The following is a 288358-nucleotide window of genomic DNA, read 5'->3' on the forward strand; positions in this document are numbered from 1 at the left end:
AAAAGCATTAGTAAATACATTTCATTGAAAAATACCATATTATTGTGTGATGGGACTCCAAATTGAAAAGTAGAATTGCTCTCACTTTCCTTGAAGAAGAAGTACAAAGACATGCCCTCAAACATCTAGACTTAACTCACTTATAATGCATTACACAGGAGTGAAGAACTAAGTAATTAGGGAGAAAACAGCTGTGCAGGATGAGCCAGATAAAACAAAAGTCCTAAAAAGGAAGTTATTGTTGAGTCTTGGCAACATGTGACTTTTCCTTTGCTCTTTGCAGTCCAGCCATACTCAATGGTTTGTGGGTTGGCTAAAATCCATCAAGTCCCAGTCCTCCCTTTGGAACACAGAGAAATTCCTTTTCTCCTATCACTGCTAAATCTCAGCTGGGCAGCTCTTCCCTCCTGCATGCACAAATACCCTGTTAGCCCAAGGCTCTCTTGATTCTGCCCTTCATCTGCAAGCTCCCAGTTTGCTGGCTTGCACCTTCACTTGCCTTTTGTCTTCCAGTTCTGGCAACACATGCAGGACATTCCTGGAGGGCACAAGGTGTTTTTTATGCTGATCTTGGTTGATCTTGGAAGATAAGCAAATTCCTTCTCCTTTCAGGGGGCTCCCTTGACACAGAGGGCAGCACTTGAGACCAAAGGGAACTGCTCTCCCTACTCTGTACCAACAACTCTTTTAACAGAACATTTATACAATAAAATGAGAACAGACATTTTAACTAGATTTGTTTGTCATGCTGTTAAAAGTCAGATTTGCAAGGAAAAGGTCTTAATGCAGCTGCTCATTATTTTCCCCTTAAAATTCTAAGCGTGTGGTTGGTTGGTTACAAAGTTGATTTTATTTTATTTTGTTTCCCAAGACTCCTGTTGAATTCCAAATCTACAGAGATTTCAAATGTGGCCCAATCTATACAATACAGATTATAGATCTCAAAACACTGTAAAGATAGAGTGAATACCACTCCATTCATGGGAATATGGAAAATAATAGTTATATAGTTATAATATATATATAATATAGTTAGCATCTCATGTCAATCATCAATATAAACTACTAGATCAGTATTAACTCAGAAAATAACAGCATTACAAACCACGATTCAGACCCACAGAATTTAATCACCTACTACTATAGTTATCGAAAATAATCACGATTGAGCATATGAAGTCGATAAAGACAGTATGTAAAATGCTGTTTTCTCACTTTGAAACAACTGGGAGCAAACACCACAATGGGCAGTAGTGAAGTGGAGACAAGCTTTCCTCTATCATCAAACCAATTTTGTTAACAGTTAAGGGAGTTGCAAAGAATAAATCCTATCTCTGTCACTCAAAACCTCTCTGCAATCGCTTGTCTTACATCAGAAATTGATCATCTAGGTCAGCAGTCTTGTCAAATAATTTGTCATTATACTTCTGCAATACAAACAAGAGAAAACCTACTATTTTTAACATTTCAACCAGTAGCAAAAGCATGCAATCAGATTTCCCTCAGCTGGCAAAATTAAAGTTCTTGGTGCATCCAGAGTGGTAGAAAAGTCCCAACCTGGGAAAGTCACCTTCTTGATTAGGGTGTTTCTCCAGACAGGTGTGTAAAGGCAATACTTCTGATATATCTAAACTGTGCTCAACTTTAGTGTCCATCATAGTCAGTCTACATACAAACTTCTGTTAACTCTGTGAGACCTAAACTTGAAGCCAACAAAAGTTTCAGGGACAGCATTCCCATTACTTGTGGCAGGTGTTTTTTTGTTTGTTTGTTTGTTTGTTTGTTTGTTTTCTTTTCCTGGTAGACTGATATCTGCCTTTGGGTAGGTCAGACTATAAATATAATTCATAAAATCTTTTAAAACGGGAAAAAAAAATGAAGACTGATAGAGTGAAAGATATTTCCACAAGTGATGTGATAACAACTTTCTTTTGACAAGGTTTTTTGCCAGACAGAACATCACGTACTGAAACCACAGAATCATAAAACTACCTTGTTTGTCATGAATTTTTGAGTTATGTTTACAGTAGTTGTCCTTTTTCCATTTCCCTCTCACACTCTTTAAATGAATTAAGCAATGCTTTCTGTTCAAAGTTGTAGAGAGGTCATGAAAGCTGAAGAGGTTACATGTGGTGGAAAGCATCACTTCATGAATTTAAAAGATGTGCGTGATGAAGAAAAATAAAAAGTTAATTATTTTCATTAATGGTACGCTGTCTCAGTTTCTCTCTGCTGTAAACTCTGGCCAGTATGAATCATGAACACTAATGAGAATAGAGCAAAATGGGGACTAGGAGATTTGGTGGTTTTTTTTTGGCTCCATTACTGACCATAAGAAAGTCCCAAGGTGTTACAAAAAGATAAATTTTAAATTGCTAAAATAAGTTGGGACTCCCACAGCATGCAAGAAGAAGCTGTGTTCGTGTATAATTATAGGATTACAACCTATTTTCCTACTCAGGATCTGATCAGCAAGTTTGCAAAGAAGCCTCAGCTTGCATTTAGGTCCTAAGGGAGTTTATTCTCATCCTAGATAATTCCTTTAAATTAGCATAAAAGGACTAAAAAGCACTGCACTAAAATCAGATATTATTCCTTTTTCATTATTTAATATTGTTTCAAGGAATCTACTATTCATCCTAAAATACCATTTCAATGGCTAATGCTTGATTACATAAAAATAATCCAAAAATCCATCATATCTATTTTGCAATGATTTTATTACCTTTTTGACATTTGCAACAACCCTTTATTTCAGCTGTCTATGATCATTTTCTTTCTCAGTGGCCCCAGTCTGCTATCTTTTACAGTCTACAATACGCATAATTTCTGGATAAATTACATTACCCCCACCAATCTCACAGTCTCTAAAATATGTAACTTCTGTAAGAAATTTCTCTCTCTCCTCTTTAAGACCAATGTTTTCATAACCTTCATGTACATAATAGTTTCTTCTACAAGCACCTGATAACCATCTGTGTTATTATTTGGGCTATAAAATGGTCCATTTGGACAAATATATATATATATATATATATATATTATCATTATCATTATCATTATCACTTTGTTTTGCTGAGGGGATCTCTATGTTTGCTGGGATTATTATTATTATTATTTTTTTTAACCTAAAATTTCTCTTGCAGTTAAGTAGCACAACATCTATGTCTTCTGGCTAGTCAATCGAATAGTTATGAATCCAAAAACAAGATCCAATAATAACAAAAATCATACCATGGTTAGAAAATTGTAAAAGAATATATCTAAAAGAAATATTTTTACATATGAACTTGCAGCTGTTGGTGTTATAATACATAAAAATAGACCTCAGTAGTAACTGCAATGAATTTCAAAGAAATCAAAGAATCAGTTAAATATACTGGTATAAGTATACTGATATAATCAGAGGAGAAGTCACATAAAAGATGTGATATGAAGACAGAATGAACTGAATTGATACACGGAAAGAAAAAAGAAAAAAAAAAAAAAAAAGAGAGAGAGAGAGAAAAGAAAAAAGCTATTCCATTCCTTTACTTTTTCTTTTTTCTTAAATTTCCATTTGTCTCCCCAAATGACGATTTTGGGAATATTCACCCTTGTATTACTAGAAAATATTACCAGCTGCCTATCATCAAAATTATAATGTCCTTTATCTTCTGAACATATTCTTTTCAGCTAACATAGCAACAAGATGGATTATCTTACTTAGAATGCATGTAACAATATATGGCTTGAATGAATTCTAACTACTTTGGTAGGTAGAATTGGAAAAAAAAATCTACATTTGTTAGTTATTACCACTTGGTTTTCTCAAATACTTGCTATTAACAGAAATAAGCTACTGGTGATTGAACTGATCAAAAATAAGAGGAGATGGAATGTCTTCTAAAATAAACCCTATTTTCAGTATCATTTCTTGAATAAAAATGCACTGTTTTAGCATTAGATTTTACTAATTTAGAACAATATGAAGTACTGCACAGTAAAATCAATTGATACGCTGTTATAGCATTCAGAAGGCTTTTTATTTATTTATTTATTTTTGTCTTTTACCAGCTTTTCTGTTGTACATCTGGCCAATTTTAGATGAATAATAAAAAGGAACAAAAAATAAACTACAAAAATCACAAAAAGGAAATTATATAAGTCTCAAGAGGAAGGAAAAATAGTTCAAATGCAACTTTTCTCTTGTGAACCCTTACTTATTTTAGTTGTGGCTAAGGAAGACTTCACCTATATTAATAGTCCTATACCTGTTCACAAAGTTAGTATATACATGGACATTAGTGACTACTTTGAAGTGCTAATTTGTCATTCGTAACATGGGGAATCAGAAAGAAGCAAACACAAAGCAGAATCTTTCTGCTTCTCTTTCTCCTCATAAAATATATAAAATGTTTTGCTTATCTGCCCATAAAAGGCAGGACATGCTCCAAATGCGGGGTCCTCTGGCAGAACCTATTTTACTACAGAATGTAGGTCACTGTATATACTGGGGTAGGGAATTGCAGCAGGATTGAACTTTGTTGAAAGTTCCTACACATTCAGAATGTAGAACTGAAGCCAAAGCCCATAAACTGTTGGACATTTTGTGCGGATTAACCACCGTTTTGTTTATGCCAGCTGTAATTAGACCATATTGCAAGCCATCATCACACAAGCACACTTTATTATATCTAAACACTAGGATACACTTTTTAGGAGTTATGCAAACCTACGGTAATTGTGGGGTGGTTCTACTTCTACAGTACATTGAAAAAATACAGATAGTATGTGCGTGTTTTGTTTATTGTTAGTTTCTTGCTTAGTTATTTCCATATGAGTTTTCTGTTGCACAATAGACAAAATTGGTTCGTCCCTGACATAGCTCTATTATGGAACTTCAATTGTCAAATATTTTTCTATTGCTCAGGCCAATTTTAAAATATTTGTCATTAGAGCCAAGCTTTAGTTAGCACAAAACCAGCAAACTAAACTTTTCATTCTTTAAGTGCTTTCCTTTATCAGTGAAAGGCTAAAAAATGGCTTTTTAGCTGGCACCCGTGACTTTGGGAAGTGTTTTACAGTACATTTTTGCAAACCGCTTATTTCAGGTTTATTGGCCTCACAGCAGAGATTACAGAAGACCACACAATTGGAATGATCATTTTTCTTTGCATTAGCAGAATGCATTTAGAATGGCAGGACCTAACCTTAGGGGAACCTGGACTAATGAATGATACTTTATGGAAAATGTTTCAACATTTAAGGAGTACAGAGAGGAATCTTCAAAAGTGTCTTGGAACTGAAGTTCTAAAGTCACAGTGAAAGCCAATGAAACTATGCTCCTAATTCTCTGGGGTTTGTTTTTGTTCTAATTAGGCCCCTATATCCCAGTCTTCAATTGTTTATAAGCATATAGCATGGAGAAAATAATAAATAAATAAAAATAAATAAAAAGTGTTTTAATGACTCATGAGGTACAAAACTCTTCTTCGATTAACACAGTGAAACAGGCATGTTTCTGCCAGAAAGAATCTTCTTGCTGTGGCATGCTGGTTTGCTATAGTACATGTATAAATGTATGTTTGAGCAAAAATCACATCTAGAACAGACAAAGATTATGGAATCCTACAAATTTGTTCAGTGGTTATGAAAAGGCTCATTGCCTTCCCTTGAATTGACATGTATATATGAAGTGAATTGATTCTTCTTTCTTTATTCTATGAAACAGCTATATGAACAACAGCTATTCCTTGGATATGGAAGCTCATCTTTTTTTTTTTTTATTCATCTTTTGGCTGCTCACCTCATAATCACATCATAAAGAATCACTGAACCAGAGTTAAGAAAAACTATTATATCATCTCTTTAACCCTCTTTCAAAGTTAGCACATGATACAGTTCTCCCACAGAGTCTAGCACAGACAACTGTCTTCTGCAGAAATTATGTGAAAATACAGGAACATGGGTCAATCTCATCCATATTCATTGACTTTCTAGGCACATCTTGGAATGAATTTGGAGACATAAACAGTAGTTAAAAATAAATGTTTAAAAGCTAGCCCCATATACTGTTTTCATTACATGTCTGAATAATGCAAAAATGGGGAATGAAATTGCAAAACATATTGTCATGATCTGTAAGTAGCGCTGTTTATTAATACAGCAGTAGTTAAAACAGTTTTCAAATAAACAGTCAACCAGCCAAAGACATCTTCTGTGAAAGCATAAAAAACGCATGCCACATACTAAGCAAAATATATATATACATATATATATATAATATATATATTATAGGTGTGTTCTGCATGGTATCACACAAGAAGGCCCAGAGAAAATCAAAAGCTGAAGGAGTGAAATCACTTGTGTATATGAATTTATCATCATGGATGTCTTAGAACAAAAAATAAAGTAAAATATTAAATACAATTAGAAATTAATTAATTAATTAATTAATTAATTAAAAGGTATGAAACTTACACATTTATCAGCCCCATGTTCAACACCACAAAGACTAGCTAATTTCCAGAGTGCATAACTTTATTTTGTATGTTCTGAAGATTCGGAGAAGACTGAAAAACTTAGATGCTTGTTGAACTGAAGAGCTTTTTCAATGTTCACAAGAAACTAATATTTGTGTATATATAGCTCTTTAACCAATGCCTCACAAATACATCTTTATCAACGATCTGGATGAGGGGATTGATTGCACCCTCAGTAACTTTGCAGATGACACTAAATTAGGTGTGAGTGTTGATCTGATCGAGGGTAAGAAGGCTCTGCAAAAGGATCTGGATAGGCTGCACTGATGGGCTGAGGCCATCTGTATGAGGTTCAACAAGGCTAAGGGCTGGGTCCTGAACTTGGAGCACAACAATCCCATGCAGCGCTACAGGCTGGGGAAAGAGTGGCTGGGAAGCTACCTTGCAGAAAGGGACCTGGGGGTATTCTGTCCTTCACAGGATAGAAAGTCCTGTGAAGAGCAGCTGAGGAAACTAGGGTTGTTTAGTCTGGAGAAGGGGAGGTTCAAGCTAGACCTTATTGCCCTCTACAACCCCTAAAAGAGGTTGTTGTGAGGTGGGGGTCAGTCTCTTCTCCCAGGAAACAAGCAATTGAACAAGAGGATATGGCTTTAAGTTGCACCAGGGGAGGTTTAGGTTGGATATTAGGAAAACACTCTTCACTGAAAGGGTTATGAAACATTGGAACAGGCTGCCCAGGGACGTGGTTGAGTCACCATCCCTGGAGGTATTCAAAAGACATGCAGATATTTTGCTTAGGGACATGGTTTAATGGTGAACTTGGCAGTGTTAGTTTAATGGTTGGACTAGATGATCTTTTCCAAGGTCTTAGGTCTTTTCCAACCTAAATGTTTCTACAATTCTGTAATTCCTGCTGTAATAATCTAAAATTAAAATAGTATATAATCTGTGATTTATAACATTGATTTCATGGATCAGTTTGAAGATAGGGAATACAGACATGATATTATGCACTGAATAGGGTGTAAAGTAGTTCTTCTATCCAATCCACATTATAGCAATTCATTTTTTAAATAGAAAACATTTAATAAAATATCCAATCTGATTACACTGAACTCTCAAAATTCTTCTATTCAAATTAGGACAGATCATCTTTACAGAAGAAAAGATTTTTCAGTATATTTTGCTGTGCAAAATGTACAGACTTTTTTTAGAGTTTATGTGGATAATGTTTTTTGTTTTGGTTTGGTTTGTTTTTTAAATTGTTTGTTTAAAACTCATGGTTAGAATATTGGTTAGCCTAAAAAAGAAAGAATTTACAAGGATATCAAAACTCTGTTTTAGAAACTTTTGTGTATATTTCTTTGTTTTGTTACATCTTTAAAATATTAATATTTTAAAATACAGGTCATATATTGTTGTTTGCTTATAGACATATGTCAAAAGAAAAAAAAAAAAAGAGAAAAAAAACCACGGTCTTCAAGACACACTGAAAGTGAAAATTAAAAAATATTTCATTTGTGATGTTGGTCATGTCCTAAAATATGACATCACACTAAGACTTATATGACAGTAAGATTTAATCAGATGGATCATGCGATTGGCAGCAGTTGGAATAAAACAATTTGAAAACTTTGACTTGTACATTTGCGTCTGATCAGTGTATCAGACAAATGTGGCTGAATGTAATGCTAGTGTAATTCCCTTAACTTTAGGATTGATTAATGCTTAATGAACTTGAAATGTGGAGCAGAAAAAAAATATATTTATCTTTTGTTATAAATAAAAAAAGTGAACAATTACATGTGAAAATATTTTTGTTGATTTTATTTTGTTAAATGTTCTGTTTATAAACTGAACAAGCCATTAAAAGCCTTCCACATTTCTCAAACAAACAGTAAATCTCTACATCTCAAAAATTCTCTAGCATCGGAAGGCACAGTTAAGCAAAATTCTGGACTCCATTCCTTTAATCTAGGAATTAGAGGTTGATCTTTTTCCCCATGCAAAATATTAACCTTTGCCAAGTACATTAGACAATAATTAAAACCAGGTCTAAATCCTTTATGAATCAAGATTTAAAAGATGTTGCAGCAGACAGATGCAGTTTCAAACTAAGATGAAAGCTTTACAATATCATGATCACAATTTATGCAGTATATGGCCCTACAACCGCAGTTAAACTGAGGGAAGATTTTAAAATTGTGGCTTTCTTTGAAAAAGGAGAACTCGCTCCCTGCTTGCAATTAGTAGGTGAAAAGCCAGGAGAAGAATTTCACTAATACATACTTTGAAGAGATACCTTCCTTACTGATAGGCCAAAGCATCTCCAGAGAGAATGAACAGTGGTTGTACTTGAAAAATGATCATGATACCTCTAGGGAATGAATATCTTCTAAGCACTGTTTCAAAACAGACTGGCCAATGGGCAGCATAATCCAGAAATACAATCGCTTTTATTTTCTCTTTTATTTTCTTTCTTCTTTTTCTTCCTTTTTTTTTTTTTTTTTTTTTTTTTTTTGTTATTGTTGCTTGTTTTTTACCTTGGGCTATATAACCTTCTAATTTAAACAATTAATAACAGAATCACAGAATCACAGAATTTCTAGGTTGGAAGAGACCTCAAGATCATCGAGTCCAACCTCTGACCTGACGCTAACCGTCCCCAGTAAACCATATCCCTAAGCTCTACATCTAAACGTCTTTTGAAGACTTCCAGGGATGGTGACTCCACTACTTCCCTGGGCAGCCTGTTCCAATGCCTCACAACCCTTTCAGTAAAGAAGTTCTTCCTAACATCTAACCTAAAACTCCCCTGGCTCAACTTAAGCCCATTCCCCCTCGTCCTGTCACCAGGCACGTGGGAGAACAGACCAACCCCCACCTCGCTACAGCCTCCCTTGAGGTACCTGTAGAGAGCGATAAGGTCGCCCCTGAGCCTCCTCTTCTCCAGGCTGAACAAGCCCAGCTCCCTCAGCCGCTCCTCGTAGGACTTGTTCTCCAGACCCCTCACCAGCTTCGTCGCCCTTCTCTGGACCCGCTCAAGCACCTCGATGTCCTTCTTGTAGTGAGGGGCCCAAAACTGAACACAGTACTCGAGGTGCGGCCTCACCAGAGCTGAGTACAGGGGGACGATCACCTCCCTGGCCCTGCTGGCCACACTGTTTCTGATACAAGCCAGGATGCCGTTGGCCTTCTTGGCCACCTGAGCACACTGCTGGCTCATATTCAGCTGACTACCCACCATCACTCCCAGGTCCTTCTCTGCCAGGCAGCTCTCCAACCACTCATCTCACAGCCTGTAGCTCTGCTTGGGGTTATTGCGTCCCAGGTGCAGGACCTGGCACTTGGCCTTGTTGAACTTCATGCAGTTGACCTCAGCCCATCGGTCCAGCCTATCCAGATCCTCCTGCAGAGCTTTCCTACCCTCAAGCAGATCGACACACGCACCTAACTTGGTGTCATCTGCAAACTTACTGAGGGTGCACTCGATGCCCTCGTCCAGATCATCGATGAAGATATTAAAGAGGACCGGCCCCAGCACCGAGCCCTGGGGGACGCCACTACACCACTAGTGACTGGCCTCCAACTGGACTTGACTCCATTTACCACGACTCTTTGGGCCAGGCTATCCAGCCAGTTTCTAACCCAACGAGGCGTGCGCCAGTCCAAGCCAAGAGCAGCCAGTTTCTTGAGGAGAATGCTGTGGGAGACGGTGTCAAAAGCCTTGCTGAAGTCAAGGTAGACCACATCCACAGCCTTTCCCTCATCCACCCAGCGCGTCACTTTGTCATAGAAGGAGATCAGGTTCGTCAAGCAGGACCTGCCTTTCATAAACCCATGCTGACTGGGCCTGATGGCCTGCTTGCCCTGCAAGTGCTAAAGTGCTAAATAAGAAGATGAACAGTGCCCTTCAACTCCAGAAAGAAGTATAAACAAGCTATAGTGAAGGTAGCTCTGCAGGTTATTTTATTCCCTTTGAAGTGAATACACAGATCTTTTTTATTCTTAATAATGATGCATCTAATTACTAATACGATAGTAAAAATGAATCCAGCCATAACATAGAATCATAGAATCATAGAATATCCTGAGTTGGAAGGGACCCTTAAGGATCATCAAGTCCAACTCTTGACACCGCACAGGTCTACCCAAAAGTTCAGACCATGTGACTAAGTGCACAGTCCAATCTCTTCTTAAATTCAGACAGGCTCGGTGCAGTGACCACTTCCCTGGGGAGCCTGTTCCAGTGTGCAACCACCCTCTCTGTGAAGAACCCCCTCCTGATGTCAAGCCTAAATTTCCCCTGCCTCATGGTCATTTAGATATTGAATCCTCTAATTATTTGACTTAAACTGGGATTCTTATTGCTTTCCATTTTCTGTAATGGTTTGTTGCACATTTAACACGTAGTTTAAATAAAATATGCCTGTAAAAACAGATATTAAAATGGTATGGCAAATTTGTGAAACTCCCATAAAAATTTACAATCAGATTTCAAATGAAAAAACAGTGATAACACTTTTAATTGTTATTTACTTGCTTAATGAATGGTTTTGAATTATGAGAGCACTGACATTAATTTGTTTTTCTAGAAAATCCATAAGCAGTGATCAAAACTGTTGTTCTAAATGATCGTCTCCTGCTGATACAATAAACAAAATATCATGCTTGTCATCTCACCTTTCTGTTAACTACTGTGTTAATGAGCACTAACTATTTTTATCTGATTTTCTGTTGTTTTTTAACATAGACAAAAACATTAAAATGACTTAAATTTTTCTCAAAATTTTAATTCCATAATGAGTTTATATAAACATACTCACTATGCATGTTTCTTAGTATTGAACCCTAGCCACTAGTGTTTTGTAAGAAGTAGGAACATTTTAGCATTTACATTCCTAAAGGAATTTTCTTCTTTACCTAAATGTGATAACAATTTGCATGAATATCAAAGCTGCTATATACAATTTGACATTATTCAGCACACAGATAAGGTAACCCATTTGTCACATTGCTGAGCTCTTCGGTCAGTCTACAGCTGAAAAAATTTCTTTGGCTTCCTTTTCCCGGGAGAATTGTCCTGGATATATTGCTTTCACAGGAGACGTTAACAAAAAGCGTTGCTTTCTTTCAGCCTTGGCCCAAAAGTCTCTCTTGGCAAATAAGAAATATTAAACACATTGTTTAGATTTCACAAAAGCTAAATCACCACAAGGAGGAAAGAATAGGCAACTTGAACATTCTCTAGAAAGTTAAATTAGGAAAAGACAAACCACCCAATAGGGAAGCTTTTGTAAGATATTTTATAATAATAACTAAGAAATTACTCTCTCATCAAAGAATCCTTTCCATTGCCAATATAACGATGTATAAAAATAATACAGTTGGCATTTTAAAACTCATAAAATTTGGGGGTTTCTAAATTAAGGCTTTCTAATCATCTCTATAGCTGTTGTCTACCTGTCTATTGAAAGGAGATCCAGAGGGACCACCCATCCAGAGACCATATCACCAAACAGGGAAGTGCCAAGTTTAATCTTTCAGAGGGCTTTTTACCCCCACTGCATGTCCAACACTTCCATCAAGCTACAGGGTTGAGTGACAAGGGATTTAATGTTTTGTAATGAGAGGCTAATTTCTCAGGAATTATACTGGGGACAGGGGGGTCTCTGTAGCAGAGCTGTGTCAATGGAAATGCCACAATGGTGATATCACATCCAGGTTGCTAAGATTACCACCTACTGATGTCCCAAAGGTGGAAACTAAAGAAAAAAACTTCATAGATTTAGCTAGGAGTTCATGTTACAGAATGCAACCATATGTTGGCGCTTAGGTTGTGGAAGCAAAACTCTCAGCAATGGAAAGAACTGGTAAGACAAAGGGTGGGAGAGAGAGAGAGAGAGAGTCACGTACACGTATAAAAAAATACATTAAAATACATTTTTAACATCAAAAATAAATTAAAAAATAGGGTAAGATTTGTTGGATTTTTCAGACCAAAATAACTTTTAATTTAAATTTGCTGAAACACCCACATACCAGCTATCATAAAGTAACAGATTTTTACTTGTATTTATCATTTGGTCTTGTACTTTAATACAGGGAAGCAGAGGACAGAAAATAAACTGTAATTGTCTTTATTGCTTTAGGTATTATATTTGTTTGTTTAGATTAAACCTGTCAAAAAATCATTTATTGTTAAAAATGTGTTGATTATAAGTTAAGTGCATGAATACTCTGATTGCCTTAGGGTGGGAAGAAAGACCCTCTTCTCACATACAAAAGTACTTGACCCAGGAATGCATTCAAAAATTGGGGTCAAATGTGCACCAGCTGAGTTAATTTAAGAAGTCTTCATTTGTCAGAAGAAAAAAAAATCAAGAAAATAATGGGGAAAAAAATCTGATGATATCTTAGACTTTTACAATAAGTTCAGGTGTAAACAACAGCTGCTAAAGTGAGACATTGTACTAAGTAACATGACTAAAACAATAAAATTAAATAAATCGATAATAACTTAAAATTAATAACAATAAAAGACAATAAAAGTATACTTTTATTAGAATTTCACCCTGGAATATTCAAGTTAACCTTAGGAAATTTAAATTCATTACCGTTGACTTTTCCCTAACTTTTCTGTGGGAAGTTCTCTTATTCTGTGCATCAGTTTAGAAAAGAAATCTTAAACAGTTTGATAAAGGCAATTAACAAAATGATGTTGGCAACAGGGCAAATGCGTGTAACAAAAAAGAAAGAATGATCTTAGAGAGTATCTTTAAAAGGCTTTTATTTCTCAGAGAAAGAAAAATCAGAGTAACAAAATGTTTACTGAATCTTTAGAAAGAAGAGGGAATGGAGTTGTTCTTTTTCTGTCTTGTAAGGTTGGTGAGTCCTTATTCAAAACAATAATAAGTCATTACCAGCTTATATTTACTATATGGATAAAAGCGTTGGTTATGACTTGTGTTTGTCTGTTTACATGTGTGCTTGGAGATATGATAGGATGCTTTATGCAGGGGACTGAGACTCTATTTTAACAATTGAGCACATATTTTCTGCATATTTTTATTTCCCCATCTGAAAATGGCTAAAACAAAGGGAAAAGAGATAGCATTCATAAGATGCCAGTTCATATCCCTGCATAAAAAAGGGGAATATTATTTTTCCAAATCACCTGAACGCCGAGTGCAACATCTTCTTGGTGATCATCACATATGTTGGTAATGGAAGCTATGTTACATAATTAGCTAAATTCTGTGTGAGTCTACCTTTTCACATTTTTCAGTCAATATAATGGACCATATCCTCAATATTCTGCCTATATACCACACAAGAAAATTTTAGTTAAGAGACCAAATCTCTTTATTATTCCTAAATAATGTTATAGAATCTCACAATAATTAATTATTATTAACTCTTTTTCTCACTGACAGGAGTGTGAAACAAAATCTGTTTCTTGTTCTTCCATATTTTCTTGCCTAGTGTAATCCACTTGGGAAAGAGGAACTTTATAATGCAACTGAGGAGCATGAAATCAGTGTACTTAGCACATTTTAGACATCTTTAATCTAACAAATTGAAGTAAAAATCTCAATTATGGCAGAAGTATAGGGTTCAGAAGTCAAGTAAATTAATGGAGTAGATTCACGACCTGGTTCAGGACAAGTCATAAGCTGCAATTTTACAGTAATACTTTAACAGTTACCAACCAATTACAAATAGATTATAACTATGCTGAAAACAACTACATTTGTTTTGATCATCCATCTAGGTTTTAGTACGGATATAGGATATGAGTTGCGATATGGATATACTTTTCTAATTTCTTGACCCTAAGGATATTTCATTTTTTTTCCATATTGGTGGGTGAAAATAGCAATAAAACTGAAACATAACATTCATTTCAGATTAGAAGTGGATAGTGTTGCATTCACAACAAAATAATAGAGGAATATGCACTCGAGAGGACTTGGTTTTATGGAAACAATTGTGCTACAATTCACGTCTGCTCCAAATTTGACACATTTCTCCTCTTTTGCAAGATATTTATCACTTACTGTGCACAGTAAGTCCCTTTGGAGTTTTACTCTTCCGAATCCATCAAATTTGAAGGGCCAAATTTAATGCATGAGTTCCAGACCAAATATTTTCAGCATCTAGGTGATATAAAGGGATAAGATAGAAGGAAGTATCGTCACTATCACTGCACAAACTGACTCTGTAGCTGTTGTGGTTTAACCCAGCCGGTAGCTAAGCACCACACAGCCATTCGCTCACCCTCCCCCCTCCCTTTCTGGGATGGGGGAGAGAGACTGGGAAAGTGGGAGAGAAAATGGGAAAACCTGTGAGTTGAGATAAAAACAGTTTATTAAGACAGGAAAATAACAATAACAATAATAATAACAACGTTAACAATAATAATAATAGTATTACCAATATGTACAGAACAAGTGATGCACAATGCAATTGCTCACCACCCACTGACCTATGCCCAGACTAACCCCGAACAGTCCGTCCCTCTTCCCCCCGGCTAGCCACCCTTATATATTGTTTAGCGTGACATCAGATGATATGGAATACCCCTTTGGCCAGTTTGGGTCAGCTGTCCTGGGTCCGTCCCCTCCCAGCTCTTGCTGTACCCCCAGCTTGCCTGTTGGCAGGACGGAGTGAGAAGCTAAAATGTCCTTGGCTTGGTGTAAGCACTGCTCTGCAACAATTAAAACATCAGCATGTTATCAGAACTCTTCTCATCCGAAGCCAAAACATAGCATTCTACCAGCTACTAGGAAGAAAATTAACTCCATCCTAACTAAAACCAGGACAATAGCCTACACAAAAGGGTGGATTATACTGACCCTCAACAAGATATTGAAATCATATCAATGTTCTTCTGATCAGCAAAAATCAAACATCAACAGCAAATATGTGTAAATTTATGGACAATGAAGATCACACGTGATCTGCAACTGTAACCGAAAGCAAAAGACAATCACCTTCATGTGATTTCTGAATACCAGATAAGAATAATTATTATCTGCATCTGACTGTGGTACTATTTCATTAAAAATATATATGAGAAATCAATTGAAACAAAGGGAAATGCAAAAGTCTTTGACTTCACTACCTACTTTATCATGTGTTAAGCACATACGCTAATCTTTAACTTTACTCTGGAACTAATTTTTTCTACAAGTTGTTATAAAAGAAGTTAAAAATTACTTATAATTTTGAATGTATCCATGTTGTAGTTACTGACTCTAAAAGATTTTACTAAGGTACTCTGTTTGGAGAGACTTCGTGGTATTCATGTGAGTCTTGATTCCTTGATATCCTCCAAGGATATTCAAATCATGGAGTTAAAGTTAGCAGGTCAGAATATGTGCACTACCTCTTCTATCATTATCAAGTATAGACTCATAGAATCATTAAGTTTGGAAAAGACCTCCAAGATTATCTGGTCCAACAGTCTTTCAATCCGTCTTTTGAAGTATCTTTCAGTAACGAGCACAGTGTGAAACTGAAACACGTTACCCTCTTATTGAGTACTACTTATATTAACTATATATTTAAATGTAATATATGTTGATGTGAGAAACTTTATTTGTATCTGTTCTGAATTTAAGATATTGGCCATGACATTTTACTGCAAAACATAAGTGAGAAATAATAATAAAATGATGAACAACAAAATGGTTTTGTGAAACTTAGAATTAAGAAAGGTGACTTTGGAGTTAGAAATTAAATTATAATTGTTTTAAAATAGCACATTTAGAACACCAGCTTTTTTCTTCTTTGCCTTTTGGACAGAAAATTATGCTCAGCTCTACCTCTACAATTTATTTAGTTAGTTAGTCGTTTTTTGTATATTAGCTTAGTCTTATCTTCTGAAAGAAATGTAGAATTGAACTTTATTGGTTGCATGTAATACCCTAATTTAAAAATAAGAAAATAAAAATTATTCAGATGCTTGTTGTATCTGAATAACCCATTTAGTAACTTATAAAGTTATGAACTACTCTAGAAAGGAACTGCTATAGCAAAATATATGTGTGGTTTTTTTTGTTTGTTTGTTTGTTTGTTTTGTTTTGTTTTTTGTTTTTAACTTCAATTATCTTCACTATCAATGTTCCCCTGTGTACAGTCATATATAGTCAGAGTTCTTCTCACAGCTTCCCTTGCAACAAGAGTGAAGAGAAGCAGACTGTCACAAACAATTATAGGAACTTATAGCTGTAAGGTAGCTTTCTGAAGTTGGAAGACAAAAAGACCAGTCTTACTGAGGACTTCTGTAATTGTCTTCAAACAGGTAAGAATTTTGTAGCAGAACTTCTACAGATTTCTATATGTATCATAAATAAAGACAAAAGAGAATAAAAACACTGCATAAATTCTAAATAAAATTAATACTATATGATGCAATTGGAAAAAGTGATTTAATTCTTTTTAATATCTGGGCTTTAGGAGAGTTTCTACAAAAATATGGTTTTCATCTACAATACATATTTTAGATGAACAAATATATATATATTTGTTCTCACAACTCATAAATATATGTATTTTTTTTCCATAAAGCAGAAAGAAATATGTGAACTGCTATGAAATCTAAACATCTTATGCTGTGATAGAATCCAGTTTCAAACAGAACAGATCTGATTTCTAATCAGCAAGAAAATAATTTGAGAATCACAGATCTAAAGTAAACCCAGAATAAAACTATCATCTTTGACCAGATCTTTCTATAAGGTTTTAAATTCAAACACAGACACTGAAAAATAAAGACAGCATTCTGATATTTTGGAGGAAAAACAAAGAAGTTTGCAAATCTTGTAAGAGCCACTAGATTTCATACAGATCTATAACCAAGTAATTGATTCTAAACGGAACAGGAGTAGTATATATATTTAAGAAATATTTCATCAAAAATGAAGGAATTTGAGGCTTGGAAAACCTCTACATAATGAAAAAAAAAAAAAAAATGCACAAGCTTACAAACTTTTATGATATGTGGACCCATAAGCTTTTTTGAAGGAAATTATAAGCTCCTATCTATTAGGAGTTCTGCATAGGTAGACAACATTTAAGAATCACAGCATTTAAGAATACGTTTTTCCCAGTAACATTTGCAGACAGCTTTAATGTCTTAATGACTTATTTTATCTCATGCTAAAACTATATTGCCAAATTAAAGGGTGCTAAGGAACATTTCCAAGCACTGAGAACCTTCATCACTTATACTGTTAAAACTTTTGACATAGACAAATTAGCACTGTCCCAAACATCTTGTTGGCATAGTTCAGAAGACAGAAAAATAATGCATTCCTAGTTGATAGTTTACAGACTTACCTTGATTAAAATAGCTAGATATTTTAGCAATATGGCTGAATGAACAGTCTGGAGTCAGGACTGGAGAATATAGTGATCTTTTCACATTTAATATGCTGATATAGAGACAGCTTCAAAGTCTGGAGATCACTAGTTTCAATTGTATTAATGATATCAACAAAAATGACTGACGCAAAAATAAAACTAAAAGTATTTAACACAATGATGGAACAAGGTGCCCGCAAAAAATAGTTGAAAAAAAAAATACAAAAAATATTATGGAACAAGACTATGAAATTCCTTATACATGTAAAAACAAACCACAACATATGAATAACAATTTTCACAGAATCACAGAATCACAGAATTTTCTAGGTTGGAAGAGACCTCAAGATCATCGAGTCCAACCTCTGACCTAACGCTAACAGTCCCCACTAAACCATTTCCCTAAGGTCTACATCTAAACGTCTTTTGAAGACTTCCAGGGATGGTGACTCCACCACTTCCCTGGGCAGCCTGTTCCAGTGCCTCACAACCCTTTCAGTGAAGAAGTTCTTCCTAACATCTAACCTAAAACTCCCCTGTCTCAACTTAAGCCCATTCCCCCTCGTCCTGTCACCAGGCACGTGGGAGAAAAGGCCAACCCCCACCTCGCTGCATTTTGCTAGGTTTGAAAAGATTCTCAGGAACATCTTTTGTTGAAACAGATTTTTCACGAAAAGAGTTATAAGCAGGTTCAAGAATATATTTCCCCAGCATTTCAAGATTCAAACCTAACATTTAGTATCCAATAAAAACTTAAAAAGATTCTGGGTAGAAGATACAAAAAAAAAAAAAAAGACAATCAAATAGAAACATTGAAATTGTTAAGAACTATTAAGAGTTCTAATCAGAGATTAAAGGGTCATCCTGCTTCCATCAAAAAAAATAAAATAAAATAAAATAAAATAAAATAAAATAAAATAAAATAAAATAAAATAAAATAAAATAAAATAAAATAAAATAAAATAAAATGCAGAAAGCTTATAGGAAATGTGGAAACTTCTACTCTCCCAGTTTGTAGACATCAGATATTTTGAGCATCGTTCACAGAATTAAGTTCTGGTTGTAGTTATTTTAATTAACACTGCTTCTGACAAGACAGTGAACCACAGTTAGCTGGCAGATATATCACTCCTAGCTTTGTACAGGATGGTCACCTCATGAACAAGGACATAGACAAAGCAGAGTTGTTTAAAGCCATCTTTGCCTTAGTCTTCACTACAAGTTGGGCTCTGGATCCCAACTGCTCTGAGTTGGAGGACTGTGACTGTGGGAATAAATAAATAAATAAATTCACAGTCAACCCCGAACTTGTGTGGGATTTGTGGCTCCAGCCAGATGCATTTAAGTCTATGGGGCCTGATGGGATTCATCCCAGGGTATTCAGAGAGCTGTCTGATGTCATCTCAAGACCTCTGAAATATTTTTCAATGATCTTGTGCATCTGACAGGTCCCAGATGACTGGAAGCTCACTAATGTTGTCCCAGTTTTCAAGAAAGGCATGAAAGAAGATCGTGGTAATTACAGGCCTGTCAGTCTCACTTCAGTGACCAGTAAAATTATGGAGATTATTCTAGGATTATTGAAAAATACTTGAAGGACAATGCAGTCATTGGTCATAGCCAACACAGGTTCACAAGGGGAAGGTCCTGCATAACAAAATTAATCCCCTTTTATGACAAGGTCACCCATCTACTTGACCAAGGGAAACCAGTTGATGTAATCTTTCTGGATTTCAGTAAATCTTTTGATACTGTTTCCCTCAGTATCCTTCTGCACAAAGTGTCCAGAATGCAAATAAATAAAAACATATTGTGATGGGTGAACAATTGGCTGAGGGGTCAGGCTCAAAGTTCTATAGTAAATGGGGTTACATCAGGCTGGTGACCAGTCACCGGCTTTTCTAGGGCTCCATTTTAGGGCCAGTTCTCTTAAATATTTTCATAAATGACTTGGGTGGAAGACTAGAAGGTGTTCTGAGTAAGTTTGAAGATGATATTAAACTGGAAAGAGCTGTTGACCCTGTCGAGGGTAGAGAGTCCTTGCAGAGAGATCTGGACAAATTACAGGGCTGGGCAAACACCAAAAACCTGAAGTTTAACAAGAGCAAGTGCTGGATTCTGTACTCTGGAAGGAGCAACCCTGGCTATACATACAGATTGAGGGATGAGGAGCTTCTTCTACAGGGGAGAGCAGCCCTGCAGAAGGGGATCTGGAGGTTTTGGTCAACAGTAAATTGAACATGAGCCAACAGTGTGCCCTTGCAACCAGGAGAGACAACTGTACCCTGGGGTGTACCAGGCACTAGCATTGCTAATTAGGAAAATACTGTCCCACTTTGCTCTGCTCCGGTGCAGAGTGCTGGTGTGTAGTACCTTGAGTAGTGTGTGCAGTTTTGGGTGCCACAGTATAAGAAGGACATAAAAGTATTAGAGAAGAGGGCTATGAAGACAGTGCCCTTAAAGAAGTGCTATAAAGACAGTGAGGGCAAGATACATAAGGAGTGGCTGATGTCCCTTGATTTGTTTAGCCCAGAGCAGAGCAGGCTGAGGAGAGGCCTCATGGCGGCCTGCAGCTTCCTCAGGAGGGGCAGGCGCTAAGCTCTGCTCTCACTATTAATTTGAATAAAGCGTCCGCTAGCACAAGTGGCCTCCATGGGTCTCTTTACACTTTCAAATTTAAAATATCAGTTTGTCATGTTTGTAAATGACACATTTTTTTTTATTCCTGAATTTATATTATTTGCTTGTTTGTATAGAATAACAGTATGACAGCTTGCTATACAATTAGTCCAAAATCTAATTTTTGTTTTTAGAGTATGTTATTATTTCAGTTGTACTGATCTGGAAAAGAAAAAAAATAGTTTAATAAATAAAAAGTAGCAAGATAGGATGTACTTTTTTTTTTTTTTCTTTATCAGTGAGTATTCTGTATGATGCCATTGATCTATATTCGTGATCATAAATTACAATTCTTAATGTGTTCAAAAAATAATAATAAAATAAAAAATAATTTAAAAAAAAGATTAATGACTTGGTTCCAGATCCTTACAAAAGATTTAGTCAAGTTAAATCCCTTGGACTATAGATAACTAATAGTTTTTGTTTGTTTGTTTGTTTTAGAGTCTTGTCTAAATGAACATAAAATTTGGGTTATAGATAACAACCCAGATTTATTTTGCTTTTACTTCAGTAGCACTGCTTCCACCCACTCAGCTAGTGCTGCGCATATGTAACATTATCAATGGCTTGTACCTACATGTGGTGGTTTAACCCCCATGGGCAGCTAAGTACCATACAGCTGTTTGCTCATTCTCTCCAGGTGGGATGGTGAGGAGAATCAGAAAGGTAAAATTGTCATGGGTTGAGAGACAGATAAAGCAAAGCTGCAAGTGCAAGCAAAGCAAAACCAGGAATTCATTTCAAAGGTGTTCAGCCACTTCCAGGAAAGCAGGGCCCATCACACGTAAGAGTTTATTGCGAAGACAAACACCATAATTTCCAATGTCCAGCCCTTCCTCTTTCTTTACCCATCTTTTATAGCTGAACATGACGCCATGTGGTGTGGAATCTCTTTGGTCAGCCTGGGTGAGCTGCCCTGGCTATGTCCCCTCCCAGATCCTTGTGCACCTCCAGCCTCCTCACTGGCAGTGCAGCCCAGGAAGTAGAAAAGTCCTTGGCTCTAATACTGCTCTGCAACAACTAAAAATACCAGCATGCTATCACCACTACCTTCATTAAAAATCCAAAACATGGTATCACACAAGCCTCTACAAAGAAAATTAACTCTATCCCAGCCAAACCCATGACACTGCACTATTTTCATGAATTTTGGATTGTTCCATCCTTAGGTAGATGGCATACATAGTAGCCGTGAATGAAAAGTTGTGTCATCTCTGCATAAAAGAAAATTACAGCAGTGGAATTGACATACACTTTGTGTGAGGTATGGGTGATAAACAAGGGTTCAGATTCACATGGCCAGCAATTAAACATAGGCCTTTTATTCTTGTGAAATGATACTACAATACTTCCTCAACAAGAATGAAACAAATTGATTTCCAAATGCAGCAAAGCAGTCATACATGAATGCATGCTCTGTACTACAATATTGCACATTTGCCAGCTAATCAGTGCAGAGCTTTTGATCTTGACATTCTCTCTCTAATGTCGAAAATAATGAATCTGTCATATGAACTTGAGTAGACCGATTAAGTCACAAGATTGTTCCATATGTTTGTTGCATATACCACAGGGAGTTGTGATAAGTAGCTTTTCAGCATATTGCAGCCAGATTCCATTTCACGTAAGCTAGGTTTCTTTTGTGTTAGAATGAGAAAAATCCACATACATTTGCCCCTGTTCTCTAATTTTATCCAATTCTATTTTACTCTCATCATCCCTCTTCAATCAGTGCTCCCAAAGGCCAGTGAATATCAACACCATAAGAGCAGTGTCTTGCAAGGTCTACAATTATCCAATGACTTGATATGGCAGGCTAATCGCATTAAATTGCAGCTATATCCTTTCAGCTTGGTTCCCTAGTTCCAAATAATCAACATCACAGAGAGTAAGGTTCTCTGCTTTAATTCTCTCTGGGTAGTCAGAACGAGTCCTATAACACTCTCACAGCACTGCATTATTCAGTATTTGAAAACCATCTTATTTTTAATCCAATTATTTTGCTTCTTGGGCTCTTCACAAAAGCGATACACTTCTTTCAGCCTTAAGTTGTAAGTTAATTACCATGATGATTTGCCTAGACCATAAATGCCTATTAGAAAGAAGGCTACATTAGTCAGTGATAAGTTTGCCAGCAAATCCTTAAGGGATGCAAAGGAGAAACAGGAGTCATTCTCCACTTAAGAAGATGTTTCCAATTATTACATATTCATCTCCAATTGATATTTTAATCCCTAAAACAGTTTTTAATGTCCATTATTGTTAAACTTCTAAAATGTCCAATTACTATCTAAAAAGAGGTAGTAAAAGGAAATAAAAGGAAAATATCCCAAGTACTGCAAATTCATAACCTAGATGTCTTTAATACAAAATACAGTCATAGCAGATCTGAACATTTCCTACAGGAAAGTCAGATAACTTCAATATCCAATTTAAAATGCACGCATTTACAGAAAATATAAAATAAATACAAAATATATTCTTTACATTCTTTTGCAAGGCCATCTGCTTCTGAAAATTACATCTCCTATTAGAAAAAAAAATAGTATACAGCATTAAGAATAGAAACTGTTACGGATAAGTTATTAAGTAATATACTTAAATACTTATAAAAAATTAGAAAAATGATCATGCAACTATGAACATGAGCTTTCATTCCTTACAGAGGGTTTCACTTCATTTATGCAAAATCTTACTGCAAAATTTTGCAGTGTACTAGAAATTCTACAGCTGTAGCAGCATACTAATTTTTAAACTAAAATTTAAGACATAGAAAATATATAGTATAAATTTGGCAGTGGTGGTGATAATAAATAAAATTTCTATAGCACGGCCACTGTCGCATTAAGGGGTGTAGCTGATTAACCGTTACGGGCCCGGTTGGATTCAGGGTACTGAACCAGTCGGACATTCACCAAAAATGCGTTAACTGTCTGGGGGTCCAGTCAGACATTCACCATCAACGCATTAACAGTCTGGGGGTGCGTTCAGACATTCACCAAAAACGCATTAACCGTCTGGGGGTCTGGTTGGATTCAGAACACTGAACTATCACAGATAACCACCCTTACCCTAGTTGCACTTAATGAGAGCTATCACAATGCAATCAAGTATGGTTTATTACAGCAAAAGATAATCAGGTTCTTTTGGATTGCCAGTGATAGTGACTGCAAAAGCAAGCTAGTATGCATGAAATATTTATTTATATATATATTTTATAGGTGTTACAGGTGTTATAGGTGTTACAGGTGTTACAGGTGTTACAGGTGCGCAGCCTAGAAATAAACGCGTTAAAAGGATCAAAGACTTTATAGAGATTTATAAGCAAGTATTCAGATCTCACCCAAAGGCATCCCAATGGGGGGGAAGAGAGGCTCAGCCCATCGACTGATCCCAGGAGTCAGGAGGTCAGGGATGTTGTATTTCCTCGGGATGGTATCTCCCCTGATGGTGGTATCTTCCATAACATCCCCTCTCTCGGGCCAATTTATATTATTTTCTATCTTTTAGGTGGAGCTTGAGTGGCTCTAGTCAAGCATATCTTAGTTATGATAGGTGTAAAGTTTTCCCGTCTCCGTTTAAAGTAATAGGCTCCAAGAAATTCAGGGCGCATGCTCAGTGAGGGGTGGTCGCACCTTGGAGGCAGGTAGTTTTGGGGGTGGAGGTGTGTTTTGGTATTATAATGATATTATAATGAGCAAAAAGTACACTAGGGTACAGCATTTGTCAAAACATGACAGGTCTTTGGCTCAGGGTGGCAAAAAGTGCAGTTTTGTGCACAAGAACAATCGAGTCCCCACCTGGTTACAGAGCCTAGCCGTGGTGTCTCCACTCCACTCTACGCTCCATGCTGTTCCTTAGGGCTAGCACACCAAGTTTCCCCAGTGCGATAGCATCTAAGGTTGGGAGCCTAGGGAACAGTCAGGTAATGCAGTTATGCCCTACCCTGAAAGCCTCTTCAATGCTGTACCTTTTCCTTAAAAATGTGAATGTTAGTTTTATTTTCCTAGTTACTTCAGGCAATTACACCACAGCCACACATGCAAAGATATTTCAGAATTCTGTCAAAGAAGAATCCCAATGGCACTATAGAAGTTATGGGCACTGCATTGGGGATATTCTGACAGAGTCATTAGCTAAATACCAGCAATAAGAAATTTAATGTTGTCATTGAAGTGATCACCAACTACTTAGAAGAGTGGCCATTGCTTACCTATTCAAAGGCATAGGCTGTCTTCAGAAAATACTATATTTAAATCATTTAAGAAAAAGACCACTTCCCTTCCCCAGAACAAGTTACTAAAGAGCACTACAACAGAACTGAGCATTCAGTGTACCTGTTCAGATACTCAGCTTTACTGACATATTTCCCAAACAGTTCAAACCAATAACTGTGCACAGCGTAAATCCATTCTGCATCAGTGACACAGATCTCAAAGCAAAGTACAACAGCGACATCATTGTCCTTACTTAGCTGTGGAGAATTAGGTAATGTCTCCTTTTTTACCATGACCAGGTTAGATCAATTCCACAGGAAATGACATACCCCAGCTTCCCTTAGGCTGGATGTACCTCTGATGGATGGATTTACTTTCCTTTTACCATAATGGTGCAGTTTTATAGGTTTAGTTTTCTGGATGTACTAGCTGCATACAGCCGCTTGAAGATGAGTCACTACATTAACCTCTGCCCCTCCTCCCCATCCAGTCTCCCCACTCCCCCCTCACCTCCACCCAAAAAAAAAAAAAAAATGGCAGGGGGGAGTGGGGAGATGAAGAGGGAGGCAAGCCTAAAACAGGGCCTGGAAGAAAGCAAAAGAAACAGAATATGATCATTTAATGTCTATAATCTTATCAGCGTCTTATCATCTTGGTTTGGTGTTATTTATACAACTTTTATTTATTCATAATACTTAAGAAATCACTGAAACATAGATCAGAACAACAGGGTATACATGCAGAAAAAGTTCACAGTGGGATGAGGAATAAAGCAGTAGTACAGATCATTTGATAATATTCTGTACTAACACTTTAGATCACATTAGAGTTGAAAGGCATTGAACAAAATGCCAAAGTTTAAAACAGTGGTGATTCACCATGACAAAAGATCCTTTTGCACCACTGATGCAAACATACATCTTCAGGAACAATAATGGCTAGATGTCAGGTGACACTACTGAATGGTATAATGTCATTAAATAACAAGGCAATTAATTTAAAATATTTGTCATTCCCCTTTAGTAAATACTTTCCTACCTGGAAAACCTCACTAAAGTGCTCTTATTAATCTTACTGTGAAAAGAGAGATAAGGAAAATAAAAACCACACACAATTCTGGAATTGAGCAATCTGGGGAAAAAAAAATGGGGGGGTGGGTGGGAGGGCAGACAGCAGCTATAAAGCAGGAGAACTTCCTTTCAATTACATAATAAATTCAAGGGAAATGCCAAGAGGATGGCAGGCTACACAGCTGAGAAGAAAGAGATGAAGCAAGAAAATTGAGAAATAAAGACATTAGGTGAAAATCTAGGTAGAGGTATGTTAACACATGGGGAGGAGGAAAGAAGCATTAAGAATCATTCCACCCACTAGCATTTATTCTTCAAATTGCAGGTTTTGTGTTAAAGGAATTTAAAACATCCATTAGCCTTTCACGAGGAGACTAGGTCATGAGTTATAACTGCTGGGGTACAGTTGAGGGAAAATCAAGTCTGGCACATTTTTGAGCTAATTTAAATTTTTATCACATAGTAACTTCTTATGCAAAATGAAAATGATAATGTAGATTTTGGTCCTTCTTATTCAGGCTGAGTAATAACTCCTCACTGAAATCTATGCTGCCATTAAGAACTGTAATTTATGTTTTCAGAGTCAGGACCATGGAGGTGTTATAAACACTAAATAAAGTTGTTATGTTTACTCAAGACGTGGTCAGTGAAACTGTCTCTACTATGTCCTTTCTTTAAAAATGGCAGCATCAGGAAGGTATGCATAAAGGTCACTATTTAAGTGTGTTTTTTTTTTTTTTATTATTATATACTTTTTTTTCTTTAAAATATGTCTCTACTGGCTCACTGAAATGAATGAATAAATAAATAAATAAATAAATGTATGACCAAATTCTTATCTTTCACACTGAACCCACACAACTGGTTCCAGTGGGGGTTTTCTGCTGCAAGAGGAAAAGTCTAATGTATTGCATTAATGAATGATAAAAGTTTCTTTCACTTTTCCTTCTTGCTCTGCTTTCATATTACTAAGTTTTCTAGTTGTGCATTTTCCATTATTTTTTCAGTCTTTTAGAATGTTAACAGCTTGCTGAGAAAGCAAGTTCCACACCACTCCCACCTCACAATGCATAGAGAATATAGATTTGTAACAGCTCAACAAATACAGATTCAGTATTTGGCCCAAGCTACAGAGCACATTTTTTCTAATACTCAATGTGCTGAATTTGCTACCTCATCTGGTGGCCATTAAACCCATGGGGACTCAGCACCATAAATCAGGCACAGATAGGGAAGCGAGGGCTACTAGCTTATTATATGAACAGGGCTGTAGATGTCCTAAAGTCTTCAAAAGAGATTTCAAATTCAACCTCAGTTATGTGTTATCCCAGTACAGAAGAGTGAATTTCACCCTCAGGGAGCTTACACTAGCTCATATAGTGGTCTTATTGTAGAAAATTCTCCTCTGCCTCAATTTACAGTATTCCCTCTCTCTCTTCTTCTTTCCACTTCCTATCCTCAGGCCAACAAAAGGAAATCTGGTTTATATTTCTCAGCACAGCATTTGTTTTCACCTCAGACATACACTGAACAATCTATGCAAGCAAGCGCCATGTTACCGGCAGTGCCACACTTCTCACCTCGCAGTCTAATCACTCATGGCCTGCAGCGCCTTGTGCCCAGCTCACAACCAAATCAGCAACACCCCTCCTGATAAAGGCTTATCAAGGGATTTTATTCTGGGAAATGAGTAAATGTGCAAGATCATAATTTTGACTTAAATGGAAGCTTATCTTCCCCAAATTATAAGCATCACTTCCTTAAAATGGACGATTCCTGTTACACATCTGGGTATAGCCAAGTGTCAGAAATCAAAGACAGAACAACTTTCCTGTACATACTGTGTTTCAGAATCACCTTTGTTTCAGCAGCAAAACTTTTTGTAGAATAAAAACTGAGTTAAACTTAAGCAAATAGAAAATAACATTGAGCTAGGTTCCTATAACTAATCACTGACTTCAGATGAAAGAAAAGTAAAAAAGGTGATAAACCCTATGCAAACTCTATTTTCAAAGATGCCATAGCCTGTAAAGGCATGTTAATTAAAAAGTCTTGCATCTGCGTCCTTACAAGATTTACCTTAAGCTGGATATCGAGAGTGGTGCTCAACAGCCCCTTGTTATATGCTTGAGTAGCATGAAAAGCAAATTAATTAAAAAACCGTAACAGTATTCTGAACTACTATGAGCCTGTGACTTAATAAACATCCATATCACTAGCAATTCAGGATAGCCCTGATTTTTGATTCATTATTATTATTAATAATAATAATATAATTAATAATAATAATAATGGCTTTAACACAGTACATACTCTCATCTCTGGAGAGGCATTCCAAATTTTATTCATTTTACATTGCCTTTTCAGGCACTCGGAGGTTCATGTTAAATAAATGTTCATGCTCATTTTTAATATTCTTTAAATGAATTTGCAAATGACCTCACTGAGACCATTTCTATAGTTAAAACTATGAATGGCAGTACAGTTGAATTAAGTATCATTGTTCTAAACATTATATACAAACAACTCCTCAAGGATATGTGTGTAAGTTAAACAGACTAATCAAATTTTTGTATGGAAATTATTGTATTGTATGGAAATCAGAGGCACATCAACCTATATTTAACTTAGTACATTGCTACACTTCTATATATGAAATCTTCACTTTCTTTTTTAAGCACTTTTAAGTGTTAAGCAGTCTGACTACTGTCAGCAAACCTTGTTTTAAAGAAGAATCAAGAGACTTGCACACGTTGCTAGAGCAGCTGCCTGGCACAGCAGCAGATAGGACTGAAGTCTCTGGAGCTTCCTTCAAATTGCAATAAATTTGTGTTCTGGTGATAAGCACTGAAACCCTAACTGTGTGCTTGTAGGAGCACTCCTCACCCCCATTTTTTTTTCATCTCAGATCTTCCACTCTCTTACTGATACTAATCTTATCAGGTTCCTCCCAAGGAATCCTTCTGTTACATCAGAGTGTCATTTTCTTCTCTCAGATGCTGACTACCCACAAAAATGAGACTTCTCTGCTTCTGTATGTGGTGGGTTAGCCTGGGAAAACAGCCAAACTCCCACCCAACTGCTCACTCACTTTCCCCCTCAGCAGGACGGGTGGAGGGGTGGAAACAGTGACAAGAAGGATGAGAAATCTCATGTGTTGAGATGAAGACAGGGAGATCACTTACCAGTTACCATTACACACAGAACAATCTTGACTTGGGGAAAACTAACTTCATTGCCAATAAAAACAAACTTGGGTAATGAAAAGACAAGCATTAAAACAACACCTTTCCTCCCCCCTCCCCCAGTCTCCATTTCAGTCTTTCATTCCCAACTCCTGTAACCCCTACTCCTAGAGGTTCAGGATGATGAGGAACAGCAGGAGGGTTATGGTCAGTACATTCTTGTTTCTTTCTCTTTCTCTTTCTTCCTTTCTTCTTCTGCTTCTCCATGGGCTGCAGTCCTTCAGGCAATATCCATCTACTGTGGCATGCAGTCCTCCACAGGCCACAGCAGACACCTGCTACAGGCCTGGGGCATCTCCTTCCCCTCCTCCCTCCTCTGACTTTAGTTTTCTCTCTGCTGTTTCTAAGTCTTTATGTTCTTCCTCCTCTGCCTGTTTGGCATTTTTTCCCTTTCTTAAATCAGCCCTATCACTGATGGGCTCACCTGCAGGCATGGGAGCTGTCATAGCACCAGCTGGAACTGACTGGAGCCTGCTGTGTTCAGCATTGGGCAGCCCGTGCCACAGAGGTCCCCGCAGTCCTTCACTGCCAACACCTTGGCACGGATATCCAGTAACACTGTGCCAGATGTATGATTTGCCTATATTCAAAACTGAATTTAGGCACCTTAATTAAAAACAGTTCAGAAAAGTTAAACCAAGAAGCCTGTCTAGCTGCCAGTTCACCTCAGAAATATCTGAATTCACAAAAGATACCTTCCAATTGCTCTGGTGTCGGTCTGCTTTCTCAGGTGACAAGTGATGATAAGATGCAAGAAAGAAGTTGCAAGTTGCACTGGGGGAGGTTAGGAAGAACTTCCTCATGAAGAGAGTAGACAAGCACTGGACTGGGCTGCCAGGGAAGTGGCAGAGTTCGCTGGAGGTATTCAAGAGATGTGTGGACAAACCTACAATCACATGGACTTATATGCCCTTTAAAACAACCGTTAGAGCTTAGCCTAATTCAGAGCCATAATGCTGATGTTAAGTTAGGGATGTACCAATTTACGGCACATTAACAAAACAGTAGAAGTAAATGTTTCATCCAGCTAATTGACCAGTTTGTACAATGCATGGTCCACAAACTATGCCCAGAATGATCAGATAGGTTGATAAATCAACATTTGAAAACAGTTTTAATCTCTATGCTTAATTTGATAAAAGCATTCAGAAGTCACCTCAACCAAAAAAAAATTAGTAAATACATAAATAATTATAATAATAAAAGAATTAAAACATTTTATCAGTTTAAAATGAGCAGAAATGTTGAGGATACTCCTGTATCTAAAGAAACATCTCCAGTAATTGAAAACTGGGTATTGTTTTCAATAGCTTAATGTTGCTCTTGTACATTAGATGAAAACTGACTAGATATAATTTGTATTTTTTAACTGTAAGTTCTTTTAGGAAGCTAAGATGGGAATGATAAAGAGGATGTTTCAATGATTTAATACCATTTATTTTCCTTTTAAATGTATTTTAAAATTTTAACAATGAAGTCTTAAAATGAAAGAAACCTGATCTGATATGCTAAACTCTATGAGAAACTGAATTCAATAAACACGAATTACAGTAACAAATTGTTGACATGTTTGGTCATAAATTTGATACAAGATACATCATGATAAATCTTCAGATAAAAAACTTCATTTTAATTGTCAACATGACTTGAAATCATATTTATTTTCAGTAAGCAAACTTGTCTTGTTCTGATTGTATATTTCATGACAAAAATATATTGATTTTTCCAGAAAAAAAAAAAAAAAAATCAAATATTGCCAAAAGACTGAAACATCATGGGAAAATAAATAAATAAATAAATAAAATTAAAAAAAAAAAAAAAAGGAAATAAAAAAAATATAAGGATTGTTTATATGGAGAACAGTGTGTCTTGATTTGATGATTATGTGTATCTTTCAGGATATGTAATAGGAAAGGATCTAATGTACTTCCTTAAAAATTTTGTGGGTTTGTTGTTGTTTGTGTGTGTGTTTTTTAATAGTGGGATATGAATTACCTTAGATATATCAGTATAATGAAAATTTGCCTTTTACAAACAGATTTGGATAGATCACAGAAAAATCCCAAGTACTGAATCTGCTAGGCTAGGGTTTGTTTTATACATTTAAAGCTATTCAAAAATTAAAAATAAATATATAAATATTTTTTGAAAACAGCATTGAAATGAATCAACAGTTACAGTAAATACTATTTTAAATACTGCTCTGTTTGAATAATACTGTTCAATACCACAGAACCAGAATAATGCATGTAAGAAAAATACATGACCTGGTATGCTTTTTTTCCTAAAACATTAATTGGAATTGAACTTAATTCCATATTTTTTCATGAAAAAAACTCCAAAACATAATTTCTGTATTTCTCCATTGAAACCAGGAATGAGGCGCAGAAATACTATAGCCTCCCCAGATGACTTATAATTAATGCTTGTTGGTATTTTACATTACATAGTTGGAGATGGGATGGACAGCAGGTAGGAAAAGAGCAGACATAAATCTGTGAGCAGAGACAGGTGTCCAAGACTGCTTTTTCCCATGTGAGTGTTCCCTTTTCTGTTCAACCATCAGAAATCCCATAATCCTTCCTGCAGAAGGCTCCATCCAGCACAGCAGAACATCCCCATTCAGAACAGCCCTTAAACGTCAATGCACTTTCAGAAGGCTTGGTCAGGAGGGTATCAATTCATTGTCCCACTTGCTTGGTAATAATACTAAACACTAGGCTATTATGGAATGAAGTGGCAAGTTGATAATGTTCTAAAATAAACATCCTGGCCTGTTCTTTCAAAAGTTCATTGTAGTTCCCTCAAGAGAAATTTCCCTGCTCCTATTTCTTTTATCCTGTTAGCCTGAATGACATGAGGAGAGAAATCAAGGCACATGTACTGTGTTGCAGTGGTTAATTTTTCTGGGCACATCTGAGATGGCTACCGACTGATGTTTTTCTTTTACTGAATGTTTTCAAGAGGCATTTTTACAAGACTTTCACAGCAAGGTGGCACACCTCTGTGGGTCTGAAATTCAAATTCTACTAAGCAGGCACTGCTGCAAGTCACTCTGAAGGTACTTTGCTGCAATCCACAAGGGTAGTTGTATGACTCCTATTAAAAATCATCTATTTTAAATGTCAATAGGATGCTTGAATCCCTCTGTGGATCTGGGACTCCAGTCTCTTAATAGGTCTCAGTCTACTATCTAAGATTTGGAACATGACAGCTGAAATGGGGGTCAGGAGGAGGGGAGTCAGGGGATTTTAGACTAGAATCCTATCTTACTAATATGATGCATATATTAATCAATTTTGCTTTCCATTAAAGTGTAAATTCTGTGGTAAATTTCACATCTATTGGGAAACGACAGAAATGTCCTAAATACTGTCGTCACCCTAATAGTATTTTCATAAGGTTTTAAACTGCTTTTACATAGCTAAAAATTGTTTTCTCAGTATCCGATGATTATTTTTAAAAAAGCAGAGCACCTATATGTCCATACAGAGCTCCAACTTTTCATTTTCTCACTCTGTGTATTAAAGGAGATATCTTTCAGCATGTCTTACATAGTCAGTAAGAAAGTAAGACTAAGTCTTCAACAGAGGGAAAAGAACGGGCAAATAACCACAGCCATGTCAGCAGATTCAAGTACTGACTTTCGAGGCAGCTACAACAACTAAAACCAACGTACCCATTTCATCCATGCTCTATCCTGAAGGTTCAGAAGGTGAGAGACAACTCTTGCTATGTATAAACAGCCATCTACAGAATATTTGACAAAGAAATTTTATTGTCTTAAAATGGCTTTGCTTCTACCACCCACAGTGTAGAAATACAACAGTGGAGCTTGTAAACCAGCTTCCATCCTGTTCTAATGATAGTTTAACAACCAGAAGAACTATAATGTTTAAATATAGAATTATTTCTGTTTACACATTTAACTATCCCCAGCATTTCAGGGACTTTGGCAGTTTACATAATAACCTCTGAACAATAGATTTGTGCAGTCTACACTGGGTGAAATAATACAGCCATCCTTTAAGAGATTAAAAGTTGTAGCATTTTTGTTGATTTTTTTTTTTTTTTTTTAATTACAGTTAATCCTGTCTTTGATATGCAATGCCTGTGTTGGCAGCCTCCTGATGCTGACAGCATCTAGATTCAGTTCAGGAGCTCCAGCTTAAATTTACCACTCCAGCCAGACGTATAGGCACCAGACACTATGGTGATTTCTATGCTAGTAAATAGAACAGAGCAGGCTAGCCTGCTAAGCAACAGGATATTTAGATAAGAAACATAAAGTAAATCATGCATCTGAAATGTTCTCTTGGTCTCTTGTAGATTTAAGTACTAACGCACCTATAGATCCAGGTACATGGAGACTGCTTGAAATATTAGCTAATATCACCCACATTCAGATAATATTTAACAACTTTCCTTGCAAACTTTTTTTTTTTTTTTTTCTGTTCTTTTCTTTACATTTCACATAAAACTCAACCACTGTTAGACTGAAATTTGAATGCACTCAGTTCCTTCAAAATTTAAAGTGGAACTTGGGATCTTTTTTGACTATATTGAGCTGGCCCGTTAAACGTTTGATCCAATGCTAATTTTATCAAGTAAAATTGTTCTCAGTTTCTTCTTACCTTCATAGGATTGTCTTGTACTATATTTATTTATAGCACTGACATATTGAAATGTATACTGTATAATGACATGTATATTAACCAGACTGTCCTCAACATGCAGTTGTTATTGCTTTTGTTTTTTCTTCACATACTTCACATTAATGCAGATCTTTCACAGATGTATCCAAAAGTACAACCAGGCATTGCTAAACTCTGATAAAAAAAGAAAAAAAGAAAAAAAAAAAAAAAAAAGCTTTTATTGTTTTCTCACTTTTGAGAAAAAAAAACAATATTAGTTGAATCAATCTCTCATGATTTCCTTATAGAAGTATGAACTGCTGTGCTTGAAATTTGGTCCAAGGTCACGTGAAGCCCAGCCAAGTCTCACAGCCTGAAAGGTCAGAAGGAAGGTAGTGAATCTGTAGCCTGCTCAGCAGAGGCCTCAGGACTTCTGGTTATTATTTCTTCCTGAACTAAATCTTTGACATCTTTTTTGATTCAGATCCCAGTGACTACAACAGAAGTACAATGAAGTAATGCCCTCTGAGTGTTGGTTCTACTCTCTTTAGCTGACATTTCTAAACCATTATGACTTTTCCTTGGACTAACAGGGTCACACAGGATACAGGTTGAAAACTGCAATAGTAAGCTGTATCTTCTAGGGGTAAAAATAAATAAATAAATAAATCTGCTTTTGTTTTACAGTTATATATATGAAAAAAAAAAATCTAGATGATATTCCTTGACATCACGTTTCATAAGAACTGTTTCATAGTGATTAAAAAGAAAAGCAATATTCTTTTTCACCAACACTGTTTTCTTTGCTTTGCCAAAGAAAAGTTAACATAATTCCATTGCCATCAAATCTAAGGTGGTAAAATTGTCTTTAGAAACTAATCAGTCCTCCAGAGTTGGAGGTCTGTTTAGGAACTTTTCTGTTACTAAATAGCATGGATAAAATACATTTGGCCAATGTGTGCTCTTGGTTTATATCAGCACATATATTCTCCATCACTAAACACAGCTGTTAAATAGTGAGTGAAGGAAAAAGGCTGTGCATTACTGTGAGCATTTCTCCATTTCATAACCTGAAGCACATGTTTGTGTTGAGCTCTGCTAACAGACAACCACAACACCATTAGTCGCTTCTTTTTCCCCACTGTTGGTATTGTTTTTAAGGATAGTGTGGGAGATGTTGCTATGAAAGAAGGAAAGAAAGAAGACACCAGAAAGGCAGACCAGAAGGCAGGAAGGCGAAAAAGAGAAAGAGAAAGAGATGAAAGGGAAAGGGAAAGGGAAAGGGAAAGGGAAAGGGAAAGGGAAAGGGAAAGGGAAAGGGAAAGGGAAAGGGAAAGGGAAAGGGAAAGGGAAAGGGAAAGGGAAAGGGAAAGGGAAAGGGAAAGGGAAAGGGAAAGGGAAAGGGAAAGGGAAAGGGAAAGGGAAAGGGAAAGGGAAAAGGAAAGGGAAAGGGAAAGGGAAAGAGAAAGAAAAGGAAAAGGAAAAGGAAAAGGAAAAGGAAAAGGAAAAGGAAAAGGAAAAGGAAAAGGAAAAGGAAAAGGAAAAGGAAAAGGAAAAGGAAAAGGAAAAGGAAAAGGAAAAGGAAAAGGAAAAGGAAAAGGAAAAGGAAAAGGAAAAGGAAAAGGAAAAGAAAAGGAAAAGGAAAAAGGAAAAGGAAAAGGAAAAAGAAAAAAAGATGGATAAAGGAAGGAAGGAAGAGAGAGAGAGAGAAAGAGAGAAAGAAAGCAAGAGAGAGAAAGAAAGAGAGAAAGAAAGAGAAAAGAAAGAGAGAAAGAAGGAAAGAAGAAGGAAAGAAGGAAGGAAGGAAGGAAGGAAGGAAGGAAGGAAGGAAGGAAGGAAGGAAGGAAGGAAGGAAGGAAGGAAGGAAGGAAGGAAGGAAGGAAGGAAGGAAGGAAGGAAGGAAGGAAGGAACTTTTCAAAAACTGAAAAATACAGGGCTAAATTTCCATCACTGTTGTGCCCTAGTAAAGCTTATTACCACAGGTCAAAGGTGGAGACATTTTAAATTCTGATTTTGAAAAGTGGTGACAATTCAGTATCTTTATGTTTATCACTCATACATCTGGTTTATATCTAGGCATGGTTATAATTTGTTAGCATCTTGAAGTATTTTTCTTTTCTTTATTATACTTGAGTATACTGTGTCTAGATAGATGTCCTGGTAGTTAATTGACATAACGGAAAGGACTGCAAATATTAACATAAGACAAGGCAATATATAAACTAATCCTAGGAATGTAAGGAAGTTGTCAAAGATTGTTAAAATACAGGGTGAATGCAATGATAAATAAACCATAGCACATATAAAGTCTTTTCACAGCATTTTAATATAGGATAATAGCTTGATACAGAAATGATATAAATAATCAGTAACAACTAAAGAGCTCAACTGTACTGCAGGGATGGAGGTATAACTGCAGCTTTTTTTCACATATAGGATGTTTATACTTCGTAGACATACTGCATGACTTCTGTTAAGCTCAATAATGGCAAACAACCTATTACATTAAAGAAAGACTCATTTAGTACTACCATACAAACGTGTAAAGCTAAATCAAGTAAAGTCTATGAATATAATGTAAACTGGTATAACAATAGAAACTCAACAAATAAAACTCAGTGTTGTGGTTCCAAGTATATGCAATGTGATCCAGGACTTAGGACATTGAAACTAAGAAATCAACAAAACCACTCTGACATTGTGTTTGCAACTATTAAGTCTTAAATTTAAACCATCTGCTAAAAAAAAAAAAAAAAAAATGGGGTACAGAATATCTCTTAGATTGCTATTCCAGCTCTTGGCACCAGAGTTAAGACCAGTGGTACCTCTTAGCTCTTTTAAAGACCAGTCTAAAAGCTCAAGGAAATAATTTTTTTCTCAAGAAAAGAAAAAAAAATATTTTTCTTTATATGCATTCACCGTTTCTGCTGTTAAGACCACCCAGTAACAGTACAGTCTATGACGCCATCTCATACACCTGAAATCCAATGCACCTAAACTACTGAACTGGAAATAGAATTACTATGATTATAATTATTGTTATTATTATTGTTGTTATTGTTATTTTTGTTATTACTATTACTATTACTATTACTATTACTATTATTATATTTAAATTATAATTACATTTATATTAAGTTAATAAATAATTAATAATAATAATAATAATAAATAATCTGGCACAAGTTTCTGTGATGATTTCAAATTATTTTAAAGGTAGGGAATATATGTCATGAAAATCCTTTATCAAAGATATAAGTAATAAAACAGAAATTCATTCATCAGCACAGACTCTTGTATGACTAAATATTAGTTATTGCTAGTTATAATTATAGTTATATTATAGTTATACTTTTATAGCTAGTTCTTATAGCTATTGTTACAGCTAGTTCTTATTTATTCCATTAAAAAAAAAATATCGAGTATGATAAGGAAAATGATTTAATAAAATTTTGTCTTGATTTTGGGGAGAATATGGTGATTATAATGAACTACTTTTTGAGTTACTATATCTTCTTCCCATGATGACATACATATTAGAAAAAGATCATAAAACTGATCAAAACAAGACATACAATTGGTTGTTGTTGCTGTTTAAATTGTAAGTGCTGTATTTATACAAAGATGTAAATTACATTTGGAAATCCCTAGTTTTCTTGTAAGTGATAAAATATATCCAAGCCCACTGGCTCCTCATTAATCTACCCTAAATTCCACTTTCTTCCCCATTTAGAAACATCAGTGTGTTTTTGAAATAATGTCCTCTGAAGAATTTATTGCTGTTTTGTCTATTCTTATTTCTAGACTGGTATATGATATACACAATCTTAAAACACAGTAAATTATGAAAAGAATATAGAACCATTTCCCTTTATCGGAAAACTGTCTGCAACTTGCTTTTTTTTCCTCTCTCACTCACTGATACTGTATTGCCAGAAATGATGTCATGCTATTCATATCATATCTCACAATAACACTTTTCTAGAGTCAACCTTAATCTCCTAAATCCAGTGTACAGTGGCTGTCCAAACAGAATGGAAACAGAATCGATGTCTCTCTTTTTTTAATAAAAACCAGGTGATAAATTAAGTGCTTCTGATAAATGAGAACCCCACAGTTCTGTGGATCTAATCCTCCCATAGAGAGAAATATTTGACCAAGCATAATGTGTTTCTTATGAGGAAGGTATCTTTCACAAAGGAAACAAAGCATGGAATTTCTGTAACGTTCCTTGAATAAATATTCTTATAAATATATTGCATATGGAAATAATAATAAAAAGCGCACTACTTTCATCACTCTTTCTGGCCCAGGAAACAATAAATAGGTAGAAATCCTGGCCAATTTTTTCAAAGCTCAGTGTCTGAAGGTAGTCCTATAAATTGTACCTATGTGAAAGCAATTTTCAGAGGTACTGAGAACAGTTCTCACTGATTCCCACATGTATATATAAGTGCTTATTTCTAGACACTCAACTTCAAAAATTTTGGCATGTAATTCAGCTATATAAACTCGGGATTTGTCCCAATAAAAATAAAAGCAAGATTTATCATTGGTTCTCCTGATATTTACTGTCTCTATCTAGCTACTTCTATGGTCCCATCAACATAGCTTTTGAGCACCTCCCAAGATTTAAAAATTAAAAACAATAAATCTCTCTCTCTCTCTTATTTCCTGTCTTCCCAGTCGATAGAGCACAGTTTGATTCATTTATTTGGCTCTGCTCTTTCAGTCTGTGAGTTTGGGTAAAAGCTCAGGGAAAAATAAAAAACTAACAAAAATAAAAATAAAAATAAAATAAAAATAAATAAAAATAACAATAAAAATAAAAATAAAAATAACAATAACAATACAAAATAAAAAAAATAAATAAAAATAAAAAAGATTCTCTTTCTGAAGAATAATGTAGAGATACTCAAACTAGCTTTTCGACAAGCGATACTGGAATGCAGTTCAAGCTATTTTGCACCTCTGAGAAGCAAAGCTTATCTTTTCAATTGCATTTTTCTGTGGTCATGCTGTCTCATGTATGAATCGGCTCTTTTGCAGCTACTTTGGGCTAATCCTACTCTCCAGTGTGGCCTAAAGAATAGGCATACTATAAGTAAAATAGTGGAATTCCATTGCTTTGTCCCAGATGTGATGAGGCCTGCAGCCATGCTGTCTCAGGGGCGAGCTGCACACACCCTTCTCTCCCAGACTGCTCGTGTTTAGTTCAGGTCCTCTCACAGGGAGCCATGTCCACCAGCTCACGCTGGCTGGCTCCACTTCCCAACACTTGCCTTGCTTATAATGTTTTGCTGACATATCTTGAGCTGAGGGGTGGGTTGGGATCTGAAATTATCCCAGAGGCCTGAAGGATACAAGCCCTGGACCTGTGTCCTGGAGTTAGGCAGAATGGCAGCACCTCTTGCCAAAACCTGCTCACTCCATCCTCAGGGTGTTTTCTCGAGTCCCTCTGGACACTTCCCCAGTCTTCTGGGGAATTACATTCTCTACTTTGGAAAAGAACTAAAAATAGTCTCCGTTACCTTAAAACCAATTGGTTGTTATTTGGAAATTCCTTTTAAAACATATATATATATATATATATATATATAAAAAAATTATTGTTTTACATGAGTACATCAAAACTTCACAAGATAGGCCCTCAGTTCAACTCTGTGATCTGTGTGGTCCACACAGAGCAGAAAGTCATAATTTTGTGTTCATGGTAGCATGTTGCTAAGCAGAGTCTACTGTTGTGCTTCAAACAAATAGAGGCTTTCTTGGTTTATGAAACTTCATTCCTGGGAATGGAGAGTTGCATTAGTCAAGTCTGAGAGGGATTAATTTCTGCACCAGCAGAGGCAGGTGTGTGTTCTGGGAGAAGAAAGAGTATTCTGGCCCATGCAGATGGAAACTGCCTTTTTCAGGCATTCAGTAGCACTGCTGGGAAAGATTCCCATTTTCTTACTGACTTCATTGCAAGACAGCTCTCCAGATAGAGCTGGAAAATTCAGGGAAAACAATTTTCTTCCAAGTGGAAAACAATTTTCTTCCAAGTGCTCTTTTCTACTTAGACTGACCTACCTCCTTCCTTCCTTCCTTCCTTCCTTCCTTCCTTCCTTCCTTCCTTCCTTCCTTCCTTCCTTCCTTCCTTCCTTCCTTCCTTCCTTCCTTCCTTCTTCCCACCTCTTTTAAACGAAATATATATTATTTCAGTTTGGCCCTGAGGAAGGTGGAGATGATGCAATTTCTGTCTAAGGCAGATCTGAGCTAAGCATGAATTGCCAAGGACATTCACTGCTGATATATTAGTCCATAATGAAGCACAAGGTTTGGAGAGATGTTGAATAGTGCAAAGAACTTTAATGATTTCTCCAGGAGAGAAAAAATGGAGATGGAGAGATGTTGACCATAGAACACCTCAGATACTACCCAAGGGAAAACAATTAGAACAGTTAAAGTTTTCACCATTTACGTTTGTTCATCTCTGACTGCCAGAAAAAAAAATACTGGAGTACTTAAGTGAAACAGAAATGACTATGTTTCTCCCCCTGAAGGCATTGGAATCAGGTTATGATTAGAGTAACAAACTTACACTCTTTAGTGTAATACCAAACAATAATAACAAAGGTTGCATAACTTAGCATTTGCTAGTACATCCCTATTTTTAGGTAGAAATGTTTTACAGAGCTTTTCCAGTGGTTTAGAGGATGCTCTATTTTTTTATTATTTTTTTTCAGTAGATTTAATAATAAGAAAAATTGCTATATTCAATTTCTTGCTGAAATGATTTTACCCCAGTGTTTAGCAACATGGAAAAAAAAAAAAAATAGCAGCAATATTTAACAAGAAAAAGTACCAAAAAGCTTTTTGCAAAACAATGCAGACATTTACTCTGTGCCTTTCTACTAATTAAAAATAAATAAATAAGTAAATAAATAATATAAATAAAAAAAGGATAGGATGCTTAGTTTAAATGTTGAAAAAATGAAATTTAGAGTCTGAGCAGTGAAACAGGTTGCTGAGAGAAGCTGTAGAGTCTTTGTCCTTAGAGATCTTCAGAAGCCATCTGTGTGTGGTCCTGGGCAACCTATAAGGTGATTGGGCAAGATGACTTCCAGAGGTCATTAGAGCTTCTGTGACTTTTCTTTCTCAGTCATTAAGCATGTCTATGACACTTGCCACTCCATGAGACTAACAGGGTAGTAGAGTTTGCCTGGAGTTCAAATAAATAGCATGTGCTGACACGTGACTGCTGAGGTGTTCATGCAACCAACCACAGCATGCGCAGCTTAAGACTTCTAAGAGAAACACTGCAAAAGCAATAGCACTATTTTCCTAATTTTCCCAATATTGCACATGGAGTAAAGAATTTAATTCAAGTATCTTGATCCAACATGTATGTTACAATTTTATGTTCTCTCTATTTGTTAGGTTTATACTTTTTTTTGTTTGTTTTATTTTATTTTGTTTTTTCCCATAAATATTCCCATGAATACATCTAAACTGTACAGGAAAAATAACTTGTTTTCAGTGGAGTTCCTGCTATTCATCTAGTATGTAAGGCAAGTATCTTTCAGGTGCTGTATCATACTATGTTTTGTATTTCATATTCCTTTTTATTTTATTTATTTATTTATTTATTTTTAAGCTGCTTGCATATTGCCAAGTATAAAGACTAGGAATTATTCCATATAGCTTTCCACAAAGTATTTTTCTTTTTCAATATTTATTTTTTTAACAGGCACAGAAATTTAAAATATTTTGCTACACATGGGACTGAGGCCACGGCTGGGTGATAATTCATCACAATAACAGATCATGAAAAATAATGGTTTTGTCAACGTCTGCAAATGGCACATTTGAAAATGATGTCATTATTTATAGGATCAGAGTGATGCCCATATACAATGATCTCAGATCTAGAAGGTAAATTAAAATGATATGGTGTGATTTTGTCAGATGTGATGCCCTAGACTTCAGGGAGAAAAAAAGCAAGGCTCTTGCCTTCACATTGAAATAATTTAAAATAAAATTGTGGACAGTTGAGATGCCAACTTAAAAAACTTCTCCATTTTGCATGTAGTTAGACATTTCTTTGGGTCGTACATTATCCTGGGGCATGCTTTTGAAAATTGTAATGGTCTAACTGGCAGAGACTCCACAATACATTATTCCTGTATTCTTCAAACACCTATATTACTTCAACTAGCTAGAGGAGACAATTAGAATAAATATTTTACTAAAAATGTTCTAAGCTAAATATCTGTCTCTGCGTTATTATTTCTATTTATGGGTTCCTAATGAACATTAAGAATGTGTAGAAGATACTCTAACAGATGGATAACAAGGAAGTTCTGTACATAATTTACATTGGTATACTTACGTCATTCACAGCAAAGCAGGGATTAAAAAAATAAAAAATAAAAAAGTTCTGTAAAATTTCTTTAAACAATCTTGTCATATGGGGGAGGCAGTTCTTATACTTTTAATTCATTTCTCTTGATTATTAGTTGCTTAGTATGGCTGCTCTTAAATCTGAGGGAAATGTAAAATCCTCACTTTCACTTAGAAGGAAATGGAAGAGAATAACGAAGAGTCATTTAATGCATTTTTTTGCCTCTGTTTTCAACACAAGTGATGGGCTCTGGGACCCCAGCTGCCCTGAGTTGGAAGACCATGACTGTGAAAACTCCCAGACAACCCTGAACTTGTGCAGGATTTGCTGCTCCAGATGGATGTATGTAAGTCCATGGGGCCTGATGGGATTCATCCCAAGGCACTCAAAGAGCTAGCTGATGTAATTGTGGGACCTCTCTCAATTATATTTTGAGGGTCTTGGGAATCTGGAGCGGTCCCAGTTGACTGGAAGCTGGCAAATGTGGTCCCAGTTTTCAAGAAGGGCAATTACAGGCTTGTCAATCTTACCAGGTAAGTGTCTTTGTCAGGCACTTACTTCAGTGCCTTTCTTATATTACAGATGAGAAAGATAGAAAAGTATTAGAGAGTGTCCAGAGGAGGGCTACAAAGATGGTGCAGGATCTGGAGGGGAGAACATATGAGGAGCAGCTGAAGTCCCTTGTTTTGTTCAACCTGGAGAAGAGGAGACTGAGGGGAGGCTTCATGGTGGCCTGCGGTTTCCTCATGAGGGGAGCAGAAGGGCGGGTGCTGATCTCTCTTTGTATTGGGTTTACATGGCAAGGTTTTGGCTGCAGTGGGCTGCAGGGGTGGCCTCTGTGAGAAGAATCCAGAAGCCGCCCCATGCTAGATAATGGCCAGTTTCAGCCGACTCCAAAGGGACCCATTGCTGTCCAGAGCCAAGCCAATAAGTGACGTTATTTGCACCTATGTGAGAGCAGATTTAAGAGAAAAGAAAAGAAGAAAGGAAAGGAAAGGAAAGGAAAGGAAAGGAAAGGAAAGGAAAGGAAAGGAAAGGAAAGGAAAGGAAAGGAAAGGAAAGGAAAGGAAAGGAAAGGAAAGGAAAGGAAAGGAAAGGAAAGGAAAGGAAAGGAAAGGAAAGGGAAGGGAAGGGAAGGGAAGGGAAGGGAAGGGAAGGGAAGGGAAGGGAAGGGAAGGGAAGGGAAGGGAAGGGAAGGGAAGGGAAGGGAAGGGAAGGGAAGGGAAGGGAAGGGAAGGGAAGGGAAGGGAAGGGAAGGGAAGGGAAGGGAAGGGAAGGGAAGGGAAGGGAAGGGAAGGGAAGGGAAGGGAAGGGAAGGGAAGGGAAGGGAAGGGAAGGGAAGGGAAGGGAAGGGAAGGGAAGGGAAGGGAAGGGAAGGGAAGGGAAGGGAAGGGAAGGGAAGGGAAGGGAAGGGAAGGGAAGGGAAGGGAAGGGAAGGGAAGGGAAGGGAAGGGAAGGGAAGGGAAGGGAAGGGAAGGGAAGGGAAGAAAAAAGGAAAAAAAAAAAAACTTCTGTGCAACAGCAGCTGGGAGAGTGAGGAGTCCTGTAGGCACCAAGGTGAGTTCAGAAGGAGGGCAGGAAGTGCTCCAGGCATGCAGCAGAAATACCCCGGTAGCCTATGGAGAGGCCCCTGGTGGAGCAGGCTATCCCCCTGCAACCAATGGGTCCCACATGGAGCAGATCTCCATGTTGCAACCTGTGGAGGAGCCCCTGATGGAGCAGGTGGATGTGGCCTGGAGGAGGCTGCAGCCCATGGAGAGCCTCTGCAGGAACAGGCCCCGGGCAGGAGCTGCAGCCCATGGAGAGGAGCCCACACAGGAGCAGAGAGCCTAGGGGGAGCTGCCACCCATGGGGGACCCGTGCTGGAGCAGTTTGCTTCTGGGGGATGGACCCTGTTTTATGGAGCCATGTGGGTGCAGTTCTTGAAGAGCTGCTGCTTGGGTGCAGCCCCCGCAGGGTCAGTTCAGGAAGGACAGCATCCTGTGGGAGGGACCCCCATGTGGAGAAAGGCCAGAGAGGGACCATGAAGGAGTGGCAGAGATGAAGCTACAGGGACTGAGCACAGCCCCTGTTCCCCATTCCCTTGTGCTGCTTGGGGGGGAGGAGGTGGGGAGAAGGCGTTTTTAGTTTTTCTTTGTTTCTCACATCTCTACCTTGTTGTTGTTAATAGGTAATAAATTATATTAATCTTAGTATGCTGAGTCTGTTTTGCCTGTGACAGTAATTGGTGAGTGATTTCCCTGTCCTTATCTCAACCCTTGAGCCCTTTTCATCATATTTTCTCCCCCTTTCCCTTTGAGGAGGGGGAGTGAGAAAGCTGTTGTGGTGGAGCTCAGCTGCCCAGCTGTGTTAAACCACCACACTTCAGTCTGGTAAGCAGCGACAGGACCTGAGGGAACAGCATGGAGCTGCAACAGGGGCAGTTCAGACTGCATATCAGGAAAAGTTTTTTGCACTGAGAAGGTAGTCAGGCTCTTTGAACAGGCTCCTCAGGGAAGTGGTCACAGCACCGATCCTTATGGAGTTCAAGAAGCATGTGGATAATGCTCCCAGACGCATGGTCTGATTTTTTGGGTGGTCCTTTGGGGACCCAGGAGTTGGACTCGAGAGTCTTTGTGAGTCCCTTCCAACTCAGATTATTCTATGATTCTAAGAGACATTTTTCTCTCTCCTTATTAATCCAAAGCAATCATCAAAGTCTCAAAAAAAAATAAAAATCCTTGATTATTTTATTTCTGAAAAGATTTATAAATAGTGGAAACCTAAGATAATTTCATGATTATAGAAAGGATAGGAATGATTTGGGAGTACTAGAGGTTGGCAGTATTGGAAATAACAGCTTCAAGTCTTTGGGGAACCTAGGTATGTGCCAATCAGAAAAGGCCACACAAAGTCTACAGTAAGAGTAATTATTGTCTTGCCTGGCAATTTGGATTTTGTATTTTATTTTTTTAACTAGCCAACTACCATGCATTGCTAAGGAAATATCTAGCACATGGGTATTTTGCAAATCTGATTGAAAAAAGTACAATAGTGAAAGAGGAAAGATAACCAGAATTTAGGCTTAAGTCAAGAAATTTCTAATTGCATGTTGGACTCACTGTGATTAGCAGTCTTTCCCTTAGATGTATTAATTGCAGAAAGATGAAAAGGATGATTTCCTGTTTGGAGAATCTCAATGCAGCTTTTTTTTAAGAAAAGCTTTCGCTGGATACCTAATGCATTCTCTAAGCATAGACTGATCACTTCCTAAAGTAGATGTCTAAAATAAGTCAGACGAATTAGTCCCTAAAAGTGTCTATTTCTCTCTATCATCACCATGACCCCAGGAGGAGCATCTGAGGAGGATATGTAGATGCCTGCAGTAGATGAGACTGCTGCTGCCCCAGGCAGCTGAAATCTGCTTGCCAAAACAAGCCTGTACAGACTACTGTATCCTGTGTCTCAGTGATTATCCTGCTTCTGTTTTTTTGAGTTACTGCTGTTAAAACTGAGCTGGTCTGCAAAAACTGTTTGCATCATGGATTATCTTTATCATTTATGTGAGTAACAAAGTAGAGAAACAGCCCTAGACTGTCAGAAAATGGTATAAAGTTTCCAAGCAGGATATGGCATCTAAATTCCAAAGGAGACAGGGTTTGAGTGGTTTCTCATGCAACTCTACACTTTGGAAAATCAGGTTATTTTTAATGACATGCCAATATTTCGAATTAGCTGTTTCTCATCAAGCACCTGTCATTTCCATGTTGGCCTTAGTTCTTCCAAAGTTAATTGTAGAGTAGAGCTGGAAAACAAGTTTCTTGCCATTTTAGATGTCTGTTTACATAGAATAACTGAGGAATGTACTTTTGGCCTCTATTTTATAGTATAAATCTGTGATCCATTTTGACAATCTAAGTAATCTCTTTATGATCTTATTTTTTCCCTATATATGACTGATCATCTCTCACTTGTTTTGATCAAAAGCCTGAAAGATATGTTCTTTATTTAGTTTCAGCAGTTTAGTTTTCTTGTTAGTGGCCTGGGAAAAAAAAAAAAAAAAAAAAAAAAAAGCCTACAAGTGCAAGGGACTGACAGATGGTTACAGTTTCCTGACAAATTATTTATTTGAATTCTCAAACACTCAGCTCTTACTTATGACTTTTTCACTTAAGTTTTAGGAGTCAATTTATCAACAAGAATGATCATGTATTGACTGTACCCATACTCAAGAGCAAATGTATTCATTTGTTCACTATACAGAAATGAGTTAGTGACAAGTGAACTGATTCAGACGAAACACCCAAACCAAGGCTTCAGTCCAACATCTGAACTATTAAAAAAAGCTTGTGTATGTCCTTTCTTTCTGGCATGTCCTTTCTTGTAGGCCCCTACTTGGTACTGCATGCACTCATGGGTCTCTGACATTTTCTTTTCAGGAAACTGATAATTTTTATTTTTATTTTGAAAATATAGTTATTCTTCATTATATTTACACATATTTAAAATGATTAATTGTTATAAAACATTTATTGGAATTTTCCATTTAAAGCAAGAAAAGATTTTTCATTAAAAGAGATTTTTTTAATTAGATTTGAGGAAGGTTTTCACTGGTGCTGGAGTTCAACATAAACTCAGCTTCTCAGAATGAATGTTTCTTTTACAGGTAAAAATATAGGTTTGTAATTTCACCCCCTCAAAAGAGATCATTTCTATATGTAGTGTAATTCGACAGTTATATATGATTATATATACATACATATGTGTATATATATTTATCTGCATTGGTCTCTTAGTTTTAAGTGAAATGTAGTTTACCAGTAAACATCCACTTAAAAAAAAAAAAAATCATAACATTGAAACACAGATTTTTATATTTTTCTTGCCCAGTTTCTTTACTAGTACAGTGAAGTCGTTTATTTATTTATTTATTTATTTGGACATCTGGTTCACTGTTTAATGTGACTATCTGGGACCATTCAGACATTCAGCTTATGTTTTATCTCATTAAACAGGAACTGTACATACACTGGATTTTTGTACTACACAAATAGGGTATTTACTGTCTTCCAGTGGAAACATTTGGGAGTCCAAGCCAGAAGGAATCTGTTCTAAATGTAGTATTAGATGGGTGAATGTGTGTGTGAACAAGTGGGAGGGAAATAAAGTGCCTATTACTGCACAACCTGGGATGCAGACAATGTAACTGCAAACTGTTTGATTAATGTTTCTTTTATAAAATGATGACATCTTACTTGAAGCAGACTTGTTGACAATTAAAGTATAAGTTTCTGATTTCCCTGTCGTAGGCTCCTGTCTATCCTAGGGCGTGAGATGCAGTCCCTCTTTTTCCCTAGAGCATCTGTAAAATCTGCAACAAAATTAAACTGAACAGAAAGATTTTTTTAGAAAACAGGTGTTTCTCACCCAACTGTACATAGTATTTTCATTGTGAGCATGCAGAAATCTTAAAATATTGGTCCTTCACAAGAAAATTTATCTTACACAGTGATGGCCCTAACAGTGAAAATAAAAGTCCTGTCACAAACATTCTGTTAGCCTAGTAACGAGAATATCCTCTGTTGATTCGAGCAACCAGCATTTCTAGCTGCAGAATCAATACTTAGAACATGATGAATGGCTATGAAACTAAGAAAACATACCAATCAGCCCTGCATCTGAAGGCTTTCTCTAATGGAAAAAATAACTAAGTGATGTAAACAGAAAGGGCAAACCAAGTGACAACCTGCAAGACCACCCATCTGGGCTCGGCAGCTTGTTTAAGGGTTATCTGACTGCTTCCTTTGTGCAGGTTCACAAAGTGACTATTGCTCTAAGTTCTGTTGACAGTGACCACAGATTAATTAGATCAGTGCATTTTAAAATGTAAACATTCCCAAGTTAGAAGACAAGTCTTATGTATAGTTCTCAGCGTGTTTGCTAGAAAAACCTATATCCTCAATTATTACTTAACTGTTGCATTTCTGTAATACAATCTTCTTTTGGAGCTTCCCGTAGAAGAATATAAGTGATAGATTCTGGAGTTGTGCAAGCACAGCTATTTACACTATATTTCTTTAGTACATGTTTAGAAAATCACTTTTAAAAGTTTGATTTATTTTTTTCCTGGAAATTGCAAAAGATGTTCAATGTTGTTTCAAAAAAGAAAACTAAGCACAAGTTACATGCAGCCACTGTGGAAGAGGAACATTAATTTTTAAGCAGAAAAATAAACACACTAAAATACACTAAAAATTGAGCATAAAAAGAGCATAAAAAAAAAAAAAAAAAAAAAAAAAAACACTTTGCTAACACTTTGTGGTATATACGGCTTTGAAATAGAATGATCAGAGAGCTTGGATCATTGCTTTTTATTGTAAGACATCAAAAATTCAACCATATGAGTCAATTTCTTCCTCACAAGGAATAGTACTACACTTCACTATTACCCCTCAAGATTTCAATGCCCTACTTTTTGAAAGAAAAGAGTACACAATGTGCGTCAGAAGCCCTAAATAATGCAAAGAGATCTTGCATTTCCTGCTTTTAGATTTTCATTCTCTTCCCTAATTTCAAGCTCTGGTTGCTAGTTGCTAGCGAACACCTGAGATTTCGGTAGTAGATCCATCTGTTCCCAGCTTTGTTCCTCCCTTGAAACTATTGAATTATTACCTTTACTTCCCTCATCTGGACTCCAAGCAAAGTGATAGTGGAAAGTGACTGAAAGTTCCCACAACCTATTGAATTATGAAAAAGCGCAATAATAAGGAGCTTGCAGCAGATAACTGCACTTCTTTTTCCATTTTGGGAAACTTTTTCTGGTTTTGCAAGCTTCCAGACTGTAGCATTTCTGAGTATAGGGTGATGACCAATAAATAGTTTTACTGATCAGCGGTTGAAGACTAAGCTATACAACTATTCCTGCTTCTCCTGAGACAAGCACACAAGGGAAAGATCAGCAATACACTAGGAGCCAAAGTAACGCCCTTCTCTTTTTGAGAATGATATCCATCTCCGACAGCAAATATAAAAGCAGTTGAAACAAGATTTCATGGGCCTCAATTCCCACAGCTTTTTCTGGGCATCAAATTTGATGACCATTGTAAAACATTCTATGTGAGTAGCTTGGACACTAAAAATAAATAAATAAATAAATAATCACAAACCCTTTATTTCTGTGTAATTTATAAAGTAGAATGAATCAGTTTTGTGGAAGGCATTTTGATGTGTACCAGACAGCTTTTAAATCAGTTTTCTACTAAGTAAAGAAAGGACCCTATCCCTGCTTGTTGAGCTATTGTACTATTCTTTTATCCTGATCTACGTATAGTAACTCATTTTTTTTCTATTAGTGGAAATGTATACAGACTGCTCTTTGAACCTGGTTTAAAACATGAAAGCACTACAATATTACAGGAGGAATATAGCTATTCCACTGTAAATCAGTTTCTGGGATTAGACACTGAAACAATTAAAATACCATGTAAAATAGTTTTGTCCAAATCCAATGTTTCTGTTTGTTTTTTTGTTCCCTTAATGAAGATGATGCTGTCCCACAACAATTTTTATTTATTTATTTATTTATTTAATGGGAAAAAAAGATTAGAGATTCTTCATTAATCTTTGAATTGTTCTTTCTTCTCAGAATACATAGCACCAATATTTAAGTCGACAGTTTCCATGTGTTTTTATTGCTGGGCCAAATTCACAGATCATTTTTTATTATTACCAACATGTATGCATAATGGATGGCTACCAGATAGTCAAGACTCTTGTTTTCCTCATGTCACTGACAGATGTTTGCATAAAAATTCAACTAGGTCAACCTCACCCATTTAAAACATTAAAAAAAAGTTTCAGTTTACAAGACATCACAAACCATACACATTTCAGAATATGTATGTATTGGAACAAAACAATATGGAGAAGTATTTAAAGCTCACACATAAGTCTGAAAATGTCCAAAACACAAATCTTTTTTCTTGTGCTGAATTTCCTGTATTTAATGTTTCTGAAAATCAGAATGTCCTGCAACACAAGGCAAAAGGGAAAAAAAAAAAAAAAAAAAAATGCTTTCATATGATAGGAACAGGCAGTTATAGAAAGATGGAAAGATGTAACTTAATTTACTGCTGAACAAAGAACTTACAGGAGCTCCAGGCAAATGGGCTTGGCTAGAACAGCTCAACTGGGTTTGAGCCTTGCTGAGTCATAGGTGGGGATTTATAGTATAGTGACATGAATTATTATTCTGCAGTAATTATGTATTTTTTACATCAACAGAATCTTTCAGCTTGAACATGATTCAAATTTACTGAAACAGTAAAGAAAAGGTTAAAGAGAAAAGCTTTCCAGTGCTTAAATTAGTACTATTTCTGCTCCATATCTGTACAAGCATCAGAAATTTCTCTCTAAAGCTGCCAGTATTATTCTGTTCTGCTGACCCATAAGTAGCTGAAATTTGGGCCTACTCCAGAGTGTGATTTAAGGTTTACCCTCTCACTCACAGAGCTAGCATGTGGTCTTTCTTTTTTTTTTTTTTTTTTTTTTTTTTTTTTTTTTTTTCTGTAGAACTCCCTTAGCAACCCATACTTCTCTCTTTGCCAGGCTTTTTCTTGCAGATTGTGAGGGCTTGAAAACATGTGACGTCCAAAAGATTGGAGGTCAGAGATGGCAAACTGTAGCTCATTGCTGGGAATTATTTCTTCTGGAGCTCTTGAAGAGAGGCATTTGCCTTTTCAATTCTACAAGTTATGCACAGTTTTGTAGGGAGAAGTGTAATTTCTTTACTTGGAAAAATATATATAATTGTTTCTTCTTGCAAGCCATTTACTATGACCTCACAAGGTCTTTTGGGAAATGTTTTGAGGTAGAAGAAACATTTTGCCTCTCTGATCATTTTGTAAGGTACTATTATATGATTCCACTAGACATTTTAAACTCTGTCCTTAGCTAAAATAGGCAATCAGTATTTAAACAACCTTCAGACACCTTGTAAAACTTTGAGAGTCCTATATATATTCTTGCTAAGCTTCCCTCACCAGGGAATGACGAAGCGAGAAACAGGAAGAACCAGCAAATCAATACCTGGCTCTAAGCCTGGTGTCACCGAGATAAATTTGTTTTGTTTTGTTTTTTATCATGGGTCATTTCACAAGACACCAGACCTGCTGGCAGTGGACAGGGATCACCTGTCTCTAGAGGGGAAAAGGATCTTTGCTTAGGATTTAGCAGGGCTTATTGTAAGGGCTTTAAACTGGATTTGAAGGTGGAAAGGGATAAAACCAGGCTTGACAGAGACAAGCCTGGGGGTGGTATTCACCCCCAGGTTAGGAATCCCAAAAGTGTCTAGGAATGATCACGCAGGAATTACAGCTTTTTCACCCAAAAGGTGGCAGGATCCCTAGCCCAACTGAAGTGCATCTACACAAATGCACACAGTATGGGAAACAAACAGGAGGAGCTGTGTATTGGGTTTATGTGGCAAGGTTCTGGTAGCAGGGGCCTGCAAGGGTGGCCTCTGTAAGGAGTCCACCCATGGAGGACCCATGTTGGAGCAGTGTGTTCCCAATGGATGGACCCCATGGTACAGACGTATGTGGGAGCAGTTCTTGAAGAGCTGCTGCCTGTGGGCAGCCCCCATAGGATCAGTTTGGGAAGGATGGCATCCCTTGGGAGGGATCCCACGTGGAGCAGGGGCCCACAGACAGTGACTGTGAAGGGGTGGTGGAGACAAAATGTTATGGACTGGCTGCAGCCCCATTCCCCATTCCCCTGCACTACACAGGGGAAGGACATAGAAAAGGGTGGATGGGAGGAAAGTGTTTTTCATTTGCTTTTAGCTTCTCACATCTCTAGCTTGTTAGTAATAGGTAATAAATTATATTAATCTCAGTATGCTGAGTCTGTTTTGCCTGTGACGGTAATTGGTGAGTGACTTCCCTGTCCTTATATCAACCCTTGAGCCCTTTTCATCGTATTTTCTTCCCCTTTCCCTTTGAGGAGGGGGAGAGAAATACTGGTTGTGGTAGAGATCAGCTGCCCAGCTGGGTAAAACCACCACAAGCTGGAAGCCACTGTGCAGCAGGAGGGCTGTGACACAGTTGCTATCATCAAAACATGGTGTGACAGCTCACATGAATGGAGCACTGCAGTGGATGACTTCAAACTCTTCAGAAGGGTTAGGCTAGGAAAGAGAGGTGGGGGGATAGCCTTGCATGTGATGAAGCGCTTGGATTGAGTAGAGCTGAACAATGATGATGAGAGTGTTGAGTGTTTATGGACAAAAATCAGGGAGAAGGCCAGTGAGGTAGATGTCATGGTGGGAGATGTCATGGTATAGAGTGCCCAACCAGGTGGAAGAGGCAGACAAAATACCTCATAAGCAGCTGGGAGAAATCTTCGCAATCACTAGCCCTTGTTCTTGTGGGGGACTTCAGTTTACCAGATGTCTTCTGAAAATACAACACAGCAAAGAGGAAACAGCCTAGGAAGTTTCTAGAGTGTGTGGAAGATAACTTCCTGACACAGCTGATGGGTGAGCCAACTAGGGATGACACCCCACTGGATCTTTTGCTTGTTAACAGAGAAGGACTTGTGAGTGATGTGAAGGCTGGAGACTGTTTGGGGCATAGCAATCATGAATTAATTGAGTTCTCGATTCTTGGAAAAGTAAAGAGGCAAGTGAGCAGAACTGCCACCGTGGACTTCTGGAGGGCAGACTTTGACCTGTTTAGGAGACTGGTTGACAGAATCCCTTGGGAGGCAGCCCTGAAGGGCAAAGGAGTCTAGGAAGGCTGGACACTCTTCAAGAAGAAAATTTTAAAGGCACAAGAGGAGGCTGTCCCCACATGTCAAAAGATGGGCCATCATGGAAGAAGACTCCTAGCTGAACAGAGAGACATGGCTAGAGCTCAGGAAGAAAAAAAGGATTATGACCCTTGGAAGAAGGGGCAGGTCACTAAGGGTGACTATGAAGAGATATTGTAGGGCTGTGCAGGAACAACATTAGAAGGTTAGAACATTAGAACATTGAGCTCAATCTGACTACTGCTGTTAATAAATCATTCATTTATTTATTTTAATACACAAACAAGACAAGTAGGACAAAGAAATCTACAAAGAAATCTACATCCTTTATTGGATTTAGGGGGAAACATAGTCATAAGAGATGAGGAAATAGCTGAGGTACTTAATGCCTTCTTTGTCTCAGTCTTTAGCAGCAAGACCAGTTGTTCTGCAGGTACCCAGTCCCCTGAGCTGATAGATAGAGATAGGGAGCAGAATCAAGACCTCATAATCCATGAGGATTAGCAAACTAGCAACCTGTTAAACCACATAGATGTATGCAAGCCTATGGGTCTGGATGTGATCCACCCAAGGGTACTGAGTTAGTTGGTGGAAGTGATCACCAAGCTACCTTCCATCATTTATCAGCAGTCCTGGCTATCAGGTGAAGTCCCAGTCAACTGGCATCTAGCAAATGAGACACCCATATACAAGAAGGGTGTGAAGGAGGATCTGGGAAACTACAGGTTTGTCAGTCAACTTCAGTGCTGGGGAAGCTCATGGAGCAGATTATCTTGAATACCATCACGCAGCACTTACAGGGCAACCAGGTGTGGTGGTTTTACTCAGGTGGGCAGCCGAGCTCCACCACAACCGCTCTCTCACTCCCCCTCTCCTCAAAGAGGAAGGGGGAGAAAATACAACACAGAGAACTCGAGGTTTGAGATAAGAAAGGTTTAATTAAAGGGAAAGGGAATGGGAGGAAAAAACAGAGACAAAAGAAGCAATCAGTCCGCGCGGAAGCACAGAGAGAGGAAAAATTATTCTCTACTTCCCATCAGCGAGTGGTGTTCAGCCACGTCCTGGGAAGCAGGGCCTCAAACGCGTAGTGGTTGTTCAGGAGGAACAGCCCCCTCCCCCACGAGAGCCCCCCCTTTTATTGCTGAGTGTGACATCAGGTGTTATGGAATATCCCTTTGGTTGGTTTAGGTCAGCTGCCCCAGCAATGTCCCCTCCCCATCACTTGCCCACCCCCAGCCTGCTGGCTCTTGGGGGCTTGGAAGGAGTCCTGATGCTGTGCCAGCACTATGCAGCAATAGACACAACACTGGAGTGATATCAGTGCTGTTCCAGCTACGAGTGCAGAGTACAGCACTGTGTGGGCTGCTGCAGGGAAAAAGTGACTCCAGCTCAGACAGACCCAACACACCAGGTGATCAAGCCCAGTCAGTGTCGGTTTATGACAGGCAGGTCCTGCTTGATGAACCTCATTTCCTTCTACGGCAAGGTGATGCATTCAGTAGATAATGAAAAGCTGTGGCTGTTGTCTACCTAGACTTCAGTAAGGCTTTTGACACTGTTTTCCACAGCATCCTTCTAAAGGAGCTGGCTATTGAAGGCCTGGGCTGGTGTAATCTTCAATGAATTAAAAACTGGCTGAGTGGCCAGGCCCAAAGAGTTGTGGTGAATGGAGTTAAATCCAGTTGGAGGCTGGTCACTAGTGGTGTCCCTCAGGGCCCAGTACTGGGCCCAGTTTTCCTTAATATCTTTATCAATCATCTGGATGGGTGGATTCGAGTGCACCCTCAGTAAGTTTGCAGATGACACCAAGTTAGGTGCATGGGTCGATCTGCTTGAGGGTAAGAAGGCTCTGCAGGATGATCTGGATAGGCTGGACCAATGGGCCGAGGCTAAGTATGAAGTTCAACAAGGCTAAGTTCTGTGTCCTGCACTTGGGGCACAACAACCCCATGAAAGTTGTTGAAGGGTGTAGAAAACAAGTCTTACGAGGAGTGGCTGAGGGAACTGGAGATATCTAGCCTGTGGAACAAGAAGTTCAAAGGAGATGTTGTCACACTCTACAATTGCCTTAAAGGAGGCTTTTACAAGGTGGGGATTGGGCTCTTCTCCCAAGCAGCAAGTGACAATAGAAAGTGGCCTCAAGTTGCACCATGGGAGGTTTAAGCCGGATATTAGGAAAAATTTATTCACTGAGAAGGTTGTGAGGTATTGCAACAGGCTGCCCAGGAAAGTAATTAAGTCACCAACCATGGAGGTCTTCCAAAAAAGTGTAGATGTTGTGCTTAATGATGGTTTAATGGTGGACTTAATGGTGGAATAACCAGCAGTGTAGTTGACATAGAAAGAACTAGCTTGCTAGGCTATTGCTAATGCTTGGCAGAGCCTGTTTTTTCACTATTGAATTCATATCTAAACCTACATAAGAAGCTATTTTCATAAGCTCTATTTGATACCCATGTTTTTAAGTTCTTACAAAACTCTGAAGTAACAGGATGACTTAAAGGTTCCTTGAGATCCTGATCAGCAGTCATCAGGATAGCAGCAGCCATGGTGAACTGTTTGCAAAGGCTTGACTTCTATTAAACCAGAGAATACCTGACACAAAAGTCTGTGTCTAGACACCACTGGTCAACTTCCTTTTTAAAATGCCCTGAGGGTTTTATTCTCCTGCCTGGAAACAAGGTGGGGGAAAAAATATGTGTATAGTGAATGGTATGAAGCTGGGATGCAACAGAGCATACAAATGTAGAAATCGGGAACTACTCCAGCATCTGGTAATATTAGGCAGAACATAATCATGTCTGCTCTACATCTTTACTGCTTAGGGAAAAATAAGAATGGTTTTAAGGCTGTAACTGTCTTGAGATTATCAAGGCTGAAAATATTCTGTGAATTTATCACACTCCTGTTTAATGGCAAAGCAGTTTTCCTCTAGTTGTTGTTCTAATGGCTCAATAGCTGACATTCAGAGGAACAATATGCTATATACATCCATGCATCCCAAAATAGCTGAAGTCCCCATACGAGAAACTTAGCAACCAGCATCTGCAAAAGAAATCATACTCGGAATCATTATACAACATACATGGTTATGAGATTATTTAAGCCTTCTTTGCTATTTAGAGCTCTATTATTGTCTTTTGTAGCAGTTCATAATAAAAAAGCCTAGATTTCTGAAAGCCATCTAATACTGACTTTTTTACCTGTTCTATGAATACCAGGAAATAAAAAACAAAGCTTACTTCAAATGTAAGTTAAATCATACGCATTAAATCTTGGAAAAACTGAAGTCAGTAGCAAAATTCCTGCTGACTTCTGTGTTCACAACCTCCATTTTTGAGCATTTGTCAGTCTTTAAAGTGTTTAGCTTTTCACCCTCCTGCTGAGGGAGAGAACAGCTGAAATTTTACAGATGGCAAAGTAAGTCATAAAGGCTAGAATTCATTCAATTGGTTCCACCTATTCAAAAGTTAGGCATTTAGTCTAAATTGATCACCTCTGCATCTCTAGTCAGTGAAAAAACATTTTTCCTTCCAGGGGAAATGAATGAATGAATGAATGAATGAATGAATGAATGAATGAATGAATGAATGAAGTCTAGTTTAAGTACGAAGAATCTACTGAAGGAAGTACCTCCAACATTGCACAGCTATTTTGGAATGAGGTCACTCTCCCTCCAGCTGCCTATTTGTTTCCACTGATAATGGGAAGAGCTCTAGATGAACTCTATATTAAGTAAGTTAAAATATGAATCTGTAAAGGAACTTAGGGATCACTACATTCACTGGTACAATGCTTAACTTCTAGTTGTCTGCTCACAGCACAGTCTGTGGTTAGACCTTTGGTCTGACATTTAGATTCCATGTACAGATCTTGTCAGAGTGGAGGGTAGAAGCCACCCGAGATCACAAACCAGAACAGGTAATAAGAAAAGAAAAAAAAAGAAAAAAAAAAAAAAAAGAAAAAATAAAATAAAAAAATAAAAGAACAAAAAAAAAAAAAAAAAAAAAAAACAGACCATAAGAAAGTATTGTGTCCAGTTCTGTCCCCTCTCCAGTATGAGAGAGATGGACATACTGGAAAGGATGAAACATAAGGCCACAAAGGTGATTAAAGGACTGGGGTGCCTCTCCTATGCAGAAAGGCTGAGAGAGCTGGGACTTTTTAGCCTAGAGAAGAGAAGGCTCAGGGGCTCTCATCAATGTGTATAAATAACTGAAGGAAGGGTGCAAAGAAAACACAGCAAGGCTCTTTTCAGTGGTTCCCCATGCCAGGGCAATGGGATAAACTCAAACAAAAGAGGTTCTCTCTAAACATCAGGAAACACTTTTCTTATGTACAGGTGACTGAGTACTGGAACAGGTTCCTCAGAGGTGTTGTGGAGTCTCCCATCCTTGGAAAATAAAAACTGCCTGGGCAACTTCTTTCAAGTATCCCTGCTTGAGCAGAGGAGTTGGACCAGATGACCTCCGGAGATCCCTTCCAATTTCAACCATTCTGTAACTCTGTGAAATAATTAGAAAAAGAGTACCAGATCACCACTTCTTGTTAGGAAGTTGAGAGCCTATGCTCATGATAGAAGGATGCATTGGTTTGGGTTGGAAGGGACCTTAAAGAACATCTAGTTCCAATCCCCCTACCATGGTCAGGGATACCATCCACTAAATCAGGTTGCCCAGAGCCCCATCTAACCCAGTCTTGAACATCTCCAAGGATGGGGCATCCACAACTTCTCTGGGCAACCTGTTCCAGCCTCACCAGCCTCTGAGTAAAGAGTTTCCCCTCACATCCATACTAGATCTCCCCTCTTTTAGTTTAAAACCATTAACCTTTGTCCTGTCACAATCTGCCTGTGTAAAAATCTGGAGTTCAGAGTTGGTGTTTATTTATAAAAGTGCAACATCATTACATCTATACATCATGTCCCTGCCCAGGGAACTCTGAGAGGAATCAGAAAACCTGGGTTTGAAGATTATCTCCTTATGAAAGGATTAATTTCAAATCCATAGCTCTCACCAACAGGGGAGAACCATATGTGAGCTGTTTCAGGTGAAAAAAGTTTACTTTATTCCACTTAGAAAAAGACTAGAGATTCAGTGAACAAGAAGGATTATCCTGGTCTATGACTAGGACAGTCATTGGGTACAGTGGAGAGCCAGACCTTGGTCTCTGTTACCTCACCTTCAGGTAGTTAGCTTTAAAATCAGAAATCAGTACCTGAGCCTCCCTGCGTCAGACACTGTCCTGTTAAATACTATGAGAAATCTACAGTACAGCTAATGTTTCTATGGGCAGACTGTATCTCTTAGAGACAGAAAACAAAGAACTACATACCAGGAATATAGAAAAAAATCCCTTGTTTTCTTAGTGTTTTCAGAAGGAACTCCTTAAACAAATCTCTCTCCTCTGCCCATAAATCCTCCCAACAGTGTAAAAGCTTATAATTTTAATACTCCAACATAGACCATAGACATGTTTCTTCCTGAATTACGTGTAATTGCCAAGCAGTGGCTGCAGGCATATGTGTTCACCCCATCAACAAAACAGTGAAAGTTTTCCTGGAGCTTTTTTTCCAAGATGACTGATAACCACAAACACCTGTATTTAAAACAATAGGCATTTTAAGAATTATGTGAAGTAATGAAAGGGCAACAAATCTTATCCTTGGTGCTGAACTCTTTGACAATTTAATTATCTTTAGCTGTGTGATATTTTAATCACCAGGCTAGGGTAATCCTGGTCAGACAAAGTAGAAGGATACATGTCAGTTTGTACATCTGTGAGAGATACACACCACAATGGGTGTATTTTCACCCATGAAAGTACAGTAGCTTCTTAGAAATATTCATTGGATTAAACAAGTTACTTTCTCATCATAGAATTGTAAGTTTGCCTAGTTCACTCTTTTTCTAAGTATTCAATTTCAGTAAAAAAAAATAAGAAAAATCTAAACAATCTAACATAACAGATTATGTAATCTTCAGTAGAAGTCTTCAGGGACCATGGCTGTTCATGGTTGTGAACTCAGAGCCATTTGTCAATGGAAGCATGCAGCATTTCTGCTATTCATACATATCCTATGGTGAGTGCCCTATTACTCATGTCATATCTTTTAATAAGGTATACATGAAAATATTTATCTTCTGTTTTTCTGCCTATCATGCATAAAATTTGGATACACAAAAGGATAGATTGAAAATTATTATTATTATTATTATTTTATTTAGAGTTTTAGGCTTTTTTCTTTCAGTTTGAAGGTATGGGCAATAAGCAATCTTTGCTGCATTTCCATTATTTAATAGCAGAAAAAAGGTAGCAGATCATTAACATAAATGTACATACCTTTTATTCACAAGAAAACCATGGAATAATGAAGCTTCTTTCAGTACCAATTAGTACTTCAGAGGTTTAAGTTAAGAATAAGATGTTTTATTTATAAGGAAAATACATGAACACCATAATGTAATGACTAGACACCAGGATAAAGTACAAACTCTAAGGCTCATTGCGAAAAATTTTTTTCATTGCAAAAAATTTTCCTAGAGTTGTGATAAAGTTACCAGAACTTTAAATATAGAATATGATGAGCAAAATATGTGCTTGGGTTAGACATAGTGAGCTTTGGAGGGCATTTATTAGGTAAAGAGATGTGGCTTGTACTACACTAACCATTGAACCCCATGATTGTAACTCTTTTCTACTCACAGATCCAGTAAGCACTAGACATTCAGCCTTGCCTGATTTCTCTGAGGTGATGATGTTTGGTTCAAATGCGGTAAATGTTTTCCTTTATTTTTTGTATTTGTTTATTTTTCTATTTGATATCTCAATATGATGAACTGGGCAAGGATTTTGCTAAACTCATTGCTACACAGGCCTTTAAGCAAACACGAGATAAGAACTAAAGAATCCACTGACTGTCACTACTGAGTTGGTTTAGAATTGAATTAATCAAAGTTTGTATAATCCATTAAGTACATTAGAATATTAAGTTAATTTAATGCTCTCTTTTCCTGATTAGGATATTTTATCAGACTCTCCTTCATTTAGGTTTACAGTGTCAGGTATTCCAATCAGTGATATTTAAACATGACTAATTTTAACTTAGAGGTGCAATCAGTGATTTTTCACAAGCAATCACCCCAGTAGATTAAAGAGTCTGACTGTCTTTTGGGAAATCATTTTCTTCTCTGGCATTTTCTGGGAAACAATCTGGTTTGAGGGCAAGTAGTATTTTGAATAAGACCCAGTAGTCTTGGCCTCTGGTATTTAACAGGAGTGTTATAAAAACAGGTGCTAATGTCATGCACATTATGTACTCACTCCCCAGCAGTTGTTAAGATGATAGTGTGGCTGAAAGCACCTTTTGGCAGATGAAGTTTCCTGAAATGTCTTTGTATTTCACAGCTGCTGTGCGAAAGTGGGTCAACAGCCATATCCCGTGGGCTGAGATGAGCAATCCAGTTTTGAAATTTCTCAGCTACAAAGCTTAGAGGCCAAAAGAGAAATGTGAGGGAGTGGGTGAATTCCTGGCCTTGTCTGAGTCCAGGGAATGACGCTAATGGCTTTAGGAAAGACCAGGATTTAATTCAATGTGTTTTAGTAGTTAAAGTCAGGTAAGGGAATCCCAAAAAGATGGGAGCCAAATGAACTGTTTTGTTGGTTACAGGGTAGTAGCATTTACACCAAGAGCAATTCAAAAAATCACTGTTGAAAAACTTTCTTCACAAGTTTATCTATATCTCTTGTAAACAAACAGACACGTTAAACCAAACCACAAGTCTATTTGAAACCATCCTTATTTTGCCCACAAGATGACAGGTGACTTCAAAATTTCTGCCCAATTCAATTTTAGCACTGGGATTTATGCTCAAGCAGAATAGCAGGTAAGGAAGGAGGTATGTCAAGAGGGAAAATACATGGCAGCTTATGAGTAAAATTTCTGGAACATTTGTATGAAGCAAACAAGCAAATGAATTTCAAAGTTGGTGCCAGGCTTCCTCTTGTTCCAGATGAAGGGTGATACAAGGTCATTTCTCTGTCTCCAGGCTATTATCCCTGGTGTAGCCAATGTAGCAAGGAAGGAGCACTGATCCCTGCTCTCAGTCACTGACTTCTCAGATCACAGAATCACAGAATTGTCTAGGTTGGAAGAGACCTCAAGATCATCGAGTCAAATCTCTGACCGAACACTAGCAAGTCCTCCACTAAAACATATCGCTAAGTTCAACATCTAAACATCTTTTAAAGACCTCCAGGGATGGTGACTCCACCACTTCCCTGGGCAGCCCATTCCAATGACTCACAACCCTTTCGGTAAAGAAGTTCTTCCTAACATCCAACCTAAAGCTCCCCTGGTGCAACTTCAGCTCATTCCCCCTCATCCTGTTGCCAGGCACGTGGGAGAATAGACCAATCCCCACCTCGCTACAACCTCCTTTAAGGTAACTATAGTGAACAATAAGGTTGCCCCTGAGCCTCCTTTTCTCCAGGTTGAACAAACCCAGCTCCTTCAGCAGCTCCTCGTAAGACTCATTCTCCAGACCCCTCACCAGCTTTGTTGCCCTTCTCTGGACTTGCTTGAGCACCTCAATGTCCTTCTTGTAGTGAGGGGCCTAAAATCGAACACAGTGCTCGAGGTACACCAGATACAGGGGGACAATCACTTCCCTAGCCCTGCTAGCCACACTGCTTCTTATACAAGCCAGGATGCTGTTGGCCTTCTTGGCCACCTGAGCACACTGCTGGCTCATATTCAGCCGACTATCAACCAATACTCCCAGGTCCTTCTCTTCCTGGCAGCTTTCCAACCACTCATCTCCTAGCCTGTAGCTCTGCTCAGGGTTATTGCGTCCCAGGTGAAGGATCCAGCACTTGGCCTTGTTGAACTTCATACAGTTGATCTCAGCCCATCGGTCCAGCCTATCCAGATCCTCCTGCAGAGCCTTCCTACCCTCGAGCAGATCGACACAAGCACCTAACTTGGTGTCATCTGCAAACTTACTGAGGGTGCACTCGATCCCCTCATCCAGATCATCGATAAAGATATTAAAGAGGACTGGCCGCATTATCAAGCCCTGGGGAATGCCACTAGTGACCGGCCTCTAACTGGATTTGACTCCATTCACCGCAGCTCTTTGGGCCCAGTAGTCCAGACAGTTTTTAACCCAATGAAGTGTACGCCAGTCCAAACCACGAGCAGCCAGTTTCTTGATGAGAATGCTGAGGGAAATGATGTCAAAAGCCTTGCTGAAGTCAAGGTAGACCACATCCACAGCCTTTCCCTCATCCACCAGCACGTCACTTGGTCATAGAAGGAGATCAGTTTCATCAAGCAGGACCTGCCTTTCATAAACCCATGCTGACTGGGCCTGATCACCTGGTTGCCTTGTAAGTGCTGTGTGATGACACTCAAGATAATCTCTTCCATGAGCTTCCCTGGCACTGAGGTTAAACTGACAGACCTGTAGTTCCCCAGGTCTACCCTCCAGCCCTTCTTGTAGATGGGTTTCATGTTTGCAATGTTTTCAAGATATTCAACTGTTGTGAGATCAGTGTCCTGATTTCTCTTGCTTCAAACATAAGTGCAAACTTGTCTCAACAGTTAAACCATTATAAACAGTGGTTTGAGCATGGAGTTTTTGGTTTTTTTTTTCATTTTTTTTTTTTCTTTTCTGAAATACAGCCCCCATTGGTGGAAATTGCTCAGCTGTGCAGCATTTCTGTCCCTATACTCTGGTCTTTAATCAACGCTTATGTTTAAAAAAAGGAATATGAAGAAAAATGTTCTCGGTGTTCATAATATCAATTCAATTTACCATATATAAGACGAGTTTTAATGTTATTTCAGGGAACACTAATGTTAAACAAACAGATAAATTAAAGGGCAGCAGATGGGTTCTTTCCAACACATCTATTTCCCAAAATTGTCTCTTAGCAAGAAAATTTATTCAACATCTGAGCAATGGCCATGTTTTTTGGAGTATCTGAGGAGGGAGAGACGGGACAGAGGCACCTGAAATGCATTTGAGGTTGAAAGGCATTCATTTACAGGACTGATTGATTGATGGAGTATTCAGGATATCAAAGCTGTTTCCACCAATCTTTAAATAAGAGAACTCGTGAACTTTTACACAGTTTATTTTTACTGGGCAGTAAACTGCAGTATTGTACTGCTCCATGAAAGAACAGAGATTCAGGCTTAGTGTTCACAACCTTGACCCCGTGGCTTGCACACAGGTATCATGAGAGGCTCTTCCATTACATGATCACGTAACAAATTCACACCCCTATTCCTGTTAAATAATTTGCAACTGTTTGGACCTGAGAGTCTCTCACTATTCGGCCAAGCCCCATGCCAGCCAACCACAAGTGTGCACCATATGAGCCACTAAGGCTATAGCTGCTCTGCTGGCTCTACCACCACTGGGGAGGATTTGCTTCCCATTGCTGGGGAGCACACATCCTGCTTATGCACTTAGACGCCTTGTTTTTAAGATGTTTAGGCAGGTGTTGTTGTTATGGCCTGTGAAGCAGATGTGCATCTATGACTAACAGATCATAAAATGGAGAGGTTAATAAAGGGATAAGAGGTGTCACACTTGCAATATCAATGGTGAGGTGGGCTCAACGGGAGTCCAAGGTGCAACAATTGTTTAAAGGATATTATGTGATTTGTTAGGCTTATTAAAAACTAAGAACTATGTCTTAGTCTTTCTCTGTAATTCTTTCTCACCTTTTCTATTGTGTTCTCCCCACACTTGCCATTTATTTAAAAAACATTTTTATAAATACTGCAGTCAGTTATAATGTCTCATTTCTATACATATTTAAAGCATAAAGCAGCTTAGTCTGTATATTAACTTGTAAATAATCTAGTAGGATATCTGGGCGGCTGTTATAAAATTGTGTGAGTCTGTCCTTCCCTTTTCCTCTTTTTTATTTCAGAAATGCAAAGAACAAATGTTCAAATGTTGCAGCACATACAGAATCCTCATTCGGATATAAGCAAGCAAGCAAGTGAACAAATAAACTATCAAAAAACAAACAAACAACAATGACAACAACAAACTCAAATTACTATTTAGTAAACTGGAATAGCTCAAGAAAGTAAAATACCATTTCATTACTCTAGCCCTAAATTTCAAAAGTTCTTTCCTGAAGTTTATTTAAGGTCATTTTTAAATGAGAAATAGCAGCCACAATAGCAGAAATAGAAATTAATAACAATAATAAATTAGAAAAGAAGAAAACTGTAATGTGGGACCAATGGAAATAAATCGTGCACTGATTAATGAAGTAGATTGAGGTTCAGATTTTCAAGTGGTGCAGCTCTCCCGATTTCATGGATTTCACAAACATTTTATTATCCCTGCCTTTGCCTTTGAGTCAAAACAAGAACTACATTAAATTTCATCTTAATCTGCCTCTGTCTCTGTTCCCCGATTATTTCTAGATGTTGAAACACAGATTTAAATGTTTGTAATGCTTTACAGTGCACTGAGAAGACTAGGAATGAAAAGGGCTACAAAAGTATTTATAATTTTCATTAAGATGCAATACCTCATGTTGCACATCAAATACTTTATGAAATGGTTAAGTTTATTATTTTTCAAATCTACTACATGATACAGTACAGAGGTTTCATATAAAGGTATAATAGAGGCAGAATATTGTTAAATATATTTAAATTGTATGCTGAAGTACTCTCAGCCTTAACTGGGGAGGCTAGTTAAGAACTTTTGCTATTTACAAATGCATTAAAGGAGGCTGTAGCAAGGTGGGGGTTGATCTATTCTTCCACGTGCCTAGTGACAGGGCGAAGGGGAACGGGCTAAAGTTGCACCAGGGCTGTTTTAGGTTGGATGTTAGGAAGAACTTCTTTAATGAGAGAGTTGTGAGTCATTGGAATGGGCTGCCCAGGGAAGTGGTGGAGTCACCATCCCTGGAGGTCTTTAAAAGATGTTTAGATGTTGAACTTAGCGATATGTTTTAGTGGAGGACTTGCTAGTGTTCAGTCAGAGATTTGACTCGATGATCTTGAGGTCTCTTCCAACCTAGACAATACTGTGATTCTGTGATTCTGTAACTTAAATGACCGAGAGAGCAAAGGAGGTAGTTCTGATCTCCATTTAGCTGTTTAATTCAGAGCCCCCAACTTGCAAGTTTAGAGTCACGGGATAGCAATAGACTCCTAAATGAATTCATTTAAAATCCAAATTTAAATGTCTAATTCTGAGACTCAAACCAGGAACTGTCTTCTAGCTGAGTCAGCAGATAAAGCAATAAACTATTCTCAGCTGGGAGTCAGTCTTTGAAGATCTTACAGATCTATTAATCTACATTTACTAATTCTCCAAGCTGAAGGAAATAATTCACTAACTTTCCAACTGACTCAGCAGTCCCAAGCAACTCATGAGTTATCTGACTTTCATTCTTCATGAAGGAAAAAGAAAAAAAAGATAGTAAAAATACAATGGCTATTAGCTACAACATCTGATTTCAAAGCTTACCACAGTCTAAGCTCACATCCCTCCTGGATTCTATTCAATTTAATAGAGCTGACATGTTTGGAGTATCAAATGTACTCTGTACAAAATTTAGTATCTAATTACAGAAAGTGACTGTAAACCAGAGCAAAGATGACACCAGTTGACAATCATTCCAGCTCCTTGGCTTTTGCACAACATTTTTTATTGTTCAAGAACTAAATATCAATCCAGAAAGCCTGATACTTCCCCTTTGGATTATGTAGTAAATGAGTCCTGTCCTCCAACACATGTGCTTATGCAGTGTTTTGCAATTAAAATGCATGAGTAATGGAGTGAAAAAGAGTATCTCAGACATAAATCAACTATGCGCCCTCTGGATCATGCGAGATTTTGCCCAGACTTGAATGGTCAGGAACGCCTCTTGGCAAGCAGTCTGCATTTTCAAGATAAGACCAACTGTAAATGGCATTACTGGATGCCTTGGAGAGTATCATTTAACTCCATGTGGGAATACTATAGTATGTAACACATCATCTGTAACTTATTCCCCCTCAAGAAAATGCATGGCAATTTTGAAAGGCTTGTTCTAAATTACTGTTAGAATGTAAAGATAAACTCTGAGTCACTGAAATACAGAGACATTCAGACCATGTTTTTCAGTTTTGACACTTTGGTATTAGGAAAGGACATGGAAGATTATGGCCGAACCTGTTTGTTTTGCTTTCAGAGAAGTTGTGTTAGCCCCTCTGCTGATTGCTCCTGGAAATCTTCCCTCCTTTAACATGCACCTTAGTGGTACTTTGTGCTGTAAGGGCAAAGTTCTCCCATTTGTGTAATTCCTCTTCATTGCAGTGGGACTGCATACACCTTTTACACGTTGATTAAAACCTTGTTGTAGGGCTTGAGGGCAAATTTCCTATCTTTTCATACTTTTCTTATTCCTAGTGATGTCACTGGAAGTAGTAACGGGATGAAGAAAATGGATTACCCCACATAGAACAGAAGTCTCAAATGCAACTATTTTTTACATATCACTTGAACAACAGTGTTTAAAAATAAATAAATAAATAAATAAATAAATGAAAAGCAATTAGCTGAAAGGCTTTATATTTTAGCATAGTTTCTTTTCTTTTCTTTTCTTTTCTTTTCTTTTCTTTTCTTTTCTTTTCTTTTCTTTTCTTTTCTTTTCTTTTCTTTTCTTTTCTTTTCTTTTCTTTTCTTTTCTTTTCTTTTCTTTCCTTTCCTTTCCTTTCCTTTCCTTTCCTTTCCTTTCCTTTCCTTTCCTTTCCTTTCCTTTCCTTTCCTTTCCTTTCCTTTCCTTTCCTTTCCTTTCCTTTCCTTTCCTTTCCTTTCCTTTCCTTTCCTTTCCTTTCCTTTCCTTTCCTTTCCTTTCCTTTCCTTTCCTTTCCTTTCCTTTCCTTTCCTTTCCTTTCCTTTCCTTTCCTTTCCTTTCCTTTCCTTTCTCCCCACCCCCACCCACCCCCCCATACTCAGTGGAATTTGAGCTAACCTTGCAATGACTCAGATAAATGGAGAATACTTTTACTTTCAAACCACACTGGATATCAACAACATTGTTAACATTGTTACATTATTAAAGTATCAAGAAAGAAAAGTCAAGTCTTGTTCATGTTACTGGAAGTGACTATTCAGATTTATTACTGATCAGTCAAGTTCCAAGTGGTCTGTATCTTAATAAAAACATATGACTATAGCAATATCAATTTATACTTCTTTTTCCCATAGTTAGACGATCCCAGACAGCACTGATCAGTCACAGAAAAGTGAGGCAATATATGCATATATATATGTATATATATATATATATATATTTTTTTTTATTTTTTTTTTCCAAAGGAATGATTTTCCAGCAAAAACATTGGCTTGATGAGCTGGAAAATGTTCAGAGGAACGTGACATTTTTATAAACATTTTTTTCTGAGGAAACCATCAGGATGCTTGATCTTGGCAAATATTCTTTAAAACACAACCTATGTTAAATCATTTCAGTAAGGTCAAAACTGAAATATTTCAGAATATCTTGTTTGACAAAAAGTCTCAAAGAGTTTTCTATTTTGTAACAATTCAGAAGGAAAACATATTTCAAAGTGTCAGAATATCCCATGGGCTGGAAAACTGTTTTAGAGTCTGCTCTTGGGACAAGTATTACAGTACAATGAAATTAGGTGCAAGGACTGTGGATACATCCTTCTGGATAAACTAATAAAAAGCCTTTTCTAAAACTATGTTAGGATCTGGAAAACAGTTACTAATTGAATTGAAAGGAACTAGAGCAGAACCATCCTTCAACTCCCTTGAGAATCTTAGTCACAAAAAATAAAGGAAGGAAGACCTTCTAGCAGCATGCAGAATGTGATCTGAACTACAAGAGATTACTGAACGTTGGCCCTAGAATCATAAGGGTCAAATATAAATACAACAGAAAAAGCTAGTAAAAAAATAGCTTAAAATGTGTTGTTTATTTTATTTATTTATTTTTTATTTATTTCCAATGTTTTCTTTAGTTTGGTTGGTTAGTTTGTTTTGGTTTGTTTTCACTCTTTGTCTGCCTCTACGTTATTTTTTTTTTTTTACTTTTTTTGTTTGTTTGTTTTTCTAACTTTATTTATTTATTTATTTATTTTAAAAGGCAAATTATATATGTAGTTTACTGAAAACTGCAGATTTGCTGTACTGGTAGTCAGATGTAGCCAAATTTACCAACATATATTTTCTGGGCATTGAAAATGAAAGTATTAAATAAATTCAATGTGAATTCAAGACTTAGGGTATAAACTGATCACCAGATTGGGTAAAAAATATCCATGGTATAATACTACATGCACTAAGTGCATTTAACACTTTCTTCATAGGTATACAGAATTGAGGCAAGATGCTGGATAAGATGGATTAGTGATCTCTTGTGGTAAAGCAGTTCCTCTGCTGTTACTATCCTTCCCTTAAACTGATGGCTCATTTCATGAAATAGATTGCATCAGCTCCAACTCAGGTGTCTCAACCTAGCCAGCTGTGAAAAGGAGTAAGGAGACATCCTTGCTTAAGTCATTGTAAATGAGAAGCAGTTATTTTATCTGATAATATTCAAAACCAGTAGGAACTTTATTTGCAAAGCACCTAAAACCTCCAGCTAGTTTCAACAGAAGCAGCAGGTACTCAAATCCTTCTCCCAATTTGTCCCTTGGTCTACAGTATGTGTTAAATATGCTGTAAGAAAACAAACAAACAAAACAAAAACACAAATACAGGGAGTCTAAAGAAAAGATAGAAATATTACAGTAATCACTCAAATAGCCAGGGAAGAGCTCCAAATGGGAATGACATTGAGATCTAAGAAATCAAACAAGAGACTTGCTCAGGGATCTAAAAATCTAACAATTGATAAGAAGTATGGAGACAAGGTTGATGGCATGGCCAAAGCTGTCTATGGCAGTCTCAGTCTCTATCTTTCCAATTGCAGTCTCTGTACATTCACTTTCTCCCTGCTTAACTGCTGGCATTCGTTACACAAGTTTTGTTTGTTTGTTTGTTTGTTTAACTACATTTAAAGGGATTTTATAAATATTCACTCCCATGGGATCAGAGTTTGGAGATGTAATGAATTTGAGACTTTCTCCAGGAAGTGGCAAAATGTTCAACTTCTGAAAGCTTCATCTGATCATGAAGGATGCACATCCACATCTACATTAATAATTTGTTTTGCAAAGCTGGGGAAGGGTATCGAGAACTCTCAAGATGCGGTCAACAGCATATGAGGAAATCTTTCTTACTCTGGCTTCAAATGTTTATCCTGTCCTAAAGAAGCAGTCTTAGATTTGAAAAGGTGTCGAAGATCCCTCTATTTTCAGAGAAGTACTCTGTGGAATGAAGGATAATTTCATAATTTCATAAATCATGAATTTTCATAAATCATGAAATTTCAGAGTTATCAGATGATGCTTAATACTGTACTCAGTTTTAACCTAAGCTAAAGCTGCTTTTTCATTATCCATAGCCCTCAAGCAATGGCATATCTCTGACTTTTTTCTTTGATTGAAAAGTCAGCATGAAGAATGGTATCAAAGGCAAATTACACTGCATGAATTGAGTTAATTACCTCCCTTCTATTTGATTGCTCCTAGTAACACCAATAGTAAAATACATTAGAATATGCTGTAGAAGGTGAGACAGCATTTTTTTCTAATTAATTCATCTTTTGTAGCTATCAATGGAGTATGGGTACTTTGAGGACTTACAGGAGGTGACTATTTGATTTGTCAAGTTGGCAACTGAGATACTGAGGTTCTATATAAACCAGCACCTTGAGCACAGACCTGTAAATACAAGGGCTTTGTCCAACCTTTGAATTGACTTGGTACTGATGTGCCCATCTTCTCATGTTGGAGAGGACAGCAATACAGGCAACAGCTTTGCTAGTGCTCTGAAGCTAAGCATCCTCAACAGCAGGAAGCATCAGGAGTCATATTTTGCTGTTCTGCACTGGTACAATAACAAATGCATTACCTGCTCCAGAAGGCTGACACTTGATCCATTTTGTAATTTCTGTGTACAGAGCACATACATTTTTTTCATGAACTGGGTTATTTTTTATTTAAATTTATAATAATAATAATACAATACAAATCTGATTAGCTGAGGAGAAGAAAAGTAAGAAAGAGCAGAACTCTACCCACCAGCTTTGTACAGACTTGTTCAAAAAAAAAAAAAAAAAAAAAAAAAAAAGTGGGAAAGATTTTCCAAATAAAACAGCTCTCCCAGTTTATCCATGGAGACCTTGCATTCCCATTCCCATCAAGCTCTGAATCCCAAAACACAGCAGACAATAATGCTTTAGTAAGTACCTTCTTGGCTTATTTGAAAAATCTTTCTGTGACAGCTTTAAATCCTGACCTTTGACTTCTGTCTGATGCCAAAATGATTATTTGTGCTGAATCTCAGCTGGACATCAGGGAGCAATCACTTAAGCCTCAGATCCTTCACCTTGTTATCTGCTATTCTTATACAGAATTGTTTCTGTACTTCAAATTTATAAAGACAAATTTAATATTCTAACAACCATAGAAAAAGATGCCTCAATTTCATGTTATTAGCTTACCTATAATGCAAAGAACAGAATAATGTTTTTTTTTTTTTGCTGGTTTATTTCTTTTCTTTCACATTTGCTCACAGAAACTCTGATGAGCAGACAGCTCAGTACATAGAAACCAAACAAGCAGCCAGAGACAAGGTTGAACCCTGTAGGAGTTCAGGTTATCTCTGTAGAACACTCTGTTAATGATGATTCTGCTATTGCTGATCGCATCTAGATTCAGACAGAAAAAAAAGTGAAAAGAAGTACTTATTTTTCATTAAAGCAAGTTGCAGATTTGTCCTGTCTTAGATAATGACAGAAAGAAATTTCATTAAGTATTAAAACTTTTATTTTTTTTAATTAAGCATTAGTATTTATGATTTCAAACAGAAGCTTATTTTTCAAATCAACATGATGTTTTACTTTAGGGATATATGTTCTTAAACAAAAGTGAGCTGAATTTACATGTCAAGTGTACCTTAGAAATGTAGCATTCTATTTGGATTTAATTATTTCTATTTGGAAAACAACACACTGTTTTTTCAATCTTTAGTTTAACAAAAATTCTGACAAACTGGCATCTAAAACAAAGTTCAAGAAAAACTCCACACACAAAAAAATTCTGAGCATCCTACAAGGGAAAAATCTTGTAAATGCTAAACTTTATTTATGTATTTATTTTTAATGTTAGAGTTACTGTTACTAACGGCATACGTAACATTACAAACGAGTAATTTTGCTAAAACCATGCAGCTCAGTGTACATGTGGTTCCTATATGTGGTGAAATTCTGTGTTAATCTACTTCTGATTAAAGGCGAGACATAGATCAAGGGCTGGCACTCCTCTTCCACCCACTGCCCCATAGTGGAGTAAAGACAGCTGCTACAGCCAGTGCAGCCAGAGCTAACAAGCCTGTGCCTTCCTCATGGACTAGCTGGAACAGCATGGATCTCTACTAACTTTGATACCACTATTACATGCTCCAGTGATGGGTACAAGCATACAGGTGAGACGTCCATAAAAAGATGATATTAAGAATGAGTTTACACTTGTGTGCAATGAAAGCTAATAGGTTGAAGAGCTCTAACACACATCAAAGTCAAGAAACTAATGCCTTGCATGAGCAATAACAGTGGCAATGTTCTGGTTATTTCCACTTATTGTGCTGTGTTTCAAGGCAGGTTAATTGTGACAATATAACACAGTCATACAGGGATGTACGGATTGCCAGGGATGTGACTTTAATTTAAATCATTCAATAAAATCATGTTACATGACATTTGCTATTTAGTCACGGAGTTAAGGTTTGTAGCATTACTGACTTCTCAAAGTGCAGGTTACATCATTAGCAGGACTCAGTGCAGGAGCTCCATTTTACAGTAGCACTTGTGGCTTCTTCACAAAATGGATGAGTCCTTTTGTTTTCACATTTGCGGTTTCTTCACCATTCCAGTTGTTTCCAGAATATGCATTTCTCTATCCATTCTTTCAAGTGGGCAGATGCGTTTTACTCCAAATTTATATACAGTTACTGCACTTAATCCTGCAGCCCTCCAAAGTAAAGTGTTCCCATGCCCCCAGTAAAAGAAATAAGTAGAATGTATTGTTTTCAACACTACATTCAACCTGCCCTCTGCAGGGCTACCCCAGCACCAGACTGCCAGCTTCAGCAGCTAGAAATCCGTAGTGTCACTTGTCTGATCAGAGACCAAATCCCCTTCTTTTACAAGTAGATATTGATGCTGACTTCTTTCCCTTTGTTTCTCTTTTGTCAACTTACCTTCTTCTACTAACAGATGCCATTGACTGTCCATCCTGGACTGTGTGTTTATGTGTTGTACTTTAAAAAATTGGTTTAGCTTTTTTTTTTTTTTTTTTTTTTTTCCCTGTATTCTCTGGCATCTAAACTGTGAACTATGTCCCCAATGTACCAATCCAGCACTTTGCACATTCGACTTGCACAGTAGCTTCTGGCCAAGTCTGTTCCCACTGAGGTCAACTGGCAGCTTGCCACTGTCTTCAGTGGGAAGAGTATCAAACTGTTATTTTAAGCGCAAGTTCAGTCCCAAATCTGCAATTTGAAGGATGACATTATGTCTTAGCCTTGCTCAGTTTGATCTGTTGATATTTTAGCCAGTTAAGCATTTTAGATCATGCTCTTGGCATGTTGCTGTGAAGCTGGACACTCTTTTGTTACCATCAAGATTATATTCTCCATGGGTTCTTGCAGTGCTCTCATCACTATTGTATCCGAGGCTCTTCCTATTATTCATTAAGTGACTAACATCTGTCACAAGTAATTCATTCCTGGTGTCCCAGGAGGAGCCCAGTAGAGAGTTTTGCTATGTCATTCTCTTCACCGCATCAAACACAAGCCATCACCTACCTTACCCATCAACTGAAAATTAGATCTGGTAAGAACATTTTGTCTGAAAAATCCCTCTCCAGCCATAATGAATGTTTCTGAGGTCAAGATGTAGCACTGTTCCCTGTGTAAAGGTATGTTTTTGCTCCAGGATGTATCCAGATACAGATGTGTGGTCTACCTAACACCGCAGGAGGGCATCTACTTTCCAGATGTGGAACCTCCCTTCTGGCTGTTAACATGGCAGAGATCTGGCACAGCAAAGTAAAAGAATGATTTGCTCATACTGTGTATCAATCTGAATATTTCCCAAAGACCAGGAAGTGAATGAAAGAAGTGAACAATATCATGGCTTAGAACAGTGAGTGATACAAAAATTAGAGTAAAATTAAAATTAAGGAAAAACTGTGGCAAGCTATACCAGCACGTTCTTATCTGCTAAGAAAATATTTCATTATGAAAATGCCTTGGAGTTGCTGAGTACCCCATAATACAACTGACTACAGTGGAGTAGGAAACACTCAGGTTTAGGGATACATGGAGGTTTGGAATCATCTCTTATAATATCATTCATGACTTCTTTTTTATTCTTCATCAGGAGGCAACACAAAAGTTAATAAAAACCTGTAAAAATTAAAATTGTATTCAAATATCACTTTGAAAATGAAATATTCAGGATATTCAAGAATTGTCTCAAAGGATGAATTCAAACATTAGTCTGAAACTGAGATTGTGCATGCAGGATGTTAACAGGGGTGTGAAATAGTTACATCTCCAGATTCTCTTTCCTACTTTACATATGCACAAGATCAGTCTGTTGCAGACACACTAAACTTAGATCTCATCCCTGCTCAGTGTCATTATGCAGTAATGCATAAGGCTTCTATGCACAAGAAGAGGAGGGTTAATCAGCCTCTTTCTTTCTTTTCTCTTTCCATCCAAAATCACATCTTGTGGAACTAAAACTGAGATAGTTCCTGCAGGGCATTTCTGTCTTAATGAAAATCATATTTTAACAACAACCAAAAAGCTAATCGAAAGTGTTAGAACCTACTCTTTTGGGGAACAATTGGCATGAGGACCTAACAGTTGTGTGTGTGTGTGTGTTATCACCAAGTAAAAAGTCTTGACAAATAATGAATATGCGAAAGAAAAAAAAATACATATTTCCAAACAGTTCAACATTTAACACATGAACCATGGATGTAGCAAGGAAAATACTTTTGGATGATTTAGCCTGTGTAAGGGAATAGCAGACGATGCATGATGCCACTTGTCCTGTGGGCTCTGAGAGGTGCTATATTCATCTAAAAGCAGATCTTACATAGTGCTAATGTAAAATATTCTTATCCCAGAGAGTAACCAGATTGATTTTCCAGTAATAACATTGTTAAAAAATCCCACAAAACAAACAAAAAAATGACTTGAAGTTGGAATGGTGGCTTTTTGGAACCTTTATTTTTAAAGTACAAGCTGAAATTCACACTATTCATTTAACACCATGGCTTTACAAAAACATCTGATTTTGAGCATACCACAAGAAAATTTTGACAACAACACTGACAAGTAAAATAAAATAGCTATACTGGGAGTAAAATAGCCTCTTTTGCTTAGTATAAAACATAATGGATCTTCTGAAGGAAAATGTTATTTTCATTAGAAGTCTTTATTTAAAAATCTGGACAAGTTTAGGAGTGATATTTGTATAAAACTTTCATATGTTTCTTTTAATTAAAACATTTGTAACCTTTCTCTGTCCTCACTGTTTATGCTTTTAATGGGTCCCCTGAATAAAGCACTCAGATATTATAAATAATCACCTCTGCAATTAGCCTTCCAACTTTCAAAAAAAGTTATTGGATGAATCAGGAATGCAATATGACCAGTTAGGGTATTATGGAATAGTTAATAGGCAAATAAATTCTGAGACAGTATGAGAATGAAAACCTCTCCTCTTTCAGAAATGTGCTTTATTTTTACTTCTCAGTAGAGTAAATTGTTTTAATGATTCTTACCACAATAGTCATATGTCTGCAGGAAAGTATTGCCTTTGAGGGTTATCTAAATAGTTACTCAACTTAGTATAAGTTCACAGTGGAAGATGGAAAAAAAAAAAAATAATAATTATCCTCAAATAAGAAGAAGCTTTCCCTTGTTAAAAAATAAAAAATAAGAATTAATATAAATTAATAAAAATTAATATATAAAAAAAAAAAAAAAAGCCTGGAAAGCTTTAAGGATAGTAGGAGTTGGTAAAATTGTTCTGTATCAGATAGTATCAGATAAAGACAGGTTTAATTACTAAATTATTCAGTGGAACATATTTACAAAGACTGCATAATAAAGCCTGGCCTTTTTCTATTTATAATATATAGTGATATTTATAGTCATGCCAGACCTGCATCTATATAAGCTGAGAAAATTGTATTGCTGAAAGTCACATCTTTTACCAAGTAAGATGAGAAATTCTATGCCACAAATCCACATTCAAGGGTTATATACCTAAATCTTTCTGTACCATATGTTTAGGCCAAGATCTTGATCTAACACAGTGACAGTTGGATATGATCTTTATTGGTCATACCTTTGCAGAGGTTAAATGCTCAAATGAAACCAGTCTGTGTGGATTTAACTAGATTTTTAAAATGATATGAACAGGGTGGCAAAATGTACACGCAGAAAATATAAGCATCTTTCCTTTGGTGACCTGGGTTTGATCTGATTCGGCACAGAAGCACAGAATATGTTAAAGGTCTGGGTTATGTTTTTGAAAGAAGACTCCATAGAAAATATGCACACAAATTACTATAATAAGGGACAGTTGGCAAAAATGATAAGAATGGCAAGAATAAAGAGTGAGCATATTTTAGTTTGAAATAGTCTTTCACTATCACATACCATCTGTTTCCACAGGGCATTGATGCTTAGCAGTGTTTTCCTAGCTGGAAGTAAGAAAAAGTAAAGTATTTATGTCAATCCCTCAAGATCGCGCTAGCAATTGCTTAATGCCATGGTTCTGAAAATCTTTTCTTTGAAGTTGGACTTCCTGGTAACACTGAATTTACAGTTTATGACAATATCTCAGTGTAAATCACCAAATTCCACTGGATTCTTACTCCTGCATGCCAGAGCAAATGAAAATATTCCATAGTCAATACTAAAGCATTGCTTTTAGAGATATAAACAAACAAGAAAAATATATAAAATATTTTAGAACAAGTTTCATTTGGATTGGCAAAAAGGGGTTTTGTTGTTGTTTTTTTTTTTGTTTTGTTTTGTCTTTTTCTTTCCCAGCTTCTTCTGAGTATCACAATAACTGTTTGATATTTAGACTAGCTGACATTTAGAAACACTGAAATAATGAGACACACCATATTTGAACTTTTATAGGAAAAGTTGCAAAATTAAATATGAGTAACAGCAAAACATTTTAAACACTTGGTAAAAAATAAAAATAAAAAATAAAAAGCAGCACTTGGCCTTTCTCAAAAGAATTCTGTGCCACTTGTGAATGAATAACATTAAGTGGTATCTCATGGGTGGGTTTATCAGAACGTTTTCAATTGAACAAACTTTGTATGGCTTTGGCTAGGAAGGGTGGATAAAATAGTTAGCTGAATTCAAGCTGGAGATAAGTGAATCCAAAAGACTAATCAGAACTCCATAACACCTTTTTAAAATTTGGGAGTTTAAGTTATTTGTATGGTTGGAAAAGGGATTGGACAAGGCTACCGGGAAAATTAATAAAAGATTATATATATTTTTAGCATATTTTGGAAACGTATGGTGAATCAGACTGAACTTACTGAAGCTGGAATTCAGTCAGTACGCTGGAAGTATATTAATCTGTCCTAAATTAACTATGAATCATTTGAGGGAATGACCAAGGGCTAGGATTGCACTCCATCACATTTCTGGTACTTTCAGATATATCATTTACAGTAAGCAAGTGGGAATGATGGCTGTTATCCTACCATCAGTAAGCAGATGGATCCCATATTTCAATAGGAAGTAAAGCTACAAGTGACACATCTAGATAACAATGACTTTTGCCAATAGCTTTTTATAAAATATCTTTTGTAATAAAATAAGATCCTTGTGTATAGGCTATAAAGCATGTTGGAAAATGCTTTGAAAGCTTTTTATTTTTCCCTTTTGAAGATTATAGTTAGTCCTGCAACAATGTCTACAAAGACATAGGAACAAATATGCAACATCTGTGTATCTTTTTTTCTTCTTCTTTTTTTTTTTTTTTTTTTTTTTGATAGACACTCATCACATTCACAGATGCATTTTTCCCAAAATAATAAAAAATAGAAAATACATTATCATTTCCACTAGTTCTTGGTCAAGGATAAGGGCAAATTTCTATCTTCATTTCAGCAGAACTTTTATTAATTCTTCCACCTCAGAAACAGTGACATTTATGACACAGTCACTCACCTAGTTTAGGTTTACCTCACAAATGCTTATCCTCGTGTATATTAAGATGTGTCATTAAAAGTTGTGCATACATCTCTTACTGACCAAAAAGTTAAGATCAAGATTCCTTATTTTGTATATCCTTCTCTTACCAGTATCACCTATCATATCACTGCCAAAGGTGGTATGGTAGCTAAAAGTTTTGGATACTTCTTCAAGACTGTGATTTACTAAAATATTTTCAACTGTCTTAACACAAGTATAACTTTTAATATGTTTCAAACACAGTTCCTGTTATTGTAATTGTCTCTATATATGCTGTAACCAAAGCTCAGATTTTTTAATTAAATATAAGACTATACTATGCAAACAAAAAGATTTGTCTTTGAAAAAACTCCAGTGTATAACAAAACGCAATACAGCATAAGACATACAGCAGTCTTCCACATATACTTTCCAGGTCTTTGAGTTCCTTTTGAATCATTTAGCCAACTGGTTGCACACTACATAAACCAAGCTTCCCATATTATGTCTGAAATTTTGGCACATCCTGTGTATTATGTTTTCCTCTTCCAAATAACTTCTATCCATAAATGTGATCCTAAATTCTGTTATGAATAAAAAGGTCTCCTTGCAGTCTAAACAAAAGCAGAACATATAGCGCAAACAACAAAAGCTAGAAAATAAAACCCAGAAGATTTAGTGTCATTAAATAGGTTCGTGTGTGGAGAAAAAGGACAAGAGCACTCATGAAAAAAGTCTTTTAATAGGAACAGAATGGAGTTGCATCGGTGCGTAAAATAGCATGTGCTTCCTACCACTTATTTTCCAGAGCATTTTCATTTAGCCTAGAGGACTTTCATATGCTGCTTTAGTGACATCGAAAAGGACCAGGGAGGGAAGCTGAAGTATGCAACAAGTGAATTGTGAATTCCTCAGATAAAGGCACCTCTACAAAATGAAGTTTACATTGCATTAAGTGAACTAAAACATTGTTATGTTCTTCACCCTCTTTTAAATCCTCTGGTCAGGAATGCAATTTGAAGCATGCTTCAAATGCCACATGAAGCATGCCACATGAGAATATTCCATCCCCTCAGGAATAAGAAAGAAAGAAAGAAGAAGAAGGTCAGGAAATAAAAACACTTACCAGCTGGAAGAGAAAAACAAAGGAAACAATATACAGTTTCAACAGGGTAGATTGCAACAACTAGCTATTCATGTTCTGAGATTTTCTTTTCATAAAATAAAGGTATTTGAATTGAGAGGTACAATATTCCTGTCTTGTGGAATATACTTTACTCATAGTCCATTCTATCCAAAATGAGTATATGATTATGGTTTTCTGACTGGCAGCATATTCAGTACTGCCATTACCTTCTGTAAGGTACAAGAGGTACATCAGTAGAGACTTCTGAAAGCATCCTAAAGCAGATTAAACAGATTCCCATGTTTTCAGCTTAGTCCACGACTTGACTAAGGTGGAAAAATGTGAACATTTTGAAAATTGAAAAATGCTATAACTTCCACCCTGTTCAAAACCTTGACTTTTATCTACATGTAGAAGGAGAGCAATCCTCCTCCTCTTTATCTAGTGGCATACTGCAGATGACACTATGGTGTTCACTGAATTTCAAGCACACTGAGATTTTGTTTCTGTAGTAAAAGACAGATACACACAGAAAAAGGTTAGATCTACATTGCTAGCCAATATCTTAAGGTTTAGAGTTCACTCACTTCTCTGTACCACAAATGTTAAATTTCTATTTAGGGATCAATCCTTTGTATGACTCACTGCCAGTCTGCAACGCAGTTCCTAAACTTTAGCTGCCTAATCTCCAGAAGGATATTTACTGTTCTGGATTTTTATGGCTGGGCTGACTACAGAAAGCTGAAATGGTTTTGGAAAAGTGGAGAGGAAAGAACAAACAAAGGAACAAAAAAGGAAGACAACAACAACAAGAAAACAGCTGAGGGCTAGAATAATGACTGGCAATCCTGCTTTGTTGCCTATGAAAGTAGCTGCTACATTTTCTTGTGGCATGCTGTATTGAGGTTACTTTCAGTGCACAACTGGCTCATTCATATCCACAAACCCTTGCGTATGCTGCAGTTGCACAGCCTCTCAGGGTCACTTATGCAAATGTTTCAAGCCCAACAGTATTTTCCATGGATTCCCTGAGCAAGTATCTTGTCTCCAATACATTGGATTCACTCTCTTACACAAACACATACATGGAGATTCAGTGGTCTTACAACAAGAAGTTCTCAAGTGTTTTTTGTTTGTTTGTTTGTTTTGTTTTTCTTTGTTGTTGTTGTTGTTTTTGTTTTTGTTTTCCTCTTTTGCGCCTCTAAGGGACAAGCTTATAGCAAGCCATTAGGAAAAGCTGGGGCTGGAATGCTGGCTATGATAGAAGTTGGCAATGAGTCTGCAGTTTCACATTACAAAGTTAGATCACTGTTTACCATCTAGCTAGAAGTAGTGGTGCCTTTTTTTAATTAAAAAAAAAAAAAAAAAAAAAAAAAAAAAAAAAAAAAACAGCAGTAGATACACTTATCTGTTTGGTATCAGCTAAAGAATCTCTTGCACAGTGCAGCCCATGCACACCCTAGGTGTACCCCAAGTATATCATCCATACCTTCCTTACCTTAAAAGTATTTTGGAAAATACAAATTAAGACACACTCTGAACATCAGCTTGTGTCAGACTAAGAGAGAATTTCTAGTCTTTGCTCCATTAAAAGAGAATTAACCTGTAATTTGTATGGAAACCTGCACTTCAAAAAGCCTTCATCCACTGATGTGCTTTGGGAAACAGCAGAATGGATATTACCCAAAGCGGATATTACTTTGATTCCATAACAAAATTCTGTGTTTCCTTAAACAATAAACCTTCATGACAATGGCTCTCATGTGCGTATTTTTTAAAAGCCTCCTATGTGCCCAAGCTGTCAACTTCCAAAGCTAAAACAACAGTTCCAGTGTTGCAAATGCCAACATCTGTGCTCAACTTGAAGTCACATAGAATAATCCCAATCATGGAAAGAAATGGAGAGAAGCAAGTCTAGTATGTGTTAGCAGATACAGTCCAAACACTGCATGCTTGTGGTTATTTTCTTTATGAGGAAAAAATAAAAAAGCAACCAAGTTTTCCTGGGAGAAAGTTATGGACCACAGCAACCTGTAAGAAATCAGCAGGAAAGGAGCAGCTTACTCTTTTGCTGTTGACTTTCTTCCCTGCGTGTGGAAATGAATGTAATACTGGAAGACGTAATAGTAAAGTACTGTAATAGCAACACTGGTAGATGTAAGAAATGATAGTCATTAACATTTTTATTGCAAGGCAAAGAATCAAACTGGCTAATGAGTCAAAGTTTGTCATTTCCTGTCTTAACACTTCAGTTTCATCTAGCAACTCTTAAAAATGCTTGCTAGCTTTTTCCATTACATATTCAGTTACAAATTTGTTCTAAGTAGTTGTAGGCAAAAGCACGGTGGGAGATAACATTTATTAGCATTTCATAAATTGCCCCACGTGTACTGGTGTACAGTTTTGTCCAGTGTTTGATGAGCATTCTTGCAGAAATATGGTTGTGAACTGCAAACTGTGTCATTCTGCCCCAGTGCAGATATGTATGCAGTAACTGCATGGACACACTAGTGCAAAGTATATGAACCCCTAATCATCCCCTACACCATATTTTACTTTGCAGAAATACAAATGATTATGAACAGACTGTTAGCTCCCAGTTGCTTGTTTTCACAGTACCTATGGATTCTGTGTGTGAACACATCCCAGAACACTTCCCGTGATTTGAATCATGAAGGGCCAGATTTTACCTCATACCTCTTACTTTAAGCACAGACTTCCTCAGCTAACAGCACTTCTGGTTTCCAAGGGTCTGGAAGGAGGCACCACACACAGCAAAGAGCAGAGCAGAGATTGCTCAGGAAGCCAGTCAGTTCTGGAAATGTTTCTGAGCAACTGCAGTAAGAGTTCTTTTGCTCATTCCTGAGACTCATCACTAATTGTCTGGAAGTTTGAGCCTGCTTAAATCCTTACAGAGAAAATGACAGATTTCAGCTTAATTAGCTTTTGTTTTTGTGAGTGCACACAAAGCAGTGCTGCATGTAATGTCTTACTGAGCAAGTGGCTGCAGAAAGGAGCTGAAGGGTTTCTTCCTTTCTTACACTGCCTCTGCTAATGAACCTGGTTAATCAGGCAGCCTGTGTAGAGCACCTCTTCTCCTGCAGGAGCTGTAAGTGCTTTACCAGCTGGAGGCAGGACCAGAGCTGGGACGTCCTGGCAGAATTCCCACTTACTTCAATGGGACCAAGATTGATCCTACATGAGATATTATCAAATGCAGCCACCTGTGGGGAGGGAGCGGGGGAACCCAGCAGCTGTTTAGCAGTGCACAGGAACACAGAAATGAGAGTTCAGGCTTGGAAATGAAGAATACCATATCCAATTGCAACTGCAGGTGGAATGGAGGTAAGCAGAAGGCAATTGCTGCAGTTGGGATTTGGAGTGGAGTCAGCTTTCAGGCCTGCAGTACCCTGGGACCTTTTCAGCGAAGGGTCAGAAGCATAGAGGTCTAATGGACACAGCATGGGATTGGGAAGCAGACATCCTTGAGTGCACCAGTGTGGATGTCCTTGGAAATGACATGCTGACCGTCTGCTAACAAAATATCCTCCTTGGCCTTTAATAAATCCTGTGAAACACAGGGGGCTGTTCTGAAGAAAAAGAGGTGACCGGTGAGCCTATTTTTTTTATTATTTTTTTTCCCAGCAATTTCCCTCTCCCTTTAACAATGGAGGAAGGCTACACTGCTTCATTACAAAAATGAACAGCCCTTCCTCCTACCCAGTTATCCCCATCCTGAAAACACTCTGAAGGGCAGGAAACAGTCACACTCCCTTAAAGGCAAAAGTGCTCCCGAGACTGTCTAGGATGGTTGGGTGATCTATTTGTCTTGAGGGCAACTCCAAAATACAATGTCAGTGCAGTTTTTAAGGACAACGATAGTTGCTCAATGTCTATAAATGCATGCATTATAAAGCTATTATTGAATAGCTTTATTGAAGCTTTTATTGAATTGGGTCCCTCAAGGCTCCATTTTAGGGCCGGTACTTTTCAATATTTTTATAAATGATCTGGATGTAGGAATAGAGGGTATTTTGAGCAAGTTTGCTGATGACACCAAGCTTGGAGGAGTTGTGGACTCAAATGAGGGCGTAAAGGCCTTGCAGAGGGATCTGGACAGGTTGGAGAGCTGGGCGATCACCAACCGCATGAAGTTCAATAAGAGCAAGTGCCGGGTCCTGCACCTGGGACGGGGAAACCCTGGCTGCATGTACAGACTGGGCGATGAGACGCTGGAGAGCAGCCTAGAAGAGAGGGATCTGGGGGTCGTGGTAGACAGCAAGTTGAATATGAGCCAGCAGTGTGCCCTGGCAGCCAGGAGGGCCAATCGTATCCTGGGGTGCATCAAGAACGGCATCGCTAGTAGGTCAAGGGAGGTGATTGTCCCGCTCTACTCTGCGCTGGTGCGGCCTCACCTCGAGTACTGTGTGCAGTTCTGGGCACCACAGTATAAAAAGGACATGAAACTGTTGGAAAGTGTCCAGAGGAGGGCTACGAAGATGGTGAAAGGCCTGGAGGGGAAGACGTATGAGGAACGGCTGAGGTCACTGGGCCTGTTCAGCCTGGAGAAGAGGAGGCTGAGGGGAGACCTCATCGCAGTCTACAACTTCCTTGTAAGGGGTTGTCAAGAGGCAGGAGACCTTTTCTCCATTAACACTAGTGACAGGACCCGCGGGAACGGGGTTAAGCTGAGGCAGGGGAAATTTAGGCTGGACGTCAGGAGGGGGTTCTTCACAGAGAGGGTGGTTGCACACTGGAACAGGCTCCCCAGGGAAGTGGTCACTGCACCGAGCCTGTCTGAATTTAAGAAGAGATTGGACTGTGAACTTAGGCACATGGTCTGAACTTTTGGGTAGACCTGTGCGGTGTCGAGAGTTGGACTTAATGATCCTTAAGGGTCCCTTCCAACTCAGGATATTCTATGATTCTATGATTCTATGAATACAAACTAATAACTATGAACATGCCTATTGTGTACTGCTTTGCACATACTAATCCAAATGGCTCAGGTCCATGGCTTCTTAAAGACATTTTTGTAGACTTAGTCTATTGGTTGTAAGAACATTCTCCATGAAGGCTGAACCTCTGACAGCCCTTATCAAGGTGAACCTTATGAATTAAGATGCTTTAGGTTACTGACCTTGCATTAATATCCAAGCTGCTTCATTTCCATGACATGAAGCAGATTTTGTTTCTTTGAAAGCTCATGTTTACTCTGTAGTTTGACATAGGTTTAAATAAGAAGTCAAAACTCAGTACTTGTCTTTTATTATAGTACGAACGAAATATACATTTTTTTGTGTTACCTTTGCATATAAGATTTAAATCTCTAGTAAAACAGCAGGCATGGCAAACACATAGCTTATTATCAGTTTTAAATGATACTTCAGTCATCATTTTAACTTAATTAGCTGCAGCATTTACAAATACATACACTTATTAAAAAAAAAAAAAAGCCATATTACTCTACAAATAGTTACACTGTTACATTAAAGAATGAAATTGAACCCCACTCACAAGGTCAGCCTGAGTACCACTTATGCCTCACAATTTAAAAAAGATTATATATGGTATATAATTCCTATGCTGGGGTTTGGAAGGAGTGATGAATTTTACCTTAGGAGAAAATATAGTCTTTATTGGTCAAATGTGAGGTATTAATCATAATCCTTATCAGCAGTCCATTTAGTGTGACTTTTCATTTTGTAATTTGGAGATATGCTTTTGTAATCTCTTCCTCTCTCCCCAGCCAACCCAGACAACATACATCCTGAGATAGTCACTGGGGGAGAGAGGAATAGAGACACATGCATCAGGAAAAAAAAAAAAAAAAAAAAAAAAAAAAGTAAACATTTGGAGATAATCTGTTCTCACTTGTATTTTCATAGATTTGTATGGTTTGCATCTAGTTTTTACAGCTGAGATATGTTGACAGGCAGTCTTAAAATGTGATTATTTCAGTTCATTTCTATGGAATAAGTCCTTGATGGAAGCCACATATAGTCTCAGAAAGAGAGCATGAGCATTTTTTGATGCTTCTTTTTCAAGTTTAAGTACACATGAAAATATGAAACATATTCCAGTTCCATTTAAAATTTCCCAGTTTTTCTTGATTTTTTTTTCAGAGATGTGAAAATATAGGTTTAAAAAAAAATCTTGTCCTACAGAGAAACATTTTAATGAACATATTTTAAAATAAAAGTTCAATTAAAAGGAAAAGAAAATAAATTTAGAAAGTGGAAATTTGCAAAATTCTGTTCGTTCTTTTTCTATTTTGATATTTCTGGAAAATGACGGATTTAATAATGGACCTAATAAGAGCTTAAATTTTCTGGATCTGTTTATACCAAAAGCATTTCATAATTTAAAGAAATATATACCTTTTTAAAATCTACTCTCTAATTCAGTCTATGCAAGATAAATGGCCTTGTGGTCTTTGTACATCTTAGCATACTCGTTCAACCCATCAGACTTTGTTCCCTGCAAATGTACTATGCTGTTTCCATATCAAAATATCTGCCCAAGCCTTCTGTTCCTCTTACTGATTTATCAGATGAAGCACCTTCAGAACATGTCTGGCTTTGGACATGGTTCCTCTTAGTAGCAGAAGTAGCATGAATAAAATGGGAAGGGAAGGGAAGGGAAGGGAAGGGAAGGGAAGGGAAGGGAAGGGAAGGGAAGGGAAGGGAAGGGAAGGGAAGGGAAGGGAAGGGAAGGGAAGGGAAGGGAAGGGAAGGGAAGGGAAGGGAAGGGAAGGGAAGGGAAGGGAAGGGAAGGGAAGGGAAGGGAAGGGAAGGGAAGGGAAGGGAAGGGAAGGGAAGGGAAGGGAAGGGAAGGGAAGGGAAGGGAAGGGAAGGGAAGGGAAGGGAAGGGAAGGGAAGGGAAGGGAAGGAATAGCCACAGCACTAATATACCAAAAAATAAGATATGTCTAGGATCATTACAAATATCACAGCCATGTATGGCTGGACAGATGACTTCCTTGGTTTGCACTGTTTGAAACTATTAACCAGCAGTCCATATCAATCAAACAGATCACCTGGAAATGTTCTGTTTCTTATATCACATGGAAAACCTTATACTTTAAAGCACAAAAATCTTTGATTTTAAATTGAAGTGTTATACACAGTAACCACATAAGCAAAAGGAAAAAGGAGAGCTCTAAGCAAGTCCCTAAAATTTCCTTTGTAAATGCAAGCCCATCTGGTCTCTAATTTACCTCTCAGTATTTGGTTTACATCTGCAGCTCTATACAAAAGCTAATGCTTAGGAAAGTAATTGTCTGAAGGCAGATTGTGATACTGTGACTTGTGGGGAGGTTTATATGCTGAGGAAATGCAGATCCTGCAATATTTCTCCATTGTGTCAGGGTTACCTGACAGAGCAGAGTCTCAGACGTAGCAGAAAATGGGCTTAACTGGTGGAAGTTAAAAACAAGCAAGTAAAAATCCATCCTTGCTACAGCTGTCAGAACAGATGTTTCAGCCACACATTGGCAAGTGATGATCTCAAGATTATAATTTGTTATGTATCCTTACCTTACCAAGAAAAGAAAAACAAATGCTGAAGTTCCTGATACATTTAAGGGTACTCACTATTTTGATATACAGAAATAAACATCTTACAAATCTGTCTTATAATTGAACTTAGAATTTATAACTGAACTCTTATCTTGTGCCTTTTTTATTACTATAATGAACTTATTTTATGAACCCTGAAAACTGGATTACAACTGCAAAGAATGTCACACTTCAGCTAGCTACAGAAGCTTAGTTCAGGGTCATATTAGAAGCACTATGGTAAAATACTACAGTGAAGGCCATTATAGTTTATAAAATGTAACAGAATATATTAGAGAGACACATGGGCTTAATTTTCCATTCATACAAATGTCATTCCTTAGACCTCCACATCTCAACTACAAGAGTATGCAAGAAGAACCAAGCCAATATACTGTACCAGATAACCCATAGATTTGGCTGTTTGACTACCAGACTGTAAATAGAGTATAATCTACCTAGGCTGTGATTTGGTTCAATTTTAATCTTTGTTGTCAGTGGGAGCCTATCTAAACCTTAGCTCTAAAAATCATATTTGTCTTTTGCAATTACACTCTATTACAAAATGAACATAACACATTCAAATATGTCCTGGTATACACATATGCTCATGTGACAACACTTTAGCAAAATCAATTTCCATTAGTTTCTATTAAATATTGAGATATTATTATGAGACACATGGACTAATTATATGAATAATGAGTAAAAATAACAAACAATCGTTATCTGAAATTTTAAATGTAGATCAATATGTATAATGGATATATTAAAGACTTTATAGCATTTTAACTGTAGGGAAAGTCATGACTTTCAGAAAAGCACATGAACTAAAGGAAAGTTGTAGCGTTTAACCTAATTACTGCATTATGAGTGACGTCAGAACCAGGTCTAAAATCTACTTATGAATTGGAAAGCATTCACATTCCGAGGTTGATATCTCAAGCAAGTGTAAGTTAAACTGTTTGGAGAGGAAAGTATTTGCTTATGGCATGAACACACATTCACACCTGTTGTTGGAACAGTTTCCAGTAACGGAACTACTTTATCACAATAAGTGTTAATACTTTATTCCTTTTTCTGCTAATCCCATTTTCTGTTTTATTTTAACCAACTGCAAGATTGCTACAGAGTTTAGGGCCCTGTTGAGCTTTAAAGATTATGTCAGTTTTCAGCATTTTTATAACTATAGATCACATTGTGCTAGTAATTCTAGCAATCTGTTTAAAGCCACTGCAGTTCAGTCAGGCACTGGCCATTTTCTGAAGCAGGATCAGTGGGAAGGTTTTGTTGAAGGAAAAGATAAAGTATTAATAACTGGACTCCTGGATGAATGAATCCATAAATAAATATCTATGCTATATCGTATGCAGTAAGGGAGCTGCTTAAAACCTGCAGTTATTAAGGTGGAGGCAACTTATTTTTCCACTGTGGAACAAAACTTTGTTCAACTTCTTTTTACTAGGCTCTTGCAGGAGGCAAGGCTCAGTTTCATTTTAACTATGAGCCTGTTGTTGCTCATAGTACTGCTCGTAGCAACCCAACCAATATCCAAATCATTAGTCTGAAATTTAGTTAGGTTTAGGTTTTAGCCTTTATATTATACACAAGATGATTATTTATTTATTTGTTTGTTTGTTTGTTTGTTTATTTATTTATTTTCTGAAAAGAAAATGATACTTTCCAATCCTTTACTGATCTAGTTTCTAGTCTAGCTCATACTCTAAACTCCTCTCTGGGCCTGCAGGTGGCTGAAAGACCCATGGTTCCTCCTGCTCCTACTGATGGGTTTGCATTATGGAGTCCTGCCTAACAAAACCCTGTTTTCTGAAGTGATCCTTGATATGTCCTATTCAATCCCTGGTCCCCAACATCCTCTGGCTTCCTTGGACATGTCAGATCTTCTGTGCATGAGAAACTGAGCTAGCCCTGACAGCTTTAGGATACATACCTCTTATCCAATGTATCAAAACAGAGACATTTATCAGTGCAATATTATTAAATATTCTCCATGGGGTGGTATGAACCTAGTACAGACCACTGGTTTGGAGGATATTGAATTTATTTCCCCATGATGGAAGTGGCCATATATCTCACTTGGGGTTTTATGCTACCCACACTGATGAGATAATTTCTTTAAGAAGAATCTCATTGAAACAACATTGGAAGTAAAAGAAATTAAAGTTGTTTTTTAGAGTAAAAACATTTTAATACAACCATTCAAATCTAATGCTCCCAGCACTGAGACTCTAGTCATTCAAGACTTCTACTAAAGTCAGTGAGGCGAGGGTTCATTTTTAGAATACATACCCTCAGTTATATCTAAACATAATTCAAGTAATTTAGTTTTCATGAAGGATTGAGGAAAAAAAAAAAAAAATAGAAGAACTGATTTGCTTCTAGCAAACATGAGATGACGGTTTTCTAAAATTAAAATGCTGTCACCACTGGCGAGAAAAGTAGGCCCTTTGTCAGTGCATGTAAATGTAGACCACAGCCTTGCTGTGATTCCACTCATTTACTTGATACCTAAGTAAGAGAAATGGGACTTTATGGACTGATAAAAATCTAATAAGGAATAACTGAGAAGGTTCTGTATGATGACAGTACAACCTTCCAGCCAAGAATATTGAGAATGCCAGTCATAGGGTGCTTTATATTTAGTAGTTTATTACCCCCCAAAACCTCCTTTAAGTAGTTGTAATTGGCCTTAAAATCAAGGTACTCAAAACGATGAGTCTCCTGTGAAATGCCTGGCCTAAGTTATTTTGCAGCAAAAATGGCAAAAAAAAAAAAAAAAAAAAAAAAAAGTTCTCAGCAGGTGCTCAAAGTACTGTACTGCTGGTTAGTGTCTTCAGCATCAGTCTTTCTGCTGATTAAAGGTCCTGTGCTGAGAAATTCCCTCCTCCCCACAGACATTATAATATCTAGCACTCAGTGCTTTACACTATCAAAGCATTGTATGCATGCCATTTCATATCTCCTAATTAACTCATACATCTCCTACAAAAAAAAAAAAAAAAAAAATAATAATGACATATGGTATTGCTGGCTTTTATACAATACACGCAGACTCAGCTTTTGGTTTTTACAGGAAGCATGGGTAAGTTGAGTTCCCTTTCTGAAGTCTGACATACACATTGCTGTATCTGACTTACAACAGAAAGGAAATGAACAGTGATGAAAATGGTAGCTACACAGTTATCAACCCGGGACTGAATGTGCACACAAACACCAACATGGGTAAGGGCAACTTTCTGAAGCAATGCTCTCAGTTCCTTAATGAGGCGCGCACCAATTACACGGATTTCCCACAGACTTTGTTCTCCTGATCTGTAGAATGCATGAGAAACGAGTAAAGTCTGTCATTTTGGTATCCATCAAAGCTCTCTTCCATGTGAGGAAGTGGCTAATTTTTCATTTCACACTCAAAAAGGCGTGAAAGGCAAAATGGAGGACGTTAGCTGGAAGAGAAGAAAGAAGGGCTGTGACTCATAAGAAGAGACAGTAGGCCTGATTTTGAGCTTGTGTTTCTTGCTGCATATCAGGAATAAGTTCAATAAAATCATACTGATGTCAAACAGACAAGAATGAGGCCAGGGTTTCCTGCTTATATGAAAAGATTTACACTCCTACAACAAAAATATGAATTGAGGAACAAGGAACATTTTACAAATGGAATCATGGTATACAGCAAACTTCTAACTTACAAGTTTTATTTACACTTGGACATCTTTTGATTTCTTTATTTATAATAAAAGTATTAATTCAGACAATGCAAATTTTCAACTTAAAAATACATAAGACCTTTGGGAGAAAATCCCAAAGAATACACACATCTGAGGAATGTCAGCTCTGTGTCAAGAGCACTGGTCTCAGCCACTAAATATCTTCCCTCATCGTCATTTGTTTTAGCTTTCTTGTTGTCTTTTATTTTTTTTTTCCTCTGCATAAAATAAGGCTAGCAAAGGGCCAGAGAAACAGCCAGAGTACAACACTGAGAGGAACAGGAGAGGTGCAGGCAGGGATCCCATTATTTGTTAATAGGATTTGTGCACATACCTCCCACACACCACTTAGGAAATTTACTCCCAAGCATCTCAGTGGCAATTTCAATTAGGGTGAACATTTAATTTCAGCAGATGGACTGCAGACTGGTGGCTATCAAACTCTAATGAATAAGGCTTGATAATTTCCCTCTCTTAAACTATGATTATGCTTTCTCTCTCTTTCTCTATTTTTTTTTTTTTTTAATGGGGAAAATCAATGTAATCCCTAAACCAATACTTAATTTGATTTTTCACTGAGCCTCTCTATGCTAGCAAACCCCACCCATGTGCCTGTATACAAGCCCAATGGGTAAATTAGCGGGTATTTTTGCAGATCTGTCACACATTTCTACCGTGCTTCTTATTCAGAAAGATGCCGAAGAACTATGAATACATCTACCCTCCCCTGAAATGGAGCCACCTCTGGGGTGGAACATGGCAGCAAATATTAACATGGGAACACAGACGCTAAATCCTATGTGAAAATTATGCAGAAAGTACAGAACACAGCTCGCGTAGCCTCAGGCTACCCAGAAATTAGCTAAAAGTGTACATCTTTTCTTTTTAATGAATGCATTCAAAATTATTGCCTGGCATGTGGTACTCCAATAAGGAACATCTCATTTGGTATCGAATCCCATTGTACAGTCTTGTACAGATTAATAGTGATGGTGAGCTATCTGATTTCAGTAAGAAGCAGTACTAATTCATAGGCAAGATGCACAAAAACATAACAGTATTTTGTTTTTGTTCTTGTTTTTGTTTTTGTTTGTTTTGTTTTGTTTTTGTTTTTGTTTTTTGTGGAAAATGTCCTTTCTTTAAATAGTGTTTGCAAACTATGTAGATGGTGGCCTGGCCGGCTCATGGTGCCTTCGGTTTCGCTTTTTTTTCATCTCCTGCACATGTTTCCATTTGGCACCACCCTTGTTTCGCTGTCGCCGTTTCTCCCGGTGCCACATCTGTTCACAGTACTCATCCAGGCTAAAGCTGGGGCTGCTGACGAGCTGGATGTAGTCCTTGTACCGCAGCCGGGACTCTGTCAGCAAATCCCTCACCCGGCCCTCCTCGTCCTCAGTTTTCTGAGTGCCTTCCATTTGGCCATTCTCAATGACATTTAAATTCAGCTTTACGATGGTGTGGACAAAGGTGTGTTCCTGGGCTTTGCAGAAATAGGCTCCTGCATCCCGTCTTTGCAAGCTGCGGATCAGCAGCCCGTGCTCGGTTTTGATGATCCTTTCATCTGCCTTCAGCTGCATGGTTAGACAGAGAAGAATGTGAATTGTGAATGTGAATTTCCTCAGAAAAAAAAATAGAACATGTGTCAGTGCAATACCAAAGTGGAGACAATGCAGGGCGGGCACACTGCACACCCTGTCGCACCACAAGATGGGGCATGCATGGCTCAGATACCATGAGATCCTTTCAATTCCTGAGTTTTGCTCCTAACTATAGCATCTGCATCAGTGATATTTCAGCATGCATTAGTAAAGGATACATAGTGTACAGCTGAAAGGCCAGACAGCAGCACTCATCACACCAGAATGCAGTAGATAGGCTGCGTTCTCCAAGGAAGGTTAGGTGGTTAGTGCCATAAATCTCATTTGTTTTTTAACTGCTTTTCTTGAGGTATCCATAATATATCCAATATATGGGGGTACTTGTATATCTGGAATGATCTGAGACATTATTGCATTGAAAATAACTACCACTGCTGATTTTTAAAGTGAAATGCTCTGATTTTTATCTTCTTCAACTGGGATTTATAAAAGGAAACTGATCCTGCCTTTGACTCACTGAGACATGCTTAAAAGCACCCAGTGAGGTTAGAAGAACTTATAGGGGAAAAAAAAAAAAAAAGATTGCAAGTGAGAGCTGAAGTCTGTCATCATGGAACTGCAGTTTCATTTATAAATGGAAATATTTCCAAAAACATAGAGTGATATGAAATGCTAAAAAATAAGGTGCACCTTAAAGTAATAACACTGTAAGATAAGTTACATATTTGGTGATCTGAAAATTATTTCCAAAATAACCTAACTCTGAACTAAACTAAACTAAACTAAAATTATATATATATATATAAAATAAATAACAAAATAAATAACATAAAATAAAAATAAAATAGAAATACAATGCAATAATAATAAAAAAAAAAAAAAAAAAAAAAAGTTGGGGCATTGGGCACCTAAGTATTTTTGCAGCTGGGGAACACAGAAAGTAAATGATTTGCCAAAGACCATATAAAGATTAGTAGCAGAGGTGTAAGCAGAAAGCAGAGCCCTAACTCCCAGACTCCAACACCAGCATTTCCTTTGAAAACAATCTTGTTCCAGCACAGAGCTGTCATCTCCCTGGCATGCGATGTTCTGCTGCCACACAGAGGCTGCAGGTCACAACAGCACCGAAGGGCCCGGGGTGCCTCTTACTCAGCCTGCAGCAAAGCCAGTGTCTTGATCACAGCCTGAGTGCTGCTGGTGGTACTGTTATAATGAAGAAAATCTTCTGCACAGGGCTGAGCACCGGCTTTAAAAAGAGGGGTGGGGGCAGAGAGAACCAACACAGAATCTGGAAAATTTCCCGGAGTGCACATCTGACCCTCCAACAGACTTCAGAGAATGAAGATCATGGAGGCATAAAGATGACTAAATTAGATTTATTCACAGTGGGTAAGCTACACACTGTTTCTTTATGTAAAAAATCTGCACACAATTCCCTCTTCTACTCCATGGGAAAAAAAAAAAAAATGTATTTATACATATGATTCTCCATCTGTTATGATTCTAACTCACTGGTACTTTATCATAAGAGGGTATCTTGGAGCAAAAAGATGGATGAGGTGCCCTTCCCAGGGCTTTTTGCTTTCCCATTTTCTGATATTCTTTGATAAAGACTTTGGAAGGGTTAAATGATTTAAGAGACCTTTTCAAGATCAGCAGAAAATATAACACACGTGTATCTAAGTAATACATGAACAGAAAGAGAGTTTTCCTTGCTAGCCTGTATCAGCTACTACAATCTTCAGCAACCTATAGATTAGTAGATTAATCTACCTGTATATCTACCTATAGATTAGATATAGGTAGATATTGGCCTGTGTACTGCAATTGTTTTGACTGCATCAGAGAGGAGAAATCAAATGCTACAAAAACCTATGCTAGAACATGGCTCTGGCTGCCTGCTTCTGTGGCCAGGCATTGTTTGGATCCTGACACATGTCGATAGTCTTGTGTCAACCCTGAGTTTTAGTTTCTTTGTTTGTAAATTGGATATAATCATGCCTATTGGCACCAGCAGGGTGAAATCATGCTAATTTCTGAAAATTCCTGGAAAATTGATTATTTTCTGACAACAGGTTCTACATGAGCACCAGCCATATTTGATTTACTATACTGAGTTCCAACTGGAGAAATTATGGTCAAAACAGAAGAACAGACACAGAAGATAGCAGGGAGACAGATTAGAAAAGACCAAATTTTCTCTTCCAGAAGCTACAGCATAATAGTCTTCAATTTTATCAGATATTGGCACTTCGTCCCAAGTAAATGTACCTTCCTCATGGTTACAGTAAAAACAGAATCATAAAAGGTATAAATGAACCCAAAGATAAGTAGCTGTAGGCAGAAGTATGTCTAGGGCAGGTGTTTCCTTGTGCTGTTGTACTCCACAAGCGAAGCAGGAGCAGAGGCCAGGTGGAAGTGCTCAGGGGTTTCGCTGTTGCAACATGACAAGGAAGCCCCTCTTTTTTCTGCCCAGGCTTCATGCTAAGAATGGAAAATCCTACAGACCCCCAGTTTGAGGAATTTAGGAAGAGGGATGGGAAGGTGAAGCTAATTTGCAGGCACTTGGGTTTCATAAAGCTCTATGCAAAGATCCAGTTCCCACATTGTTTCAGTGAAAACGGGACAGACCTCTTTGAGCTCAGGGCTGGATGCAATTGCAGTGGTAGCATCTGCCTATCGTGGCTCTGCCAGTATTGTAGTCTAGAGTGCCTTGACAGCTGTGTACCTCCTACACTTGGAAGTGCTCCAGCTGGCTCTTTCGGCTGGCTCGGCACCAGGCCAAAAAGCCCTCACTAGTGCTTCGCTGATTTTCAGTGAAAGGAAGGGAGAATAATGGCATATCTAGACTTGAAAAGATGACTGGACCCCCAAGTCCAGCACCCTGCTACTCATAAGTATTTACCGTTTGTGTAGCAGCCGTCCCTTTCTAGTTGTAAATGTGTTAACTCAGAGAGTTGCCCCACTCTGCCTCAGGATACTGCAGAGAAAGCTAACAGAGGCTAAATTGGTTGTGTCCCTTAATCCCAGCCCATCACAGCTTCTATTTTTAATGAAGCAGCATTCTTACAGAATGTCCTGTGTTAACCTTGGATATTGATTTACAGTGACTGTCACCTCCTTCTTCTCTGGGCCTTCATTGTTCATTCTTTTCTTATCCTCTGGTAGGATGAAATTATGGCTCCAATTTCACACGTATTGAGCAACACTTCATTATTGTTTTTCCCCCTCACTTCTCTTTTTGGTATCCTGTTTATGTTGTTTTACCCATAGGTTCAGAACTCTTCCTGTCTTTCCTCTCTACTTTTTCCCCCATAGGGCTCTGGAGTTTCATAAACACCTGGCATTTCATTACTTGGTAGTAGATCTTTAACCTTTCACTTGAATGTTTAATGTGCTCTTTGGTTTCTGACCTATAGATGTAAAACACATTTTATGAAATTTTGAGGAGAGTGAAAAGGCTACTTAGATTAAATACATCATTCTGTTTTGGTCAACTGTGGATTCTTCTCCCCCCCAGTTATAATCAATACCTCTTCTTAAATATTTATAAATAGGGTTTTAAAAATTCAGAAGTACAACGGCTTTAATTCACAAAAAGCTTGCTGACATGCTTAAATTTCAGCATACAATAAAAATTAAACAGGAGAGAAATAGTTTTGTTCAATTGGGAACCAATTGTAAACCACAAAAAATGAAGCAATTGATTACCATTAACTTTCTTTTTTACTGGAGTGGGAGCAGGTGATTTTTTTTTTAATTTATAAAAAAAAAATAATAATAATAATCTGAATTTTGTACATTTTATTCTTTACGGTAGGCACTTGAGGTTTGAAAATTACACTAAATAAAGTATGGCACATGCTATAGGAATTGGCAATATTTGATAAAGGAAAAATATCTCCATGTAAATCAAATTGATTTTTGCAACCTAAATTTAACAATAGGCTTTGCCAATAATGATGGCAAATCTTCAAACAATCAGTAAGTTGGAAAACAACCAAGGATTTGAAAGTGCCGTGGCACCAGGTTAGGTCAATGCCTTTTGTCCTTTGCTAATGATGTGTTTAGATAGCTCCCTCTTTACAAATAATTCACGTCAACTCTTTCACAGTTAAAACACTGCACCTGTCTGGGAGAAGAAAGTGGCTTCAAAGCCTGCCTTCCCTCATTAATCACCATGTGAAAAAATGTTAGAGGTAAAGCTGGACTAATCATGGGTTAGCAGCAACCCCTGAACAAACTGTTGCAGGGAGGAGAGAGAAATGAGGAACATTTGCTTAGAAATCACATTCAACTTTGTTTTTTTCTATTGCCTTCTTATTCATTCTCACCATTTGAGTGGAAATAAAGATTACTCTGCTTGGAATTATTATTATATGCAACTTTTTTTTTTCTGTTGTCCTGGTAAACTAATCATGTAACTCCAACACAGCTGTAGAGTTAATTTCTCTACTTCTTCTTCTGCTGCTTTTTTTTTTTTTTTTTTCCCTTTTTTAGCATTTTTTTAAATTTATTTACTAAGAATTCACAACTAAAATGAAGAACGTGTTGTTGGTAGTGACATTATGGAGAAATGTGCATTCTATTATTCTCAAGATGAAGCTAACTTCTCATTCTATGACTAATTTTTAAACTTTTACCCCCCGATATATTCAAATGAAAGCAGTAATATCACCTTATATAGCAGCTCAGAGTTACATCTTTTTTTCCCCTTAGGAAACTGTCAAAAATATTAGTCTTACTTGAAAATCTCAAGGTATTAGAAAAAAAATGCCAAGCCAATGAGTCATAATAAAATAGAAGAGTGAAAGCATAAGAGCTATAATTAGTCCCTAGGCTGCAGAATAAATCTTATTTTCTCCCACTCTTGATCTGTTTCTTATCGACCGAAGGATTAAGTCTGTGTCTGCTACAAAAATACTGAAATTCACTCCTGTTACAGAAATTACTACTAGAAATTTAGACCTTGGTATATGTCCTCTTCCTTACTCAGCTCTCTCATCTGACTTTTAGGTTTTAGGGCTGGCCTATGCATCCTTTAGCACCTTTTTTATATTTTTTTTTCACAAGATTCTTCTGAACAGATGTTTATAACAATGAAAATCACAGCCATCATGATGCAAGAATCTCCAGCCACAAAAAGATATGGAAACTTATGTCTCATTCACCAGCATACACCCACTAAGGTCAACTGAACAGGACACAGATCCTGGGCAAACTGAAAAATGTCTTAGTCTGGCTAAAATGTTGAAAGGCAACAGCTCTTCCCTGATGAGGTCATGCTCCTGCGCCCATCAAGTCCTATACAAGAGTGAGTCACGTTAGTGTACCTACCAAAACATCAGGCGGTCATTGGGCTGGGTCTGTCAGAAAAAACACAGCCTGTTTTCCTACCCCTGTGGAGTAGGAAAATGGGACAGGGTGAGAATGGCTGCAGAAGAAACTGGAATGTTCTTCTGCCTTTCAGGGGATTTATTTTCACCTCCAGGTATGAATATACCAGGAAAGAGAGAGTTAAAAGCGACCTGCACCTGTTCTGTCACTTCAGACCATATGGTTTGTTCTGTCCCCTTCATGGATGCATGGCAGTTTGGCAGGCCCCAAGCCCCAGGAGGCCCACAGTGAAGGCCAGCCTAAAGCAGAAGGCCTAACACTTTCCAGAGCCACAAGGCACCGAAACTGAGGACTTAATAGGCAGCCTTGCACTTGTGTTTTTTTTTGTTTGTTTGTTTGTGTTTTTTTTTTTTTTTTTTTTTTTTTTTTTTTTTTTTTCAGTCCTGATGCCTATTATATACCTAGGAATATAACACATAGGAATTTCAGAAAAAATAAATAAATATCTGAGTTTAAGCTTCAGGAAACTTCAGCACTTTAAGTCATTATGTAGAAATGACATCCCCACTTTATTTATTTATTTATTTGCTTGTTTGTTTTATGAACTCCATTCACCAAAACACTCTCCCTCATCTCAGTGACTGAAACTGCAAGCACAGGAACAAATGTGATCAATTGCATGAGCAACACTAACCACAAAAGCACTAGATATTTGACTCCTGACCTTAAAACAGCCCCAAACTACAGGAAAATGTACTCCCACTGGCAGCAAAATGACCTGGTGACAGCTCCTGGACCACAGGAGATCCTGTCCCTCCCCACAGGTTGCTCTGGCTGGAAGTCACACTCTGAACCATGACCCAAAGGGTGAAATGTTGGAGACATCCTGCTGGGCACAACGCTTCCCACCTATTCTGAATTTTGCCCTTTTCCTTCCCTCAGGAAGCTGTAATACATGTCAGAGAGAGTGTGTAGCTGTCTATTTGCAAAGCGAGGCTTAAAGACTTGCTGAGACATTGCAGCTACAGCCCTGGAACTAAAAGTCCGTAACCTAAGTTCCAGGTGCACAGAGTCATTTGCAAAGCATGGTATCGTCATCACAATAAGTTACACCGCTAAGACACGCACTGAAATAATGCACAGTGTTATTTGAGAAATCTGCTGCAGGAAGGGAGAGGGAGCAGAAAATATAATTGTAATGGGAAAAGTTATGGTGAGGCATTGGCTAAGCAAAGATCAAGCTACACATTAAATATGACTACCTTGTTGCTGTCACATATGGTATTTCAGTCAAGTAGAAGTACTTTGCAAAGAAAGTCAATTACTATGCCTGTCCTTGAATTTTCCAGGAAGGCCTCCAATTAGGCTCTAATACCAATGAACTCATTTCCACTGATAAAATAGATTCCAAATTAGGAAAACTGAAAATCTTAATTTAAAAATGCCCAAATTAAAAAAGGGATTAACATTTTAACCTGCAAATACTCTTATTCCCTTTAACAGGAAGAGTGATGCTCAGCTTTTCTACAGATTGAGTGGATGTATTTAGGCAGTCATATCTGAAATTAGGAATTTAACTTCTGGTACATGCATTTTTAAACATGACATTCATATATGATTAACTCTATTTTAAATATATATATATTTATTATTTTTTTTCTCTCTTTTCCTTCTAAAAAATGAAATGTCCCAACATGGTAATTTGAGATGTGAAAGCTGAGTTTACTCAGGATGAGTTCCAGTTCTTAGGAGACTGGAACTAAACTGGGTCAAAACACTAGAAAATAAGAAAAAGAATTCTCTGGCAGGAATCAAGCAAAACTAATAGCTATATACTGTCTTTAAGTGATCTGATCCTGTAATTGTCAATGTGTGCATATGCATTTATACAAGCTGCAACCTTCAAAGACTGGAAAAATAAATAAATAAATAAATAAAATAAACTAACAAAACCACCCCAAGGAGTTCCGGAACATGTGCTCCAACTTCTATTTTATCAAAGCTAGATCACAGAAACACTGCTATGGCTTTAGGGACAATATGTGGTAAGAAGCTATTTGCCTACTGTTAGCATTCATAATGTAGAAAATCTGTCTGCAGATTTCTTCTTCAAATTTTCTTCTAAATTTGCCTCAGAGGTTAATCTAGCCTTTTAGCAAAGCTTTACTTTTCTCATACAAACAGATGTCAGATTGTTTACACAGAGCAAGCCCAGTAAATATTTCTGTGGAAGGCTGCTAATGTGCAAAGATGTATACTGTGCGCTTGCTGGAGATTCAAATGCCATCACACATAAGTGCACATTTCCATCCTCTCTCCCTAGATCACAACCTTGGCATGCTGGGTACTCCTGTAGTATTAGGAATCATGGTGTCTGGATTACTGGTATTTGGTGCAAAAATGGGAATGGGGGCCCAGACATTCCCACAATTAACCATTTAGAAACACAGATGTTGGTAAAAAATGGCATAGCCTTACTTTAAGCTATGTTATATAGGCTTTTAGCCTGCTCTGATTTTGTTCAAAAGTCAGTTTGATCTGCTGTTTGTTTTGTAATCAAATAAAAGAGAAATAAATAAATAAATAAACTGGGCTTCCTGACTTTCAGGTACCTGCACCTATGACATAGGAGAAAATCAATTTATTTATTTTTTCCTAAATTGAAACAGGTAAAACTTAGAAACAGCACTCCATAAGATCCATAAGAGGCTTTCAAATCTCTAAAGTGCTGCTTCTTATGATACAGAAATATTATGTTATTCACAGAGACCTGACTGCTTCAGGTGAAGTTTGTAGCTCTGAGGAACTTGGACACATGCTGTAGTTGTGATGCATTGTTTAAAAAACATGACTGGGTCTCCTCATAACTTGATATGAACTACTGTTCAGAATTACAAAAAAAAAAAAAAAAAAAAAAAAAAAAAAAAAAAAAAGTACCTGCTTAAATTTATTTTTAAAATTACTCTTAAACACATGGTTTGAATTAAGCAAATACTTTTCTTTTTTCTCTGATCAAATATGTAATTGCATTTGCAAACTGCTGCCTTAGGGAAGTAGAGCACAGTCTTCTGTACAGGACACTTAAAGGTAAATCAATTAAAGCAAAAACCATGAATGCCCATAGGTTTTTAAAGCCTGATATACTTCTAGCTGGGTTTTCACTTTAACCACCTGTGGCTATGATCATGTTTGGCCTGCTGATCAGAAGACCACTTTTTTTTTTCCCAATTATAGACTGTAATGGAGGTTAGAGGTGGTATTTCAAACCAGTAAGCTCCTTCCTTTGGCATTTAGTTCATGTTGGGGGAAGCAGTATGTCTATAAATTAGTGAGATGTTTATTCCCAGCAGAGGGAAGAATCTTTGCCAATCCAAAGCATAAGTAAGTAAAAGGGAGTAAATTAAAATTTCTCCATTTCTTATGGAGAAAACTCAGAGGTGACTCATATCCCTTTACTCTTGCTTCCTGGGTGAAACCATAACTGAGGTCTCAACTTTGAGGTGGCTTCATCCCTACAGATTTCCCTTCATGTTACAAGCAGTGCTTAGGGGACGACAGCAGTGAGGAAGGTCTCAACCAGAGGTGATGCTCTCATGGGCACCTGCCATGGCTTGCATCTCCCCAGCTTTTACAAAGAACTAGACTACTTTATGCACTCAGAAAACCTCACAGGACAGGTTATCATTGAGAGTGGAAGACTGGTTGTGTGTTTGTTAGTTCCTAATTTTTATCTGGGATGAACATTTAACAAAAAAGCATATCTAACGCCTGGGAGCAGCTCTTCTTTTCCCTTCTTCTCCTTCCACGTTGCCATGGCTGCAGCCACAGCAGGACTTGGCCTCAGACACAAAATCATTCATGTAATAGAAAGGCTATGAAGGCTCCTGAGGTTTGAAACTCTCTCAAACCCAGTCCAGATCAGTCCCAATTGTTGACCTTTTGGGCATGTAAGAGGGCCCCTTTGTCACTAGGCCAGAAAGGAGTCCACAGGACATGGTACAGGGGCACCTGGAGGTTTTTCCAGCACTTCTCCACTGGTACAGACCCCAGAACTGCCTCCTGCAGGAGTTAAGGGCCATCACAAATCTCACTACTTTCTACTTCAGGTGAAAGGTGCAATTCTTTAAAGTGACATCTCTACATCAGCTCAGAGTGCCATTTCAGAAAAATCCTCAGACTCCAAAAAAGAAAAAAAAAATAAAAACAAAAACAAACAAACAAACAAAAACAAAACATAACAAAACAAAACAAAAAAGGTCCTTGCTGCACAAACTGTTCTTTCTCTGGGGAGACAAAGAGAGAAGCAGCAAGACATACAAAGCCACAATGTTTAACAATATGAGGGAAGGTCAGACACTAAATGGAGCAGAGGTTTGAACATACTTTTGCCTGAAGAAGTAGTTGTGCTAGTTACTGAACAAAAAGTTTTGTTTGTTTGTTTGTTTTACTTGCAGTATTTATTTATTTTTTACCAGTATTTAAAGCCTAATTTCTTTATTTTTTTTTTTTAATTTTTTTATAGAATGAGCATGTAATTCAAATTAAGTACCTAAATCTGCTTATAATTCAGTGCAAATGGCTTCTCTCTTCCCTAAATGGTGTTACCAGAATGCTGTGCAATACCTAAGGTGAGGCAAGGAAAAGTAAAACATTGGCTAATCCCAGTAACTCCTGCCTTTCAATACTCAGCTGAATTCTCTGCAGAGGAAACTTGTCTTGATGACTATAACTTACCTCTTCTCGATGTTCTTCTCCAGAGCGTTGAATGTACCACCTAATAGAGGCTTGCTGGGACTTAGGAATACATTCCAGAAAAGTTGAATTAAATTCAATGCCAAAAATCACCTTTTCATCAGCAGTTTCATGACTAATGCCTGGAAAGCAAACATGGTACAGGAGATTAACCCTGACCTTTTTTTTAAAGCAATGGGAAAACAGCCTGATTCAGAACAGATGCTATAAGAGTGAGTGAATTATAAAAAAGCAAAAGGAAACTTAACTTTTAGCTTAAACTATAACTATGAGGATTTAGAGGCGGCTGCTAACCTTTCTCCAGTGCAACTGTTTTTTAAGGAGGTCAATAAAATCTATATCATGAGCTTGCTCCACTTTAAAGCTGAAGCTTTTGCCTTTGAGGAATTTAAAATCTGGCCTATATTTTTCCTTTATGTAATGCAACTAGTAAACCTGAGAGAGGTGGAGCAGCTGCTGAAGGTACATCATAGGGTCTGGTTTGTTCCTCTCAAACACTTTAAAGGAGTTGCAGGGCTAAAGTCAACTGAAGTTTGACTTTCTACAGTATAATTTGAAATTCCCTGTAGTATGTTTCAGACCAAACACTAAAGTACATGAGCAGATCTAAGCTCTTTCTTGGGGATTGGTAGACCTGAACAAGTCATTGCTAAAATCTGCAACACAATTTCCCTTTTCAGGCTGTCTTATTTGTGTCTTATCTGCCTTATCATCAGACTAAGGCAGTTCCTTACATCCTTGCAATAACAGAGAGGAAGGTGAAAGCAGTGGTGTCTCCTAACATAAATGTTTGCTCAACAATAAAATGGATACAGTTTTAGATATATATTTTTTTTTTTCAATATAACATATACATATATGAGATCTGCAGAAATTCAAGCTCTTTGCATTAAATACTTTTCTTTTATTTCACTGTGCCACAGAGATTTTAGTAGAGCCAAACAACTTCATGCAACCAATGCGGTTTCTGGGATGGAATCTCACACACTGGAGCACTGAATTTAAATAGGTTTTGGGGCCATAATGTTGCTAATTATCACAAATAGCATAAATTAACCAAGAGCCTGGAGTGGCACAGGTCAGCTTCATGGTTTTATGGCACACAGAGGTTATCCCCAGCTGGATGAAATTTCTCTTGGTAGTGCTATGTCATGGAGAAGGATTAATACCAATTTGCGTGCTAAGTCATTTTATATTTGTCTAGGAAAACTGACTCTTCCAGTAGCTCTTTATCCGTCCAGAAAAATAACATTGTCAGTCTTTCTGCTAGCATTTCTACACCCTTGAGCTTTGCATGGTCTCAGATGCCACTGCTTGGAAGTGATGGCAAGCAGCAAGTGGGTGAATTCTGGCCTTTCGGTAATGAACAAGAGTTTTGCCACTGGCTTTAATGGTAATGAGACATTACCCTGACTTTGTTACTATGTCTATATGTACACATGTACAGCCAGAGTCCTCTACACTGTGCAACAGACTTAAGCTTTGATCCTGTGGCAAGCAGCTCTGATTTCTGCAGGGATTCACACCGAGATCTGTGGCAGGCATCCAGCATTGCTGCGGCATGAAAATCACCAGATCAATGGAAAGTGGTGGCTTTTCCTGAATCAAAGCTTGAGTGCAGCAATACAATCAATACTGTTTTGACTGTGTTGCTCACTTTAATAAGCAAATATAAGAGCCCCAGACAAACCCAAACTTGGTTTTGAATGCTTTTCATTTATTTTATGCTGCCACAGAGATTGCCGTGTAACCACAGGATTTCATACTGACAGTGCACGCTGCAAGGGAACTGCTGCAGCTGCCAAAGGAGCAAGCCAGATTCTTTGGCACCCGAAAACAGGGTGTGGGAAAGGGAGGGGGGAACTGACAGGAGGGGGCGTAGGCTCTTGTTAATAACAGGAGTATTTAAGTAGCTGTGGGGAGGGGAAGGGGATGCTTTACCAGCTGGAGCTGGGTCTTAGGACTTATATCCAGTATATGTGATGGAAGGGGAAAAGTTGGTGTGTTCTGACTTAGCCCTTGAGGGTTTCTCTGTGGGATTGTCTTCCCTGTTTCTGAGTTAACCAAAGTCCCAATAACTGCTCGTGGTGATATGTGTGATGTTTTCCCTCCCCTGGGTGGGTGCTGGGGAGGGATGCCCATACAGCATCCAATGATACTGCCCTAGACTTGGCTCCATGAATTTAACTGTGGGTTAATATATCTGAATCACAGGGCAGCTACTTTAATGGTGTTATTTTCCCCAGTTTAGCATGTTTTCACAGACAAACAGGAACCCTAAAAGCAAACTCTGTTGTCAAAAGGACTACAGAGCAAGGAAAAGTGCAAAATACTCACTGTCTTCCACATCCCAGCATTGTGCGACCGGGTCTCCATATTTGACATCTTGCCTTCTGGCTCGCCTATGGGAAGAGCATGAAAACTTGTAACACTTCAGGCATAATTGCTGGAATTCAACAGCAAAATACAGAGGGGCTCAGCAGATGTGGATGCACGTTGCTCCCACCCTACTGCTGACAATTACAGTCTTAACTAAAACCAGCCTCACCCTCAAAGCTGCATGTGGCCTAGAGAGATTTGTACAATTGACATCAAGAGAAAGGCCTGTGATTTGGGAAAACCACTGTGAGAGGAAAGAGAGGGGGAAAAAAAGAGAGAGAGAAGAATAAATCTGCCTGGAATAAAGAATGTGCCATATAGTGACATAAAGAATAGCTAAAACTGCTTTCAAACTGTCCATTCTGGGTGTAGGTCTCTTGGTGGGATGGACAGTCTTGGAATTATCTGGAAACATCCTTAATGCTGTGCCATGAAAAAAATCTGAGGTTCAACAAGTCATAGTAAAACTTGAGCTCAGCATCAGCCCAAGGTAATACTGACTGGTAAATCTGCCATTAAAATGAAGAGGAGAAAACTTATATTGTAGTTTGTCAGCAAAAAAATGCCAAATCTGATTATATTTCATCTGCATGTATAGAAAAAGAGCTTAAGCCAATGATCTGGTTCCACAATTAACTTTCTTTGTAACTTCTGGGTGTGTTACTTAAACTCACTGTGATTTAGTGTAATTTTAGTGTCATAGTATTAAAAAAAAAAAAAAAAAAAAAAAAAAAACACTTCTTCCTCTGTGAATGATTGCATTTATCTCCCAAGAGTTACAAACATGTTTATGTTTTAATTTTTTGGTGGAATAATTGAAGAGCTGGGGAGGAGCTCCCTTTCTCACAGTCACACTAGAGCAAGACCTCACATCTACAGAGCAATGCCTCAGCAGGAGAGTGGGTTCCCAAGGCTGAACTGTCTGCTGCGGTGAAAGCTGTAGACATGCTGGAAGCACAGGCTGCTAGATGGAAGAAAAACATCCAACTGATCTACTGGAGGATTCCCAAGGCTGGCCACCCCATCCTTTGTTTCAGAGCCACAGACTTTTGGCCTACCCACCAAACTGCACATCTGTTGAAATGCATGGACCATCAATCTCCATGCTCCAGCCCACTTCAGACTTCAGCAGGCCTCATGTGTGACTAACTTTGCAGTGAGCCTGAACACTTGCTTTTCTCCTTTCATTTACGCTTCTCTGAATTTAGTTTGCTTTGGCTTTGAGGGAAAACACATAAAGTTCCTTGACACCATGACACAATAACCTATGACTCATTAACTTCAATGCTTTGTCTAATTGCTCAGGTCCCAGCCCTGCAGCCCCTGAGGTAGAAAATTTCATTCCAGATCCTGAGCTCAGACTGCAACCTCTGACCCTGGCTACAAGAATTACTGTCAGGAAGGCTTCATGCAAAGAGCAGTGAAGGGGCTGTGGACTCCAGCTCAATCAGCCAGCTGAGAGCAATGGCTAAATCAGCCAAAAATTCCAACAGGCACATCCCACGTTGAATCAACAGCTTAGGTAATGCACTGCTGGAGCCTGCAGCACACTCTTCCTCCATGCAGATCCATGCTGCAGCCCTAGCTGGTAGGTAGAGAGCTCAAATAAAGCCTCTGTCACAGTAGAAAAACTGCTCCTGCTGCAGACCAATCGCACTACTTAAATCTCTGTCTCCCTCTCATGGCTAGACCACAAATAACATTTAGGAGAGTGGGCTACGTTATCTGAGTTAGTTAAATTGGATAGGAAAAGCTTTTTCTTTTAGATCAGGGAGTTAAATGCATTTCATTTATTGAGTTAAATGCATTTCATTGCTGACCAATCTGGGATAATAGAGTGGTAGTATCCCAGTAGTGGTAATATCATAGAATGGCTCCGGTTGGAAGGGACATTAAGGATCATGTAGTCCCAACCCCAGGATTGATAACTTTTGCTTCATAACTATGGTGGTGCCCTGAACAAAAAGCAAAAGCTTATGAGGCTCTCACGTCTCTCTTCTATTGTCACAGCCTGGCCCTTGATCTGAGCATCTCATGCCTTAAAGAATTCAGCATAAAAAAGGAAAGTGATGGATTTATTATGTTAGCTGCAGTAGCTGAGTTACTGTCACACACACTTAAACAATGCTGTGATGTCTTCCCAGCTCTTCAAGCAGAAAATGTGAAACATGGCCAGAGTTTGATCAAATTTTAAGGTAAATGACATGCTATGTTAAAGTAAAAAAAAAAAAAAAAAAAAAAAAAAAAAAAAAAAAAGTGAAAAAGGTGACACATTCTTATTGGGAACCTCTTAAATTCTTGCAAGCAGCAAGATCTTTTACAGCACATGATATATTTTTTCCTTACCTTTTAGAAGTGGGGGCATATCTGGAACAGGAGTTTCCATCCCAGGCACAGTATGGGTCTCTGGCAAGGCAACAGTCTGCACAAGCCTTCCCATACGTGTGACATCTGTGCAGAGAGAGCTGAACCAATCCATCCCTGGAACCAATGTACAATTGCTGCTGCAAATCAGGCAAAGCGAATGAATTAGGATCTTTCTCCAAGTAGCCCAGTTAAAAAGTTCCCTTCCTCTGTGCCACACTTGCAGACTTTCAACCTTGTCCCAGATTTTTGAAAAAAGAAGGAGAATTCCTCCTTTACTGTAAGCTGTTTCTCAGGGCTCAGTGTGAACTGGCCATTCCCCACTAATCCCTGATGGAAAGGGGACTGCCGTCCTGGAAAGACACCAGCACTCAACACCCTTACACTGTGTCAAAAACCAAACCAAACCAAAAACAAAACAGAAGCAATCTATGGCAAGGAGGCTTTATTAACACATTTAAAAATAAGGGGCTGGATAGCCATGACGTTCATGACGTTATGAGTCTGGGAACTAGCGATGACTTTGTGTGAATAAAGCATCATCTTCTGCTTCTGATCTTCAAGTAATATGAGGATAATGTTACCCCCCCCCTCCCCCCCAGTGGGTGAGTGGATTGCTTGTTGAGACAAGGGTGGTCCAAGTGCTTGCTGTTGAGCCAGAACTGGCTCATGCAGCACTTCCAGCTGGCTTGCCACCTTTTTTGGGGGGAGATGGGACCCAGCTGTGCTGTGCGTGCCTGAACAACAAAATACCTCCTGTATTTGGTGTGTTCTGCCGGAGATGCTCTGGCCACCTCCATGGGGACGGAAGGGGTGGCTCTGGTGTCATGCTGCCTCCCGAGTCTGCACGGAGCTGCACAGGGCTCGGAGCTACCCTGAAACCCTTTCCCATAGGGGGAATGCCAACTGGGACCAGTCCCTGACAGGAAGGGACCACCCGGATTTAGACTGTGAATTAAGAGGAGGGGGGCTGGTGTGCAGGCTGTGTGTGCACAACATTCAGCACAATGAGGCCCTGAGCTCTCCTGACTACTAATGCATAAAAAATAACAATAATAATAATAATTTATTGTTAGATTGCAAAGAGCCAAGTATTTCTAATGTCCAGAAAATGAATGTGCATTGACTTCATTCACAAATCCCACAGCCATATAACTGAAGATTTGTTTCCATGAATAATTACTAGCTTGGGTACACAAATTACTGTTTGTAAGCAAATGTGAATTAGGCCTGGAAACAAGTTCAAACATGTCCCCTTCTTTCCACATCCATTTTAAGAGTTATCCATGGAAAGTTTGGCCAATAAGTAACGGGCACCACCTGAAAATTACAAACTGTTCAGTGTACCATATATCCTGCAGTAATTAAATGAGCTTGTGATTACCTGCTTCTGAGAAATCTCCATAGTCGAGATAAATGAAGGGTGCTAAAAAATAAGTTAGGAAAGTGCATTAGTTTACACATTCCCTTTTGTTAATAAAATGAGAACAGACACTAACTTACCCAAAACGTAAATTAAATTACAGATTAATTTATGTGGTTTAAACTAATATTAAAACAAAACAAAAACAAACAAAACATTACATTCTTGCTTCCAAAAATACATCCCATAATTTTTCCCTGCTACTTACAAGGTGACTGGCTTTAATTCTTAGAGTATCCTGACCTGGGGACTGGCAATGAGCTTTTGCATCAAGATAAGTTCTTATTAAACGCTATTTGCATGGCATTTAAGGGATACAAAGGCAGATCTTCTTCACTAGGATGCATTTCACTTCTGTGAAAGACAGTGAATTTTTTGCCGGTGACTGATGTAAGAACAGGACAAAGCACTGAGTATTATCTGTCTCTTAATAGAAGATAATTAATCTATGCCTACTGTTTAATGTTAATATGGTTCTAGAAAATAAGAGATGTTTTTTTCAGCCCCTCACCACCTTTAATTTTCTGGATTCAAAACCATAGAGGTAAAATAAATGTTACCAGTAAAAATGTGAAGGAATGTCTGCTGAGTAGAAAAAAATAAATAAATAACCTTTTATTTTGTTTTGTTTTAAATATGATATGGTACATTTGCCCTTGACGTTATATTTTAAGAATGCAGCAAATTGGTGCACATGCTGAAACTCCTGATTAGTTGGCAGGCCAGTGAGTAATCTTGGTATTATCAGAGCAATATTTATAATCTGTGTCCAAGAAGGTTAGAAGAAGGCATGGAGAACTTTTAAATCAAAGTTTTATCATACATCTGACATATCAAAAAGCATTACAAAAATAATTTTTAAAGATTCTGTCCTCATGCTTGGAAAACACAGCCTCTAAGACTCAAAATCATTTCTTTAGCATGGACAGAAATTCTGGCTGAGACCTCATATAAGAGAAAGAATATACAGGGACATGATCAAAATGCCAGGGACACAGATAAACTTTAATGAAAAAGCAAAGTGAAAACCGAAGAAGAGCTATATAGGTGAAGATGAAGCAAAAGAGCTATGTAGGTGAAGGTGAAAAAGAAAAGTGATAATGCAAAGAATGAAGAAGAAACTGCAAAATGGAAAAGAAATTCAGCCGGAAAAGCACATCTCTATTTTTCTACTGTAATGGAATGTGTGTGTGTAAGCTTCCTCACCAGCAATGAGGTTAATAAGAAATTATGCCTGTGCAACAGAAAGAAGGTTTTTTGTTTGTTTGTTTTTTACAAGTTCTATTTATGAATAAGTTAATGGTGTTTGCAGGGCTCTGGTGACTTTTCTTCTCAGCCAGAATAACCAAATCAAAATGGTCAAAAACACTCCAAAAGATTAAAACCCACTCCAAAAGATTAAAACACAATGATAAACAAAACCTGCTTTATTTTCTTTCAGTTCTCAGTTCCTAAGGTGTTTTATTTTAAAGAACTTCTCTATATCTGTGAATTTTTTTGGTTTGTTTGATTCGTAAATTACAATTATACAAAGAATAATCATAAAGCTGAGACAACTGGAAAAGTAGCATTAAAAATACAATAATAATAAATGATTTGTTCTCATAATAAGACTGCAGACTAGAACAAGGCAGGAAAAATAGAACTTTCTATGAGCCTGAAAAATCATGGCCTGTTTTTTTTTGTTTGTTTGTTTGTTTTTTTTGTTTGTTTTTCAATTAAGTCACCAGAGAATACCAAGACATTTAAAAATTTACATAGTGTCCCTCTGAAAACTCGAACTAGTTCCAACAAGCAAACAACCATACAGACAAGGCCAGTTTGGGCCTTAAAGTTCCCTGAATAATAGAAATACTGTCTGTTAATTCTTACCTTGAATATCTGCAGCTCTTCCAGGACCACCTCCTCTTTAGTCCACTTCTCCTTGGTGATGCTCACAACCTTCAGGACAGTGCCTACATCTGAAACAAACGTTTAGCAAGTAAACCCCACTGTTACATCTCAGCTACTCCATTTCTTACTTTATATCAACTTTTATATATATATATTTTAAAAAGTGATGCTGTAAACTTAAACTAGAAAATAAAATAAATAAAAAATAAACAGAAAAGAAAAGAAAAGAAAAGAAAAGAAAAGAAAAGAAAAGAAAAGAAAAGAAAAGAAAAGAAAAGAAAAGAAAAGAAAAGAAAAGAAAAGAAAAGAAAAGAAAAGAAAAGAAAAGAAAAGAAAAGAAAAGAAAAACTGTGCACTGAAAATAAACCTAATGCATCAAGGATGTAGCCTTCAAATTGGACCTGTCCTTGGTGCCATGTAGGTATCTATCGCTACCTACATAACTCTATAAAAGATATTTGGTTTTACCATATAGCAGAGCCAATGCAATTGTAGACTGTGCTCAACAGGGGTGGTCTAGCACTGCTTCTACACAAAAACACATACATACAAATACTCATAAGCACAAACACATTCATGATCCCAGCTGGAACTTTCTGCATGTTTCCTTGAGCAGGAATTGGGACCCATCTGACCCCAAACAGACCCATTTTTTATTTATTTTTTTTATTATTATTTTTATTTTTTAGGATTACTTTTCATCAGCACAGCTTCTTAATCAGAAGTAGGTTTCATTTTAATCTGGCAAATTACGTAATACATTTTTTTCATTTCTCTTTTTATTTTAGGGAGATTTTTACACAAAATCTCCATTCAACATAAAAAAAAAAAATGATTAAACATTGCAAAATTTATTTCTTTATGCTACCTTGAGATTATTTATTAATATATATATATTTATTTTATCTGATCATTAATTTCAACTTGAATTCATCATCTGTAAAAAAAAAAAAATAATAAAAAGATTGTTTCAGACCATTACACATTGTGAATCTTTACTGGCCTTGGGAGAAAAAAATGCGCAGGGAAATGGGTTGGGTGCTGTGTGGAAATTCAGTGTGGAAATGACACAGCACAGCTTAGTGCTAAGCATTATCCATCTTTTTGAAATAATGGAAAATAATACACTGTAATGGAAAGAATGAGAATTTATTTGTATTTCCAAACAAAAAGATCGTATTACCAATCAAAGTATTTCAGTTTGTCTTATATATTAGACATTTGTTTTGTTTGGACATAATTTCCAAAGCCTGTGTATGTTAAAAGACCTGCAGCATGGTTGCATGTGCCTGTCTTTCTAAATTCTACAATAACATCGTTACATACATTCAAACACAGAGTAGGTTTCTGATCTGCTGCTAAAAAAATCTCATAGGTTATTTGGTATACTTGTATTCAGTTTCTCTATGTGCTATTTGAAATTTTATATTTGTGTTTAGATTTATTTTTTTTTCCATAGGACAAGTTTAGAAGATAAAATGGAACAAAACCACATGCCTCTGGAAAAGAAAACTCATTTTTAATGAAAGCATGATAAAACAGTATCTGCATATTATGGAGTGCCACCTAGTGACTGCATGGTACCTGTGAGCCTGGACACCTCCAAACCAAATGAATTACTCTGAAGAGTTAGCACCAGTGCTGGATAGTGACAGGTAACATGGCAATATTCTGGTTGCTGGTCTCTCAGTATAATTTTATTCCTATGACAGATTTTGTAGCAGAGGATAGAAAACATCTAAATGCAACCTCTGCAATCACTGAAAGAATATCTTGTATATTTTAGCTCTAACTCATCTTTTCTTATACATTAATTTTCTTCACTAGTATAACTAGAAAAGCAATCTCTAATGGGTACTCTCAAATCTTATGCAGCTCACAGCCTGAATTTGTTCACTTTCATTTGCCAATGACTATATTAAAGATTACTTTCAGAAAGAAACAAAGATTTTCTGTCATCATGGGTAAATTTTATTCCTAGCCTCCCCAGACAGCCAGGGAGCAAATGCCACATTAATGTTCTATGAAAATGCACTTTTCCATTTGACACCACTGCACTGTGGTTGTACTGAGTTGTGGGGACTGTAGGGGAGTCTCACACCTTCTTTTTTGGAAGACAGAGTTGTGAAGTGGATTGAGTTGAAAGATGTAAATGAAAAGAGAGAGGCTCTCTCTGAACTTGTGTATGTGACAGTGCATCTGAGATCCTCCTGAAGGCTGAGAAAACCCACACATTTTAAAAGACGATGTTCTGTGACAATTCACACCGGTCCCCAGATCACTTCAGGGTATGCATAGTTATCAAACTGTATAGTCCAGACAAAATGCTGCACAACCCAACAACAATGGGGTAGGATTCAAACCAAGATTTAGTTTCTCCAAAGCTCATGTGAATCCTCAGATAAATCTTTTCCCCTCTGTGTACCTCAATTTCACCCTCAGTGAGATGGGGATAATGGCAATGGCCTCCTTAGTAAAGCATTCAGATCTTCTGGTGCAAAGTGCTTTATAAGAGCTATTACAACTGAGGAAACTTCAAACTGTGGATTAAGAACAAGACATTTCTGTGGAATAAGATGAGGGATTATACTTTAGAAATGTTATGAACAGGCGTGATAATTTTTAGCATGCCGTGCTGTTGGGTGATCTATTCAGTGATTCTGAATTTAATTACTATGGTAAAAACAGAATTTTTTCCTTAAGCTATCATAAAAAATGTAAAAACGTACGTAATTATTGAAAAAAGACTGCAAAGCAGATTTCTTCCTTAACAAGTTAGTTTGGCCTCTCTCTGTTCAATCCTGGCCCTCTTGTTTGGAACTATTCATGTTGCAAAGTAGTATCTTTAAGCGTATTTAAGTGGAATTATTGCCTTAGGCTTGATCTGAAATCTTTCTTAGCTTTTCAGTGTCATGAGGTATATTATTGAAGCACATGACACTTTTGATAACAGGAATTATCCTTGAAGTTATTTTTTTTTCATTTTTTTCCTTTTAATTGCTTATTGATGTGCTGCCAACAGGAACAGGAGCCACATAACATAAAGACAAGTCGTGAACAACACTTGGAGGGTAAGAAAGTCCAGGTACTCTGACCCTTAACTGGGTGATCACCTGGGGACCAAGCAACATTAAAATCTAAATCTCAGGAGAAATCTCTTGAGATGACAAATTCTTATAATCTTAGCATTTTTATGAAGCCCTGGCACAGAACATGTAATTCTTCCTGAAGCTGTGTGATTAGGGAAAATATGTTAGTCAATGAGTTTATTCTAGACCTGCTGGACTTTTTAAAATTGTGTTTTTAAAGGGTGGAGCATGTACAAAATGATAGTGGAAGTCCAGTCATACCTGTTCCTAGGAAAATAACATCATATTGCCCATCCTCTGCCATGACATGATCCACCACAATCTGCGTCAGCCGATAGTCCACGTTGATCCGAGTGAATACCGGTCCTCCAGTCACCGGGTAAACGGATTTGTACATCAGAGGATGGCGTTTTATAAAGCTAATGACTTCATCAGGAAAGTCTCTTGTAGATTTTATGAGTGGATCGTAGGTTTTGCTTGGACACTGAAAGAAAAAGAGAGACCAAGAAGTTGCGATGAATATTGTGAAAGAAATACCTGAAATCTGCAGGTTTTCCTGCTTATTGGGAAAAACATCCTGTCCATTTTGAAATCTCAAGGACTCTATCCAGTTCCTCAGCTACCTTGAAAACCAGAACACTTCCCTAGATGGCTAAATAGGTGTGTAAATTTAGTCAATTATTTCTTTACAGTGAAATTTTAGTCTCTGTGCTCTTGTTTTGTATTTATATAAACACACACCAATTCAAAGAATAGCTGCTAGCACATCAGCTATATCCATTTGTAAGTCACATTTACCAGTTGGATGGTAATTTGACTTACAATTTAGAAAGCTTTGTGAAGTTTTGAAAGTGTGGAAGCACACTGGGAAGCTCTGTATTCACTTCCAGCATGTGCTCCTCCAGTTCTTCAAAGGGCAGCTTTCTTCCTTATTTCTCTACTCTCACCTCTTCTCTTTTAATTTTTATCTGTCTTCAAAAGTGATTTCCCTTCATCTTCATTTTTATTTATCCTGCATATTCTCCTTTATCTTTTAAAATCACCTAACACTTGCTAATTTGTTTCATCTCACTATTTTTTACTGCTACTCAGAATTAATAATCTTGAATTCTTGTTAGTTATGTGCCCACACCTGCACCTACCTATAGATATATGCAAGCTTTGAAGAAAAAACTCCTGTAGGTTTTTATTCTTTCTTAGTCAGAGTTTTGATAACTTAAATTAGAAGATAGAGGGGAGATTAATTGCTTTTATAAGACAGCAAGAAAAGAAAAAGACAATGTTAGAAAAGAGATGTTTGATGTTGAATCAAATGCTAATGATTAATATTTATTGCACTAACAAATCTGCAAACACAAACTACTTTGAAACTATGTATAATTTTTTAATTTTATCACCAAATGTCTCTTAAAACCGTGTCCCAAATCCTTTCTGTTTCTTCATCTAGCAGTGCTCCTAAAGAGAGTAGGAGATATACCTTAACATCCATACCACTATCACCAGTAATTAGGATACATCATTGTTACTAACATTCAAGCAGTTCACCCAAGACTGTGGTGCATTTTTAACATTTTTTTCACATCATATAGTAGAGACAGCAAAATTTAGTTATAAACAATACACAAATGTAGGAAAACACCTATTAAAATATTTAGGAACTACTTGTATATTATACTATAATAGATGCCATCAGTAGAGGTCACTTTAGAAATTTGGTCTTATAAAGAAGTCACAGATAAATCCTATATTCTATTAGAAATTGTATTTTCTATTAAAACACTTTTGAAGCCAGTCAGAAATCAGGTTGTTCAGTTATTCTTCTCATCCAAAAGAAGCATTTGGACAGCATTACTTCATTTTTCAAAAGTACTGCTTTAAACCAGAAAAGTTCTCATGGTGGGATCGGTACATCTGCAAAGAATTTCACTTCCTCATTCCCTGCCCCACTCATGGGAGTATTATCATTTGGCTATTTTACAAGACAAGGAAATCAAGTCTGGGGTGAAGGAAGAACTGAATGAGCTATTATGCAGTCTAGCTCTCCATTTCAAGGCACAGATAGCTATAAGCAGTTAAAGTTGTTACATGCTTAATAGTTTTACTGTGTGACTTTCAACAGTAAATCTAGAGTGCCCTCTGCTGTCTAATATAGGATAATCTCAAATATTTAAAATGCAGGTTCTATTTATTCAGTGATTGAAGACTTCTTTTAGTATTTCTTTCAGCAAAATCACAAAATACTTCATCTGTGCGTAACAAAGGAGAGAAGAATAAAGTACAAAAAGAAAAGAGAGGGATGTAAGCAGAAATACTGTTGCCAGCTCCCTGCTCTGGTGTGATCAGAGATGGGTAGCTGCTCCTTTTATGAGGCTGAGCTTTTGCCTTGTGGGTGCAGTGAGACAGAAGTTGGTAAGAGCCACACCAGCATGCCCCACATTTGACTAAAGTTTGATTTCTCTTGGGAATTACTCCCAGAGCTACTGTGGGAGAAGGCCGCTAACAAGTGCTTTAATCATGCTAATTTTTCTAGACTGAAATACCCTGTATATTGCCTGTAAACAGAGGCCACAACTTTTTGGTGAACTGAACATCCTACACTTCGCATTTAGTTTTCTTGTAATAAAAGCAGATTCTCCAGATGCCAGATGATCCCTGCAGCTCATTATTTCTCAGAAGTCACTTTTCTTACTCTTCTTACTCTTCTACATAGCTGAAACTCTGTTCAGGCTGACAGCTTGTCTGCTACAGCATCCTTTTCTCCGATTTTGAACACTGTAGCCTCTTCCTCTTCAGGTCCAGACTACTGCTAATGTGAACACCCTACCCTCTGTGTGTCCCCCCGCCCCCCCCCCCCCCCTTTGACACCTTCCCAGGATATTCTATTTACTGATGGGTTTAACTCCCACCTCTGTTAGACCCATAACCCTACCTCCTCAACCACCTTCAAGTCTCTCCCTTCCACACTTTTCCAGGTGAGCCCAGGAATATTTGCTTTCAGGTCATTTTAGTGACCCATCATCTCTCATGCTCATCTGATTTCCTTCCCATGGCTGTCCTTATCTCTTTGTCATCCTTTGCTTTAAACTTAGTCTCTAATTTGAATCTGAGAAAGCTTCTCTTTTGAAGCTGAAGACACCTAGTTTTGTTACTGTGGTGATACTGATCCTGAATACTAATAAGATGAGCTGGAAACACTATTCCAGTGTTACATTGGAATGACACATTTTTATATATAAATACACATTTTTACATATGAACTGCCAATTTCTTATTTTTTAACACTAAGTAATCCCTTTATTTCCTGCCAGATGGAGCCATAACACAGGCTGTGAAGAAAGCAATGTGATGAAATGTTTTTTGTAGTGTGCTAGAAAAAAATGTTAAGATATGTAATAAAGTTGCAGTACAATCCTTCAGAACTAATTTCTACAAAAACTTTAGATTGCATTCCCACATCTCCAGCTTGACTTGTATTCTGTCTATGGTGCCAGTTAAGGTCTTGATGTTAAGATTTGTTCCAATATGTAGTGTTTGATATTATCCAAAACATTCACATTAAGAACAATACATACAGTGCCAAGAACTGAGCCTGTCCTTTCTCCATTGCTGGCGAACTGCCTTCTCACAGCCATGCAACTTCAGCCACCAGCAGCAAAGCTGTCCCCAGAGGCTCAGGACCAGCCTGGAACATTCCCTTCCTTGGGTTTCCACTGCCTGCTCTCTGCCTGGACTGTGGGATGCACACAACACACCCTGGAGCAGCAGGAGAGAGCCCAGCAGAAGTGTTGGTCTTACTGAAATGGGAGTCCAGACAGGAACAGTGCTTAGGCTCATGAATCATCTAATAACTTTTGCAAATTTCTCCACCGTCGATAAGTCTATGAATTAAGATATGATCCGTCACATACTCAGACATTTTTCTCAATATACAATTTAAAGTATGTCTGAATGAACTAACAAGATAACAAAAATTGGTCTGTATTATTGTTGTTGTCTGATAATTGCTAAAAGGACATTCCTTGCAAACCCAATTTAATACAGGTAGAAAAGAAGAAAAAGAGGAAAATCCTACCAAAAAAAAAAAAAAAAAAAAAGTTATCCCTAGGGGTTTTATGCTAGCTTTTCCGTAAGAAATTCACTTTTTGAGTAGAATCTCCCTTGTTCTGCTTTCTGCTATGCTTTCAGAAATTAAAGGCTTTGCAAGGTTATATGTTTAAGGTGAGCTGATTCAAAGTTTTTTGGAATCAACAGAAAGAAAGCCATGTTCTTTATCTACCTGTACATCAATTTATTCTATACAGAACCAGAAAAAAAATAAAAATAAAATAAAAATAAAAAATTATTCTTTGCATCCCCAACCATGCAGTAATTCACTTTCCCCCTCACTGAGTACTAGAGGTTGATTTCCCTTACATGTACATTTTCTGTGGTCCATACTACCACCCACTAACTCTGAGTTACAGGTCACATCTTATGGAACTTTGCTGATTGCTCACCTATTCATAGCTCAATCTCAGAAGTCCATTTCTATCCGGAAAAAAAAAAAAAAAAAAAAAAAAAAAAAAAGGAGTAGACCCACAGATCTTAAAAATGTCCTAAATTTTTGCCAAAAATTTATCAACAGAGGAAGATGAGAGAGCAATGGCATCATTTACTAAAAATTACTAGGATAAAATGTCTACCAATATGGAACTATAAAGCTGTTGAAGTATTACCAAAGACTTAAACCCTACCATGCATAATATAAGGAAATCTTTGCCAGTTTGCAGAGCTAATTTAGTAGAAACAAGAACTAAGGGTCTGATCCAAAGATCCACTTGAGTCAATAGGAACTTTTCCAATTATTTCAGTAGACTTTGGATCTCATCCTAAGACAGCATGACCACCAGGAGCAGCTGGGCAGGTGTGACCCTGTTATGCTTGGCCAAGGGAGATATTTCCAAAGGCATCACTAACTGTGTCATGACGGATGGAACAGGGGAATGAAAAACTCATTTGGGCCACCCTTTGGCAAAGTCCTCAGGCAGCTGTTTGAAGCTGTGTCCACCCATCATTACAGAACAATTCCTGTAGGTTTGTGCTTCCTTTCATAGCAATCAATAGGCTGCACAGAGATAAAGGCTTTATGGCCAAGTAAGTAAGTGAAGCAGCATGTCACCTCTGAAAATGTGAGTTCTTATCCTGGTGTATGTCATATGTGATAATGATATCAGTGTTTTCTGTCCGGTTCACATTTATTCACATCAGCAACACCAGATGCTGTTTCAGATATGTGACATCTTCCACTGGAGACAATAAAAGATTTGCATTTATATCAAATGTCACAGGAATACACTGCCAGGGATGTTTCATGTGGTCTACATGAGAGTCTGACTCCATAAAAGTTCTTAGAGTATAATCATTATGCTATCTCATTGGCTTCTGCTTTTGCAACAGACATGGGATTCATCTCACCTGACCTAAATTATCTTGGCTGTGTTTGAGCTGCAGAAAGGAGGTGACTGTCTCTTTCCTTCTGATAGAGAAGTCTAAACAACTAGCTCAGATTAGATACTTTTCTTTTAGATAGATGAAGTCAAGAAAAATTCAATTAGTAAAATTAGTACTGCTAGATAGGAATCTTGCAGGAAACATATTCACCATGTAATTTATTCTTCAAAGTTGTTTAGGTGTTCACTGTCATAAATGGTATGTTTATCTAAATGTTCAGAAGTGAAAAGTAAAAGACAAAAACAAGCCTCCAAAACAGAAACAGAGTTAGAATTGTTAAGAGTATCTCTATTCAATCATTCTATATACTCCTATATGAACTTTTAAAGAATCAATTCAGTAGTAACTTAAAGCCTTTCCAGTGTCTTCAGTATGAGCTCATTTTGACCCTAATCAGCCTGGACCAAGTCCTAAGCCCAGGTGATCTGCAAAAATACTTACTTATTCCCTCGTCTTTTATTTGTATCCAAATGCAATCATGAATTGGTAAATTAAGGCTAATCTCTCAAATAAAAGCAAGTAGGCTTTAAGCTAGCAATACTGCACATCTCTCTCTCTCTCTCTCTCTTTTTTTTCTTTTTTTTTTTTTTTCCTTTTTTCCTCTCATTTTATTAAATTTACAACTTAGTAGAGTGCTGGACGTGTAGATCTCACACAATAGTAAGATGTATGGTGTGACTGTGTTAACATTATATGGGAACCCTGGCCAAGATTTTTAAAAGCTGGTGCCAGAAGTAAGACTCCTAAACAAACATCCAATTTGCCAAAATCATAGTGCTTTACACCAGCCAGTGAAGTCAGTAAGAGCTGCTGGATCTAACACCTATTAAAACTGCGACAATTATTTGGGAATTTTGATTTAAGGTATGTAAAAAAAAAAAAAATCCTTTTCATTTTATTATGTATCTTTAATTCAGCAGTGCTGTTGTCTGCTGACCGTTTTAAAATAGAATGATGCTCCCTATGAACTACAAGAGTTTCAATTTCAAATGTGTCAAAAACCTCGTTTTAAAAGAGACTTGTCACATTTACCCTTAGACCCACTTAACAATGAGATTAAAACACATAGGCTAGGTGCAAATTTGAGGACTTGATAGCAGTGACTGAAGCAGGCATCTGCTGGGGAGATCTTGCAATATCCAGGCTGGAAACTTTCATGCATTTCACAAGCAGTACTAAGCACCAGACCAGCAAGGCAGTCTCATGGGATCATCTCAAGTAGCCAGTGTGAAACATGAAAGAATGGAATACTACTTAAATCTCTCTCATTTTGGGGAATTAGATGCCTTAGCCTGGGCTTCCCTTCTGGTGGAGGTGTCCATTTGTTCTAGACACATGGACCAGAGCCATTCTGGGAGCTCCCCCCTCCTTCCTGTTTGAAAGTGTTTTCACTTTTCATGGGATAATTAGGTCTCAGCTTAGCCAAGAGTAGAAAGAATATTGCTCAGATGTTAAGCAGGAATGGAGAAGATCTGTTTTCCACTGAAAAGCTCTCTATTTTATATTACATGCAGCAAGAACTAGAGAACCAGACCCTCCCTCGGAGGGAATGTACTAACTGCAGTCAGGCGCTAGTACTGACGTTGTCCTTTTCGCTCAAGCTCTCAGTAAATTAATGTTTAACTACGTAGGAGTTAATATGGCCATATAATCAGCATTCTCCTGCTGTGCAATGTAGAGCTTTCCAAGCTCCAAATGAGTTACATTATCAGTGAACCATCAAGCAAAAAGCAGAGAAACACAAAAAATACCTACGGCTAGTCGCTTCTGTGTTAAAAAGGGATCCTCTACCCACCCAACAAACTGAATTTTATGTGCATATAAGTTTAATGAGAAATGCAGGTTCTGAGGACTGAGCCACTGAGATGTAGCACTGAGGGACTGGTATGATGCCCAGAAGAACCTTAGAAAATTGGGTACTTATATTTTAGGATATTCTGTGATTTACATGACAGCCAAGAGATGACTCTTGGGGCTTAAGCACTTAATGTGCTGGTAGGGACTCAGTAATAATCTGTTCTGGAGAAGGAACTTCAATTCTTGAGTATCCTAAATATAGTGTGGCTTCTTTTCTGTACTCTGATCAGAGCTTCACAATACATTTTACATTTGGACATGCCCCTCTGAAACTTTAATGTTTCTCTAGAGGATGAACGTACTGTGCCTGTCCATCTTGTAAAGATGTTCACAACAGCCTTGCAGCTTAAGCCTGAAAGAATATGGGGGACAGCATATTGAGTTAGGTTCTGCTGGACACAGATACAGCCAAAATTTTAAATTAAATCAACGTCTAATCTCACTACACCCCCCCTAAATATGCACAAACACACACAAACACATGCACACACACAAAAATAGGATCCCTAACATTTTTTTTATTTTTTTATTATTAATATTTTAGCTATAGACTGTATTCCACTCAGTGTATAAGGTTTGTTCTAATGTCTGTCTTGAACCCCTTGTATTGCTTTTCCATTTAACACACCTGTGTTGCTGTTAGCAAAGGCTGACATAAGTGAACATTAATGTGAGGTTAACAATCTGAGACCAGCTAGGTGAGTGAACTTGACTTTGTATGTGGCACTTTGCAATTTTCTGCCGACCTCAGCACACTGGAAAGGTGACTGGGTTCGCAGCCTTTTGAAAGGCTGCTATGAATTGAGAGGTGATTCATGTTGGGGAGAACATGTTGGTACGTAGGAGAAGGTGGGGGAGGCTTTCTCAGGAAAATAAACCTATAAAGTGAAACATTTCACTTAATTAAGCAGCCCCATTTACAGTGGGAAGATCAAAGGAGAGAGGAATTGGAGAAGCAAAGAATGCAGCCTATCCCATAAAAGATCAGGTAAAGAGAAAGATAAGTCTAAAAATAACAAAGGAAACCTGTGCAACCCTCAGTGTTTTATGAACACGCTTATTAAAGCAGGAAAATTAACCAGACGTGAGGACAGGAGGAGGCTTTTGCCAGACAGTATTTCTCTGTGGCTCAGCCAAGTCCCAATGGGATGGACACCACATCTCAATGAGGCTTTGCACTGTATTAGCAGAAGAAATAAAGGGATTTCACTAAAGAAAGGAAGAAAAAAGGAAGAAAAACCAACTGAGAAAGAAAAGAAAAATTGAGGAAGATCACAGAAAGATCTGAGGGTAAAGGAACTTATTAGAAAAAAAAAAAAAAAAAAAAAAAAAAAAAAAAAAAGAGAGAGAGAGAGAGAGAGAGAGAGAGAAAGAGAAAGAGAGAGAGAGAACCATAAAGAATACAGAAGCTCAGAACCATATATTGGTATTCAGATCTGGAGTGGAAAGAGGTGAGATATAACACCACAAATGGAGAAAAGCAGTGAAAAAAGTCTGTGCTGGGCTGCTTCTTGTAGCTAAGAAGTCAATTAAACTGCAATATGCTTTGCTGATCTAGAAATCTAGATACATTGTACTCAGTGTTGCTTTGAATAGCAATTAAATACCTGGGCCCTATGACATACCAGACTATGTATTAATCTGCATCTTTAAACACTGACGTTCTTCTCAAAAGCTGGTCTCGGTGCAATAGTTACAGTTATATAAATAAACCAGAACTGCTGTTTTCTTCTAATTCACAGGTAAATCTTGTTCAAAAGTCTTCTGTGATTGCTAGGAGGGCATTATGAAAATTCTGGTTCAGAACACAGAACACATTTTAAAGGAAGTCCTTGATGATTTCTTTATCAAAGGATAATTTTCTGGGTGAAACCCTAAAAGACTGGAAGAAAAGTGGACTTGTTATCTGGGGGCAGCTGCAGATATGCAAGTCCAATTTTTTAGGCATCTAAAGAAGAAAAAGCAAAAGCTTTCTTGGTTTTCAAATAGCCCTTTGTACCAGGCTGCCTGCTGCTTGATTCTTCTCTCTCTCTTTTTTTTTTTTTTTTTCTTTTCCTTCATCTTCCAAACTGAAATAGATTTCAAGCCTTGCTTCCATTTAATTTCCACCATTTCCACTTGCTCTTTAACACTGCTGGGAAAAATTGGAGTAGAAATGCTGCATGCTTTGCAGCATCTGATCACAAGTCAGCCTGGCCAGGGTCTTGCAGGACGCCAGAGGGCAGGCAGACCCCACTGCATCACCCTTATGATGCTCAGCATTGCCAAGGCATGATATCATGGTCATGCTGGGAGTTTATCTCCAACACAAATTGCCACAGGAAGCATTTTGTCAAAATTTCGATATCAAAGTGGTCACAGCCTCTATAGTGAACAGCTTTATTTACTTAGGAGATAAAGGCAGCTGAGCAAAAAGTTAAGTTAGGGTAAGCAGTCTCTTGCTTCTGTGTAAATGTTGAAAAGGAAGTCAATGCCTCTCGCAAAGCCAAACATCAAAGGAAATGGATTTCCTAGTACTGCCATTTTTAGACTTTGCCAATAACTTAAAATATAAGAAATATAAGATTAGGGCAGTTTTGGCTATGCTAAGCTTTATGCAACACTTAAGTACAGATTAAATTTCAAAAATGCTCTAGTAACTAAAAACTGGACAGATTATCCCTCTTTGGCTTTGTTCTGTGCATTCCTGAATCACCCCATAGTTGGCAAGAAATGGTGAAATTAATCTTTATAGAAGAACATTTTGGCATACAGACACACTGCAGCATTCTGTGGGCATGTAACATGCTGCTTCTTTTCCTTGTCTTTGAGCCCTGCACTGCCCTTCCAGATCCCACCCTAAATCTGCTCAGATCCAGAAGTTTGGCCTAGTCCACTTCAGGATGAGAGCAAGGTGTGAATCCACCTCTTATTTGGGTACTCTATTTTAAACTACCAAGCCTGAAGTATGTTGTAATCCAAGCCTATTCCAGCTCAGTAAGACTAATGATAAATAAGTATGCAGCAATATGTTTACCTTACCTACATAGTAAATATTACAGATATCTCCCTTTAGAGAACTTTCTTCAGTAAAATCCACTTCCACTTCCCTTCTCAGCTCCTGGTCAGACAAACTCCTACAGAAATCCACTGGGTATAGAGTTCCTAAGGATTTTTACCAGACCATTTTCTCACGGCTGTTATCAGGTGTTTAAAGGAAGCAGTTAGAGAGTGAAGGGGTTGCTCATGGAAAATATCCATTTACTTTAAACTTTCCAACTTTTAAAATACTTTTGAGCATGGATATTCAAATCAGTGATAAAGATCAGCATTGACATGCTTCAGCTTGACATGTTTCCTTCCTTGTGAATCCCAGCTCAACCATGTGATGGCTAATACACTCAAAAATGCAATGAGCTTATGACCCATCTATCTGTGCAGAGTGTTCATCCTTATGGGGCACTGTGAGGTTTTCAAGAGAGTTATTTTAATCTCTTTAGATACCATGGGACCAGCTATTGTTCTCACAGGCACCATTTTTGTACTTAAAACTAAACGTATCTGTACTTCTTAACCAGAGCTGCGCATGCTAAAATAATAACAATAATAAAAGAATTAAATGTAATCTTCTTTTCTGGGGGCACCATATATTCTGCATGAGAGAGATGTGTAATCCCTTCAGTGTCTAAATTAGGAGCTTATTTGCTCCAGCAGTGCAGATCTTATGCTGGAGCTGCCTTACTGTTTATGGAAAGCCTTCCTTCCCCACCCGCCTGCAGTTCTGAGAGGAGATAATCAGAGCACATGGCATGACCTGCTGAAACTAAAGATGACAGGGAGCAAGGGAATGGACCAAACAGTTGGATCCACTGGATCCATTGGATGATGAAAAAAACACAAAGATACAAGAAAGGGTGTGGAAAAAAAAAAAAAAAAAAAAAAGGTAAATAAGCAAGATAATATGGCTTGAAGCAACGGTTACACAAATGCAGATGTCAGAGAAATAGTGTAGAGACAACCAGGTGACTTCTAGGCAGGGTAGGAGCAGCAGTCCAACCTCAGTAGCTCATATTTGGCTAGATTTATGCAGCTCCCTAGTACTAGTTCAATGAATACCAGACCAAGATAATGTAAAGATGTCACACACATGTCCTGGATAGTATCTGTCTTATTCTTAAATCACTGCTCTTTTACAGTGATTGTAGCAAGAGTTACTCAAAGTTTTGCTGATGTTTTAAAAGTAAATGCATTTTTTAGACATACCCTTTTCCCCCCAGCTGTAACGTGGGTTCATGCTTTTCCAAATTTAATATCAAGACAGAAGTACAGAAATTCTTTACTAAATTCTTTCAACATTTTTGACCTGATGGTTACATCTCAAGTCTAACAGATTTGAATTTAGAATTTTTCAGGTATTAAACTTCACTTTTCCTCCTATTACTTGTCTTCCATCACACAAAATCTGTAACAACTAGCTCTTTATTTCATTTCAAAACACAACACATGCCCAAACACACATGGTAGAATCAATGACCATATCTCAAGGAATGGGATTTTAACAAATGCAAAGTTAACAGAAATACAAGACTCCAAATAAAATACCTTATCATAATTTAATCCTCCATAAATAAATGTTTTTGGCTTTTTATAAAGTATTGGTGCCTCATAGGTGATCCTGACAAATGGAAATACAGCTGGACAGTAAGAGACCACAATAGGAGACAATCAGAAAATAAAAAGTCTGGACACAACGTTATCTCAGAGAAATGGAAAATGTATATTTATATATATAAACAGAAAAAGGGTAGGTAGAAGTCTGAGCTCTCAACAGAAGAGATAGGGTTGTGAGGATAATTTGAAACATCCTGAGTGGAAAATGTAAATTGACAATCCTTTGAGTGAAAATAGAAGTATGTAATTATGGAGACACTTACTGTACCAGGTCTAGGATATGGGATACGACCTTCATATTGCACCCATCGATGATCCACACTCTCTTTGTGAGCATAGGGGCCATTGAAAACAGCTCTGATATCTGCCATGCTGTACACACAAACTGCAGAGCCTTTGAAGACGGAGCTGCAAAAAGAAGACAGACTGATAAGCACATCTTCAGTGCACACCTCCTCCAGTGAATTAATTAATTCCACTGAGTGAGATGGGTTTTTGATCAATCCTGCACCTGAGAGTGGTGCTAAACAACAGACAATGTGGACAGGTCTGATAAGTTCAATGTTACTATCATTACAGTGTAAAGCTTTGCTCAGATGAAACCTGAACTTGTTAGCCTTTGGGATCACTTCATAGACTGTCATTTTTTTCTAGTGTTCAGCAGATTCCACATACCATTTATTAACTATTAAATTTAGAGTTTTCTACAGATAAAGGACATCCTATGTTCACTTCTGAAAGTCTGTATTTTAATGATAACACAGATGACGTGCCCGAGAATTAAAACTGCATTTACGAGATAATCAAAGAGTTAGAAATAAACATTTGTTTATTTGTTTATTTTCATATGTATTTTTCTATAAATAAATAAATAAGAATTCACTTTCCCAAAGAACACCATCCCAGGTTGTTGAGTGGCATGTATTTCAGCTACTTCATGGGCTATGTCATTAATTGTGTTACACTCAATTCAATTCTAAATATTTTTGTGTGATTATATATTCTATGGAGCCACAGTAGTGGCTGCTTCTTAGTTAAGGAGTGTCTTGGTAATTTTTCTTTGTAATTGCACTGTGCAGTATATTACCTATCCTTATTTACACTTAACTCAAAGATTACAGAAACAAAATAATAATTTCCTTCCTGACAACATTACATAAAGCACCTCAATAAAATAAACAGCTAAGAGATTCATTAAATAATTAATCTATCCCCAATAGATTAGTCTTCTGCATTTGTTTCGAGAGGTAAACATGTTCCTAATACACACCTTGTTGTAGTGAAGACTCCATATACAAGAGGGTTTCTCTCATCTCTTGTAGAAAGCAGGAATATATCTTCTGTAATGGGAACATATTTATTTATTTTTTTTTTAAATATTCATTGAACATTTCTGCATTTATCAATTATAATTTGAAGATTTGTAAAAATATAACAAATATTTATTTTTGTCTAACTTCTGCCATGTAAATTTGTACTAATATTCCGACGTTTTCCCATTTGCAGGTAGTCTGTTTTTTATATAGAATTATAATATTATTATAATAAATAATATACTTTCCAACTTGGGAACTACTTGGAAATTTAGTAAAATCAGAATTAGATGTGGTACTTTTCTAAAAAGAAAAACAAAAATGATCAACCAACAAAGAAATAAAAAAAAAAAAAAAAAAAAAAAAAGCAAAGCTGATGACAAAATAAGCCATCAAAGATAACTCAACTTACGCAGCTCATCAAAATGTGTGTCTGCTCCTTCAGGACCAGGTATCGAGCACACAAGCCTGGCTTTCAGAAAAGTAGTCCACTTGTTTATTAGGCTCCGTTGACCTCCCATATCATTCTAGTAAAAACAAAATGAAAAGACTAAATTACTAAAAAAAAATAAGAACAGTTCTAACACATGATATAAAAGTGCAGGACAACCTTTTTATAAGTAGCTAGAGTAGTCACTTCTCAGCTCAGCAATGAGCAATTAAAAACTCCTAATTATACCCAAATCTGTTTGCAATGTTCTCAGAACTGCTCCACAGCTGGAATGCTGTGAAGCATATGTTGTATCATGTGATTTCTTGTTCTCTGTAATGCTAATTTTTGCAATCAATGGTTCTTCAAGAATTGTTTACAAACTCAAAAATAATACACAACATTCTGGATAGATTTAAAAAAAAAGGAGAAGGAAGGAAGTGAGGCAGGGAGGAAAAGAAAGAAAAAGAAAGAAAGAGAGAAAGAGAGAAAGAGAGAAAGAGAGAAAGAGAGAAAGAGAGAAAGAGAGAAAGAAAGAAAGAGAGAAAGAAAGAGAGAAAGAAAGAGAGAGAAAGAAAGAAAGAGAAAGAAAGAAAGAAAGAAAGAAAGAAAGAAAGAAAGAAAGAAAGAAAGAAAGAAAGAAAGAAAGAAAGAAAGAAAGAAAGAAAGAAAATATGTTTATCATCTGTTCCTCTGTTCCAGAGATGTAAGTACTGTGTCATTTTGTTTATATAGTACACAGATTTCGGAAAAACAAGTACACAGCATTCAGAAAAACAGTCATATTATTTCAATAGTCTTTTTTATGGAAACATCATTTCTTCCTCCACAGAAAGGATTTTTTTTTTTCTTTAAATATCTTTTACTATAGGTTTCCAGGATATGAGCACACTTGCCCAAGTTCCCTTTAGTTAACAGAGAAAGAAAAACATCATAGAGGGTCACTTGAAAACTGAATTATCCTTCTGAAGAGTAGGTGTCCTTCTATTGACTTTGATCCTATGATCCCACATGCTTCAGTTACATAGGTGAAAGGATACACTAAAGGTACACTAATTCCATTTAGCTACATTTAAGAAATTAAGATATTTCTAGAATATTTAGACATTTTCCTTTTTTTTTTTTTTTTTTTTCTGTGAGGGAAATGGAATACGACACCAGAAATTTTCCCCAAAAAAATGAGCATTATGAGAAGGAATATGAAAAAAAAAAAAAAAAACGTAGTAATAGACTGTTAGGAAAGAAAAAAAAAGAGAGAGAAGGAGTTGTGTGGGAGGAGTGGCACTTAGAAGAAAGTTTTAAATTATAGGAAGCTCAATTTAAGTGTCTGTTTAGGAGCTTTTCTTCTTCCACTGAGTGTATGAAGAATGTACTGAATGACATTTATCTGTCCTCTTTGGCTCCAAATAACAGATGCATTTAGGTTCTGCAATGCTATCATAAATGCCCCAGGTTTTTCAAGCTGACATCTTTAAGGACAGTGCTACTCCAGCAGGAACCATGAATTCAATCCTGTAAGAGAAATGTTCTTATCGCCAAGAGTAGTCTCTCAACTGTAGGAGATGCCTTTTTATTTTCATTTACAAAATTTGAAGCTCATTGGGCCTGTGCTGTAAAATTAAGCACAACAAATTTGGTCATAACTATTCATTTATTAGGAGAAATCTTTCTTTCTTTCTTTGGCTTTGTAACTGTAAGGGTATTATGTAGTATTTCCATGGACTGTATTTGGCCCTTCAGGGCTGTATCATAAATATTAGAGGCATTCAGAAAGATGGTTTAATGTGCTGAAATTCACCTCACAAGGAGTAACACTTGTCTGGTAATGTACTCTAACCAGCTCTCCTTTTCATGCATTTGCTACTTTTAAATAGGTTAGCTCAGTTGGAAATGATTCTTGTTAATCTATCGCCTTTGGAACTCATGTTCTTACAAGAATTGCTACCTCCCCTCTTGATTTCCTGAAGTCCTGCCAAGCCTGGAGCTTTGCATTTAGCCAACAGATTTATTACAAAGGTGTCAAAATTAGCAGCCTTAAGCCAATAGGAAAAATAAGCTTTGCATGTGTGTGTTCTGTTCAAAGGCATGACAGATAAACTTTTTTGACTAATTAAACCCAAACAAAGATGCAAGAAAGAATCTTAAAAACCAAAAAGCTTTAAGCTTTTTCTTCCTCTGGCAATTCGGATTAGCTAAGGAATTCTCACATTGCAGGGCATCCACTTAGGTTTCTGGTGGATGGGGAACAGCATCACTGGCTCCTGAGATGTCTCTAAAAACCAGGCTAGGATCAGGAACAGGGGAGGAAGCAAGATACGATGGAGCTGCAGTGGGGGCAAAAAATAATAATAAAAAAGAAAAATATCTTTCTCAGGCTTCTGCCATTGCAGGCATTGAGCTCCTCCTGCAACAGATTGGAAAATACATACTTGTGTTTTACCACCCTTAATCCAACAGAAAATTTTTGTAAATGCTTGTTTGAAACATATCGGTAGTTCCACTGAGTTCCTAGAGAGTAGTGTGAACCAAATCCTGTTCTTGAAGGAAGCAGTTTTAGCAAGTGCTATGTTCTTTAAAGTATAAGATTCCACTGAGTATAAGATGTATCCGTATTTCCTCACTCTCAAGCCAGGACATGATGTTAACTATGTTACTTGAATGTAAAAGACATTAATACAGACATTCACTAAGTGTGTCTTAAGTTTGAAGGATAGATCCAAATGGTGCCAATAATACTGTACTATATACAAAGCAGCAAGGGAATTCAATGACCAGCCAGCACTTCATGATTTACTAAGTTCTTCTGAGGCCAGAGTGTTAAAAAAAAAAAAAAATCTTGTTGTAGAAATCAGACACAAAGGACCTCAATGGTTTAAAAATGTGTACTTGTACTGACATATTCACCAACATGCTTCTTCCTACTGCTTTTGCTGAATATAGCAAAATGAACATTTTCTACTTTTTTCCTTTAAAAAAAAATGTGATTTTTTAGTTTGATTTACAGTTATATAATACTCTTCAACTCTTTGTGTCATCTCTGAACAATGCAGTGTCTTTGTTTTCCTAAAATGTGCTCAAGATTCACTGGTGGATAAAGTGCAGGAATTGCCAAAGGCTGTGGCAGTTTTATCTACAGGTGGTGTTAGCTCAGCTCAAAGCACGGGGTTCAAAACCTATTAACAATTTAGGCATATTTGTGCTCCTGGGCTCTCAAGCAGTAGTTGTCTGAGAAATCTCTGAACATCTCTATACTTTAAAGGAGGTTTCCCCCCTCCTTTCCTAACAACATTTTATGGTTCGTATTAGGTCAGACTATAAGATATGTCTCAAAGCTTCAGCTGCTGGAGAACATGTGATGATTCACCTTCAGACCACATTAGTATAAACTCATTATCTTTGAATCATATCTGCCTACTCTGCTACAGATTCTTTGGACCACCATAGTTCATTATTATTGGCCTCTGAAAGGTTCATCAGAAGACATACATGTACAGCCTGAAAATCTGTTTGAGACTGCGTTGGTACAAAAAGAAGACAATAGTTAATATCAGTCTGCAATGAATTACTGATGTGTTCAAATACTGCAAGCTGGTTGTAAAGTATGGTATTTATATAATAAGATGTACAGGCTGGATAGTCAGTAGATAAGAAAAACTGGAGAGCAAATCACCAAAGCAGAGACCAGTCAATGCATAAGTGACCAGGAACAGGGTTTCACCACAAAGTTTCCACATCCTAAATGACTGAAGGACCAATTTACACCAAGCAAGAACTGGCCTCAGCAATGAGAGAAATGTGTGTTAGATTTGATTTATTGAAATTATTTCAGCCAAGAGACACTGATACTGAAGACAAAGAACAGTAAACATTTTAGGCAGATGAGACAAGAAAAATGTAAGTGAGGAGAGAAGGGGAAGGCAGAATGAAGAAAACCTTCATTCCCAAAACATTACTAATCTACTTGTAACAGATGAGCAGCCACAAGCATCTGAAATTTTATCTTCATAAATATCACTTCTAAGCACACTGGATTAGCAGTGTTTACTATAAACTTTGTTACATTACAGATGAAGGCACTTAGGACTGCATATTTCTTTTTGAATATAAATAAAGGTTTAATTAGCACTTACTGCTTCGTAATCTCACAAACTGTAACAGATACCAACACTTCCGCCTGAAATACCTTTTTTTAACAGGAAGAAGTGCCTGTAAAATCTCAGTTGCTAGTGTTTGCATGAGTTAGAGATTTAGATTATTGCCAACTAGAAGGTGGGCAGTTCAATCTGTCATGTGTTGAGGAAAGAATACCAAAAAGAACACAAAGACACAGAAAATATCTACAAAAGTTGGGAAGAAATCCAATATGATTTCAATTGAAATAAATTTAAAATAAATTAAATATGTATTTTTAATTAAAGATACTTTTATTCTACAGAAATCTTCAATTTTTATCTTTTTGTCATGAATTTGTTCTAAAAAAAAATAATAATAATAAAAAAAAAAAAAAACAATTACTACCAAGCTATTGTAAGAATTTAAATATTTAATACGCAACTTCAGTGAACCCAGGTTCATGTGTAAGTAAGGTTTTCTGAAAGCAATAAAGAATGTTGTTTAAATGTCATAATGCAAAATTGTGAAGTAAAATAAGGCCGTATCAAATGTCTTCCTTTGGAGACTTCTATGCAAATCTCAACTTCGTGGCCTGTAATTTATGTACAAAAGAACAAAACAATTTGCTTTTCAAAAACTCTGATTTGTGATAAATTACCAGATTATTGCAAAAATAAAAAAATTGTCAGACTACAGTCAATGAACAAATGATTTAAAAATTCACTTAAAAAAATAGGTTGGTCATATTTTCTATTCTATTTTCTTATACATAATATAGCTTCATTGAAATTTACAAATATATGTGTTGGAATCCAGTAGACAGGAAAACAGATGGCAGCAAGGCTAAAGAACATCTGCATCACTGGGGTTTTAAATCTCTTATTTGTTTGTGAGTAACAGTGACAAAATGAACATTAGAACAAAAAGTGCTGTTTTCTGAAAATCAATCAACATCAAAGATGTCAAACACTGTGATTCATAAAACTTTAAAGACAGTGATTATCCTGAACAGTCACTTTAAAAAAAAATAAATAAATAAAAGACAATTAGTGAAAATTCTAGAAACAGGTTATTAATTAGAGCCAGTGGCAAGATGCGCAAAAGGACCATCCAAAGCAAATTCCTGGCCTCAGTAAAAGGAAATATTGGAGAACAGAGGGAAAAAGTGCTGAAACTGCAAAAGACCCTGGAGCCTTTCCCTTTTGGGCAGTCTATCTAATTACAAAGCCATCAGAAAAAAAAATGCATTGCCCAGCAGCAAAATCATACATTACGAGGAGGAAGGGAGGCAGAGGGGACATAAACAAGAAAACAAAACAAAAAAAAAAAAAAAAAAAAAAATCAGAAACAAAACAAAACAAACAAAAAAAAACACTTCTAGCAGACTTAAATTATGTTTATAAACAGTGAAACAGCCAACAGCCTTATCAGTGGACTTCTGTCTTCAAATGTTTATTTTTATTTTTATTTTTATTTTTAATTATTAGGTTTTATTTTCTGTATTCTGGCCCTATCTGACTCTGTTAGGTACTGGCATAACACAGGAAAATAAGACTTCCTTCTTCATAAATTTAGGTTGAAAAGTTCTGTTCTAAACCATACTGATGTCAGAGAAAAGATTCCTCCCATGATTTCAGCAAGCTATGGTTCAGGTCCAAAAACATCAAGCAATCCATGAAGTGTGACTGAGAGAGAGAATAAAAATACACTTGCAATATAAACAAGAGAAAGGAGGTGCATGCAATTTAGATCTGTGACTGCTTGCTCTTTGCTATGGATACCTAGAGTAAACTTGGAAAGTCAGTTCATCTCTATGTGCACAGTTTCCATCTTCAAGTGAGAGTGGTGACTATTTAGTAATTCTGCTGTTTATATGAGATGACCGAATCTTTCACAGGGAAAGCTTCTTATTACAGGATTGCAAATTGCTTCATATAAGACACCAACCCATCTGGACACAGTAGATATTGCTAGTTTTGCTGTTTCTGCTGCTTAAGCTAGTTGATCCAAAGATCATGATGTGGTCAGGACTTGGCCTTGTGCATAATATGTTTTGCCACAGAGATATCCCTTGCAGAGTCTAGCCTGGCAGAATGGGATAAATGCTTCAGCCTACAGACTGTACATTGTAAGTTCTCTAACACTGCAGTAGCATCTGCACACAATCAGACAGGAAAACTAAAGATGTGAATGTGCATGGACCACTGATAGGAAGAGCCTGAGTCACACATTACCTCAACAAGAAAGCCTGGAATAAATTTAGCCTTCCTCCTTACCAGGGTCTAGGTTGGAAGAGACCTCCAAGATCACCTAGTCCAACCTCTGACTTAACAATAACAAGTCCTCCACTAAAACACATCACTAAGCTTTACATCTAAATATCTTTTAAAGACCTCCAGGGATGGCGCTTGAACCACTTCCCCAGGACAGCCTATTCCAATGCCTAACAACCCTTTCAGTAAAGAAGGTCTTCTTAATATATTGATATATTGATGCAACCAAGCATCAACTGGATAGCTCTACGGTGCTTCTCAAACTGTCTCAGAGAGCAGACTGACTGTCCCTTATCACCTCCAACAGCATATTCAGAAGTTCCTCTAGATTTGCTTAATTTGCCATGAAATTTTCCCCTACGCAAACCTGTTTACAGAGAATATTTTTATAATAATTTTCCATATTTTTCTGGAGAGTTGAATACCATCACCTCTTGAAACAGACGATCCATAATTCAAGATTACAGATGTGGAAAACCCCAGACTGCTTTTTGGTCCCTGGGAGCTGACACTCTTCAATACCTTTCTGAAATCATAGCCCATCACAGTCCAGAGCCTAATGCATACCTTGTCCTGCTGCCTGCTTACTGTCCCCATCTTGAGACAGTGCCATTGGTCAGGCACTTTGACTAAATGGTCCTCAGCATTAGTGCAGTGGATTCATTGCCCTCATACCTTTGTACTGGCTGGCTTCATTCCCTTAGTATAATCAACACTGATTGGTGCAAAAGGAGTTGGAGAGTTTAACTAGTATCTAGTATAGACTTAAGTATCTAGTATAGACTAGTATAGACTAAGATTATAGCTTGTGGATCAAATCATTTATTGATGGCTCTGCATGTACAAAGTTGATTGCACAACCAGGGTCAAATATAGATACTGAAACCAAAACAAATAGAAAAGATAAACATTTGCCTCAACCTCTGCCCTATATAAACAGCAGACTTAAGACAGGAGGGGCACACATCTCTATTACCAGAAGCATGCAGGAGTGCTGTGGTTAGTGGAATGCTTGTTTTTGACTTACGGGCTGAAATGAGTAAATGCCCAGAAGGACTGAATGAGGGAAGCGTTTGGCTTGAAACTAGAATGAAACTCAAGTAGCTGGACCTATGGCAAAATTACCAAACCCATTGATCACACAACCCATCACTGGAAAACTGACATGAAACCTATGGGTAAGGATGCCTCTCTGGGCAATCACATCTTTCTAGGCATTAAGAATAGTGGAAAGAGGGTTGTTACTGCAACTGAAAACCATAGCTCAAACTACAAGGCTATAGGCCACATCTATGTGAAAATGCCTTCTGTCTGAACTATGGGTGTAAGAAACTATATTGTAGCTTTGAGTTCCTGCTCGTCAAGTGGATTTGCTGTTATTTAATTCAGAATGGTAATGTACTCACATTAAGCATACATAATTGTTTGGTTCACTATGGAAAATGGTGATTTTTATTTTGGAAAGTGTTTAAACATCACACTCAGACATTTCTACTGAATTAACTTTGGATGAGATCCAAATTGGAAAATCTAACCGGCAAAGAGATCTTCTGGATGGTTGCAAAGCATATGGGGGGGGGAGGAGGGAACAGGGACATTACAGAAACTAACAGGTTAAGATAAAAAGAAAGGGAGAGAGAGAGCATGTCTGAATGTGATTTGGGACAAATGAAATAATAAAATTAAGCTTTTTAGACTTTGAAGTGATAAAGTATCATTATACTGCAGAGTCATTCAGAGTCATTTAGTAAACCCGCTGAAATTACTTCCAACAGGTTTGACAATATTAAGAACACTCCCCAGAACTGTTTAAAGGCTGACACAAAATAGATGTATTTCATTAGGCTTTAACCCCATTCGCTTTAACCCCAGTGGAAATTTGAATTGAGCAAAAAAATGATGGCTCGACCAAACAAAAATGTTAATTAACTCTCAGGAAAATCTACCTTAAATTTTGGGTATAATCTGTTTGTGGTTTAATCCAGTATGTTTGAATTGCCTTTACCTGTTTTTTATCTGTAGTTTCATATATACTTAATATAAATTACATGATATAAATACATAAAAGGATATAAAATGACAGGTTAAAAAAATAAATAAATTAAAAAAAAAACCTTCAACTTACAATATCTACCATTTTGATCATGAAGCCACAAGCAAGACAAGTGGTTAGAAGGATCACACAATTAGTGTCATATAGAAGGAGTGAGTTTGTATGTTTGAGTGCATTAAGGGCACTGTCAAATCTTATACAGAAGTATTGTAAAACAGCGTGAGGCAGCACTAGGTTAAACCGGTTTCTGTCTGAACGAATAGGCCTGAATTTGCCATAAAATTTCACATTCTTGAATAGGAATGTTTTGAATTTCACATCCTCAGGACCCAGTACGACAAAGCTCCCATTATAATTAGTGGAAAATATGGCCTTCAAAGAACAATTTGGATTGAAGATGGAAGGTGCTGCATCTTCCTTTAAAAAAATAGTCATCTGCATTTACCGACTGAGGTGGATGCCTGGATACTTTCTTTGCTTTGACACTGTCAAGCACCTAAAGCCACTAGTGTGGGCCAGTGTGATCTCAGTATACACAACCAAAGATATAGAGCTGGAAAAGCAGATGAACAAAACAAAGGTAGGTCTTACAGATCTCTTTAGATTTCAGCACTAGTCAATAAACATCAGTAAAGCCTGAACAGTAAACCATGAAGAGTACATCTTCAGGTTAATGGTACTGAAAGAAAAAAATTCAGAGAGCTAATTTTGTCACGTTAGAAAACTTCCAAAATCACAAAGTCATTTACTGTCTTAAAGATGTACAAAAGTCTGAACCAAAGCACTCTGAACTCCAGAATTTTGGATTATGCATTGGTACATCTCTCCAATTAACTCTGCAAGTTCCTCACTTCTGAGCTGCTGGGTTGTCAAAAACATGTTCTGGCAATGAGTGTCTCAGGCAACTGAGATGATTTCTAGAGTTTGCTTCAGAGGTTGTGCAGCTGCATTTCCGTAACCCAGCTTTTAAAGCACTATATTGACACTATAATTTCTTTTTCATTTTCCCTGAGGCTCAGTAAAATGCAGTCACACCTCTTTATATATAAGCATATCTTACATATTTTTGCTTCATCTGCAAATCATGACACACCTCCAAACAAAACAAAACAAAACAAAACAAACTCCAGTTACATTGTTGAAATGCACCCATGAGAGACAAAAACATACCAAACTTCCTATACTGTGCCTGTACCCTTGCCAATAAGGAAAGCTGGACCAAAAGACCTGTCAAAGCCTGGTGTTATATCTCATAATTCATCACAGTTAGAAAACAAATATTGTATGGAGCTGGGCTGTCTCCAGCACACCAGTCCTTAAAATGAAATCATCTTGATGAGCATCTGCTTTTCTACAATATTTGAAAACTTTCAGACAGCATATAACATTAAAATGTCAAACTTGGATGTCCAGGAGGAGCTGGCTGCTGAAGGATACACAGCTGCAAAAATGCCCAGCTGTCAAACAAGGGCCAAAGTTTTCCTAGGGATTACTTTTTCTAAATGGTTTTAATCATGATCACAGAGATTTCAATAAATAAATAAATATACAAACCGCTAGCTTTGGTTAGCATTGCGGCTAAGCAATATTATGGTGACGAAGAAAGTATGTAAGCATGTAATACGCAGTAAGTTAAATCTAGTCTGGAATGAGTTGCCTGCAGAACTGGAAGCAGGATAGTTACACGAGTATGGCAGTGAGCCCAGACTAATTAACCCTGCTGAGAACATGCTAACATGGCTATTTCACTTCCGGGATCCTAGCTAATACTGCTGAATGGTAAAGCATTACACTATGTGGACAACTCAAATGTTTTGTGGAGAGAGATCAATTATCTACACAATGATGCATTACATGATATAGAAATACAAAGAATGTTAATGACTCAGTTACTTCCAGTCACAGTAAAGGCATGGCTAGACTATTTCCAGTACAAAAAAAAAAAAACACCCCCCAACTTTTGCATGCCAGCAGTCCCACATCAGAGCCCACTGGAGACCCTGTACTCAGGCTAGGGGTGGAATAGCTCCCTGCTGCCACTCCAGGAATACAAATTGCCTTAAACACCAGACAGGAGGCAAGGTCACGGCCTTGAACTCTGCTCGTGTTCATGGCTTTGGAAATAAATCACATTACCCTAAGGTGGAATGCAGGGTGTGTCCCGCACTCTCAACTCAGGAGTGCTTAAAATGATTACATTCCAGTGCCTTTAGAAAGTACATTTTAACCTAGAGGGCTGTGCCTAATTGGTATATTCTCATCCCCAGGTACAGCTGGGTATATATTAGGGTGGAATGGAATAACAGCCACTAAACCCCACCCCCTCAAAAAAAAAAAAAAAAAAAAAAAAAAGAGACAAAGAGCTCACTTGTTCCCACTAGAACAAAGGACACTTCTGGGTGTTGAACACTATGGGAAATATGAAAACAACATCGGGGGCTTAAGTCTGATTTCTTGGCAGTTGAGGTCTCCTGGAAATCAGACTCTGAGACTGCATGCACTAATTTTTGCAATACATCACCAAAAGCATTAAAGAGAAGCTTATAATACAGCAAATACATAGTGCTGTAATAATAAACAGGATTTTCATACTGTAGCAGAGAAACTACCACTTTTGGCTAATTTCCACTCCATTCCAATAGAATGAGGTTTTAACTATGAAAAAAATGTGATGTTATAGAGAAAACAAACAAAAACTCCAACAACCTTCTTCCTTATCCAAAACACTTATGTGGGCTTCTGCAATTAGGATTTTTATTTCTCACTTTGTGGGGGAAAAATAGGAGGGAAACCTTTTCTAGGGTTAGATTTGTGCATATGCAAGGTTGTCCTTAAATGCAATCCCAATTCTGTAATTATTTTGTGGTGGACATGTATACCAAAAAAAAGTATCTGACTTGTTATTTGACTGCAAAGGGCACACTGCAGAGATGATGCATTTTGTTTTCAAAATGAGACTCAGTGTGTAATGACTGTGTCATGTCTTTGGCTAATGCAAGATTGTTCTGCAGTGTGGGCTTGAAGAGAGTGGAGCTGTAACAGCTTAATCTTGTGTTTCTAGAAATAGAAGTATATGGACCCATGCTTTTAAGATGTTAAGGTTTGTATTACGAATGTAATATGCACAAGTATATCTGTATGTTTTAAAAAAATAGATACATATCACTGGCAAATATTTAATAGTATTTTTCTCTCTTCACTTATGACTGTTCTTGAAAAGAAAGCGAATAACCTAACACATTATTCTTTATAAAAGGAGAAACATACTATAAGTAGTAGCAGATAATATGGATAGGCCAATGCTACTTTTCCACCTCCCTCAAACCAAAAATAGAAAATGCCATTTGCCATGATAAATTACACAACTGACTCTGAAAGTGACTGTTGAAAACACTTCCTTCCAATTCATACTGATATCCCCTGGTGATCTACAGAATGCAGATGACGCAAATCTAAATTAGTGCTATTTACTGCTATAGTGGCTGCGTTATTACAACACAAGCTTCGAGACGGTAAGTATAAGTATGGTCTTATGAACAGGACAAGTGACAGCTGTTTGACTCTGGGCAAAGAGCTGCCAGTGAGAGCATTGTAATCTTCTGGGTGTGTAAGTAGCTGGGAAAAGGGAATGCTTTCCAGAGAAGATTTTCCCTAAGGGGTAAGATCAGTGAGAGACCATATTGTTGAGTCACTGAAAATTAGCCAAAGAATAAGCTGCATTGACTAACCTCCTTATTAAAAACAAAGCCTATTCTAATTTCAGCATGTGTTTCTGGCGTTAATGTACAGGAGCCCTAAGGCACAGTGAGGTAGACAGCAATTGAGCTCTAGTAGAGAAAAATTGGGATTACACCAAGCAAATGATTTCAAAAATCTCTGCTCTCCCATCCACCGTTACTCCATGCTTGCTGAGGAAAGAAAGCAAAGGTTTAACATTATGCAGTACATTTAGGAGACAGTGCAAGCAGAAATTGTAGTTTTATCCATCATTTTAACCAAAGACATGGATCCTATACTGGAGAGAACTAATCATAACAGAGGTGTTACAGCAGACCACAGATACAGAGGATCTTAGTCTGTAAATAGAGGAGTTTGTTTGTGCATTTTAACTTATATTAAACGTAATAATTCTACTTATATTTTAATAATTTTCACGATTTGCAAGATAATGAAGACAGTCATACAAAAATACAGGAGTATAAATTATCAAGAGAATTCTGAATCCATCAGGAAGCACTCAGTAAAGAAGATGGTATAAAACATTAATAATAGCATTAATAATAATCACCTTACTTACCAGTTTCTGTTGTGTTGGTTTGACTATTAAAAATAAAATTCAAAACAATTTATTTCCACTTAACGTGGTTACCCTACAAATTCAGTCTTGTTTTTGCCCATTCAATACCTTGAATGCAAGGTACAATTACACACAGTTGTTAGGATCTTCTTGCAATACTTTTGCTTTTATTATGATACCTTATCAGCTTATTCTCTAGGTAGAGGATGTTGGACATCTCTAGCTAATATATCTTAGTTTAATATAATCTCCCCAGTGCCTTGACTTGAAAATTGTTGTCTACCAATTTTTCCTAATGCATTAAGTGCTTTCTCATAATCAGCAAATGCCATGTCTAGCTGCAAATCATGTGTGTTTGCATTTCCATTCTGCCATTAATCACACCACTGTGAAATACCCAGCTACAGATTATCCATTCTTTCATCTGGCTAAAAACCTACTAGAGAACTGATTTATGAATGAGGTGTTTTTTTTCTGTTTTCTTAACATTTTAGGTCAAGGACAGAAGTGTGAAATGGCTATGGTCACTGAAATCTCAGTTGTTAGGAGTTTGCTGGTCTGCAGAACAGTCATATGCATTTATGCATTCATGCACATGTATCTGCTCTTTGTTTTCAGTGTGTGTTCATTAGCTTTCTGTGTGCCTTTCTGCTAGATGTATCTTAATGCAAATCACAAACTCTTTTGCTTCTTCGCTAGTTATCAATTTTCTCCTTAAGAAGACTATTTTCACTGCCAGAGGAGCTGCTTTACTCAGAAAATGCATGTAAATGAAAACAACTGAACAAAATATCACAGAAATGTACATACTTAATGTGCTTGCTATAATAGTGTTGCTGATGCCTAGTTAGGCACATGAAAAACATTTGCTCAAAGTTTATGTTTATTAATATTAAAGCAACTTTAAAGTCCCATTTTCTGTCCTTTGCCAGCAATTCCTGTGCACCCGGATTCACTAAAGACTTAAGAACAGGATGGGAGCATCTACTCTGACTGCATCTCTTCCTAAAATATTATGTGATAAAGGAGAGGATAGACAGTATGTCTGTCACAGAAGTCAAGAGACCATTCCACTATAACGGGAAGAACAAATTAGCAAAACCAGCAGGCTGTTCAACCACAAACTATTTACTGCCTTCATATGACAGGAATTGGTTTATCTTCTCATTACAGTTTGAAGAGGCTTCTTCCCTTGACAAAGATGCTTATTCAGAAAGAGTGCAGCTCATAAAAATCTACATTATGCATACCATAAGGGGAGAAATCTTTCATAAGGGGCAAAAACAAACATAATGATTGAGAAAGTAAAGAAAATAATCTCTTAAAGCAATTCAGGCACCAACTAAATGGGACTTCTTATACTGCAGCAGAGTCAGCTCCTGGCTCATGCTTGTAAACAGGTCAAAGACAGCACTTCACAGGAAAGAAAACCTCCAGGTGGGTGTGGATGTAGCTCAGAAATTACTTTTTTTTTTTTTTTTAAACCAGTCCCACCCAAACTGATTATCAGGAATGCTTAAAAACAAACGAATGACCTCAGCTCTCAGTAATGCCCACAAGCGATGTGCTGATCTATGTTGAAGTGATGGATTTGTATATCCCTCCATTCACTGAGCACTTTTCACAAAAATCCAAATACTTTGCCATTGTGTAGACAACATCAAGTGAATCCTTAATAAAAGTTTATGAAACAGAGGTCACTGTTGCATATCTGAAGGTCAATACATCATCATTTAGACAAAGGATTTTCATTTATAAGCATATTAGTTTTTATAAAATATATGCAGTCAATATTAAGTACTTTTTGGATTAGTACATGTCAAACAGCAGTAGCATTGTATGTTCTGAAAAATTTCAGGACAGATCAAACCTTTTTTTTTTAATTATTTTTATCTATTTTTTTATCTTTTATCTTTTTATCTTTTCCTTTTTCAAACATTGTACGTTGTTTTAAATAGTGTAAAAGACAGAGCCCTCACCTTACAAACTCTTCCAACTCGAGAAAGAATTGTCTTGTCAGATGTGCCACTATCTTGTGATATTTCTCGGAAAAAGAAGTAGATTTTGTCATCATCTGGGTTATAGGTATCCGGGATGGGAAAAGTTCCAATGAACTTTGCTCCTAGAAGTTCCCCCAAAAAAAGATGTTATGAAGAAAAGTCTTGTTATTAAAATTCTTCTTAAATATCTACATTTATGTTGCATCTTTCAGTGAAATAAATATATCACTATATAGACACACAGTGGCAAGTTTGTTATAAGCTCTGAGAGAAAACCAGCAGGGATTCTGAGATATATGCTCTTGGTGTTATGTTTTTATGTATGCAGTTTACTACAACTTACATAAATATGCAGCATTGGGTATCATTTCTTGTTTGAAAGGAAGAAGACCTTCAATACAATGACTGCAAAAGTCTGCCATATCACTCATTCTCTAACCACCAACATCAAGCTAAGTGTTTTTTTCCCAAATTCCATGGTAGAATTTAATTAATTTAATTACACATTTCAGTAGTTATGAGTATAGAAATACACTATTGTTTACTAGAGATAGCTTGCAAATGAATGAAAGAACTTTGATTGATCCATGGGATTAAAAATTCAAACATAAATGACATCTTTTCCAAGTTAAAAGTTTCCTACAAACCTGTGCTTTAACAATCCTACCATCTCTATTTACAAATCCAACACAGTGCCTTGCTGAGATTACATTAGCAAAGGTTAGCACACCAAACTCCACAACTCTAACTAGTTTTAAGGAGATGGTTCCTTGTTTTGCATCAAAACGTTAGTTATATCCATCTGGGAACAAGTTGCTCAGAGAGTCTGTAGAGTCTCCTCTAGAGTAGAGTAGAGTAGAGTAGAGTAGAGTAGAGTAGAGTAGAGTAGAGTAGAGTAGAGTAGAGTAGAGTAGAGTAGAGTAGAGTAGAGTAGAGTAGAGTAGAGTAGAGTAGAGTAGAGTAGAGTAGAAATCTCCTTGGAGATTTCCAAAAGCCAAAGGATATGGTATTGAGCAACCTGCTCTGAGTGTCCTGGATTGAGGACCAGATGGCCTCCAGAGGCCATCTTCCAACCTCAGCCAGGCTGATTCTATAATATTCTGTTTGGGCTATTTTGCTTTTTCTACGGAGTGGCATGGCAGTTGTGTTACTTCTGGTTTCTGACAAAGAAAGCCTATCTCTGCCTGCATCTCATTGGGCCAAGAACTTCATCCATGTTCTTGACTGTCTTATTCAGATCTCATGTTCATGTTGTCTTCTTCTGTTCTACTTTTTCACCATTTTTATTTTCTTTTTTCCTTACAGACTACAATCAGAAATTAAACAAATGCAGGCTCCAGACTGCAACAGGGCAGGCAACCACACTGTGTTGCACAAGTCAGCCAGATACTTTGGGGTGTGATTTTTTTTAAGACATTGCCCAGTGTGCTACAATAAATGAGCTCTTTTGAGGGCCCGTGGAGCAATGCTATATTTCTTTAAACAGAACTGCTTATGCAAATACAATGCAAAGAGACCCTTGACTCTGAGATACATTCTTTCAGTAATAAAATACATGGTCTTTGTCCCAGGTAAGGCTGCAGTGAAAGATAGTAAGGAGTACGGTGTAAGATGGCAGAGCAAACATTGGTGATTTGTGGGAAATACTATTAATACCTTTTATTGTATCTTCATGTCTTTTTTTTTTTTTTTTTTTAAATGATTATTACTTCATATTCACCTCAAGGAGTTTACACAACATACTTTATGGTACACAGAGAACAAAAATAGGGTCCTTGATTCAAAGGTTCACAGTCAAAGACTTGAGACAAAATGTTCAAGGGCTGCTGAATATGCACCTTCATAACAGAAGAGTAAATTTATTGGTCAAAATTGCCATAGACGTTTAGATGTAGAGCTTAGGGATATGGTTTAGTGGGGACTGCTAGCGTTAGGTCAGAGGTTGGACTCGATGATCTTGAGGTCTCTTCCAACCTAGAAATTCTGTGATTCTGTGATAATTGCCTCTGTGATAATTTTAAACCTTTCTGACACTACAGAATGGCACCAACAGAAAAATGAAAAGATGAAGACGTCAGGCCCAACAAACTTAAGTGAAGATTTCAAATTGAGTCTAAAGCAAATATTCAGATACTCCTCAGGGCCTTTAAGGCCTCTTTGAAGATTAGATCTCCTACCATGAATAAATACATAATGACTTCCAATACGGCTTCTGTAGTATGGAGTTTATTAAACAATTCATAAATAAAGTAACCTGTGAAATACTTCTGTAGCATTCTTTTGAATTTCATATAGATTTTTATTTTTTTTTAATCCACATTCACATAACAAAACCCTGAATATATGCTCTTTTAAAAATAAATTTCATTGCTTTACTTGGCAAGCCAAATGAAAAAACAAATATCTCAATACCAATTCCTGGAATAGATTTTAAAGAATCTCTAACGAATTAAAGGAACACAAATATTTAATGATTTTAAATCACAATGGAGAACACTGATCTTGAAAGTAAAATCCAAACAAGAATACACCATAAAAGATATGAAGAACAAGAGATTGAAAACAATTTAATAAAAGAGATCATGAACTGAAAAGCACATTGTGTTCTGCAAACGAAATATTTGTCTCATCTCTTGTAATCATTCCATAAAACCATAGAAAAGCAAGTTCAAATCAATTGTGAATTAGGTTTTTGGATTCTTTGCATGGGAAATAAATTATATGGTGATCATTTTAAACCAGTGTTTGTTTTCCCATACACACCACTGTCCTCACTTAATTATTTCAATAGAAAGTTTTCCCACATATTAATTTCATAGCCAGACTGTATGCAACAGAACAGGGAATTAAAGGCATCAGGAGCTTTGAGAAAGAAGCTACCAGAGGTTCAGGTATTGCTCATGCTTTTTTTAAACATGCTTCTGTGGTCTGGTAGGAATAGTTACTACACCCAATCCTTTACTGCTGGTTCCCAGGGGTGGTCATGTTTGCTGTAGGTTACCTGCCTTCTATTTTCACCCTTCTAAAGCAAGCACTAATTTTAGCCAGGACAACCTCTCATGCATTAATAATGCTTCCAGAGAAAATTATTAAATCCAGAAAAAGAGGACAGCAAATGCATAGCAAATGCTAGAACAAAGAAAAGGCAAACAAAAACAGCTGGACACTTTCTGCAGTAGCTCTTTGTATCTGGGCTGCCAGAAATATGGGGCATGATAAGATACAAAGGACAGTGCTCACCTCATTTACCTTTAACCATCAACCATCAAAGTAGTAAGGCTCCTAACCTACACTCACCCAGGTCCTCTCTCAGGGTGGGACTGATTGGGGAAAGGAAGAAAGTGATGATAAATAATCCTATTTTAAGACAGATTCCTACAATAGGTGGAGTGAGTCACCCCGTGGAAGTGTCACCTCTCTCTGTAAATTACAGGCAGAGACAACTGAAATGGCTGAGCTCAGACAGGATGCTAACTTTTGCCTTTTAAAGCTCAGTGAGCTGAATTCCATCCAAAACATGCAGGACATAAAGAAGTTTTTGCCTGTAAGTATCTGTCCCTGGCAAAGACAACTAAATTGAAATGAAAACAAACAAACAAACCCCCCAAACCAAAAAAAAGATTCATGTATGCAGGGAAGCTCTCATCCTAACTCTGACTTTAACTTCCTGTAAAGGAGGGAGGAATGTGCAGCTATTTAGTGGATGCCTGTATGTCTGGTACCCCACTGCAGGATGCCCTCCTCTGCCATCTCAGCTGGAGGAAGGCACACAGTTCCAGTGGGCGGTTTTGCCTTCCGGAGCAGGGGCCCAGCCCCATGCACATCATCCAGGGCCCCAGCTCTGGAACAAACAGCTCTGGCCAGCTGCTGTGACAGCACTCAATTCTCCAGCCCTGCAGTGCTGAGTGGAGGCAGCATCCTTCAGTGCCACTGCGTGCAGGAGTATGAGCCTGTGTGAGTGTGAGTCATGGGAAAGATTAGCTGCCTTCCTCCCTTTCTCCTTTGTAGAGCGGCTATTCAGTCACTGAGATTAAAACATGTCTTAATTAGTCAAGATAGAGATGCCCTGCAAGGAACTGGAAGGTATCCTACGCATTTTTCCCTTGTGCTTTGTCTTTCTCTGCCTTCCCCCAGGAAAGAATAATCTTGTTTCCAGGAATGGAATAATAATTAACAAAAAAAAAAAAAAAAACCACCTTAGAATATTAAGGTGCATTACAGAAAAACTTCCGCAGCCCACTGGAAAAAAAAAAAAAATCAAGTTACACATTTCATGCTTATCCTAAGTAAAACATGAATCACGCCTGGAAATAATTTATTTCTAATTGTACAATTACTCAGGTATGTATGACCTTTCCTGGAGGTCTAGCACATATTTGGTCAATGGGTAGTAGGTTTAAGGAAGACGGGATTTAGATGAGGTGGAGGTTTTAAAACTGAAATTAAGTAAATATTTTTTTTTTATACCAATATCATCTGAAAGCACAAAATGTATGAAATTGGTAATGTTACACAATCACCTAGCAATATACTGACTATGTTATGGCTTACTGCAAAACTGATCCCATTATTTAGAATTGCACTCAAAATTTTCTCCAGCCTTAAAAGGACCATTTCAAAATATTAAAAGTACCTAGTTTATGCCTGTGCCTCTTAGTATAACACTGCATGGATTATGTTTGTGAAGTCTTATAGCATGACTGTGTTTTTTTATATGGCTGGAAAGAGAGTAAACTTGAAGAATATATGGGGTCTTTGGTGATTACATAACGAGGGTATATTTTCACACTGCAGCCACACTGAAGCTGTTTTTCAACCCCAGACATGTTAATATATTATTCTCCTTAGAAATCTTTCACAGATACAGATGCTTTATGTGAAAAACAGAATTAAAAAATGAACCAATCTATAGGAAAGAAGAAAGGCAGACTTCCCCTCACAACCTCTAAACTAAAACACAAACAGTTCTCAATCCTTTAGTTTATCCTATGTTCTTGTACTGTTCCCTGGTCTCAAACTGCTCATGAAGAATCATTAATATCATGAAGAAATGTTTGGAACTGGATATTTAAGCTATAAGTTCTTGTGTGCTGGGAACTGAGCCCTCTTTCATCCCCCTGTAATGCTCATCGATGTGGATATGTACTAATGATAACACCAGATGCTCCTTAGGATCAAACTGCAGTAAATCTGTCTTTTTAGGATATTATAGCATCCCTTAGGATGATACCCCAACTGTCTTTCCATGCTAAGCAGCCAGTAATAAAATCAGATGCTAAGGAACATGGTTAGAGAGCTGCCTCTGGGATGGACCCATCCCAGTCCAATACTGCATGCAGCCCATTTCTGGCCTAAACTGCACAAGGGACATGCAGCAATGAGAGGGAGGAGATAGAAGAGATGGAGCAAGAGAGATGTTGAGCCATACATTTGAAGAGTACAGGTGATGAAACTGGGATATGTTAGCACTGCAGTGTGAGATTTTCTATCTCTCTGCAGGGCTACTCCTATCTGGAAACATAAGTTGACTTGAAGTGTTTTTTCCTTTCCTCCCCATTCCCCAGGAGAAATCTTGAGGTTATGGAGCCACATCTAGACATAATTATAGAGCAACAGCTTAGGAGGAGGGAGAGAAGGAGTAGGGAAGTAATAATAAAAGTATGAATATTTCCTCTTGTTGAGGTCTCAAAGAGTTAACAGGCAAAATTATGCCTTTCAGAAGTTGATTGCTGGGAAGACAACTTAACCCTGTGGTCAGCAGGCCCTGGCTTTACAATACACCCGTAATAGTTACACAGACAGCCTGAATCAGGGCCAGTGTTGCCACATCTTTAGAGACAGATGACAGCTAAAAGGGGGACGCTTTAACTGAGCATGGTTAGCTTGTGAGCGAAGTTTTCCACGTTACTCTGTGTGTGGTTTGAGACCGGCTGGGTGTAAATGTGGCCAGTTTTCTAGAGGGTTTACTAGCTCAGAATGTTTTTAATGGACAAGAAAAAGCAGTGTTTTGCTTGGGAAGCTATTTTAGGGTGCCCTTAGTGGTTTTAAAATGATCCTGACAGCAACAAAAGGTATTTTTCCCCTTCTAAAAAGGGGGGAAAAATACAAAATGAGAGAGAGAGAGAGAAGACCTCCTACCTAAAAACATGGAATTTCTAGTCTGTCATTTCAACATACTGGAGGGAACAGCTTTTAACAAGTGATCAGGAAAAAAAAAATATTCCAACAAGACTGGAAATAAAAGCATTTTAGTCATGATAGTATTCCAATTATAGCACTATATACATATGTACGGATCAAAGATGGAAAGAACTATTAGGTCTTACTCTCCTCCTCTTTCCTTAATTAGTATTTTCACCTTTTTGACTTTTCTCAAGTGCATTTTTGTTCCACTGAGCTTTTTTCCAAAAGAGTCTACATAATCCAAAGATACCATGATACAGTATCTATATTTACACTTACTGGACATATATTTATTTAAGAAAGGGGCTATTAACTTCAGAGAGACAGGGACAATGCAAATGACAACAGCATATGTTTGGGATCTTACCAGTAAGCCAGTAATGTTCAGAAATGTCAGTTCTGATGTAATGATGGTCGTGAGAAGGTCCCAGGGAACGTGTTAGAGCCGTGTCTTTGCCAAGGAAATCAGAAGCTGTTCCAGCATAAAGATACTCATCTACAAATGAAAAAGAAATGGGGTTTCTACGGCTGTGGAGTAAACAAATTACAACTATTTGTGTTCTGTTGGGTGAATATCACCTGCATCTAATTTGCCTATGAACTAATTTAATGCTTTAAAGTGTTATAGTCTTATATTTTAATAGGATTTGTGGTTCTGTGAAATTACTTATATATTTAAATGGAAGTAGTATTTATAATAACATGTCTAAGAAGCGAAGAAGTCCATGCCTAATTTTGGATGCCTTTTAGGCATCCAAAAAATCCTCCCTTCCAGGCTTTGATAAGCTTTGGGCTAAGGGGGTGTAAGAATATCCAAACTGAAAATCCTGCCCCATGAGCCTGGGGGGGCGTGATGTGGAGAGGACATCTAGTAATCCAAGCTTGCTCTCATGACCCTTGTCATGTGCCTTGTCAGCACACATGGCTTTGCTGATCCTGGGTTGGAACTGAAACACTATGGATGCTCCAACCCAGGAGCTTCTCATCTTGGCCCTTTCCTGAAGTAGGGATCTCTGCCTGACACTTCATTCATGAAGAGGAATTTAGGCACTAGTCTCAACTATGCACCTTTAGGCACCTTCTCAACTATGTAACATGTTAATGGTAGGAATATGGCTACAGACCCAAACTGTGATCATTTTAACATAGTGAGTAGTTCCACTAAAATAAATGACATCTTGCTTGAATAAGGCAGCCAGAATTTTAAAAAAATACTGTATTTTTTTTGCTACATTTGCAGTTACTATTTAATTTTCTGTCAGCTTTCTGAGCAATGTAAAACTTCACAACTTTAAGAATTGCACAATATTTTCTGCTTTCCTTCAGATCTCAGTATTTTTCTAAAGGGAAGCAAAGAGTTACTGTGATTTTATTTTATTTTTTTTTATTATTATTTTTTCAACCACATTGTGCATTTTACAATTCTCTTTCATTTCTACAAAAATAACAAGATATCTTTATTGGTCAGAGAAACTTTGTTTTTGTTTAATGGCTTGCAACTGTAATTCAGTTTTTAAAAAGTGGACCTTAATCATATAAAAAGCTGAATGATCTGTGTGATACATAAAATTACCTTTCCAGGTTTTCTGATGCTCTGAGTAGAAACATTTCACAATATATTTTAGTGAGAAGTCCTTTGTTAAGAGCAAACTTACAATAAATATCAATCAACACAAATGTTGTATCATTTCATTTGCAAAATTTATAAACACATTAAAAAAAAAAAATCAAAACAAACCAAAAACCCCACAACCCAGTGACCCGCAAACACCTTATTTGGCCAAAAAAAGATCTGTTAGCTTTCTTTTTTTTTCAATATTGCTGTTACACATGTATTATTTCCTTGACCGTACTGGAAAGCACATCTTTCAGACAGCATGTCGCCTTTGTAAAGAAACAATAGTGCATTCAGTACGGTATTTGTCATAATGAGGAATGGGCAGCGTAATTGGTGTTTGCTAACTGACAGGCACTCAGTGATCAATAAACCTGAAGGTCTAACAGAAACTGCTCATCCTTGTCTAGGTTCTGCTGACAAGGCGCTTTCAGCACTTCTTGTGGCTTTCAGTCCAAGTTCCAGTTATTTCCAGAATTGTTTTGGTGAGCAGTAATTTGTAATAGAAGATGGATGATGAGCAGGTGATTTTTAGCTGGAAAGACTAGTTTTTCCAATAGCATGTAATTAATCCGTGGAATTTACTTGGGGGGAAATGCTGTGCACAATTCAGAGATTAGCTGTTAGAATGAAAATTACTCACTCATGTTAACCTACGTATGGAAATAAAAGGAAATAATATTTAGCTCATATTTATATCTGATTTCAAAGTGCTTTTTGAAGGAAGTAAGTAATATTTATTGCCATTTTGCAGATAAATTAAACCATGCAGAGAGAAACAATGTTCCAAAGGCTATTCCTCTCTCCAGTAGCAGAGATGGGAATTGAGCTCCCCTAGTCCCAGTGTATCTTATCCATGAGCTATACTGCTCTCCTAGCACTTTTGGGAATAAAGTAATCATCCAAAGATAGGTCAAGAATGCATTCTCTGGTCAGGCCTGTAACTCTTTACAGTTCTCCTTGTACATTATTGCAAAGCACTTGACACCAGGCACTGACACCCGGGAAGGGATGCTGGAACAGCCCAATCATTAATATTATCTAGCCATAAAATTCTTATGTACCAAAGTTCATGGTTTAGTTAGCTAAAGTACAGCAGCTTCTTCATTTCACAAGATTTAATAAAGAAGTCGATGTACTAGAGTGCTACTGAAATTAGCCAACTCTATAATAAATCATGGAGCTATATTGCATTAAGAAAAAGAAATAGTTAAAGTTTCTAGAATTCCATTTTAAAAATAGACTTCACGGTCATTAAACAGTTCTAGGGATCTCTGAGAAGAATAAGCACTGGCTTTAATCTATTGTTTTTAATAAAGGAAGTCCTGCCCCATCTGTTGGGTCAGAATCACAAATCATCTATCTTACTATCTGAGAATAAAGACTGAACATTAGTCATATTCTTTTTATAACACAGAGTGACTGATACTTCAAAGCATTGTCACCACTACTCTTTGGCTGTAAATGAAAACGTCATGGTGCTTCACTCTTATCTTGTATTCATAGGCTTGATGGACAAGTTAAATGAAAATTGTCCAAAGCTATGAACCAAACCATGACAAAAGTAGCTCTTATAGTGGTTTGAAATCCAGAGGTCAAGCTGACATTCCTCAGCACCAAATGTCAGACCACACAGCGCTGTGAGGCACGCAACAATTGTGCTATCTTGTTCTTAGTCTTCCAGCTTCAGAAGTGGCTACTCGAGTAAATAGAAACCTCGAAAATGTATTTATGGAAATAGTGGATGTCAGCAGACTTCAAAGGGCAGAACATATTGATAATTGTGGAAAGAGGCCCAGAAGTGCTTGAAACATTGTCTGTCCATGTGGTTTTTTGTTGTTGTTGTTGTTGTCTTCTTAAAGGATAAATGACTGGGTGAGAATGAAATCCTGCTCAGAGGTTTCACAGCCACTCAAATTTCTCTGTTTGTGTTGCTGCACTTCCAACTGTTTGGTGTCTGCAGTCTGAAGGCTCCCCCAGGTCCCAGAGCATAAAGCAGCATCGGAAGCACAACCACGGCCAGAGTTTCTCCACCAGTGACATCTGCTGAGCCTCTGACCCTGGTGTCTGCCCATGAAGCCACTGAGCGTCTGGCTCTGATGGTTTCTTACCTGCCATCACAGATGCAAACGGCTGCTGAGGATCAAAAGGGCATTTCAATCTGCCCGACTCCAGGTTCTGGGTATCCAGTCTGAATGCTGTTTCCTGAGAATAAACACATATTCATTAGCCTGGTGTGGCTGCAGAGAAAAAACTCAGACTGTTCTGCTAACATATGAAGTGAAGGTGTATTAGATCATGTAGCTGTCATGTCAGGATTGATGTTTACAGTCCATGTCTCTGTTTTATATCTGGATTTTTTATTTATTTATTTTTTCACTCATTGTTTTAATGTATCTCATTCACTCCATAGCAAAAATAAATAAATAAATAAATAAATCTTGGAAAAATAAAATTATTTTCAGAAAAAAAAAAAAAAAGATCCAATGCTCTTTGCTATTCAAATTAAAGGCTGAATTGTACTTAAAAGGCACTGGCTTCTATTTGAGAAAGTGCTGATAGACTGTGTTGCAACAGGAGACCCAGATGGGATTCTGGCTGACTCCTAAATTTCTCTAGGGACTGCTGAATAATGTTTGTGGCAGACACAGTTCAGACCCCTTTAAATAAGAGCAGCATATGTTCTCTCTTGTTATTTTTAACAAGGCTAATGATACAAGAGATATTAGAATAGATCCTTCCTTAAAGTTCCCAAATACAGTGTGATTAACGCTTAGGTCTCAGAACAAGGGCATAGAGGGAGGTTAAGAAAATAAATTATTTTAAAACAATTTCTGATGATTTCAGTGGGGAATCTTATATTTCTGATTCAATTTTTGTAAGCATTAATTTGAAGTTTTGCTATAGTTTTGAATTGCTACAGTGGTCAGTTTCACTTGTTCCTTTCACTAGCTTCCTAAAAGCACACTTAACTGAAACCCAAATGTCCTCAGAAGGCAAAATGATTACTCAGATACATGAAGTCTTTGTAGGTTCAGAAATTTGATTTTCACAATTTTATTGTTTTTAGAGAAGGGAGATTGCCTACAGAGGTGTTTTTAATATATTCTCTTATTTACAATGACATTTAAAAATCACATGACCTGACTAGTGGTCAGGAATCAAATTATTGTCAGTTTAATGTTAATTGCAGAGATACAACATTTGAAGTTAGTTTCAAAGAAAAAACTGTGATTTAAACCATCATTTAAAAAATGGTGAAGTGACTTTAATTATTTATTTCTATACCTCTGCCTTACAAGAGGACTGAAGAGTGCAACTGAGCTTACTATGTCTAAAGATAGACACATAAGATCAGACTTCATAACACATTAATTCAATTCATGCTAATAGAGCATCAGATTATAAATAACCAAGCTGTTCTATTTCGTTGAGAAGTCTCTTAAATTCTCTAGGCTCAGAGGACAAAAGCCCAGGATGTTTAATAATTAATCTCCTTACTTAAGAGGGAAAAAGAATCAATTCCAATCTACGAAGATAAATTCCATTTTCTCCAGCAATACTGTCTGCTATAAATCAGAATTTAATAATCCAACAAGAACCCTTGTTATCCTCTCAAACCTGTGGATATCAGGCAAACCAAACTCTCAGGCTACTGAACTGAGCCAGAGCACAGTGAGGACAAAACTGAATTAAGAACTGAGCATTATTTTGCTGGCAATACATTGCTAATGTCCCATTCTCATTTCTTCCAAGAAATTCAATCCTGAGCTGCTCAGAGGACCGTTGCAGTATCACATGCCAAGAGACTGTCCCAATATCCAGCAGTAATCCAGAGACCGAGGTCTTTGTAGATCACCATCAAATATTTCAGACTGCACCCAGACAAACTAATGGACACTACCAGGTATTCACACAGAATTAAACTCCTGCTTTCACTTTGGACAAAGCTTTCAAAGAAAAGAGCATCCCTTGGAGAGCTGTGGCTAACGGCACCGACCGGGCCAAACCTCGTCTTCACCAGCCAAGAGAAGTTTTGGCAGTGACTTCAGTAATAGCAAGACTAGGACTTTAATCCCCTTTAATTGTGTGATCCTGTAGGGGATTTGTACTGCTTCAAAAGCAGTGTGTGCTGTGGTTTTGAGTCACCTGATCCACACTCTTTTCCTGCCTGTTTTTGCAGCACTGGCACCAGCCAGCAGACCACTGGGCAGACCCTCTGCTGCTTCCAAAGGTCAGCAGGGCACTGCCTGATTGCACAGTCTCCATGAGGCTGTCTCAGTCCTTGACTCTCCCAAGCATCCCACAGCTTCCTGTAGAGGTTGCTAATTACCAAATATCCACTCTTCATCCTTACAGGCCAGAGAAAAAAACAGATCTGCAACAGAAGCACCCTGAATTTCCATACAGTACTCCTGGCTTCAGTTCCTGCAACCAGGAGGACCATAAGACATTTTCAACTGTCTGTCAAATTCAGAACAATGGGTTTGCAAGGAGACCAGACCCAGCACCCTTGTGCTATTGTCAGATTTATCTGGACAGACAGTGCCAGGACAGTGGATATATGGTGTTTGGAAGAAAGGGAAAACGTTGAATCATAGAATCATTAAGGTTGAAAAAGACCTCCAAGGTCATCTGATCCAACCATCCCCCTATCACCAATATTACCCACTAAACCATGTCTCATTCAAACTGTTATTTCAGTAGGAGGTTGTAAAAGATCTGCACCATCTGAGGAGGTGGGAGTAATGATGAATGCTGCACAGCTCACCACTACAGCTGAGCAACCAGTGAGTGCAGGAGAGGCAAGACTGGGAGACAGTGAGGGGATTAGGAAATACAATATGGGAATTCTTCTTCCATTTCCTCTCATAAGGTAATTGGTCACGTCTAATTGAGACAGACCCCATGTCTCGACTGACTGCCAGACTGAACAATCAGGCCAACTCCATAACTTTATAAAGTCTGATGAAAACAGACTTCACAAATAAAGTTGCAGTGGCGGAGTGGATAAGGAATCTCGTTAATGATCCAGAGGTAAACCAGAGACTTACTTAAACTTTTGCTGAGAGTTGTTCTGCTCAGTTCAGCTTTATATTTAATTATTCATGCTAAGGAATCAACACAGTACAAGGGATCCAGTTGTTTCAATTGGAATATTCAAGGAAATTAAGAAAAAAAAAAAAGAAAGAAAAAAAAAGCCTAAAATATTTATTTGCAAGCCCTATCTATTATTCAGTATACGTTTTATTAATGGCTTATTAGGAAAAGAACACCACAATGCAGAATTCAGATAGTTCAGTTCTCTGCAACTTGGGCAGACCCCTGGTCAATCAACCCACAATTTTATGGAATAAAATGAGTCTCAGTCAGGGCTAGCATTAATACCCATCCCCTCACATCCTTTTTTTTTTTTTTTTTTTTTTTTCTCCCTGGGAGCATCTGCCCTTGATTTTGTATGTCAGAATAAATCCAATGTGTACATATTTCAGGGTATTGCATTTAATAACATATCATTAAACCTCTTTTCTTATATTCTAGTATTTCACTTAGACCCTGAGAAAAAAATAAAGCTATTTCTACAGCAGCACTGTAAGCCTGCAATGCAGGCAAGCAGCCAGACAGGTCACATCCAGACACTGTCTGAGAACAGAGCCAGTGTTATAAATATAGCCAAGGTGTGATACATATAGGAGTTAAAAAGAGACTTGTGTATTAAGTGGTTGCTTGACACAACACTGTTGTGGGGGTTAGGTCTCAAACATTTGCCACTTAGGATAGAGATTTCTTTGTCACCAGCAAATGAAGACCAATCAGCCGCTAAATTCAGTCCAGGACTATGCCACTTGTGATGGAGGATACCCAGCATTTCCTCAGTGATAGGGCTGCAAACCAGCTGCAAAGCCTGAGATACCATCCTTCAGCTCAGAGACCATTTACAAACTCTGTACTACCCTTACAGGGAAACAAGCCCTGAGGAACAGGGTATATGTGTACCTTAAAAAGTAGAGCATTGAATGTCATCTTGAACTCTGCATTGTGTGTGTGTATGTAAGTAGAAAATATGTGCAGAAATGACTTACTAGAAAGAAAGATATCTGGGTTAAATGTGCTCTTCACTTAGTTAATCATGTAGAAATGTCATTCCAAAAAGCATTGCGTAGTAAGTCTTACCAAGGAAAGTGCTTTGTTCAAAAGCGATACACACATATCAAATGTGAGAACACAAGTTCCCGTCTGACCTAAAAAATCTGCCATTTACTCTGTTATTTAGGCAAGCTGCTGTCAGTTCATTTTTTATACACTCACAGGGTATTTTTCAATCTGTGATGAATGCTAAACAAGACAAGGGTTACTCCTTGACATGTCAGAGTAGCAAGGAAATTAAATTACCTCTTTGTGAGTGCCAAGTTCAATGTATCCACAGAGAGGGTGAAATGCTCCTGTGCCACAGACGTAAACATGGGTTCGGTTGTAGGGCTGAAGAACCCTGATAAAATTGGCACATTCTGTCTGTTGTGAAAGGAAAGGAGAGAAATGTTAATTGTTATGTTTATTTTTCTCTTTGACATTATTGTACTAGGTTTTAGCCATAATATCCTTGTGTTTAACCTCAAAATTACTGTAGCAGTGACTGTTTACTAGATAGATCAAAGTTGTGATGGCTAAAATTTTACAGTGGCAATGTACCAAGCAGCTCATCAATCAGATTTGTAAGCCTTTCTGTTGTAACACTTACAGACATGAGAAGCTATGTGGTAACAGTATAGTTTAGAGGACATCTCTTCAGTATATGCTGTGGACACATCCCCTGTCAACAAAGGTCAAATAGCCACTGGATTAATCTGCCCACAAATCCTCCCACCTTTGCTCCTGATTAAGGGTTCTGCACAAGCTTTAGCACTGAAGATTACATGATAGAAATCCTTGTGGCAATCTGAAGGCCTTCACCATACTTCCAAGGGGATGTTTTGTGCAAGTGACCTCTCTTTGCACCAACCACAGTTGGTCACCTTTATTTGGAAATTCCTGTGAGTCCTTTGGGATGCTCAGGTCAAGTCTTGGCTCTAGCTGGGCTTGGTCATGTCTGGTACAGATGGCAAGTGGCACAGATGCCACTTACTGTAAGGATGAGCTGGATATAAAGGCAAGTTGTAGTTTTCCCCAAAATTAAAGAAATATGTGCACATATAATAAGGTAGTGCACAAAAGTTTTGTATAGGTCCAAGAGACCATCCTACGCGTAAGTGCAGAGACAATGCAGGAAGCAAAAAGGAGATAGTTTTGATGTATGTTAGAAACTAATTTTCTCTCATGCCTTTCCTTTTGTCTTAGGATAGGAATAGATCAGCACAAATCCTCCATATAGACCAGTATCAGAACTTTCCCAGTGTTCAGCAGAGGTGTTGTTTGGCTTTTGTCTGCTGTAAAGATAAGGGTAGCAATAAGTTAGGATAAAAAGTTGGAATTCCTCAGACAAGAGCACAAAGACTGTTCTGAGTTGGAGTCCACCTTGATAACAGACAAGCTGGACAGAAAGCATGGGATTTGTGGAGAGAAAAGGAAGAAATTTTATTATACAGCTGGGAAATGTTTACATTTCTAGTGGACTCTAGACACGATGTAATCTGTGCTATGCAAAAGAGATATGAAAGTTTTATTGTATATATGAATGCACCTTATATACACGGAGACTTCTTAAAGAAGATTTGTGGTTCCAGGGAAACACTAATGAGGCTGAGATCTTGTTTTAACCTTAACTGCAGCTGTCTACAAGTTAAGTTAATTTGTAGTGTCCACTTCTACTCTGATTCATCAATGAAGTATAATGAAGTTACATTCAGGATATTTCCAAGGAAAGAGGAGCACTGCAATGGGAAAGAAAAGATTTCAGGGGAACCTTTCTCACAATAAATTTCAGAGGAAAGTCCATTCATCTTTCAACTAAATTCATTACATACAAGAATGGCTAAGTATGATTGCTGCTCTTAATATTGAATATTTTTCTTGAAGCATCAACATTTAAAGAAATTCAATGACGGAAAGGAAAGGAAAGGAAAGGAAAGGAAAGGAAAGGAAAGGAAAGGAAAGGAAAGGAAAGGAAAGGAAAGGAAAGGAAAGGAAAGGAAAGGAAAGGAAAGGAAAGGAAAGGAAAGGAAAGGAAAGGAAAGGAAAGGAAAGGAAAGGAAAGGAAAGGAAAGGAAAGGAAAGGAAAGGAAAGGAAAGGAAAGGAAAGGAAAGGAAAGGAAAGAAAGAAAAGAAAAGAAAAGAAAAGAAAAGAAAAGAAAAGAAAAGAAAAGAAAAGAAAAGAAAAGAAAAGAAAAGAAAAGAAAAGAAAAGAAAAGAAAAGAAAAGAAAAGAAAAGAAAAGAAAAGGACTTTTTTTCAATTAATCCTGAAAAGAAAAAGTGTAAAAGCTGCTTACTAACCTATATAATGCATTTAGAAATGAGTATATGGATGCACGTTTTATTGTCAGCGGTAATAAAAATATAGATACTATACTTACGTGGGCATCTTTCCCAGCTAATTTGCATAGCTCCACCTTTTCTTTTGCTGCAGGCCAGTAAATCTGGAAGAAAATTTTAAAAATACAAAAATATATTATTAAGATATGTATTATAAATAGTCCTCTGATTGCTGCTTAGCTATTTCCTTGAATGAACAGTTAAAACTGACTTATGCATGTCAAAGGAATTTACGTGAGTAGAAGTAAATGTGGCTTTGAGTATAGTTTTTTGTCACTAGTATCAAGGCTTTAAAATCAAATCCTTTGTTCTTTGTTAATTTCTTCTTTGTGTATACCTACCTTTTTAAAGTACTTAGTTGATCCACCTAACACACCTTGTAAGCATTATGAACCACATGTTTTTCTCAAAGATTAGATGAGCTAAATCATCTTGAAACTAAACTGACTGCAGAACAAGGCAATTTACATTTATGATGAATTTGATCCAGTGAACTTGGCAAAGCAGTTATAGAAAAATAGTGAGCTGTTACTGCCAATTTCCAAATGAAAAGAAGTTTTGTTTGAAAAACTAAAAGTAACTGAAGAGAAATTTGTAGAACAAGAAGTACATTTGACAGAAATTAATAGCACATTGTTTTAAAACATCATCAATCAACAATAACTAAGTTTACTGAGTGAAACATAAAGATTTAGAAAATGACATAGAAGTTTAGAGAAAAATCATATACCTTAGACAATTTGCAGCATATATTATTACTGTTTCTCTTTGTTTCATTTGTATTATAGAATTCTTTGTATTAGGTTTAAGTGCAGATGGAGCCAGATGACAAATCATTATCTGTTACTGTAACCCCAATGATATTAGTGGTGAAAAGTCAAAGAGCAACTGCTCCATTTCTGATTCATTGATTTCAATTAAACAGTTAGAATTTGATATTATCCAGTATTCCAGTATATTTTTGATTCTACTAAATTCAAAAAAAGAAGCTAAATACCAAAATTTTCAGAAACATTATGCTAAGTGTGTATCTTTTTTTCCTTATTTTGACAAAAGAAAGCTACAACCATTTCTCGTGATTTATAACAACAAATCACAATAATTTTAGAGCAAATATTAGTTAGGAAATTGCCTCATCCCAGAGACCAATATGAAGATTGCTAGTAGTCATACACGCTTTTTTACTCGAGTCTCAAATCACAGTTGGTAAAATCCTAAGCAGTGAATAGTGAATATATGAATAAAAAAATGTTATAATAATCATTAAAAAGGATCTTCCAGTAAGGACAAGTAACTCAAAAACATGCAAGAAGAGTTAGCTTCTGTAATATTCCTTTTTGTTCACCCAGATATTGGCAACATTTAAGATGTGGCTTGCCCCATACATAGACTCTGGGATGGAAAGCTGGAGTGCCCTGTGTCAAACGGCTTTATCACAGTCCCAAACACACAGCCAATATTCCTCTCAATATGGAAACCATCTTTTTATTTAATTTCTTTCTCTTCTCTTCCCAGTGCTAATGGATGTGTTGGCTTTCTGCAAGGAAATTAATTTCCTCTCGGTGAATTTGCAGTTACCTTTGTGATTAGAGGCTAATAGTGTATTTTAAGTTATATAAACCTTAACCCTTTACAGCAACATTTACCTTAAGTCAGAGATAAGGCAGTATAAAAACATCTCTGCACTGGAGTAAAAATTTATTTTCCCAGAGCATTTTCTCAGAATTATGTCATGATAGCATCCAGGTACAAAAATGCAATTGGAAATCAGCCACACCAGCATGTCTGTATTACACAGTGTACAACTCCAGAATGTACAGCAAGAAGCACTGGGAACATTGCAAAAACATTGGGAAGAGTTGAAGCTAGTACCAGTGAACTCATCTGCCCTCTGTCTGGGTGGAGTGGGACAGCTTCCCCTTGCAGCACTGTTTTGTCACAAGTGCCAAAACATTGGGTTAAGGAGAAGGAGAAGCTGAGGCACAATCGGTGCTGTTGAAAAAAAAAAAAATATGATGAAAAGGAACAGGCAGAGGAATATGAATTATGGATCTCCAAATAGCTTGGTTAACTTAAGCTGAGATCTTTTCTTCAAGTCTCTGTCACATAAATTTCATGCCCAATTTTGCCCAAGCACACCCCATCAACAACAGAGAAGGGTATTAGAGGTCTTTGATCTTCCTGAAGACTTTTTTTTTTTTTCCTCCCAAAATTGTTTAGGTGTCTGGTTATGCAGACAAGATCTCCTTCTGTAAGCTTTCAAAAATGCCTGCCTCTTCCTGCCGACTGCACAGAAGTACTGGACCCTTGCTTTGGGAGTTCCAGTTATATTGGAAAACATCCACTTGAAGACATCAGGTATATTAATGTCTTCATTAATATACATTAATATAACTCTAGCCTCAATTCTTGTTAAGATTCCTTCATGGGAAATAATGTTTGTCATACGAACTGGACTAGTCAGGTTGAGACATCACATTCCCTGCCTTTGTAAAAGAAAAGACCGCAGTCAGTTATGAAAGAAAAATCAATGGTCTCACATTCTGGCTACTCAACAACCTCAGTACTTAGCATTATACAAGGCCAAAATAGTCAATGAAAAGTGTAGTTAAGTGATCCAACTAACTTTTAAATCAACTTGAACCTCAAAGGAAAATAATAGTATCAGTATCAACAATAACAATAAAAACAATGACAATGATATTCATATGGAAAACCAGAATCATTTCATGTTTCAAACAGCACAAATTATATATATGATATATTTCATGGTCTATAGTGTCTGGAGAAATCTTAGAATAGCTAAGTACAATTACTCAATTTAAGGGAAGACTCTACCTAGTTGAAATACATGAACAATATAATTAAACAGGATTATTTTCTTCTCTTAAGCTTCAGCTTATTTTCCTTTTAGGATATCCATATCAAAATTCCAAAGGTTAGGGCTACTGTCATGGTTTCCTGATTTTATCTTTTATGGACCAATTAAAAACAAAATACCTTAGCATTACTTTTAAATAATTGCACAAATATTTTCTTAAATTTAGCAACAGAAAAGAAATTAAAATCTCCAAATTACTGTAAGCTTATAAGTTCTCTGCTAGCAGAGTGAAAGAAAACCTCCCAGGAGTACAAAATTAAATAACACAGAAGTGTAGGACAGATAAGGTATCACATTAAAGGGTAGCTGGAAATTCATTTCTGATTAAAACAAAACATTAGAAACCACAAAGATATTTTTCAGATCAGAAGCAAAGTAAGTTCTAAAAGTAACTTTTTCCTTCCTCCAATCATACATTTTTACTGTAAGAAGAGTGGAAAGAAAAAAAAAAAAAAAAAGAATTTTCAAAAAATATAGATGATTTTGATACATAAATTGATTGATGGATGCTATATATACCAATCAATTAAGTATAATGGTGTATATATATATGTATATATATGTGTATATATATGTATATATGTATATATACACAATTATGGTATATATAGTGATATATATATACTATATATACCACTATAAATATTACCTAGACACAGTTCTGTGAGTTTCATTTCAGCTGCCATCATGAATTAACAATACTGGTTATGGGCCAGTATTTCCCTTGTTCTTCTGTACGTAACTTTCTCTATCCACTTTTGTTCTTAGGCTAACACTTAGAATATAAACCCCTTGGTGAAGTGATAGCTCAAAGACAAACCACTGAGTTCTGATTCCAAATAAACTTCTTTATTAGGTTAGAGATTTTCCAAGAATCATTTCTAATGAAGCTACTAAACCTGGGATGATACAAAGCTTTTCCAAAAGAATGGAAATTACTACACACCATCACAACACACACAGAAATGAGAACATGAGATACCTAAGTAAGATACAATCCTATTGGTCTTACTTCATCTGTTTGCAAGACTTCAGAAAAATTTCTATGGAATGGATAACTTAAGTTTCTAGAGAATATCAAATATGGTATTACAAAATATAAATTGGTAAAGAGCCATTGCTCCTGGTTAATATTGTACCTTTCCTTAATAACATATCTGAATTGAACATTAATGTGGTAAAAATCCTCTTCATAAAGGCTCCAATAAAGCATTTTATAAGTCGCCACATGGAAATTGATTAGCTCAGCCAGAGAAATTAGATAATTATTAATAAGAAAAAAATGGTCTGATAAATAAAGAACTTGTGGTAGGAAGTTACTGATGTAGTTCTTCAAGAAATAATGTTATATCTCATATCATATCATGTACTCCTCAGTAGTCTTGGCAAAAACACAGCACTCTGCAGCAAAATTTAGAAATTACATAAAATTAAGAAACTTCAGTAATAAAACTGAAGACTTTCAAATCCACAGGAAGAATCAAAGCACTTTGAAAAACAGTTATAAATAGTAAGAGGAAAATGATATAAACTGGACATAAATAAATATAGATCATAAATAAAAATAAAAATAAAAATGAAATATCAGAGTAGTAAGATTCTGGTATTAAAGACCATCCTACAGAAGTTGTATAAAGTATCCCACAATACCCCTTCCAAAAGAGTTGTACTGGGTTATTAAAGGAATAACTGTTGTATGAGGTTTGTGATAGCAAGGAGTGAGACCAATTGACCAGTCTGATTCCTCCCAGCTCCACATCCCCAAGATAGTCACGCTCGTGCCAGCAGCAAGCACTTGAGTGTCCCATTGAGGTCGATGGCTTTCAGCAGCCCTGGGGATTTCACTGGAACCTCTCATGTGCTTGACGCTGCACACGTGCTTCAGCACTTCTCTATCAGTACAGTCTCTGGTACGAGAAACCCCAAAGTGTTTCATTAGTGGTACATGCAGCACCAGCAGGATGTGTCTGTATCTGGAGTTACGGACATCAGCTGATCAGCATGTCTTGTATCACTCAGTCACTGATTTTAAGTCCTGTGAAGAAAGACACTGTTTCCTTCTTACATTGAAGGAATAAGAGGTGAATGGAAGCACTTAGAGAAAAATACATTGATTTAAATCAGCTACTTGATACAGCAAGTCTGCTTTCTTCCCTTACTTTATTCTATGTTGTCGTACATTTTTGTTGTACTGATGCTTCATAGAAGAAGGCATGCAATAAAATTACATATTTGATGTCAAAATGTCCCATTAAGACTTTGTGAAGCAAACAGACCATAATTCAGAAGCTTAGACTCATTGGTATTAATGTATTCCCCATAAGGCAATTCCAACTGAAATACCCAAAGAACAAAGCCAGATCAAGCTGTAAACCCATTGTCACGCTGGCATATGCAAAGTGCTCCCCCTGAGAAACTCTCCTCCATGAGAGGCTATGCCTCTACTCCTCTGCATGATTAAAGAAAGAAAAAAAAAAAAAAAAAATCCTGACTTAGCCTAATGTGATCATAAGACATGTGCAATAAAGAGGGCAACATGATCCAAAAATGTTGAAGTAAACTAGGAGACACTCTAATCCCAGCTATGTCATTACCTACTATTTGTAACACTCAGTTCTCAGTTTTCCCACCAGTAAAATGACTTTCTCCTTTCTTTCACTAAGAACTTAGTAATTCATTGAAGAAAAAGGAAAAACCAGGAAAAATAGCAAGATCAAGGAGCACGAAGAAAAGATATGAGTGATCCAATGATAAGACTATCACACTGTTTCTACGACAATACCGTAAATATCACAGCTCAATACTGTAAGAGTGGGTGTTCATGGATTGCTTGCTGAGAATCATGACATTTGTCATTTTTGTATACTGACCTAGGGTCATGTCACAAAAAAAAACCCTACTGAAATATCTGTTGAATTTCCTAAGACAATTTCCTAAGAAATGCTGGAAATAATTTCATGCTTTTTTTTTTTTTTTTTTTTTTTTTTTGATATTATTTTGCTGTAAAAAAAAGAGTGTTTTAATGGGAAAGTGAGCTGTTTTTAGTATACTATGCAAGTATACCAGTTGGTCTCTAAATACCTCACATCTGTTGCATTCGTGTATCTGGTATGGGAAGTTCACAAGTTGGGGAACTGCAGAGATTGTTCTCATATACAAATGCGAAGAGGAAGGTTACCCTAAGCATTTCTCATAACTGGCTCTGGCTGTACTTGCTGTTTTCTGGAATTTAATATTTTAAAGCATCAGTAAACAATGGACTTTAATATATTTAAGTGCCTTATCTGAATTTCTCCCTGTATTTGAAACTTAGACTGTTTTTAGAATTGGATTATTCACTTTTCTCTTTTTTTAAGTTTTATCAAAGGTTAGCTAATTCTCAGGACTACTTAGAGACCCTTGAAAAACAGGGAAGTTCTCTTAAATTTCTGTTACTTTAATATCTACCACAGACCTCTCGTCTTTCAACAGTTATTTCTACATTCATCACACTAATTCCCATAGTTGAAATACACCTCCAGGGAGACATTTGACTGGAATTTCTGATTATTTTATAACAGCAGAAAATTGGATCTCTGAAAGAGTTAATTTGATATGGCATGAGGAAGGGAAGAGGGGATATAAGGATCGATTTGGATTATGGGAAGTGCCAGTGTATCCTGTTCTTCATTTTCATGGTAATAGCAATCTGAGTTAAATGCACTTGAAAGTCATAGGGAAGCAACAGTTGTGTATTTAGATGATACATTTGCAGACTTTTGGTAGCTCAAATTTGGCAAGTGGCTATTAAAGAGAGATGTCTGAACTAAATGGGCTATTTGTATTGCATGTCTAAGATGAAGCCAGATATCAGCTTGCCACAGGGCTCTTAAAACCCTGACCCATACCAAGCACAACCGAAAAAGTAGCCAATGCTTTCACTACTCAAGGGTTTTCTGAAAAGTGCATTTTCAGGTGTACATTATGAGCAAGTGTGAAACCTCAGAGAAAACAAACCAGATGTTGATTTCATTTACATCCTGAAAGGCTTCAATGCCTTTACATTTCATTTTCCACAGTATAACCACAACAGACTTCAGCCTTCTGTCTGTTTCTCCTAAAAGGAAACCATAAACCAGCATTTTCAGGGTAAACGCAATTTGCTTCTCATTTGTTTATCACTTCAGACTGAAAATAAATCTTACTTTTGAAAAAGTCAAAGCCCAATATGAATTTTCAGAGAGCAGGATACTGGCTGTTCTTTATACCTAAACATATGGGTAAAATATAGAAACAACAGGAGATGTTTATGGAAAAATAATTTATGGCAACAATGCAAAAGGAAATAACAGAGACACCCTCTTCCACCTAGGATCTCTGTCCTGGTTACATAATGTTTTCTCCACATTTTGCCTCAGTCTGTTGTTCCGTGTCTGTAAACATCAAGTAAAAGCTTCCACCTTGTCTACACAGCTGCCTAAATTTCACTCTATCAAACAATGTTATGGACTCTTAAAGGTTTCCAGAGCTTCAAAACAACCTTTACATAGATCAATGGCAAGGGCACTCCAAGGGCTAGCAAGGATAGTTATCACAGTTATCTCTGGACATCCCTAACTTGAAACACCATCATAGCTCCTTCTTACACTCCTGCTTCATTATACAATGTTAATAGCATTTGGTAGTAGCACATTAAATTACATAGATACTCAATAGAAACAGTCTTGTTTTACTGTAAATGATAGAAGAATTTTATTACCACGAATTTTACAAGGATGGGAAATACCCTAGAACATGTGGAAATTAGTACTTAATGAACTGCAATATCCAGAAAAGTTGTTTTTGTTTCAAAAGCAGGGCCATGAGCATGCCTTTAATGCCTGGGAACTAATTCCTCATGAAAGGAAGGTGAAAACATGGCCCTGCCAGACCTCAACACCACCCTCATTCTTTTCTCAGAACCTTCTCTACTAACAGACTGAAAAGAAACCAACACGTTGCCAAACGGACTCATGACCATCCTCCTCCCCTGCCACTGGGCTTATTTTATTTTTTTTTATTTTTTTGGTCTTTGTGTCCCTTCTTTCAAAACTTAGAAATCTCCAGTGACTTCCAGATAACTCTCAGGTCTCTACTGATGTCACCTGGCAATCCTTTTTCACCTGACAGGTGAAGTGTCATCCTCAAGCAGTCTACAGCTTTTGCTAACAGGCAGAAAGCTAAATTCCTTTGAAATATAATATATACAGCACATATTTTTTTTAGGAAGGATTAATCTTGGTGTTACTGTGCTTCAAGGCTGCAATAAACATCTCAGGCTGTGCATGTACTCCTGAGGCTCCGGCATGATGGCGCAACCAAAGCCTCCCTTCAATGCTGGCTTAATTCCCACTGGTTTCATTCCTAATTGAGATATTTATATAGACTGACAGGTTTACCAGAGCAATTAAGATGAAATTAGGCACCTATATCTGAAGGGTATTGTTTATATATATATTTATATAAGAACCACACATATACATATATACACACATGCATATGTTTTTCAAGTATATCCCCATTCCTGCAGAGATGGGCGCACCACACTGCAGGTATCACATAGTGGTAATACTTAGACTTATAACCCTATTAACACTGTTAGTAAGCACTGGAGTTACAAAAAGGTGCAGAATTTCTTCACAACTATTTCATAAGCATTTACTGAAATGATATATATATAAATATATGCATATGTATTTTCTACTGTGAAATGCCCACAGATAAAATCAGTACAAAAGGAGATTAAAGGATGGGATACATGACAGCTGCACCTGGCAATGCCAAAAAAATAGTAGCAACCACAAACTAAGGATAATCCAGGCAACAATAATTTGTGACCTAGTGCCAATACACACTGGGGCAGATGAAAACAACTTCTTCCAAAGCTGCTGTTGGGGATCTGACATGTTTATCTATTTGGCCCACATGTGGTTGTGTCTTCTAGCACTGACAGCTCCTGCAGGTTGGCAGACTTTCAAAAGCTTGTCAGGCCTTGATAGCATTCCTATTCCTGCAGAGATGGGCGGGTCACACCACAGATTGCACAGCGATAATAGTGCTGACATATAACCCTGCTCACACCGGTAGTGAGCGCAAGTTACAGGAAGGTGCAGAATTTCTTTACAGCTACTGCATATGTGTTTGCTCAGCTGATCACATTTTGTATTTATTATTTAGTTTCTAGTTTTTGTTTGTTTGTTTGTTTTTGAATATTAAAATAACAAAGTTTTAAGGCAAACTCACATGAAAATTCTATTGACTGAAGTCATCTTTTCAGACAGATCCCAGATATTAGGATTCCTAAGGAATTCCTCTACAGCTTTTCATTCTCTCATGCTAGTAAAAAATTTTGTTTTACACCACACTTCTACTTGGTTGTGACATAGTTTTTGTCTACATTTGCAATGACCTGATAAATATAGGTTGCTGCTCTTCTCTGCCGTTTCTTTATTTTACAGTGTATAAATAGCTTGCAACATCTGTCAGGCTCCTCAGAATCTTTCATGAAAAGACTATGGCACAGATAATGCTATTTGTGCAATAAGAGCTATAGGCTGCTATTTAAGACAAGTTTAAGTTCACAGATAATTTTTTTTCATACTACAGAAAGACAATTATATCCCTTAGCTACATTTTTAGTCATCTGTATTTTTCTTATTCTCACCACTCATTCTGGAGTCTTTTTCTGTTATAATATTCTAGCTACAGTTGCTTTATAATAAGGTTTGAAAGCACTGGAAACTGGGTAGATTTTTTTGAGCTGACAGTTAAGAAGTTTTCAACCAATTACACAATAAATTGAATAAAAAATACAACGATTCAAGAAATCAGAACTCCGGAAGAACTATTGATTTATTTCATCAGGAAGAACTATACCAGGAAATAAAGCCATAACTTAATATATTTAAATTAATTTAATTAATTTAGGTAAATAATTAGGTTGCAAAAATGAAGTTATGAAATGATGTGTGTGTATACATTAGAGAAGGGAACACAATACAATGCTTTAAATGTTTCTTTGAGTACTATTCAAGACATATGAACACAGAGACATATGAAGAACATATGATGACATATGTCTTCATATCAAGACATATGAACACTACAATATAATTTTGCCAAGTATTTATGTCCACAGACAGGGATTTTCTGGGAGTAAACTGTTAGGGATGCTAACTTGGTCTTTTGGTGTATCAGTAGTTACTAATACAAAAAACATATATATCTGAAACTGAGAACTTTTATTAAGTAATCTGAATCAGAAGATGCTTAATATTCTAATTAATTCAGACTACTCTTGCTCCAGGACAGGAGAGGACAAAGGACACACTTCAGCCCCTCGTAGTCCCAACTTGTGTGGTTTCCGCACACCGGGAGAGCCTGGAAGCCAGCCGCCTGGCCCCGAGCCAATGCAAACCACGGTCAGTCTAAACACAGCACAGGCTAATGCTACTTTCTGACACCTCCCTGCTACTGGAGAGTATCCTTGAGCACTGAAACCTCATCAGTGACTGAGATTTATACAAAATCAACTTCCTCCATCTCCTCTCTCCTCTCACTCACACGTTTCAACCAGCCCAGAACGGAGGAACCAAGGAGGACGTCTGTATGATATTGCCTTGTGACGTCTGTATGATATTGCCTTGTGGGCATGTACTCAACCAGGTAAGTTTATAAAGTTGTTGAATGCCCGTGGAGCCCTTGGAAATCAATAAACCAGAATGCTCTGCAAGGTTTTAGTGTCACTTTTAGCTGTTTAAATACACTTTGCCTCAATGTTTTCTCTGAAAAGTTAAAGACAAGCTGAATAGTTAAATGTATTTGAAACTGCACATAATTCTTTCTTTACTCCAGATATCTTAGTGGCTATGAATTTTACTTTTTTTTTTTCTTTTTTTTTTTTTTTTCTCCCCAGGGTACTACAGATATTTAGGCATATTAAATAGCTTACGAAGTGCAAACTTTACTTCAAATCTAGAATCTTTGCTCTAAAACATCTATGATTGATGGCACTGCCTGATCACAAATTAATTCTCCTGGCTCAATCTGCTTTCTGCAATTCTTGGAAAGTACAACATACATAACAATCAATGGCGATATGGCTAAAGTGAAATGTTACCAACTTGGGTGGAGGGGTGGACTATCCAGGGTGTGAATGCCTCCAGAAAGCTCTGAACTAATCAATCCCCACTGAACATAATACAAAGTGACAGCACTCAGGATCTCTCAGGAGGCAATCAGCAACCCACAGAAACAGGCGTCTGCTTTTCACACAAACACAATTTGTTTGCTACAGAAAGCCTATGCCAAAAATCAATCCATAATCTGAATCTGCAATATTAATAATGCTGTTATAACTGCAATGTCCTGAAAAGGTTTTGGTTTTTCAGCAAACTACTGAGATGGAAGATGAACATGAGGTGTTTCATAAAGCATCCTAGGGAAGAAATCTCCTGGAACAATATGAATTTTAAAGGATTAAAAAAATAAAAATAAAAATAAAAAGATTTTTAAAGTGGTCTATGGAACATTGTAGAAGTCAAAATAAGATACACAACTTGATACTAGAAACACTAGTATACAACAACAGCAAGTGTTGCATTTAAGTGTGGGGCAAAATCATCTCCTGTTACACCTGTTAAGCCCTGTGCTGCCATCATATTAATTTAGGATCGGTTACCACTTCAGAGCTGACAGCAAAATATAGTCACTTAATACCTTCTGCTGAAGCTTAAAGAATATATCAAACAGCTGAGAATTTAAATTTTCTTCAGTAAGTTGCATGTCTGGAAAAAGCAGGAAAGCTGTTTCTGTGTGTGTTTCTGTACAAGCATCTGTTTTTTATATGTAGTCGTCAATTGTGCTTACAAAAACTCTGTTTCACCATGTGCACTAGAAATATTGAAGGCTATATTGCCTTTTTATTATCTGGAATTAACACATTGTCACAGGGCAAGGGCCAGTGAGTACAGTGGATCCCAGTGGAAGATTCTCATATCACTAGCAATTCCAGATAGTGTAAATATTAATATTAAATTGCCAGTAACATTGCCATAATTTAAACCACCCAAATTGCCTCTGCTGTGTTTAATATCAGAGTAATGTAATCCCAGTGATGCCGGAAAATAATGAATGATCTGCCTGCAGTTACCATCTTCCAAATGTTTTTATTTCAGAAGGGTGACCATGACAAAAAAAAAAAAAAAAACAAACAAACAAAAAAAAAAAAAACAACAAGCACTTACAGGTGCATGTTTGCCAATTTGCTGATATTTTGTTTTAATGCACTGCAGGGCTCCTACAGGTGGGTGACCTCTTGTAGGACTTCAATCTCACAGAAGGTCAGATTCCATGAGAAATTCATTTTATTAAAGATAACCTGTATAACTATGGAAAATGAGATTAATATTAACTATTTACATTATAAATATTAAGTCCATCACACAACAGATCAGAGTTAACCAGTGAAGAAAAAAAATAGATAAAAAGGAACAAAATTGAATTTATGAGATGAACTCTGTGGAAAATAAACTGACCTTTTTTACATTTTTGTTTAAATCAACCAAGTTGAGCAGGAAGATGTGGTCTTTAGCCCCAATTAGCAGCCGGCCCCTCTCCTCATCTAGCAGCAGGGTTCGAAAATCAAGCCCCTCCATAGATCCTAGGAATGGGATGCAGCTGTTTGAAAGCAGCAAGTCTGTGGGAAAATGAAGAAAATCTTTATAATCAAAATGTTTACATATGACTCATTGGTGTCTTTTATAAATATATTCAACCAGCATGGAGTATGCCAATGACATAACTGCAGTCTTCAAGCATGTCTTTCCAGGGTCATAATACAGTTCCTTTCAACCTTGGTTTTCTTTGTGGGAGAGGGAGAGAGGGGTGTTGCTACTTCCAAATTGGGTAATATTTACTTTCGCAAAGATTTTCCTGTATGAAACTTTCTTAATAAACTGCCTCTCTGACATAAAAGAATCACGTTCCTTGGCAGAAATTAGAAACAAAAAGAGCTATATCTTTACTGCATTGTAAGAAAACTAATGTGTGTTTATATTGTCATACTCATGGATACACAGGACCAAGGATCAATATTTCACCATATTTGGTGCTCAATATATAAAGCAACAACATATAAAGGCCAATGGCACAGAGAACAGCAAGGAACTGGAAACAGCTGGTAGGTGTGGCAAGCATGTAAGGATGAGAAGAACTGGGAGAAGGAGGTAACAACTGTAAGGTGTTGAATCATAGGGATGAAGGGATCATAATGATCATCTAATTTCAACCCCCTGTCATGAACAGGGACACCTCCCACCAGATCACATTGCCCAAAGTCCCATCCAGGGGCTTTGAACTCTTGAACTCTTGAACCTTGAACTCTTCCAGGTATGGGGCAGCCACAGCTTCTCTGGGCAACCTGTTCCATTACCACCTGTTCCACACAGGAAGAATAATTTTTTCCTGTTATCTAGCTTTGATTTACTGTCTTTTGGTTTAAATCTATTACCCCTTGTCATATCACTCCCTGATAATGAGTATCTCACTATCTTTTCTGTATGCCCCTTTAAGTACTGTAGGGACACTTTAAGTATAGAAAGTTTGGCATAAGGTTCATTTTTTCCATTGCCTACCATTCAATTTTTGGTGGTAATACAGAAAATCTCTACAATTATATTTGCAGTTACTACAAGTTTAATTGAGAACTGAAACTTGAATCAACACCCATCAAGCGTAAGTATACCAATGCATAGTATTGAAAAAAAAGGTAATAGTATTGAAAAAAAGGCAATATAGAGGCATATTAAGGGGAGCATTGAGTACTAATACCTCTAAGCTCCTGGGGTCTGTACTTTCCTTACAGAGTTGGCACCAGTTGCCGTTCCTGCACCCTTGTACTCTCTGCGGGGAAAGTTAGGGCACAGCTCCGGCTATAGCTTGTTAGAACCCTTTTAAAGGCATACATTTTCAACATAACTTTTACTGTGATGAAGTAGTGGCTTTCAATCCCCTTCAAAAGGTGATTAAGAAAAAATATGCTTCTCTATGAAACTAATGAAAGAATCTATGTTTTTCCCCATTAAAAAAAAAAAAAAAAAAGCCATAAAGTAAAGCGTCTGAAATCTTTTGCTCACTGAAAACTTTGCAGACGTAATTTTGGATGAGGACACAAATAACATATAGAAAAGAGCACAACGACAGTATAGTCATGTTGGTCAGTCTCTAATTTGGGGAGAACAAAAGTAAACATGTGAATCAGTTCTTCCACAAGCAACCTCTCCAAGCTAAACCATTCACAAATTTTGGGACAGAAAAGTAAATCCTGTATTTAATTGAATACAAACTTAAGGATATTTCCATCTTCTTGGCACCGGATGGACAATGTATCCTTCCTGCTAAAGAGGTTAGACTTAAAGCACAAGTTACTTACATTTCCTGGTCATGATTAAAACCACAGCCAGCATTTTGCAGAGAAACTCTGGATCAAAATTAAGAGGGAAAAAAAAAAAAAAATTCCCCAAGGTCTCTTAAAAAACGTGTGATAGGCAAAGCAAAAGATGAAGTCTTGTTGATGGCTAACAGCACCATGGGAGAAATAATAATAATAATAATAATAATAACTTTATTCATATGACTACCTGGAACAGAATTATTACAATTATTTTTTTGGCTCTGTCACTTCTGCTTAAGCTTATGTGGTTTTGTCTGGCTCACTGCTGAATACTGTTAGGTACAGTCTTAAAACAAATTGTCTTTATTACAGCTCCTATTCCCTTAAGTGGGATTTATTTTGCAGTACTTTGAAAAAAAAAAACTTACTTCACATTAAAAAACTAAATCAAAAGTTAAACTTTATGTTGCTTTACACCAGCACTATTTTTTCTTGCCTACTTTTTGTGAAGACAAAAATGTCACTGTTGTGCAAATCGGTAACAGTTTAAAAGACCTGCTTATCAGTTGACAGCAAGATCAATGAGGAAAAAATTGTGGATAGCACAGTACTAGAAATACCTAAATCCCACCCAAACTACTACTTACAGTAGAACTGTCTGAAGAAACTGTTAGCTACCTGGCTAATAACCAGTGTCAAAAATAAACACAAATTTTAAAAAGGGAAAATAAATGCCCTCTAAATTCCAAATTTCTGAAACTTAGCTTACTCCAATAGTGTGTTTTCACCCAGAAAGAGGTAAAGATTCATTACTCCTGATACTTTCAGTGTTGTTGGGCTCTCTGTTATAGGACAGCAACCTCCAGTTACTCTTAACTTTTGTGTGATGTAAATACATCTTCATCAGACGTCACAGACTCTATAAAACTCCTCCCTTGTTTTTCCAGACTGGAAATTATTGGCACTGGATGTGATGGAGCTGTTTATTGGGAAAGGATTCTCTGACACTGATCACAGTGAAAAAGAAGATTTTAGCTCTCTCAGGCTGTTTAGATTCTTCTCAGTTGATCTCTAAAATATTGTTTACCACCTCTGCATTTCTGAGCAAATGTCTTTCTCTGCTCCACCCATGATGTAAGAGCTGGCTGCATTACTAGATTACCCAATCCACTGCATATAGCATTCCTTATTCTTATTCTGCAGTCTAAATTTAACCCCTATTCAACAACTGTCTCTAACACAGTACATAGGACTGAGGGAGAGAAAGAAATGAGGGATAACAATATCTACTAATTAGTAATTTACAGGCATTAACACAAATAAACAGGAGATATAGATGGATTTCAGAGGCTACTGTATTTCAGCAACCTAAATCATCCTCTGTTACATGACTCCTCAATCTCTTTTGAGGACAAGCTTCTAGTCCTGTCATAGCGCTGGTCTGTGTGGGATGGGTAACTAAAATGTAGAATACAAGGCAAAGTTCCTTCACATCGCCAAGTAGAAATTTGATCTGAGTAAGGATATACAATATATTTGTGCAAATGCTCGATAGCACTTGGTTTCATTGCCTCGATGAAATCCATTGGTGATGAAATCCGTTGCCCTTTGCAAGCATGTCACTTGCCAAAATATCTCAACCTGATTCTCTACATATCTAAAAGAAGAGCACCGAGACTGTTATTTCCTATTTCTTTCTTATTCGGTAGAAAGAATCTTTGCAGTGTCCATCCCAAAATAGTTGTTGTGTATTCCTTAACACTTCTAGTATTTCTTAGTAAAGAACCACCTAGGACAGCTACAACAGGGAGGGAAAATGTTGTCTCATAGGTGAAACGCCCAAATGGGAATGAGCCCTGCCTGATGCCTTGTACAGTGATTTATTTCACTGTGTCATAAGGAAAACATTTGTAAAATGTTCCAGATTAAAATGACAGCACTTCACACTGATTTCTTACCAACGTAAATGACAACATAAACTGCAAAGTGGTGAAGAATCAGGTTTGGACAGTTATTTACTAACTATTGAAAAAAGCTTGGAAATAAGACTCCGAACACGGCCACTGATAAGATTAAAACTGAAACATGACCTAATACAAGTTGTCAAGTAAACATTAACAGAGAATTGATTAAATTACAGCTAAATTAATCATTGTTCTCACCCGATAAAAACAAAACAACCCAGCTTTATCTGTTGAAATTGCCCATCACAGCCAAATATCTTAAATATGACCTACGATATCACACTGGAAGAATTTACCATGAAAAGCATATTTGCCCATTCATGTTCCAGAGCATATATTCTGCTTAAAGAAAGCTGTTGATTTAAATCATTGAAGCCTGTCTAGTGTAGAAATAGTTTTCTTGCAGTGCACAGAAACAAAGTTAGTTACAGGTATGGTCTTTTATAAGTGCACATTCACCATTCAGTTTATAGTGTGTATATACTGTTTTACTGAAAATTAAACACTTTTTTCTTCACAGACTCCAGTCTGGCCATTAAATTAATATACAGCAAACTCCCTAACTGGGTTAATATTTCACTGCTGAGCGGCGGAAGATAGATTAGTAACTATTTTTTAGTCATTTAGGAAACTGTTTCAGAGGTCTCAGCTCACAACAGCTTGATCATTGCTTACTTAAACAATATATGGCATCAGAGCCACTGTGTAAAATTTCTGATGAAAAAAATGTCATTGCATTCTGGTAATATGTATTTACATTTACACAACATATTTAGACTTCTTAACCTTAGCTCATGTATTTGGTGACGGTACTGTTGTTCCTCACCCCAGCATGGTGTAAGAACAGAGCGATCTGGAAATAGTTCATGAAGATTCAGAATTGCCTTTGTGGCCAGACTTTTGTGTGTAATGATGGACAATGCCTAAACTGGCAGAAAGGGATCTCCTCAACCTGTTTCAAAACAGCTGCATCTAATGACATCCTTAAAAGATCCTGAATTTGAACACTACATATACCTCAGGAGGTGACACTGGAAAGAGAACTTTTGCAAAGATTGCTCAAAAATTCAAGAATGTTTTGCTGCAGTCATTAAAGCATTTCAGGGCACTTTCCATGTCAAATTGCAGGCACTTCTAGCAATAAGTAAGAGTAAAATGTCCCAAATGCCTATTTGGAAACAGTTATTGACATATGTCAAATGTCAACATTTTACAACACAGAGAAAACATAAGTAGCTCCTTCATGCACAATGTTTCTCTAATCATCATTACAGTCAATAGTAACTAAGCAATAGATCACTCCGTGCAGTCCTGTCAAGATACTTTTGTATCTTTCATCAGGAAAGGAAGATCATCTTATTTTCCAGTATGCTTTATAAGGGCTACTGCTCCCATAAAAAAAAAAAAAAAAATGCATTTATTTATGTGTATGTCTGTATATATATGTAAACTATATTAAATTCTGGTGTGATGTGGGACCTGATTCTCTTTCATATTAGTAGAGCTCACTTGCAAGGAGGTGCTTCTGCAAGATCAGAGTCAAGACTACCAAAGAACATTCAGTCCATTTACTTCATAGCCTGTGGTATAATCAACATACAGTGCTGTCTTTGTCTGGCTCTGTGTATTTTAAGTCTGCAAAAATGGTAATCCAGTAAAACAAAATAGGTAAGTGCTAACCACCAAAAATACACTCAGTTAAAGCACAAGCTAAACAATTGTCAGTTATGTTTATGGAAGTGTATTTTAGTAACTGCAAATAAATTTGACTAGAGAAACAGCTGCACAAATAACTTGTAAAGTGTTATTATTGCAGAGGTGATTAAAAGCTGTCTTGTGACTTCATGTATTTGGTGCACAAAATTCAAAGGCTCAATTCACAACCTTCAAAGAGCCAAACAAAATAATTAACTTTTTAGACAGCACAACTGAAAATGCATCTGAGTGAAACATTTGTTTTGTTTTGTTTTGTTTTTTTGTGTAAAAAATCTGAGGCCATGGATTAGTAAGGTTCCTTTTTCTAAGTAGTTTATCTTTCTTGAAAAATTGCCAAGGAAAGCAAACTCACTGTTATTGCCAAGATAAAATTAAATCCTCCTTTTTTATTTTTATTTTTTCTCTCCTTTTAAATACCATGGATGTTAAAAGAATAAGCGTTACAGACGTAATTCAATATAAATGACTGGCAAGCATATGAGAATTGGTACTGTGGTACTAGGAATGCCTAGCACATGGATGGACTTAAAGGACAACAAAACTCCTCTCTAAGTGAAAGGTAGACTATGCAAAAAAAAAAAAAAAAAAAAAAATCACCTCAATTTCCTCTTTTTCAATTGTTTCAGTTGTCAGGGCTTCACTTACCTATTTTTCATTTATCTCTTACAGATTCTCAGCCTGACTGTCAGTCTCACACATAATGGGTAAATCATCTGAGTTATGTGAATTAAATGTGCTTTCTTCTGCTGCAATCTTGTTTAATCTTGTTTTTATTTTATTCAAAGTATCCCAATGGTAAGGGGATGTAGTTCTCTAAGAACATACAATTTCTGCTTATATCTAGCACAGTAAAGCTTTAGACCATTGCTGAAGCTGGAGATCAGGATTTTTCTTGACCTTACAGAAAAAGAATTGTTAACTTGACTGGAGACCAAACTCAATCTTTTTTTTTTTTTTTTTTTTTTTTTTTTTTTTTTTTAAATTATCTTTTAGTCCTGAGCATCAAGCAGCTGAAACAAAACCTTTCATCTAGTCTGAGGGAGCAACCCATCAGCTCACCTATTCTTAAAGCCATTGCAAAATTCCCCATTAATAAAGCCACAATAGCAAACAACTCCAGGTTCAACTCCGAATTCATTGAACCTGGAGAAAAAAATTAATTAAAAAAAAAAACAAACAAACACACACCTTCAGCTGAATACTGTTGGTCTACTCATTAGAATTTCAGGTTTTGCCCTGATTAACCCTTTCTCAGCCTCATGTATACTCCAATCTATGAGACAATATAAAAGCAAATATACAGAAAGCAAAAGATCAGTGATAAGCTTCAGCTGGAAATAATGGTAATTAAAATCCTTGACTGGCTTATTTAAAGAGACTTGACTCATTGTTTGTGAAATAGTTTTACTGCTTCAATTGGCCTATCATCTCATATCACAAACTTTCCACCTACCTTTAAGTGCATAATCATATGATGTGTAATTAGAAAGTGTGGAGATTAGTCCACACTCTGAGAAATGTGCAACACATACAAAGTGCACTGACAGCACCTTGTAGATGTCTATCATCAAAATCATACTGGGGTCTGGAACTTGTATTAACTTGCATGAATGAACACATCTCAGTCTGCAGCAGTGGACTCATTCTTTCTTGCTTGGCTGGAGATGTGTATTGCACTTTGCAAGTATGTCCAGATGTTAAAAATATTATGCATATTTAACACTTTAAGACACATTGCTCTTTTGTCAAAGCATGGTACACAAAATTATATTTATTATATTTTATTTATTTATCTCCTCAGTGTATATAAATATCTGAGGGGTGGGGAATAGAAGGATGTAGCCAACCTCTTCTCAGTGGTTTGTGGGGATAGGACAAGGGGCAACGGCTGCAAGTTAGAGCACAGGACTGCACTGACATGCGAAAGAACTTCTTCACAGTGAGGGTGATGGAGCATTGAAACAGGCTGCCTAGGGAGGTTGTGGAGTCTCCTTCTCTGGAGATATTCAAGGCCTGTCTGGACGCCTACCTGGGCAGCCTGCTCTGAGGACCCTGCTTTGGCAGGGGGTTTGGACCCGATCATCTTTCGAGGTCCCTTCCAACCCCTACAATTCTGTGATTCTGTGATATTCAGTGTTACCTGTTTGTTGTTTTTTGTTTGTTTGTTTGTTTGTTTTTTAAATGACTGTTTATAAAATACCAACCTTTCAATTTTTTTTTTTATTTTTTTTTTTTTTGACTAATATGAGGGCTGAAGTATTTTGAAGCACCTGGGGCTGCAATTTTCACATAACTGTTTCTTTGGGTAAACTTCTGAGAACATAGCATTATCTGAAGATGCACACAGCACCTTACAGAAAGACTTCTATAGCCTATATATCCATGGGCAGATAAAACAGCAGGTTGTGCTGTTTCTTCTACCTATATTATCTAGTATCAGTTGTACAGAACTGGACACAGATTTAAATCTTTACTCAATTTTTGCTCTGTAGGAGAAATGTCATCCTTAAGAGGTAAAAGAATTGGATTTTGTTTCATACTTGAAGCAAATGAGAATTGTGTTGTGGATTTCACTCTCCAGGAATTGAAATTGCAAGGATTTTTCTCATGTAAACCTAAGGTCTAATTGGCCACAGAAGTCTGGATTTGCCTCAGCAGCTGGTCTGACACCACAGATAGGTGCTGACAAGTGTTTTGGGGAGCCTGCCTTTTTTTGCTAAGACCTGAGTTCTCAGGCTTCTAATCTGATGCCAGAATTTGCCTTGTTGAGCCTATATCTGTTGAATATGAAATATACTGTTTTTCAAAAGGTCACATGTATTAAGAATACTTTTTTTTCACCGAGTTCAAGTCTATTTGCCAGCTTCCTTAATGAGAGTAATGTTCATAACAAAGCAGTCAAGGCCTTCATGCTAAAGACGAGAGACCTTGAACTGCAGAGGCATGAACAACTCAGTTGTAATAAAAGTGTCAGATGGCATGGGACTGGAAAACATGTTAATATTGATACTAACAGGCTTAGGAGAGATACGGAGTAGCATGAGCTATTCCTGAAGTAGGTGACTTGACAGCGCAAAGGAGAGTTCTTGCCAACCAGAGTTATTTGCTCAGTTACTTCATTAGTGCCTCTTTTCAAAACTTAAAAGAACAGTTCATAGACAGGGAAGAAAAAAAAAATAAAAAATAAATAAATAAAACAGTGTTTTGTTTTGTTTATTTGGTTTTTGCCTGTAATTTCTATTATTGAAATTTGCAATTTCCCTACTAGCATTATCATATACCAGTTGTAACCAGTGTCTGTGTGCAACACAGATTTTTATGGAAACATTGAATAACTGTATGTCCCAACCTCCCCTATCCTCTACACGCTCCACACAGACACACACCCTGCTTTCACTTTGATCATGACTTGGAGTCAGACCTTCAGTTTAACCACTGTAACCTGCAATAATTTTATCACCTGAGGATCTAGCTCTGAGTGTATAGCAAGAAGTCATGTGGGCTATTCTTCTCTCTGACTCCAAACATTGGACCAGAGCCCTGACAAGCTGTATGGTCAGGCTGTAAAGCTAAATAAGATGTAAAATCCTAAATACTAACAGATTCTTGCCAAAGGAGCTCATGAGAGCTGGAACTAGTGCAAGAGAAAGGGCAGGTCCATGCATCTGGGAGCAGGCAAAAAGGGAGAGAAGTGTAGGGAGGGAGACGTCCTCCTTCCAGAAGTAGCATGGTGTTATGTTGTCTCAGCTGCCATGAAGCCTTAAGAGAGCCTATAAGATCTCTTAAGTAATGATGGTCCTTCAACATGTTTCCCACAGTCCCTCTGAGGGTAAACAAAATTCCACATCACTCACTTTGAAAAGCTTTTCTGTTTTCTCCACTCCACCAAAACATATTCAGTTGGATGTGGAGGCTGAAGAGATACAGTGAGGAGGTGGAACCAGGTCTGTGAAACAGCAACCAGCTGACCAGTGTGAATCCATGAGCAGAGCATAAACTTTGGCAGGGCTGAGTGGAAGAGGTGTGTTCTCAGGAAGGGAGGGGAAGGGCAGGGACCTCTGTGAGCAGATTTACCTGCCAGTGGGATAGACACTTCCTCTGTTGGCACAAAACCTGTTTTTAGAGGTTTCTGCTTGCTCTTCCCACATGTGACTGCTTGTTCCTGTACCACAGGGGGTTCCCATTCTGACATAAGCCAGATTTTTATTTTTATTTTTATTTTTATTTTTATTTTTATTTTTATTTTTATTTTTATTTTTATTTTTATTTTTATTTTTATTTATTTTTATTTTATTTTATTTTCATTTTTATTTTCTCATGTTCTGAATGAGAAAAGAGAATATTTATAAATGATGGTTGTGGCATTAATATTTTAGCTTTTCCATTATGACTGGTTGATGTCTCAAGGCAAAATTAATGTCCTTGTTCTAAATTGCTAGACATGCAAAGAAATGCAATTGCTGCAGGGAAGCACTGTTTAAGTCACGTAGTCATCATCCGTGGTAACTGCACAGGATGGATATTCTTTAAAACAAATGTGGTTTAAATGTAGAAAATTATTGTTTTCAGGAAATTTAAGATATTTAGGAAAACATTTTTTTTTTCAATTTTTCCAGATACATTTTATTTGATTAAAAAGCAAGTGTAACACAGTAATTCAATTAGCTAATGCAGAGGTAAACTTTTAAAATAGTTTTGTACTAGCCTTAGGAAAGAACCACTTCCAGAAATGAAAATAAAAACAAATCACATTAAAATAGCTTGGCCTTGCATAATACTCACACTTGGCTAAATGTAGCATAATTATCAGTTTTTTTTGTTTTTTTTGTTTTTTTTTTCTGATACTGACAGGAATTAACCTCTTATTAAACCATTAAAATGAGAGGTCACTGAATATCTACATTAATTCCTTTACATGTCAGTTATTTGTGCTGGACTTGTGCTCAACAGCCTCTGTCAGATTCAGAGTCCCACATGCAGAAATACAGGTGGACCCAATATCTGTCTTATAGGCTTCTTAGGCAATGTTGAGACAGGTATCAGATATGTGTGTCTGCACAGGCTAACCATGTGCGCTTTCCAATTGTTTCTTGTCAGTTGTTAGTATATAGGCATGAGGTATCATTAAATATTAGAATGTCAGAGTTTTTAGTTTTGTTTTTATTATTATTATTATTATTTACAGTTATTTCTCTTTCTGGCAGCAATGGATGTCACATAGACAGCAGTTGCATTACATATTATTTAGAAATCTTTTTTCAAAACAATCCAGATTGCATGTATGACACAGGGGGATCTTTAAAGTCTTTTCAAAGCTGCAAGTTAAGTTGAACATAAAACTTTGGTGTCTTCAGTAATATTTTAACCATGAAACCCTATGGTACAACACGACATACTTCTCCAGGACGGCCAGGATATGGATCACAAAGTAGAATGCCATATCTGGAGCCCTGTGTTCAGCTCTGTGTCCCCAGCACAAGAATGGTATGGACCTGCTGGAGAGAGTCCAGAGGAGGGCCACAAGGATGATCAAAGGGCTGGAGCACTTAGTAAGTCAGGCTGAAGTCAGGCTGAGGGAGCTGGGGTTATTCAGCCTGGAGAAGACACCTCAAGAGACACCTCATAGGTTCCAGTACCTAAAGAGAGCTACAGGAAAGCTGAGGAGGGACTCTTTGCATGTAGTGATAGCACAAGGGGTAATGGTAATAAACTGAAAGAGGGTAGATTTAGATTAGGTATTAGAAAGACATTTTTTACTCAGAGGGTGGTGAGGCACTGTTACAAGTTGCCCAGAGAAGCTGTGGTTGGCCTATCTCTGGAAACGGTCAAGGCCAGGTTGGATGGGGCTTTGGGCAACTTGGTCTGGTGGGAGGTGTCCCTGTCCACGGCAGGGGTGTTGGAATTAGATAGTCCTTTCTCAAGGTCCTTTCCAACCAAAACCATTCTGTGATTCTATGATTTTATGACTACGATTCTATGATAGTGCTCCAGTGTGATACACAAAAATTTGTGTCTGTCTCTTTCTGCTGTTTCTTTGTGTATTTATCTCCAAATGACTTTGACTTCAGAACAGATATCCTCTTAAACCCTCAGCCCTTGTTTGAAGAACTCATTTATATATGGAACAGCAGAAATGGGGAGGGAGGAAAAGGAAATAGGATGTGCCTTGAGGACCTGTGCTGCAACCACAGATGTCCACTGCTAGACACACACTGACGTCAAGAGGATCATGCCCTCAAATTAGTGCATAGAAAGAGAGCAGGGCTGGGATCTTCAAAGCTAAAAATTGGTTATGTTTTACAACTGTCTTTAGTAAAAATGCAACTAGAGAAATATTGTTTACAGGACCCTCTTCAAAGTTGACACAATCGATCATTTATAATCACTACATTTTTGTTCTAAGGAACCAATTTTCAGTGTTGTCTCATCCTCCTTTTTACAAGGCACTAGTCATTCTCCCAAAGTCTTATTCTTTTGTTTTTCTCTCATCTACTGAGATTCAATCAAGTGAACATTCAACAGAATAGTTTGGTATTTGTGAACACAATTCTTTTTTCATCCAATTGAGGCCCTTTTGTGATCATGAAAAAAGAAAACTGTTGTGAGCTACAGGCTGTTTACACTGTTAAGAGGTTGATACGGGTCAGTTCTCTAAGGTTATTCTTAGTTCAACTGCTATGTAAACTGTTGATGTCACTGACTGGAGGCTGTTCTCCAGGACATTATATATGTGATAATTATATGACAGAAAATGCAACATATAGTTGGATCTGACATCCAAGTTCACTAGTTTAAAATGGGAAAAAATGCAAGAAGGTTGTTTGTTTTCCTGTTACTAAAACATCATTAACCCCTTTAAGTTTATACTTAGTGTACAGTATGTGCGAGACTCTTAAATCACATGGACAGCAATGCCCATCTGTCTCCAACATAGGGTACATTTAAGTCTCAATATTCACTGCCTCCATAAAGGATTTTTGAGACAAATCAGGCAAAATCTATTTCATGACTAAACAATCATCTGACACTGAGATCTTAACTCTCATATACAGATCTCACATTACGCTATAATCTTAGACATTTTTCCCAACAAATAAAAAAATCATTAAAAATGAAGTAAATATCAAGTAAAATAAGTGATTTGAGAAAACCAGCACTTCCTCACTTTCTTGATCTTCACAGGCATTCAGAATTACAGCTGCTAATATTACCAGAAAAGCATGATTTTACTGATCTTCCTTCCTCTTCCGGTGGAGCAAGCACAGCTGCAGAAATGGAAGCTAATTTCTAGGCATAACAAATTTACCACGTTCCAGCCATTCATAGTTGTGCAACACCCACTTCTTAGTACTGTGATTACTGCAATGTCACAGACAGTTTAAATGAGGCTCACAGAGCTATACGATTGAAACTGTATGCGTAATTAAATGATGCATGCCATGGAAATAAGCTGGCTTACTAAAACAGAAAAAAAAAAAAAAAAACTGTTCTTGATGCAACAGTGAACTATCTCTTTAGTTATACAATGAAACACATTTAAAGCAAAAATAATTTAGAAAATAGGACACATGACTGTAAATTAATATATTCAAAGGCTCATTTTTTGAATATTAAGGAAATATTCCTTATACAGTCAATTTTTCAAAATTGAAATACAGTGCTAATACAGTCAATTTTTCAAAAGAATTCCTGGCACCAGAAAGTAATCCTCTGCTTTTCTTTTCCCTATATCATATGAATGGATCACTCCTAAAAAAAAATGTATATGAAAAAATTCATGAAGCTAGACATTTCTGAAACATGGCTAATTTCTATGTTGAGCTGTTGATTTAGCATTGTCATCCTTAAACAGAGAAGACAGAATTGCATATTGTTACCTTGCTTAGGTAAGATGGAAAAAGCAAGGTGTGGATATTAGATCCTGCTTCAAATTATGTCAATGGCAAACCTTGTGTCATAATTTTAGTGGGAATGAGATGCATTCAATAATAATAAGAAAAAGTCATCTGAGAATAATGTTCCTATTTATTAGATTTAAATTACTACCATAGCTATTATAAGTGCATAGCTATTATAATTTATATTATAAATTCTGTTTTAAAAACCCAAGGTTGTCTTCAGTCTTGCCTTTCCTTGTGTGCTATGTAGAAATGTAGGAGTCTGATCCCCTGACCATTCATATCAGCACTGGTCACAGCAAGTATGTCTTTGTCTTGGTACATGGCCACATTTTCTCTGTGTGATACATGTAAATATGGGTATATCACCGGTGATGATGTCCAGAGTGGGGTATGTTCCCCAAACAGCAAAACAGGGTGCACATTTTTGTAATACAAATGTATTCTTTGAGTGTCCAGACTACTCATAAAGTCTTGAACATGTTTTTTATGTACGAATTATAACACAGGAACTTTCCTTCCTCGGTAACAGAACTGGTGTCCTGTGAACGGTAGTATGGAATGAGATTAATATATGATAATTTTCTTCATTTGCTGTAGAAGTTGAAATAAGGATGTTAAATGGGGTAGTCAACAGCAAAGATGTGTTGCTTGGGGAAGCTGAATGTCACTTCTGTGCTTGACTATTTCTGCAGTTTGTATGATGGTCATAGGTTATCTCCAGCTACATCAGAATGAATGAATCTGAATACACACCTTTGCTCTGAGAATTAATGTAGTATATTTAAAGATTTAAAATATGGAGTATTGCTCAAAAATCAGGCCCCAGTAGTAATCTTTTGGTAGACAGTTTGTTTACCTTGTCCTAATTTTACAAGCATAACATAATAATAAGAATGACAGATAATCTTGTAAAAAACATCTAGGAAATAAATTAATTAAGGACTATGTACTGAGAGGTATAGTGGAGAACAGTAATAATTTCTGGGTTATGAACAGCGTGCACCAATATCTAATAGCTAAATGTAAGTCATAAAAAAGAAATACTGAAGAATTATTCAATTAATTAATCAGGAAAAAAAATGGAAATATAAGATGAGGTATGTAATTAAAGATCGTAGCATATTATATCAACATAGGTGTAGAATATATTCTTAATTTTACACCTCTAGAAAAAAAGATATTTTAATTGACATGAGTGGTTTTATATATGTGGTTTTATGGGTGCATGATTTTTTGAATTTTTATTTTTAGAACTGGGGCAAAGAATAAAGGAAATCTACCGTATGGCATCATGTTGGTACCCCTGTGATTCACTGCAATATCTGCATCTTAACTTTTACAGCCCAGACTTCTGCCCCTTAAAGTACCTCATTTTTAATTGCCGTCTGAACACAGAAGACATGTGACAAACAGAGTTTTATTGGAGTGCTCTTGTGGTTGTAGACACTTCCTTAGCTACCCCACCCTGCTTCTTCTTCCTCTATCCACAACCGGCTTCTTTCTTTCTCTCTCATTTTTCTCCTTTTCCATATTTCTTCAATACAGCTACTTCTTCTTCCTCTCTTCCTGTCTCCTACCTTTCTTCATCCTCAGCATGTATGTAATACTTTGCACGCTCTTTCTTATCCTTGCTCTTAGGGAATGGGAAGAAGCAGTTTCCTAGCCCTCGGCTGAGGTGTGTGCTACTACACTGCAGCAGCTACAGCTGTGAGACAAAGTAACTGGAGGGGAAAGTTCTGCTCACTTCCAGCTGTACTGCCTTAGCATATGCTCAGCCATTCCGAGAAGATGGAGCTGTGCCATCCCCTAAACACTTTGCATTTGGAAGAGGATAAAACCTTCCCTTGAAAGACAACATTTTTAGCAGTGAAATGAACACACAAGTGTGATCAGGTCTTCAGAGCTGCCTGAGTGGCCAAGTTTGGTCAGTTTTCCATAAAGACGGAAAAAGGCTTCATATTATCCTCATGATATTCAAACTCCAAAGAATGGAGGTGCCAGGACTTGTCAATGACATGACTCTACCAATTTTATGAGAATTGGCAAGACAGTTCATTTCTCTTACAACTTATGCACAGAAACCTTGAAGTTATTTTGGCTGGAATGCTTGGGGGGGAAAAAAAAAAAAAAAAAAAAAAAAAAAAAAAAAAAGAAGTTCAGAAAAAGAAAAGTAAGTTTAGTTCTGACAACTATATTAAATAGTCATAACATCTGACACACTGTTGTCAACAACAAAATCTTGATTTTGTTATGACATACTAGCTGGATCATTTACAACGCAAAGTCCATCACCCATTGACAAGCAAGCTCCAAGAAAAAAATCAGAATTGTTCTTTAAAACCCAGACACGTGGCTGCAGGGTGGTTATATGACAAAAAAAAAAAAAAATCATCTATGGATTAAACATGCCTGATCTTGGTTGTTTTTGAAGTGGATGGCCACACTAGAACTTTTCTTATCATGGCTTAGAAAGACATCCAGTGTTTCTGGGAATCAAATGCAGTATCTTAATATATATATATATGTATATGTACATGAACAATTCATTTGTTTTCCTTCTGGGTAAGAGAAGTGGCATTTTGCTTCAGAAAGAATAAAAGCTCCATGTTTTCCTTTACTTGTTCTCCATATATCTCCATATATTATTCAGAAGTATAATATCAAATGAATAAAATGGATGAGATTTTTGTTGTTGTTGTTTTGTTTTTTAAGACTCTTTTCCCTCTTTCTTATTTTAATACTTCCAAAAGAAGTGTGAAAAGAAACAAACAAAAAGCAGTAACTTATTTTCTTGTACATTATGGAAGAACAAAAATTACCACCTCCACCCCCCTCTCCCCCCCAAAAAAAAAAAAAAAAAAAAAAATCTGATAATTCTCTCTCCTTTGATTTTTCAGTTACATTGCAGCTCTCCAAATTAAGATTTATGTGCTGGTTTGTATATGTTGTTGTTTTTTTCCCCCTAGAGGGATATAGGTGGATAAGTTTGGATAGGAAACTGTAACCCTCAAGCCAAACTGAAAGGTTTATAAAGTTGCTAATAAAAGTTTAGGTCAGGGCCTAAATATCAATCATCCGTTCATTATCTTTTTGAACGAGCTCAGGCATTTTCCCAACCACTCCCAGCAGGTCTCTGCCACTATTTCAAACTAAGATTGCAGTGATTTTTTTTTCCCTGTGTTGACCTCAATAATTTTTCTCTCCCTTTCTCCTTACCTGCCAAATGCATCCATCAGGATTTTGCTAAAGGCTATCTGCTTTTGAAGTCAAGAGGAATTCACTAATCATGAGTGTCAAATCCACAATAAATGCCATCGCCATATGGTATATGCTGCTATTGGGAATTATCTCCAAAAGGCCTAGCTGTGAAAAGTCTGGCTATGTGTTAGGGATTTTTTACTGCTAATGTTCATAACTCATGTCAGGTCTTTCAGTCTCTGTATTCATTGGCTTAAGTGAGTGTAACTGTTTCCTGAATTTATAAAAATGTTGTCAAGATCTCTTGATCTCTCTTCCTCTGTCTCTCTTGCAAACACATTCAAACACAGATATACACAGTGGAATTCCATACACACTGGTATACACATCTAGCAAAAGAGAAGCCTGTAAATAAATAATATTTCATTCTATTTACTCAATAAATTCCTGTGAGTGTTAGAGCTCATGATAAACATATCATAACCACTGATGAAGGCTTTACAGCCTCCTGTCCTGTCAGACGATCCCGAGTGTGATTCTGAAATGCATACAAAGACCAGTGTTTGAAAAACTGAGAGCAAATTGAGCTCCCATAAGCACAGGGTGATGACATAACTGAAAAATAACAATCTGGTGAGCATTTGCTTTAGCTAAAGGAGACAATATCAAAGTGATATATCTCTGTATCTTGTGAAAACTGTTCAAGTTTACTGTACAATCAAAGCAACAAGAAATCCATTTTCTACAGAACATGGGCATTAAATAATTTTTTAACTATATATTTAAACCCTTCAACCTTCTCAACCTCCTCAACAAGAAATACACATAAGTAAGATTACACATAAGTTAAGTTACCTTTATAGGAAAGCTTGAGTCTTGGTATAGTTTGCTTTGATGTTCCAGTGACTGGAAGAAGCAGCATCGCTAAAGATAACAGGCAGCAGGCATTCGGTACCTGAGAAGTTCTCATTCTGCTCTCTTCTTCTGTATCTTTTGCAGTATGGTGAAATACCTCCCTGCTATTTCAAACAATCCAAATTTAATCTGAAATCAAAAAGGAAACATCTGTAGATCTTTTGCATTATCATATAAATAATATTTCTGAAAGCAAGCCAGACCTATCTTTAAAGAGTAGCTAATTTAACACATTTGTTACAAAAGTTTGCTTTTTGTTTTGTTTTGTTTAGTATAAATCTAAATGTTGTATATCTGTTTCTTTAATACTACACTTACTTTAGGGATGAAAAAATATTTAAACTTTTCAAATACCAATGTCTGGCATAACTAAAGTCTGAGCACAAATTAAATTAATGTAATATCCATAAAAACATCATTTGTCACTCAAAAATATTAATGTATCTCATTATCTCATACAGTTCCATTAGATTTCTTAAAAGTTTTATAACTCACTCTTTATCTCAGTACAACAGCTATTGTATGTTTATGGTATGACTAGAATAAGCTGTAATATCTGAGATACCATGAGTGAACAAGTTGAGTTAACAGTGAGTACATACCCATCATAAACTTTCATAAATAAACTAAGAAAATTGGATACAGCAAGCTGTTGTGTTTAGTTTTAATAGAGAAAAAAGTCAACACAGATGATGGACTTCAATGTGCTTTGCAGTAAGATATTTTCAGTGGAATAACTGCCTCAATTCATCCACCAAAATGTCCTATAAACTTTAATGAGTGGTTCATGCTGAGGTCAATAGGCTGATATGGGACTATGTTAACATAGTGTGCAACTAAGCCAGCTTTGCAACACTTTTCACTTAATAACAATCATTCATATTCCATAAATCTTAAAGTGTTTAACAAAAGAAAGTAATTATCACTGTCCTTATTTTCCCTACGCAAAATCGCAATCATAAAACTGTAGTGAACCTAATTCCTACAGGTCACACAGGTCACACAGCCACCCCAGTAGCTGCACAGAAAGCAGCAACAGTTCGCCTGTTGTCTTATTTTGTACCCAGTTATAAAAGATCCATTTTGCCTGCTTTTTTTTTTTTTTTTAATTGATTTGAAGTTATTTGAAATGACATCCTGAGGTTCTAAAGGTTGAAACTTATGTTTAATAAATCACAGAGGTCAGAGCATGAAAATATACATGAGACCAGATCATTTCCCCTGGAGGTGCACCATAACAAAAGGCTAGGGAAGATAGACAGCAAAATGACAAATGTCAGTATTTGAGTGATTCTGTAAATCAAGATGTAAGGAAATGCTATGGTTAATATTGAGATTAATGGCTCATGACTTGTCATGAAAATTTCTGAAAGGTACCAAAACAGCCTGATAAAAAGAGTGATCTCAAAGGCCACAATATCTATCACTTGCACAGGCACCAGAGGGAAGGCTTCTTGTGAGCCCACAAGAAATACAGTCCAGCTCACCCCCCTCATGAGCCACCCCTTGTCTTGAACTTTACCTAGCTGCAGCACTGGTGCCAGAACCTCTCTGCATGTTGTTGAGGCATCCAAAATCAATTCACCAGCTCATGAGGCAGGTAGTACCTCCTTCCCGGCACAAAGAGACTGGAAAGAGGACTCCTTTAGTTCTCTCTGACAGAGGAAACCTTTCTCAGATGAAGTTGGGGCTTTCTGAGCCTCCAGCACTTCTGCCAATAGTAAAGGACAAGGGAGTGTACAGGAAGGGCGTGATGAGGAAAGAGAGAGGGGAACAGATTTGTAAAATGCCCGAAGCATCCTTCCTACGCAGAACATTAAACTTCTTTCTTCTCAATCCCTTCCTCAACACCCCCATTCTGTGTCTGAATGCACTACTTTTGGCCAAGAGCTGTTACATATTAATAAGATGAAAGAAAAGAAAAGAAAAGAAAAGAAAAGAAAAGAAAAGAAAAGAAAAGAAAAGAAAAGAAAAGAAAAGAAAAGAAAAGAAAAGAAAAGAAAAGAAAAGAAAAGAAAAGAAAAGAAAAGAAAAGAAAAGAAAAGAAAAGAAAAGAAAAGAAAAGAAAAGAAAAGAAAAGAAAAGAAAAGAAAAGAAAAGAAAAGAAAAGAAAAGAAAAGAAAGAAGGGAAGGGAAGGGAAGGGAAGGGAAGGGAAGGGAAGGGAAGGGAAGGGAAGGGAAGGGAAGGGAAGGGAAGGGAAGGGAAGGGAAGGGAAGGGAAGGGAAGGGAAGGGAAGGGAAGGGAAGGGAAGGGAAGGGAAGGGAAGGGAAGGGAAGGGAAGGGAAGGGAAGGGAAGGGAAGGGAAGGGAAGGGAAGGGAAGGGATTTGAAATGTCTTTCATTCCTCTTTCCACTCTCTTAACTGGAGTGTAGGATCCTGAGAGATGATAGCCCTTATTTCTTACATGCTGGTACACGTATTTGTAGTTGGACAACAACAAAAAACAAACAAACAAAAAAGCTTATGTTGATTTGTCTGTTTCAGGGTCCTATCACATCATTTTGGGGTGAAAAAGGGGAAAAGAATAAGGGAAGAGAGGCAGGAGGGTATTAAGACAAGACATAACAGCCCAGTTCATCTTCAGTGGGATGACAGAGATAAACCTTACTTGAAAAAGAAACAACAGAGAATCAGTCTCACTGCAAGTACGATGAGATTTAGTGGCTTGGGGCTCTGGGTCTCAGCCAACAGGAATCTCACTAAAGGATTTGGGGTGCATCTGCTCAAGACAAAGTACAGCGACAAGTCAGGAAAAAAATTACCACTGGCAGAAAAAAGAAAGCAGTTGCCCAAATTCATAATTGCTTAATTGCAGACTGAAGATCAGCACTGAATTCGGCTTTTTGGTCATAAGAAACCTTTTTTTTTCATGTAAGGCTCTTTTGCTAATGGAAATTTTTATTTTTTTTCCTTTCATTTGAACAATGTCTGTGAAAAAAATATTTGCTTTAATTTTTGACATAAGGCTTTTAGTTTTCACTGAAGACAGCTGCTGTGTGAGCTTGAGCCAACTGTCTTGTCCTAGACTCACTGCAACTCAGCCAGATTGTCACTAATATTTTTAGTTTATGATAATCTTCTAATACAGTTCCAGCTTCCACACAGAGTCCTTCCAGCAGTCTAATGACCAGCCCAGGTTAATGAACTTCAGACCAAATAACTGGCCATTAATCTTCAGGATGTACCCTTCTTCTCTGTACCGTATGTAATGTCAATCAGTGTCCCACACCCAAGAGAGCTGTGGTCACGTTGTTCTAAAATAAATGAACAGAACCCATGAACAGAAATAAAATACGAAACCTAAAAGCTAATCTAACTCCGTTTTTTTCCTCTGCTCAGAAAACAAGAGCTTTGTCAGGGGAGCAAAATTATTGTTTCCTTTAGTTCTTCAATATTTCTGCTAAGCACCAACATGCTCTAAAACTTCCTCATCATAGTCAGACACAAAATAAATGAGGAAAATTAACTTGGAAAAAAAAAAAAAAAAAACGCTGAGGCCAAAGTTGCTTTCCCTCTTTCCCACCTTGCCTTCAGTTAGGAAATATCTGCACTGTGTTAATTATCACCTGTGAGACTGGCTGAGGAAGGAGGCTATGTACACATCTCACCAGTAACGGGGTATTTCCACTAGAAGAAAGGAGCTATTATTTGCCCCACATGGGGGTGGGAGGTGCCTGGTTGAAGAGGGGACAAGGCGCCTGGCTCCATCGTGCCTGGACCTCCCTGTGGGGCCTGTAAATTCACAGTGAGTGTGGGTGAAAACTGCCAAAAGACAAAATGTGGATCCGCCGGTGTCCTGCCATCTTGCCAGAGAGAGGCAGCTGGATGTAACTGGCACATGTGTGATGTCACGTCCCCTAAATGAGGTGTCACCTCCCTGCAATTGGTCAGATTTAGTGGAGTCTATAAAACAGATCACTCTGAAGCTACTGTCTGAAAGAGGAAAACCTGGAGCCAATTTACTAAACATAATTTATTCCAGGCCCTTTGTTGCAATAAACAGAGCTCTTCAGGCTTCTCAAATACACAGCCAGTAGGGAGCTCTGTGCTTATGGGAGTGGTTTTTGTTTTTTTTTTTTGTTTTGTTTTTCTTTTTTTTTTTTTTCAGATTGTTCAGCTAAATCCTATCTGAATGCAAAATCTCACATTCACAAATACTGAGTAGGTGTCCGACCTCCCTTGGTGTCATGAAGTCCAGAATTGAAAGGACTGTGACCCATCCACAAACATACACTTTTTAAACAGTAGCTCGTGTAACTCAGCTGAATTCCATAAAAAAAAAAAAAAAAAAAAAAAAACCTCTTCTGAATTGGAGGATAATTTAAAACCTGTCTTCAGTGCTAGTTTTCCATGGCCATTTTAAAATTCAGAATTTTGTACTCCGATGAAGAGGATGATGAAAACAGCCTGCAACAAATGCAAGCTAAAGTGATTGACCAGATTGTGATCTGAATCTAATAGCAACAGTATAAATTGCAAATAACCACTGAAAATCTTTTATTTGGCTCATGTTATTTTAAAAAGGCAAGAATAGAATAGAAAAATATCTGATAATCACTATGGATTCATAAGTAGATTCAATAAGTCACCAAGGTCATCTAATCTCAATATGTAAACTATTATCTTTGATACCCAAGGTTTTCTTTCTTTTCGTCTGTCACTGACTGGGATTTGGGGATTTTATTTTATTTTTCCACGGAATAAGAAGAGAATAAAAGATGTCCCTTGTGATGATATCTTCATCAACGACATAGCATGAGCGTACTACTAGACAAACATATTGCTTATTAGCAATAATAATTAATAATAAATAAAATTTTCAACTACAAAGAGAAACAAAATTCCCACCCACAATTCAAATGTATTAAAAGATATATTATCTGTTTAGTTACATCAAACAGAAGCTTTATATATATGTATTCACATTTAAAGCACATTATTTTAACCACAAATACATAGATATTCTTCCAATGCATTTTCTTGTAAACATCTCATCTATCACATACCTTTTCAGGAATAATATTACTGTGTATTTCAATACTATACTATAATCATGGATTGGATATTGAGCATTCTGCATCAATAGGAAGGGAAACTGTAAACACATGAGTCATAAAATAATTCATAAAATAAAATGGACTAAAAGTAAAATTGTATCTCCAGACTTACTTAAAATCTTTAATTTGCTTTTTAAGTAACAAAGATGACATTGATCCAGAGCATAATGTAACTATGCTAATGTAGTTCTTAGATAGGCTCTGTTGATATATTATTTGGCAGAGGATGCTTTTCTCTTCATTGTGAAATCTCAGCTTAAAGCTAACTCCATCCAAGAACTGGTAAACAGTATTATTCATCACTATTCTCCCATTTATTAAGTAGCTTTTGTGTTGTTTATAATGCAGCAAATGTTCTCTTCCAGGATTCAGAAAAATAATTCTTTTTACAGAAAAAAAAAAAAAAAAGGAAAAAAAAAAAAAAAAGAGAGAGAGAGATCAATATCACATCACTTCTTAACACGACAGCCTACAGTGGGTGACTAATTTCTTTTTTTATTTTTTTACATCATTGTTTTAGGTATATCTGGTTTAGATAAGGTTTTATCATAAAATAGACCTTGCTATTGTTAAACACCCAGATGAATAGTAACAATTCATATGATACATAACCCAGCTTATAAGGAGTTTTACAAAGCTTTACAGGCTTTATCTTTACTGAGCTCCTCACAGGATTTATACCCTATCCATTCAACAGCAGTAATTCAGAAAGCAAGAAAAACTGCTGTTTTCATTCCCACATGACAACAGCCAAGTAGAGGTAAATAAAATTAAGGGACTGAGAAATGAGGAGGATGCAATTGAGGAAGCAAGAAGTCAAAATTAGTTTCACTGCAGAGAATCATTTGATAATAAAAAAAAAAAAAAAGCTCTCCAATGGGTGTAAATACGCTTAAGGCTTACACTGGATTTTTAGTTCATTAAGACAAAGGTAAAGTGAAGCTAGAGTAAAAATGGAGACTAAGAAACTGAAATGAAAGAGAAGAAGATTGAAGATAATATTTTTTATTTTTTTATTTTTTTAATTTTATGGCTTCATTTTTCTGAATACAGAGTTAAATGAAACTAGTCTGCTGATGGAAGCATTTATAAAAGGCATGTAGTCTGTTAGGAGATAAAAACTCTTAAAAATGAGTAACCTTTATAGAGTGGTTTGTGTCACACTGCCATGAAGAGTTCATCTGACCATGAACTTTACTATAATGCACTTAAAATTATACGTATAGGAAATGAGCACTTTATCCTCAGAAGATACTGGGATATTTTTCAGGTCAGTGTCAGAGGGGTCAGGATTACGCCCAAAGATTTCACGTAGACAGAGAAGTAATCCTTTCAGAATATGATTGATAGATAACAATGTACACAAACTTGTTATATATTACTAAAAACAGTGATTTTGAGAAGTTTTATCTGTGGCACTATGTATTCTGGATGTGTAATGCATAAATCCAAGACTGATGATGTTATTCTTGAAATGTTATTCCTGAACACTAATTCTTTGTATATTGTGTCTCCATAAAAAAAAAAAAAAAAAAAAAAAAAAAAAAAAAAAAAAAGACCTAGAGTTTTACATTCTATTCTGTTGTCTATTGTCCAAGAAAAGGGATGGGATGCAAAGCAAACTTGTGATCTGATAATGATATTGCAATGAGGAGATAGGAAGATTAGAATACAGTGTCCAGTCACATGCGCAAATGACACCTTCCACACATGCCATTCACTCTAATATTAGATGCATATGCATCTCAAATTTCTTTTTGTTTGTTTGTTTGTTTCTTTTTTCTTTATTTTTTTCTTTTGGGTGGAAGGAACTGTGACTTCAGATACTATGTCTGTAGTAACAGCTTCCCATAAGCTCTTTTTAAGAACAATATGAGAACACCCTACACACCTGATCATTAAAATATATATATAAGAAGAAAAGCAAGAAAAAAGAAGAAAAAGGGAAAAAAAAAAAAAAAAAAAAAAAAAGACGAAGAAAAAAAAAAGCAATGTATTGTATGATTTAGCAACACATATAAGAATCAAAAGGAACATTAAGCCAAACCTCAGCATTACAATGTCATAGGTACAGCATGCCTTCCCAGCAGACCAAAAAAGCCTCTCAAACTATGAAAAGCAATTCTGTTTTGGGTTATGTAACTTAGGTATCCAAGAAAAGGAAAAGGCAGTAGGCTGAAAATTCCTCGAGACATTTAACGAAAAGGTAGACTAGATAAAAGCCACTTCCTGCCGAGTACTGTGATGTTTGAAATTTTTTGAAGAGAGCCAGAGAATTTTCCTCTAAAACATCTGTCACCACCTGGAGCACTTGGGGTGGCTCGGCTGAGTAAAGTAGGCAGGGAAAGAAGGCATGCAGAAAGCTCAGCCTGTGGAACAGCTTTGGCCTGTTACTGAGAAAATACTTGAAAAGCCAGAAAAGTGTCACAATGGCCATCAGAGAAAATAAATGCTCACTTTGGAGAGACCTACTTGAACATTTAAACACTTACAGATTGCACTGGTGCTGCTAAAACCTGAATTAACCCCAGGCAGCAATGTCAAGCCAGCTAAACCACTGACTCTGCAACCACCATTATTTTGTTGGAAGAAATATACATCTACAAAAGCCAACTCAAAGGAAGGATTACAGTCTCTTTTTCACCTCCAGGAGTTCTTGCCAGTGTTTTACTATGGAAAAACTGTTCTCTGTACATCCTTTCATAGGAGACCTGCCAACATCTGCAGGGGTAGAGCATGAGTCCTCCACCACTGACAGTTCAATTATCAGAGGTCTGGACTTGCTGGTATTTCTGGGGTCACCAGTAACTAGAGGCAAAGGAGTATTTTACAGATTATTTACATGCATTGAGACTTGTCTTACTTATTTTGCGTGTCTGTGACAGGAAGACAGTGAATTTCACACTGTTGAAATCTGTCATGAATCAAGTCCAGACTCATTTCTAGTCACCATACAAAAGCAAGGTATATAACTGTTCATACTGTGGAAGAGTATAGCCAGTGGGCTTTCTACATCTACATCTACATCTACAGATGCAAACATGTAGGGCTCATCTGACCTTGATCCAAGCAACCCAGACGTAAGCTCTCTCCAGCTTATAAATAGCTTTATTAACTCCATTCTATACAACAATATAAAAGTCATTCTGCCCACAGCCACCCAGTTTATCCATAGAATCATAATCTAACAGATCCTACTAAAACCAACCAAACAAAAACAAGCAAAAAAGTTGGCAGAAAGGGAAGAATAAATACTTACATTTACAAATATAATTATGTCTATTTCATGTCACAGCAAATACTGTGCTAAAATTGTAGCTAGATTTGTCTGATATAAGCAGAAATTTTTCACCAGCTAGTTTATTGTTCTTGGAATTTTTCTTATATGCTTGTAGGTACTCACAGACATCACAGCTGTATCTAAAAGCTGCCTATAGGACTCTTAAAGAAAACTAGAATGTTGCAAATATTAAGGATAGGCCTCTTTGTATTACAGTTGGCCTCAACACAACCATTTTCAGAATTATTTTTACTGTACTATTTCTGATAGGATGTTTCATTACCTACCGGTATTACTGTTCATTGTCGGCTGTCTAATGCAATAGCTTTTAAAAAGAATTCAGGCTATTACAGTTTATTGATGGTTAAAAAAATGTTTATTTCATGTGACAGTTGGCTTTTGATCAAATATGTTTGCTGTATATCCAGCGGCATATTTTCATATAATTCCTTTCATCAGTATTAGATGCACTGCCAGTGAACTCCGTACAGCATAGTTTGAAAAGCTTTAATATATAAACTGCAGTACAGGGAGAGATGTGCCGGAAGGATTTTAATTTACATTTCTAACAGATTTTGATTTAATAATTCATGATCGTACACTTGAACTCTTTTAGATGAATATTTTTTTATTGGTTATCCAACTAATTTTGTGTCAATGCTTTGTACAGTCAATGTGTAAAATGATATTCAACTCAACGTGCACATTGCAGTACACTGATCTATGTTTTTTTATTAGCCTAGTTATTTTATTGTTAGGATGAATGTGTTTGCTTTCTTTTTTTCCTTTCTTTTTCTTTTCCTTTCTTTTTTTCTTTTTCTTTTTCTTTTTCTTTTTCTTTTTCTTTTTCTTTTTCTTTTTCTTTCTTTTTTTTTCTTTTTCTTTTTCTTTTTCTTTTTCTTTTTCTTTTTCTTTTTCTTTTTCCTTTTTTTTTTTAATTTCATTTTTTATTTCATTTCCATTTGGAGACTAAGTGATAGGGAAGTAGCAGAACCACTATAACACATCCTATTTGTAAACTTACACAATTCATTTTATCCTAACTTAATGTGCACCTATTTCTGTTGGTAAGTTTCCCCTGAGTACCGATCACTACAGCACTTGAGCAGTTTAAAAGCTTTAATGCTTCTATTCACTATCCTCTATCCTCACCATTAGGAGACAATTGATTTTTTTAAAATGTTGCCATAGGAGATGACATCACTTGCATAAGGTCACACCAGCAGTTAGGACCAGTACCCACATCCCCTCGACATCCAGGCAGTTCCTTAATTCCTTTCATTTTCCATAAACAAGAATTTCACAGAGCTGTGTAAGGCCTAACACACACACTGTGTGAGCTCAGACAGGTTATCAAAGCCTATGTTCACTGCTAACCAACTTGAAGATTTTCAAAGGGATTTTCAAGGGGAACATGCTGCTACCTGACCCTGAGAGAACTTTCTGCTTGATTTTTGCAACAGAAATCATTTTATATTTGGTGCAAGAGAGTCATTCTGGAGGTCTATTTTTAAGCTGTTTTGTGAAGGATGCTAACACAACAGTTCCTGGAATCTGAAACAGCCATACTCGAAAAAAAAAAAAAGAATTCAGGCATCACCACCTCCATTCAACACAGAACTATTTCCACTTTGGTTTCAAACCACAATAACTTTCCTTTGTCTCGTGAGGTCAAAGTGAGGACACAGACTGCACAGATGAATCAATACTTAACTGAAAAATAGCAACGCTTTTTAGACAGTTAACTAGTTGGTAACTAAGGAAGTCCCATAACCAGTATATTAATAAGAACAAAGGTAGAGTGTAAAGTGTCACCTCTAGTTTCTTTTGCCCTGATAAACACTTGTCCTCTAAGAAGACCAGGCAGCCTTGATCTTGAGGGATTTCTAAAGTGTCATTCCCTTTGAGGGTGGTCAACAGTGGAACAGGAGCCCAGAGAAGCTGTGGGATCTACTTCCATGCAGACATTTGAATCTGGACTGAACATAGCTCTGAGCAACCTGATCCAAAGCTGAAGTTCTCTTTTCTTTGAACTGCAGATTGAACTCCATATGATCTTCTGATGTCTATTCCTACCTACATTTTTCTACTAGTTCTTTTAACAGCTAGTGGGCAGAGAAATAACTGAAAAAGATCATACACGGAAGGTCTTCAGCAGCATCCAACAATATTGTACTCCTCAGCTTAAGACTCTGACAGCCATCAAATATTTATTCCTATTCCACAGTGAGCATTCTAATCAAGGACTCCTGCGATGCAGGCATCACTTATCTGATCTGCTCACAGATCAATCCCTTCTACTACTGAAATATGAATTCATAAAGTCTTTCCTTCTATGAAACTGTCTGAAAGCAGCAATCATTCAAGAGCTGATTCACAAGCAGATCACGATCCCTGTATCAAGAACAGCAATGCACACAAGATGTATTAAGTACACACAGAATGGGTATAGAAACCACATTAGCTACACAACTTAATCCAATACCTCAAGAACGCTAGATATTGTTCACACAAACAGTCCTGGCTTGCCCATCCCATGAGAATTTAGCACCAGAATAAAATCTTAAAATATTGACTCTGTATTTGAGATAATGCTTTTGTCTGCACTGAACAGATGAGAAGGGGATTTCTTCCAGGGTTCCTCCTTTGGAGCTAGAAGAGGAAGCTGTGAGAAATACCACTGTATGGACTGGTGACATTCAAACAAAACCAACAAGCTTTGCTCACCCAGAAGAGAAAATATCAGCTGTGTATTCCAGCCTGACTCCTTTTTTTTTTTTTTTTTTTTTTTTTTTTGGTCTAAATTAGAAACTCCTTTCTCTCAGTCTATTATCTGCCAGACAGATCAAGAAATGAAGGCCACTATACTTACTACACTAAATGCTTCTTAGGGGTGTGGGAAGAAAAATGACTAGAAAGGATTTGGCCTCCATGCCAGCTTTAGCTAGAAAAGGGATGTGGTGGAGAAGATTAAGTTGTGTTTCCATAACCACAACTGAACAGGTGTCAAACATCCACCACAGGTGCTTGTTCTATAGAGGATCCCATTCCTTGGTAAAACAGGCACTCCCCAAAGAAACCAGGGCTTGAAGACATCCAGGACTCTTCATGTCAAATGAGCCTGATGCAAGTTTATTAAATCCGTTGGGATCATGATGATTAACTATCTTCCTTAAGCTATTCCCCACTGGGCTTTAGTGCTTTTAAACCACTGACCCTTTGAATTAGAGGTAGATTTCTCTTTTCACAGCTGTGACTCAACACAGGGAGGAATTCAGAAGCATCTGAAAACAAAGCCAGGCAGAATTTAAAACAAAATCCTTCAGTGACAGATTTAGAGAGTGATGGCTGCAGCTGGAGTTACAAATATAACTACTAACTAAATGAACATGCATTATACAAAAGCTGTACATGGACTGTCTGTATGATGTGCAATTTCTTTGTAAAAAAAATCTGAAAACTAGAACCAGTAAGAATGAAGCATCATAATAACTAGATATTGGCTGATATTGGCTATTCAAAAGGAAACTTGGTCCATGCTTTGGTCCACTCCACCAAACTAAATAGTAATCACCTATACAATAAGGAAAAAAGTAATAACCTGTTAGGCAAACTAATACTTGATTATTTTATTTTTATTTTTTTTTTTGGATCTGCACCGCAAAACCAAAATCCCTGTGCCCAGAGACAAATAAAACAATAAAAAGATGTATTTTTTAAAATGTATATATGATACATCTCTCATTTTTAATTCAAAATATTCAATAACTAGCACATACTTTATTGAGTCTTTGCAAAGGAAATGCATTACTATCATTCTAGTTTCATGGCTAGGAATGTATTCATTAGCCACCATAGGTGGACTTGAAGTGGATAAGATGTGGAATCAAATTATATTAATTAATAGTTATTCATGTTACTACCTTAAATGTGATATGCTCTTTTCTACAGAGTTTAATAAGTTATCAGACATGACATATAAGTTTTAAATAAATGCATATGTTTATTTATAAGTGTAAAGGTGTAGTTTACAAAATGCAGCAAATATCCTGAAGATGCTAAAGCATGGAAGAGTTACAGAGGAATAAACCAATTCACCATCTTCACACAGCGCTGCAAAAGCCAAAGAATCAATGACTACTGGAAACTGTTTCCCTTGTCTGCTCAGTACGGGTATGTGACTTGCATTAATGTCACAGGCAATAATGTACTTGCACTCAACCCCAGGACTGGCTGATGTCAAATGAAGTTCAACCATTCATATTAATAGGATCAGCATTTGTCTGAGGGAATGGAAGCCTCTTAGACCTTAGGGTCATGAATTGACAAGCTATCGAACATTTCTTCTGTTGTGCTGACCGTCCTCCATCCTCAATGAGATCAGCTGTCTAGACCCTTAGCTCCACTGCAGCTGCTTTGTGTTCCTCCAGAGGCATAGAAAGAGCTCATTGCTAATTCTTTCTGCGTAATATACAGTGCAGGATGAGGTCTCACGACTTTTTCTAGGACACACAGAATAGTCACATTTCTCCTGAACCCAGAAAAATCATAGCCTCATGCACACAGACTTGAGCTTTGTTTATCTGAAGATCTGTGATTGAGACATAGGGTGACAGGAGTGCCATTAAAACAAACAAACAAACACTGAAAGTATCATCTTGAAATAACAAAGACAACTTAAAATTTCTACCAAGAAAATTACTGCTAAACTACTATTGTATCGCACCATTAATAAATTGGGTGGAGGCAAGATTTTTTTATTATTTTTTTTCAGATGGACTTCATGGAAAAATACCTTATCATAGAACTTTCTTGACAGTTTCCAGAGCATCTATAAGCTTGTGGGTTGTTCTCACTCTAGCAATCATCAAGCAGTAATTTCAGATGGCTGATACAAATGGCAGATATTGTCTGCCAAAACATTAACATACACAGAGAAAAACATTGCAGCAGATATTTTATTTATTCTTAACATTAAGTAGAGAAATTTTTGGAGTAAGGACAGTTATATTTTTTACCATCATCATTAACATTTATCATAATAAGAACAATAATAACAACACCCATTACAATAACATATTTTATACTTTCTTTTTTTTTTTTTTTTTTTTCCCCAAAAAAAGAATTCTGCCAAAGGCAAATTTATATTATAAGAAAGTTGTCTGTTGGCAGTGACATTTGGAATTATAACACAGGTGTGTCAGTCAGGACATGCAGAGTGAGTCAATTCAAAATCCCACTCATACCTTGGCATCTCTATTCATTTAGAGGCACCTCAGCTATATTCTTGTTTTTCAGAAGTGTTTGTATAAACATTTTAAAAAACGCACAAAAAAATAAAATAATAATAATAAAAAAAAAAAAAGATAAGAATTCAGCATGCAAGGCCAATCTCAACAAAGGATGAGACCAAAGATGAAAACAAGATTAAAATAAATGCCTTGTGTGCTTAATAAAAGAATTTCAATATTATGAGTCATTGAATTGACTCATGAACTATGAGTTGACCACGTCCCTTTTAACTGCTCCACAAAACAATCTCCTTTCTGAAGAAGACTGACATTTTTTAGCAGACATAGTTACTGCAGCTGATTGGGTTTTGTTGGTCAATAGCATATGTGTACTGTAATTACTGTAATGTGAGTTACGGTATTGAAGTTTAGCTACAGGTTTGGAAAGCAGCACATAGAAGATTTGCAGCTAGATCAGAAAATTCCATCTGTATGTATTTGGAAATTTACCAGGAGAAATCACCAGGAAAACACTGTAAATGTCTTCCTCAGAAATATAAGATGAAATGGAAAAGCTATAAAGGCAAGACTGCAAACACATACACTCAGTAGCTGAAAAAGTAATCACATTTGAGCTTCTTTCAACATTAATGTTGCCTCTCAGTTTGTTTTCTTTAGCAATATGTAGGACAAAACACATTACCGATTTTCTACATTTAAACAATGTTGGGTTTTCTCCACCCTTAACATTCATATCCTACTCCAGAAAAACCCTCTTAGACAACATCTCCTTACTTAAATGAAAATATAATCATGTTTGCAATGGCCAAAGATTCATCCAATCTAGTAGTCTGCTTTCAACATTAATACTAAGGAAGAATAAGAATGGAGCATTCATATATGATGTTTCTGATGTTTCTCTACCTTTATCAATCCCCCACCTTTTTTTTTTTTTTTTTTTTTTCATCTATTTTCAGTTTAGAAGATTTTCTGAGCTTTTTGTAACCCCCACTAGATATCACTGTCAAGTACTTAACCAGCCTCCTTTTGAGCCATTGTAGAATTCTTGCATCTACAACACAACCTGGCAAACAATTTTGCATGTCTACTACCTAATGTGTGTGGAGCCACCTCTAGTATCAACAACATGACAACATATTGTTTTCATCTTATTTTCCACCACTTTCATAATATTATCCAGAAATTAGATCAATAAAATTATTGTTATTAATAATAATAATAATATAAAAAGATATCTTCCTATTTGGGACAATAAAAATGGGAAGATTCTGATTTAAAAGTCACGATCTTTCAGATAAGTTGCCATTAGAGGCATTATGTATTCTATCCTTCATTATAGATGTAATTGTCTGGGAAATTAAAGAGAAAGTTGATCAACAAAAATTAAGAAGGTGATAGTGGTGGTCAGCTCTAATGAGTGTTTGTTGCCAGATGAAAATACCTTGCTATGGTCACTGCACAAGTGAAGATGTAAGGGTTCACAACTGAATGTGTGCTTGGAACCCAGGACAAGGTTTGTGCATTTGACTATAAAAGTTTTTGCCAAGCTTGACAAATATATGGGTGGGGAAAATCACAGTGTTTCACGGTGGCTCAACAACAGTAGCAGAAAGGCTTCCATGCATTGCTCTTGGTGAACACCTTCAGGCAGTAGGATGAAAAAAGTGCCCCAGTACCCTCAGCACCCACCATCTCAATTGCTTGGTCACCTCTCTCCCTGACAAGGCGCTCTCATGTTGAGCAAAATTAAATTTTAACTTACTGACATAATTTTTCCCACATCCAGAAATTTTAATCTCATTGTAAAGGAAATATAAGGGGCGAGAGGTGTTGTTTTTGCACAAGTTGAGAATAAACCTCAAAAATCTTATGTTCTCAAAACTGATACAATAGATATTTTTTTAAGATTTTAAGATTTATGCTATAAACAGAGTATATGGAAATACAGTTAAGAAATCTATTAATCTTTATGTCTCAAAGTGTGGGTAATGTAGGAAACAGTAATATCCAGTTGAGAACACTAAAATTGTGAAGATTTATGTTTTCCATTGAAAAATCTGGTCTTACCCACTCTTGGTGCCAGAAAGGCAGACTGGATGAGCTACTTGTTTACTCCAACCAGGACATTTCCTTGACTCTTGGACATTATTTTAAGATGTGATGACCATCTTACTCCCACTGGAGAATTATCTTTATCATGAAGTCAGTAGGTCAAAACTTGAAATTTACAGCTCATGAAAGGAATTCCTCAGTTAAGTGTGTTATATTCTAGTAGACCTGTGGACAAATATAAACACTAAAGAACAATTGTGTTTTATATACTTCATGCTTGTATTTCATACATATACTGACGTTAATTTAAGGGCCTGTCAGAATACAGCTTCATTAGTGATATCCTACTTAGTGAAGCATGAAAGGTAGTAAATATCCAAATGGGTTATCTCTCATAGAAATACAACAATGAAAAGGAAAAAAAAAAAAAAAAAAAAAAAGAAGAAAAAAAAACTTCCTTTGACCAAAAAAAAAAAAAAGATAAAAAAAATAAAAAGATTTAAAACTTAATAACATAAACTGTAATTATGCTAAAGAATGAAGTGAGTTATCTTTACTTATCTAGAATTAAAATTTCCATAGTTATTTTGATCATCTCTATAAAAACTTCAAGTTTCAAGTAAGTTGCTAACTGCAGAGGATCGTAATAATACGATGACATTCCTGTCATTGTCTAGTGGTTTTCAGAGATGTTTCAAAAAATGCACACATTCAAAAGTTCTGTGACTTTTTCATCAAAACTTAATATTGAAACAGTGATGGAAAACATAACAGTTTCTGGAAAAAAGAAAAATCTCATTAAGTTTTAAAACAGAAATGTCACACCTCCTTTTTCAATTACAGCTACTTTTAAGATTTTCCAAAGGTACCTACAATTTGGCTTTGGACCTGCTATTGCAAAGTGCCAAAAATACCTAATTATAGCAAGGAAAATATTGTGTGCACACATATGTATGTGTTTGTCTATAGTCTGCGTGAGCAATTGAAAAATATCCAATATATATACAGAACAAACCACAAAATTAAAATTACTCTTATGCAGAGTGAATTTCTCTTTAAAGTAGAAAATAAAGGAAGGAGAGCAGAGACTTCTCAGTACTGTTGAGTACTGAGTGCATAATGCTTCATTTAATGAGTAATCTCTGGAGCACATGGATGTTTACCTCACTCTGGGAAAGCTAAAGTGCATGGACAGACTATTACTTTATCTGATGTGCAATAACTTGTTAAGCAACTGTAATGAAACCACATTCTTCCACAAACTTTTGCACTGCATGTCTATATTTTCTCCATGCCAATATGACATTTTGACTCCCAAATATTAAATGCTTAAAAAAATACACGCATGTCCAAAGTTAGAATGTCTGAATCTAGATCCACAAATCACTAGAACTGGTGAAAACTGGAACCCATGTCCAAAATCCCTCCAAGTTTGGCAGGTATAGTGTCTGAATCCACTCTGTCTTCAGGTAAAAAAAAAAAAAAAAAAAAAAAAAAAAGCAATAACAACAACACAATACAGTTAAACTGTATTGTTTCTTAGATGAATGGATGGCAGATTTATTAATATGATAAATTACTTGAATATGATTCAGAGAGGGAGAAAGAGAGAGAGAGAGAGAGAGAGAGAGAGAGAGAGAGAAGAAGGAAGGAAGGAAGGAAGGAAGGAAGGAAGGAAGGAAGGAAGGAAGGAAGGAAGGAAGGAAGAAAGGAAGGAAGGAAGGAAGGAAGGAAGGAAGGAAGGAAGGAAGGAAGGAAGGAAGGAAGGAAGGAAGGAAGGAAGGAAGGAAGGAAGGAAGGAAGGAAGGAAGGAAGGAAGGAAGGAAGGAAGGAAGGAAGGAAGGAAGGAAGGAAGGAAGGAAGGAAGGAAGGAAGGAAGGAAGGAAGGAAGGAAGGAAGGGAAGGATGGTCTAAAAGAAAGTCTAAAGAAAGCTAGAGATAGATTAAAAGCAAATGCTGGCAAATGCCTTCTGAGAGCCTCTAGATTTTTCTTTGGGAGAATGGCAAAATAAGGGATTTTGGTAAAGCTTCAATTCCTTCAATTTTTACATTTCTGCCTGTTGTTGAAGTGTAGGTCAGTGAAGTTTTGAGACTTGTATTTGGCTAAAACACAGCTGAAGTTATAAAAAAGCAAATCTAACAGATAAACCAGGACTCACAATGAATATGGAACCTCTCAATATCACATTAGCACCCTTTCTGCTACATTTTAATCTTTCATCTTGTATGCAAGACACAGATTTCATTGTTTTGAGGCTAATGAGCACCTTTTCCAGTGTGGTAACTCTTTTCACTTCTCATTGAAATCAATGAAAGCTTAAAGCAGTTCTTCTAAGTATTTAATAACTTTCTAGCCTCTTAGAATCCTATTTTTCCATACTTTCATATTACTAGGTAAGGAAAGTTAAACAGACAGAGAGTATACACTGTATTCTTTTGCAATATGTGAATGTGTAGTATCTCAGATTTTATGTATGTCTTTCAATGTATTTGATACAAATTTCTGGCTGCCAATGTAAAAGCAGTTTTGCAGTGAGCTTTAATGAATACTCTTATAGTCAAAATAGACTAAGGATATAAATGATACAACAATCAAAGAAAAGTAACTTGTCCATACTCAGATGTAGGTGTGCATGGTAGATATCTTGTTCCATAGGGAATTATTGTGATTCACAGCAACTGAATATGAATTTTCAGCTTATTATGATATTATCCCTTAAACATTAAAAACTGAATATGTTTTACAGGGTTTTGGGAAGTGGTGGAGTCACCATCCCTGGAAGTCTTCAAAAGACGCTTAGATGTACAGCTTAGGGATATGGTTTAGTGGAGGGCTGTTAGCGTTAGGTTGGAGGTTGGACTCGATGACCTTGAGGTCTCTTCCAACCTAGAAAATTCTGTGATTCTGTGATTCTGTAATAATAATAATAATAATAATAATACGGAAATACCAATCAATAATCATCTATAATTTTCTTGGCATAGTTGTGTATTTCTCACAAGAGACCTTTTAAATCAAAATATGGCTGAAATATCAAAATTCCTTCAAATGTTTATCTCTTTTAATGATAACTGCAGCTGCACTCAAAAAAATGCTGCTCTTGATATCACTTACATTCCCACAGGAGTACAAAACTGTGATGCAAGGGTTTAAAAAAAAATGTATTATTTTTGGGACAATGAAAAAAGACATAGTTTTATTCTTTTGATTATGCATTACAGTTTATTTTGGGGTAACATGATGAAATATATGGTCCTTTTATTTTTATTTTTTTCTGAAGCTTACCTATTCTCCCATTGTTAATATGAAAACAGGACAAAAGAAAAAAAAAAAAAAAGAGATGTTTGGATGAGAGATCCAAAAAATCCAGAATTCAAGTGCAGTCATTTGGGCCACTGAACATCTTCAGTGGAAGCAATTTAGTCCTAGTCATGGGAATATTGACAAAGAAATGTTATGAACTCCTGAAAACTGTTTGCAATCTTTCTGTGATCAAAGGGAATCAAAGCAATTGTGAAATTGTCTTGTAGACAAAGTGATATTGTACATAGAGATCCTGGAATTATTTAAATATTCATATTTCTATATTTTAAAAGCTGTATTTAAGTTCCATGAGTAATTTAATGATGATGATTGCAAAGTAGTGATTATCAGTGTCGGATTAGTGTTAGATTATTAATGACCTAATATTAAATTTAAAAATGAGATTTATCCCATCCTTGCCCACTAAGGACTAAGAAAATCAAAATTATTTATTTAATTATGGTAAAGACATATTATTTCAAAAAACCTAGTGACTATATGTGTTCAATTTAATTTATAAGTCCCTGGCTATTGCTGCACTTTTGCTCATACAAAGCTAAACTAACATACCCTGCTGTTTGAAGCATATTTGCAAAATCAGAATAGAGGAGAAAAAAAAAAAAAAAAGTTTTTTAAAAAAATAAAAGCACAAGACTTAGAGGCACATCACTACCTCTTGCAGAAATGTCACTCATGCCACAAATAAAGTGTAAACTTAGAAAAACATCATCACCCAACAAACGAGCAGCATTTGCCGAACCAAATGTATGTGTCTGGAACTGTTCTCCCGAGTTAATTGGTGGCATCCTCAGTGCAGCAGGATGCTGACGTTGAAAAATCCCTCACACTGGTCATGCAGTTCTACACCCAGTGCAACTGCAATTGCTTAACTCCTGAGGCAGGAGGCACAGAGAGAAATCCCCCCAAACTGCTGGGGAAGAAATGTTGTCCCTTCTCACAGACAACCTTGGTGGGGTAACAAAGGCAGGAAGAAATACAGTGAAGCTGGCTGTAAGGTGGCAACACAACACCACAAAGGGTGAGTCTCACCCTGGGGACAGCTGGTGTGGTTTAACAGTGGTAGAGCACTGGAGTGCAAATGACAGCAAGAAAGGATGAGGCTTCCTGAGCAAGCTGAGGCCTGTGCCTGTTCTTCCAAGTGCTGCCCCAACTCACCACTGTATTTACATTATTGCTGTGTCAAGCAGGAATGTGGGGGGTGGGATAAGTCCCAAACCCTGCAGTGACCATCCAAGGAGAGATTCCTGCCTCCCATTTGTCTTCAGAAATGGAGGCACACCTACACGAAACAGAAATGTTTCATGATCCTTAGAGCAAAAGTTGAACCAGAATTTGCATGTCTACAGCTGGCAGATTGTCGAACTCAAGACTATCAGTCACAGGACAACCAGGACATCTCGGCTCATTCTAAGCACCTAATTCTAAGCTGATATTTAATTTAGAATGCTTCTGTGGCAAGATAGTTGGTTATGACACCCCAGTACATCCAATGGCAGACAGAGAAACAAGATAACAAATGAAGGAGCTTGGTCATTCTCAAAAACTTGTTCTTTAACAATTTTTAGAATTAGGTGAGTACGAGTAGTGAACTGAAGGATACATTCAGTGGTACCTGGCCCAGTCTGATATCCAAGCTGGAAGACACAAAATTTTGAAAGTTGGCAACAACTCTTTTCCTTCTTTCCTGTGTGTCAGACTAACCCCAACCCTAAGTGTCTTCTATTTCAGCCTTCTCCAACATGTGGTTTCAGGCAGGATGTCGCCTGTAAAATCCTTATGCATTAATTTCAATAAATTAAGCATTTCAAATAAAAACAGAATGTTTTGAGGGGAACCAAAAGGCAATGCAGCCTCCCCAGTGCTAACATGCTATCAGCCACGGACAAGGTTGGGAACACATTCATTACTGGGGTACTGAGCTGTCATTTCTTCACAAAAATGTTCAGCTCAATCAACCAAACTGTGGACCTTGATTTACCCATCTGACAACCCTGTTCAGCCCTGCTGGGCTAGACTTTGCCCAGTGCTGCTGCTGGGAAGCTGCAGAGAATCTCTGGGAGAGAACCTGTAGGGAGCAGAGAGGGGGAGGAAGGAAAGAGGTCAGATAGGGTCTACAAGAGTTGGAAGTGGGAGAAGGCTGAGCCGATTATCCTTTGTGAACTGACTATAGGAACAATAGCTGCCCAGACAAAAGGCAGTCTAATGCAACTGTTACAACCCAGCCACTTTTGAAAGGCAACATATGAAAAGACAACCACGTTTTCAAAATCCTCAGGATATTAACTGCATATTTCTGTGTTGTTTTAAGAAGGCTAACGTCATGACAACAGCTCAATTTAGCACAAACAATAGACCAATAAATACAATACTAGTGCTTTAAAATAATTAAATAACCATTTGTTCTTACATTTATGTTGCTTCAAAATATTGGCAGAATTCCTTCAAATAAACAAACAACTCTTTTTTAATTTAATTTATTTTTTTTTTTAAAGATTACATTCTGGCAGTAATTTAGGCAAATCTGGACATTTGTTTCATTTGTCTGAGGTGAAAAAACAAAACAAAACAAAACAAAACAAAACAAAAACACCACATCTATCACATTGCATTTTCACTCTTATAAAGCCAAAACAAGGGCCCCCAAGGGAACAAGAAGTTTAATTATAAACTATCACTGCAAAACAAGATAGATCCTGGACATATCACTGGGCAGACATTCAGTACACTAAACCAATATAATCTGGTTTTGTTTTTTTTTTCCTCACTGCAGAGCAAAGGTTCTTTCACAGTGTAAAAAGTGATCAGCTACAGAGGCACAAATATTGGTGCAAAATACTCTTCTTAATATGATCAATGGTTCTCCAGAAGCACTCACAAGTGTAGAGAAACACAAGCCATCCTATTAAGCAGCAGCCCATTTTTTATTATGTTGTGGACTAAATTTGTGCTGTATAACAACGAGAAAATGTCAAGTGTTAATAATGTCACAGTGCACAACTATATCACCTTGTCTGCACTGCAGTTTTCACTTTAATTGAGTTCCTATAGGGCTTTCTATAATTGTTGTATCAAATGTTACAGCAGAAGCATCTTAGTGAATAAACAGAATAAATGCACCCCTCCCCCCTTTTTTCACCTTCCTCACCAAAAAAAAAGGAGAAAGTTTATTCCAGAATCCTCAGTTTAAAATATTTCTTAATCACACACGATACATCAAATATTTTTTTCATCAATTCTGTAAATATCAAAACTGAAAATTCCACAGCAAATTCCCTCAACAGAAAAATGTATTTATTTAATAAATAAATACAGTTGAAAGAAGTTTGACCTCCTACAATCCTGAGTCTATTTAATAAGGCTTCATTTTGGATTTCCATTGAGTAACAAAGAAGAAAATGAGTAATGCCAATAACACTGTCAACAAGGTCAAGTCCCAAAGGAATCCCTATGAATTCCTTCTAAAATCCCATGTAGGTCTCTAAACTAAGTCTTGATCTTACCCACCACATTGGTAAAGCATGGAGCTTATTTTAAACTACCGCATAGTGACAGTCTGATTCTGTTTTCACAAAGATGAACTGCATCTCTACAAAGGCATAAAGCTGTCTCATAACATGAGAGGAGTCCATCTGGTAAATTGATTCTCTTGAAGAAATGCATTACAGAAGTAAAGATGAAAGTTTTGTAGTGACTCTAGAGAAATATTGAGAGAAGTAGACATTTAGAGAAATCTTTCACCTTTCTAAATTCAAGCATGGTATTGAAGATGAATGTTAATCTACTTTTCTACAAACATAGATTTCCACTTAGATCCAATATATAAAATTATTATATACGATTATTTGTTATTAACAGAGGTAGTACTATTGCCCATAAAAATATAGAGGTAATAATATTGTCCATAAAATACCTTTTAAAGTACACAAGCCTCTTGAGAGCACACAATGTCTGAACATGCTAATGTGAAAATTGATTTCTTTTGCCTAAATCATGATGATCAATTCTTCAGTAAAACTTCCAGTTGTGCACAGAGATTATCTGATTCATACTTATTTCTCTTCTTCATTCTTTTCCCAGAAACTACCTTCATTGTACTTTAGTGAATGCCTTCACATTTTTAATGAAAGTAGCTGAGATTTATAATAAAGATTTATAAAAAATCTCCACTGTAGACCTGTATCAGAGTAACGCATAAAGTAATCAGTAAAGAATAATTTGGTATGTTCACACTGATTTTAAGTTGCACTAATTTGATAGAAAAGGATCACGACCATCATGATGCTATATCAGTGATACTTTCATTCATTAGTACACAAATATTAACTTTATAATATTAGTTCCAGTTTTGAACTATTTTTTGACAGAATAAATATCAAGCACTTTCATTCAGATGATTTGAATGAAAGTAGAGCTCATCTTTACTAAATTTAGTGTAAAAAAAATATTTTATGACATCTCAGATGAACAGACTCACCTCCATTAAGTGCGGCTACCCAAGAATTAGAAGCTGGCTGCCTGGTCACTCAAAGCTAAATGCATAAACCAACAGAGAGAAATGGCAACCACCATGAAGTTAATCATGTGAACCATCAGCCTGAGTTCCTTAGGTCCTTCTGCTGATTCTAGGTAAATACCACATACTATATTTGAGGAAAAAAAAAAGAAAATGGGGCCTATGCTGTTACTTGTTTATCTGTGTGATTATATGCAGCCCAAAATAAATACTTACAAAACCAACAGAAACATAACTAGAACAATTATTTTTGTTTCTCCAGTTCCAAATTTACATATAGGCACTCCATACATGATGCCCTTCAGTGTATCATTTGCTGAAACCTCATAAACTTCTGGCATGTCTAAGCACAGTCCTCTGCTGTAGGAGGTAAAGGAACGAATCCCTCCAGTGGTGGCTTAACAGGCTCTTATCCTTCCGTTAATAAAAAAGGAAAATTATATTAGCTATGCTGGGTGTACATGTCCTTATAATATTCTCAAATGAGAGGAAATGAAAGAAAATGTTATATTCAACAAAACAGATTCCATGATAAATTAAACAAGAAGAGCATGGCCAAGAACAGAAAAGTTGTAAATGTCAGAGCAACAGCTGGAATGTCATGGCAAACAACATGATCCTGCCTCTCATGGCAAGCCCATGAAGCAGAGGGAATGTAAAGACAATGTTTTACTGAACTCTTAAAAATAAAAAGACAACATTTCTACTTCCTTGGTGTATCTGTCATTCAATGTCCACCCTCTGCATGAATGACCCAGAGGTCTTTAGGTACATATGATATCTGATTGCATATTTAAAAAATGCAGCCTAGTGCATATACATTAGGGAGTGGGAAGGAAATGAAAGTGAAAACAGTTATCCTTTGGGATGCTGACAATGAAAGGACTTTCGAGTCATTTCTCATTGTTGCCAATGGAGGGGAGAGTGGCTGCAAATCACTGAAAAATGACATATCTAAATGTCTGTTAGTATTTTGTTATTATTAATTGAAAGAAAAATATTGTTTTCTTCTATTATCTATGCAGGTATACCTTTTGTATTCAAGTAGTTAAAAAGAGGTCTGATTAGCCCTGTATAATTAAAGCGTTATAACCCTGCACCCTTTTATCTTCCAGAACAGATGTTCTGATCAGTGGTTGAACAACCAGACAAAATGACAGAATTGCCATATTGGGTACTGGAAATATTCTGAAAAATGTGATAAAGTATTGCTCTCCTGGAGATAAAGGAAAGGGGTTGGGAAACTTACCCCAAAAGCTAAAGGATAAAAAGAAAAAAAAAATCTATTTTTTTTTCTCTCTCTCCCAAGCTTTGTTATTTCTATTTACAAAATCTGTATTTTTTTTTTTTTTTTATATTTGTGTAAATATATATAAATTTGCAGCTGTAATTGAAGCAAAGTGATTCAAGCAACTGAAATCATATCATTACTGATACTTAAGACCCCAGATTACTCCAACCACCCATGGCTGGCTTCTGATTATAATTCTGTCACTGAGTTTTGGTCAAAGAGTAGAGCAGTTTTCTCCTAGAAGGTCCCAGGACATTTCACTTAATTTTCACTCTCCCATTCTGGGTCTCACTCATATATTTCAGTTGCTCTCCCTGTGTGGCCATACTAGGAGTATGCACAACCTAAACCCACAGGAAAGAGACAGAGAACAGGAACAGTGTGAGAGCCTCCCTGGACAGATTGAATAATGCCCCCAATTTGTTAAGGAATAGAAGACAGCTGAACTTCCCAGGTGTTATTGTTTTATCATTCCTTTGAAACTATAACTTAATGCTTTCATCCACTATGAACTAGTGCACTAAGCACAATAACTTAATGGAGTATTAGAAAAACATTACTGTGAAAATATAATAATAATAATGGAAATGGGCTAACATATGTTTATGATTATTTTTACAAATGCCTTTTGAGAAGGCCATATCGAATCTTTAAAACTCATCTTCTTTAACTGCAGCCCAAAATTCAGGGTTCTGTTAAGTACATTCAGCCTGAATCTTTCTGAGTCTCGATGTGAAGAAAGGATAGGTTTTCAAAACAGACTGAGTCTGGCCATAACACAACAGGATCAGAGACATATTTCTGCCACAAGGGAAAGCACTTCAAACATCAGGGTGCCAGTCTGTCAGCACTTATTACTCAGTGGGTTATGCTATCTCCCGAGCAGATTTCCCTTCCAAACTTATACTTCATCACAGTCCTGACCTTGCTGAGTAAGGCCTCTTATGCAGAGTTCAAGTCTGCATCATGGAGAGTTTATTCTCTGCTTCTCAGTAATGTCTAACAGTTTTCTCCTCTATTCACAAAAAATGATTTATTCTGCAGTTTTGGGAGCATTGATGGAGGAATAATGTTTACCAAGAAAATGTTACACTGCAAAGAACATGGACAAACATTTGCCGTTCATGAAGAAAATGGTTGCTTCTGAACCTATTTGGTGTGCAAAATTCCATCCAAAAATGGGATTGAAACTGAGACAGCCAGGCCATACTGAGCTCCAGCTAGCAAAGTGTTTCAGATCAAGAAAAACAGGCAAGGCTGCATCATTCTGGCTTGTGTTGTATGGACTCTTTTTTATTTTTTTTACTTTTTTTTTCCTTTGAAACATTCCATTTACTGTTCATGCCAAGACAAGACAAGAAAAGAAACATTTTTAACCTTAAAGATCTGACATAAGCCTACAAAATTAAATAGCCAGAACTGAAATGAGGCAGGTTTTACAGTTCTTAAGTAGCTACCTTTGTTCCTTCCTTAACAGTACAGTTAGAGTCAAGGAAAACACAGAAAGCTGAAAGAAAACAGGCAAGACCAGATTCAACTGCTTTTATTTGCACTGAAATCTATGGCAGTCAGGGCCACATGGTACTACAAACTCCACAAATAAAGAGCAAGTATTAATGCCTTCCCTGGTGGGCTTACATCTACAAAGACAAAACAAGCAAAAGGTGAGTGGAGGAAAAGCACATGCAACTACAACAGCTGTACAGTCAACCCAGTGCAGCTCTGACGAGCTTCCAGACCCCAGGGCTGTCTGTATCAATAAATAAAATGTGACAGACACCATTTGCAGGTCCTGAGACAGTGCAGCCTGGCACAGGTTCTGTCCATACAACTAAACTCTTTTTCCCTTCAGGACAGAGTGGTCTCATCCATGTTGCCTCCTGGGAGCCCTCCATATCCCCCCAGATTATGCTAAAGCAGTTTGAAAAACTGCTAATTGGCAAGAGCGAAACTGAGCACGCTAACAAACATCACAAGCTATTGCAGGCAAACATCATCTTTTGGCTGTGTTTAACTTGCAAATACAGATGTAACACATCTGTGTCTCTTGCAGTCTTCCTGAGAGTCCCTGCACCCACAAGGGAAACATGCCACTAAAGCCATCAGAAAAGATAGCCAGTGAGTGACAGCACCAGCAAAGGCTCCCATTGAGTTTTGGCACTTAAAAAATACTGTCTTTCATTCTGTAATTTCTGTGGAAGAAAATGAGATGTGGTAAAAACAGCACAAAATATTCCTCAGTGTGAACATGTGCCAGAATCAGGTGAACATGACCATCACATAGAAATTAAAAAAGGGAAATGAGTTCTAGGTTTTGTGAGGGAGTAGACAGCTAAATTACAGGTGAAGTCTTTGAAATTTAACCCTGTTTTTAAAAAAGGCAGTGTTAGCCTAAAACATCAGCTGCTTTTTATAGCCACTAAAAACCTCTGTTTTCAGAAAAGCTTTGAGAAGCTTGGAAAAGTAAATAGCTGATACCCACTACAATGCATACAAGTATCCTCCTACTAGTTCCTGTCCAGGGGCCTGCTTTTAGAGCGAATGTCCACTGACTTCTACACAGATGTCCTTAGTTCACCTTCCATGTTATATGGACCTCAAAAATTAGAAAAATGAGATAAAACCCATGAGGACAGCACTGTTATGGGGGCACTTCTGGCCTACAGTACTTATCATGGTCCTCATACCATGCCACCATGTCTTCCCTTCTGCCAAAGAACCTGTTCATGGAGACACTCTGTGGTACAATCGACATTGGATGGTCTATTTTAGGCACCTTAAGAGCAGTGCTGCTGTACTTGCTGGAAATGGATCTGCAGAACTGAGGATGGAAAGCTTACAATGACCAGACCAAGAAGCTGTGGCATATCCCTTCCTGAAGAGATTCAAAAACCAACAGGACATGATTTTGGGCAACCTGCTGTCAGTGGCTCTGCTTGAGTAGGGGGTTGGATTAGACAGCCTTCAGAGGTGCCTTCCAACCTCAAGCATTCTGTGGTTCTGTGACAGATGAAGCAGTTATTAAATTTTTCAGCTGTTAGGGATACAAACAAGAATGAGTGATAAATCCCTTGTTCTCTTCCACCACACGCTCACAAGAAGAGATTAATAACTGATCACACTTAAGAAACTAGCAAAATTATTGACATATTCAGAAGATGAGATGCCTAATTTTTATTTTTATTTTTAGTCAAATAAATTCTTGAGAAAGAAAAAATGAAGCAAATAAGTAATCAACATAGATCTTGGAAGAAAGAGTTTCAGGGAATGTTTTATGGCAAAAAGCATCCATTCTGCCATCCAACTGCTTGTTATGTTTTAACAATTCATGAGAATGGAGCTTCTGCAGCTTCTTTTCTTTGTTCTATTCCAAAAGCCTTGGGGATGTTTCTCTTTTAATTTTGAGCCCAGTCTCATTCTGGGAATTCTTTTCCCAAGACGTGAGTGTAAATGATATGAATGAAGATTGTGCAACTACTTACCTCTTCTCTTGCTGCTCAAGTTATTTGCCTAACTCTTCCTGACACCAATGAAAGAGACTTTTTTTCTTTTCTTTCTATGAGTTTGTTTGTATCTGTGGAAACCAAGGACGCTATGTCCTCCTACATCCATTTATAAATTCTTCTGCAGAACCAAAGGAATTTGTTTAGTAAGACACTCTGAAATCAGGAGCCACATGTTTGTTTGATTTTACAGAAAAAGCTCGGAGCTTGATTTGCACAGTTCTCAGTGCTTTCACCTCTGAGGCAGCTGGACCTCCAGAAACCTAACAGAAATAAATGACAGGATGCCACAAAGAAGTCTCCCTCTTCCTATTCCAACAAGACAGCAGAAAAATTGCTACCACAGATCCAGCTTAACCATAAAAGACTAGCACAGGTTTGACAGAATGTAGGTAAATAAGAAAGTTTCTCTTTGTTTTCTATATCTGTACATTGTGCATTGTACATTGTAGACACAGTTCTGGATTTAATAGGCTCTATCTGACTCTTTGAAGTTAAGGTAAATGATTCAGTCTCTTCAATTACAATCTCTTTGATTTACTTATTAATGTCATTTGTGATGTGACACGAAAGCACCCAGAAAGCTGTTATGCTCCTTTCACAACAAAGAGCTATGCAGATGCTCAACAGTCATGTCAATGATGATTCCAAAATCAAATCCTATGTGTTTTTCCTCGTTAAATACCATACACTCTTGCAGCACGGTTGGTGAACAACAGTTCCAGCATCCAACACCATAGAAGTACATTCTAAGTTCAGTGGCAGAAACCAGAAATGCAACCTGTGATCCAAGTTTGCAACAGCATGTTTCTCCAATGGTGAAGGGAAAAAAAAAAAATGGCAACAAAAACATAGTGCAGAGGTTGTGTGTCTAAACCCTCTGTTACTGAGACAGGCTCCTGCGTTGACAATTAAGAGATTCACCCCAGTTCACTGCTTCTAAACACTGGAACCTAAATGAGCTTCAACCCTTTTGACTACTGTTTGCTTTCAGAGATACCGCTTTCCAAGTTCTTGCTGCCATTAATATCTAAATATCTTTGAACGCCTGAAAAAAAAAAACAGTTAAAATGATTTAAAGAAATACTGTGATTTGTCCATCCTAAATTTAGTCTTTTAAAAAAGTAAGTGTAAGTTCATCCAGTCGACATTTAAAGACTAATCATTAGGGGCACTTCAGGAGCTGATTCTTCTCAGCCACTTCAGAATTCTTGGACAGGAATCTGAAATATCTGCCTCTCTGCTGATTAAATGAAGAATCTATATGACCATCTTAGTTTAGATACTCCCAGCTTGCTTCTTGGAGTCCTCAGCTGGGGTTGCCAAACAGACATGGAGCTCTGAGCCAAACTGGAGTCAGTTTGAAATGTACTGGAGCCCAGTAGAAATGTACTTGCACTGAAGCACGTTTACACTGAAAGTGGAGAGCAACATGGAGAGCAACACTGGAATCAATTTCTCTCACAAAGCATCTGAGAACTGGTGCTATAAGCTCTACTGTCACAATATCTTTAGCGACATGGACTTATCAAAGGCATTTATACCTCCCCAAATCCATCAAAATCCCATCAAATCCACTGCAAGGAATAATAATCTACAACTATGCAACAGCAAATCACTCTACGTTCTTGACTCAAAGCTGAGTGAGGATTTTAATACGTCATTCCTGTGATATATCTTTGTTCCCTAACATACTTGATCATTTTTGTCCAGGGGAGTTCTAACTCATGCTATTTGGACATATTGTAGTCTAGCGAGGCTCTGAGAGTGGATGAGTTTAGAAACAAGGGTTTCAAATACAAGTAGGAATATTATTAATACCCATTTCTATTAAGTATTGCCTTCATACACCTCAAAAGCTGTCTACATCACTGAGATAAACTGATTTGCTTAATGTGATCCTACCTGTTGCGGCATGAACAATCAGCACTGTGTCAAGAGCGGAAGCAACTGCAAACCCTTGGGCTATTGCAGCTATTCCTGCAGCTGATATTTGGTTTGATTGCTACACTTTAAATTTTGGCTGTTTTCTGCTATTAATCTTGGAAAACCTCCAAAATAAACCTGATAAGGTCCTGAACATCACAAAAGATGCATTCTTCCCCATACTTGTAAATCGTCTTTGGCGCACTTCCCTATTTTAGTAATTATAGATCTCCCCCAAGCTCCCCACACATAGCCCATTGATATAAGGCTTTGTATGATTGGTCTTCTGTTTCTAACTCTGAAAACTACAGCAAGCTATTGCATGAACCACACATGAGACAATAGAGCAATTCAATAGTAAAACACTATTTAGGTCTTTGTATGGTTTTCTTGATGGATGTTACTTTGCTGATCTATTTTTATGTGTTGTTTATACTGGGATAGTGCCTAGAGGCCCCAGTCAGGGGCAGGACCCCATAGTGCTGCAGATACTGTGATGGGGATACAAGAGTCCTTTGCCCTTGTAGTTTTGTGTTCTAAATGCCTGATGAATGACAACAGATGGATTAAACAGTCAGAGGGAGCAAAAGATGATAAAGTTATTAAAAATAAAAGTAACAAGCAGAACACAGCAGCTAATTAGCTATATATAAGTAATGTGACATTCCTTTCACTGTAGTCTGCTTTCACTCTGTTTCTCTATGTTGTAGGTACCTAGAGAGGGTGACTCAAAACTCCTGAATTACAGCATAAAGCAGGTGATGTGAATTCACAGGTCTAGAGTCTCTTACATGAAGGATTAGGACTTCTGGGTATTGAGGGAACCCAGCAATAAACTGGTTTTAGTGCAATTCATATAATCTCCACCTTTATAATCTCTTATGCCTTAACAGTTCAGAAAGTAAGTGTCTCAAACATCTGAGTTTCTGCAGTGGGAACAAGTAAAAGCATACAGTAACAATGTTTAGTCCATGCCCAGGCTCTATGGGGAGCCAGATGTAGGTACATGTCCCATACACCTTACTGCCAGTCTTGCTGAGGTTGAATATGGCCAGACATTTGCAGTGGGCTTTAAGCTCAGAGTCTTGTATTCCAACTACTCATCATCAGTGAGAGAGTTCTTATTTCATAGAATCATAGAATCATAAAATTCACATCCTAATCTGAGCCAGGATTGTTCCATACCCAGACAAGATCCCCACAGTGATTAGATCCCTTGTGCAAACCTCATACCCGCCTCTAAGTCCTTACAACAGCTGATCTCTGATTAGCAATAGGTACTGGGTTTGCAAGGTCAAGGAAAAAAAATACAAACAAACATCTGCAAACACATTTTGTTCTTCTGAATTCAGAATGTTTGAGACATTCTCAACCATAAGTCTAGCCCAGATGTAACCACAGGCTCTCTGACACCAGATCTTTGTTGTTAGGAGGGTCCAATTGCTCACTTTACCAATGTCTCTTTGTCAATAGATGAGCCAGAAGATAAGGGGTTGAATAGCAAGGGGATGCTCTCTTTTCCTTCCCTGCAGAAACAATGAAGTAGGCAAGCAACAAGTAACTGTGAGAGAAATAAGAGTCCAGCTGTGTAAGGAGGAGGTGGGAGCTACCAAAACAAAAGGGACAAAGCATGAAAGCAGGACTTTTCTTTGAAGAGTGCAAACCAAAAAGAGTAAACCTCACGAAGAGATGTTGCTGTCCTGCAGGGTAACAAAAGTTAAGTGCTAAGGAGGACTCTTATTGCCGAGCACCGCCTACAGCAGAATAAACAAATAGCTCCTTTTTCTTTGAAATGCAAACTTGTGCACTTGCATCGGTTAGCAGGAACTTCAGATGGGTCATATTGATCTCCATCATGAGTATTTATTGATCAACTTTTCCACAGAGCCCCAACATCTTACAGATTCTTTGCACATGGACCTTCAGCAGCTCTGATAGAAGCGTCCAGAATTTTTGTAGCTCTCCTACAAATAATTCTCATTTTTCTATATATTTCTTTTTCTTTAAACTCATGCTGCCCATAACTGTATATTCTCTGAGTACCATTTTCTAAGAGGTAGCTGTTTCCTACTAAATACCTCCTAGAGATATTTCCAACTAGCATATGGATTCTGTATTAAAGTATGAGACAATAGGGATAGATTTCCTAAATTGCTCAGCTCCCTTTTACTTATAAAGGCCTTGATTTTCAAATGTAGGGTTAGGTAACCTGGGAAATACAGATCTAACTTGATACAGTATTCATTGGTAGCATGTTCACCATAACACTTTTGGTCTATTTCTAGTTTGTACAAGGACTGTATACCAGAAATTGGAGAAGAGTGAGTTCCATCTTGTAGTTAGTTTTTAATAAAAGACTTCCTGAATTGTTTTATGAGATATAAGAGAAGGAACTTCTCTTTGCTTATTATATCTGTATGACTCCCATTTTTACATTTTCTGATCATCCATATTTTCTGAACCCATTATTCTTGCTCTGTTTTTTTTATGACATAGGGTAATTTTTACCCATTTACAGACATATATATGACATATAGGCAGATAGAGGTCAAGATCCAGACACACAAAGGTTTTTAACAAGTTAATTGTCTAAATTAGGTGCTGTTCAGTATCATCTGATTAACACCCAGATATGATGACAAAGAAGTTGCAGTTGGGTGCCTATAGGAATTTGCTAAGATCTAAGCAGAAATGACTTGCCTAAGGACGTATATCACGGACGTATATCATGGAACCCCAAGTCCCCTGAGCTGCTATCTTAACCTTTGGAATGTCCTTAACATTAATGAAATCCTCTGCTGTTTTTGGAATTAAATTTCTGAAGCATTTAAAGTCATGTCTTCTTCTTTGTCAAACTCAATCAAACTACGTACACTGAAATCCTTTAACTTTTCCTCATAAATCAAACCTGACTCAGTGCCTCCTTTTTCGTTTTTATTACTATTCTCTAAATGATCCTTAAATGTTAATACCAGGAATAGTAGAATGGGGAAAAATTTCCAGGTTGGACTTTTAAGTGTTATCGTGAAACAAGTAAAAACATGAACATAACTTTGGAGCTTTTATTAAAATAAGTGAAAATAGTATATTCACTTCAATAAGCACAGAGTCCTGTTCTGAAATGTAACATCTGGGCACTCTGTATTTGTACAGTACACAAATATTGTTTGTTACACATTTACAAATAACTGACCAAGACCTTAAAACTGAAATATTTAGGTCTTGTCAACGAGAGAGTCCAAACATAAGATGACACCAATTAGCAGCATACTGACTACTCTGCAATCACATATTTGAAGGCTTTTAATTAGAAAACAGCTTACTTCACATTGAGAGCAGACTTAGAACATGTACCCTGTGACAGATCATGCAGAGAATTAGTGTGAAGCAGATACATGCTGTACACTGTCATTTTAGTTTAACAGCATGTTGACTTCCGCATGTAGACAAACTTTATCAGACCAGAGCAGGCTTCAGTACTGGGTGATACGTGTTTCTTAGAATAATCCTGGGGAAAAATGCTGAATGCTAAGCACGTCCCCTGGCCCCTCTGAGACTTCAACCTTGGTAAAATGTCGATTTTTAAAATAGGCTCTATTCATTTTATCTTAGCTGATTTTTTTTTTTTTTTTATTATTTCAGTACAGTGAAACAGAAAAGCAGAGTTGATGGTCTCACACTATCCAAAGAACATGGTAGAACAATTTCTGGTATAGCACAAGTGTAGTTCTCCCCTTCCAGGACAACAACCTTGAACTGTAGTTAGTCAAAACAATACTATATCAACTTTGAATTATCATCAAAGTCATGTTCTTGTCTTTTTGTTTGTTTGTTTGTTTTGTTTGTTAGTTTGTTTTAGAAATTATAAGCATAGCTTGTGGGAAACATGCAGGTAAAAATATCATGCCTCTTTCAAGCAAGATGTTCAAATAATTGCGAATGGTTTTCTAGACAATATTATTAGAGGGAAATATAACCAACTCCTACATTAAACAGACTGCAGAACTTTACACATTTGCCTTAATGTTAGATCCAGTAGCTTGTTTATGAATTAGCACTTAATTTCCAGGTAGGATTCAGTATCTGTGGACATCAAGCACGTGAGACAAAGCAACATCCTTTCTACTGTATTGCCGCACTTGTCTTCTGAAATTGAAAATGATAAGCCTCCTACACCAAAAAGAGAAAATTTTGTCCAATCAGCCAGCTTCAGAACAAAGAAACATGTTTGTTCTGCATCAGTGTTCCCAGACTACATTATGTGAAACACAAGAGGAACACACTGCTTCAAAAATGTGTACAAATCACTACCATATCTCTGTAGGGAATAAATAATACTTAGGCAACAAACACTGCCAAAAACTCAAATGCCTATTTTGGGACTTTCTGTGCCAGCCTAAGAGAAATGCAGGAGGTAGAAATGACAGCAGATACACAAGGAAAAAAAAAAAAAAAAAAAAAAAAACAGCACAGGACTGAGGCCACATCTTCAACTTGAGCACGTGCAAAGAGCTCTGAGTGATTGCTGCTGCCTCCACAGTATCTCTGGGTTTCCCTTCTGAGTGGTGGCATATATGCATGTTAAGCCTGGAATGCTTTCCATAATGTAATATATCTGAAGCTCAGAATACAAGTGTTCAGTGGGATCTAAGAAAACTACTTCGAAAAAAGCTACAGATCTTCTAGAAGAAAACATGGGAGGCAATGACTGAGGCAATGACCCATATGAACATAACACCCTCAGGGCCCCAGTAGATCTATGGAACAGTCTTTGTTTCCTCAGATGTCAGTCATGGATTTCTCCATCCTCTGGCAGCATCTTTTCAACTTTTAACCACTTGTGCTCACACCTCTTCTCCCATGTGGCTCAAAGATGAATGAAGAGAGACAGTACAATTTAAAATGGGTCATTCCTTCCAAGCATCAAAATACTATTTTGTTGAGAAAAGAATGGAAACAGACAGTAGGAATATTACACTGCCTACTGCAAGGTCTTGTGAGATTTCCCCCAAGGACATCACAATTGACCACGGTATTCTCTGCTGACGCTTGTACCACAGATAACAATGCTACTTGTAGATGAAGTCACTTGGTCCCAGTTATTCTGGCCGCACATGCCATTTCACTTATAAAGATGACTGCAACACTTTATAGACATTCTAACAGTTTACCTTGAAGGTGTCATATACCACTTTCCTTTGTGTCATGTGAATTCCTGGATGGAAAACAAAACATAATGAATTCAAACACTTTCCAAAATGTTCTTCTCACATCACTTAAGTGGCATTTACATTGCGTGCAGCGAACGGAAGGAAGGGAGGAAGGAAAAGACAGAATGGATGGAAAGGTGTTTTGTTTTGTTTTTTAACATCACTCATTAAGGCAGATTTTAGTCCCATTAAAACACGTTGATAACCTAGGACAAAAATAAAAATACAGCCTGTCTGTACTAAGAAAATTGCTATCCATATTTCAGCACTGACCAACAACAGAACAGCTGTGCCTGTGATATCAGTGGCATAAATGCTATCACAAACAAAGGCATTTTTACTATTGTCACAAAAAACCTGACACAAGACCTGAAATCCGAAATCTGTTAACACCACACAGGCAATATTGCTACTGAGCAGAGTATTCTCAGGGTGTGAAGTTTTTTCATCATGTCAGAGCCATTTCTGGGAATTAACTGTGTATCCTGCTGGGAGTTTTATATTAAAGCACTAGCGCATGTTAAGCTGGAGCAGGAAGGAAATGAAATTTCAGAGGGGAGAAGAGTTTGGAGGTTGGAGCAGGATGTCCTGTGCCTCAAAACCACCTGGAGACCTGTTGCAGCAAAGAGGTGAGGATGGGTAATTCCAGCTGGGAGGAATGAAGCTGTACCACAAGACAGGTTGGCATCCAGCACAGGCCCAGAGCAATAGAAAATCCAGGGATAAAACAAGCAAAATCTCACCTAGGATGGTAAACTGAATATGACAATTTCATTCTGTTATTTTTTATTTGTATTTTTTTAGCTTTCAAAACAGATGTTTGGGATTAAGAGAGACAAGCTCCCTACCCTGTTCACTGCACGTAACTCCTGCTTTTCTCTTAGGCTGTGAAAAAGTGCAGAAACTGGCATTTGAGCTTTCAGCAGTGTTTTGTGCCTAAGTATTTATTTTTCATCCTTACATGTCAATGTACAACAGCAACAAATAAAGAAAAGTTGTCATTACCAAAAGTAACAAAAAAAGAAAAGTTGTCATTACCAAGAACCAAAGTGCAATAATTCATCCATACAGTAAATATCCAGCATTGATTTTAAACATGGTTGAGGAAAAAATCACTGTGGTAATAGTTTCATATCGGTGTTTGTGCTGCCTTTCAGGAAAGGAATGAATTGTAACAAAGGCACAGGAGCTTGATCACAAGATAATAATATCCAATCTGTAGTTAGAAGTACATATATATATATTATTATTTTTTGGAGGGGGTAAGCAGACATAGAAATATTCAGAGGGATACCATAAAAATACCAGTCTATTGTTTCCCCACTCACATATATTTTAGTTTTTTAGTTTAATTAGCCTTCACCCTCAGCAGTCTATAATGATTTGATCTGATGATATAAATTCTTCCCATGTAAAAACTCCCTTAACTTCACTGAACAGTGTATGCATTATCTGCATGTCATATTGGGAAAGATAATTATTTACCATAGACAAATTTTTACTTTTTTTTTTTTTCAAGCTGAGGCAGCTTAGTGAGATATAATATATGTCTGCTTTTTGTAGATGTCACTAGAGGACTATAACCACAGAGTAGTAATTCCAGAACAAATCTTTATACTGCAAACAGTATTACCCAGGAAACTCATCTTTAAAAGATGGACAGCACAATACAGCAGAAGTAAATGCACCTTTTCCTCTAGAAAGAGGACCTAAAAGATCCTTAAACATGGACAATGTTAGTAATTCTCTTAGAAGCATCAATTCTGTCATTTATTCCTCAGTTACGTGAGACTGACATTTAAAATATTACTTCTGGTTAGCTTTTTCTCCAAGCTTTCAAATTTGGAGTTCAACATAAAAGAACATATTGAGTCTTTAAAAGAACACCTTGGATTTCATCAGGTCTTAGAAAACCTCTGTTCTAACAAAGGTTTGATGTCATATATGACATCAGTTCAAGAGACCACGATTCAGGCAGTAGTTATGTAAAGCACCCTTGCTTATTAAAATTATTTTAGCTGAACGATTGAATTCATAACAGGGATTTGTGACCTTAACCGACTCTTCTGCCAGCCAGGTTCAATATTAGAAGCCAATATATAAACTACCTACCAAGGCTTTGTATGCATCCAAACTTTCTTAGCAGCATATCCCCCATGGCACCAGATTATTGGGTGCACATACAACAAGGTCATGATTATCTCTAGCTGTTCAGTGTTTGTGGTGTTTGAAAAGAGGCATTGTTCTGCCCACCTTACTTGCAAGCCCAGGCTGGGCCCCAATGGTACCAAGTTCTCCCACAGACTGACACCAGAACAATACCTATCTCTCCCATTACACTTTATCCACCTGCCCTGAGGTAAGCACCCTCCTTCAGGGACAGGTGGTATTGTGCTAGTGGGACTCAACAGTTTAGTTCAGTATCAATCAGGAAATATCACCACCTATTTCCAAAATATTAATTGGAGCAGGTCCAGAGATATAAGTCCCTGAAAGATGGTGCTCTAACCACCATGTCAAGCCATTGACCCTTTCTGTTAAGCCATTGATACCCACAACAGCTGAGAAAGCCACACTCCCAAGCACAAGAAACAGCATTGCTCAGGCACGCGCTGGAAAATCTGCACTTCTGTGCCACCTCAGACAAAAGAAAGCTCCTCAAGCACTGAAATATATACTAGAGCCCTTTATTTATTTATTTTTATTATTCATTTATTTTATTTTTGACACAAGAAAACATCTGACCCTACATAGACAGCTATCTGCTGGTAGAGCTCATAACTAAGGATCCCTAATGAACCTAGGCATTTAAATCTGTGGCTCAGGACTTAAATGCTCTTCCTAACTTCCTGAAAGACGGCTTCTGCAGTCATCCCTCAAGACTTCTGACTTTTGGGGATCCTGCCATAATCAGCCGGTCAGTGCACAAGAAGTGATAACTCTTCCTCAGTACTTGAGTCTCTGGTTTCTCTTTATAATTTTACTCCCCAAAATGCTTTCAGTATATACAGTTTATTTAAATCTCTGATGTTCCTTTTCAGCTTTTAGAGCTAGAGCTACTCAGTCCTTCTGAAGAGATAAGAGCCTTTACCTATTACAAACCACTAACCACTCCATTAATTTCAATTATGTATCTCTAATTTACACCAACTGAGGATGCAGCTTGCTATAACTTTTTTTTTTTTTTTTTTTTTTTTTTTTTTTCCAACACAATGATTGTCCTCTGCTACCATCATTCCCAAGGACACTCTCCACTTTTCCAGGCTGCAGCAGAAGTTTGACTCTCAGCTCCAGGCTATATCCCAACAATGGGACTTGTAAAGTACTTTTTGTTGTTGTTGTTGTTAAATTAAAGCCCACCTCTTTTTGGATAGTTTTCCTATAATTAATATGACCATTACAAAACCCCTCACTCAAGACTATTTTTGCAGGATCCCATTCAGGAATCGTCTTTTATTTAATTATAACTCTGAAATGAACACATGCAGATTTAAAGAACCATTGACCAAAAACAAAACAAAAAACCAACAACTTGTTACCTAAAAATAGTGTTACTTTTCAGTTTTAGGGGAGGGAAATAGGTAATAGATATATCTGCTTTTATTAGCTCAGCTTTATCCTTGGATTTATGTTCTTTGAATAGTCTTTTTCCTACAGATAAATGACTTACAGTATTTTTGCTTTTAGCAAATGACATGACACCGTCTGTACTATTAATGTGCTCAGATATGTGAAAACCAGATAAAAAGCAGTGTGTCTGCTCCACAGATAAATAAAAGAAAAAAAAAAAAAAAAAAAAAAAAATATATTTTCTATTTCCTCTTAGATTTGTGTTTCTGCATAGTATTTCTAGTAGATTTTTTTTTCTTTTGAAGACAAGTTCTGCTCCAGTTGAAACACAAAGGCTTAGAGTCTCCAACTCAAAATATTACATGGTTCAATGGATCCAAGAATTCCAGATTTGTTCATGTGGAGACTTTGTGCTTCTAGAAAATCCTCTAACTTTGCCATAATATACCTCCCCAAAATAAAGTGGATTCTTTGAAGCTGCGTTGTTCAGAAATTAATCTGTTAAACCAAGGAGGTCACTGGAATCAAAAGTCGGGTTAATTCAATGTAATTAATTTACTGAGGCATTAGGCCAAATTTGCTATTTATCTTTCACAATAGGGGATCTCATAATGCCATTATAAATTCAACTTTGCCCTGATGCTTATTCTATTCAACAACAGAAAAACAGGCTGAGACCTCTGTTTACTCTACCAAATAAAACAGTTTTTGTTACTTGTTTTCTTGAGGAACCCCCGTCTCAGTCTTTTGTGCTTGCTGACTCTTCCCCTACATTTTGGTTGTAAGTGGTTTTGTTTGTTTGTTTAATTAGATACATCACCAGTGCTCAACACAAGAGGACCTCCATTACATTACTAACAGGGATCTTCACTATGGACTGGGACCAATGTTACTGCACTACTAATAAATTATTATGACCTTCTCTGAATGAGAAAAGGTACACTGCTTTACAAATAATGACTATGCACCTGAGAGGGTGGTTGCACACTGGAACAGGCAACTGGAACAGCAGAACACACTGGAACAGTGAAGTAGTGACTTCACCAAGCCTGTCTGAATTTAAAAAGCGATTGGATGTGCACTTAGTCACATGGTCTAAACTTTTGTGTAAACTTTTGGCACCTGTGTGGTGCCAGGAGATGGACATGATGATCCTTATGGGTCACTTCCAGCTTGGGATATTCTATGATTCTATGATGAAACAGAAGTAATAAATCAATACTTTATATGCCTACTTTATCTGCACTTCCTACCATGTTGAAACTCAACTGCCCACCTAAGTAAAACTACCACAGTCCTTTTTAGTGTGAAAAAACAAAGTTTTAAGAAATTTGGAAAACAGATGCAAATAATTTGTCCCCAACTGTGTCTTCTCTCCTTAAACAACAACAGATCTTCAGAGGTGCACAATCACACTGTAAGTCGAATATAATCTTTGAAGATTTATTTATGTCCTTAATAAAGGTTCTCAGACACCTGCCTTAAAAAAAAAAAAAAAAAAAAAAAAAAAGTGGTATTTTATATGCAGGTGGAACGTGTCTTTCAGAAGTCAGAGATCGGACATAAGAATGTTACACCTTGCAATGGCACAGACTGTAAAGAAAGTCAGACAAATAGGGACACAACCTTATAGCTGGAGTTTTGTTTTTTGTTTTGTTTTGTTTTGTTTTGTTTTGTTTTTCTGTAAATCTTATTTGTCATTGCCTCTTCATTTTATTTACTCTCTTAACTGTAGCTGTTCAGCTCTTTTGATTCCAAAGGATGTTACAAACACAATTTTCCTTTATTATACTCTTCTAAAGCCTTTTAGTATAAGTCTTCATAAAACCTCACATATGTGCATTATAAAATTACAGGGAATAAGTTCCATATGAAAAATTCATCATATTCCTTCTTACTGTTATTTAGCAGAGATTCTGACATAAAGCATGAGAGCAACAGACATTGTTTTAATTCTTCATTGTAGAAGGAAAAAAAAAAAAGTTTTTTTGGTTTGGGTTGAGAAAGAATTTTTTACATTCTCCCTCTTTGCAGTCTTTCCCTTGCAAAACCAAAAAAGGATTTTAAACGGACAAAAAGTAACCACAATTATATGGAGTGTGTCATTGATAAATTCCAGGGGAATATAACAAGCTAGGTAGGCACATACCATTAGATCTAGCTGTTCAAAATGTTAAAATTCTAGCCAAGATTATGCTGGAATATTTGGCCACATCAGCCCTCAGGACTGCACTTAACTTTTAAAAGACTTGATCTCACTCTAGATTTAGACTTTAGGAAAGTACTTCTTTCAAGAGAGCATTTACACAGCAGTCTGTCTTTAAACACATGCTTAAATCCCTTGAAGTCACTAAATACAGATTAACTGTGAACAGGCGCAAGTCTTTCATTTCATGACAGCCTTAGTTTTGTATAATTTTCAGTTAATCCTAGGCTTTCTGTTTCCAGTGCATGTAGTCTTTAGTTATGGTGACGCAAGATGAGATCAGACTCAGGGCTGCAGTGTCTTCAGGAGTTTTGGAAGGAGACGTTCCAGGAAAATGGGTATCTTCCCTCCTCCTAATCCTCCTCTCAGAAAGAAAATAAATAACAAAACAACAACAAGGAAAAGAGCATATCATCGGAGTGTGCTCAGTTGTTACAGGAATTTTTAGTCTCTTTTCTCTTGCATAACATCTGCTTCCTGCAAGGCTCCTGATTCACTGACCAACTAGATTGGAAACAGTTTAATTCTGGATATTTGTTTAGCTTTTAAACTGACCACATCAAAAGACAAAGCTCACACGACTCTTCTTTGTGTTTACAGTAACATGGGAAGAAAAAAAAAAAATGTTCAAAAGGGATATGTGTTACTGAATGCTGAGTAATATACAGTGTGGCATTCAAGCAGTGCAGAATGTCCTCACAAGTTACAGGTCCCCACATATGCAGTAGATCCACAGCACAAATTTATCCTTAGCCATATATACCCCAAACCGTTTAGGAATCTCCCTGCAAATTAAGGTTGCAGATAAATGTCTGTAATGCAGTGTGCTTGGTTTGTGCAGTGAAGCTGACTATTCAGGAAACTGTTAGGTACCAGAAGAGCTCTGAACCTTAATCACATTTTCCAGTTATGCTGTAGGGAAGTGCAATGATTTGGTTAAGGTCAATATAATGTTCTAGGCTTTAATACCACACCCATCACACTGATAGTCAAATTGAGTCTATGATTCAACCCAGATGGGAATCCAGGTTCTTCTTGGCTTACCGTTATCTGTTCTGCTCATTAGGCTATATGACTTCCATAAATTATTTTGGAGTTCCCGTTAAAAGAAAATAAATCCACATGATGCTAAATGCTGCCTCCCAGCTGTAACACAAACTGGAATTTTGGACAACAGTACTGCTCTCTGACTCATCCTGGATCCCCTCCATGTGACGTTGAATCCATCTAAACTGGGGAGAGTAGAAGAGAAGGGCTTTTTTTTTTTTTTTTCTTTCTCCTTTTTTTTTTTTTTTATCACCCACTGTCAGATAACACATGGATATTCACTCAGCATGCCTCTAAGATGTGAAAAATAACATATAAACAGATATGCTATATAAACATATAACAAATAACAATACCAGAGAGGTGTCTTTCTGAGTACAGAGGGATAGAGAGGGGAAAATAAAAAGGCTAAAAATTTACATAGAGATGATTTAAGCACTGACTCATTGCCATTGTTTAGTTTATAAAATACATGAAATCCAGACAGAATATTAGGGTGGGGGGGAAATTGTGTTAAGCACGACAGAAACACAGTAGTATAAAAAAGATGAAAATAGCACATCCATGGAGCAAAAACTTGTTTCACTCATAGTTTAAATACAGTCACCACACTGCATGTCTCTCAGACATGGCTTTGTTCTGAACTTCTCTGTTGCTTGTTTGCAGTTGGAAAAAGTCCAGAAAACAAGGAAAACAAACATATCACGCGTTTACCACATCTATTTGATTTAATGACACTCAGCATGCCCCTTAAGCATTTTCCCCATGTTAAAAAGACAATGGGCCAAATATAGCTCTGGCTGTCCCGCAGCCTGCCTTGCCAGGAGAGAGCGGTGGGAAATCCTGCATAACCAGCACCAAAGGATTCCCTCATGTAGGAAACCTCAAAGACTACAGAGGTGGCTGAGTGGCCAATTCCAGCACTAGGGGTTTTAGCCAAAGAAATGTTGGTATGTGCTGGGAATTCAGCTGATTACTGGCTAATGAATCAGCCTCTCCAGAGCCTCAGGTAAATGGGATGTCTACATTGCAGCGGTGCATTGTGAAGAGACACCTGAGATCACAATTTCTCTATTTTTAACAACAAAAAAATAAAACCAGAGTAAACACCAAGCAAAGATTAAAAAAAGAATCCAGTAATACGTCATTATTTTTACCACCCTAAGCCGACAGCATGCTCGCAGAGCAACTCACAGTGATTATTACCTTCTGCAAATTAAACCATAAAAATCCTGATTTTGTGGGACAGTTACACCTCCACTTGTTCTGTGATAGAACAGGGAAAGAGAGGCTGATCATACCTTTCCTGATAGGACCAAAGTAAGGGCAGGATTTCTGGGGAGTGTTTCATTTTTTGGCTTGGCTTTTCATAATGCATTGGTGCTTACAGTGCTGACTTGCCTGATTATCATTATTGAATCTCTAAGTAGTAACAATGTAGTATCCTCAAACACTTTAAAAGCCACTTTCACAGTGCACAACATGAATTTCCATTTTATATTCTAGCTTAATTAAAATAGGCTGTCAGCACAACAGCTGCAGAGAAGCAGGTGGAGGTTGGTGCTTGAGAAGAGGCTCTAAAGCAGGTATTGCCTTTCAAGGGACTTTGACTGCAGCTACCCGCCCAGCCATCTTTCTGAGATTTATTCACTTTACTTAGAACTACTGAAGGTACTTCTGTCTTCCTGGGATGACTGTCCTGTGAGCAGTCATTCTTATCTTTTGAGACATGGCAAAGGGTTCTAGTGAAGCTTCTATTTCCATTTCTGGTTAAAGCATGCCATGGGCAGAGCCTTCATATACTCTGCGGGAGACTTGGGCTCCAAGCTCTCTGCCTGGTTTGGAGGCACATATCTGTACTTCAGCACTGCGCCTACCACTCTGTTCAGCCAGCCCTGAGAACCCCTGTTGGACTGATCCAGTGGCAAGAAGATGGAAAGTAAATTTAGTTCCTGGATCTCAGGCTAGTCTGGATGTCCAAGCCAAAATAAAGTTCAAATAAAAGTGAAGCCAAGCTGCTCTGCCTGATCAAGGCTGAGCAGGACTTGTTTTGGAAACTTTAAGAAAGAAGAGGTATGACATCTGCAGAATTTGGGTACCTCTGTCTGGCAATAAGACTATAATTATGGTTTAAAATACCCAAATTCCTCTTCAGAAAGACAGTTCAGAAAGATAGATGGGAATGACCTTGGCCCCTACACACCTTGCAGGAAACTATGACCACTGCTTTTCTGAATCAGGCCTGTAGTAAGCTAAATGAGATAAATAAAGGCAGATGAAAGTCACATCAGCTATACTAATGAGAGCTTGAAAAACTCCATTAAAATGTTTCACATTGTAGTAAATCACATACTAATGGTTAGCAGCAAAATCAAATCACTCTAGCTATTACACAGATCAGCAAGTCAAGTAGTAAAAAAGAGAAAGTGGCATGCTAAAATCCTTGCAAAAGTTTTACTCTGCATCTTCATGACCTCTGTAAGTGCCACAGATGCAGGGCTGAGCTGCTGCTTTCTCTGCAAAGTGCTCTCTGCTGATTGTCAGATTGCCCTATTGATCTCTATTGTTCTCAGACAAGTTTTGCCCTTTCAAACCAAAGGTGTTTTGTTTGTTTGTTTGTTTGCATTAAAGGAAACATAGGTGTCTGTTTTACGATTCTTCAGTACAGTCACCAATTACCTAAAGCACTTGGGAATGTTTCCTTTCTGGTAGCAACAACTTTCGTTTTGTAATATTCGCTGCAAAACAAGAAGCTTTACCCCCCTCTGTGTTATTGAACAAAGCGAAAGAGGAGTTGTCTGTACCAAAGAGGAATAATCTCATTCCACCGAGCACCCCAGGCCAGCCAGGTGCTCTGCTGCTTCAAGTGATGGATACATCCAGCAGAGTCGCGCTCATGGCAGAGCTGGAGGACTCCACGGGGAAGAAGAGATTTTGCCGCCCTTCCAGCAAGCAACAGTTTGGCTGATGAACATGAGCCATCTATCCCCACCCTGCCCTTTGCATCGTCCCCAGAAACCTACACGAAGCAGAAGGGTGCCGGTGCTGCGGGACCCAACCCTCTCCCTCCCTCCGCACCGCACCCAGACCCGCAGCCTTCAACCCCCGCTCCCCAAAACTGCAACCTCCTCGCCCCGACGCCAAAACTCCATTTCTGCTTGCTCTCCCGGGGCAGAGCCGGGGGATGCCCCGCATCCCTGCTGCGCCTCCCAGCTGCTGGATGACAGCCGGGCAGGTGGCCCCCAGTGGAGGGGAACGAGCACGGATCTGTGTGTGTGGGGAGAGGGACCCCATGCACTTTCCCTCCCCCCCCCCCCCCCCCTTTCCTCGGAGGCAAAGCGCGGCGCAAAGTGGCGGGGGTCCCGCGGGGGCCGCCTGGTACCTGCCGGGGAGCCGGAGCGGCTGCGAGGTGCGGGGTGAGCCCGGTGCGGGGCCGGGGCCAGTGGCTGGGTTTTGGGAGGCGTTGCGAGAAAGTCGAGCTCCTCCCCGGCGGCGCCGGCGGCGACGGAGGGTCTCGCTCCTTCTGCGCCGAGTGTCAGACTTTCCCCTGGATTCCCTTCCTCCATCCCCGCCACCCCTTTCCACTCCCTCGCACGCACATGCACACCCCTCCAGCAAATGGGCTGCTTGGCGTGCGTGTGTGTGTGTGTGGCTGTGTGTGCGTGTGGGTGTGTGTCAGCCAACCCAGCCTCACACCCACTGCTGCTGCTCCCGGAGCCGGGCACAGCCCCGGTCACCGGGAGGTATTCGGGGAGGCATTTTGCTCCGTGAAAAGCAGCTCAGCGCACCCACGGACACGGCAGCAGCATGCCCACTGCGCTGAGATCGGGCACACGAGGCCCCTGCACTCGTGGCACTTTCCCCTGGACCACAGACCTTGCCTGCTCTTGCAGGATCCCCTATGTGTTTGCAACAGGAGCATCTCTCCCTAATATTACACGTGCCCTGCACAGGTGCTGGTCCAGATCATAAAGACTAAAGCAGCCTCAGGTCCTCACCTTATTCGCATGGCACGTTGCTGCCAGGGAAAGTCACTCGGTGGTAGACTGGGCGTTAAAAAAAAGAAAAAAAAAAAAAAAAGAAAAAAGAAAAAAAAAAAAAAAGGCAAGCTTGCCACACTCTCTGATAAGGAGAAAAGGAGAAAAGAGCTGGGCAGTGGCCCAGTGCTAGGGTTTGGTGCACGTTTATGGGAAGCCCATGTGCAAAGCTGCCAGGGATACATTTGCTTTCGCATTTATTTTTGTTTGCCCATGGAATGTGCTACATCAGTGGTTCTCCAGCTTTCGCATGCTGCACACCACTTCCTAAGAGAGAAATTCTCTCCTGGACTAACCCACTCCCACACCAAACCCTTCTCCCCAACACATTTCCTTCTGTGGCTGCCCAAGGAAGAGCCTTTCTGCCCACAGGCTGAGAGCCGTTCAACACATGGCACAGATAGTATCAGACCCTTCCAGACATGACACACTGCGGCTCTGTCAAAAACTGCATTTCCTTTAGTGAAGAGCTCAGATTAAAAGTCTTCAGCTGGTGACTCAGTTGCAGAACAGACCCCAACTGTTGCTCCCATGAAATAACTGCAGAATCAAAGAAGTCCAGAGGAATATATTGGAGTTTCCATCGCATTACCCATGGCATCAGGACTTCATCCTCACCTACTATTCATGTCAGATGGGTGGTCTCGGTGTAGTGTAGAATCTAAATATCTTTTAAAAAAAATCATCAAAAGCTGGTTTTACATGTTTTTATCCTTTTTTTTTTTTTTTTTTAAAACAGTTTGTTACTACAGTACCAACCTGTTGTTTTTGTAAGTTCTGTACACAGAGATACACAGACTCTGCTTGTCTACATGTGTCTCATATGCCCACAAAATAAATGGAGCAATTCAAAGACAGGCTGTTCCATAGCTGCCTTTGATTACTGCTGTTTTAAGGCCTCCAAAAGGGAGGCCTGATTCAATTCCTGATTTTCCCATCTCATTACATTGTCATCAACAAAACTTTCCACAGGTTTAATCCCTAGATTTGATAAAATTATCATTGTGATAGGTAGGATGCAGTTCAGAGCAGAGTTTGTTTTAAATTCCTATGGAATAATTATTGCATTTCACCTTGTTTCTAGATCCTGACTGACTATCACAGGCACTTTTTTTTAGTAACTTCTTTTTTACACCAAAGGAGTTCAGCAAAGAGAAAATGAAAAGCAGGTTGATGGAAAGAAAATCCCTGTTGATTTTTGTAGCATTCAATAAAACTACATAATTGAACTTTGATGTGTTCTGAAAGCATAAATCCTGGTTAAAAAAAAAAAAAAAAAAAAAAAAAAAAGTATTAAATATACTGCTTGCTTCATGTACTGGAGATATTTCAGACTCAAGTGAAAAAGAAATCAGTGTGAATGTCCCCTTCACTCATTTGTTGAAGGTGTTTGCAGTTTCTCTGAAGTGTAAAAGAAAACTTTTTTGGAAATAGTTTTATTTTAAGAGCTGCTTTTCCTTCTTGCAGATCATAAAAACACATATTCTTAGTGGAATAAATAGCAGAAAATTCATCGTTCAAGAGTTATACAAAAGAATTTGGGAAATAATTAAGCTCTTAATTTATTGAAGTGGAAGAAACCAAGAAAAAGATGCCCTCTTGTGGCTGTTTTCTGTATGAAAACGGAAAGAAAAATTTCTGTGCAGAGAGCACGATATGAGCATGCCTTTTTATTCTATTACTAAGGCTGTACAACAAGGTTACACAAAGTCATACCATGGACACAGGCTGAGGAGACATTCACCATCTGAACAATGTCATTTTAAATGATTAGTTAATACATTTCTTGGCATTGTATTTTAAATCACTATTCAGAAAATCCTAATGTAGGTAAGTACAGCAATATTGGGAAACTCTCTGAGTGACCTTTTAACCAGGGCTGTATCTGCCCCTTACAGGGTGTTAGAAGTGCCCTGAAAGTTATAGGAATTTCTGCCAAATTTACCAAAATTAGCTAAAGTTTTTATAGGAAGAGAAAAGTTCTTTACAATATTTTGAAGATGTGAAGATTATAATGATGGCAATGATGATTACATTATTTGTCCTACCAAAGGGACAATTGGGTGGAAGATGTGTTCAACAGGTTCTTACAAATGTGAAATTGAAAACTGTGTTTTCTCTCTCACTTTCTTTTTCTCTTTCTTTCATAGCTATTTGAGGCTTCCCTAAGACCAAATTCCACACCCAGTGCCCTGGGCAACTGTTCAGATTTCCTGTAAGGCTGAGTGGCTCATAAAAGAGCAGAAGTTGAACATCAGATATCTCCCTTTTCCTTCTCTCATTGAACAGTAGTACAAACATGAATTAAGAGACCAAATGGATATTTAGAAAATAATTAAATTTAGGAAGAGTGGTAAGTTGTTTTTGTTAATTACTATTCCTTTCTTTTTCTGCTTGATCATAAGTTTGAACACTGTCCAGTTACTGTAATGTCAAACTGGCATCTTGCAGAGAAAACAGTTTTCATCTAAGAAAATTGCCAAAGCAGATACATGGTCTCCTAGTAAAGGCTTCAGGAGAAACATGACACAGCATGCTGCCACACTGTAGGCATTTATTATTATGCTGGGCGCTGTACACCTGCAAACAGTGATAGGAATTTCTGTAGCACTGCACAATGCTTTAAATTATCATTGCTTACATTTGTTAAATTTGTTTGATTTAAAAAAAAAAAAAAAAAAAAAAAAAAAAAAAAAAGCTAAATTGCACTTAGTGAATCTCTTCTGATTGAACTTCTATGCATTTGGTGTCTTTGAGGTCCTTCATGGGAAGATCCTGTCACTCATGTCCAAATATATACATTTGGAAGTTGTGATCTTCTGAAAATCTTCATTCTCTACTAACAAGACCAAGAAGTAGGCTGTTGATTTAAAAACCTGGATGTCCTGAAAGTATTCTCAGATCAAGATGCATAGATGGAAGTACAAAATATGGAACATTTTTACCTGGCATGTATAATAAAGCCAGTGGGAAAAAAAAAAAAAAAAAAAAAAAAAAAAAAAAGGATAAAGTAAAAGAAAAAAAGACCTGATGTATTTATCAGGTGGATTATGAACTTGTGTGGTAAAGGAGGTGCTTCATATGCCAGCCAGCTCCACCTGCAAGCAGAGAATACTGAGGAAGGATGGAGTGGGTGGTCAATCAGATGAGGACATAAACCACTTCTTCCACTCAACTTCAGGCACCCATATTTGTTACTCAGCCACCAAATGTCTCCTTGGGGAGGACTAGGTCACTAAGCACCTACATCAGGTGCAGGCATTTGGGCAAGCTGGGTCCTCCACTTACAATACAGTCGAATTCAGACTTCAGCATTGTCCAAAAATCTGTATCAATGTTCTCTGAAGACACCAGGCATATTACCACTGACAATAATGTATCTTCTGCTGATTGATGAAGAGAGTTATTAAATAGAGTTATTAAAAGACAGATGTTTAAAAAAGTTGTTAAGAAACCAAATGGTATTATAAAGGCACCGGACTGCCACCTTGCAGTCCACCAGAAGGTAAAGGCTTTTCTCATTTTCTTTCTGTATCTCAGAATTTTGCCTTGCAAAGTAGGAACAGACAGAGTTTGCCCATTGATTTGTGCTGCTTCAGTTAGGCTCACTGGGGACTCCAGAGCAACACAAGGCACTTGTCCCACTCCACTTTCTTTGTTTTGTTTGTTTTTATTTTATTTTGTTTTGTTTTGTTTCTACCCAATCATCCCAAGTTCTGCCTTACTTAAAGCATTGAGAACAAGATGCAATCAAAGCAGAGGTCAAGACTCTTTCAGGTTTGTGAAGAAGCTCAGCAAGCAGTGAAGATTGTCTCAGAAGAAATTCTACTGCAGGTTAGAGTGGATAAAAGAGAGCTTCTCTGGATTCTACCGATCTCAAATAAGAGCAGGTTTCACTTAGTTCATTGCTATAAAATGTAAAAGATAATCCTGATTCACTGAGTTAAAAAAAAAAAAAAAGAGAGAGAGAGAGAGAGAGAGAAACAAAAGGAAACTGTTATGAAAGGTGCATAGAAAAGTTTAAGATGTTACATAAAATCAGACAAAAGCTTCCTGAAATGATTAGGTAAGAGTAGAACATCCAGATTTGTCTTGCTGCCAAATTCCTGGATAATTCAAACCTTAATCATCTGATCTTAAATTACAGAACATGTTCAAACTCCATTGGAGTTCACTACATTTAACTTAGCCCAGCATGTTACAGACCTAGGTAGAAATTAAATGATACATACTTAGGTACTTTCTTGCCACTGTTTAGTCCCTGTCTTCTGAAGATCTGTAACCATCTAGTGAAGCACCTACAATTTCCACTGACTTCAGTCTAAACTTTGCTGCACAGCTCATGTGGAATCTGGACCAAACATGGTGAAAAGAATAAAAACTTTTCTACAGATCATGGTTTCTATAAAATAAATACTATGACTAGAAAAAAGATTACTCTATTTCCATGTGTCCTGGTTTGGAAAGGAAAGCAACTGCTGAGGTCCTGCAGTGCTATGTATTTTATGAGTCAGACAAGAAATTCATTTCCATTAAAAATTAACTGAAGCTCATTTTCCCACTTTATAAAAATTGTATTTCTCTTATATTTCTAGGGATAGGCATTTTTACCTCCTGCCTCTACTTCCAATGAAACCAGTGGTTGAAGCAATTGCTTTAAGGCCTTATCCTGCTTTAATTGAACGGCAAAAACTGCCCTATAGATTTATTGGCTTCAGCACCAAGCAGGGGAGTGTAGGAATATAAATTCAGCTCTGAGATGTGTCCAGAGAACTCCAGTTCCCCTCAGCAGTGTAGCAATAATAAAATATCCCCTCATTTTAATAAAACATGAGTGCTATTACAAGAAAAGATTCCATGTATTTTCTTATCTCAGAACACAGTATATCTAGTTCTGTTTATCCTTAGAATGAACAAATCTTTGTGAATGCCTGAAAGCCACTTTTTTCTACTGAAAATATGTACTTGTGGTTAACAGAAGACAAACATCCAAGCAATGGTTCTATAGATAGAAATGTTCTTTCTGGCTCTAAAACATAGCTTTATCCCAAACACACCCTATTTGTTATTTATTATTGGATATTTTTTTCCTACTCATTTTAGAGCAAACTTTAACTCCAGGTGATCACATCACAAGCAAAATAGTGTTAAATGAAACCACATGTCTTAATGACTTACAGTGTACATTACATGGACTCATGTTCATTGTCCTCAATAAATACTATTTGGATTGTATTAAAGTATTTTCTTCCTTAAACTGTGATCATTGAATTTGTTATAACTTCAGCAGTGAGAACAGACTGTCGTTAACAGTTTAAAATAATATGCTACTGGCCAAGTCAATATAAACTTCATCTGAAATATGAGAGTTATTAGCACTTTCAGAAGGATGAAAACAGTAATATGGTATAGTGTGTTTGTTTACATGCTCCCTCTGTTCTGTGTTAGTATTCTGTTTAAATCATTTGTGATGTACCTGTGCAAGAGGTTTGAAGGAAAATGGCTCTGAATTTGAAGATCACCTCATCATTTCTAATGGAGACAAGCTCATATTCATAGAAGTTGTGGATCAGGGGGACCCTGAATGTTTAAGTATGTATTTCTCTGTATAAGGAAATTAGCATAGCCAAAAGAGGTTAGTGAGGCATCTAAACCCAGTGAATGGAAACCAAATCCCAAAAGTTTAGCAAAATCCCTGCAGCACATCATCATATTCTCAGTATCACAAAAATCTGCAATAAACTACATTTTGAATTAGAAATGTATTTTGTGGGTAATTCTTGGGAAAATACCAGTACAATATTCTCATATTTTTTCTTGCTTCACAATTCAATAGCACTTTTTATGAGAGAATACCTCAATTTTTCCCACATTATCAGGTGAGAAGATGATGTGGGCAACCCCCTCATTCCATTGTCATGGTTTTGGTCCATGTGATGCAGTGAGTCTTTCTCACATACTACTCCCATTTGCATCAAGGCTGCATCCAAGTTTGGTTGTACAGCATCTGTATGTACGTTAAACTGCTACCTTTCTATCCAAAGAAAGTATCAGTTGTTACTAATGTATATACCACTGTATATACTGTGTCAAGTGTTGCACCGATTGCTTCTCTACACAAGCGTATCAGTTGACCAGTGTATGGATCCCAGGCAAAAAAAAAAATATTCATTCAAATTTGAAAATAAATTTATTTCCTAGAAGCTAGGTTTCAAAGCATGTAGGCTACTTATCCAGAAAATAGAAAGAAATTATTATCTCTAAGCAATGATTCATAAAAAAAAAAAAAAAAGTACTTCAGAGGAGACAAGGAACACAACTTCCTCCTTGTGCTTTCTTTCTGTATCTCTTCATTGACTGCAGAGGGAGCCTACATGTCTACTTCTAAATGTCTACAGTTAAGTGAGTGAAACCCACCCTGAAGTAGTGCAGCTGAAGCCAACATAATTACATACAAAGTGTTTTCAGGATCAAGTCCAGAGGTTATTGAGGACTCTGTTATGAAAGGTGCTATTCATTTCAGCATTATAACCTAGAAACAGAGTGACCACATTTTGGTGTTCCTTGTTGAACAAAATTACCTTCAGAGTCTAACAGGAATATATTTTATTCAAACTAAACAAACAGATTTTTAATTAATTTTGTTTATTTCTCCTTTCAGGAGAAATCATTTATTCACTTTTATACTAGGTTTAATCCAGTTTATATCAGCAATATTTCTTCATGTGGTTATGCCTGGCTGCCATTCAGTCTTCAGGGCTATGGCTCAAAAATAATAATAATTAAAACAAAGCAAAACAAAACAAAACAAAACAAAACAACAATAACAAAACTAATGAATAATAAGTTTAGCATCATTGAAACCATGTGCATCTATAAAAATGCTTATATATTCAGTGGCTTATCAGCTGAGAATACTGTAACTTAAACTGAAATGTGGAGGATACCAGAGCATTTAAGAGTCAGCATTTGATATTGTGGTTTGGGTGGTTTGTGGTTCTCTTCTTGTCTATCAGTTTGATATGAGGTGAAATTAGTTGGTTTGGCTTAGCTAACTGTAATTTACTATCTTTCAAACTTTCACCTTTCAATAAATAGGGGCTTTTTGCCCTGGATTGCAATGAGAACAGAACCTGAAGCTATAGAAAAGAAGCTACAATGTTTACACATTGTAACTTTTGAAAATAGACCTGCACAAACTGTATTTATGGGTGGAAGTGACTGCATCTACCAAGTCAATGCATGGTTCCAGGTTCTTTCTGTTCACAAAGAAACACAAGTAAAAATAATAGAAATGGAAAACTGTGCCTTAGATTAAAAGAAAGACTAGAATTTTTACAAATTGGGTACTTCTCATTAGTTTAGTTCAGTGTGAAGAATAAATAAATCTACAGTTTTATTTTTTCTGCAGTTTATTATTGATTAAATTCACAGTAGAGAAAAGGATGGAAATGAAACCTAACTACTACTTTCTCTTACTGATACTATATAGAATCATTTCCATGATTTAGTATTATTTTTTAATTATAGCAATCTAAACTACTCAGCACTTACACATTAGCATCAGTCAGATAAGACTTAGTTTACACAGGGAAAGAAGGCCAAAATTGGTTTGATTACTTATCTGTGACTTGACTCAGGAATTTCAGTTGGTGATCTGAGTCTAACCTTCAATCCCTGGCTGACCTAGAGTCTATTCATGAGGAAGAATGTCAGTTCTGAGCTAAATAACTGGAAGAAAGAGGAATCCAGTGGTCCCTGGAGAAATGGTTCCAATGGTTAATAACTATAATCATTATCAAGATGACTGATTTTTAAAGTAGTGTTAAAGCAAACCCTGTTGTAGCAATATGTTTCATCATCCCAATTTTTGGAAAGTGAAGGCACAGCAGCAAATTATTTTGGCATCCTTTCATAAATGTGAAGGCCTTTGGTACATGAGACCCTGTAGACAATTTACCAGACGTGAATGTATTGTTGGCAAAACCAAGAAACAGAGCAGATACAGATGTTGGGAAACTCAAGGTTATGTCTAAGCAGAACTGAAAATACTTGGTAATTTCTGCGTTTACTTTGGACCATTTAAGTCTATCCTATACTTGGATGTCAAAGGGATCAATGAATTACATTGCTTCTTGTGAACTTATTTTTTAAGAAAGACAAAAAAAAAAAAAAAAAAAAAAAAAAAAAAAAAGATTTCAGGTCTGGGGTTCAATAGAAAATAAAACACGAATTTAAAGAATGATCGAAACATGAAGTGATTGTTCATAATAGAAGCATCTGTAAGATCGTAAGGAGCTCTAATATACATGTATATCCAAGCTGTTACTTATGTGACTGAGGGATAAAGACTGATTCAGCTTCCTACATTATTCCACTATGTGTATTGTAGCAGTGAGGACTGTTGCCAGAATCATTTTATATTAAATCAATCCTTTTCCTGAGTAGAGTTAAATATATATATAATAACAATAATTAATATATATATATATTATGATTAAATAAGACATTTTAAAACATACTGATGAAACTTTTTGTTTCCTCACTTCCTATTCCTGTTACAGTTACCTTTTTTTCTTCTCGTCTTTTCTTTGAGATACTCCTTGGTGGTTCAGAATAGTCAACCATGCAATTGTGAGACAAAAGTAAGGCATTATGTGTCTTCTAGTCACCTGAGACTCCATATTAGTCAAAGAAGGGAAATAGACATCTCCAAAGAGCATGATTCTGTTCTAGAGAAGTGAGATGATTTCTTCTTTGGAGGAGCCCCATGAAGGCAGCCGTGTAGGTAACTAGTTCATACTCAGAAATTTTATCTTCAGATATGTAAAATCTTGTGAGATGACTGTTACCCATAACTAACCCACAGGTGACCTCTTAATGCATGCTGCCAGGCTTCCTATCATTTTTGATGGTCAGTTGCTAGCTCCTGATTAAAGTCAGGTGTAGCCGAGAAAAATAATTATTTTTCCTGTGCCTCTGTATAGCATCTCATAAATGGATTACCTCTTTCTGAAGTATTTCATTATGGTACCAATATTTATGTTTTACATACATATGAGTAAAAACAGATTGAACCAGCAACTGCTTTGAAGAACAGGAAATTTTCACCTGCATATTTTACTGGCATGAGAAAGTTTAAAAGCAGCGTGTGGCTTTGCTGACTAATGCTGGATCTATTTCCTTCATTTACATAAATTAAGGAATATATATTTTTATTTAAGTTGTACACTGATATACATGTAGCTCTGGAGATCACTGAGGAATGAAGTTGAATGAGTTCATGAAGTTAAATTATAAAGTGCTAATTTAAGCAGAAATTCTTTTGCATATGTTTCTATAACTTAAATCATGAAGGTAATCTATCTAAGTTATCAAGAACTTTCTTCTTGCTTTAACTTGTGAATGTAATCCCTGTCTTCTGCTGTCAATGGTAAAAGCTTCCCTTCAAATTCAATAGTCAGAATTCAACAACAAGGCTCTAAATTCTGTCAGTCTCAAATAACAATACAGATACCCATTCAGCACAAATTTCACAAACCATAGGCTCATATATTTATTGTCAATGAATAAACCCAAAGTAGCAACACACTTCAAAAACTGTAGGAAATTTGATGGCAAAATCAGAGATCATACTGCTTCAGGAATGTTTACAGACTTTAGTTTCTGCTGCAGTACTAAACACTCAGGTTCGCCCCAATGTTATTTGTTTTTATTTTCTACAGGGTGAATTTTAATACATTTTCTTGGCCTGTGCATCCTGTTTGGAATTTCAAATCTTTGATATTTTTATTCATCCCTTACACATAATATCATTCATCTGCCTGGTTTTATAAGATGTTGGCTGTCTGAAAGCACAAAAGCTGTTTCTTTTGGCAACATGGTTTAGGAGCTAAATTTCAAAAAAAAGGACCATAGCTAAGGAATACACATGTTGTATACATGTAATGTAGTATTTTAAGTTTCTAAAAAATCCAGCAAATTTATATTGCAGGTGCAAGATTTCAAAACTAATGGTTCTTTCAATTCAGCCTACAGACATAACCATATCCATATTTTTATGAAACACCAGTTACATATTCTAATTGTAATTACGTAGACTCTGCTCATTTGATGGCCTTTTCTTTATGTTTATTGAATCTAGAATTAACTATAAAGGAAAACAGATTTGGCAAAGATCTAAGTGGCTTTTGGAGTGATCTGAAGAGACTTACTCCCAGGTTTTGTGGTGGCTGCAGTAGAAATGGGTTCGTAATTTTATGGAATATCTTTGGATGCCTATGCAGAGATACATTCTTACTTTTCCAAAACTGTAAGCCTGGAGTTTACTGAAAAATGTAAGCCTGTTTTTGTGATACTACACCACTTATGAGACAAAATACAAACCATATATCAAACAAGTATTTTTGTAGTGGACAATGTCCATTATTTCCACTCCTTTTGTACGTGGCTGTAAGAATCAAGTCCCATGCAGCTCATGCATGTCAGGCTTATTTTGGCATAGAACAATGGAGGAATTTTCAAACCCTATACAAGAAAGAAATTAGCAGAATTCAGTATAGTCATTTTTCAATGAAAAGACAAGCACACACAAAAACAATCAAAGAAAAATCACTCTGGGAACAGAATTTTATATTTTATTCTCATTTAAAGGCAATCAAGAGTCAGATTTGCAACCTAAGCCAAATTTGGGACTCATTGAAAGTCATGGTAGCAGGAAGGAGCATGTGTATCACACAGCTGGAAAGAGATGAAGGTGGGAATTTCTGCCTTGTGACCTCTGCACTATGAATCCCCTTTCTGCAGACTGCTGCAGAAATTTACCTTTTATCAAGACCTCTGTGTAGCACCTTTTCACCATAGCTACCACTGCAGCAAAGGTTTATGGGTCCTTAAGACATTTTAAGCAGGGAGCACCATAACCCGAGAAAGTCATTGGTATGCAATCCTAAGGAGAATACCAGAAGGTTAGAAGTCTTCAAAATAATTAACACAACTAACTTCAGGGAAAATATCCAGAACCAGACACATTTCACTACTCTTCTGAGAAAAAAAAAAAAAAAAAAAAAAAAAAAGAGGCCTGAATCTGAGGTCTCTTGGGTCACAATAGATTCTTCAACTGCTAATCTCAACTTCTAGGGAGTGACTCTAGATATCTTGAATAGTCACATATTCAGTCAGTGGAAACAGCAGATGATTTTTCTCTCAGGATTAGCCACTTAATAAAATCTACTCAGTTATAGCCAGCCAGACTCATTGACCTCTAATTTTTAGTCTCACAGTATTTCTTCAAAGTGCAGTATCCTATCCATGAACACTCAAGAAGAAAAATGTGATTGAATTCACAACTGTCAAATTACATATGTTCTGCAAAGAGCAGATAATCTTCTGGCAGACAGAAACTCAACAATATGTGAAGGAAATTGTAGAATAAAAACCTCATATATTTTTCTTAACTGATACCCTACAATGGCAGTGACATTTTTTGTTCATGGTCTAGTATATGTTTTGAGAGATGATGTGTAAAGGTAGATTTAGGGTTGAGTTTTACTATTTTTCAGTAAGGGCACCATTCAAAACTGGCATACATTTTTCTAAGCAGAACTTCTCTTATAGCAGATAATTTTGCATGTGTCCTTTAGAGGAATTCTCTCACCTCCCTTTAAAACTTGAAAAAAATGGCATCTGCTGAGGCCCGAATGAAGAAAAGATTAGCAATTTCTTTGAACATTATGTAGTTTTTAAATTAGAGGAACCAGAAACAGAGATTTTACTTAGGTCCCCTAGACTCTTGGATTTGATCAAAGCAAACAAATTTTCTCATTCAAAAAACAGAAGGACAATATTTGAATCTTTTTTTTTTTTCTTTTCCTTTATTTATTTTTTTTTTCCCATATCAGTCTTTCTGTCCATAGGAACAATAGGCTTACTGGGCCTTTTTGTTGTACTTTTTGGTCTCCCAGTTATCTCTGCAGAATGCTTTATTTCTTGGTTTTATTATGTCACTTTGCCCCTTCCATGACCCTTAAGCTACATTATTTCCTGTATCACTGGTACAGAGAAACAAAATACCCCAAAACAAATATCTAGTACAGCTTAGCGAGGACTGAATCATGACTCATTGAAATCAACAGTAGCTATAACATTTATTGGTTGGGGGATTTTATTATTATTATTTTTTTTCATTATGAATAGTGTTTGTGAGGTTTTTTTGTTGTTGTTTTGTTTTTGTTTGTTTGTTTGTTTGTTTTTCAGTTCTTCTGTGTTCTTTTTGTTGTTGTTGCTTTTGTTTGTTTGTTTGTTTTGGCCTGTATATGTTACACACTAAACCTGCAACTCAGCTCAATAGCAGATCCTTGGCTGATGTAATTCCATGCAGCAGCAATGACCTCGGTGAAGCTATGCTGAAACATTGCAATGGACTGAAAGTATGAATTCTGTTGTGTATTGCACAATATCCTACCACTTGTGCCAAGTATTTTCTCCACTGTGTTTTCTCAGAAAAACTAAGTGGTGAAATGATTTATATATATACATATATAAATTGCTCATTTTCCATTGCAACATTGAGTTAGACCTACAGTATATTAAACACATTAGTGTTCTATGTTATTAGCCATAACATGAGAGATCAGTTTCAATACAGAATGGTTAGTTTGTGTTAGCTATAGTCAGCCCCTGCTTGATATGTGAAGTGAAAGCCATAAAATGCCTTGAAAATGTCAGTGTTTTGCTGTTAGAGCACCATTTTACTTATTGCATACCAATTTAATCTTTGCTTTATTTCACTTCTGTTTCTCAGACAAACCCATGCAGTAATGGCTGTTTTTGCCTTTTGCCATTTTACCTTCCTATGATAACACACACGTGTATACTAGACTCAGAACTTCTGTAGCAGACCACTGGAACATCAAAAGATACCATTAAAGAGAAGAATTGTAGAGATGTGTATTTGATGGATGGACCAGTCCATGGAGAAGGAATTGGTTGGACTTCACATGCAAAGAGTTGCAGTCAATGGCTTATGTACAAGTGGAAATCAGTTGTGTCATTTCTTGGGGGTTGGTATTGAGACCAGTGCTGTTTAACATCTTTGTCAGTGAGATGGACAGTGGGATTGAGTGCACCCTCAGCAAGTTTGCAAATGATACCAAGCTGTGAAGTGCAGTAGACATGCTGGAGGGAAGTGGTGACATCTAGAGGGACCTGGACAAGTTTTAGAGATGAATTCATGTCAACCTCATGAAGTTCAGCACAGTCAAATGCAAGGTTCTGCCAGGGTAATCTCAAGTACAATACAGCCTGGGTGGAGAATGGATTGAGAGCAGCCGTGAGGAGATGGACCTGGGAGTAGTGGTTGCTTGATGAGAAGCTCAATATGACCCAGCAGTGTGTGATTGCAGCCCAAAAAGTCAACTGTATCCTGGGCTGCAGCAAAAGCAGTGTCACCAACAGTTCAAGGATGTGATTCTTCCCCTCTACTTCACTCTTGTACGGCCCCATCTAGAGCCCTGTGTTCAGCTCTGGGACCCCCAGCACAAGAAGGATATAGATGTATTAGAATGAGTCCAGAAGAGGGCCATAAAGATCATCAGAGTACTGAAGCACCTCTCTTAAGAAGACAGGCTCAGGGAGTTGGGGTTGTTCAGCCTGGAGAAGAGAAGGTTCTGGGGAGACCTTATAGTGTCCTTCCAGCACCTAAAGGGGGCTTACAGGAAAGCTGGGGAGGAACTCTTTGTCAGGGAGTGTAGGACAATGTATAATGGTTTTAAACTAAAAGAGGGTAGATTTCAATTAGATGTAAGGAAGAAATTCTTTACCATCAGGGTGATAAACTGTGGGTGCCCCATTACTGGAAGTGTTCAAGGCCAGGTTAGTTGCTTTGAGCAACCTAGTCTAGTGGAAGGTGTCCCTGTCTATGTCAGGGGGGTTGGAACTTAATGGAAAAAAAGTTGGAGTCTGAAAAGGGCTTTTTAGTGAGTCCTCCATTGGGTGAGCTCACAGTTCCATTCATTGCTGCTGTAGCAAAATGTCATCCATGGACTCAGTAAACACATGAAGGAAAGACATACATGCACACTGTGTATGTCACTGTCATCACAGGTGCTATCAGCTGGCACTCTGTAGCACCACTGACCTGTTTTATTAAAGCAATAGCAGCATGCACTATTCATAGATTCTTTTTTTTTCCATATGTTTTTTCAATCCGCTGTCAGTCTCCATTACTTACAAGGTCAAACAAACTCTCCATGTATTTATCCTGCTGTGCACTACAAAAATGCAGAAATTCAAATAAAGTAGAGACTTGCTGAGAAGCCCTGCAAACTTGTATCTTCTATTCCAAATAAAATAATGTGTAAAATTCTACAAAACAAATTAAATTATATATGGATGTTTTGTCATTTTTCAGCCAGTGGGAGACCTTCTCTTCATAGCAAAAGATGGAATTAAAAAGGTTTCCTGAATACCTCAACTTATACATTTTGAAACATTCCAAATAGCCCTCCTCAATGCCTCACTAACTTTAAGATTGTCTTACCCTTTAAGTGACCTGACTGCAGTTACTTAAATAGCCAACTAATTCCCTGACTTGTTCATTAAGATTATTATTGAAAACCTTAAAATTCATTATGTGTGAGTACAAAGAAAACTGGACATTTTTTTGGTTCACTGCTAATACGAGATAAGTTTGTTTCCTACCTTGAAAGGAAAGAAGATTCTGCATGTTCCAGTTGAATCCTATTAGACAGATGATTCTCGAATATCTTAAGTTTATGCATATAAAATCCTCTAATTCCTCAATGTGAAAAGAAATATGTGAAGGGATTTTACTCTGGAGCAAAATTTTTAACCAAATTTAAGTAAACTATAGGAAAATGATGGGATGAAGAACAAAGCAAATCATTCAGGCTTTCGCAATTCAGAAATTAAGCAAATGCATCTACATGAATTTATGTATACAAAAATAATAATAATTATAATACATATGGGCTAACTGACTATATATAAAATAATTGATGCTCCATGAAAGAAATCTCTTCAAAAGATTTGTTTTTAGGACCTAAACCTGATAGAAGATTCAGTTTAAGTTTTGAAGAATTAAGAAAGAGCTGGGAGAAGTGGAAAATCAATGTGAGACCTGTCTACCATTATATCTCTATAGGTACAGTATTACAGGCATTATTGGACCTGAATGGAACTTCAAAAGGCCTGGGATTTTTTTTTTTTTTCTTTTTATTATTACTTTTTATGTTATGACATATGTGTTTGTTACAAAGCTGTATGAAATGTCATGCCAAAACTAACATGCAAAATGAAAAGCCATAGAAGTTTGCTAAGGACATTTTTTAAAGTAGTGATTAATGAAATGTTCATTTCAAAGCATCTCCTATTGGAAATAGTGTAGCATGTTTTATCAGTTTTGTTAAAACAGCATTTCTGAATGAAAACCTGATGACAAAATTTTTATAACAATTGGTAGATATGATGAGCAGCTCTCATATGCAAGTCATCCCCAGCACTGTCTTCTGCCATGGCGGAGAGTGAAATACAGTATGAATGTTTTGTTATTTTGGTTATTAAAAAACATAATTTTTGTTAAAACAACTTTAGAAAAAATCTTCTCCACATTTAAAATTTGAAAGAGATTTTGAAAAGAAATTTTTCAGTTAGATTTGGATAAATGACAGATCTTTAAGAAAAACCTTGAACTCAAATCTTCCCATGACTCAATTTAACCTTGTAGCTAATTCTAAGACACAAACAAGATTGCACAGAAATTTATTCTACTTTCTGATCAAATAAATATTCAAGTGTTTCATACCAAATAGAATTTAATCTCAAGCAGAAGATGTCTACAACCTAGTTTATGGAGTGCAGGGGGAATTACCAGTATTGTATATATTGTTCTGTTTCAGAGTGAGACCTACTGTAAGCAAGTCTGTTGGGTCATGTCATGCAGGTAGGCTAGGCAGAACAAGAGGATGAAGACATCCAGGAGGAGGAAGGCATGAATTTAACACCTTGCTCCTGGACATCATCAAAATAGACATTTCCTGCCACAGATATTCAGATGTCCAAGGCTGCTCCTAAACTGACCTTTGGCTCTGCACCACGGAAGCCCCTGCAGTGTCTCAAAACAAAGACCTCTTTAAAGTTCACCATGGATGACAGCCAGCCTGCTCAGCAGTTATCTTTCCCCAATAAACATGATGTGGGAGATGTCTGGGGTGTGCTTAAAGTCCACTTTCATGTGGAGTTAGGACAGGCTAAGATTTACACTTAGATCAGGAACCTTCTTCTGCTCTGGAGTCTTTCAGTTTAGATGTCACATGGGAAATTATGTGGAATAATCACAGAGGATGACTTGAGGGAGACTAATGTCCTTTCTAGTCCCTGCTGAGAAAGAGGGGTCTGCCCTGCAGGGCATTTCAGTGCTGAAGCCTAATGCAGCCACTTGGAGTCTGCTTGTAGGAGCTACATTCTGTCCATTAACAAATTAAAAAGCCTCATAATACTAAAAGTTTATGACTAACCCTCTAATCTGTTAAATTAGGCACTTAACTACAACTTTAGGTGGGAATTTGACAAACGTTAGTGGCACCTAAATGATATTTAAAGCACCATTTAGGCGCTGAAAGGAGTTCTGAAGAACTCCTGTCACCTTTTTGTAACTACGTATTCTAACTTGGGGTAAACTCTTTTTGTTTCAGGTAGCATAGGGACATTTCTGGCACACAGTATTTCAACATGCTTCCTTTTAACTACTTAATGATAAAATGACTTTCTGTCAGTATAAAGTTTTAAACATTTAATATTTCATAGGTGTTTAAAAACAAGGCTTGAAAATAAAATAAAAGGGAAATGTTTAACATTGGAAATTAAGTTATATATATGGCAAAAAACTCTTTCTATACAGTTTAATAAGACCAAGACTGGGAGAGTTGAATTAAAGCTAAAGAAGTGAATAACAGTTGTAAAAGAAATCTTTTTAGAAATAGATCAGCTTGAAATTTTAGAAACTTTCAATTTTTTGAAATGTTACTTGTGTTTAATTCCCAGATCTCTACTCTCAAGACATTTTCTTTTGTTCTTGCCTTCTAAGTCAAGTGCACTATTCTAACATTGAGATTAAAGCACCAGATGAAGTGGTTCATACTGCAACACTGAACCCATAAGCTATTATTGTTAAGTGGTCAGAGCACACTGTTTGCTTCAGGGATGCAAGACTGGGGTATTTCAGAGGGCCCACTCCCTCTGACTCTAAACACTATGCTAACAAGCCTGGGAAGAGGAGCAGGAGGAAATTTTTCTAACTGGCCAGCTTCCTCCGTTGGCACCAGTGCATAGTGGCCTTCTATTCAGGCTGTTTCCCAAAGATATGCTTGGCCTACCAAAGAGCCCACATCCAGGCTCGCTTTGTTTTCCTTAATTCACAGCTTGGGTTAAACTGCCATGTGGCTCCAGGGAGTCAGAATTTAGAGTCTACTTTTGCCTTTTTTTCCTGCTTCCATTCCAACCTTCTTACTTTATCTGAATAGGAGGCCTCTTGTGATTTAACACATGCAATGCCATTTCTAATATTAACAAGAAGTCTTCCTAGAACCTAAGAACAAAAGTGCAGGAACAGGTCAAAACTCATCTGTATCAGTGTTTGGTCTCCAAAAGTGGGTAAAATAAGCAAGCAGACAGTACTTTTATGCAAGAAGACTCTCCAAGACACCATTCCAAAGAGCTCATTCACAGCTAATGGCCTTCTCAAGCTTGACATGGTGAGAAATCCTTCCATGATCCTTTCTTTCATGAATTGGTTAGTAGGTGTTGCTAAAGTATGCAATGCCCCAAACCTCATGTATCATAACTAGTCAGCAGACATTCCCTGTTCACCTTTCCAATATTGCTTATGGTTTTGCAGAACCTTGTCATAATCTCATAGAATCATAGAATGGTTTGGGTTGGATGGGACCTTAAAGATATCTAATTCCACCCCCTTTACCATGGGCAGGGGCATAGGGACCGGACATCTCTCATTCTGTTTTCTGTTTTTCAGGCTTTATTCATTCAGAAAGTTCTCATAAAATAAATCAATGATCATTAGCTGTTCCTTCGTGAACTTATTCTAGTACAACTGTATCTCTTTTAACATTACATCCAATAGGTCCTACACTTTTTGAGTGTATAATAGAGATATTTTTAAAGTAACAACACAAGTGGTAATTATGTCTCAGGAAGAAAAAATATTTTTTATATAACCACTCAGAAACAGATTATCTCTCAGAGACTATGAGCAAGTAACATAAATAAAGATTTTGTGCAGGCTCCTTAGATTCAGGAATGGGTCTAGAATGTGCACTTTGCATGTGAATTCAAGACAGAGATAACTTAAAAGGTTAAAAAAAAATAATCTCCTGTACTTCATAATATAGACACACAACAGATTTAGAAGTGTCAGCTGTCTAAAGTGGACCTATTTCTTCTAAGATCAGTAAAACCCTGCAGTAATGCTTATTTCTTTTAAATTCAACGAACTTTGGACTACATTTCTAATGACATACTCTTTTGGTTTAGAATTTTAAAGAAAAAGTTTTACCAGATCAAAACTCAGAAAGTGGTTATTTTTCTCCGTATCTATTTAAGTAAAATAAATTTAAACAAGTGATGGTATACTGAGTTCGTGATTTTTCTGTTTAACTCGTATCTTGCCTATGCTTCTGAAATTAATATTCTTGCCAGTAAGAGTTGCATGCAATGTGTCAGAGAAGCAGTACATGAAATTCTGCCTTGCACTAACTCTTGCAGAACTTGACCAAAAAAATAAATAAAATAAAAATAAAAAAATCTAGAAGAGTCTAAACAATTATTTTTATGTTTTAAATTGAGATATATATATATGTATTCTGACTTACCCATAAATACCTGTTCTGATTCAAATATCCTAGTCAATCAAAGGACAGTTTACATAGGGGTTTGAAGTCAGAGTTTTAGCCTTAGCAAAGTGTTTATATTAGAGAAAAGTATTAGAGAAGTATTTATATTAGAAAAGCTAACTTGTGTTCATTCTAACACTGAATATGCAAATGTATACATATAAATGATTTAGCTTGGAAATATAGAATTCAGTGAAAAGTAAAAACTATTCACTATATTATATTCCAGTATAATCCTACAAAAAAAAAAAAAAAAAAAAAAAAAAAAAAAAAAAAAGTTCTTTTTTCACAAAGTGTGCTTATAAAACACATTTTATATACACAGCTTTTGCATGTATAAGTCTATTAAAACTTCCTAAAATATGTTTGCTTGCAGAGTACCTTTTAAGTTATGCTTACCTATAAAGCTTGTCAGCCTCTGTTCTAATACAGCCTTAGCCTCAGGAGTAATGGAACTAGGCCCAATTGTGTCTAAGCAAGGCCCTGTTAATCTTGTCAAGAACTAATTAACAGTTTTGTTATGTAAAAAATATCTCCTTCCATCAGATAAAGGGAAAATGCAGATAAAGCTGTTAAATACAGAAGTTCTGCTGCAGCATGGGAGCATGCCATGAGTGGATGACACCAGGTGCAAAGCAGACTGAAACACCAGGAAAACACCACCCAGTTCTCCTGCTGCATTTCCAAAAGCAACATCTTCAGTCCAAGAACCCAGGGTGTCATGACCCAGAAAAAGCTGGCTTACTTGTTGTTGCTAGGTAGCATGAATTGTCCTTTATTCTCATCTGCTTCAGTCTAGAACCCCTTAGGTCGTTTAGGTGAAGAAATGGTGAACACACAGTTTCTCTTCCAAACTCTGACCCCAGTAGTGACCGACACTATATTAGGCACTTCTTATGTAAGAAATGATAAGACAGTAAGAATGATTATTACAGCCTGAAACCATCTTGAGGATGGTTACATGTGCCCAGAGCCCACTGTTTTTTCCAGTATCACACCTACAAACACCATACTCTGGTGCACAAAGGTAGCTGGTCCTTTTAATGCAAGGAACATGTCTGGATTATCTTTTTTACTCAGAAATTTTCAAGTCTTTAAATAACATGTTGTCTTGCAATACTGTAAAATATACTATCCAAGCAGAAATTAGAATGCGTGTTTTCATTTGTTCAACCCAGTATTTTTATTGAATATTCTTAAAAAGGTTTAAGAGCTAGTATGTCCCAGTGCACCATTATGTTGGCACACGTATTTTCAGAAGCTGATAGAAGTATCAAAATGATACAGCACAATGATTATTTCCTAATCTGTTCTTTTAAGCTCTGTTGCCTTCATGTAAACAAGCTAAAATTGTGTTGTTGTTGTTATTGTTTTTTCACATCCTTTGTAAACTTAGTAATCATTCTTCTTTGAACTGACATCTTTTCATAACTATTAATTCTCTCATTCTAAATATAGGCCTCTAGTCTAGGATAACGTGAAAAGCTTTTTGTACTTTTTACTCAGTACTGTTTCTTAAATGTAGCAATTTAGTGCCATCTGAGGTGCCTTAGAGTACAACTGCATGTGCAACTGCAGTGAAAACCTCAGCACATACTTTCACAAGTAGACATTTACACATAGATTTTTAAATTCAGGCTTGATCCTTGAACTGACACCTACTTTTAGGAAAAAAAAAAAAAAAACAAAAAAAAAACTTTACCTCTATTTCATCCATAGTTTTACAATTTGTGAGCATAAGTATAACTATTTATAGTTTACATCCTAAATATCCTTGAGTATAGGACAATAAATAAGATAGCATATAAGCATCAGTAAGCAGTCATATTAATTATCACAAAGATTGACACTGGACCTTTAGCTATAGGAGACAATTTCTTCATACTAAAAGGAACGATGTAGAGTTCTCAGTACTTAAAAAGGACACACAATGGGAAACAAGAAACTCAGTTAATATATCAGTAATCAAATAGGCTAGAATGCCAATCTAAACCATTTTGTAACCAATCTCATGACAAACTGGCATCTTTTCAAGTTTCATAATGATGTTGTGTTTTTGTACTACTGTTTCCAAACAATCCTGACGACCAGATTAATAGACAGATTGGAAAAAGGTGTGAACTAGAATTGATCATATTAACAGATATATATTATTTCCATGGAAAAGCAGTGCTGCTGTTTACATATTGCAACATACATAGAGATTTGTCACAGGTAACCTCTGAGACATGCTCAGCTGAGAAAAAGCAGAGATGTCATTACGTACACAAAACTCTCAGGACTCCCCATCCAGTCCATAGCCCTCTGCACTGACAATGTGAAATGGAACAATTCCAGCTGGGGTGAAAGTGGCAGGGAAGATGACTGAATGCTATTCAGCACCACTAAGTGCTTCCACTTTGCCTGGCTGGAGAATTTGGAAATGATTCTGAGTGTGTATTCGTAGAAATTAGTGATATGTCTACAATGCTGGAATGGGTCTTTGCAAGCAGAATATCTAGTTCATGTCCCAGGCAACATACAGACACCACTGCCAAAACAAATGGGGAAAAAAAAAAAAAAAGTGAAATTTATTAAATTCATCTTTAAAAAATCAGAAGGACACTATGTTGCAGGAAATGTGGACAGATTTATGGTTTAACACAATACACATGATGTAGTTGGGACACTTGATTTATTCTGCAGTGCATTTTCATAGAATGAGAAATAAAAGAAAATATTTTGCTGATAGAATGACTGATATGAAGACATCAGTGGGATCCCAATGGTCATGTGGGATTTTTCAGTATCAATATAAACCTTAATTTCAAAATCACATTCTCAAACTTCTTCCAAAAGAATAGTCAGTACTAAAGAGATTTTTACTGAATCATTTCATTTATCTTTTTTTTTTTTTTTTTAAATCAAATCAATGTCTGAACTAATGAGTCCAAAGAGAGAGATTTTTGTGATGCTGAAATTTTCTCATGTGCCTACAAACAAATCCACTAACTTGCATGTTTCATTTCATGATTCCCAAAAGTAACAATACAACAAACTTCAGTGTAAATGTCATTATAAATTATAATTATGTTAACAACCTAAGAACTAGTTGCTCAGAATGATTAAAGCAAACCATTATCCACAGCATTCTCCTCAAGAAACTGGCTGCCCTAGGCTTGGACTGGCGCACACTTCGTTGGGTTAGAAACTGGCTGGATAGCCGGGCCCAAAGAGTCGTGGTGAATGGAGCCAAGTCCAGTTGGAGGCCAGTCACTAGTGGTGTCCCCCAGGGCTCGGTGCTCTGGCCGGTCCTCTTTAATATCTTCATCGATGATCTGGACGAGGGCATCGAGTGCACCCTCAGTAAGTTTGCAGATGACACCAAGTTAGGTGCGTGTGTCGATCTGCTTGAGGGTAGGAAGGCTCTGCAGGAGGATCTGGATAGGCTGCACCGATGGGCTGAGGTCAACTGCATGAAGTTTAACAAGGCCAAGTGCCGGGTCCTGCACCTGGGGCGCAATAACCCCAAGCAGAGCTATAGGCTGGGAGAGGAATGGTTGGAGAGCTGCCAGGCAGAGAAGGACCTGGGAGTGATGGTGGATAGTCAGCTGAATATGAGCCAGCAGTGTGCTCAGGTGGCCAAGAAGGCCAACGGCATCCTGGCTTGTATCAGGAACAGTGTGACCAGCAGGGCTAGGGAGGTGATCGTCCCCCTGTACTCAGCTCTGGTGAGGCCGCACCTCGAGTACTGTGTTCAGTTTTGGGCCCCTCGCTAAAAGAAGGACATCGAGGTGCTTGAGCGGGTCCAGAGAAGGGCAACGAAGCTGGTGAGGAGCCTGGAGAACAAGTCCTATGAGGAGTGGCTGAGGGAGCTGGGCTTGTTCAGCCTGGAGAAGAGGAGGCTCAGGGGCGACCTTATCGCTCTCTACAGGTACCTCAAGGGAGGCTGTAGCGAGGTGGGGGTTGGTTTGTTCTCCCACGTGCCTGGTGACAGGACGAGGGGGAATGGGCTTAAGTTGAGCCAGGGGAGTTTTAGGTTAGATGTTAGGAAGAACTTCTTTACTGAAAGGGTTGTGAGGCATTGGAACAGGCTGCCCAGGGAAGTGGTGGAGTCACCATCCCTGGAAGTCTTCAAAAGACGTTTAGATGTAGAGCTTAGGGATATGGTTTAGTGGGGACTGCTCAGAGGTTGGACTCGATGATCTTGAGGTCTCTTCCAACCTAGAAATTCTGTGATTATAGTAAAACACAATGGCAGCATCTTTGAACATTGAGTTCAAAGAACACAGTCCTCATCACACTCAGTAGTTCATTGTTTGACAAATGTCTTAGTAGCCTCAAACACTGGAGAATGAGATGTCTTCATTTCTTAAAATGTATATATTAAGCTTTTTTTTTTTTTTTTTTTTTTTTTTTTTGTCAATGTACAGAATTATGCATTATTTAGAATGCATATTTGAAATTCCCCTTTTTGGTAGATATGTAAATGCAAGATGTGTTTCAGTTACAATAAAAAGTACAAAATTATGTATTTATTTCAATTAATACTGAAATTTTGCATTTGTCAGTATTTTTTTTTTTTGACAGCTTCATAAAAACTAACAACTAAATTACAGTAAGGACTTCCATAAACTTTGATTGTTTTAACATTTTCCCACTACTTCTAGTGAAGGTTTGTTATAAAAAGAAGCAAAAGAGAGAACATGAGAAAAGAGAACATGAGAAACATTCAAAAAATCATTAATTTTAAATGTTTGATGTTTGTTGTTTTTTTTTTTTTGTTTGTTTGTTTTCTTTTTGAACTGAGACAAAATGTAAAAATGCAACTCTGTAGTAGTGATCTATATTCAGTAATTGAATTTGCAAGACCTCATCGCAGGAATGCCAGCTAAAATTATCAATGTTTGATGCAGAAATCTGGGAGCTCACATTAGATTTCAGAATAGCTCATTCAGTAATTGGAGCCTAATGACTTGGGTTTATAATGTACTTTTAAGCATTTTCCACAATTCCCAGAGGACTGGTTCTCTTTGCTCCCATGAAATAAGGTAGAACCACTTGCATGTGCAAGTGTTCAGAGCAAACATTTAAAAATGACATATTGTGATGGAAAACAAAACAAAACAAAACAAAACAAAACAAAAAAACAAGCAAACAAACAAACAAAACCCTCCTCCCCAGCCTTAGAGCTGAATGAGAACAAAATCAGATCACCAAATGTAGGTGTAAGGGAGATACTCAACCAAGAAAAACTTTACAGAAGTATTGCTATAAATAATATGTTTATAATATGCTTCGCAGCATATTATAAAAATAACATTTGCATGGAATTTCCTTTTATAATACATAGAGGCCACCCAAAAGAAATTGTAATTGCAGGGAAAGTTAAGTGGTATAGGCAGAATGGGGAAAAATAAAATAAAATAAAATAAAATAAAATAAAATAAAATAAAATAAAATAAAATAAAATAAAATAAAATAAAATAAAATAAAATAAAATAAAGGTGTAAGGAATTAACTGTCAGGTCTCATAAATCTGTTTAGTTCCACTCAGCTCAGCTGAACCATGTCAGTGTATGCCAGCCAATTAAATTACTCTGTGGTTATAAAAAGACTTACTGAAGAGATAATGGAAGACATTGTGTCTGGGTATCTAAGTCTTTTTGGTACACTACAAAAATCCATCTACTGTTTTTGCATGACGTCTTAATGTAGTTACTTTTATGTATATATGCATAGCTAATTGATTACCTCTAAACATCAATTGCCCTAAAATAGTTTCATATTGTTCTTTTGCTGTTGTTTTCACTACAGCATTGATTTTGTTAAATTATCCATTTTTTGTTCTGGGCTTTTAAGATAACACTATGTATTTCCAGGTGACCTAATGCTTATATCTAGAATCATGCACAAGTTGCTAGAGCAGTGAAGACAGGTGATGTCCTTAAATCTTTCCTGTTTTTGCTGAAAGGAGCTTTTATAGCAAACCTATTCTGAACAATAATGTTCAGAATCAGAAACAATGGTTGGGATTCATCTCACCCAGTTCTAAGTTCAAAATAATTTAATGGAAGTTAAAATGACCAAGGGGACATTTCAGATTTTGATTCCCCAATGCACCCTACTCCACAGCAGATCAAGTGATGAGTTGTCATCAGGATAAAAAAAAAAAAAAAGAATATATTAAAGTGACTATTGTGATGACTTGGAAAGTTCCTCCATGGTCTATTGTTTTATTTACTTCTGGCCTCAAGGTTTTAAGTGGGACAAAAGAACTGCATCAGAACTGTTCTAAGAAACTAGGTTAGAGTACTTGAATTTTAAAAATGCCTGTTCACTGGTATTGAATACAAGTAAACTTGTATCACTTTCAATAAAATATTTGTCATTTGGGTGAAACATCTGATCAGAGATCTGCCTCATTCATGAGAAGTAATGGTCAAAAGTAGAACTTCATCTGCATAAACCAAAGCAAAAAGATCACAAGTAGACTTTGCATTGTGTATTGCAAAAAGAAGACTGTCTACTGTCATCTTCTGAATGCAACATTATTCTCATTTTGCATGCATTCCAAAGCCCACATCTAATTTATGCCATCTTTTGCATCACTGCTGACAGTGACTTCATGACCTTTTTTTTGTGATACAGCTAAGTACACATTTTCCAGTTTCCCAGGACTGGAAATCTCTTGTCTTCAAACTCAGTAACTGTAGTGTTTTGCCAAGTTGTAATATCATTTCAGTCTTACTGATGCCAGAAGAAGATGATAAATTCAGGGATGCCCTGTGACAACAATGAAAATATACTCATGAGATTTAGGGAGGAGGGTGAGTTCTGAGTCACAAGCAGGGTTTGTTTTGCATCAGGTTTTGGCAGAAAATTTAGTAGTATTGATTCCTTCTTAAACTGATGGTACTTTGTCATTTCCTGCTGTCAATCAGAAGCAGAGGTCAAGGCTTCTAGTTGAATGTCCTCATGCAGAGCATTGGTGAAACAAGTCTGGCTGTACTCATACAATAAATAATTCCGTGATTTCTACTATTGTACAAGTATGAGATTTATACATATAGACTTGAAAACAATAGTTGGTGTTCAAGTGTGATTCAAGTTTTATGAATGGACAATAAGCAAGAAAGAAATAACTGTAATTTTAAAAGTGACCTAGACATTGTAGAAGGTGTTATAGAGACATTATAGAAGATCTTAAGGGGTTAACCAATGACCAATGAAGAAGCTACACCATGGAGGTCAAAATATGTAAAAAGAGAACAAGACTGTTTCAAAAAAATAAATAAATAAATAAAAAAGATTAAAAAAAAAAAAAAGAAATTAGAAAAAAAAAGGAAAGAAAGAAAGAAAGAACGAACGAACTATAGCAAAAGCCTTGATTGCACAAGACAACCATGCAGATGAACAAAGTAAAGGTTTTAAACTAAATGGAGGGTAGATTTAGATTAGATATTCAGAAGAAATTCTTTACTCAAAGGGTAGTGAGGCACTAACAAGTTGCACAAAGAAGTTGTGAATGCCCCGTCCTTGGAGGTGTTTAAGTCTGGGCTGGATGGGGATTTGAGCAACCTGGTCTAGTGGAAGGTGTCCCTGCCATGGCAGGGGGCATGTAACTAGATGATCTTTAAGGTCCCTTTCAGCTCACACCATTCTAAGCTGATATTAAAGGATCAGCAACCAAACCCCTGTGAATTTTTGTCTGTTTTCATGAAGACGTTGTTCATAAAGGCAAAGTGAAGTAAGAGTGAGGAATGGGACACATGAAACAGGAGGAAAACTTAGTGTTAGGTTCTCCTTGATCTGAAAAAATGAACATTGACAGAATAATATGCAATCAGGTTTTCCTGAAAAAAAAATCAATGGCCAAAATGCTGATAAAATAACAGCTCTGATATGAAGAAGTGTTAATAAATTTGTCAGTTTCATCGGATACACTTGTTCAGACATACCTTAATATACTTTTCTGTACCACAATATCAGAAGGACATAAAACTGTTAAAGAGTAGCCAAAGGAGGACAATAAAGATCATGAAGGGTCTAGAGGGCAAGACATATGAGACTAAGCTGAGGTCCCTTGGTTTGTTCAACCTAGAGCAGACCAGGCCAAGGGGAGGCCTGCAGCTCCCTCACGAGAGGAGCAGAGGGGCAGGTGCTGAGCTCTGCTCTCTGGGGACAGCAACAGGACTTGAGGGAATGACACAGAGCTGGGACAGGGGAGGGTCAGGCTGGGGGTTAAGAAATGTTTCTTCACAGTGGTCTTGGCACGGAGCCTGCTGGAGTTTTAGTGCTTGGAAAACACTCTCAGACATAGCATCTGATTTTGGGATAGTCCTGTGTGGAGCCGGGAGTTGGACTTAGTAATTCTTGGGGGTCCCTTCCAACTTGGGGTATTCTACATTTCTGATCCTGTGATTCTATGAATTTGCAGTGTTATCACGGAGAAACGAGAAAAAGTAGGACCTCTATATATCAAAAGGTTGAAAAAAAAATAAAGAAAGAAAGCAATACTCTTAATAATATTATTGAAGACAAAAGAATCAAACAAAATTTTAAAAGTCAATTTATGATATGACAAAGAAATGGATTATCAAGCATGTCCTGTATTAAGGACAGTCACTTTTCTTTTGATAAAACCTTTGAATTTCACATGAGGAAAATGTGGCAAGTATAGTCACATACGTGGATTGTAGTAAAATATATGAGACTGGGTCACAGGGGAAATATTTTGGAGTGGAGACGATTAATACAAGAACTGGAACTTGGCTATAAATTTCTAAAAGGGGAAATGACAAGTTATATCTAAATGGGAAACATTGAATCACATGGACATTGAAGTGGAATTTCTTGAGGATCAAATTTGGACTAAATTTCTATAATGTTTTCATTATAGTTTGGCACAGAAACCCGTGAGTGATCTAATAAAACACGACAACAGAACTGAAAATCATTGTCGCTATGGTGAAAGATGGGGATGCCACAGAGAAAGAACTGGATGGCCATTAGTTAAAGACACAGAAGTGGGAGAAAATTCAATGCTATGAGAAGCAGAGGACATTCACTTATGCTCTATTAAAACTTTCTGTTGGAGAGATGGGATGATGAGGACTTGAAAATAGTAAAGAGTAAAAGACTGTAATAGTAAATAGTTAAAGACTGTGCACACTATAGACTCACAACATGACCATGAGCTGCTAGTATTGTTGAGGTGTGTAAAAGGCATATGTGATCCAAAGAGAATGTGGGGAAAAATGACAGTGTACCACGTACACTGTAAGACTTCATCTGGTGCAGTGCACACAGTCTTGTATGCAAACACTAGAAAGACTGGGTAAAGTGGGAACAAAAAAACATGTCAGGCAGTCATATATGGAAGTCATTGGAAAATTTCCAAACACTAGTTACATTTTGTTTCCTTTTGTGAAATCAAAATATTCATAGTCTGCCTGTGACTGTGATAGCTTTTGTGTTTTAGCCTCTCTGCCTCTGCAGACTGCTCTGTATAAAAATGTCCAGATGAAAACAAATCCAATAGCACAGCAAGCCTAAGGAAGGAGCATTCATGTTACTTCAAAGACACCAACCTTATGGTGCTGAAACATTAGCAGAGAAGTCTGAAAAAGAATATTAATATCTGAATAGTTTCTGCGGGGAGTTTTTCTGTACAACCTATTTCAGATTCTCACTGTGTCTTTGCATTGTCAATATCCACAATCTAGTATGATTTGACTCTTTAAAAATATGTAAATTAATATGGCAGCAGTAGAGATCCTCCTAGTCTTGCCTGAAATCCCATATAGTTTTTGAAATCTCAAACATCTTTATGTTCTTATAAGAAATGCTTCATTCCCAAGTTTGACAGATAAATATAGACATCTCATCCTATGGATGGAAAATGTTTGGGTCCATCTTGCCCATATTAGTTGTAAATATTGTAAAAGTTTTCCTTCCAAAATGTTCTGATTTTCTGTAAAATAAGAAGTGGATAATCTGATTAACTTCAGAAGTTAGTACCTTGTCTGCTCAGCCCATAAAACTAGTCCCTGGATAAGGAAGCTAAAGAAGCCTAGTATTAAAAAAAAAAAAAAAAAAAAAAAAAAAAAAAGCTGAGGTTGTAATATAAAACTTAACATAATACAAAACTTAAGAGAGAAACCAGTGAAGCAGGATTTTAGCATGCAGTTATTTCTTATAGCCGTCTTTTCACCAAAGGACACAATGTTCCTACTCAGCTTGATTATTAGATTAGGCTATTATGAGGAACTGATCTCTCTATTGAAATCTATATTCTTTGTATTTCTGTTCATCTTGGATTAAGATTTTTTGATAGTTCCCTTTCAGTGTTTTCATTGAGAACATTCATCATTGTATTTGTTTCCAAAGTGATTTTCCAGAGCTGAGCAATATTTTTTCAGTAGATGCTTTATTTCTATAGTTTTCTATAAATAAATAAACAAACAAACAAATAAATAAATAAGCTTCAGGGTACCAAAGTATGAAATGGATCTTTGTCTGAAAATAGTTCAAACTAAAACAAAGATCCAGGAAAAAAAAAAATAATAATCCTTCAATTTATTTTTTTTTTGAGGCATATGTGAGTATGTTTCTCATTCCAGTTTGAAATTATATTCTACATTTCAAAAGCTGAATTAAATTTAAAGAAAAAGCAGGTTTTGAAAAGGGTTCAATAGCTAAAACAAACCTTCCTGGGTGCCCCACAGTAGAAGTTTTTGATCTGGGTATTTTTCCTGTTTAACCTAAAATTCTGATCCTGAACACATATTTTTCTTCATTTTTATGTTTGGATACTAACACTAAGACCCCAGGGTTAGTTTGGCTCCAGTGACTTGGAGCCTCTTCAGCTGTGCACAGTGAGAATCAGTAAATACCTAGGAGTATTTCAGCTGGGAGGATTACAGTCATACCAGTGTTTCCCAGAGCAGCTGCTACAAGAAGCTTGCTTAATACCTGCTGCCTGTAAAAAGAATTAAGCAGTAAGTGAGGGCTTGCCACAGGATCTGTGTCCAGGTTTACTGAGCAAGCCTGGGGAAGCAAAAGCACAGACATTTTGCTTACTCCAAGAACATATATGACCCTTGGTTGCAGTTGGGTATGTTTGTCAAGGTAGGTGTTTAATGGATTGGAAGAGGAAAGGAGAAGAAAACCTGCTCACGCTACTGGTGATTCTGTAACCTGTACATGAACTTTTAAAATTAAGTGGCTTTGTTCGTAAACCTTGGTTATCTGGCATAGAACTGCTTCATCACTAATGCCAAAAAAACCAATGTGGTTTAAAAAAAAAAAAAAAAAAAAAAAAGCAGGCAGTCTCCATAACTCCTTGCAGCCTTTAAATACACTAACCCAAGAAACAAATATATTAATGTGTTGTTAAAGCTCATATTACCCAAAATTTGTTTTCAAAGGCCCAATTTTTGAATAGCAAGCCTTAAGGGTCTTTTTCGTCAAACTTTTTTGGAGGGATAAAATAAAAACAGGTCTTATGTGTAGAAAGCAAATACCAAGCAGGGTTGTTTCACAAAAAGCTAAGTAGTTGGTTTTAATAAAATCCTTCAGTGTTTGTTTTCAACTAAGAAATTACAACAGGCCAGTTTTAAAAGTCAGACTGCTTTCCTGATAGAAATAAAAGGTAGATTAAATTCATGGTACAACCTTAATGTCCTCTTTGAGATAAAGTAAGAGCATAGTTTAGACTCAAACTACAGTTACAATGATCTCTGTGTTTTGAGATGGAAACAAAAAAATGAATTCCACCTGGCTGGGTGTGTGGAATAGCTGTGTGGTCTGGTGGTGGCCCAGATTCAACTCTTTTGAATACTTGTCCAAGATAATCTAATCTGTGTGTTCAGTCTTCCAGTTTAGAGGAAGATCTAATACCAATTCCGTGAAAATTGCTGAGAAAGTAAATACAGAGAAAGACTGAGATAAGGAAGATGTTGTATAATTCTTAGTTCTTACATCTAATGAAGGAATTACAATGCTTCATTAGATATAGATAATGCACTTTTCAAGCATCAGTCTTGCAGTCCTCTGCTGTAGCACCTCACACGTTATGGTTTTTATCTCTCCTCTCATATAGGAAACAAGAGAAAATTTAAGATTTAGAGCAAGTGATGCCCTTACCTTACCTTGACCCAGCACTGTATCACAAGAAGGCTTTCACTGTCTCCTTCTGTCAGAGTCCTGTACATAATCACATGTGAGACTGCAGTGAGAGTCTCTGTACTTTGTAGAAGCTCCCAGGTCCAATGAAAAGAGCCTGAGGGATTATTTCTTAGGCCCTTTTTACTAGACAGTTATAGTGCACTATTCTCTTTTGAGCAAGTCTTTTGTAGAACCGTTCTCAGGTTCTATAGGTTCTAAGGGAACCTCCCAAGCTGTCACTGAATCAGAGAAGTAAAACGACATGCTACCTCCCATCTTCAAATGCCAACCTGAGGGCTAACTTATTTACTTGGTTGGTGAAAGGGACCAGGGCGTATTTTTAAGAGAGTTAAGTACAGCTACAATATGTTTAGGACATTCTCAGAATCTTACTAGCTCATCTTGTGAAAATCATCAAAATACTGCATAGAAAAACTCTGCACTTTCATAGAATCCTAGAATGGCTTGAGTTGGAAGGGACTTTAAAGATCATCTAGCTCCAACCCCACTGCCATGGGCACGGATGTTAACACTTTGTGTTCAAACAACGGAACACTTTGTAAAAGTGTTTGTTTTTTGTTTTTTGTTTTTTTTAGTATATTTTTGTGTTTGGTTGGTTGCTTTTCACATTTCATAAGGTCTAATTGACACTAAAGCTTAGTTCACACAGTAAATTTTCAGTGTTACCTGAGTGGCTTCTTACCTGTGAGTCTTATCATATTATCTTAAATCTTACCATAGTTGAAATATTTATTGAAAATTGCACTTCCATGCTTTGTGTTCATGAGAGCCACTTCCATTAAAAGAAGATAAAATATAAGACCCCAGCTTTCATAGTGACAGAGAAAAGCTTAGAAATGCAAACTACAGTAATTTAAAAAGTAGAAAGCAAATAAAACCTAACTGCAGACCCTGTTAGGAAACGGTGTATTTCAAATCTGTCACATAGGCCAGTGCCTGATTTTTCAAGTGTTTGGGAATGATAAAGATTAATTCTGCCTATAGAATTCCTACTAATATTATTCATTTCATGTTTCTTTTAGAATTCCTGAGGGATATCTTCTCATCCTTGCAATTTATTCCTGTTCATTGTAATTCTTTCTGCTGTGTTTATAACTCTTGACTGAGTAAATGAGAGATGAAAACTCTGAATAAAGCTTTACACTGATGACATTACAATACCACTTCAATGAAATTCAAATATTCAAACCAAAAACATTGTAAATAGAGAAAGATTTAGACACGATCAGTAAGAAATTGTAAGGGAAAATCATTTTCATTATGCATAGAGGTGTCTTTGACATTTTCTCTATATGTATTCTGAAAGGGTCTTTCAATTGGTTCCTTAAATTCACATCCAAAATGTATATTGGCTGTTTAATCTTGTTACTTGAAGGTTATGTCCTCAATTAATATCAGTTAGAAAAACTAAATTGTAAAGTGTGACTTCAAAGCAGAAAAACTGTGTAAAGGCCAATAATCAAGAGTCACTGCAGACAAGTACTTAGGTAGCTGAAAATTTCCTACAAATGGAGGAACCAGCTCATTTGGTAGTTGAATTTGCATACGGATTATATAATGCCTGGTAATTTTGTCTGCAATTAGAGTTAACAGTGAAGCTTATGCCTTTTTCACCTCAAGAGTGAATGGAACTAAAAAGAGAAACCTAAACCTAAGGCCAGTCTTGAAATGAGCATCCTTTTCTAAAACACATTGTTTCCAGATGCAACGTTTTCTTTACTACTTTCATTTAGTACTTCTGACTGAGTTGTTTGCTAAATCAATCCTTCTCCCTCATGATTCATCAGCATTGCTGCAAAATATAGTCTGTAATTCAATTTGTGGATAGTCCAATTTTTTTTTATTTATTTATGTATTTATTTTGTAAGGCTAAGTAAAGAGTAGGACTTTATATACATACACAACATTCCACATTTTTCTGAAATAAGGAGTCACATTTCTTTAATGGAGGGATGATATTTGACCTATGTGATCATATGATTCAGAAGCATTTTCATTATAAAAGCTGAATTATGGAAATTAAAGAATGTCTACATCTGTACATGACAGAGAGCTGAAAACTTATATGGCTAATTTATTTGTTATAAAAAATATGGTATGTTGTTAAATTCTAAAGCCTCTATTTGTCTAAGTAGCTTATGCTCCCAATTGCATTTGAATGATTAGTTTATGACACGTAAAGTGTCCTATTGATTTTCTTATGTTTGCAGAACGATGGCATTTCAGAGTGGATATCTGTTTCAAGCGTGTCGGTTTAACTTGCAAAAATTTTTATTGCTATACAACACTCCATAGTGAAAGACATGTATCAGTTCCCTTGGCATACAAAGCTGGATTGTGGTCTGCATTCTAAACATTTATTTTCTTTAATAGGATTTTACCATACTTAAAACTCATTTATTAAGCAATAAAAATATACTGAGATAACTAAAGAATATGTGTGAGAAGGGAAGAAAAGATAATTGATTTGGATTTAAAGCTCTTTAAGTGAATTTATGTTAAAATGACTGGATTTTGAGTCTGAGCAGGTCCTTTTTAAACTGCAAAGATTTGTTGTGTTTTTTTTTCCAAATTATTTTGTAATACTAAATGTCCTTCAATTTACCATGACAAGAAGCAAATAAAAACTGTCTGATGTTCTCAAGAACTTAATCCAACTGGACAGAATGAGGTACAAATACAACAATATCTTTTTACCAGGAAAAATATTGTGTTTTATAGTCTTATTTTTCAAAAATGATTAAATAAAGCATTCCAACTGGTATCTAGTCTAGGAGAGAGTTTTTTTTATTTATTTATTTTACAGATGTTAGGAATTCTCTGGACAATGCATTTTCCATTTTGTGGGTTCAGCCATTAGAACTACCTGGAGATTTTTGTTGCCATCTCTTAGATATCTGATCTGGATGAGGGGATCGAGTGCACCCTCAGTAAGTTTGCAGACGACACCAAGTTAGGTGCATGTGTCAATCTGCTCAAGGGTAAGAAGGCTCTGCAGGAGGATCTGGATAGGTTGGACTGATGGGCTGAGGCCAACTGTATGAAGTTCAACGAGGCCAAGTCTTGGGTCCTGCACCTGGGACGCAACAACCCCAAGCAGCGCTATAGGCTAGAAGATGAGTGATTAGCAAACTGCCTGGCAGAGAAGGACCTGGGTTGATAGTCAGCTGAATATGAGCCAGCAGTGTGCTCAGGTGGCCAAGAAGGCCAACAGCATCCTGGCTTGTATAAGAAGCAGTATGGCCAGCAGGTCTAGGGAAGTGATTGTCCCCCTGTACTCGGCTTTGGTGAGGCTGCACCTCAAGTACTGTGTTCAGTTTTGGGCCCCTCGCTACAAGAGGTGCTCGCTACATGGAGGTACTCAAAAGAGTCCAGAGAAGGGCAACGAAGCTGGTGAGGGGTCTGGAGAACAAGTCCTACGAGGACAGGCTGAGGCAGCTGGGCTTGTTCAGCCTGGAGAAAGGAGGCTCAGAGGCGACCTTATCACTCTTTATAGGTACATTAAAGGAGTCTGTAGCGAGATGGGGGTTGGTCTGTTCTCCCACGTGCCTGGTGACAGGATGAGGGGGAATGGGCTACAGTTGCTCCAGGGGAGTTTTAGGTTGGATCTTGGGAAGAACTTCTTTACCGAAAGGGTTGTTTGGCATTGGAATAGGCTGCCCGGGGAAATGGTTGAGTCACCATCCCTGGTGGTCTTTAAAAGATGTTTAGACGTAGAGCTTAGTGATATGGTTTAGTGGAGTTAGTGTTAGGACAGAGGTTGGATTCGGTGATCTTGAGGTCTCTTCCAACCTAGATGATTCTGTGATTCTGTGTTGGTATTGATTTTCCAGGTCAGTGCTCAGCACTTCTTCAAATATGAACTCTATTTATATTACACAAACTGGATTTAAACCTACTTCTTTCTTATCTTGACTTTATGATTAGCAGCACTCTCTACGCTAGTACAGCTCTTCTGAAGATAACAAGGATGCTGCTGATGGCCTTTTATATATATATAAATATATATACACTAAAATTTTTAAGGAACCCAAGAACTACTTTAATTTTCACCTCTTGTGAAAAAAAGAAGTTATGAAACACCAACAGATGCCAAAGATCATCAGCTCATGGACAAAGACTGCTGCTGACGTTATCTCTTTAGCCTTTAGGGTAAGTGTTTGCTTGTTTGTTTGTTTTTTCTGAGAGGTTACACTGTCTGGCCTCCTGATGCTACTGATGCTTCATTGAAGAATAAGAGGTAAGTATACTGAAGAGCTCAAAAAGAAGGTTAATGCTGAGGAGGAACAAGGAAAGATGATCTGTACTCTGAAGCCTCAACCATCTCATACTTCTTTCAAGGGTTTCATCCACTCATCTTGGCAAAGCTGAAAGGATATAAAAGGGCAGCAGTCATTACATATTTGTACTGTTTCTTTGAGGTTTTGGTTTTGTTTTCTTTGTATGCATCAAGCACTAGTCTCTGGATGAGAAAAGGCTACATGGACCTCTTGTCTGATCCATAATGCTAACTTCACACCCTGATTTGTCATGTTCAACATGCTGTGTCGTTTGATATCTGTGGAGAAGTAGGGTCATTCTTGCCAGATGGAGAGCCAGACAACAGTAATTTTTATTTTTTTTTGTTAAATACTTTTCTAACAGCGTGTCATATACTCAACAGCCATCAACAACATAGCTCCAGAAACAAATGTAACTACATCAGTTTATATCAGCACAGGATTTTTTATTTATTTATTTATTTATTTATAATTCAGATATTATTAATCTGACAGAGAATATCAAAACATGGCTTGTTATTCCCATGTTTTTTGTTTGTTTGCTTATTTTTATTTTATCAAGCTCACAAAGTAAAATTATGTTTACAAAACAAGTTATACCTTCTAACCTCATTGCAATATGCATAAACCACAGATTGCAACTATACATGAGAAAAGTCCCATTTTGGCACTTGAGATTAGGTTTCAAAGTTATGCATAACCATTCATTCACAGGGCTTATACAAGCTTGCATTGATGGATGAAACTCATACTCACTATGGGTATGGGAAAAACTCTTTATGTAATCCTCATAAATCCTGTAGTGCTGTAAGAGCTGTTTCAATTGAGGCACTCCAAGAGAAAAAGAAATACCAGATTCCAACCTCATGTGTTAATTAGTTAATTACTTCACTTTGTATCATCATTATCTCAAGTTAAAAAATAAGGTAAGTTAGGATTAGAGGAATGTGAAGTTAATTTTAATATTAAATGATTGTCTCTGGAGATCTAAGTCCTAACAAGAGTCACACACATTTAGTTATTTTTTGAATTGTCTACTTGACAAAACCATGACCGGAAGGTGTACAACTGGTTCTTTCTCTTCAAGGAAAGGTCAAGGTCTGGACTTAGTAGAGATCCTGTAGTTCAGGTCTGAGATATGCTGGAAGGTTTGGAGGGAGGAATCCAGCAATGCTTCCTCCCATGCCATGCCCTGCTTAAGCAAATGCATCTCCATGGGGGTAGTGAGGAGAAAAGCTGGAAGAGCACCAGGAACTATTTACACAACTGGAACCATTCCATCTTCAGTCAAGTGAAGCAAATAGCTGTAAAAGTGTTCTCTATTTCAGCTATCCAAAAATAACACATCAAAGTGGACATCATGACAAGTCAGTTGCCGTGAGCACGAGTGTCTAACTGGGAAAACACCCACATACATAAGATTTGCTGGACAAAAGTTCAATCTCTACTTCTTATTAATGGAAGTATTGCTGTCACTCAGCTTTAAAAGCAACCTAGGAGTTTTAGGGGAAGTATGTATAGACACTGAATAGGTCCATCTCTGAGATGAGACAGAAAAGAAACAAATACAATATCCAGCTTAGACAGAGGTGGGATATCTTGTTTCCTCACATCAGGCTCCACAGACACTGGTTCCACTTGACTAACTCTTAAAGTCTGTGTACCTAACCCTTCTAAGAACACAGTGTTTGTTTCTCAAAGAGTCCTCTCTGATAGAGATAGATAACTCTTGTAGTTAATTCTACTAGCAACTCCAGAAACTTGTATGAAAAAGTCCTCTAGAGTACTCCGAGTTTTCTAAATTCCCTTATCCACTGTTGTACAGTTTAGAACATGAGTAATAAGTTCCTCCTACTGCTTAACTAACTGTGAAATCTACAGGTTTCACAGAAGAATTTGACCAAATTAATTGGGCAATCGAGTCCTGCTTTTACGCATTTTTAAAGCTCTATCAAATGAAAGAGGTCATTTTCTTTGTGGATGCTTCTGCATGTTCTTTTTGTTTTAGAAATGAACTAATGACTCTTTTTTCTTCATTTGAATAAGGAATGAGCATAAATTCACATAGCACAGCCACTGATTGCCAAATGCAATAAAACCTTATAACAGCAAAATAAGTGATTATCCGTAAGTCATAATTTAGCTCTGCTGTCTTTCCTCCTCCTGACCAGGCTTCCTTCTATCTGCGTTGCCTCCAGCCTTCCTCTACACCTCTCATAAGAAAAAGGATCAGAAAACAGATTCTTAAGCCATGACCATGGCTTTTCTCAGGCATTTTTGGACTTGGATCTTTCTGAAGAATACAACACTTTGCATCTACTTTACGGAAGTAGAGGTTTCATTTCAAAGTCCAATGATCTAACCTGGAATACATTCACCTAAAAATCAGACTTTGCAGTAACCTCACACAACAATTTTATGAACCAGCCAAGATAGATCAAGACAGTTATTTTTCGGAAAACACAATCTTCTGCTACATTTCTTTGGGATGTGGTCTCCAAAATAAGCAGTTCAAGTATTTAAGCTGGGAACACCTAGTGTAGATCATTTTTCTAGTTCAGCTGGGGTTAAGATACTGTGTAAGAGAATTCAAAGTTCAACATTCAATTTTAGCTTTAGGAAACATTATATTATGGGAGTAGTGTTTCTTCAAATAAAATATAGCACAGAAGATGCAGTGTGGATCACAGTGTTACTGTGATATTGTGATATCATCAGACAGTAAAAACAAGAGCTTCCAACCAATAAATATTTTGTCATTATCTGATTGTTTTTCAGATTTCTACATTCTTGACCATCCAGAAAATCCTTCCAGAAACAGAACAGAAAAAATCCAGAACATCCAGAAAATAATTCTCATCAGGAATTATTGTTTTATAGTATCAGAATGCCCATGCATCAAATGCCTATGTGCAATACAAATGAGAAGATGCTAGTCATTTTGGGAATAAATAAATGGCAAAAAAATGATGTGTATACATAGTAATGAGACCCTGGACTGTGTAATACATTTGATGGGCTTGAAAAACTTGGATTAGATTATGTCAGATTAAATCTACAAAAAAAAAGATTTACAATAAAAGTATGGGTTTTTTTGTTGTTGTTTGTTTGTTTGTTTTGTTTTGTTTTGTTTTTTTTTACAAGTGTTAATTCTCACATGTGTCCAGAAAATTTTACAGGATTGGAAGGGAAAGGGCTAGTTTCTTCCTTAAAGAGAAATAGCAACAATGTCTCTTCTTTTGCTCAGTCACCATAGATTTCATCCAGAATTCAGAAAATGCAGCATCAAATTTTGTTTCTAAGAACCACAGTAATTAAAATTTTTCACTTCCCACAGTAGTCCTCTCAATGTTTAGTAAGCCACATTATGATTTCAAGTGATTAGTTTAGCAATCCTAGAATGTCAGAAATCTTGAAGGTGGCCTCCAGTTTCTCCCTTGAGGACGTTAAGTTAAATATACATTATCTATACTAAAACCTTAGCACTAGTTATTCTACCCACTTTTTTTGAGACATTCAACCAGGAAGTGACAAACATGCTCTAACTTCTGCTCTTGTGAATGTTTATTTATAGAAAGTGGAATAATGCTTCCATGAATCTTTACTTATTGCATTCTTCTAGGGGGAAAGGAGTAGGTTCAAATGTCTTCAGGCAGAGCAACGCATTCAACCTGAACCTGACCCTGTCCCTGACCCGAAAAAACCTTTGAATCCTGCTCAAGTGTTTGATAGCCTATCCTGACAGGCTATTGAGCCAGAAGGAAGAACCATCACTTTTCCAGTAGTACCTTTTTACAGAAAGACCCTAAATCTATTTTCTTCTAGATTAGGATGTTGAATGAAAGAACAGGTTTTCATTTGTTTGTCTTTTCAGATTTGAAATTATTTATATTACTGTACATAGATATGTATCATCTCTCTTCTCCTTTTCCCTTTTCACTCATTTAGATCCAGTTGTGGAACTAAAGTAAATAAATTACAGCTCTATTATTTTCACAGTCTTCTTACAATCTATACCAGCTGTCTAATCGTTATCAAGTGTTTTGTGGGCCTCACTGTTGATATGACTGCAGGAAAGACTAGAGGAAGGAAAGGAAAAAGACTGCATGGTATTTACAGCTGTGTCCATCAACACACAAGGGTGGCACAGAGCATTGCCTCAGGCTATGTCACTTGGGACTGGAGTGATAGGTAACAGAAACCCAAACTATGTAGGGGTAGAGCTGATGCTTTGACAGCATAAAAGAGATAACAGACACAGGATGAGCTGTTGGTGCTCAGTTTTGGTAGATCTAAAGGAGGCTCATCCATGGATGCAAAGGTGTTGTCTCTCAGTAAAGTCAGCTTCAATATAAGGGCATGCAGGTGTTTTTTTTTTGTCCATCACACATAAACAGAACTCCAGAGAAACAGTCTAGCACCTCTGAAGAGTCTGCATTATTCAAGAATAATATGTGATATGTTTTACTCATTTGGATGCATTTGGGTACTTCTGTAACTCCTGTTTTTATGTAACATTTACTAGCTATTTTCCTTTTCTAAACACCAGAAAAATTCATATGAGAAAGCCAGCCAGTTTTTCTCTATTGAAAAAGAATCAGGATTGTAATAACCATAAGAATTCCGTAAAATAGTTAGCCAAAATGTCCATTAACAATCAGTTAAAAACTGTCCTCTCATTAAAAAAAAAAAAAAAAAGCATATATTCTGTTCACAAGAGACAACACACCATATATTACTATGGCATCAAGAGCTTCAGAAGTGCTAAATTAGAATAGTTTGTGATATTAGCTTATGATATTAGAATATGAGATATTAGAATAGCTTGTGCTCAGGTGGCCAAGAAGGCCAACAGCATCCTGGCTTGCATAAAAAGCAGTGTGGCCAGCAGGTCTAGGGAAGTAATAATCCCCCTGTACTTGGCTCTGGTGAGGCTGCACCTCAAGTACTGTGTTCAGTTTTGGGCCCCTCGCTACAAGAGGTGCTCGCTACATGGAGGTACTCAAAAGAGTCCAGAGAAGGGCAACGAAGCTGGTGAGGGGTCTGGAGAACAAGTCCTACGAGGACAGGCTGAGGCAGCTGGGCTTGTTCAGCCTGGAGAAAGGAGGCTCAGAGGCGACCTTATCACTCTTTATAGGTACATTAAAGGAGTCTGTAGCGAGATGGGGGTTGGTCTATTCTCCCACGTGCCTGGTGACAGGATGAGGGGGAATGGGCTACAGTTGCTCCAGGGGAGATTTAGGTTGGATCTTGGGAAGAACTTCTTTACCGAAAGGGTTGTTTGGCATTGGAATAGGCTGCCCAGGGAAGTGGTGGAGTCTGGAGGTCTTTAAAAGATGTTTAGATGTTGAACTTAGTGATACAGTTTAGTGGAGGACTTGTTAGTGTTATGTCAGAGGTTGGACTTGATGATCTTGAGGTCTCTTCCAACCTAGATGATTCTGTGATGAATGTAATGTTCACATTACACATTTGTGCTGCGCTAATTCCCATGTGTTGGCCTTTAAATTCCTTCAGCTACAGTAGCAGAAGAAAGCAGCGCAGAATCAATGAAGAATTTTTACATGCTACCCTTGTGGTCGGGTAGCACGTGAATCGCCACACTGTGGTAGGGGTCTCTTTGTAGTAAATAGGGTCATGGTCTTGATCTGAACAAATTTGCTAGTTTTTAATCACACTGTGATTACTATTTCTGTCAGAGGAGGGTTTATTAAAGGGTTACTTCATTTAATTTAATTTTATTTTTATTTTATTTGGAAGTTACTGGGAAGACTGTGGAAAGCCTTATCCCATTGTTATACTGTCATTAAGTCACAGAAGTCTAAGCCAGCCCAAGGGAATTTTTAAAAGTTTTGCTGATTCTGCATGACCAACTGTGTGAACTGAGCTTAAGAACTTGGGTTTCATTGGAAAAAAAAATACTTTTCTCCCATAACTGTGATAATTGTCTTTGGGAAAGAGAAGACTTCAACTTTGCAAGTTTTAAGTTATTTAAGAAAAACACAACAAATATATCGAGTACAATCCTCTGCTCTTGATAGCTTCAGTCTTCGAATATTCTTTAAAAATCCGGTCTGAGTACTATGCTGGTCATGTACTAAGGCTTTGTGGATTTTGAAAGCTATGTTTACATTTTTAATGGGTAAAAAGTCAATATTCACACTGTATACATTTAGAAGATACTGAAATACAGCTTAATTTTCCTTACTGCACCACAAAAGTCTCAAGAAAGGTTTAAAAAAATAAATAAATAAATAAATAAAACTCAATGTATTATTCTTTTTTCTTAGAAAAAAAATAAATCTCTAAGGTAGGCATACTGTATTTCCTTAAGGTCAACTTTGATGCCTGGAAGTTCAGGATGCTTAGGTCCAGCTGGAAGCATGCTGCTTAGTTGTGATCTCACCCAAGTTGCCTGGTTTGTAGCAGTAGGAAATGGTGTCTGCAGAGAGATCTGGCACCATATTAAGCATTACTTCTTCACCAAAGAGAAACTTACTCCTGGATATTTTTATATATATATATATATTAATATCCTGGAGTAAGTTTATATATATATATATATATATTTATATATATATTTTTTAATAATATAAAACTATATATATATATATATAAAACTATATATATATATATAGTTTTGGGGTCAAGTCCCTAATTTGTTTTGTTTGAAGAATATTTGTACTATTTTGATATCTGCAGAATAATATAAGAATATTGAAATAGTAAATTCAGAAAGAAAGTGACTTGCTGGAGGTAGCTTTATATTTCTTTTGTGTGTTATATGGGTCTGACCCTTCTACTTAATGTCTTTGTCATTCAGGTTATTACTCTGCAGAGACCATTGGGTGAAATTTAAGTAATATATTTGACATATTACTTTGTACAACTTTTTTGTTTTCATTACTTTTTTGGGCCTTCTTTATTTATTTATTTATTTTCCCTTCAGAAATACATCAAGTATAACTTGCTTGTCAATATTTTCAAATTTTTATGATTATAATTCTAAACTTTCTCACATCCCAAAGATGTCAGTCTCTACTGTAAGACCGATAGATACCCAATTTACCAGTAGTCATCTTTGCAAAATTATCTTTCTAGCACTAAGATTTTTCCAACCCATGGCACACTATTCAAGATAATAGAGAGTATTGAACATTTTATGGTGTGTGAATGAGTGTCTGGGAAAGGTCAGGCTTTCATAAGGCAGATCAGCCACCAGTGGAACAGGAGAAGTATGCTCCTTTCTTGTACCTCCTCATCACTTGTTTCTGCCTCTTTTGTTGTAACAGAATCTACTGAACTTTTTGAGTGGTCACTCTCCAACAGAATCTGAAAATGATCAGTATATAATAACAGCAGCAGATAATAACAGGATGTCCAATTTTTTGTTTATAATTTCTTAAATTGATGTGAGTTTGTGCCTAAAATGCAAGAACTAAAAATCCCAACAAATTACCTTTCTCAGTATTTCAAAAAGGGTAGAAAAACTCTTTTTAAATATTGTCAAGGCTACATCAACAATGACAGGCGATGCACTACCTCCCAGATTCTTCTGTCTTTTATCAGTGGGCTGATACTCCACTACAATCCTCTGTTGCCACTTTCCTTGTGCTTCAGCTGCAGACTTTCTGGCTGCATCTGTGTTATGAACAATGGACAAAGACTGTTCTGTGCTCCTGACCTCCAGTGCATGGCATGGCCTGCCTCCACACATTTAATCGAGGTTCTCTCCAAAGAAAACTGAGATGAAAATACCCAAACTGACCATGGGAAACAGACCCAGACGAGTGCTGTCTCCTAAACTGTGCCCAGGTATTATCTGGACAATGCTAAATGGCACAAGGCAAAACACTGACAGGAGCATGGTAACTGTTAAGTGACATACATATTGGTGGGGTAGTGGCTTTTTTTTTTTTTTTTTTTTTTACTGTTTACTAGTAAGCTCTACTACATACTATTTACCATTTACTACATAAGCTCTGGTGCTGGAACGAGGTTTTATTTTTGGTGGTGAAACAGCATTACCCCAACAGGTTCTGTATAACTAATGAATGCTCTTTGGAATGATGGAAATAGTATCCTATTACTATAGTATAATTCTGATTTTTATGGGAAACATATCTTGTGAAATAAGAGTAAGATTAAATGGAGTTTCTAGTGTTTCTTTTTGTTTTGTTTTGTTTTCTGCAGTTGTTTTTGTTACTGGTGGTGGGTTTGGTTTTATTTATACAGATATATTTTTCTTTCTATAACCTGAAACAGAAAAACAAAGCCTTCTGTGTGACACTACTCAAACATGTCCATAATATTGTCTGTTCTACTGGGAAACAGAACCATTTTTCTTCCTAAGCACCACCGAAAGTGTGGCTGTCCACACAGCCCCCGTCAAGAAAAAATATGGATGATCTAAGAGAAAGAAAAGCAAATCAGGAAACTGCCTGCAGAGATAAGAGTGAGGAGGATTTAAAAGGATAGTGTTTCCATAAATCAAGGCAACTGGTGACAGCTTTAAAGTAAGGGTCAAAAACATTGCTAGAGGTGTCACTAGGATAAGAAGTTAATCCAAGTTTCCATCTCTCTGCCTTTAGTGCTTGTTCAAGTGGAAGTTAAAGATCCCATGGCATTATTTCAGGATCATAAGAGATTGATATCCTGCCCAAATCCTCCCTTTCAGGATCATCACAGACCTCTGTACCAATATCAATGCACACAGATTTATGTGATTGCTATAAACAAAGGAGCACATTTGTCTGCATACCATTGCTAGTTTATTCATCTTGTTTGCACAGCAGAAAAGAATGGTAAATTATCAGAAGAATGCTGAGTAATGTACACAGCATCAGGATGGGTTTGCAACAAGAAAAATGGAACAAAATATTAAAAATTGTCTCTCTTACAGAGGATTCCTAGAAACCATGTAAACTGGTCAAGAACTTCCTAGTACCAAACGACCCAAATAGCAGGTCTTGCAAAAATTTCTCAAAATTCCCTTTGATGCATTGTATATGCAATATGTTGCCACATAATAATAGAAATTAATGTTTCCTGCCTCAAAAAGAAAATGGCATTTATACCATTCTCTGGAGAGTATGAAAAAAAAAAAAAAAAAAAAAAAAGCTGAAGTGCCAACATTATAATTTAAAGATGCAGATTTTGCACTGCCTTACACAGAGTAGTCTTTATTCATAGAGACATCCTTTAATGTAGGATTACGTTCTTGCAAATAAATTCAAGAAATTCAGTTGCTAAATTTTGAAATGGATAGTATACAAGATAAGTGGCCTGAAGAGGAGGAAATTGGTGCTTGTGTTTCAGTGAAGCAGAAGTTAAACACATGTTACTCTCACAAAATATCATCAACAGCATAGGTAGGAGGTCTGATGCACAAATTTATAAAAATAGCTTTTTAAACTGATCTGTAGAATGCAATTTTATGTATGGTGTAACCCTGATTCAGCTTTGAAGCCAGCTGAATTGCTGAAGAGCTTTTGTGAGTAAGAAATCTATCAAGTGAACTATTTTGAAAGTAAATTATAAGTGTTTCCATATTACATTGCTTAAAAAAATAATAAAAAAAGAGAAAAAAGAAAAGAAAAAGCATTCTGTGTTAATTTTATTTACATAAATCATTTAAGAAATATACATACTAGCTAGTTTAGCCTGATGCTCAGGAATGGGAAATATGTGAATGAGAAACATGGCATTCAGGAATGGGAAAATGAAGACAGTGCTAATATGGTTTAACTTCTGTAGCATTGCTACGAATCTTACCCTTCTATTGTCATTATCCAAATAGAAAAGGGGGAAAAAAAGAAAAAAGAAAAAAAAAAAAAAGGAATTGACATTTTTCAGTATTAAAAGCAAAAAGGTAATTAACTCAAAGATACTTGGAAAAAGTGAAAATTCTCAGTCTGATTTTCCTCTTATACCAGTTTTATGCCAGTAAAACTACTCCATAGGATCAGGCTTTTGGACAGGTCTCAGGGTATGTTTCCTAGAATGATGATGAAGTGGAGTTTCTTTAAGTGGCTGAGTTCCTGTCTGAATGACTATTTGAATGTTAAAGAGATGTTTTTTCTAATTATACTGTAAATTATCTACAGTCTCGCATAAAAGCAGTTATTATTCAAACCTAAATAAAATAACTCTTTTTGGAAGAGTCCATTGGTCTCTTCAACATTGGTCTCTTTAACATTAACTCTGACATATCCCAAGTAGTTATTTTTAAAGAGAATAATATCGCAAATGGAAGGAGGAATTTATGTCCGGTTTAAGAGAACACACAAGCTGGGGATGTTATGATTGAAAATAAATAAATTAATTAATTAAATTAAAAATGCCAATTTGTACAATCCCCAGGAAGGCAACAAGACATTTTGCATATCTGAGAGATGATTTCAGTTTTAGGTTGAAACACTTATGTTGAAACAGTTGAGTTTGAAACAAATTGACTATATCTTTTTAACAGAATTAGAAATGATGAGCAGGAACAGCATGACCCTACAGGCACTCATGTGTAATCTATTTATCAAGATAACAATCAAGGAAAAATCATTAACATAAAACCAGTGATGCTTCTTCCTAGCAAATAAGTAAATAAAGTGGAGAAAAAATGCTTCCTGGACGATTTTTCAGTGATTCTCCAGATGAAGGCTACTGTCTTTGCTTTGGTAGCTAATTACTGTAAGAAACTGAGAAGCTGCTTTTCTGATAATGTATTGAGGTGGCAGAAAGGTCTAAAGATTTGAGAAGCATTCAGCTGCAGTCATGACAACTAAATGTAGATTCAAAACTTCAACTAATTAATCTATGATTTCTCATGGTTATGAAGCTGTCAGGATTAATTCAACAAGATAGCCGAAAACAGCCAAAAAGGTCATTACTGATGCAATGTATATTTGAAGTCATTTGAAAGACAATTTAAGTATATCATGAGATTTTAAAGTATGCAAATCCCTACCATTAATAGTGTTTTTAAATTGAAATGGAGGATTATTGTGTTAGTACTTTAATCACAGCACATTCACATTGCGTACAGATTGTAATGTTACATTAATATTGTAAATGATGTTTAAAACAGTCATATGAAGTACAGCTGGTTACAATAGGCATCACAGCTGTCTGGGAATTTCTTTAAGTTCTTGTGTTTTCCAGAGTTGTTTTTGCCACCTTGGTGATTAATTCATAGCTTAATAAAATAAAAAAATAAAATAAATCCCTTAGAATACCTGAAGTGTTATTTTGTGCTATCCAAGAATACAGGGAAGAGTGTCAAAATGACAGTGAGAAGCAAGGAGGAAAATATCACCCATCCTTTCTGAAGAAATAAATAGAAAAAATAAAAATAAAAACGACAGTTACATTAATTAAGAAAAAAAAAAAAAAAAAGTTTCATGGGTTTGCATAGGTGAAAATAAGTAATAATAATACAAAAATAATTTTGTTTGGGAAGGAGCCAAAAAATGACTTGTTGATCTGAGAATTTTTTATTTTTTTTTTTAAAGGGACAGGTTATTTTGAGCAGTGAGTATAGAAATCAATCATTCTCAGTTAGGTGTGGATCTCATTTTAATTGAGAACCATAATCCTCATATTACAGGTAGGGCAGTAAATTGACATAATTGCCATTGCTCTGCAAGTCCGTGTGGGAACAGAGCCGGAAGACGTTTGGTCTCTGCAGGAGAGTTAGAGCAAGCTTGCTTAGAGAAGCTACTTCAAGTCATCATGCTGTCTGTTTTCTATGACAGGGAGCTCTCTGTGGGTTACATTACCCAACCATGATTAAACTGCTTGTAGTTTGGAGGTCTCCACAATACACACTGCCAATCACAGTCCAGACTTCAAGTTTCACATTTGAAACTTTGGCTTCAAATCACAGCCTAGTGCTGTATTAGTCTTCCAACACTTATCCTTCATGGTATTTTGCTCAAACTTGTGTTTTTGGTCAAAAACAAGTTACATTCTCAGTTTTACAATTAAGTTCCTGCCTCCAAAATTCTACATGCTCCTGTTTCGTATCTGATGGGCACAGATCACTCCTGCTCTTCTGTGCAGGAGGACAAAGGTAGGCATCCCTCATGGGTCTACTTCTGTTTCTGGAAAATGTTCAAGCTTTATGATGAGGAAAGGCCACAATTTGCCTCCCTCTTCATCAGATGGGTGTAAATGGATGGCAGGACACTTCCATCTCTGGTAATGCTGTCGCATTAAGCAGAAAAAAGTGCCTGGTGTCAGTTGTTTTCATGTTCTCAAAGAAAATGGGGATTAGAGCTTGATTTCTTCCCTGCCCTGGGAGCAGCTATGCATTACTACTTGATCAGGCTCACACTAGCCTTACAACTGAGTTCAATTCAAGTTTTTTTTCCTAATAGCATCTTTTGTAAAATTCTATTTCATTCCTCCAAATCCCATTTTCCAGGCTGCATTACTAGTCAGGCTTTGGTTGGTTGGCATTTCTGTCCCTGGGGTGATTTACTGGGTTACTCTCTGGTGTCTATGCTGTGCGGGGACTGAAAACTGCCAGAACAAATGCAGGAAGATATGCCAGCTCTTGGTACACAGAATCCCAAAACACCAACAATGTTTGGCAGAAACAGAAACACTGTTTATAGAGAAAGCCACTAAAATCTGTATTCAATCATCAGAGCAGCATCTCCCCACACTTGTAAGAGAATGTTCAAATGAGAAGACAAACCAAAAGGCAAATTTAAGTGTCATACAGGGTGGGAACAAAGAATGTGCTCAGAGATTTAACTCCTTAGAGCCAAACTTCTCTTTTTTAGCCAAGTTGGTTTAAAAAGTGGGAAGATATGGGTGTATATGTTTTTATTAGAGACTATATCTCAGTTAAATCCCTGAACACTCATTATACCATGTTTGTGTTGAAAGAATAAAAGAAAGATAAAAAAAAAAAGTAAGGAAGTAGAAGAGATGTGTTACTTCTGCTGGTTGTCAGCACAGAATTCTTTACTACAGACTATTATTAGAATTTTGAGTGGAATAGTATAGACATTGACAATGCTAACGAAGACAGCTCCTCCTTTTGTTGTGAATAAAGAATATGTCGTATCCACATTATCATACTGCCTCCAGATTTCTGTGTATTTCTCTATAGGTCTAATTTGTAACTTCCCTACCACACACCACTGAAAAGGAAGTTTCATACTCAGAAATTGCTGCAATAGCATAGGAATGCAGACTAGTCAGCAAGATATGACAGATACAAAGAACATACTGGCTTGTTTCTAATCTTTCTAGATTTTGCAAGATTTTTATTGGGGTTTTATTTTTTTATTTTGTTTTAATCTTGCCAGGTTAGGTAAATCAGTTGTTGACTTTAAGGTATGCAGAACATAATGGTAACTGGAGAAGAGAACACGCCACTTTAAATAGAAACATGAACCCCCCGTTTCCCATCCCATCACAGATCTGCAACACTATAAACACATCTTCCAAGAATATAATAGTGATTTTGGTTGGAGAATTAGTCATATACTCATCTGGGATTAGTGATCATTACTAAAGACTCATGAATGTAAAGCAGCTCAGGACTGAGACCTTTTCTTCAGTCACCGGTGGTGCAATGATTACTTTTGTTTGAAATGAATTAGGCAGGGAAATGGTTGAGCTAAAAAGGGTAACACTTCATCCAGACAGTGATACAGGCCTGGCTAAATTTCTAGAGGTCATTAATTTCTAGAGGTAATTTCACCTATTTGGTGAAATAAACTAACTAGGTGTTCAATGAGCTAAACTTCAGATTTGTAATCAAAGAGTTAAGGAGCCAAATAAACACTGAATCACACAGAACTGTAGGGGTTGGAAGGGACCTCAAAAGATCATTGGGTTCAAACCCCCTGCCAAAGCAGGTTCCTCAGAGCAGGCTGCCCAGGTAGGCATCCAGACAGGCCTTGAATATCTCCAGAGAAGGAGACTCCACAACCTCCCTAGGCAGCCTGTTCCAATGCTCCGTCACCCTCACTGTGAAGAAGTTCTTCCGCATGTCAGTGCGGAACTTCCTGTGCTCTAACTTGCAGCCATTGCCCCTTGTCCTATCCCCACAAACTGCTGAGAAGAGGTTGGCTACATCCTTCTGTCCCCCACCCCTCAGATATTTATATACATTGAGGAGATCCACTATCAGTCTTCTTTTCTCCAGGCTGAACAGACCTAGGTCTCTCAGCCTGTCCTCATACGGAAGATGCTCCAGGCCCCGTATCATCTTTGTGGCCCTCTGCTGGACTCTTTCCAGGAGATCCCTGTCTTCCTTGTACCAGGGAGCCCAGAACTGGACACAGTACTTCAGGTGAGGCCTGACCAGGGCAGAGTAGAGGGGGAGGATCACCTCCCCTGACCTGCTGGCCATGCTCCTTTTAATGCATGCCAGGATCCCATTAGCCCTCTTGACCACAAGGGCACAGCGCTGGCTCATGGTCAACCTGTCGTCCATCAGGACCCCCAGGTCCTTCTCCTCAGAGCTCCTCTCCAGCAGGTCATCCCCCAGCCTGTACTGATACTTCAGGTGAAATAAAACATCTTTTAAAAGAGAACCTACAAATGGGCAATATTAAAATAGAAGAATAATACACAATAAGAAGCTGTTCTTCTCCAAATGTTGTTCTGAAAACATTTCAAGTCTGCTCCTTTAATTTTGGGAAGACTTGGACAACTGGATGCTTCCCAGATACTCTGTACTAATGCTCCAGTCTCAACTTGCAATTTCCAGAGCTTTGACACCACTTCTGAACTTCAGTGAGGACATATCTAAGTTACAGTTGACCCAGAAATGTGAGATGCCATTCACTGGGCTAAGCTGTCCTTGTTCCACTAATCATCTCTTATTTTCCAGTGATTTTTGCATTTTACTGAGAGTATGTATAGGATGAAGGACCACACACAGTTCTTCCTGCCAGGAGACTTAATAGTCTAATAGTCTCTTCAATGTTTCCTTATGGTTTGTGACTATTGCACCTCTAAACCACAAAATATTGCCTTAAATTAGGGTAACACCTCAGCCCAGGCATGACTAAACATAATTAGCTTGTTCAGACTTTCACAGACTATTACAGCTATAATTTCTTCCAGGTTACAACACACTTAAACAGAATTTTCCCAAACTCCTTAGCACAGAAAAATGCAAATTGAATGTGATTCAAGCCTTCTCTTTAGTCCCACCCATTTGGTTTCCATCCCCAGTGTTAGATTCCAACACAGAGTTCCTCCATGCCTGGGTTTCTTTTACTGTGAAGGTATTTTGCTTTTTTTGCTTTTACTTTTCAGGTTTCAAGCACCATAACTACATGCCTAGAAATATTGTGCACTGTTACAATGTAGACAGAAAGTGGCATCACATCAAAGACTCCCAGAAAACTCAAAGTTAGGCATAAAATAAACATGCAATGCCTATAATGCTCAAAGATGAGTTTTTAGTTCCAAACAAATTCTTCAGAACAAAACAAATGTTCCGAACAAATTCTTAGTCAATTTTTTTTTTTTTTTTTCCAATGCTTTTTTCTGGCCTTGCTGAGTAAAAGCTGAGTTTGGGTAAACTGAGTGGTGGTCAGGTAAGGAAAGAGTCCTGATCCTTATAAACCCTCAAAGAATCTGTAAAAATGAGACAGTAAGGGATAAATCTTGTTTTAGTACAAGAACAAGATTTTTGATTAGCTTTAGTGAGTTGTATTAAAAAAAAAAAAAAATCTAACTCAACCATTATGTTGTTTCCCAAATACACACTTTGTTTTTCAAAGGCTACATCATGTGCTTTTATCTAATGTTAACGTTTCTCTTAAATTGGATAAATGCACATGAATGGAAAAGGTTTCATGCAAATGAAACTAAAAACACATGTTGCATTAATGCAAAAATTATGTTGGTCCATTCTGTTGCCAAAGGGGTGTCTCCACACCTGCTATTATTTCTGTCAAAACTAAGACCAACCTTCCATCAGGTAGCCTAGGCAGCTTTACTTTTGGAACTGTTGTCTAGTAAAGCAGCACAAGTCATTGGAAGCAAAATGCAACATTTTGGACTTTACACATTCAGGAATGTTTTAAACTGTCAAGCACAAAGCCATAACCAAGGGTTTACTGGTCTCTGGGCTGTAAGATATCATTGTCCATTTGTAATCTGTCAACTCTGTTTTCCTGAATTTGTATATTTGAATGGGTGGTTGTTAGATGGAAAGGCTGTCTAAACAGCAGGGCTATTTGGAACTATAAAAATACAGCATAAATAAAAGTTAATGACAGTGTAGGTTTATATTGCCTAAATATGTCTAAATTTAGGAATATATATGCATATTTTTAAAAAATATTCAGTCAGTGTATACGCTTTCATAATGATCACCATATTTCAATAATAGATTTAGCAGCACCTACAGATTTATTCATCTTTTAATGGTAGATATCTATGGCATGATTTATTTGTGTGCTAAGATGTTTAATATACACTGAGATAACAGAGATATCTGTATGGAACTAGTTGATAATGATACAGGCCAAGTGGATACATGCCTGTACAGAGTGATAATCAGAGCCCAGATGAGATACTACAGAATATTTCAAATGGCATTAGCCTCCTGTGTTTAGGCAACAGAATCACACCTGGTATTTGTTCATATGTGATCTCTAAAATCTACAGGATTCAATCAATTTACCTAAATTTGTATTTCTGACACCAGTTGAGATGCCCTAAGGAGTCTGAGATAGTTGCACAATACTGGAAAGCATAGCAAAGTACTTACTGCAAAAGAACGTCCTTCTTGACTGGCAGATGGAGGGAAGGCAACTGCCATAAGGTATCACAAACCTAACATGACTAAATCATGCCCTAGGTCTCCATTAAATACCACAAGAACTTCAAAAAATGTCTGCCATTCACTTGGAGATAATTATATCATGGACAACTGGGTTGGTTTTACTCGAGTGGGCAGCCAAGCTCCACCACAACTGCTCTCTCACTCCCCCTCCTCAAAGAGGAACGGGGAGAAAATACGATGAAAAGGGCTCAAGGATTAAGATAAGGACAAGAAGACCACGCAGTAATTATTGTAACGGGTGAAACAGACTCAGCATAAGGAGACAGTAAGATTTATTGCTTATTACTAACAAGCTAGAGAAGTGAGAAACAAAGGAAAGAAACCAAAAGCACCTTTTCCCTCCCATCTACCCTCTTCCACCTCCTCCACCCGAGCGGTGCAGGGGGACAGGGGAATGGGGGTTATGGTCAGTCTATAGCACTTCTCTGCCTCTCCATTCCAGTCACTCTCATCCTCTGTGCTGAGGGGTCCCTCCCACGGGATGCAGTCCTTGGTGAACTGATCCAAAGTGGGCTTCCCAATGGTAGCAGCTCTTCCAGAACTGCTCCAAATGTGGGTCCGTACCAAGGGGTCCATCCCTCAGGAGCAAACTATTCTAACCTGGGTCTCCCACGGGCAGCAGCTCCTGCCAGGTCACCTGCTCCTGCATGGTCTCCTCTCCATGGGCTACAGGTCCGGAATCTGCTCTGGCAGGGGTCTTCCACAGGCCGCAGACTCCGTCAGTGCAGGTCCACCTGCTCCACTGTGGTCTCCTTTACGGACTGCAGCATGGAACCCTGCTCCACCGTGGCACTCCATGGACTGCAGGGGGACAGCCTGCTTCACCATGGTCCTCACCACAGGCCGCAGGGGACTTCTGCTCCGGCACCTGGAGCACCTCTCCCCCTCTTTCTTCACTGACCTTGGAGCTTGCAAGGCTCACTCCTCTCACTCTCCCAGCTGCTGTGTGTGTCACAGCATTTTTTTTTTCCCTGTCTTAAATATGCGCTCACAGAGGCGCAAAACAACATTGCTTATTGGCTCAGCTCTGGTCAACAGTGGGGCCCTTACCAAACACGGGGCAGCTTCTAGATCCTTCTCACAGAAGCCACCCTTATGGCTCCCTGCTACCAAAACCTTGCCACATAAACCCACTACAACACCTACATTTCATAGAATCATACAGTGGCCCAAGTTGGAAGGGACCTTGAATGATCATCTGATGCAACCCTTCACAGAAATGAGACTAGACAAGATTACCTAGTAACCTGACAAGTCACATCTTAAAAATCTCCAGTGATGTGGACTCTACCTCATCCCTAGGAATCCTGTTCCAGTGTTAGATTTTTCTCACTGAAAAAAACTTCTTTCTTATATCAAGATAAGAAATGTAGGTGTCCAAAGTTTGCAGGACTTGAGTCCAGCAAATGATCCTTTTTTTTCTTTTTTTTGAGAACACTTTTCTTTTCTTTCTTTTTTTTTTTTTTTTTTTTTTTTTTACTTTTAAGTTCAAGGTGAGATTCTGCCTTTTTGTATGAGTTTGTACAGCACAGCACTATACTGATTTAGGTCATGGAAATTATTACTATAGTAAGGAAAATTCTGTGATTTCTATTCAGGAAAGCTGTCCAGTAGTCCCTTATAAATTGAATTTTTGGTTCCTCTGACATATATTTTCCTCTCTAGCTTTTTTGCTAGATAAAAGTAATAAAGAAAAATTTGTAAAATTATGGACTAACTATGGAATTACATTTTTAAAATCAAAACAGACACCAAACAATAGAAACAATAGAAAGCAGAGCACCTCTAAATGCACAGAATATGAAATGCAACAATGTCTAAGATGCAAAAATAAAAGATGAGAAAGTCAAAAATGTTCAACGTTATAATTTCAAAAAAAAAAAAAGATGGTGAAATGTAGCGGATGACAGGTGACAGATTACCCATGGAAAAAATGTAGGCATAGACGTGATCATAGACTGGCTACAGTTAGGTGCTGGACCTCATTCACAGAGGTATGAATTAATCTTTACAAAGCAACAAAAGAATAAGAACCGGAGACAAATGAAAGACAGTCTTGTGTTGCTTGTCTCAACTGTGATAAAGAAGGCTAATTTAACATAGTTTCCCTGAATGGGTCATCACCAGTAGAAAAATGGATATAAAAGCATGAATTTAGGATTTAGTAGTCTCAATAGCTACAGGTCAGCATGGTCCAAAATCACTTTGTCTGATTGCAAGAGAATGTGAATTAAGTTTAAATCATTCAAATATCAGCCATAAACCTACTGTGCAGCCAAATGTTTCCTATGAATAATCTTTGCTTTCCTGAAGCTCCATTGCTTATACTCTGTTCTGTGCCACAGTGTAGTTAAAAAGCAAATTTTTACAAAGCTGGTAAAGAATTACATCTCATTATTATACTGTATAAATGCTGTGAGTGTTTCTATTTGCACAAAAAGTCACAGTGTTGTTTACTGCCACAAATTCATCTTTACTGTAATCATTTTCTGTGTGTTTTAACTACAGCTGTCTTTTATGTCGATGATATAAAAAAGAACATGAAATTATAGATGGAAAGAAAAGAAAATAAAAGAAATTGTCCAAAGCTCTCAGCTCTTTAACTGCAATGGTGTTTGGCATAGAAAGCCTACTATCCCATGAAATGTTTCTCCAATTCCTATCTGTTT

General features: G+C 37.2%; 1 protein-coding gene and 2 long non-coding RNA genes across 7 annotated transcripts; 2 read left to right on the plus strand and 1 right to left on the minus strand.

Moving 5' to 3' along the window:
- Positions 1-89620: 89620 nt before the first annotated feature.
- Positions 89621-233088, minus strand: SEMA3D (semaphorin 3D). 4 transcript variants are annotated; one of them, XM_084495289.1, is made up of 18 exons: positions 232836-233088; positions 187161-187349; positions 169671-169831; positions 157277-157339; positions 155162-155281; positions 150880-150973; positions 147521-147649; positions 140950-141092; positions 126217-126331; positions 125762-125831; positions 124755-124899; positions 112756-112978; positions 109385-109473; positions 107474-107515; positions 106072-106229; positions 103684-103748; positions 101329-101468; positions 89621-91230 (listed from the first exon to the last, which is right to left on the minus strand). In XM_084495289.1, the coding sequence occupies exons 2-18, from the start codon at positions 187273-187275 to the stop codon at positions 90817-90819; spliced, it is 2286 nt and encodes a 761-aa protein (XP_084351415.1). In that variant the 5' UTR covers positions 187276-187349; positions 232836-233088; the 3' UTR covers positions 89621-90816. The 4 variants fall into 4 exon arrangements, with proteins under 4 accessions (XP_084351415.1, XP_084351414.1, XP_084351412.1 ...); XM_084495288.1 differs by having other exon boundaries at positions 106072-106226; positions 232836-233086; XM_084495286.1 differs by lacking the exon at positions 232836-233088 and adding an exon at positions 202878-203070.
- On the plus strand, positions 166209-175958 carry LOC311422361. Of its 2 annotated transcripts, none has more exons than XR_014685297.1 (3): positions 166209-166241; positions 167441-167799; positions 175876-175958. It is a non-coding gene; the product is annotated as an uncharacterized lncRNA (long non-coding RNA). The 2 variants fall into 2 exon arrangements; XR_014685298.1 differs by having other exon boundaries at positions 166217-167061.
- LOC311422367 lies at positions 183308-185724 on the plus strand. The gene is made up of 2 exons (XR_014685300.1): positions 183308-183406; positions 184359-185724. It is a non-coding gene; the product is annotated as an uncharacterized lncRNA (long non-coding RNA).
- Positions 233089-288358: the final 55270 nt, after the last annotated feature.

Source organism: Aythya ferina (assembly GCF_964211825.1).
Source record: "Aythya ferina genome assembly, chromosome: 1".
NCBI classification, from domain to species: Eukaryota; Metazoa; Chordata; class Aves; order Anseriformes; family Anatidae; genus Aythya; species Aythya ferina.

Excerpts from the sequence above, each read along its gene's own strand:
- SEMA3D (XM_084495289.1), bottom strand. The coding sequence starts at position 187,275 with ATGAGAACTTCTCAGGTACCGAATGCCTGCTGCCTGTTATCTTTAGCG. Across the intron at positions 125,832-126,216 it reads CACACATTTTGATGAGCTGC|AAGATATATTCCTGCTTTCT; the intron begins GTAAGTTGAGTT and ends TTCCCATTACAG. Across the intron at positions 103,749-106,071 it reads TATGCCCCCACTTCTAAAAG|GCGAGCCAGAAGGCAAGATG; the intron begins GTAAGGAAAAAA and ends CTCTTCCCATAG.